The sequence below is a fragment of the Rhamphochromis longiceps genome, linkage group LG18 (assembly GCF_057381845.1).
Source record: "Rhamphochromis longiceps isolate RC_006_pf linkage group LG18, R_longiceps_female_GT1.1, whole genome shotgun sequence".
In the NCBI taxonomy this organism is placed as follows: Eukaryota; Metazoa; Chordata; class Actinopteri; order Cichliformes; family Cichlidae; genus Rhamphochromis; species Rhamphochromis longiceps.
Window position 1 is genome coordinate 15516880 of NC_140574.1, and position 204388 is coordinate 15721267.

At 40.3% G+C, this 204388-nt stretch overlaps 6 protein-coding genes across 10 annotated transcripts; 3 read left to right on the top strand and 3 right to left on the bottom strand.

The window, feature by feature from the left end:
- Window positions 1-18121: 18121 nt before the first annotated feature.
- c1ql3b (complement component 1, q subcomponent-like 3b) lies at window positions 18122-19754 on the top strand. The gene is made up of 2 exons (XM_085389475.1): window positions 18122-18995; window positions 19253-19754. Exons 1-2 carry the CDS (start codon window positions 18375-18377, stop codon window positions 19430-19432), a joined length of 801 nt encoding a protein of 266 aa, XP_085245601.1. The 5' UTR covers window positions 18122-18374; the 3' UTR covers window positions 19433-19754.
- Window positions 19755-19998: 244 nt separating this feature from the next.
- pter (phosphotriesterase related) lies at window positions 19999-28794 on the bottom strand. The gene is made up of 5 exons (XM_085389474.1): window positions 28549-28794; window positions 24840-25305; window positions 24259-24524; window positions 21626-21766; window positions 19999-21327 (listed from the first exon to the last, which is right to left on the bottom strand). Exons 2-5 carry the CDS (start codon window positions 25269-25271, stop codon window positions 21117-21119), a joined length of 1050 nt encoding a protein of 349 aa, XP_085245600.1. The 5' UTR covers window positions 25272-25305; window positions 28549-28794; the 3' UTR covers window positions 19999-21116.
- An 18415-nt stretch (window positions 28795-47209) lies between these two features.
- mmp16b (matrix metallopeptidase 16b (membrane-inserted)) lies at window positions 47210-64262 on the bottom strand. Of its 2 annotated transcripts, XM_085389381.1 has the most exons (11): window positions 63840-64262; window positions 62070-62218; window positions 61792-61806; window positions 61323-61439; window positions 59931-60235; window positions 57589-57750; window positions 56941-57158; window positions 56714-56852; window positions 54075-54225; window positions 51307-51422; window positions 47210-50938 (listed from the first exon to the last, which is right to left on the bottom strand). In XM_085389381.1, the coding sequence occupies exons 1-11, from the start codon at window positions 63966-63968 to the stop codon at window positions 50577-50579; spliced, it is 1863 nt and encodes a 620-aa protein (XP_085245507.1). In that variant the 5' UTR covers window positions 63969-64262; the 3' UTR covers window positions 47210-50576. The 2 variants fall into 2 exon arrangements, with proteins under 2 accessions (XP_085245507.1, XP_085245508.1); XM_085389382.1 differs by lacking the exon at window positions 61792-61806.
- Window positions 64263-73843: 9581 nt separating this feature from the next.
- egfra (epidermal growth factor receptor a (erythroblastic leukemia viral (v-erb-b) oncogene homolog, avian)) lies at window positions 73844-117711 on the top strand. The gene is made up of 28 exons (XM_085388370.1): window positions 73844-74114; window positions 94644-94795; window positions 96442-96628; window positions 96749-96874; window positions 96969-97037; window positions 97249-97367; window positions 98124-98265; window positions 99216-99332; window positions 100540-100666; window positions 100753-100826; window positions 100909-100996; window positions 101112-101311; window positions 101475-101607; window positions 102020-102110; window positions 102666-102823; window positions 104450-104488; window positions 104622-104766; window positions 104874-104996; window positions 105654-105752; window positions 107119-107304; window positions 107782-107937; window positions 109425-109500; window positions 110304-110450; window positions 111237-111334; window positions 111448-111615; window positions 114056-114103; window positions 114227-114320; window positions 115777-117711. Exons 1-28 carry the CDS (start codon window positions 74000-74002, stop codon window positions 116118-116120), a joined length of 3621 nt encoding a protein of 1206 aa, XP_085244496.1. The 5' UTR covers window positions 73844-73999; the 3' UTR covers window positions 116121-117711.
- Window positions 117712-118959: 1248 nt separating this feature from the next.
- Window positions 118960-137076, top strand: npc1 (Niemann-Pick disease, type C1). Its single transcript, XM_085388506.1, has 25 exons — window positions 118960-119129; window positions 121647-121778; window positions 121930-122036; window positions 122376-122521; window positions 122718-122885; window positions 123007-123256; window positions 124121-124203; window positions 124308-124675; window positions 125275-125501; window positions 125830-125930; window positions 128581-128683; window positions 128769-128958; window positions 129196-129378; window positions 129870-129984; window positions 130446-130573; window positions 130871-131005; window positions 131128-131217; window positions 131479-131669; window positions 131820-131935; window positions 132355-132484; window positions 132587-132772; window positions 133475-133706; window positions 134736-134849; window positions 135025-135187; window positions 135272-137076. The coding sequence occupies exons 1-25, from the start codon at window positions 119052-119054 to the stop codon at window positions 135352-135354; spliced, it is 3819 nt and encodes a 1272-aa protein (XP_085244632.1). The 5' UTR covers window positions 118960-119051; the 3' UTR covers window positions 135355-137076.
- A 4286-nt stretch (window positions 137077-141362) lies between these two features.
- On the bottom strand, window positions 141363-165141 carry cables1 (Cdk5 and Abl enzyme substrate 1). Of its 4 annotated transcripts, none has more exons than XM_085388475.1 (10): window positions 164275-165141; window positions 155380-155451; window positions 153174-153266; window positions 152078-152155; window positions 149258-149357; window positions 147413-147569; window positions 145988-146091; window positions 143665-143771; window positions 143329-143536; window positions 141363-142089 (listed from the first exon to the last, which is right to left on the bottom strand). In XM_085388475.1, the coding sequence occupies exons 1-10, from the start codon at window positions 164841-164843 to the stop codon at window positions 142063-142065; spliced, it is 1515 nt and encodes a 504-aa protein (XP_085244601.1). In that variant the 5' UTR covers window positions 164844-165141; the 3' UTR covers window positions 141363-142062. The 4 variants fall into 4 exon arrangements, with proteins under 4 accessions (XP_085244601.1, XP_085244599.1, XP_085244598.1 ...); XM_085388473.1 differs by having other exon boundaries at window positions 141363-142349; window positions 164332-165131; XM_085388472.1 differs by having other exon boundaries at window positions 141363-142349; window positions 164275-165128.
- Window positions 165142-204388: the final 39247 nt, after the last annotated feature.

A 204388-nucleotide genomic window follows, 5' to 3' on the forward strand; every position in this document is an offset into this window, starting at 1 on the left:
CGACGTTAACGAGAAAACCCCAGCAGTCAGACATTCACCTAAGAGCAAGCACATGGCAACAGTGAGGAGCAAGAACTCCCTTTTAACAGAACTAGACTAAGGGAGGAACAGTCAGTCTAACCAGTTTGGGGGGGAGCACAGAATATAAACTATTAGAAAGAGAAGACATACTGTTGTCAGCTGGACTTCATCTCTTGCTTCCTCCTCCGTAATGGTAGTTCAGAAGGCTGGGTGAAAGCTGAAGAAAGAAAACATTTCACAATCACACACTCTTTTAAATCTGACACCTAAAATATGGTAAAGTTACATAACTAACTGTAGGGCTTATATTTAAAAAAAATAGAAGAAAATTAAGTAGCTTTTATTTTGAAATTGTCAGTTTTAGGAAGACAGTGAATTGGATATATATTATGAAAATAAAAACAGAAGGATGTAAGTAACATTAAAAAAAACACTAAAATATTATGCAACAGTAATTTGTGTTATGTGCAAATGGTTATAATATACAGTAAAATACACTAAAAGGCAGACCATTGATGATTTCCATTAAGTAAATGGAGGATTTTATTTAAGTTTAAAGAATCATGATCCTATAACTGTCTTGGGTCTTTTATTTTGAAAGTTGCATATTGTTGCCATAAATAAAAACCTCTGTGTGTAACTGGTAGCTCTTCTCAATAATCTTATTGCACAAATTTTAAAACATACTGGTCTCCCAAGAAGAAAGTGAAGGGTTTTATTTTGAAAATACAACACATACTATACTGTACTATGAACAAAGTTTACCCCAGTATATGTCTATTATTTGGTTTCAGTTACCCTGTCATTACCAAGCAGGATAAGGGATCATGCAAAGCTGAATATTAACTCGCTGAGTTAACTCCACATTTACTCGTGCATTCACAAGAAAGGTGTTGGCAGCATCTGACCAATCTGACAAACACAGATAAGTGTACTGATCTGTGAGCTTCAGCATGCAGCAAGAAGAAATGGAAGTGAGGCAAAACATTTTTTTGAGCAGGCAATTTATTGAAAACAACGTTTAAACTGAAGCAGGCTGTTTTACAGCTGATCAAAAGTTTAAGACCACACCTCTGAAAAAAAAACCCGTAAATCCTCCCAATACAAAAGTTCCAAACATGAATTAATGAGTAGCTCTACCATTATTGTTGATCACTTCAAAAATTCGTTGCGGCATGCTTAATGCAAGCGTTTACATGAGGTTCGTGGGAGCATTTCTCCAAGTGGTGAAGACGGCCGGATGAAGGGCATCTACTGTCTGGAACTGTTGTCCATTTTTTTAAAACTTCCCTTGCCATCCATCCCCAAAGGTTCTCAGTTGGATTTAGATCAGGGGAACATGCAGGATGGTCCAAAAAAGTGATGTTATTCTCCCAGAAGAAGTCCCTTGTCCTGCTGGCATTGTGTACTGTAGCATTGTCCTGTTGAAAAACCCAGTCGTTACCACACAGAGGAGGGCCTCAGTCATGAGGGATGCTCTCTGCAACATCTGGACATAGCCAGTGGCCGTTTGACACCCCTGCACCTCCTGAAGCTCCATTGTTCCCCTGATGAGAACTTTGAAGACATTTTTTGTTTTTGAAGCCCTTCAGTCTCGGATGAAGGGCCTGATATTTATGGGGCTGCAGTCGGCACCAGTGACAGCCTTAATTTCTTAAGGTCCAACCATGCAAAATATGATTTTTTGCGATTTTTCAAGTGGTCTTAAACTTTCAATCGCAACTGTATGTTATATTAAGCCCCAATAAACACAAAACAAGGAGGAATCTTCAAAAAAAGAAAGGACTGAAACATATAAGAGAATAGAGAATAAGAAGAAGAATGACCTGGCAGCAGCAGGTCACAGGTCAATTTTTGACCTGCTGCTCAAGATTTTTCTTAAAACATCTGTGACGGTGGAGTTATCTTCATTGTGACCCTGCGTCATTTCAGTGGATTCCTTTTGTCCTCTTCCCTCTCTGTTTGATATGTGAAACACAAGCTGCAGCATTTTTTTTCCATCTTTATTTCAAGAAGTTGCTCTACTTGCAACACTCAGAGACAGGTGGATCATTAGGTTTAAACAGCGTAAACCTAAAGTGTGTAATGTTCATTTCAAGCAGAGCAGAATAATAATTTTCTCTGAGAGAAAAAGGTATTGTAATGTGAACGCGCATGACAGGTCAAACCACACGGAGAGAGATTAGAGTCAAACAAACCAATCAGACGGCAATATTCAAATGAATCAACTGTCAGTTAGTGACACTGTGTCAGTGAAGCAGTGAAAGTTACCATGGCGATGCCATTCCGCGTGACTGACAGTGAAATCTATGTGAAGTTTTGCTCAGCACCACGAGAAGCGGCTGATAGAATCAGAAGTCGTACTGACGTGGTTTAAAAACCGTGAACTTCCTGATGAGCTGCTCTACAGATCCTTTTTTTGTTGTTGTTTTCTGTTCCTGGTTTTAAACCACTGGTAGTTTCTGCTTTACTTCAGAAATCCTTGAAAAAAATATATAAATACTTTCTGTAGGGAAGTTAGATGGCACATTCAGATGCCTACAGATTAAAAAGTGTATGTCTGTTGGCTTTGATTAAGACATTGTTTGAAAGAAGCCAGATTTTTCCAGGTTTTGGTAGTAAAATGATTTCTGTAGAGATAAATTTGGTACCACATGATCATTTTTTTTAATTGTCAGCTTCTTCCTCTCATGTACTTAAATGGTGAGAGATTTTTGGGAAGGAAATAATAAATTGTAATATGTCCTTCCAACCACTTTGTTTATTGCTTATCACAAGTCACACCCTGAACTGATCAGTCTATTCCAGAGAAACGATGACTATTCACACTCAAAATCACACTTATACTCAATTAAGAATTAGTCTAATGTGAATGTCTGGGAATCCAGAGTACCCAGAGAGAGCCCACACACTATGGTTAATTACGGAGTTCCACAGGGCTCTATGCTAGGACCAACTCTGTTTACATTAAACATGCTTCCCTTGATACCCATCTTTATTTATCCGTGAAGGCAGTTGATAGACACCGAAAGCCCTTGAACATTTTGACCCTAAAGCAAAAGTAGCGTCACTTTATGAATTAAGTCTTAACTATGTAGCACTTTTAAAGGCTCAACTTGAAGATGAACAGCATCTCTAAAATATTAAAATAATCTCTAACACAAACAGGAAACCAGTGGAGAGAAACTATGATTAAAGTGATATTGCAGGATGCGTAAATGCCATGCTCAACAGGTTGGAAGTGAGAAAACGTTTCATTTCAGTATGATCAGAGGGAGTTTGTCCCTCTAATCCGTAGCTACTGAATTTCCCCCGTGGTATCAGATAGGATTCTGAACAGGCTCCATATAGCAAGGTAGTGTAAGGGAGTAAACAGAGCAGTGCAAACTACCTCTTTCTGTCACTTTGATCCATTGCTCATATAAAAATATCGAGCAGAGCAGCTTTGAAATACAGAAGTATTCAGTGGCATCTTTAATCAAACCAGTTCAATATAGGAAGATGTCCTTGTAATAACAAAACGGAACAGTTAAATAGACAAGCGATGTAGAAATATTCCATTGCAGCAATAAAGACTGAAGTCGAGATGGTGAAGTGTGAGCTGTCTGCTCACTCCTGAAGCTGTCTCCTCTAATCACGTTGTTCAGATGTTTCTGGCTCAAGAGGATGTACATGCAGATACCACAACTACTTTTACTGTCTTATTTAATTTTTCATCTATTTTATTGCCTAGCATGCAGTTTCGGAGCAAGTAGGGGTGATGGATGGTGATACAGGTTTGTGTGTGTCAAAGTGTGTATGAGAGGCAGAAAGAGTGAAAGACCATGTAGAGTATGTGTTAAAAGTGAAGCTTGTAGTTTGAAGGGGTTTTCTGCTCTCTTCCCTTCTGCTCCACAGTGGCTGTCAGCTTTAATTATCTTTGACAAAGGGCCTCCTGAATCCTAATTACACTGAGCTTTGTCTTTTCCTGGAGCCCTTCACTATTCACTCCAGCTGCTTGACGCACTCACACGTTCCAGTCCTCTTCACCCAATATTAATTGGGTGCGTTTGCAGTTTTTCTCCCGTCTCCTGACATCTTTTGGGAATCAAAGGTCATCATTAGTTCGGGTGAGGATGTAGGGCGACAGAGGGACAGTCATGCATCAGACATCAGGGCCGTCATGTGGCTGTCCTGGTTTTGACAATGACCAGTCTTTATTCACTGTGTACAGTCTTATACGAGATTTATTTGACTGACTGGAAGATCTTACTGAGCCTCAGCTGTGTTTGTGGACAGTGTTAAGGTTCACAATTGAGGCTCACTGAGACTATGTGTATGTCTTCTACTAAATAAATGTTTTAACCAAGAACTTCTACTTAAAAGCTTAATATAAAATGATCTGATATATAAGTGTTTTGTAAGCATGTATTGCAATTCCTTCTATGGCTCCAAGTCACTTGCACAATAGATTGTCCGAACATCGCGCCGAACAAAGCTTCCGACCCCCAATTAATTGACCGAGCTCCAACTCTTTAATAAGCACAGATGTGCATTGTGTATAAAATAGTCATAACTGCTTAAGACCTTCTTAAAGCTATCTGTTACATTGTTAAAGCCTCGTCTTAGCCTGCTGCTCAAAATAACTTTCACTTCTGCAAAACTCTCCAAGCCTGTTTCCTGTCCTGTTACTTTTAGCCTTTCTGAAAGACACACACTGTTCAACCCCTGAATGCAATATAAACTCCAGATTATATTATTAATGCAATGGTAATGATGACAATTATTTAACAATAGCAGTAAAATAATTTCCCTGCTCCACAACAGACAATTCTTCATTATATTGTATGCGTGGACACTGATGATAACCAGTTTGGTCAAAATTGTAACGCTGTGAAGTGACTTAACATAAAATCTCATGTGAACCTTATATGAAAGGTGCTTTAATTTGTAATTAGTTCATTTAATTATTGGGAAAAAAACATCAAAACAATATTTAACTGTGAGTTTTAACTGAGAAAGGGTTGCAGCCAGCTATTGTCTTATTTTATTTTTATTGGATTAAGCTTATTATTATTTATATTATAATAGCTTAGTGAAACTGTCCAAGCTAAAAATAAAAATAAAAATCTATTATGGATGTGACAAAACTGCAGTTCTTTAAATGTCCACTTAGAGCTGACTCCAAGAAATCTCCACAAATTGCCAGGGGAAAATGCCAAAACTTAGACCACAAATTAACATGTTTAGATTGCATTACCCTACAGAGCTTCTGAGGGCCACATCATGATCTGAAAAGATATGATGATGCAGACAGAAAGGGGTCTGAAATTTAGAAGCCATCAGCGTTGAGTAAAGACAGAATCTATTTTTGCCCAAGTAATTGCTGATGTCCTCACCTGGATGGAAACCTAATGCTGGTTATTTCTTTGTTATCTTGTACGTTTACACAAGATACTTTACAATTCCATTTTATTTGTATAGTGCCAAATCACAACAACTGTTGCCTTGAGGAATTATTAACTGCATGGTGAAGACCCTACAATAATAGAGGGAAAAAACAATCCAGCAACCGGCTTAAGCAAGCACTTGGCAACAGTGGGAAGGAAAAACTCAACAATCAACAAAAACAAGATAGTAATCCATAAGGCCAAAATATATGCTTCAAAACAAAGCTTAAAAAAATCAGTAGTTAATATTATTGTGGCTAAGTCCAGTTTTTACATGCAGTATATGGGTACTAATCACACTTTAGCTGCTCCAGGCTACAGCATAGCTGCTGACTTTAGCTGTTTGGTATGAATGCAAAGTAGCTGCATGTAATTTTTGTCTTCTTATTAGAAAAACATTAAATAACTTGGTTAAAATTTATTATTGTGCAGTCACACTTGTTTTGTGGAGCCTTACAGGGTTGGACTGTATAAAAAGACAAGTCAACAAAGAAGGTAAAATACTCCAAAATACAAAGTTATTTTGGTCTACTTCTTTTATCATCCTATGCTGTCATCATACTCAAAGTAAAATGTTCTGAAAATTAAACTGATGCACTGTAGGAGGTGGAAATGAGTGAAACAAACACTCCTCATTTCCAATCAACCACTGCATTGTTTCCTTGAAGACGTATGTGGCTGCTACTTAAGGTTAAACTTAAACTTAGCTGTTACAATCACTGTTTTGAACATAATGATTTACAAGTAGGTGTGGTGTAATCAAAGAAGGAGATTTTCTGCTTCCACATTCAGGTGCTCCGTTGCCGTTTTCTTTCTCAGTTTTCTGACTGTGAGCATAATTTTAATCCGGCTGAAAAAAGAGACGTTCTTTCATTTTCATATAAGAGCCACTTTCCCCCTGCCAGAGTCACCATGAACTCAAAAACTGTAACAGTACTAGTGAACTGCCTTATTTATTCATGGCACAGATTCAGCAAGGTGATGGGAAGATTCCTCTGTGATTCTGGTTGATATTGACTTGACAGCATCGCACAGTTGCTTAAGATTTGCTGACAACACAGCCATGACATGAATCTCCTGTTCCACCACATCCTAAAGATGCTCTACTGGGTTGAGATCTGGAGACTGTAGAGGCAACTCATTGTCATGTTCAAGAAACCAGTTTGAGATGGATACAGGGTCCTCATGAGGGCATGGACATGGTCAGCAATAATGCTGAGGTAGGCTGGGGCTTTTCGTCATTTTGGTGAGCCCACGCTGACAAAAGTGTGGTCTTCTGCTGCTGTAGCCCATCTGCTTCAATGTTTGGCTGTTTGTGCACTCGGGATGCTCTTCTGCATACTTTGGCTGAAGCAGAGCTGACGGGTTATTTGAGTTAGTGTTGCTGCTCGAAGCAGTCTAGCCATTCTCCTCTGAACTCTGGCATCAACAAGGCATTTTACACTCCACGAACTGCCGCTCATGGGATGTTTCCTCTTTTTCAGACCATTTGCTGTAATCCCCAGAGATAGTCATGTGTGAAAATCCCAGCAGATCAGCAGGTTATGAAATGCTCAGACCAGCCTGTCTGGTACGAACAAACATGCCATTATCAAAAGACACTTAAATAACCTTTCTTCATGATTCTGATGTTCAGTGTGAACTTCAGTAGGTCACCATATCATTAGACAGAAGGGCGTACCTAACAGATTTCCCAGAAGTGTATTTTGATTATTTCTTTTAATCGTGCACCCAAATGAAGGTGTACGTAGCATATTAGGATTTCAGTAGAATTTTTAATAACAACATTGACTATTCTGGATGTTATCAGAAGGTCTCTCCATTCATGAACATCCATTGCAAGTTCATTGTAAAATATCTCGGAACAGCTTTATATCCTTATGTTTATCATTTTATGACCTTACTCTAACCTAACTGATTTTTTTTTACGTATTCTAAATGGGGTCAAAAATATTAAAGAGCCATTCAGACTTTTACGAAACACACTCAGCTCTGTAAATTAAGAAGGCCAGATTGGGAAAAGTATGAAAAGAGAAAACAGTAAGAGGGGTGGAGTGATGATACCGAGATTGGGTGATAAATCTTGTTCTGATCAGGTTTCTCTGGTGCCCTCACACCTCAGTCTCTTTCTTGGGGTAATTAATCAATCCCAGACTGGAGCCATTGATCGGCCTCTTGTAGCCCTCGGTATGTTTACACTCCTCGATTGTATTTGCCACTAAGCCCCTCGCTGCCGCTCAATCTCATCGGCAGAAAATGTGACACTTCGCCCTCTGATGCCTTCAGCAAAACAGAGCATCGATTGACATCTCGATGAAAATCAATCTACCTTTTTTTTTTTTTTTTGCATGGGGGATTAAATTTTGTCATAATCCTTTGTTGTAAATCTGTTTTTCGGGTTGCAATGCATTAAGTTTATTGTGAGCACACAAGTGTGTGTAACTTGTGTGTAACTTCTCATGGAAGTTAGCTGTTGTTCATAAAATATATATATAATAAAGAATATTTTAATTACTTTTATCAAATACAATGTAATCAAATGTAATAGAGAACACTGAATATGATTTTCAGATTCATGTGCATAATACAGACATTAGAGTTACTATAGGTACAGGTATTTATTAAAAGTGCCACCACATAACTTCTAAATGTAATCACATTTATTTACATAGCGCCAGTTCACAACAAGAGTTCCCTTAAGGCGCTTTATATTGTAAGTTAAATCTTACAAAACATCAGAGGGAAACTCCAACTCCAGGATGATACCCTAAGAGCAAGAACTTGGCGACAGTGGGAAGGAAGAACTCAAGTATCTGTTACTTAAAACCTTTTAGACTCTTAAGTAAAAACCACCGTTAGTGGAGTAAAGAATAAACCGTTTTATTCTGAATAATAAATCACTGGAAATAATTTGCAAATGAACATAACAGTAAAAAACCTGAATGCACTTTTGACAAACTGCATTAAAGTTCATTTTTTCATTTTCAAATATTTTTTTCTTGTTCCTCCACTGTCTGCCTTACATGTTTATGTTTATTTAAAAGGGTCAGTGCATATAATGCTGCACTCCAGCTACCTCGGAAATCAGATGTCGCAGCTCGGGAATGACAGAGAAGAAAATAACTGATGTTATGTTGTGTAGCCCAAAGAGCTTCTAACGTGATAACATACATCTCAGATTTTATCCTGCATTGCTTACATTCCCAGAAAGAATTAAAGCAACAAGCAATGCTTTCCTTGTACATATGGGTGGTCTGTGTGGCTGTTATGAAAAAAAATCTCATGTTCTGTGCTTGTTCTTATATGTTGTAGAGAAATTTAAATATATTTTTAATACCTGCAAGAACTGCTGTTTTGAACTAAAGCTCCTCTCAGCTTCCACATTTCATCCCTGGATCTCTGATTGCCTCCCCCAACAGTGAAGTGGAATGAAATAACAATTCCACCTGATTATCAAGCCATTAAATCTCAAGTGAGTCATCTGGACTAAGTAGTGTTAAGGTTCAAAATTGAGGAGGGAGAGTACAAACCACCCATGGTCCAGAGGATCTTGGTCCAACAATGATTTTAATGAACACACGTGTGGGAAGACACTCTGTACGCAGACAGCCAGTAGTCCTCGACTTAATCAAAGCATAAACAGATATTTTATAGCATCAGGGTTTGATTTACTGACGCCCCTTCATGCGTCACCAATACATTTTATACATAGATCAGATCAACAATACAATGACTTTTCACCCAGAAAATCATCTTCTATTTTCATGGCTGGTACTTTCCGTTCTTGTCTTAAAGTGAATTGTTCCTCTTTCTTGTCGAGACAACAAGGACGGTTCCTCTTTTACCGAGACACTTTTGCAGTTACAACCAGACATGACTAATCTCTCCTCTAAATAAGTCTAACTAATGTGTGTGTATGTGTTGACCTCACATGCTCTTTGTGTCACCTCTTCACCTCCAACCTACTGTGTCTCGTCCTCAAATGCTCTTTCTCAATTCACCTGTTGCACTTCTGACCTTTCACTAGACCAGAAGCTCACTGAGACTATGTGTATGTCTTCTACTAAATAAATGTTTTAACCAAGAACCTCTACTAAAACCTTAATATAAAATGATCTGATATATAAGTGTTTTGTAAGCATGTATTGCAATTCCTTCTATGGCTCCAAGTCACTTGCACAATAGATTGTCCGAACATCGCGCCGAACAAAGCTTCCGACCCCCAATTAATTGACCGAGCTCCAACTCTTTAATAAGCACAGATATGCATTGTGTATAAAATAGTCATAACTGCTTAAGGCCTTCTTAAAGCTATCTGTTACATTGTTAAAGCAATGATCATTTTGAATAACCTAGTAATTCAAATGGCCTCGTCTGGCCTGCTCCTCAAAATAACTATCTGCTTTCACTTCTGCATACAACTTCCTGTCAGCCTGCAACTCAGTCTTTCTGAAAGACACACTGTTCAACCCCTGAATGCAATATAAACTCCAGATTATATTATTAATGCAATGGTAATGATGACAATTATTTAACAATAGCAGTAAAATAATTTCCCTGCTCCACAACAGACAATTCTTCATTATATTGTATGCGTGGACACTGATGATAACCAGTTTGGTCAAAATTGTAACGCTGTGAAGTGACTTAACATAAAATCTCATGTGAACCTTATATGAAAGGTGCTTTAATTTGTAATTAGTTCATTTAATTATTGGGAAAAAACATCAAAACAATATTTAACTGTGAGTTTTAACTGAGAAAGGGTTGCAGCCAGCTATTGTCTTATTTTATTTTTATTGGATTAAGCTTGGCCTCGTCTGGCCTGCTCCTCAAAATAACTATCTGCTTTCACTTCTGCATACAACTTCCTGTCAGCCTGCAACTCAGTCTTTCTGAAAGACACACTGTTCAACCCCTGAATGCAATATAAACTCCAGATTATATTATTAATGCAATGGTAATGATGACAATTATTTAACAATAGCAGTAAAATAATTTCCCTGCTCCACAGTAGTTATGTTGCACGTCTAAAAAAAATGTTAAAAAGCAAAGCATTCATATAACTTTTCTAAGTATCTTCTTACTGAGTCTCTAACAGGCTGCAGCTCATGATTCAACATCTTATTGAATCATGAGACTGTTTGTGAGATGACAGCTTTGTGCTGCTGCTGGAGGACAGGAGGATGCCGCAGAGAAGGCAACATGATTAGGAAATTAGTTACAAGAAATGGTACCCCAGTCATTAATGCTATTAAATAAGAAGCAATTTGAAGCACTGTTATTAAAGGTGTTCTTAGATATTTTTTTTTGGCACTTTTAATATTTAAGAAAACTTTGTATCAAAAAGCCTCATTATTGGCTGACGTCAGGCTCTCTTTGATCACTTGGTTTGACACAAATAAAAATACAACAATGACCCGTTGACAGCGCCAAAAGCCACTAACATACTTTATGTCTGATTTAATGTTTGAAACAAGGTGATTTTCAATGACTCTCAAATTACTGAGATATTGTTTTTTTTTCTCTAAAATTTAGGAAAACACTGAAAGGGGGGAACGGTGGATTTCTGTTTATGCATTTGTTTTCTAAGATTTCTCGTAAAGATATTTACTCAGCCCGTTTCTGTTTGTTCTCTTCTGGTCAGTTTGGATTTCAGTGAGATTTTTGACATTTTGATCTTCTCGGATTACAGGGAGACGTATGGAAACTTGCATCAGCCAATTAAAAAAAAAAATTACATTCAATATTATGTTATGATTATGCCAATATTATATTCTCAAACTTGAGTCACATTCTCTGAAGTTTAAGTCTGTAACTCAAAATTTTGAGATAATTCTCTTAAATTCCGATGCGCTTCTATAGAAACATGAGGAAACTTGGTAATTTACATGTGAAAGTTTATACAGTTCAGAAACTGGCCTGTAGAAGGTGCTAAAATATCTATAGCTGAAAGAAGTTCCAACGTGTGTGTATACTATTCCATATTTATGAACTCTGATCCAGGACTTGTTTTTCTCTGCACATGAGTCAAAATGTGCTTGAAGCTCTGAATAGGTTGCTCTTTTTTAAAAACTTTTTTATTCATCTTTCACTTTTAGGAATTATAAGCTTGCTTAATGCTTTTGCATGTTAACAAATCTAAATTCAGTTTCTTCTTTTAAACTCTCACGAGGTTACTATCTGAGCTCAACAAGGAGCTTTTTTTAAAGCTTTTAATGAAGACATATACTCCAAGGACAGCGATGCAAGGACATGAACACATATCAAAAAGGCTTTAAGTGCAGCTGTTTTCTGGGTAACTGGAATGAAGTGAAGAAATCAAAGAAAACAATCGCAGCCAACCACGCCCTGATTTTCACTTGAATGAAAAGCCCTGCTCTCCAGTCCCACCCAGGACATTTGTGATTACTTCTCCTTCTTAAATACAGTAAAAGACCAGCTTTGAGTGGGTTGTGTGGTAACGCACGCTGCTTTCCCCCCCGTGGTGCTGAACTGTTGAGACCAGCCTTTTTTTTCTTTTTTTCTTCTTCTTCTTTTTTTTAAAACTGGCTTTCAGTGGAAAGAAAAATAAACAACCAAATTCTGAAAGAGCAGCATGTGAAAAGTACATGCATCTCCTCACAGATACCCAGCACACATGGTGTTTTATCAGTTGATAAACACTCTGCCGTCAGCGGTCACATAATATTTCTCTTTATATTCCTGACTGCTTATGAGAGGTCCATTCACTTTCCTTCCCATTCACCACATAAATTCCTTGACAAACCTGTCTCGGCTTTGATTGTCATAACCACAATTGAACCCTGCTTAGCCAATCAGGTCAGGCTACCTAAAGGTCATACATATTTCATGCGGCATCGCATTTATCTGACAAAGTTTTTTTTTTATTTTTCCTTGTTGAATTGAAATCATGCCTCATATTTCATTAGACACTCGGAAAGCCGCCGATCTGTGGTCAGATGGGCTGTATGTTTTATTCATGTCCTCTGAACATCTGCTTGTCCGGGTGTCAAAAATCATCAGATTCCCAGAGGACTCCTGCTTGACTGGTTGTAAATGAACTCCGAAGCTGAGACTCAAAACAACCTGTCAGATCTCCTCACCGCCAGAGGAATCTCTCCGCACAGCTGCAGAGGTGGGCTGCTGAGATCTACTGCTCCAGTAAAGATTCATTAAAGTCAGCTTTGGACACATGCAAGTTGTCTCTTTCTCTCTTTTTCTTTTCTTTTCTTTTTTTTTTTTTGAAGTAAAACATAATATTTAGACTCTGATTCATGATACTGTGAAAAGCTTTTAATACAAGTTGTGCCTTCTTCCCACAGCTTTTGGTAAATTTTGACACTGCTGTTCACTCTGGCTCTTGGTCGACAAGTCTCCCTGAGTCACTGGAGGTTTGTGCCAACTGGAGGGAAAGAGCCTGACCACTAACAAGTGCTCACTGACTCAGAGCCGCCACAGTATGTCCCACTGTGTTGGTGCATGTGTGACTGTGCATGTGCGTTTTATATACTAATCAATTATATACCATTCTATTTATCACTTTGCACCCATCCCACAGAAAATGTGTTCTTTTAGAAATGTTCATGTATTTTAGCTCACACACGGTGCCCTTAAGAACCACGGCTCATCAGCAACAACGCCTAATTGATAAAATGAAAGGATATAAGAGTAAAAATAGATCCCAATTCAACCGTAAAGAGAGTCTTTACAATAACTTTTCACACAACCTATGATCTACGGTATAATTTTGCTTCTTTGAATCAGCTGCTTAAATTAGATATTGTGAAACATAACATAACAAAACATACTGGAAAAAAGGTAGCAATTTTAGTATCTGGAGAATTAAGGCATTATTTTAACGAGTACTTGCGAGCACATTACTGGGTCACAAATAGATACTGAGAACAGTAAATGAGAAGAAAAATTCCCTGTTAATTTTACATTTATACACACATTTTTCTTACTGCACAGTTAAAGGAAAAGAAATCTTAAAGATTAGTTCTAGATGTAGTAGATTACTTTTTTAGTTACACTCTTAACAAACCTCTCAACCTATCACTCTACCCTTTACAACCTGCTTTATCAAATTTTCAAAAGCTTGGAAATGTCCTTTGATTCATTCTTCTTTGTATATTTAAGTATAAAACATGAATTCATGTGAAAAAGAAAGTTTTCATAGGACTCTGTGCAGCTCTTTGAAAAACTCAGCTCAGTAGCAGGAATTTGAAGTGATTGTTTTCTGGCTTTATCGGCCTCTCTGATCATTGTGGGGGAATTTTGGCCCCCTCTTCTTTATAATGCTGCTTCACTTCATTCAGATCTGTGAGCATTTGTTTATGCACCGCTCTCTCAAGATCCCACCACAGCATTTCAATGAGGTTGACGTCTGGACTTCAGTGTTGGTGTCATTACTCAAAAAAAAAAAAAAAAAGAGGAATATTTTGTACATTACTCATTACTTTTCTTAAAAGTAATGCAGTATATTACTTAATTACTCATTTGGAGAAAGCACTTTGTTACACTACTCGTTACATTGATTCCTTATCACGCTTTAAAATGACCTGAAGCACATTGTCACATAATTATCAGTTAACAATACAAACCTTAGGCTACACCCCCACACACCAGCACAAATCCCTATTCTATATTTTTTCTTTTTGTTCTTAGTTAAGAAAAGAAAGCCAGCAACACAACGACAAGAAGAAAACCAGCACAAACAGACAGCGATCGCCACAGTGATTCTACTTTAGAACCACGAACAGGTAGAAATAAAGTTAGCTTAGCGTTAGCATACAGTCTGTGCAGATGCTTGCACTCTCGTCCTTTTGTGCTATAAAAATGAAAGTAATGTCCATGTCTCCAACCCTATTGACAGTCCACTGTTTTCCATAAACTGAAATCAGCTGATTGTAGCAGAAATGCACATAAAGAAGAAAGTATTTTTGTTTGATTTTTTATTTTTTCATTTTATCCGCCTGTGCTAAGCATTGTGATCATTGTCCCGTTGCATGACTAAATTTCTTTCGCTTTTCTGATAAACGGGCTAATACTTAACTCTAGAATATTTTGGCATACAGAAGACCTCATGGCTCATATGACTGCAAGGTGCCCAGAATCCTGTGGCCTGTATGGCCTCCCTGCATTGTCAAATACCACTGATATGTGTACCAGTGACATCTGACCCTCCAATTTGGCTAGAGAGTCAGCAACACCAAATGTTTACTTTCACCCAGAAAGATGATGTCCTCTAGTACAAATTTACAATAACCCATAAAAAACTATTTTAATGGTTCTACTAATGGAAGAAGACCAAGACAAGGCTGCATGCCCAAACATGAACATTGCATGAAAATGATGCTAGGCTACATCATCTAAAATCATGATTAGGGAAGTTGCACCTCTCATAAATTGTTTTTATGTGGACTAAATTATGACATCAGCACACAAAGCAACCAGCACATATTGTGGGCGAATGTGCTGCTGATGACGATCAGACCAGATGTCACTGAGTCGGAAACCTGAAGACATTAGGAGGGGTGAGCTGGTTCAGCCCCACTAACAGTAGGTTATCTGTGAATTTAAGTTGTCTCCAATGAAGGTTTCTAAAACTTAAAGATGTAAAATATTGAGTACAATGCAGAGGTGGGGATTAATGCTATTTCTTTAAATCTCCATCAGTGTGGCTCATCATAAAATCAGCACACCTTTTTGTCTCATCACAGGAAATGACACCGAGCTGTTGTACTTCTAAAAGTCACTGAACACCACCTGGCTGGCACCAAATGGCAGATGAAGTTAGCAACTGGTGTTGAAAATTTAGCTGTTAAAAAGCCATTTTCCCAAGAGTTGACACAAACGGAAGCAAAGCAAAGACTTAAGTTGTTCACACTTGTTAGGTTGACAGAAACATGACTCTGAATGAATGCTAAATTTCTAAGTCTAACTTACTCCATGTTTAATAAGCACTTTTTTGCAATCCTAGTAAACTAAGAAGTTATAATATATAGTCACCAGCCACAGGTACACCCGTTCAACTGCAAATATCTCATTGGGGGGTTTTAGGGGTGAAAATGCTTTGTTGATGTCAGAGGTCAGAGGAGAATAGCCAGAATAGTTTGAGCTGATTGGAAGGCAATAGTAACTTAAATAACTACTTATTACAATGAAGGTATGCAGAGGAGCATCTCTAAAGATCACACTGTGTGCCACTTCTGTCAGCTAATAACGGGTCACTGAAGCTATAATTACCACGGGCTCACCAAAATTGGACAACAAAACATTGGAAAAACATTCCCTGGTTTGATGAGTCTCATGTTTTGCTGCACCATTTGGTTGGTAAGGTCAGAATTTGGCATAAACAACATGAAAGCATGGCTCCATCATGCCTTGGAACAACAACTTAAGCTGATAATGGTTGTGTAACTGTGTGGGGGATATTTTCTTGGCTCACTTTGGGTACCTTAGTAACAACTGAGCATCGTTTCGTATCGTCTCTGACCATGTCCATCCATTTACAACCACAGTGTACCATCTTCTGATGGGACAAAACCTCTGAGGAATATTTTCAGCCTTTTGTTGAATCTCTGCCACGAAGAACTAAAGCAGCTCTGAAGGCAGCGTGGGGTTCAACCCGAAACTAACATGTTATACCTAATAAAGTGGCAAGTGAGTATACATTCACTTTGTGGGGTTTTCCATTAAAAAAAACATCAAGTTTGAAATGAATTTTTCAAAGTAACAAAAACAAACATAAAACTGATGTCATGTTTTATGGCCTTTAAATAAAGAATACCAGCAAATTCTAAGCTTCATATATTTCTTTTCCCCATCAACACTGTGTTCAGGTAGTTCAGCTCTGTGAGTGATCTCAGGACAATATGAGCAAAGGAAACTATAGACTAGAATCGATTTATAGAACAGAATACTGATAGGAGATTCATCTTGAATATCAAAAATGCGTCATTGTTAGCTGGTTGATTATTCCTCAGTTGGAGGACTTCGTCTCCCTCTTTCATAGAGAGGAGGCCTTGATGCATTGTCAGTCTAAGAAACTGATTCATTTTTAAATGAATCATTTAAACCACATCTAAAGCCTGGTTTCCCTTTATCGATCACTGGCCTGAGACAGACAGAGGTGGAGAGCCTTCATGGCCGAGCTACATGCCAGCCGGTATTCTGGACATTAACTCGCTCACTTTTCAAACTGACTGTGAATGCCCTTCAGAGCCAGACACCGGCTTAAATGCCACTACATGCGGCTTTCTCTGATTGTGAATGTATGCAGGCTTTATTTCCATTTCCATTATTCCCCTTAAATCTGTTATAAAACAAACAAACAAACAAATCCTTGCAAAAATGCTCACACGTGTAGTTTTTCACACATAGGGATCTGAGGTGCTGCGGTTATCATTGCGGTTGTTGCTTTGAAATGAAATAAATGTGGAAAGAAAAGTATTGATTAGCCTTTGGGAATACGTAAAAAGCCAGATGGACTCTGTGAAACCCTTGATCTGAGGTGGTTTTATATAAACACATAGCATAAATATATAACCTTTGAACTGTTTAGTTGATGGGTTTGATGACCTAAGTTTGTAAAGTAACACCATTTTCATTGTGAAATGTTACACCATTTAAACAGCATATACTTTTAGCACTGCCAGCAGCTTTCTTCTGGCAACTTTTGAGTCGACAATCCCACAAACACACTTTGCATTTTGACTTCCATAAAATTTGTAATCAAAGTTTTCCTCCTCCAAAACAAGACGGACCATCCGTGTTTTTTCTTCCTCTGTGATCCATCTTTCCCACCTGGCAGCGAGGTGCCATCGACAAAGTGACATCCTCTGCATTCATGAGCACATCATCATCTGCTCTCCTCACCAGGAATTAGCCCTTCATCACTCAAATCTCACAGAAGCTTTAGAAGTGCTTAACTTTTATCTGCATGGGGCACTGAGAAATGGCTGGGGCCATTTGAATCGGGTTAATAGGACAATATTACAACATTTTTCTTAAACTAATGGATGCAAATGGTAAATTCCCACTGGCAATTAATAAGTAACTTCAGCCTATTTCCCATCGAATTGCCTCAGCATTCATTTCATGACTATATCTGTGCAAAGTCATCCTTCACTGCCAGCTCCTAGTGACTCTCCTCTTTCTATCAGTGGCTGTATGGATTTTTTCCAAATGATAAATTGGACACAGGGAGCCGCTGAGGTGTGACCAGGTGTCAAAGGGGTATAGCTTTTTTGTCTTAAATGGTCCTAATTATGCTGAGGACCTTTAGAGCTGTTCCAATAGGCGCTGATAAAATGTTGTGGGATGTAACGCTACAATAATCAATGAAAGTAATGCAAAGCCCTCTGCATTAAATGTTTGTATTTTTTAAAGTAAAGTTGCTCCCTTATTTCAAAATCGACTGCATAAAATAAAATAGTCACGTTTCAGTGCTTCAGAGTTGCATCAGTGTTTGTCTGTCGTTCACCTTCTCTCTTTTGACTGAAGAAACGCACCGATTGTATCCCATCCATCACTTCCATCCATCCCTCCTCCCACTCTTCAAACCCAGAATCGAGTAACGGTTAATTTCTTATCCACTCTCTCCTTTGGCACCGTGGAAGGCAGAAACTTTGCACCGCATAACGCAGACTGGCATCTTCCTCCAAGCGATTCCAAACGACTGATGCTCTTTCACGCGTTGAGAAAGTGGAGATGAACCAGTTCGACGCTTAAAGAGAGGCATTAAAAAAAGTTGTGGATGGTTACTTTCGCGCACAAATATTTAAAGGACTATTTTGTCTCCATAAGTTGCAGGGCTGTGCAGGAGCAGGTCAAATTCTTCCCTCAGCAAACCTATCCTCCGCAGGCAGGCTGGAAGACCATCCACCCGGGAGATCACAGCGAATCCGAAGAGCGCAGATGATCGCATCTGGTGTTTGTGGCGTCGCGCTGGTGCTGGGGTTGGTGGTTCTGATTCCGGTGGTGGTGAACTCCGCCGGAACTCCTGCCCGCTATGAGATGCTCGGATCCTGTCAAATGGTGTGCGACTCCCACGGGACCGCAGCTACGGCTACAGCCAAGGCAACCAACCCGATCAAAGACAACCGCCTGGTTCAGTCGCTTCCCACGTTCATTCAGGGTCCTCAAGGAGAGCCGGGACGCGTCGGGAGGATGGGTCCCAGGGGTCCGATGGGCGAACCCGGGCCACCTGGACCTGCCGGTCCGCTCGGGGAGAGGGGGCCACCTGGCCCTCCGGGTCTACCGGGGGCACCGGGAGCGAACGGGCCAAACGGTGCCATCAGTGCAGCCACTTACAACACCGTCCCCAAGATAGCCTTTTACGCAGGACTGAAGAAGCAGCACGAGGGATATGAAATACTGAAATTTGACGATGTTGTTACAAACCTTGGAAACCACTATGATCCCTCTAGCGGGAAATTCACCTGTTCGATACCGGGGATTTACTTCTTTGTTTACCATGTGCTGATGAGAGGCGGGGATGGAACAAGCATGTGGGCTGACCTCTGTAAAAACAACCAGGTAGGACAACTCACGATTGCTTTATAAAAAAAAAAGATAAAAAAGCTTGATTATTTTGATATTAGTTTGCTTGCAAAAAAGTAGACTTTTTGAGATTTTTACGCACAAGTCGCAGAGCGACACTTCCTGGGTATTGTGAAACAAACAAAGTTACGTGAGGGATTTTTAAAGCTTCAAATCAAGATAAGACGTGGAGCTGTCCGCGGTTCTGATTTCGAAACGAAGCCGTTTCACAAACTGTCACATTTGCCTTTCAGGTGAGAGCCAGCGCCATCGCCCAAGACGCCGACCAGAACTACGACTACGCCAGCAACAGTGTGGTTCTTCACCTGGAGCCCGGGGACGAGATTTATATTAAGCTGGACGGCGGAAAGGCGCACGGGGGCAACAATAACAAGTACAGCACCTTCTCCGGCTTCATGTTGTACGCTGATTGAAACACGGACAGATCTGCTGAAGAGACGAGAAAGAGAGAGAGAGAGACTGGGAGGATAAAAGAGCTTCTCTGCATATAGCTTGCTTCACCGCTCGTGCTCAGTTCAATGTCAGCTGGATTATTAGGGGCAGAGCTCACCGTTTCTATAACTCAAACAGAATCAGCAGTGATGTGGAGGAGGTCATGCAAAAACAGAAAACTGTGCTGGGCAATAGCGACGAGCTGACAGTGTAATTACAAAACCAAAATAACAGTTTTAATTTGTACAGCACCCACTTGTACCCTTGTCACATTGATTAGTGTTGCTCGTGCTCCCTGAATGAAATGTCGTGCTTTATGAATTAAGTTTGCAGACGGTAGCTCGTGTGGTTACACATGTCCCTGTAGATGGAAAGTTTATAATGTGATGACTCACCTATAGGTGCAAATATGATATTATATATACATATATATTCACATGACCGCTTACAGTGCTGTTAAATCATTTGTGTGCTTTATTTAAAGGCAAAAAAAAGAGTCACAGTGGGTGAAATTTGGATGAAAATGTTGAAAAGCTGTAGTTATGCATGTTTAATCAAAATGACGTTTTAACACTGTGCAACATTAGGAGACTTGACAAGAAAAAACTGTAAAGGGCCATTCGTACTGATGCACGAATTCATCAGTGTAACTCGTTTTTCTTGCGTGTGTCAACGTGGCATCTGGTTGAGACAACATGGTGGTCTGGTGGTTAGTCACAAAACTGGACAGCCACCGCTGACAGAAATGTTATATAACGCTCATCAATCTGCTTGCTGATTATTAAACTCCTCCAGAGTCGACTGTCAATTCAGATGTAAAATGTAGTGCGGTATTAAATTCTCACGCTCACTTTGTAATCCTCCCCAGAAGATTAATCAAAGTTAGATGGTTGTTCACGCCGCACAGTCAGCTGTGGCGATCGCACCATTGATCATGTGGCGAAGTCACCCTGCGAGGCCACCTGTTCCCAGATGAGAGGAGAACATGTCCTTCATCCGGGCCTGCCAGCCAGTCAGCCTCCCATAGACACGCAGACACCCACCGAGGGGCAACAGGACAACTCATCTAACACAGCCACATTGTGTCAAGAGCAGAGCAGCATACTGATTAGTAATGCGCTCATTATTTCCCTTCCATATAACGTGTTTGCATAAGTGTCGCCTACGAATACAAAGAGAGCAGCTATGACATTGAAATTACAAATAACAATAAAAAAAATTGAAAAAAATCAATTAGCACCGTGTTTGTGAGCACCTGGAAATATTTATCTTGGATTGCAATCACACTTCTACTGACGAGCAAAAGATTTTCTCGTGCCATAACAGGCACCGTGACCCTGCAAGGCCTCCTTTATTAATTTGCTTACAAAGTGAATCATGTATAATCACAAATATTTAAACAAAGAGAACATGTTTTGCACTAAAAGAGCCTCTATAAAAATCCAAAAGCCTGTAATTATTTTCCTTTGAAATATAATGGACGTTTTATTTTGCTGAAAACTGTGAAATTAAAGAAAAATTTACATACAACGGTGGCAAGCCCGTTGCTATATGAGCCCAAGAACACATTAATGCATGATCGTGATCAGTATTCATTACGAGTCGTCATCAGAAGACGAATAATAGCCGGGTGAATTCGCCCTCCTCGCGCCTCTATTTTTTTAATTATTTGAAGGTCAACCAGCATTTAGGATTGTCGATAAGGATCTTGTCCACCTGGTGCTGCGATATGCCCCTCGTCAGCATCTTTGGCACGATGTTCTTCAGGATGTGAGAGTAGCCGTGGCCGCCGTACTTGGTCAGGCGGTTCTTGGTGTGGATGTCATGAGCGATCACGATCTTGTCCTCATAGCCCTCCTTCACCAGAAACGCCAGGCTGAACACGAGAAAACAGTGGGGTGAAAAATGAGGGGCCTCGGTCTTTTAGCCTTCATTCATATATAGGAACAACATATATACATGAGCATAACTTATTCAGCTCTCTTAACGTTATGGGAAATTTGTGTTACTTTAAAAAACAACTACACGATGAGCTCTTCTTTATAGTGAAAGTAAAAGATTTAAGGTGGAGTTAAGCTCCAAACACAAGGATTTCTATTACTGGACTGGACACGGATTCCTGGAGGTTTCAAAATAGTGAACAACACGCACACACAGAAGAAATCCTTACTCACGCTTTCACTCTCTGGCTGTCGCTGGGCATGTCCACGTCCAGGTTGTACGGATAGTTCAGCATCTCAGTTCCAAACAGATCATACTCCAGGTAACTCCCCAACTTAGCAAACTCCAGCAGCTCACCTTCATCCAATATCGTCCTTTTAAAAAGGCCAAAATAAAGCTGATAGTTATGATGCTTTGTTTGGAAAAACGAAGCTGTTGCAAAGTTGCTTTCCAGATAATGATGCATGGCAGATCAGAAAAAAGATGGCGCTTTTTGAAATTTGAATTATCAATCCATGAAACCTGTTACCACTGATATTCATTCCTATTCTTCTGTAATTTGGCACACCTCAATCACTTTCTCCTCATTTCCCTTCCCTAATGAAAAGGCTTCTTGTAAGGCTGCTCAATTAATCGAATTTTAATCACGATTACGATCTGGGCTTTCAACGATCATTAAAAATGACTGAGCCGATTATTAGCCCCTCCCTCATGCTTTACTCTCGCGCTGCTCCATGTGGCAAATCAAGCGCACTGCTCTGCATTTCGAACACGCGTCACAACAATTAAGAGGACCCGAGGGAAGCTCGGAAAGCTAAGCAGAAGTTATTTGGAGAGGAGTGGACTGCCGTTGGTTGAAAAGAGAGGTAAAAAAAAAAAAACTTAAGTGGTGTGGAAACATTATGGCTTCGCGGAGTCAGACGTGGATCAAGTAGACACAGTGTGTAAACTTTGCTATGGTGTCGTAGCTGCACCACAGAGCAACACTGCAAAGTTCACATTTTTCATTTATTTCTTATATTGCAAACATTTGCACTGTTATCAGTATTTGCACACTATTTTATATTATTTTTTAAAGTCATTATTCAATACATTGTTATTGTTAACCCTTTAAAGCCGGTCAGAGCAGCATGCTCGTTTTGTGTAACTATTTTTAAATCCCTGTAGAACCTGAACGCTAAGCTAGCACAATAAATTTTTTTCCATATGAAACCAGAGGAGTTGTACGTACTTCTTATGCCATCAGCTTGTCCTCGGTCACGGTTTCCTTCCACATATAGCTTTGCAAAAATTGCATAAAAAGAGCTTGCAGGAACAAAAACATAATATTCCAGAAACACGCTTTGCCGATCCGATCAGCTGTTCTTAACACTTCCCACATTGAAAAAGACAACGTGAACTATCGCAAGTGACGTCATTTTTGCGGAAAATGTAGTTTTTTACTTGTAGGCCTTAGAACTCGAATTGCACTGCTGGAAATAGTTTATTTTGATGCACATTCTTTGCAAATTTGCATCATAGGATTGTTTTTTTGTTTTTCCTGCAGTATATAAAAATTGCTGTATCTCCAAAAATAAAACTATGAAGACACTCACAATAAGTTTCCTGTTGTTGTAAACTATTTTTTGCAACTTTTTTGTATTTAAAGTTTTGAGGGATAAACCTCTTAAATTTCTCCAAGTAGAAATATATATGTAAAAAAAAAAAAAAACGATTTTCAATTTTTTTTGTAATTTATTGCACTTTTTTGCAATTAATGTAGTTACTAAGGACTTAATGCATACACATTTTTAAAATATGGGCTATAACAGTTGTATTGATGTATAGCAACTTGAAATGCTCCAACAAATGGCACTACAGCATGTAAAAAAATAATATAAGCTCTGGCGGACGAAATAAATATCGTCAAATAATCGTGATCTCAATTTCAGTGAAAATAATCGTGATTATCATTTTTGCCATAATCGAGCAGCCCTAGCTTCTTGACATGCTCCCCTCCACTGAAACCATTTCTGATGAGGCTTCAGTGAACAGAAGGACCAGATGCATCTCTGAGGTCCTGTGTCAGACTTTTGTTTGATTTTTTATTATGTCTTAAGTTCATGACTTTCACATCTTGTTCATCTGCTGTACATAGCACTTCCACTTCTTCAGTTTCCTAAAGATTTTTTAAGATTCACTGCACATCATGCTGAGATATTCAAAAAGCTATCAGTTTTAGGCTAAGGGCAACCTTGTTTGTGTAAAAATAATACATTGTGCCTATCAAACTGTTTTATTTTTGACATTTTCATAGGTTCAACTAAAAAAGTTGGAACAAATTATGTGTTTTTGGCGGCTCACAACAAATCCTAAAGATACAATTTAAAACTGGATCTTTGCTAAGTTGCATGTTATACACATACAACACTGATTCATCCCTTAATTTAGATGGGCCCGTGTTAAGTAGTTAAAAAAGCATTCCTCTAAATATGGTCAGGTATACATATAAAAGGTATAAAATTACTGAAATAGCAGCCAAAGAAAAAGAAATGAGGGGTGTCTCAGGACTTTTTGGCCAGCTGTAACTCAAGTCTGAGAACCAGAAAGCCTTCAGCAGCTAAAAATTAGGAAATATGGAGCAAACAGCATCATTTCAAGCAGTCACTGGCAACACAGTCTCACGAGCCTGACCAAGGACACCAAGGTCCAGGCTTTTTCCCCTTCCATCTGCTAAATCACTAAAATGTATTAAGATACTGAAATAAAAAATGTTTCAAATTAAATGTCAGAGAGGGCACGTGTCACAGGAAATTGTGTGTTTGACAGGAAAACGGCGCCCTAATTTTCGCTGTATCTTAATGACTTTATTTTAGTGACATCTCACCTGTCTAGGTGAGACATAACAGTTTTGCTGATGTCACCCCCGGCCTCCTGGAGTATCCGAACGATCTCAGCTGGAGCGGCGTGATCCCGGCCAGGATGGATGATAACAGGACAGCCCAGCTGAGCCTGAGCGTGCGCCGAGGCTCGCAGCACCTTAGTCTCGCTCTCCGTGATGGGCCAGCTGGTGCCGATCTCACCGATCACACCGCAACGGATGTCTGTGCCGTCAGCGCCGTGAAGGACCTCACTGATGATGATGTCTGTAAGCTGAAGGTCAGGAAATGAGGAGCTGGCGTGTGTTCATTTATTGAGAATACGTTTTCTAATTTCCCTCTTTCCCTTTACTAAGGATTGAAGGAGATGATGAAAGCATAGTTATAGTGTGTCTAAATATCGCTGAGTACGGTATTCTCAGGGTCATTCTCAGGTGTAGCTACCAAAAGACTAGACAACGTTGTCAGAAATCCATTCAAATCAATCAAAAGGCATGAAAAAAAAATCCTCACATACTGAAACAAGCATGCTTAAAACTTTCTAACAAAGGTGTGTGAGCTCCAAACCCCACCACAAACTGGGACGCACCTTCTCCACACTCATTCCTTTGGTGGCCTCAGAGTGGGTGCAGTCCACGTAGTACCCTGCACCTGCAATGATGTGGACCCCGGTGTCCTTGGCCAGCTGTCGGAGGGTGGGAAGGTCCCGTTCGATTCCAGTGGTGGTGTTCTCCACTATCGTTCCCCCGCCGGCTCTCCTGTAGGCCAGCAGCTCGTCCCGCACAGCGGCGGTCTCCTGCTTCAGGAGCAGGTTCTCGGGGGAGCTGTACGGGTTTTGCCTGAGCCAGAACATGTGCTGCATCTGAAACGGGTTCTCTGCCACTGCCTCGTCTCCTGGGGGAGGGGGCGAGAAGCAGCACTCGAAGCTCATGGTCAGGTGCTCGTGGGTCATAGTACGGCCAAGCTGGTCTGGATCTACTAAACCCAGCACGGTCTGGACCCTCCCGCTCAACTCAGACATGATGCTATGAGGAGTGTTCAAGATTTCCCACAGCCTGAAAAGACATACAGTATCATTTTTTATTTATTTTTTACATCTATTTATTTTTTACATCTCTCAGACAAATATTTCAGTTTTTATAGAAAGATCATTGAGATAATTGAGGAATTTGGTCATCCCATGACTGTAAAGCAGAGCTGCTCCTTCTTAAAAATGACATTAGCTACAGTTTCATGTCTGCACCCACGAGGCTTCTTTTCAACATAAAATAGCAACTCATTTAAAAGAATCTCAAACTAGTTTTTACCTCGATATGACGACGCTGTACATGCCTTGCAGATGTAGCCATGATTTACACAGGGGGAAACAATTATCTGATCCCCAGCTGAATTTGAAAGTTTGCTCACTTCCAAAGAAATGGGAGTTTCCCCTCAATGACCTCAATGTGCTTGGTGGTATGTTTTGGATCATTTTTATGCTGGATGACCCATCTTCAGTGTTCTTGCTGGGAAAAGGAGGTTTTAGTCCAAGATATTATGGTGCATGGCCCCGTCCACTGACGTCCAAATTAATTTATAATTTATAATGCGATGTGATCTTTTTCTAGATCTTTGGTTGACATTCTGTCTCGCTCTATTAAAATGAAGCTTCCATTTAAATTAGAGACTGTTCATTTCTTTGTAAGTAAACAAACTTATACATTTCTGAGGGTCACTGACGTTGCTCAGCTTGTGAACACAAACAGCAGGCATCTTTCATTCCCGCCTTTGGCTGCAGCAGGTCTGCTTCTTTCAGCTTCTGTTATCGACTCAATTCCTCATATTTATTTAGGATTACTCATAGACTGTATATAAGAGGATTACCCACGACCCTTTACATAAAACATGATTTAAACCAGCACTGAGTAACAAATGGGCCCCTGTAGACCTGTCAATGTTTGCCACTGTCATCTGTTAGCAACTCCACCCTCTGAATGTGCACGCGCGGAAGACCTGAGCTGACCCTGAGAGCTGTTGTAGGCTTGACAGTCGCCGTCACGTGACCGCTGAGCCTGGTTACCGATCAGTGAAGCCAAATAACAACATCCATCCTTTGTTTTATAGTTCCCGTGTAAAGTTTCGGCCGTGCCGTGCAGCACTGTTACACATCAGACACATGTGTGAGTGCGTGTGTGTTGGCAAAAAGACAACGCATTCGCTCACTCTGCTGACTTTACAGTGCATACCAGAGCGTAGGGTTGCCAACCGTCCCTTAAAAAACGGAATCGTCCCGTATTTAGAAACAAAAGTACACGTCCCGTATTGAGCTAATAAGGGACGCACTTTGTCCCGTAATACAGTGAGAATCAAAAGTAGTCTATAAATGTTTATGGAATTAACGCTTTGTTTGAAAACATAATTCCCAGCCCCTCTCCTGCTTTGTGACCAATGAGCTGACAGCACACTTATGACAATTCGAGTATGACAATTCAGATTACCGCTCATCTCATTGGTCGAGGAAAGGTCGCTTATGGAGAAAATACCGGAAGACAACAGATGACCACAACAAGAAGCATGGCCAACAGGGAAACAAACGCCGACACTGCGGTGCAAGTCTCGGACGACAGTACACCTAAAGCTGGGCAGACACTGCGATTTTTTCAGTCACGTTATTCAGCTCCTGCTCAAACTGCACGATTGACTCACAGGGGTTAGAAGTTGGTAGGTCACGATGCAGGGTCTCACACTATACCGCCCGATGCTCTGATGCGACCCGAGTGCTCACACTGTGCCTCCATAACATGAAGGTTATAACAGAAAATCTGTCGCTCTCTCTCACTGTCTTTCACTCACACAGACACACCACCACCATCAACTTTGCTAAATTTCTAATGAAAAACATTGATCAGGCAGCTGTGAATGAGCAGCAGTGTAAATCCAACTGTTTTCACGGTTGTTGTGGTCGTGATAATTTTGTGAGGCCACATCGAAAAGGCTCGGATGAGCTTTCCAAAGTTCTACAAGTTGTGCCTCCATCGCTTGTGTCCAGATCACACGCCGCACAGCTGTGCTGCTCCGTCTTTTTCACCGACGTTTACCTGTTTGCGCGTGAGCAGTGTGAGCGGCTCACGAGCGATTGATGATCGGGAGCTGCTCGAGGTGTTAATCGCTTCTCGTTACCCCACGTATACTACACGACGCACGATGAAGACCAAAATCGGGCCGATCACCAAATCGGTCGCATGACTCAAAAATCGTCTCAAAATGGGCCAAAAATCGCACAGTGTAAGCCCAGCATTAGAGCAGCAATGTTTGTTCGCCCAGAGAAAGAAAAAAAGGCTGCGAAAGTACAGGGAGGAATGGGAAAAGGAAAACACTGGGCTGGGAAAATGCACGATAACGCCTATAAAGCGCACTGCACTGTGCCGGAGCACTTTTTCCATAGGCATGCTTCTAGTGGTGGGCACATGAAGAACATAAGGGGCGTGAAAGCTCGGGGAACCCTTAACCAATTTCTTGTCCACCAGGCCACGGCAGAAGCAGATATGGCATGTAAACACTGGTTTGTTTTTTAAACCCTCTGGTTAAGGTTAATAACTGCATGTGCAGTGAATATCAGCGCTATGTGGCCAGAAGTGTGATAATATAACTTATTTTGTGTAATAAACAACTGCAAGGATAGATGATTACAACAAATAGATGACTAATACATAAAAGTAATACATAGATGAATAATGATGATGAGTTAAGATGCGTAATCATGGGAACAAGCGGGTTTACAAACAGGAGCAGCTGATTAGCATTAGAAAAGCTGAAATAATACCTCAACTGAAGCCAATTGTACTAAATGCACTATATGTGCACTGTTACAAGAATATTTTTGTTGTATTGCTTTCTATTAATTTATATAATTTTAAGTTAAGCAGGACAGAGTTCTTTTAAAGAAAGATTTACTTATATTCTCAAAAGTTAAGCATGACAGGCTTCTGTTTAAGAAAGAGACCTGTTTTACTGTGTTAATGTTGTCATTTTGAGCTAAAAATAAATAGCTAAATGATCATTTGTTTCCCATATGGTCATATCACAAAGAATATGCATCTGCTTAAATCAAATTCAAGTCAAATGGTTAAAAAAATAATTTCACACACAAAAAAAAGAGCTACCACACTGGGAAGGGTGAAGACAACTGGGTTGCCCGGCCCTGGCCACGAGGTGTCCCTTATTTATTTTTCAGGGAGTTGGCAACCCTACCAGAGCGGGACCTTTGGACTGGCAAGTACAAGCCCCGAGCCACACTTTGAAAAGTTGCATTTACTTACTCAAATCTTTGCTGTATGCTCGATGAAAAAAACCCTTCAGACCAGCACTGTACGCGTTAAGTTGTTGCTCTACTGGAACAAAGTAAAACTGCTTCTCTTTAAATAATGTGCAGCGGAGTCAGACCTGCAGCAGTATATTTAGGGGATTTAAACTTTCACCGAGCTTTAGAATAAACTGTAAGACAAACAGTCTGCTAGACCTTGTTTCTGCTCACTTCAGCCCACCTCCTCCTTCAGCCGAGTACGGATAGCTGCTTTGACAGGTTAGCTGAACGCCTTCGGTGATCATCGCGAGACATCGCGAGAATACGCTTCTTGTAGCATATAACAGGGAGAGCAACAAAGTTTGTTGAAATATAACGCCAAATCACAACAGCGGTAACCTCGGTGCGCTTTATTTTGTAAGGTAGATCCTTCAATAATACAGAGAACACCCCCAACAATCAAGCAACACCCTGGAGCAATTAATTTATTGTAATTTTTTGTATTGAAGCAGCTATCTTCTATTTTTATTTTATTTTATTTTTTACATCCATCCAACTTTTATCTGATCAGGTAAGGTTAACTCAGAGGTTCCCAAAGTGTGGGGCCCGCCCCCTAGGGGGCGCAGTATGAAAAGGAAAAAAAAAACACTTGGACACTGCTAGCATAATGGACAGGTCTTTTGACGGGGCTCCCACACAAACGCAAAGCAGGAGATGAAGCATAGCCAAATATGTTTTCAAACAAACTTCCTTCTAAGCCAAAGACTAGAAAATATGGTGAAGCATATCTTCCCTTTGGCTTCACCTGCACAAGTGCCAAGGTAGGTCTCCCCTGCAGAATTAGTTTTCTCTGTCGGGAGCACGCATTGGGTTCTCCAAATCACGGACAAACAGTATCCCACATTCTTGATTTTTAGTTCACAAACACTTCTTGTAACCACTAACTACTCTTGACATTTTGGAGATGTTAGCTCTTTATATAATAAAGTTACAGTGGGATACAAATATTATCAGACTGATCCTGCTGTAATTTGTTCCCCCGGTTCAAATCACAGACAAACAGCATCCCATCCCACAGTTGTTTATGTTTTTAAACCCATTTTGGACAGAGATTTAAAAAAAAAATGTATTGATAGCAATGTTGAATATTATTACACAGGAAAAAATCAACTACACGTAAAATAATTACACCGTGACACCTCTGCCTTTCTAAATGGAGGGACAGTAACTGCGAGTGTATATGTAAGCATGTAAATACTGCAGATAGTCAGATTAACAGTATTTTGTCTCTATCTGCCATTCTGCAATTCATCTCATGTAAATAACGTGGCAACATGTTACCAATTTCAATGGAATTTGGAAACAAAATATGGGTGTGTGTGTTGTTGGAGGGTGTGTTTTTTTTTGGGGGGGGGGGGGGGGGTTACAACATTTTTCTTGTAAAACAAAGGGGGGCCCAGCAAAAAAAAGTTTGGGAACCACTGGGGTAACTAAAGCTCATCCCAGCTTATTGTGAGCTGGACCTTAAAAAGACTAATCAAAAGTGTTATTAAAACACTTTATAAACCTCTTATAGATGGCGATTAATGAAATGTTAACACCAGTTTATTTTGAAAGCATGAGCAATTTAACAGATTTATTCACGTAACCACATCAAATGGGAGGACATATGAAGATGATGCAGGCTTCGGCAGACAGACTGTGACTCTTTCTGTTTGCTCTTCACTCAGCAGATGGTCTCCACAGCAGCATTTGGTCTGCTGGTGCAGGGAACTGCCCTGTGAGCACTCACCATAGCTCTGGCCGTCCCTGCAAATGGTTTGGCTAAATCACATGATGCAGGGGCCCGTGGCATCCATTTGTCAACAAGATGACTCCATAGATCAGAATGATAACATATGGGACTGGGTTCAGTTTTCATGTTCAGAGTGAATAAATGGCCATATGGCTGTGGTGGGTTTTTTGTGTTTATTTTTTCATTTATTTATTTTTTAAGCCCCACGGCAGACTGGCAACCTGTCCAGGGTGTATCCTGCCTCTCGCCCTAAGACAGCTGGGATAGGCTCTCCGCTGCGACCCTGACAAGGATAAGCGGAAAAGGATGGATGGATGTTTATTTTTTTGTCTTGCTCTAACCCAACTGTGGTTCAAACAGGATTGTTTAGGTTTTATTTCATCACCTCTAGATCTTTGTTCCACTTGAAGTTGAAGTTGTGTCCTTTGGACTAAAAATTGTGGAAACCCCACTTATTTTTATCTATTTCTATCACGTTTTATTTCTCTATCTTCCTTAGTTTACTCTGTTGTCTATTCATTAGCATTTAATGAAATGAAAACTCTTAACAATAAATAAAGGAGAAACATTTTGACTCAGTTTTACTCCCCAAAACAGGCACTCAAAATGAGACCAAAATACACGACAAATCGCAGAAATATACAAAAATGAACCTTACACAAAAAAGCACTTATATATATATTTAAAGAAAATCAACCAATATTACTTATAGTAAGCTGAGAAACAAAATCAATGCTGCCAGCCACCGTGACAGCAACTACATAAGCACATAAAATAATCAGGCAAACTAGCAGGAATACAGAATAAAGGTAGTGAGTCAAAATATAAGGATTTTTCCAGTGCTGTTACTCATGAGCCCATACCATACCACTGCAGGGTTCCTCATTACAAGAGAAGATGTCACCTCCCGTTCATCTGCATGGATGACATATTTCTGAGGGTCATAACCAGAGGGAGATTCTCTGGCATGAGTAAAACCATCTCTCATGTGGACTTATACTTCCCGAGGCCCAGCTCAGCCTTTAACAAGCATTTAAAATAGATATATAGTTTGATTTTATGGAGATAATGTTCTTTTTGGGCAGTTGTTCAGTCCTGATCAGAACCATCAGATTTGAAAAGTAGAGTGCAGACTGTTCTTTTTCCAGTTTGGAATGATTGTACAGCATACATCTTTAATCACATGAATTGGTTTGAATTTGTTTAGGATTTTCTCTAATCCACACAGCGTCCAGACCATACACCTCCACTAATATTTGGTCAAATGTCCCTTAGCAAGTTACAACTTGAAAAGACGCTTCAGGCATAACTGTGGCTCGATATTTGACAATTCTTCTTGGCAGAATTGGTAGAGTTTAAATCAGTTTGAGGCAGATTTTAAGGATAACCTACACATTTTCAATAGGATTGCACTCTGGGTTTTGGAAAAGCAATTCCATCAGCTTAATGTTTGGCTGCTTTATCCATTACAAAACCAGTTTTGATGCATTTTCATGCAGTGCTTTATTTTTTTGGTCAGCATCCCCTCAGTCCATGGTGAAAACTCTCCTCACTGTGGACAGTGACAATGGTGTTCCAGCAGTTTCCAGTTCATGGCAGGCTTGAGTCTTGGTGGCTCTTTGGTTATTCCTGAACATCCTAACAAATTTCTGCTCATCTGAGGGTGACAGTTTGGATCTTCTTCCAGACCATGGCAAAGTGATGACAGATCCAAATCACTTCTACTTATGTAAAACAGTTTGAAAAAATGATCCTGGAATCTGCAGTTGTTTAGAAAATGCTCAAAGAGACCTTCCTAACTTTAAATCTACAGTTATCCTTCTGACGCTTTCACCAAGTTCCTTGGACTTTCCCATTGTTATGGGTAATTGGTCAATCCAGTGAGTGCTGTCAACATCACATATTAAAATATTAATGTGATTTTTACCCGGTGTGGATAAAAGAAAATCCAAAATAAATTCAAATTTGTGCCCCCAGTTCTTCTTTGTTTTTGTTTTTAAGTCATTAAAGATGCATGCTGTATAATATTTCCATCCTGGAAAAGGTTTTTTTTTTTTTTAAATCACTGAAAGCCCAAACTTACCACTGCGTTCGCGCCAATGAATAGTGTATGGAAATGTATTCCCTATCTTATTTTCATTTCTCCTTTTTTCACTGTAATTTAGATATAAATTCAAGATATGATTGCGCATAACCTAAAATCATTACTGTGACTGCTAAAAACCCTCTGAGACTGGACTTCAGGCAGCACGTCGAGCAGAAAATAGAGCAAACGTTGTGCTCTGGCGCCCTCTGGAGGCAAATTAAGCAAACATCAATTGTAGTTTTATGTGAAAGGCAAAAGATAAAATGCTTTAATCGTTTTAAATACCCGCTGTTGTCCACTGATGTAAGTGAATATACACATAGGTGTACTCTTGCCTGAGGGGGGGACTGTGGTTCTTTCAGTCAATAACTCTGATGTGAATGACAATAAAAGCTGTGGCCGCCTGATTGTTGTTTCTGGTCTGTGTCACATTTTCAGGCTGGTTAGGCTGACCAGTGCTTCAGGCTCTGTGAATCAATAAATTAGTGTCAAGAAATAAAAGTGAGACAATGCATTATGAGGACAATGAACTGTGATGTACCGCAAAACTCACCCTCAAGTAGCTACAAAATTCAGGCAGAGGCAGAGATTTCTTGATGGTCCACAGACAAGAAAATGTGACTGAACACTGACCTTCCATTCAGGTTTTATTCATTAAGATTGTTCTATCATTTAAAAGACACATCCTCATTATGCCTTTCTTCATGCCTGGTTTGATTTAATGGCAGGAAATACATAAATCCAACTAAAGTAGAAGAGAAAGTACATCTATAAAAGATTCACCATACAGCATCTGAAACACTGGATATCAGTTGAGTATCAGCTACAGCTTACGCATTAATAAGTCACTGTAACAGTCACCACTCATTTGTGAAGGCTTTCCACAAGATCTTGAGCTCTAGCTGCAGGGCTTTTTATCCATTACATCATCAGACGCATCAGTGAGCTCAGTCTGATGTTGGCTTGTTAAAGCATGGCTCGCAGTGTACTTTATATTTAAGTGTATTGTGGTAGATGTGCATGCCTCAGGGTTGTGTGCATGCTCTTGGTTCTTTGTTTGCCAAAGAAAGTCAACTCTTTTTTTTTGAAACGAACCGCTTTTGTGTGCAGGAACACTTGAAACAGGAGATGTTAAAGCTCAGTTTGAGATCTTTTTCAGCCAGAGGGCCCAAAAAAAGAAAAAAAGAGATAACTGAAGTGAAATATAGTACCGAGTTATGTTAAATTTCCTGAATCTGATAAACACGACAGACTGTTTAAAAAAAAAACCAAAAAAAAAACGGCTGTGTGCCCACACAGACAGTCAGAGAGAGTCCATGTTTCAAAAAAGTTTCTGTTGGAATCCAATTAAATATGAGTCCAGACTGGAGATTCAACATAATGCTGCTTTTACTGATTTTAGGGGTTTTGTTTTCTTTTAGGGATAAAGAGATTTAAACTTGAAACACAATATTGTGTAAAATATTAATACAAGCAATCATTTTAAATCATCATGATGCACCGACTGTTTCTTCTTGCACTGTGCGATGGGACGCTGATTAGAGGTTTCTAAACTCCATGAAAATGTACTTTCTTACTATAAATCCCAATCGATTTCTATGGGCCATGAATTTTGCATAAAGCATCATGCTAATCCTTTCATCACAGGTCGACATGACAAGTTGATGGTCTTCAAGTTGCTTCTTATCATGTGATCTCCAATATAAAAACCAACTGGGTAAACATCCTTCCAGTTCAGCTTCTGGAGCAAAAAAAAAACTTCATAATGGCTCCGAAAGCTTTGGTTGTGGTTTGTGCTCTGTTTATGGGAATGTGCATCATCACAACAGGAAGACCTGCAGTTGCAGCACACGCCTTCTGCAAGATTATCTGGTAAGAGTTAATTTATCCATGACTAGACAGACTTCAGATTTCCTTCTTTTAGCCAACAGTGATTGATAGATAGATTACATGATAGACTTTTTCTTTTTTTTATTCTGTGCCCAGGTTATTTGGAGTCCTGTGTGATAAAGTTAGCCTCACCATTGTGACACAGATTAAAGCCATGGGTTCATACAAGGTCAGAAGACTGCTAAAGTATTGTGTTCTTTTTGTAGGGTGAAATAAATATTTATAAATAAAAAAACATTTGACTGAATTTCCATTCCAGCTGGGCCCTGTGACTCCATTCCTAATCCAGGCCACACTTCTGCACTCGGTCAGGTCGAGAGCGTTAACTTCACCATGATCTCCACATCTATGAGCCTGGGCTGCCATGTAGAGGTAAAAGATGTTTTCCTCCACCTGATCAACACCTGATCAACACAAGATGATCTCTGACTTAACTCTGGTGCAAAATGTGCTAAACATGCTTGTTTTGATTACTGATCAGGGTTAATCTGTGTCTGCATTTTGGTACAGCTTGTTTGACAATGGCACTAATTACTGCAATCTGCACAATGGAATACAAGGCACGTTTTCACACACTCTGACTGGATTCATTCTTACGCTAATATTAAGCTCTAATGTTTCTTATACGCAAAGAAAACCTTCCACACAAAGAAAATCCAGTTAGAATCCAAACCTATGATGTGTAAATGAGTTCGGTAACTGTCTGTCTTACCTTTTTGTCTCCTATCTGGATAGGAAGTGGACTTACCAAAGCTCCAGGCTTTATTGAGTTCACTAATGAGTGGCTCTGCCTCAGATTTGGAGTCTCTGCCTGCAAATAATCAGGAGATTTAAAGTGATCTGTCACCGTAACTGGAATTTCTGACAATATTTCAAACAATAAGAAGAGGTTCACTGAAATCAAAGCCACCGTTTCTGCGTTAGCAAGGGAACTTCTTCTCTGAATGGTTTGGTTTTGAGTAATCTGTCTCAGCTCATTTTTGCATTTTCTGCTGCAAATATGTGTGATTTTATTTTTAAAAGTTTCATCTTATCCATCTATATTATACTTATTTTTCACTGAAAGATGACAAATGTTCCAAAAATAAGAATTCAAATGTGCCAGCATGAACTTACTTGGAGCACAAATCAGAAGCATGATAACACAAGACCTCTTTATCACATTCATAAAAAGAGGTAATAATAGACTAACTGCCTTAAGTGGCAAACAAACACCTTACTGACAATAAACAATAATCCTTTATTCTATATTTTCATTCAGTTTTAATTTAAGGCATATAAAATCCAGAGCGTTGGTCATTTTGAATATATTAAAAACCTTAAATGTTGTAAATAAATAATAGTAAAAAACAAACACAAGACCATTAACAGACTTTTTTCCCCCCCACCTACAGCATGCTGTGCTCTGACTCTCACAGGCTTCGGGTCATGCTGAGCAGATTTATTGGATTTTCTTTAAGAACAGCTCAGTTATTAGCCTCACAGAGTTGGGGTTCACAATTATTAAGAATTATTGACAACTCGTAGTTGAATTTCAGTAAACACTGTTATCATTTGCTTGATTTTGCAAGTCTTGACTTCATCGTCTGTGTTTTCTCAGCGGCGTTGTTTTTCTTTTTTTGCTTTTTTTCTGTTAATCTGATAGCAATCAAGCATCAAATCAAACGTGCTGGCCTGCAAAAGCCGCCTGGTCAAAAGTCAGAACAGCAATCTTAGTTGGTCACAGCATGTAATATTCTCATCTCTTATCTTCTCTTCACTTCACTAAACTGTGAACGGGTTCGACGAGAGGTCGCCCGACAGCGACTATAAAGTGATTATACACATAAAAGCGTAGGAGCGCAACACTCTGACTTTGTCATGCAAGCCACAAGATTCTTGAGCAGTAGGAAAACAACCGGTCATGGTCGGTTTCATTTGTTTTCCTTATCAGAAGAATTCTCCTCTGCCTTCTGGCTGAACACAATCAGGAGGCAGTTAGTCAATCTGATTGGTGTATTATTGTTGCGAGATCAGGTTTTAAGGAGGAGGTAATATGTTGTTACAGGCTCGTAGATCTTCACTGCAGTGTCAGTGTCTTCATTTATCCAGGCAACCAGAAAGCAGCCAGCACTCCAAACCTGAAATGATTAGCTGATCAATGAGGTAGAAATTTGGAGAAAAAAAAATCAGTGCGAGTTTTTTCTTCAGTTGGTTAAAAGTGCTGTCAAAAAAGGTTGGGATCAGCTTGTCCTTTATGTGGAATAAAGCTGAATTACCCCGTTTATAATCCAACCATGTGTAAAAGTATACTCCGTGTTCCACTCCTTTTGACCTTTTGACAAAACTTTTCCCCCCATTTTGAAATAACGATCTTGAGAAATGTACAAGAAATAAAATTCACTTGGGTTCGATGTTTATGAGCACTATTGACTTGAACTGGAACAGAAAAGTCAAATTCTCAGCCCAGAGGATATTTGGGCTTTCTGGTGATTTATTGGTTTGAGATTGTGGTTTAAGGGGCATAAAATCTGATGTTTTACTGATATTTTCATTACTAGTACATCCCTACTGTACAATGCAGTTCGGTCTGTTTGTGCTGTGGGCAAACTGATATACTTAATCACTTAGAAAGGGGAATAAATACAGGTGGTGCAACTTGTTTAAATAGATATGATGTGTATAAACACTGTATTTTTATATACATCAAAACGCATTTGCATTTACGTATGACTGAGAAACCACATATGCAACCATAGTGAAAGTTATGGTTGTATATTGTATGTCCACTGAACAAGTGGATGAGAAAGAAGTGGCAGGCCAAAAAAACAACAACAACAAAAAAAAAAAAACCCACTGCAGTGGCTGAGCATTATTTGAAAGTCACGTGCTTAAGAAATAGGGGGGGAAAAATCAGAACCTCAGAGATGTATCTGAGGCCCTGAGTGAAGTGCTTTAATGGACCCTTCAGTTGGATCAACTGAAGGGTCCATTAGAGCACTTCACTCTCATACTGCAGGCTTACTTGTTGTTCCTAGAGTATTTAAAAGCAGAATGGGAGGGAGAGCCTTCAGTTTTCAGGCCCCTCTTTTGTGGAGGGGTATTGAGTGTTCCTTCTTGAGTCACTTGTCTCACTGTCTATGTGTTAATAGACCTCCCTCTAATGAATCATACTTGTTATTAAGCTCAGTCTCTCTCCCACAGCATGTCTTTTGTCCTGTCTACCTCCTCTCACCCCAACCAGTAGCAGCAGATGGCCCCGCCCCTCCCTGAGCCTGGTTCTGCTGGAGGTTTCTTCCTGTTAAAAGAGAGTTTTTCCTTCCCACTGTCACCTTGCTAATAGGGGCTCATACGATTGTGAGGCTTTCTCTGTATGTATTATTGTAGGGTTTGCCTTACAATATAAAGCACCTCGAGGCGATTGTTGTTGTGATTTGGAGCTGTATAAATAAAATTGAATTTAACTGATTTGGACTATTTACTACAGAAATGTTCTCAGTAGAAAGGAGACTGTTTCATTAAGGAAAGGTAACAGGAGGAAAATACTGAGGTATGACAAGTTACACCTTAAACATCATACATTTGACAAAATGAGTCAGGTTTACAGAGCATAGCTACGGATCCAGATCTCACATCAGCGCAGATTTTAAAATTGCACTTTTTTTAAAAAAAAAGTGCAATGCTCTCATCATAAGTAAATGAGGCTTCTTACTAAAATCAAATCAATGTTTATGGAAATTATTTTTCCATACTGTAATACTTTCATGATGGTTCCCAGTTGATTTTGTGGCTCAGGAGGTCTATTAAGAAGGTCAGCAGTTCAATCGCTGCTTCCCAGTCAGCATGCTGAAGTGTCTTTGGGCAATGTACCAAACTCCAAATTGCCTCTGATGCTTCTATCAGTGTGTGAGTGTGTGTCTGAAAGATAAAGTGTGTATGCATGAAAGCAGTGTGCAAATATGAGCAGCAGTATGCACATTCACATAAGTCATTCCTGTTTTATAAAAGATACTCACCTGTCAGCCAGTTTTAGAGGCTGCGGTGGTTGGGGCCACTGGATATGAGAATACGAGAGAAGCAGGATGACCCTGTATAGGAAGAAGGTTAAAATAATAATGTTTTATGTCCTATTTACTTGATTTAAAGGACTGACTTTTAAAAACACTGCCACCACCTGTTTTTTACAGTTTATCTGATCATTGCATTGTCTGACCTTTGGGTGAACTTACTGGGATGTCCACTCATAAGAAGATTGGCAGCAGTCTGGAATGTTTTCCACATGTGAATAATCCTTCTCAGTGTATAATAAAGAACTTCAAAATGTGTTGGAAATGACCTTATGACCCTTTCCAGATTGCTGGGTAAAAACAGTTGCTTAATGTCTTTCCTCCTTGGCATTGTGTTACTCTCCTCCTCTCCTTTCAGACCAGCCAAATGCCAAAACTTCTGCTTTTATATAAGCTGCTGATGTCCTGGCTGTTACTTACCCTCTTAACGCCATTGGAAGCTGTAATGGTATGTTTAATTTTTGACACTCTGCTTCTGAATTCTGGCTTCATGTTTGTTGAATAAATATTGATGTAATGTAATTTTTCCTGTGTTCTGAGGATGTATTTAAATTTTAAGATGAGATTATTTTTATGCCATTTTATGTAAAACCTTTGAACTTTTTTACCATGACTGTACAGCGATTCACCTGGAAAAAACAAACAAACAAAACAGGACTGTAAATCACAACTAATCATAAATGGTTGTTGCTATGTCATGTGATTACTGAATCGCTCACAATTAAATGTGTCACGTTCAGACGTCCTGTTTGAGAGAAGTAAGGCAGTGGCTGTCTGAGCCTCACGGGTACTGCTCCACTTTAACTGCATGATGAAATCATGTCCTCTCCTGTCCTCAGCACTATCAGCCATCGCCGCGGCTTAAACGTGGCCTAAGAGTAAATTTAATCAGGATATTCTCATTTGCCCAAGTCAAACCACAGCCGACAGTGACTAATGTGAAAACCCAGTTCTACTATCCTGTATTAATCCACACTGTGAGGATCAGAAGAGGGCAGTGACAGTCTGCTTTTGTAAAGATGTAAAGAGATTTACAGAAATCTCTTTACATTGAAGAGATTTTATCGGTTATTTAAGTCAATTTAAATACTTAATGCTCAACCTGTAGAGCCTCATTGAAAATAAACAAAAGAAGATTAGACCAAGTAATTTCTTCTCTGTACTTTATCAGGCTTTTCAGGTGGCAAGTTTGTATCCCAGGCAAAACCAGTAGTTGGTTAATGCCATGAAGTCCAATGCAGAGGTGAGTTCACTTACTAGAATCAAAATGAATTATTTAGGATGTTCCACCTTCTTCCAAATAATCAAATAGTATGTGTTTATGCAAAAAGACCCTGGCTAGTACTGACAGCAGGTTGGGCACGTTGCTGTAACTTTGGCTGTTATTAAGAATGCTGCTGAATCCATAAGAAGTAGACTGGGCTTGGAAAGTCATTCAAGTACATAAACAGATCAATACAGAACTCGTACGCATTCGCATATCATAGAGGCAAATTAGAGCTTCCTGGTAGGTGGAGTTAATTATTACAACTGGGAGCACCTGGCCAGTCTCCCTGGGCATCTAAAAGTTTGTTTGGTTGGCTGCGGCCTGGTTATTTTAGGTTTTCCTCACACATAACACTCTGCACCTAACACTCACTCACTCCTCCAACTGCTGACACACTGGTGAAACTGACGAACGCATGTTATGAACTTCATTATGATTTATGATTAATAAAGGGAATCTCCCAATATTTGTTTAGGAAAAAACTGACATATAACCAACACCAACCAAACACACAGATACTCAGCTCAAAGAAATTGTTAATCTGTTTCAGCTGCTTTGGTGTTAATGGAATAAAAGCAGGTGCACTAGAGGGGCAACAATGAGAAAACCCCCTAAACAGGAACAGTTTTGTCTTTTCCGACTGTTTTTTTCACTAATTTTTCATATGACTAGGCTCAGTATCACTTCTACTATATAGCATGAGGTGATACCTGGACCTTGCTGAGGTTGCACACATCGTCTAACTCCTCCATCAAAATGTACCATCGCCAGAAACATGGAGTTCCTTTTGGTGAGCTGCACAAGGCTGTAGAGGGTCTGGTATCTGCTCCTTTGTGCAAGGAGGAACAGGATGAGCACTTCCAGAGACAGATACAGACTTCATGAGGTTGGCCTGAGGACCTGATGTCCTCTAGTTAGGCCCTATGCTCACTGCCTGGCATTGTGAAGCCCAATTAGCATTTGCCGTAGCAGATTTTCAGGACCACCGCTGGTGCCCTATGGTTTTTACAAATGAGAGCAGCCATGACAGGCATTATGTTATGTGTTATGTTATGTTATGTGATGGTCTTGGAGACATATCCATGGAGGGATGCATACTAAGCAACAGGATCCTGACTGCCATTAGGTATCAGGATGAAAGCCTTGGGTTCCAGCTGGTGCCCAGCTATGCCCGTACTCATGGCGAGAGTATGCAGGCAGTTCCTGAAGGATGAAAGAACTGATCCCATTGATTAGCCCCACGCTCGCCTGACTTAAGTCTAATAGAACACCCCTGGGACATTATGTTTCAGTCTGTCCGACGCTGCCACGTTGCACCAGCGAGCCCTGGTCCAGATCTGGAAGGAGATCCTCCAGGATACCATCTGTCGTTTCATTTCCAAACATTGTCAGGCAGGAATTCAGACAGAGAGATATCCTTTTTTTTTAAAAATTTTTCCTAACATGCTACCCAGTATCTATGTCTGTAATGATATCCAACATGCCTTCTGTTCTCAATGAGGTCTGGTGTGTTTTTAAAATGTTTCTTTATTTTTTTTAACATCACTACAACATCAACAGAGAAATCATCATTTAGACAGACTGGTTCGTTCGTGGGGTGGTTTTGCAGTTACAGGCACCTCCTCTCATTTATGTCTTTCTGCCATCACTTTGCATTTTCAGGCATGACCTAAAAACAAACAAGCCTAACAGCAAAATTTGTGCATGAGCAGCTTTTGCATCTTAAAGTTTTCCTCAGTATTTTGAACACATTTTTGTCATTTTATTTTACTGAGGCGGAGCAGTTTCCCATTTCCATGGTATTAGCACAGAAAGAGCAAATTTATCATGCCAAAGACATGCTACTAAAATTAGCTCTACACATAAAAATACATTTATTTGCTCCCTTTTTTCTTTAATAATCTGGATGTGTAAGGCATGAGAAGTGTAAAGGATCTATTGCTCAGGTGAAACTCACTTTGCACTGTTGCATTTAAAAAGAATGGGTTGTCAGGCTGTGTGTGTTTAAAAAAAGATCCCATCCCAACTGATTTACAGGCTCTGGGTCTGTGTTGTAATGAAAGGTGGCCCTGCTCTGTCATCCTTGTGTAGCAAGTGACGCAAATATTGCTTTTTCTAATTAGACGTCTTAAACATCTTTGATAAGGGAAAACGACATGCAGGTGACTGGCGTAATTTTTTAAAGCTCAACAGTTACACACAGCTCTCACAGCCATGTTACTGTTATTAAGACCGATGTGTTAATAAAAGCTTCAGTGTAATGAACGGAATTAGAGCCATAACTATCTCTGAAGGCTACATAGCAACGTGGTAGAAATTTGGCTGCAGAATTCAACCCTCAGTATGTTGTAGTGCTTGGAGTAAATGTTTCCAGCCTCAAAAAGTCTGGTGAGTCCAAGAGAAACAGACTGTGCCAAATTAAAATGCAATTAAAATGCAAGTAAACAGGATTTCTAAAGGATACATGCTGCTGAGTTTTATATAACTCTTTTACTAATGATCATACCTACAAGCAATTAAAAGAAAAGGTAAATCAGGAAATGATCTGGGGTGGAATCAAACCCGAGTTACCTGCCCTGCCAAGTGCCCTGCCATTAACTTATTTTGACCTTTAATGACCATTAATGTCTATTAATGTAATAATCCATCCACCTTCTTCCTGTTCACCTGGAGCATGGGATAAACTATCACTTGTTATACAGTATCAAGTATAAACATGTCTCCCTGGACTGCTGAATCACAAGATGTAACGCTAAGGGAAATCATGTTATTTGCCAGTAACTACTGTCCGACTGTGAAATCGAATAATCGTGTGATTTCACACAACATAGCCATGACAGGCCATGGTTATTACAGCCACACACATCTCCAAATACCAGCACTCACACTTACATGCAAACTCATAAACAGTCTCCCACTAGAGAAAGTGAAACCAGGTCATGCAGTATTTGTTTATTCTCTTTAAAGAATTACACCTGCAGCACTGATGTAAGCGATACTCAGATGCGAACAGGCCCAAATGTAATAAAACCTTGAGAGGTACTGTGTCTTGCTGATTTGCTTGAAGGCTGCTTGTTTTATTCGGGGCTGACATGTTTACTTCCTCCACAGCTGTCTTGTTGTGTTAGAGGGGTTTTGTGTGTCCTTGCAGTGCCCCTGCAGCACACTATGAGCAATACGGAAGCACTAATTAATCAGCTTAAAAATGTGCAGAGTGTCCACTGGAAAGTGGGGCACCTTCTGGCAGAGGTGAGCATCTGGGGGCAGAGCCCACACCCATGGGCTTCGACTTGGACAGACTAAGTTCCCTGTCCCAGAGAACTGGGTCTGGAACAGTCCAAAGACCAGAGAGTCACCTCCAAGCACACCCAAGGTACAGGAAGGAAGTCTGTCTGTTGGGAAGGAAATGGCAATTGAGGCTGTTTAGGTGGTTTGAGAATTTAGTGAGGGGTATAGGAGACGGTGTGATTAGGGGACTTCACAGTTATAAAGTTGCACAATAGAAGGGAGTGGCTTGTTTCATAGCTCCTGTGATCTGTGCTACATTTAAGCTGTTGATATTAATTACACTCCTATATGGTTTAAAGAAGAATAATTATTATTTTATTTTATTTAATAATAATTTATAATAATTTGAAGTATTCACCCAGCAAAATAGTTGTGAAAAGCGTAAAATGTACTACCTTGCAGCTTGTGTGTTGTAATTGCTGTCTGAACTATAGGCAGGAATTACTGTTCTCTGTAAATGTCAAGCATTCAGGGAAAGTTTGTGTATTTTGGTCAGCAATTATTTTCCTTCACGTATAAGCTTTGCTGAGTTTTACAGTTCAGAGGTTCTTCATCTGCTTTGAAAGGGTAAAAAATTTCTATGCTCACTTCTAAACTCTGTTTAAAATAAGTACAATTTCTAATGTCAAAGGTATTAGTGTTCCAACAGTCAACATACACATATGAGCTGGGTCTTTCAGTAATAAATATGACTTTTTTTTATTTTGGCCAAACCTTTAGAAAAAGAAAATCACTTCTGGATTCTTGAATAAGGATTTCTAACCAGGAATTTAAACTTTTTATTTAAAAAAAAAAAAAAAAAAGAATGTTATTATTGTTAAAGGTTAAACCTTTCAGTTATCTATTGAAGCAAACTATGGTGAAGTGCTTTCATTTCTGTAAGTCAGCTGGTAAGGTCGTGATTTAAAAGAGACAATAATTGAGCCATGTAAAGAGGCACTGCAGTCGTTTGAATCACATTTGTCTAATAGACAGATGGAGTCTTCACCACACACAGAGGTTAATTAGATATGGAGTTCTGCAGGGTTCCTTGGTAGGACCAGTTCTGTTTACACGACATGCTTCCATTACGTTTTTGTTATTAGAAGGTATAGCATGCATTTTCATTGCTATGTAGATGATACCCAGGTCTATCTGTCAGTGAAGCCAGAAGACAAACACCAGTTACTTAAACTGGAATATTTTGAAAACATAAACATAAAGACCTGTTTCTAAATTTAGATAAAACTGAGGTAATTGTAGTCTACCCTAAAAATCTTAGAAATATGGTATCTAACCAGATGCTTAGTCTTACACAGTGTTACTGGACGGCATTTCCCCTGGCCTCTAATAACAATGTGAAGAATCTTAGAGTAATATTTTACCAGTATATGTCCTTCAAAGCATAATGCATATTAAATTAGGGCTGATTTCTTCTGTTTGTCCAGTATCTCTAAAATGAGAAGCATCCTGACTCAGAGTGATGCTGAAAAACTAGCTCATGCATTCTAGGATGGACTTTTGTAATTTATTCTTGTCAGGTTGCCTTAAAAGCTCCCTGAAAATTCTTCAGTTGATCCAGTGAGAGTAGTGACAGGGAGAGAGAAGGTATTAGCTATATTGTCTTCGCTTCATTGGGTCCCTGTAAAATCCAGAATCAAGTTTAAAAGACTTATTCTCACATACAAGGACTTGAATAATCAGGCCCCATCTTATTTTAAACACCTCACATACTCTATTATCCCAGTAGAGCACTGCAGGTTTACTTTTGGTTCCTAGAGTATTTAAAAGTAGAATGGGAGGGAGAGCCTTCAGCTTTCAGGGCCCTCTTCTGCGGAACAAGGTCCCAGTTTGAATTCTGGAGACAGGCACCCTCTCGACTTTTACGATTAGACTTAAAACTTTTCTTTTTGACAAAGCATATAGTTAGGGCTGGATTAGGTGACCCTGAATCCTCCCTTAGTTACACTGCAATAGACTTAGGGTGCTGGGGGTATTCCCATGATACACTGAGTGTTTCTTCTTTACTCACCTTTTTTCCACTCACTATGTTTTTATACACCTCTCTGCATTTAATCAGTAGTTATGATTCATTTCTTTCTCTGTACCACAGCACGTTTTTGTCTTGTCTTCATTCCCCTCACCCACAGTTGGTCATGGCAGACAGCTGCCCTTACCTGTCTGGTTCTGCTGGAGGTTTCTTACTCATAAAATTGAGTTTTTCCTTCCCACTGTCGCCAAGTGTTTCTCATCGGGGGTCATGTGGTTGTTGGTGTTTTCTCTCTATCCGGTTGTTCAGTGATGACGCGACGAATCCTACGTCCGGGTCTAAAGTAGTCTGCGTTTAATATGGCTTTTGTGTTGTTAACATGTTTAATGTTATGTATTTTCTTCTATTTGACCTCAAAAAGCTCCTAAAACAGTCAGTGATCCCTGTTGACCTCCTCGGCTTTTATTACCGCTAATCATTTATTTAAGCTCAGTTTTTAAAACCTTAGGATGTAACTACAGCCCAGCCCATGCAGCAGTATATGAATGACTAACCTCGTATTGTGGATGGATTATCTCAGTTGTTCTCCTAGCTGAAGTTTGGTCCTTTTACAGCATTCTGCCATGCGATTACATTTGTTTCTGACCACCGAGAACACTCACGTTAACTTTTATCGAGTGGAAAAAAAGTTAGCTTGTTTATATTATGCTAACATAGCTGTGTTGCTAGCGGTCACATAGCACATCATTATATACCAGCTAGCCCAACTTCAGTAACCCTACAAACGTCACTGCTGTTTAGTTTTCTGTCTTCATTTATGCTGGAAGTGATAACAGAGCTGTACGTTTTAATTTGTTTCCAAAACCCCGCAGTCAGGACATGCTATATTGTATTTAGATAGAAGCTAGCGAGCTAACTCCCTGCTAACTTCTAACTCCGTTTAATGTCATAAATTCCGTTTTCATGGATGCCTGGATGTTAAACTCAATTGTTACACCTGGTAGAGCAGAACGCTGATAATTTTATTAAAGATGAAAGACTTTAGACAGTTTTTCAACTCTCAGTAATGCCATAGTGATCGTTTGATATATGGACCTGCAGCGGAGTTTAGACCCAGACACGGCTAGTGACGTCAGACTGAACAACCGGATTATTGTAGGGTCTTTACCTTAGAATCCAAAGTGCATTGAGGCTACTGTTGTTGTAATTTGGTTTTATATTAATAAAACTTTCTTTTACTTCTGTTTTTCTCAGTCTATAGACATGGTAGTGTATTCACAGTATTTATTAGGTTATTACGACATGTTTAGTAAGACTCTTGACATCTAAAACATTGTGCGTCAACTGCTTTCAGTAGTTGTGTTTTGATTGTGGTACCTGTACTGATTTTACTAAATCTTGCCTCTATGCAATAATACTTAAAATGACTAAACACTGAAACTAATGAAAATTAAAATAAAAAAAACAAACCCTAAAACACACAAACTAATTAGAAAACACAAAACTATAATGACTCTCATTCAAACCATCAATTCTTCCTCGGAAGTGATGATGCTAACCATCACACGAATCACTACTGCATATATCGGAGACAGACATGTTTTATTATGAAAATCATACCTTTGTTGTCCACCTATTCTAACACTGGAGTTTGTTCATCTTTACCAGTGGTGAGACCATAACCCAGTACAGCAGCTCAGGTCAGTCCATTTCCTAAAATCAGGAAATGGATACAAACAAGGTATTTCCACACTTGAAACTCAGAGAAAATAAGCACCTACCTTCTTTAACATTTAATTCTAACGTGGAAAATTTGAACCAGAACATTTTCTGCACTTTTCTATTGTAACTCTGAAAGAAAGCGGAGAGTCCCACACAAAAGGCTACATGTTGAGTAGGCTTCCTTATCCTGCATGTGCCATCGTCAGTGATTTAATAATAGCTTTAATAATGTGATTTTTTTAATCTTCTCAAAATCAAGGCCTAAAAGCTTGGAACATTGAGTCTTCTTGATTGCTTTTGTCACTGTTCATTTCAGACATGCTAAATGTATCTTGTGCAAAACTGAATCCCAGTTTCTTAAATAAATTATCTTTTAATGCTGCATATAAATGTGCCTTTGCATGCTGTCGCTGTAATGGAGAGACGGGTTATGTTTGTGTGAGAGCGTGATAACAGGACACGTTCATTATGCACTTGTTTTATTTACAACACACAGCATGTTCTTTATCCATGAAATGGATGGATTAAAAACAGAACTGCCTGAAGGAAACAGTATACAGTCTGGCTTATATATATATATATATACATATTATGCCAAATGTTTACTTCTTATACACTGTGCCTTGGAGTATATATGGCATGTACTGCATCTGGCTATCACATCTAGACTGCAGTGACTGCAGAATGCTCCTCGTCTCTTGCCTCTCTGGTGTAATAACTGCTGTCTAATCAGCCTCATCCACTTCCTTTAATGACACTCTAAATTAGCCCTAATGCTTAGCAGCATGTGTCAAGGCAGACCTTAAAAAAAGCACTCAGGAGTCTGGGGACAACCAAGGACATGTTGACGCGCTGTGACCTTCTGCTTTTCACATATCTAAAAAAAAGTCCAGCGGTTCGTTCACTTGATGCATGACAAAGTTCACTGAAGAGTTTTTAACCTTTAAACATTTGGTCTCCCTCTCAAAGACGGAAAACCATATGCCACATGAAATGGTTTGTTGCTTAGGCAGTAACAGAAGGACAAGGATTACTTAGTAGCTGTGAGACTAGAAAAAATATTGCATTTCACTCCCATTTTATTGACAATTTCTTGCCCTCAGTACAATGCAATGCGAGAGTTGAGGTTCTGAGCACACAGGAATAAATACGGCAATAAATACAGTACTGACCTGCCTCACTTCACACGCTCTGGCGCCACCAGATCCTCACCACAAACACACAAACTGATAAGACATCATACACGACACTGAGCCAAAGGCTTTTGCTTCAACCTGATCATGGATCGACAGGGACTGATGTGCACAGCGATTTAGCACTGCTTCGGGAAAGCAAAGCTGCTCCTGTCTTTACATTTTCTTTCATTACTGTTGACTGTTGCATGAAAACTAGAACAGCAAGGACAGAGAAGGAAGCTAGCCATTTTTACATGGATCATATAGCATGACTGCCAATGCTTTGAGCAGAAAAAAGCCAAGTCTGACCAACCACTTCATCTAAATACCGAGGGAAAGACTGGTACGAGGATGACCCACGGGCAACGGCTATGAAAGAATGACATCTTAGTTTAAACACGGCATGCATTGCCCTTATTTAAGATTTAATTTGTATCTGTTACAAATTATGTATAATAAAGGTTTTAACCCATCAATCACAGCTCCATACATGTACCTTTCAGTAGATCATTCAAAGATAAGAACATTTTAAATCTAAAATTCCCTATCTGATATGTTATAAAATGGCATTGCCTCAATATCAGCGGAGGGTTATGTAAGATATCCTGTACAGTTGGTGCCGAGGACCATTTCAAGTAAAAGAGTAGCAAAAAGAACTGAAATCACATCATGAATGGAGATGGATCATCTGGCATACTCTGAGAAATGCTACGCCGCACAACCCCGTCGTTACATATATGGCAGACCGATCCAGGCTGTATTGCATTTATAACACATTATATGGTGACAGAAAAGCTTTTGCTCAGTTTGGCTCCATCTCACCTCGGAGAGAGCCTGTCTTTTTATGTTGTTTTGTTTTCCTAAATTCATAAGATTTATATATGTACTATGCATATATTAAATGACACATATTATACTGTATATGAGAAATATTTTAGATTAAATTTAGCTGTTTTTGTTTTTCAAATAATCCTGTTAATTCCATTTTTTATTAGTTCTATAAACTGGGATTAGTAAATTGTTAATGTAACATAGTGTTTGTATAGTGGTTAGTCAAGAGTTAGATTGCATAAAACAGCCTGAGTTTTAAAAACACAGACAAACCTGGTTAAGAGTTTTTTCAAATATCAAAATAAGTTAGTGTCTTTATTTCTGCTTTTTAATTCCTCTGCATGTTTAGACATATTTTCTTGATTACAGCAGTGCTGTGCATCAAAACCTTGTTGCACAAAGTAGTGAGACGATGGAGCAATCTGGGCAACAGCACTGGCCACTGATACGTGTTGTGCTTGTGGTAAGTAGAGATTGTTTGCTTCTATTAAGAAATATGTTGTCTTCAAAAAAACAGGTGGATCAAGTTATTTTGTTCGATATGAAATATTATGTAAACTTACAAACCTTGTACCAAAAAAACATGGATTTGTAAAGCTTTTTAAAATATATGGATTAACGCTGTTTGGAGTACTGTTGTCCAAACCGGGCAGGTAAAAAGGATGCAGGTTGTTGGTTGTTCAATATAATAGTTCAATAATAGTACAGTACATCTATAATGTGGGTATCCACCCCTCTTTTCCCTCAAACATACACTGTAAAAAAAATAGTAGAAATGCAGTACAATGTACGGTTTTAAAATGAATTAATTTTCCATATTTATATTTTACTCATGGTTTGTTTTTTTAATGACCTTTCGATTTTACCACTTACCGTTCATGGAAACTTCTGTAAAACCAAAAACAACAACAACAACAAAAACAGGTAATGCACAATGTAAATTACCCGCACATTTGTGCCTTTTTGTTTGTTTGTTTGTTTTTTACAGTGTACAACAAACGCCCTCCTCTCTCATACCCTCAGGTGATGGAGTAAATGAAAGCTGATAGCCTACTTTCCACCAGGCACAGCTTAGCACACTTCAAGAACAATAAACCTCCTCAAATACTGCTTTAACGTCTGGGCAGTAAGGAATTCACTCAGCATCTTCAACTCTCTGGACCAGAGAAAAGGAGAAAGAGAGCAAAGGGAACTTTAAGCAATGTGTGGTTAAGGCAGTCTCATGAATATTGCAGAGAGGTTTTTTTGGCCCCTGTTTTGGAGATAGACTCCATAACAGTCTTGAATTCCTACCTCTAACGGCTGCGTCTTATCCCAACAGATTAGCGAGCAGACGGGTGGATATGAATAGACATGGCAAAAGAAAATCAGAGTATGGTCCACGAAGTTTGATCCACGCAGGGGAAAAAAAAAATCCCATCAAAAACAACACATCAAGCAGTAATCCTCTTTGGAAGAAAAAGGTCATATTTGGTTCGTGTGTGAATCCGCAGCACAATGAATAATCTTTTACAGGGGACCCTAAATTAAGGAAAGCACAGCTCAGGGCAATTTAATTAAGAAATGAAAGCAAAGTAGAAGCCTATATCTAATTTGTCCACTGAAGTTAGTGCTTGGGGCTTTTTAAGTGGCGTGCAGAGATGGGGATAGACAAAGGTCCCACGTACACAAGCTTAACTCTGTCTCACTTAATTGAGTTCATTCCAAGATACAGAAAAAGTCAAAGCTGATACATACATATTAGTTAGACATAGGTGTGGCTCCAGCACCGTCCTCGTTTGAGTTCTGCTGATCGTTTCACTTCTTTGCAGTTTGCATGTCACGAGTTCGAGCAGTTCTGAAATCTGCCTACATGGCAAACCTCATCTGCTGTACCCTTTACAGCGCTCCCAATTACTGTACTTAGGGCTTGGAGCAATAACTAGACCTTTATCAGAGCTTTACAACCCTTTCTATACAGTGCAGCGACAATCCCTCAGACCCACTCCTGCATGGAGCGTTTGCAGTACAGTATGTGGCGCTGCGTGCTCTTCCTCCTGAACTGAAAAACAGTGTAGAGGAGGACCATCATGCACAGCGCCAGAACGCAAGGGATAGCAATGGCCACCGCTTTCTCCGTACCTCCAGCGCTGTCTAGTTTGATAACAACGTCTGCATCACCGTTGTCATAGTGGCGCTCCTCTACCACCGTGGGGCTCCAGTCCCAATCGGGGTCGGCGGGTAGGCTGTCGCAGCCCATGAAGTCCCTCAGAATGGACCTCGGGTAGTTAGGCTCCACGCGAAGCAGCTGGTTGTTGAATTTCCAGTACTCCTTTCCTTTGTAAAAGTAGGTGAAACCTGGGGATTTAGGGATATAGGCAGTCTTTTAAAGACTTTTTGGGGATATTTTGAATTTGTTAAACAGTGTAGAGACAGCTGGAAAACAAAGTAATGGATTGCAAGATGCACCAAAGGTCTCCAGCTGGAATCAACATGTCTTATTCAGCTGCCCCCGCCGCCCACTCAAAACACATTACTTACTCTAAATGTATTTCACAGCTGGTTGCACTACTTTATAGTACTACATACTAGTCAAAAACAAACTGGATATTGCCACATAAACTTATCAACTTCCTGTTTTTGTGTTTGTTTTTATTACCTTTTACAGGCATCTGGTATCACATTGTTATTTCTTACAGATTTTACAGTCAGTAATGCAAACATACCGTTGGCCTTGTCCACAAAAGCCCCTTGTGGAGAGTCAGGGATGCCCTTCCAGATGGTGATGGGTTTTGGGTAACCCGGGTCCATGGTTCTCATATCCTCGTTGTACCTCCAGTATCTACAACAGGACAGGCAAATATATCAAAAAAGAGTCAATACAGAGGTTCAGGGACACCTGTTAGTTAGTGCAGTAGTCATAATAAGTATTAAAAAATGTTAGCACACTTGTGTTACCATCACTTAGTCACTTAAAATGGAAACAATAGATGTATTTGTCATTTTAACAACCCTGTAGCCTTGAACATCACAGGCATTAATATCATACAAGGAGTTAGGACTACTTTCCTCAAAACACACTTAAATATTTTTTTAAAAAATTGTCGCTAAGTTTTTCTTTTACTCGACAGCTCCCTTAATCGGGACTTCACAAAGGCGTTGGGTGGCAGTGATTTGTAAAGAACTGCTGGCCAGGACCTCAATAATGACATTGACGTTTTAGCTAATTGGAGATATTAATACTGATGGCGACAGATGTTTTGAAACACTCTTCACACATGAGCAGGGATCATGCACATACAAGCAGCCATCAGTGGATCAGTGGATAAGACATAATAATCAGACGCAGCATTAAAAGGAGAAGTTGGGATAACAGTGGGTTGCAAAAGCAGCTGACAGACAGGATTATGCTGAGCTTGACATCATGGCCTGCCTGAATTTATGCTACAGCTCTGTTTATTTGTGTAAGATATAAATTATGCAATATAGAACAAAACCACTTGGGAGACAAAGTCTATGTTTAGCTTGAGATAATCAGGACTCACCAACATGTCTGCAACACTGAAAATAGGTCTACTGCTCAGTAGGTCAACCAGTTCAACACAGAACAGGCCTTCATTTCAAGTTGATCTGCTTAAAAGTCGCACTAAGCCCAGAAAGCAATAACTGTAGTTCAGCATTTACCTTCAGGAAAACAAAGACATCATAGCCTGGGATGACGAGAGCACTGCACTGGATTTCTGCTTACTGTCACAAACTCATATCTATAACTTGCAATCAAATGTCGTTTTTTTCCATGTGACTATTTAAAGATCAGCAACAGACTTCAAGTATTTCACATGACCACAGAAAGTGGTAAATCAATCATCCATGCTCTGTGTGTATCTGCCACATAGATCTGTTTCACTAGTAGCTGTGATTGATGTGCTTCTCATACACTCGTGCTCACGCACATAAATCTCGCTGCAAACTGTCATTTCTTTGAATTAGAACAAACACCTCCCTGTCATACACGCGGGGAGAGAGAGAGATAAAATCACGCTCAAGACAAAATGTCTTGTTTGTCAAAATGTGGCAACTTGTGGTTTGGGATGATAGTATCATGACAAAGCATTTAGTCAGCTCCCATCACAGCGTCCTATGACCTCTTAGGATATGATTTAACTTGACAGCTTAACATGTGAGTCACTCTGGCATAAACTCAAACTTTAGGACTTGCAACACACTCAGATAAACACCAGATTCTCATATTTGGTGTCTTGGAATGAATCCTTGGATTCAATTCAGTTCAAACTGCAGGTACCCAATTATACTCTGCATGAATCCATGCACAGGATAACATACAGTCCAGATGCAAAGCTTTTAAGATCAAAGAAGGTAGTAATCTCCATCGTTCCCAAATCAAAGAAATCTCAAATCCCCAGCGGTTCCTTGATCTGGCCAAACAGATCAAACTCAGTAATCTGCTAACTAAGAACCAAGTGGTTACTTTGAATCAAACCATTCCTCATGAGGGCCACCAGGCATTTGCCAAAAGGTACCTTAACAACTCCAGAGAAGCAACATTTTACAGACTGAAGACTGAAGTATATCACCATGATTCTAGGCTGGAAACCGCCCACTGAGCACCACCTCCACAAACCCATCTGCACAGTCAAACAGCGGTGGCAACCTGATGCTGTCAGGAGGCTTTTCAGCAACAGGGACTGGACACCTTTTCCAAAGTGGTCCAGCTTAGGCAAAAGCTCACGTCTTGAATTCTGGACCCAAAACAGCATTTCTGGAGAGACTAGAAAAATGGGAGCTCACTGACAATCCTGATCGAGCTTAAACTGTTCTGCCAAGATGGATGAGAGATAATGTTTTTAAAAGAGAAGATGTGCCAAGCTTGACGGACACTTGTAGGAGACTTCAGGCCATCAATGCTGCAAAAGGTGTCCAAACCAAGCATAGCCAAAAACCTTCCCCTTATATCGCAGTGGAGGAAGAGGAAAGCACAAAAGATGCTTTCTTTTGTCTTTAGGATCTGCTGCGTAACATAAAGGTTAAAACATTTAAATTGAATTCAACTTTATTTGTATAGTTGTGAATCACAACAACAGTCTTTATATTGTAAGGTAAAGACAATAATAGAAAAAGAAAACTCTAACAAACAGACGACCCCCTATGAGCAGGGACTTGGCAACAGCGGGAAGGAAAAACTCCCTTTAACAGGAATAAACCTCCAGCAGAACCAGGCTCAGGGAGGGACAGCCATCTGCTGTGAACGGCTTGGGGTGAGGGAAGGGAGACAGGACAAAAGGCACACTGTGGATGTGATGTAATCAATATATGAGTGTATAATAGATATATAATCTAATAATCATATGCTATCTATAATAGAATATGTTAAAAAACATTCTATCCTTCAAATGTCCCCATGGTGCATGGTGTTTTTACTCTGAGCAGTTTCAGTTCTGTCCAAATCTTTACACGACTAATAATCTACACAGACCTGTCTCCTTTGAAGAAGTAGGTTTTGGCGACATCCTCCCACCAGACAGCTGTCTCAATACTCTGTGTGGGCATGCTACTCCCGAACAGCGAGATGTCCTGAGGGTACGAAGGCTGGAGAGTTGTGTCCTTGAAGACCCAGAAACGGTTTCCTAAAATACACGGGCAAAGTTAGATTGCACTGGGACAAAGCAAATAACTAAATATGAGTTCAAAAAAAGCACCACGGGCTTTCAGCTCATTCAACTCTTTTGTGTTGTTGCTTTTCTTTCTTTTCATTGAGGCTTTTTTCCCCTGCTCATGTAATTTCAAGAGTCAGAAGATGTCACCTTGTTTTAAGAATATGTGTTCAGCAGGAAAATCTATGCAGTGTTATCTACAGTACAATACAATAAACAGCAAGCTGATGCTCTGAAGACAACTCTACTGAGACTTGTTGTGTTGAGCTTTATTGAAGCTATTGTTGCATTTAATTCAGTTTGATCATAAATGCCTCAGGCAGAGCAAAGAAGGGCTGCTGTGCAGTAAGTAGCTCGACGCTCACATGCACAAACCCACCAATACACACACACACAGTTAAGTCCCTATGAGTGAATAAATAAAGCATGAGGCACTCTGATCCCACAGAGTGACAGATGTCATGTTAATCTGCCTGGTGGACGGACGGCTCCACTGGACCTGCACTCGTTCTCCTACCAGACAGAAAGCAAAACAACCTCACTGTCGCCTGTTACAGTAAAAAAAAAAGAAAGATATGTACTGTAAAGCTTGCCCTGCTCCCCAGATTTTCACATTCCTTTGTATTTTGTGCCTTAATGCTTTGTTTCAGTTCCTGTTTGCTCCCATTAGTATTCTGCTTATGCTTTATTTTCTGCAATCTCTCATTCTGTCCTTTGTGTCCTTCTGTGTCAAGCTTAAGTCTTGTTGCGGTTTCTTGAGTAACTTCCTGTTTTATTTTGATAGTCTGTTGTCACTCATGTAGTGCTATTAGTTTTACCATGTTAACCCTCAGTGTGGTCCTAGTATAAATAGCTGTGTGTTTTAATTTGTGCTCTGTTGTGTTGCCTGTCACCTGCATGTCTGTTTCTCTATGCGTTTAGTTGTGGTTTGGACTCACTGGCCTTCATCTTGGATTAATCTTTGGACTAATAAACGTTTTCTCTGCGCTTTGAATATCAGGTCTTTACACACACATATACATACCAACACAACATGCCCTTTCCAGTGTTCTTGAAGTGATGGTATGCAATAAAATATTATTTTAATTAACCAGAATATGGAATTTCTGCAGAAATTGTGGTGGGATTGCTTATCCTGCCTAATTTGGTCTGTGGCTCGCTGCTAATAAAAAATTGGATGTAAACAGCTTGGCTACAAACACAGAAGGAAAATAGATGTTAACATTTAAAAGCCTAAAAACTTGAAAAAAATAGTTGGGTTGTATTTTTAAAATGTGGAAAGAGGTAGGCTGTTAGAGACTATTAGCATATTTGGACTTTTGTGCATGTGTGTGTGAGAAAGAGGCAAACAGGAGCAGCTTTACTAGTGTCTCTGAATTTCTCATTCTGTATGGGAGCACACCCATGGATTAACTCTCACCCAGGTGTGCTCTGGGATGCCTAAGAACTCATAAATGACTAAAAAATACTGGCGTGTTTGTTTATCCCATGTTATATTCCCATAGTCAAAATCGCAGACATTATTAGATACACATATGTAGCCGGTGTGTACCCAGGATACTTAATAAAAGCACATTTTGTCCATTTTTTTATTGGTAGGAACATTTCTTTAGTTTAACTTTTAGTGGCAAACTGTTCGCTACATATATTGTAGTTAAGGATAAAGAAGATTTGTTGTATAAATTTGTGTTTTTTACACTAAAATGTTTTTTTTAGTAAAGCCTGGCAAATATGAATGCATTTCCTTGCCCCAAAAGCATATGTAATTTTAAACGTAGCATTGTTTTTACATTTATTGTCATATTGGAGCAATAGCTTCAATTTTGGCATGTGTGGATCAACCAATCAATCACACCTCTGGTGCCTCCAATAAACAGGAAATGGCACACGCGCACAAAAGCTGTCACTTCGTCTAATTTGCTTTCCTCTAAATAGGCTCAGTTCACGCTAAACTGTGGTAATTCTGGTAATTCTGGCCCTTTTGATTGCAAAGTATACCGGTAATATGATTAGGTCCGCCACTGAAGCTATAATAAACAGCCATCGGTAGCGATGAGTGCAAAGGCTGATTCTGATTTTCTTACATTTTCTTAATTCTTCTTTTTATTGAAATTAATGACCTAATCATCTCAGAGAATATTTGATGTCTCGTTCTAAAATGGTAAAATTGCGAGAAATTTATTAGAGGTTGTTTGTGCAGTATCACACATTGCCCCCCTGCTCTTTATGGCTTAGTTTTTTCTTTACCTACCTTGACTAAAATACACCGTCATATTTACATTCATGTTTAGAAACCTACATTATTCTTTGGTCCTGCAGTCATTAGACTGTTTGGTGCCCTAATGCCATGAACAGATCATTTAGGACCAGTTAACGTAAAGGGGGTGTTAACTACCAGTAGCTGAACTACAGTCACACCCACACACACACACAAAAAATAAAGAGCGGTTGCTGTTATTACCTTTGAAAAAAACAAATTTCCCTTCGCTGTTTTCATACACGGCATCAATTTTGGGAGGTAAGCCATTCCAGAAGTAGCTTATCTGCATGGGGTAGCCAGGAACTACTGAATTGTCTCGTACCCTCCAGAACCACTGGTCCTGTAAAAACGGACAAGGTCAAATCATCACTGCTCTTTATCGCCACCGATGAAATCCCAGAATGCTCTGATGTGATGACCGATTTTACCTTGAACACAAAGAGCTCATTTCGGAGAATGGCCAGAGTGTTGAAGCCTCCATCACAGATGTTAGGTTTGGAGTTTGGGCTGGAGGGTTTGGCACTCAGTGGAGGCCGATGGGGTCTGGCATGGCGATCGTGTTTACGTGGGTCGGAAGGAGGGTGAAAGCGAGGAGGTGGGACTGTGGGTGGAGGCCGGGTGGGCTGTGGGGCTCTATCCGGTGGACCTAAAAAACCCAAAATAGAACGTATTTTATCTGCATTCCTTTATATTCGTCTTTTTCAAAACTTTCATCAAGATTTAAGTCGGTGTCCAGTGAGTTTACAGCTTTTTGGCCATTGCGCCTTTTATTTTGGCACGGAAACTGTATCCTTTTTTTGGCTGAGCATTAGTGGACTCACGTTGTTTTGAAAGCATAGATTGGCTGCCCTCTTTAACAGCTGACAAATGCTGCTTACTGGCATCGAACCCAATATGACTGACGCAGCAGCATTTGAATAAGCAAGTGACTAAGCTTCAGCGCTTGTCTATTTATGTTGTTTTGCTATACAGCTTCAGTGAAGTGTTGGAACAAAACAAGACGTAAGAGTCTTGATTACGTGCTCTTTCAGACTTTCAGCTCGTGCTCTGAAGAGAAATTCACTTGGGAAAGTTACCGTAGATTTTCTGGATGCCCTGTAGGTCATCGTGAGGTAGTTTGAAGTCCTCAGTGTCCATGTACTGATAGAAAGGAGCCATGATAGCAGTGGGGTCATTGGAATGCTCCAGACCGAGGGCGTGGCCCAGCTCATGAACCGCAACCAAGAATAGGTCGTTACCTGGAGAGAGGAAGAGGATGGCATGAGTTAGAATCCAAAAGTTCAAAAACATAAAAAATAAAGAGAGATTACACATTATGATAAAACAGAACAGGCAAATATTAACAGTATTAACACTCATGATGGTATGATGACCCTGATTCTTGACCTTTTCAATTAAAATCTGTTTGCTCTTGAGTCCAGGTGAACCTGTAAACACAGGTCTCCATCCACAGCTATCACCAGTGCAAAAGCTTAACAAGTGAAAAGTACAGAGACACCCTGCAAACTAGATTCACAAAAAAGAAAAAAATACTGTGTGAAAAAAAGTTTTTATGATTACCTAGCATCAATATGTAACCTGCTCTGTGCAGACAAATCCAATAATTGTTTAACCATTTATCGAGCCCAAAATGCCAAACAAGTACTACTCACAGGATTTTAAATGTGAAAATTTGATTCTTTTTATTGTTTTGTTATTTAAAATCCTGCTTCTTTTGGATTACTGTTGATTAAAAATCACAAAGTATTTTCAAGGCTTTGCATTCTCCAGGTGCAGCTTTCACAGTTTTTCTTTTCTTTTCTTTCTTTCTTTTTTTTTTTTTTTACAGACTAACCATTCAGTGCATAATAGTTAATTTATCAGCAGCGAAAATCATAATTACTCACTGCCATCTGCTCCAGTTGTACCTCCACTGAGCTAATGTGGTGCAAAAAGTTACAAGGAAAGCGAACTGGAGGTAAAATATGAAACAGGTGCACTTTTTCTCTTTTAGTACTTAAAGGAAGATAAGCCACATGAGAGCATCAGCGAGCGGGGAGGGACACACTCAGATTGCTGCCCAGGGCATCGGGCAAGAAGCGCTCATTTATTGCACCTGAACCCATATGAATATTGGCGCAAACAAACATTGTGAGTCTACGTCCCATTGCATGCAAGCGCGCGCGCACACACGCACACAAATGAAAAAATAAAAATGTCACAGTTGGTACATATGGCCAGCGTTCAGCTCATAGTGTCAACCTGATTTAGAGAGAAGTACACCATTTAAGTACAGCTTGTGACTGAAGCTGTCCCCAGGAGATTGTTGCCCTTTACAACATGATATCCCCCTCTGCCAGGAGCGCTGCACAGACCAGCGACTGACCGTCAGCCAGCAGCTAAAAGGTTACCCACCCCCACCACCATTTATCTAACACTACCAGCCTCTTCCACCTAACCCAAATTGTCCCATAAGGACTCCCAGGAGACAAGCCCGAGCTACCATTAGCGCACATGTCAACATGCAACATTTACAATTACACCGCTGTGAAAGCCCATTAAAGGCTGCAAAGCTTTCCAGACACATAAGCTGAGACGGGTGCTTTTCAAAATCAGCCCCAGCACTCCAAATGGATAACCATGGGATGCTGCACAAGGGTGAACGTGAATTCAACTCAGGAGCCTGAGACAGTTACCATTAGGGCATGAGAAGAAAGGGAGAGGAGCTGATGGGTGGCAAACAGGTTACCAGAACAAACACAAAGTGAACTGTAACCCCTCCCCTGCCTCCCCTCAACCCCAATAAACCGGATGGGATGGGAGAATGCAAGCACTTAGCATATGGATATTAGCAAAGTAGCCTAATATCATTAATATTAAATTATATAATGGTACAAATACCAGTGGGCTACATCAAATTCAATAAAACTGAATAAGCCAGCAACCACTATCTTAAAATAGTAGGGCCTTCTATCCTCTCGTGTGAAGAGCTTATTACACCACAAAAAAACATCAAAATCCTGACAGATGGAGTGATGCGTCTTTACAGAGCACGGGCGGATCAAAGACATCTCTGCATTCTTAGTTTTTTGGTTAAGCATCCCTCACACTCATGCCCTGTGATACCATCTCTGTCATATTGCCTTCCTGCCGAGCCATCTTTATTTAGATGGTTTTCCTTCAGTCAGTCCTCATTTACCTCTTTTTTTTTATTTCTCTGTGCTTTCCTCACATCTTCCATGCAGTTTTTGTTTATATACCTTCCTGCCAACATTCAGCATTTAAAACCCTTCTTTTTTTAATTATCTTAAAATCCCCCCTGCCCACCTCCCTCCCCATCCTTGCTGTAGCTTCTCCTTTCTTGTGCTTTGCTTGCTCCATTGTTGCCGGTCTTAGTCACCTTGTCTCATCCCTCACGCCAGCTTTCCCTTTCACTCACCATCATGGTTGGGGTTCCCAAGCGTCCAAGGCTCATCGGAGTCAAAGTGTGTATCTCCTCCTATGCCTGGGCCCGGAAAATAGGCGTGGGCGAGGAATCCTCCCTCCCCATCGAAGGGTGAGCTGTCACCGTGAAAACCAGAAGCGAAGATGATAGTGATGTCTACGTCACGCCTGCCAGTCTCCAGGGCGCTGTACGGAACGGCCTCGAAGCGTAGGGGAGTCACACCCTGCCACACGTCAAACGCCCGCCGGATGGCATCGTGAGTCTCACGGGCGCCCACCTTCGGGGTAACATTTTTTATGCTGCGGGAAACCGAACAAGCATACCAAGTGAAAAGATTGCTGAAGAGGTGGTCGAGGAACTCGCTCTAAAAATACTCTGCAAAGTCCGAGTTTAGATAAAGACACAAATCGCATATAATTCCAAACTTCAGGGAGGAAAATAAAACACATCCTGCTTCATTGTCCTGTTAATTTGTCTGATCACCCTCCCCCCCACACACACACTTTTCAGAATGAGAAGAAGATCCTTAAAAAAAGTTGCACTTGACAACTATTTCAAGCCCGGCAGCTTTTTACTGAACTTTTAACACAGCAGTCGTTATCAGTGTCTGGCAGGCAGAGAGGAATGGGAAATCTTCTCCTCGCTCCCCGTTCATTTTCACGAATAAAGTGCAGTCAGCAGCGGCAGCACTGGCTCAGCACTGATTGACATTCCATTAGGAGAGGTGGCTCATCAATTCAAATTCAGGCAAGAAGGGAGGATTTGAATAAATTGACAGTGTTATCGTCTATTACTGCAGAAACTTGTCAATTTGCAGTTGTGCCAAAGACCCGTTTATCGGTTCTTCTCAGAACCTATTAAAAGCGTGGGCTTAATCGGGCCTGATAAGATGAGTGTTTAAATATTTCTGCTGAGATTATGGATAATTTACACTGTGAATTTTCAAACAATTTAATATCGGGGAGCGAAAAGCCCCCATTTCATAAAACAAAACGGCTCGTTTTGTTTTATGAAAATGATCGAGCAAAACAAAAAACAGGAGAAAAAAAAGCAAAACAAAACAGCCTGATCTTGTTTTGTTTTTTTGTTTTTTTGGTTTCGCCACCAAGTTATTTATAACTGTGGAGCAAACATACTCGCAGCACACATGGGTACATTTATGTGTTAATTTATGTGTTTCTGGATGTGTGATTATCACTGTATTTTTGTGCGCGAGCCCCCCACACACACGTGACGTACTTGCTCGGTCTCTATGACAACACGGCGCATGTGATCCCAGGTGGTTAAAGAGGAGGAGATGAGAGACAGAGGAGAGCTGAGGAAATTAACACTAGCAGATCTGAATCCGTAACCTCCCTATGACAACATGCCTCAGCCGTCTGTCACCTGTAGGTTATGTGTGTTCGCTGCCACTTCTGTCCCGTCAGAGCGTATCTCCGCCTCCGTGACCTTGACATGCTTCTGAATTTGTCCGGAACACCGCAGCGTGGCTTTTGCATCCAGCTTAAAAAGTGAGAAGAGAAGAGAAGAGAAGAGAAGAGAAGAGAAGAGAAGAGAAGAGAAGAGAAGAGAAGAGAAGAGAAGAGAAGAGAAGAGAAGAGAAGAGAAGAGAAGGTGACTTAAGTTTGCTGACTAAAAAACTTTGGATCTCAGTTTTGCGTCACAAGACAACAGGAATCATTGAAGTGAACTCAGCAGTTCTCTTCCTGACAGGTGCCAGAGAATCACAGAACCAAAATAAGGAATGCAGAACAGCGCTAAACTACTCCAAACTACAGCCCTTCATGTTTCTCATTCATACCCACGTCACAACTACAAAACAAACACAATACATAGGCAAAACTTTAATTCTCACCTCAGGGTGATATCACTGCATCATCATGCAAAATGAGAAGAGGGAGAAGCGTTAAAATCTTCAACTGAGGTTGTGTGAGGCGAGGTGACGCGAGGTGAAACAAACATCTCTGTCTCTTTACTAATTCTTTGCAATACTGATAGTCCGTCCTTCTGCATTTTAAATGAACGAGTGGAGCATAATGCATTAACATGACATTAATGGCCTAGTGGAAGTGCATGTGCTGCTCAGCTGTTTGTGTTTGCGCAAGTACGTCCACCACACATGTATACACTCACTCCTTGGTTTTCTCATCCAGTGTCCCTGTGACATTGAGCCCGTAGACACGCTGCATGGCAGCAAGAGCTGAGTGCATGGTTTGGGCCGATCGCAGGACAGACATGCCTGGTTCTGTGCGGGGAAGGTAGCCATACCTCTGTAGCCATCCCTGCAAGGGGTGAAGAAGGAGAAAGATTTGAGCCATCATATTTTGTTTTGGTTTAAGACCAAAGCTCAGATCTGAGAGAGGAAAACAGGAAAGATTACACTACAGTGTTGCACATTTTGCAAGTTTGGGAATATTACAAAAGGCATATGATTCACCACACAACACACATATCCACCAAACTCTTGTAATGTATACAATACATTAAAAGTGGGAGTATAATAATAATATGAAAGTGCATCATTCATTGTGCATCTCACAAGAGACAGTGACTAACCTTTGGCTACAGTACTACTGAATATTAAATAAAATAACAGAATGAGCTGCAGCAGTGTTTTATTTAACATCACAGTATGCCTGAGAGTATCAAAAGCTAATTTTGAGAAAAACACACATATACAATAATTTATAGTCAGTTATTTAGTTAAATTGTCTATCAAGCACATTTTTTAGGGTTTAAAGGGTTGCTTGTGTGGACAGCACTGCTAAAACAAAAGCAGCTGAATCCCTGCTGCTGACCTTAGTCAGTGTTCGTGTCTTGCGGCTCTCGGTCAGTGTTCATGAGCAGGACTGTGGCCCTGCCTCCTCCTGCCCTAAAAAGCCAGAGTGTGATTTGATGCAAACAAGTGAGGTGAAGCTGAGAATCATTCAGGGGCACCGGCAGGTTCAGTCCTGAAAGTGAGCTTGGCACCCACACTATCCACAGCTGTCCACACACCAACCAGGTGCCTCCCTATCACCACACAGCCAATGAGATATGTTCCAGCTAGCTAATCTGACTAACTGTCTCCTCTGCCCATCCCTCCCTCTCCCTTCTGCCTCTGTCCCTTACTCAGCTTTGCTAAACGCCTTTTTTTATCCCTCTTATTTTTCCCGGTTTCTCCCGTGGTGTGTTTCCTGTATGAGTTGTGTTTGTTCAAAGGCACAGATTTCAGAGAGATATCAGGCAAGATTTCATTGAGCCATTAAATTGAATAATGGTGTGTGTGTGTTACTGTCAGCTTCAGCATTTAATTTCTTCCGAGTGGTGGGAGGGGAGCCTGTGGTGAGGATGGAAATGACATCAATTAATAAGGTAGAAAAAAGAAGCAAATCCTATTATGCAACTTGTGTCATTAGATGTTTTATCTCCTCCAACACTGTGATGCTGCCAGAGCACATCTCACTTCATGATGACCTGTCAAAAAAGTAGCTTCTCTAGCAATACAACAGACGCGCTGAGGCATTTTTGGGTTCATTGTACTTTAAATAGACGGATCTCAGTGCATTCATATGTGCACATTTTGGATCAGTGGGCTGGATCACCTCACTTCATGAACCGCAATGTAATAACCTGAAATGAGCATCCTTCTGTTTCATTGCACCCAACAAATGAGGGGTATTTTTTTCCAGTGCGTGAGCTGTCCTGACAGGCTTGGAATGTCTCCATGTTATGCTTTATCGCATGTGCCCACGGATAGCGTGGGTAACTCAACATACATGTTCTGTTCTGTTTTTGTTTTGTTTGTTTTTTTGTTTTTTCCACGCTGAGGCAGACGATGTGGAGGAGAGAGCACGGTCATTTATGATTCTCAGAGTCGGGGGGAGGTGGTGGTGGTAGGGGGTAGGAGGCCATTTATCTTACCTCAACGCTGAACTGATGATCCCCCTCTCCGGACACGGCACACGAAATCCAAAGCAAAAGATGCAAGCAGAATGCTGCCGCGTAAAAACAATCCGATGGTTTTCTTTTACTGGAGGATACTAAGGTCATAATGACCCGTTTTTCCCAAGTGTTTATTAGAAGAAGCCGCCCGTCTGCTTTGTGTCAAATGAAAACCATCGGGCGAGCTGTCAAGACAGATTCAGATGAAAAAAACGGACCCCGCGTTTTTCTTTCTTTCTTCTTAAATATAATCCCGATGGTGTGATGTTCCGATGTCAAGCAGAGATAACTCGGCGTGTCAGACCCGCTGCCCTCGCCATTCTTATTTACATCGGGGGCTACATCTATCCAGCAGCATCAATGGCCATGTACAGTATCCAGCCTGCGCAAGATAGGCTCCCTCCCGACTCGACGCCTGCGCTTTGATTTCTCACACAGCGCAGCGCTGCTTGGCAGCATCATAAGAGCTGCCCTACAGAGTGCATACGAGATAAAAACGCAATTTCTCAGCACTGCCTGCACATCTGACGTTTACATTGCAAAGGCGACGGCTCTGTGCAGTTTGAAGCGCACACGTAGCCGTATGTTTTGATCTTAAATGCCGAAAAACAAAGGCCGCAAAGCCAGATTTTAAACTGTGTGGCTTGCATTTTCGCTCTGATAAAGCAGGTAACTGCCTTTATGCGCTAGACAAACTGCTAAATAGTCCCGTGCCACGAATAACCATCAAATACAGTGTATCAGGACAGATGCTGATCAATTGCATGATCGTTTATCTTTAAATGTTGGTCCTGCACTTATCCCACTATGTGCCCTCAATCTTGAGGACCCAGAATAGAAGACCTGATCGACATTTTTAGCTCAAACGGCACCAAAAACCTGCCTGAAGCATAACGAGCCACCAGATGGCAGCATTTCGTTGAAGAAAGAGCCACTAGCTGCTTCTTTTTTTTTTTGCCAGGACACTGAAGACAGGACAAACTGAGACAGGAATCCACCCCATATAAACTAATGAGGCGAGAAATTAATCCGACATTCATTTGATATGGCACACAGAAAGGCCCTAGGCCTGTGGGAAGGAGTGCAGTAGGAGCTCATGACAAAAATCAAATCAGACTTTAGAGTTTTTTAAAAATATTATTTTATTATTACCATCATTATTAATGTTTGCACACAGTTTGCACCCAGGAGGGAGGCAGGTGTGATTTATTTGCCAGCAGACATGAAAAATAATTCAGGGACTGAATAAAAAGATCGTATGGAGACATCAGGGAAAGCTGAGTGGCCTAGTTAACGTTTAAGCCTCCCAGCGTGTCCTATCCTGCGCTCTTCTGTCTGACCTATGGACAATTTCAAAAGGAATTCTTGTTTTTCAAAGTGTCTGAATCTGATGTTCAAGTGGAAAGAATGAGGCTACCTGCAGAGAAATGTGAGCTGATTAAATCTACGCTGCATTTCTGATCTGTCACTTGCACAATACAAGGTTGGATTAAATATCACCTGCAATGTGCATTGCTGCAGCCAGTCAATCACTCACGAATGACTCAAAGTTTCCTGTAGTCACGCACACTGAATGACAGATTTGAAGAAATATGATGGCATGGGCACGGAAGCGATCAGTGTCACCAGATTTAGGAAAGTAACCCTCTACCCAGCTGTGATGCTGAGAAATGAAAGCCTATTAAGGAGCACACACATAAGTGAAAATGTCATCTTAGATTCTAACCATTTATTATGACTATTATGCATATTTAGATGTTTATAAGAGTAAATGGTAAATGGCTTGTATTTGTATAGCGCTTTACTAGTCCCTAAGGACCCCAAAGCGCTTTACACAACCAGTCATCCACCCATTCACACACTGGTGATGGCAAGCTACATTGTAGCCACAGCCACCCTGGGGCGCACTGGCGAGGCTGCCGGACACTGGCGCCACCGGGCCCTCTGACCACCACCAGTAGGCAACGGGTAAAGCGTCTTGCCCAAGGACACAACGACCGAGACTGTCTAAGCCGGGGCTCGAACCGGCAACCTTCCGATTACAAGGCGAACTTGTAATTGGAAGGCTCAACTCTTGAGCCACTCTTGAGCCACGAGTAAGACTAAATATACTCAAAACATCAAAAATGAACATATTCTTAGTGAATCTGATCTTTTAATCATAAAAGACTCCATGTCAGACTGTCAGACTCCTGAACTCTGTCTCCTGACATCTGACCCACATTTAACTCATGGACTGAACACACACACACACACACACACACACACACACACACACACACACACACACACACACACACACAACCACCTATAACTGAACACACACACAATGGACAAAAACAAACATGGACTGAACCACCACTCACAACCACTTGCACTTTATATACCCACTATAGAAATTAGCCACATATCACTAATCTAAACTGCACTACTGTAAATGCTGTATAGACAATCATTCTGTACAAAACAATAATTATAGTTCTACAACTTTTTACAACTGTTTATAACTTATATAGTTAATATTTCATATTTCTGTATAGTTTTCATATTTGTATCCTGTTCATAGCCTGTACATACTTATAGTTATAGCATATTCATAACAAACCTTCATACCGTGTACACTGTAACATACCTATAATAGACCCTTTTTTGTAATATATCTATATTATTGCTAAAGCACTTTCTGGATGGATGCAAACTGCATTTCGTTGCCTTGTACTTGTGACATGTGCAATAACAATAAAGTTGAATTTTATTCTATTGTATTCTAACATATGTGTATTACTTTGTTGGTGTATGCGTTTACTACACACACTTATATATTTTGTAAAGTGCTACTACCAGTATGGCTTCTTCATCTTAGCTGCACACATCACAATACTAGAGCTACACAGCTAAATTACCTGTGAAGCCTGAGCACACACAACCTTCAGGAGATTATTGCCATTACTCATAACTGTGAACAAGCTGTTCCATGTTTTGAAACAGGATGTGACTGGTTGAGAAGTTGAGAAAGGGACGGTCATTGGTTTAAAACCGTTCATTCATTTACTTTGAGGTGTTTACTGTGTAACGCACTGAGATGTCATGGAGACCACATGCTCCGACAAGTTGAACGTGGCTCAGGGCCAAAGACCAGGGGCCTCATCAGGAGAGGTAAACCATAATGCAATAAGACGAGCATGCACGAGCACACGCGCGTGTGTTTGTTTGTGCGTGTGCACGTGAACTCGGTATTACAAAACAAACAATTCCTAAAATCAAATATTTGCCTTTTACTATTTTATTTACTAAGTTTAGCTTAAGGAGACTCGCCTTGAGGGGGGCCAGATGGTGCGATACAAGGTAATCTCACTGGCTTCTCTAATTAAACCTAATTAATTGGTGGCTGACAGTTTGCTGTGAATGCCTGGGGCTTTTCAACCATACCACTGCAGACAGGATTTATCATGCTATTATTAAAGCTTTTAGGGATTCACTCACATCTAATCTCAGCCTTGCAGTATCTCACATGTCATGAATATGGCAGCCATGACAGTCCAAACTAGAGCAGTGAGATTCACAGGAAGGAGTCAAAGAGTTAATGCTATACACTCAAAGCAGATTAATCTGCATTATGAAGATGCTGAAACAAAATTTGATGGTTCCGCTCATCATTTTCCAGGAGAAGCACCTAATGTACAATAATGCTTTCTACAAAAAGGTAATCGTGAGTTCTCAAATAAATGATCTACTTATTGTTGTGCCTTATATCTAATTTAGGGGGGGGAAAGGTGTCTCACATTTAAATGCAAAACAGTAGAGCTTTCCCAGGGTTTTATTCCAGCTTAATTAAAATGCATCCTTTTGTGAGGACAATGTAAAAACACAGTATCATTTCTGACAGCCCATTGTAAATTACTTTTTCCCCACTCAAACAATAGGCCAAAACATAGTTTGTTTTGTGTTAATCTATCACACGAGCAAAAGAAAGCATTAAACTTCCCGTCTGAGAAGCTGGAACCAGCTAAAGTTTGTAGAAGATCAAAAACTGCTGCTATGCTACTAAACTGCTTCATTTGTGTTGGTTATCTGCATCCTCCTTCTTTGGATCATAACTAGGGATGCTATGGCTCCGAGTGACAGCTGATCCTGTATGATCCCGTATTTTTTAATCCTCTTTTTTGCTTCTTCAGCGCAGTCTCAACCCTGCCATGTACAAGAAACAGCACAGCGACATAACAACAGCAGCAGCGGCAGTGGGGATTGTTATTTTGTTGCACTTGTTTTAAAACTATATATATTTTGGGATGTTGCCAGCCCACCTGGGCTTTGTCATGCTTATCAGATATAAGACCTTAGGGATAAAGGGGTAATCTCCATCAAAAACATGGTCACATACTGTACCAGTTCTGCCTCGTTGAACCACTTAATAAGAGTCCTTGTATAAACATTAGTCAAAGAAATGTTTTTAGAGGTTGAGGATTATTTATACTGCTCAACTTTTACTGCACTTCAAAGACCTCAAGCTGCGAATATGAGCTTGATTAATTAACTCGTACTGCTAATCTATAATCTTACTTGAGGAACAAATACCGCAACACGCAGCGCTTATTTAGCATGAGAGATGGAAAATGTGAGACTATTACAAGGTAGCACATGCAATTATTTTACCAGCTGTAGCTGTCATCTCTCATCCTCTGAACACGTCCGCCTCTCTCTTTCTTTATCTTACTCTGTTTTGATTTCCTGGTTCTGGCCATTATTCTTGTTTGTTCAGTGTTTCTGCTTTGTCAGCTCTCCAAGACACACAGAGCCTCAGAGCAGAATGTGGATGGCGACTGCAACGCCTTTCTTTCAGACTGTGAAACATTTCATAATTGAAATATTGGCCACTGGTGTAGAAATTGGTCTCTGGAAAGAAGCCGAGGTGATTTCTCTCCCCCTTTTTTTCCTCTCTGCCTCAACTGTGGCTGAGTGTGAGACAAACCTTATGATGCATGCTCAATCATCCAGGTAAGTAAATCTCCAAAAGTTGATTCTGTTCATCTGGACGTAGCGTTTTGTGGGAGAAACGTTTTGTCACTTCTTCAGTCTCAACTGACTGCCAGTTTCCCCAATCATATAAACAGTACATTTGCATAATGACTGAAACCAGCCCACTGAAGAACAATTGGCTGGGAGGTCAGTTCCTTAATCTTAATTATGCAAATTCTCATGACCATTGATCAACAACCACTGACCAAAACCCACTGATCAATGGCCATGAGTACCATTCACAGACAGTTGGGGAATGGCTGCAATCTCAGCATTGTAAGATGGCGAAAGATGTACCCTTAGGCCCCCTCCTCGATTCAGAGATGGTCTTTACCTTTTCACGTAAATTGCCTCCTTGACTCCGCACTCAAACCAGCGTTCCTCTGAATCTTTTAGTGAAATTTATTTCACTGAAAGTACAACAGGAATATTTTACCTCCCTGGTAAAATCGCTCGCTTTATGAACTTTGTACCAATTTATATCTTCATTGTGTTTCCTTAGTTTACAATATTGGTCTTATTGGTATCTTATCTTATTCGTATATATGTATGATTTCTATACATTGTACATCAGATGACCACTTTGGTTGTAAGATTCTGAATATTATGTATTAAAAGCTAGATATTTTAAATGAGAATAAGAAAGAAAATTATTTCTTTGTGCCCCTCTTTCCCTGTTAATGTCCTGCCTGCCCCCCTGTCAAAATTTTGCTAGATCCTCCTCTGCACAGTTACCAGCTGTCAGCTACTTAGAAAAGTATCCTGGGGTTATTTGTCTCTCAGAAACAGTTCACCACTTCCCTTCAACTCATTCATGTCACCTAAAAGGTAAACCTGTTTCTCCATCACCTGTTCAGCTCTACTGATTAAGTAAGGACATCTCCTGGTTTCATCTTCACATTTCCCTCTCAACAGATATCCAAACCGACATCATGACCAGCAGCTTTTACCGATGTGGCTCCAGCAAACATCAGCTGATACTAGAAATTAATATTAAATAAATTCTAACAACAGCGTATCAAGCTTAAACGTACTGCTGTTGTTTCACGCGACATCCGCTGATTTCCTTGTTCTGGCGCAAAATGGGCAATAAACAAACAAGAGAGACGAGGCTAGTGGTGACAGAAAAGCCGATCAGCTGATCACTGATCAGTTTCATGATTGAAGTAGCAACAGGAGAGAGAGGGGGAGAGGATGAGAGAAGAAGAGGCAGCAGCGTAAAGACAAAGAATAACTCCAGCTTTGTGTGTTTTTTTTTCATTCTAACTGAAGAAAGGGACAAATCGCGTTCCTTTTCACCTCAATACCAGGTGGTCGGTTGCATGTGTGCAAACCTGGTGACATCTATAAGAAACGTGTTCCTGCTGTGTTTGTCAACAAAGGTTTCTCAACAAAGAACTAAGTCAGGTTTTGCTTGTGGATCAAATGCTCATAAACAACAAGGGCCACTGACTTTTTTTTTTTTTTTTAGCAATCACAATACGAAGAACAGTCAAATTGACAGTTGCACTATGACTATAGCACAGGGAACAAAAGCTCACTGTGCCGTCTCAAGTGAAACGTTAGCCTCGCATTAGGTAATTTCTCCTCGAGGAGAATGGTTATAATTTCACCAGACACAATAACCTCTTCCTCCAACAGTACGAGCAAAGACGCTTTGCTGTGCCATTAGGCTGCGATAATGAAATAAACACCAGTGTGAAAAATGATTTCCATCACTCCTGTCCCCATAGAGTCTGATATACAACAACAAACACATCTGAGCAGCTTGACGTCCAATTAGGCTCAGCTCTCATAAGACAGACACTCTGTCAGCACTCTCAAGACATTTTGTACATTCAACCCCTGCTTGACACTGATTCTGACAACCGTCTTTCATACATCGCCAAATGAATACGGATAACATCGAAACAGGATGTCAAAACTTACTGTTGGCTTTGTTTTTATGGGCACATTCAGTGAGGCCTCTAAAAGTTATAGGCCTTGGTATCATGGATGAGTCATCATCATACTAGCTTTTTCTGCCTAGGTGTTTACTTAAAATAGATCCAGGTCTTCTGCAAAGTGACAAAAATCCACCAGTAAGGAGGCGTTTGGCTGTAAAACAATGCTGTACGTACATATTTGTCTCTCTACAGTCCAGTTGCAGCCACTTGGTTCAGTGTTATTACATAAAAAACACCAAAGGATTGAAATCACACCAAAAACAGACAGAACCAGTCTCTGTTAAAGCCGCATTAGAAAACTGGGCCAAGGAATGTGGCCACCTTTCAGTAAATATTGGCTTAACCAGCAGGAAGTACTGGAAAACCAGTCAATGTTTAACCATTTTGTACTATCCTTATTTGCAATTCAGAAAATATTTATTTGTTTTTTAAAGTGAATATGTATTTGATTTTGATTAGATATCATCAATTACTATATAAACTAATAAATATCAGTCTGATTTTAATGCAGCTATACATTTTTGTAGTTTTCAGTATGATTGCACTCACTGGGCACCTTATCAGGTAAATCTGCTCAACTGATTGTTGATCCAAATATCTAATCTGCTAATCACATGGCAGCAACTCAGTGTACACATGATCAAGACAACATGCTGAAGTACAAATTGAGTATCAGACTGGGGCAGAAATGTGATTTAGGTGTTGAGGTCAGCCGAGCTGGTCTGAGTATTTCAGAATCTGCTGGTCTGCTGAGATTTTCCCACAAAGCCATCTCCAGGGTCTTTTTCTGGTCTGGAAAAGAGAAATAAAAAAATCCAGTGAGTAGCAGTTTTCTGCACAAAAATGCCTCGTTCACGCCACAGGTCAGAGGACAATGGCCAGACTGCTATAAGCTGAGTGGAAGGAAAAATTGAAATGAACACTTATTACAACCAAAGTGTGCAGAAGAGCATCTCTGAATGCACAACACAGCAGCAGAAGACCACAACGTGTCATACCTGTCAGTAAAGAACAAGAAACTGAGGCTCATCACAACTGAATTCAATTCAATTTTATTTATATAGCACCAAATCACAACAACAGTCGCCTCAATGCGCTTCATATTGTACAGTAGATCGTACAATAATAGATACAGAGAAAAACCCAACAATCATATGACCCCCTATGAGCAAGCACTTTGGTGACAGTGGGAAGGAAAAACTCCCTTTTAACAGGAAGAACCCTCCGGCAGAACCAGGCTCAGGGAGGGGCGGGGCCATCTGCTGCGACTGGTTGGGGTGAGAGAAGGAAAACAGGATAAAGACATGCTGTGAAGAGAGACAGAAATTAATAACAGGTGCGATTCAATGCAGAGAGGTCTCTTAACACATAGTGAGTGAGAAAGGTGACTGGAAAGGAAAAACTCAATGCATCATGGGAATCTCCCAGCAGCCTACGTCTATTGCAGCATAACTAAGGGAGGATTCAGGGTCACCTGGTCCAGCCCTAACTATATGCTTTAGCAAAAAGGAAAGTTATAAACCTAATTTTAAAAGTAGAGATAGTGTCTGTCTCCTGAATCCAAACTGGAAGCTGGTTCCACAGAAGAGGGGCCTGAAAACTGAAGGCTCTCCCTCCCATTCTACTTTTAAATACTCTAGGAACAACAAGTAAGCCTGCAGTGCGAGAGCGAAGTGCTCTAATAGGGTGATATGTTACTATAAGGTCATTAAGATAAGATGGGGCCTGATTATTTAAGACCTTGTATGTGAGGAGCAGGATTTTGAATTGAACTGAGCATCCTTCAAAAGCCACAGCCTACCTGAGGATCGTTGCTGACCATGTCCATCTTATTATGGCTTCTTACAACCATCAGACAGCTCAGATTTTCTCAAACTGATTGCTTGAACATAACAATATGTCCTCTGTACTTATACAGCCTCCAGTTACCAGATTCCAGTCCAATAGAGGACTTTTGGAATGTGATGGAACAGGAACTTCGGATATGCAGCCGACAAATCTGCAGCGATTGTGTCATGCTTAATATGGACAAAAATCTTTGGGGAATGTTTCCAGCGGATTGCTGAATCTATGCTACAAACAATTAAGGTGGTTATGAAGGCAAATGCGGTCCAACGCGGTGTAACTGTTTTGTGCCAAAAAGCAGTGTTTCTATTTTCTATGTGTAATGGCAAATGCTGACCATAGTCAAGAAGATTTTTTAGGGAGACATATATAAAATAAAGAAATAGCCTGTTTTCCAAGTGTCTTCATGACTCTGATGTGTTATTTGCTTCAATTTCCACTGGTCTCATCTGTTGATGAAGACATTTTTAATGTCAATTACACTTTTATTTACCCAGATAAATAAAGGATATATAAAAGTCACTTTCAAACAAACAAACAAACAAACAAAAAAACTGATTGCACCTTCTATGCTCTGGCTAAATATGGTCCACAACTCATTTACCACAATTTAAATACAATCATTTTTGGCACAAAATTAACGAGGATTTTTTTTTTCCTTTTGCTTATTTATTTATTTATTTTCGTATTTATGACAAATTTCAAAAATAGAAATTAAAATGTACTGATGAAAGAAAACAGCTGATATTCCATTCATCGAATATCGGCGAGGCTCTTTCAGGTTGTCAATGACTTTATGAGGGACATCTTCCTCTTTTGCTTGTTTGTCTTTTTCTTCACCAAACTAAGAAAACAGACCATAAAAGCCGGTGTTTCTGTTCTGCAGCTACTGAGCTACTGTTATTGCCTTTGTTTGCTCAAGGAAGTTTATTCAGCTTTTTTTATTTGTACATGTTTTAATGCACGCTGTAGCTCACATTATGGCCACTTTTCTACAGTGCAGTCCATTTTCCGAAAACACTGCCTTTCTTTCCCCCTTTTTTTCGTTTTTTCCTGTTTGGTTTGTGCAGTTCTTTGTACATCCGGCGTGTACCTGCGCGAGAGGCGCATCTGTCCTACCTCGTGGTGACGTCAGATCAAGCCAGTAGTTTGTCCTCAGTCGCTGCCTGAGCTGGGACTGGTGAAGATATCTGCGAGGAGGAGGAGGAGCTGTCAAAGTTTGAGTTGCCCACAGAAGGAAAAGTCTGTTTTACTCAACGAGCAGAGAGGGAGAGGGAAAGGCGACGTTTTTAAGTTTTGGGAAAGCGGAATATCTCGGCTTGTTGGCATGGAATGACACCTTCTCACCGGGAGCTTCAAAATAACACGATGGCAGCCCGTTTTCTCAAGTGGATCAGTCTCACGTCTCTGCTTTGGCTGAGCTTCTGCGGTCTGGCGCAAAATAAAGGTATGTGAGGTGTACGTAGTTGGGTCTTAATGGTAAGCAGGCTTTCACTTTCTTCTCTGTCAGCGTTAACTTAAAATCACAGAGAAATCTCGGGCCGGTCACGAAGCCGCAGAGAAACTTGATCCAGAATAGGAGGGTGGAGAAAGTTTCTCACAGTCTCGCTGCTCCGGCTGTAACCTGGTTAAAGCTACAGAGGGGCTCAGAAGAGGTTAGTCACTGAAAACGAACACACCGATTTTATTTTTTATTTTTTTTAAAGAAAGAAAGAAACGAGAAAAAAAGTGATTTTTCCTTTTAGTCAATTGTTCAAATCTTTCCCCACCAAAAAAAATCTGGCACTGACCGTACCGAGAAAATCTGCACCACTCTGAGGATCATGCAGGCAGGCAACGGATGTGGATTTGGGAAATTTCTGCCTTTTAATCTCGTCTGTTTATGAAATGTGCGAGCACTGTGTGAGCTTTCCATACTCCGTTTTGTGACAAAACTCTTACTGGCATATGCTGAAGTACACTTCATAAATGTGGATTTCTTATCCTTTCTCACAGACCAGATCTCACGCCAGCGGTCACATTTGTTTGTTAGTATTTTAAGCATCTTCAGACGTGATAAACATCTGATCCTAGATCAGCTCGAACATTCTCCGTAGTCTACTTGCGCAAACGATATGAAGTTGGGTTTTGTTTAAGTGTTCTTTTGGCCCTGAAAATAAGGTCAAAGTAGTCTTATTATTTTTAAAGATAGCAGTGTTATGACTGTTCCTTTACTTTTCTCCCGCTATTTTCAGTATCCTTGAGTTATTTGAAAAATCAGTAGTACATTAGTTGTTAGCCTACTTTCAAAAACTTACAAATTATATATATATATATATATATATATATATATATATATATATATATATATATATATATATATATATATATATATATGTTATTTACTCCTTGTTGGTTTGAGTTACTCAGGACCCACAGAGGGGAGATGTTAGGAGAGAACGTGACCAAACATATCACTTTAATCCCTAATGGATTTAACTTCCTATTCTCGTGAATCATGTATCATTACTCATTACAGTGTTGTTCCCCTTTTTAAGCGGATAAGCGTGTACTCATAGTGCCACCGGCCCACGTGCAAGCCCCATCTCTCCTGTCTGGTTCCACGAGTGGAGACCAGTGCCGCTTTGAAGAGAACCATAACAAATCAAAAGTGTTTGCGAGCCAAAAAGACAGAGTCCCTAAATATTTCTGGGCTTCTAAACAAACTGGACATTTCATGCAGCAGCAAGTCTCCCACAGTAAATAAGGATTTTGGAATTTTATTAAGACAAGAGAAGATTAGTGATGAGCAGCTGTGATGACAGATACGCTGTGCAGTACTATTAGGTTTAATTACACTTCTTTTTGTTAGTTTTTTTTTTTATTTTTACAACTGATCCCATTTGAATTTCCAGTGAAGTGTGAGCTGCAACATATGTTTTTGACAGTTCAAGTTGTTGTTGTTGATTCGTGTGTTTTTGGCCAGGGGCTGAGACAGATGTTTCTATGTGCCACGCTGTGTTTTAACTAGCACACAGTGTCCAGAGCAGTCAAATTGATTTGAACAAGATGGCAAATACATCTCCATGACGCTCCTTTGGAATCAAAAGTCCAAATACTAGTTACTAGGGGGGGTCGTGCCATCGCTGTGCTGCAGGTTTATCCAGTAACTTGAGAAGAAACCAAATATGGAGTGAGTTTATTAATAATTACATGATGAACACTTGAAAACTTGAGCTATTTAGTGCTTGGATTATAGTCTTGTCTTGGGGAGATTTACATGTGTATGTGTAAAGACATGCTGATACCAGTCTACTTACTGTAGGACTGGATATACATGATATTACTATGGTAGTAATGGGGGCGCGGGTGTGTTACGCCTTCTAGTATTTAATTACTTTTCCTGATGTTTTACATTTTTACGGGCACACCTTCTCAATATTTTTATTGTGATATTTGTGGAGATGTCATATTCATACATTTTCTTCTCCAAGGTCACACTTGTTCTGAAAACTATACTGGCTGTCACAGGGCAAGAGGTGGGGTACATCCTGGACAGACAAAGACATATTTTCACCTATGGGCAATTTAGAATCACCAATTAACCTAGCATTCATGTCTTTGGACTGTGGGAGTACCCACACAGGACAAACTCCCCAGTAAATGCCCCAGATGTTTGGTAGATTTGATCCAATGCCTTTTTTGTTGTAAAGTGATGGTCATCACCATGCCACTCCAGCTTAAGCTTTAGAAAAAAGTAGGGTCGTTTTCTTAGGACATCAAGGAGAGTGTAGTCTTTGGACTTTAAAAAACAAGACCGGCAGATGCACATTTTCCAGGGATGCTTGACTAGTCAGTCTAACTAAGCAGTGTCTGTTTGACCTATTAAAATGTGTTTGTGTTGCTGGGAAGCAAATGAACATCTGGCCAGTGGTTTACACTTAGAAGAAGCAAAAAAAGAAAGAAAGGAAAATGTAAGTTTAGAACAATTTGAAATTGGTTGCGATCATGGAAACTTTTTTGCATATTGTTCTGTGTTTGAACTCCTGTTTTTTTATTTATTTTTTTTATCTAAGTTTACAGATCATGTGACCTATTTCACCCTAGAGGTCTCTGTGCTGGAACTGAGTTTCTGTCATGGAAACACAATCAGCGGCATTTTTTTTAAAAGGTTTTTAAAGGTTTCACTGAAGAGGCCACCTGGTAGAGCTAAAATACATGCAGAACTGCCGTGCTTCAGTTCTGTTACATCAGATTTAGGAGCGTTACAGTTGAGATCAAACTTGTGGTCGCTGGCAAGATTCAAGAAGCATTACAGATGTAACTTTGTATTTATTATAATCATAACTTCATATTTATAACAATATGTTTGCAATTTCCTAATGTTGTAAACCCGCTCAACATTTGGCAATAAAACCCTTTCTGATTCTGATTCTGATTCTGATATTTACTTTGGAGGCATAGCTCCGGTAATCCAAAGAAGCATTTAAATCAGCCAAAGTTGCCATCTGTGATGATTTAGCTTATTACATTTCTCCACTTTGCTCGCCCATTTAGCCCACCTGTTTCTAGGGGTGCTACTGACAGGCCATTAAGGCTTTTGGAAATGAATTTGAGATTTGATAATGCAGAAGCTTTTCCCTCAGGACGCCCGCCTGTCACTCTTGTGTTCCTGCTGCAAAATGGAAAAGCTCCTCGTTCCTTACACTGGCATAATTAGTTTGTTATTGCGAGTAATGCCCACAGCTTCGCCCAGCAGCCGACCGCAAGTAATAACGGATGATTTATTTCACATTCGCTAAATGGTTTTAGAATGATTACTCCTTTGTGACTGTTTGTGACTGGCTTTGTACTGCAAAGGCGATGATTATATATTTTTTTTATTGTGCACTCAAAAATTTCTAAGCACTTCTACTTTTTTTGTAGAATGATGCCAAGCCGGAAATATGCAGTAAAACCTTCCTAAGAGCCACTCTAACTGACACATGAGTTAACCAGTGAAAGATGAAACTAATCACAGGAGCATGTCAAGAGCTAAATCCTTAATCCCAAATCGAGGCTCCCTCGCTTGCTTTTGACACAATGTAACCCGCTTATATCAATATGCTTCCCCCCCAAGTTAATCAAGTTCTTGACAGAAAGCGATAGAAAGATAGGAGGAAGTCTGCCTCAATCACTGCATTTACATCTGCTTGCACACCTGCAAAAGTTAAGCTGACTCATGACAACATTTCAGTCCTGCAGTGCATCCTGAGTAAGTGCTTTTCCCTGTGTAACAAGCCAGCTTCCCCATAAGTCATCTGTTTTTTTTTCTTTTCTTTTTTCATCACTTTAAGAAACCCATTTCTTTTCTAGGATTGGATGAATGTTAGTAGTGAAATATAGTTTATGATCTTGTGTAATCCTAGAACATCTTGCATGCATTTTAGTGTTCTGAGTGATCCAAGTACTGCTGTGGCTGCTGCTATCTCTTGCAGGTCCGCTGATGACCTTCCCAGATTTACATCTGCTGCAGTCATTGTCAGAAATCATGTTGTTTTTTTTTTTCCTTAATGTTTGGGCCATGGGAGCAGGAATATAATTTCTTCGTCCTTCTTCCGCCTTCTCTGCTTGCTTTGATGAACTGCACCAGGTCTGAGCAGCATAGACTGCTGCAGAGGTGCAGGATTTCGGTTTCACCCTGTGACAATAGTGCCTCTGTAGAAAGCAGGGGATCTGGCAGCACTGATACTTTTGTCGAGCAACTGAGATCTGTGCTGTGTAGCAGACGCACCCGAGGCTAGACATCCATGTCATCAAGAGGAAGCCTAGAAGTGAAGCAGCTTTTGTTCTTTTTACCTCATTTTTTTTTCTGAAAAGACAATAAAATCTATTGTGTCGACCTACAAGTCAAGTAGTATTGCACTTCTGTAAATGTTATACATTCGGTTCCACTACCATGAAGCATAAACCCAGAAATCCTCGAAAGCCTAAAGAAGTTTCTTCAATGAGTGATGAAACATTTCTCCAGATGAGCAGAATTAGCTTTCTGGGGTGTAGCGTGTAGACTTTAGGCAATATTATCCATTAAATGCTCCAAAAGCCTCCAACACCACAAACAGAATCTTGTTCATTGAAGACTCGATAGTTTATAGACAGTAACCAATGGATATTCACAGCATTTATGCAAATGCCATCCCTCCTTACCATACAGACTGTTTACCTCAAGGCAACTGAGGCTTGCTCAAACATGACTGGTCAAAAGAATTCAGACTACAAAAGGAGGACAGATTGAAACCAAACAGCTAGAATACTAAAAAAAACAAAACAAAAAGAACTGCAACCATTGCTGCAGATTAATGTTCATATTGAGATATGTGTTTATAGTGGCAATGGGGATTGTCTGGCTTTTGGAGTCAGCCTCAAGTGGCGTGGATTGCAGTCTTTAAAAACTTTGTTTTCTCAGTCAGTAAGCCAGTGTTTTTACTGCAACAACTAAAGATGCTACCCATTCTGTAGTTTATATACATTAACGAGAAACCAGCATGGAGTAAGGGGCTAGATATGTGGGTTACTTATTGGGTTACTTATGGTAGCAAAGCCATCCGCAGCACTTTATGGCCTTTCCATGATCCGCTGGTTGTGCATGGAGTATTCAGTGGAAAGAGACCCAGAGTTGAGCTGGAAAAAAAGGCTTTCTGCTATCTGTCATCTCATCAAGTGCAGTGTCGTGTCAAAAGGGAAAGGAGGCCAAAGCTCCAATAGTTTTATTATGACTGCATTTGTATGTCTTAAAGAATGCTTTGCTGAGGTAGGGGGGGGAAAGGGGCGTTGTGGGATTGTCACACTTTTGTCTGATTTCATTCTTTTTCCTTTTGGAGTAATGCTTCAAGCCCTTGTTTGGCTGAAAAATGTCTTTATCTTTGGTAAACATGCCATACAGCAGCTCACATCTGATTCATAATGTACTAGAAATTCACAGTGTGTTGATAATCAGTGTTTTTCTAGGAGTGCCTCATGTGTAAATATGAAACTTGGGTTAAGCTGCAGTGAAACTGCTGAAACAGTAAGCTGACTTTAGCTGGAAAGTGGGCGCTGAACATATTTCCATCCTGCAGGCTTTTAGCCTGAATGAAAGCCATGGTTCTGCCACACTGCATAGCCTGTTCTGAAACACGTTTTTCTTTAGAAAGAAATAGGTTGCTGTATTTGTATTCAGTGTGGAGCTCTATAGATGTGCATGTCATTGAGATGTCAATGGGACGGACAGGGGTTGTGCACAGATCAAAGGAAGAATCGCAGCAGCAGAGACAAGCAGGAAAGTCGGGATACGCAAACAAACATCAGAAGGATGGAGTGCGATCTTTGACTTTGTTATCCGTGTCCTCGTTTAATTGTTCATCAAAGAGGCCTCGTCTTCTTTTTTTAGTTTGCTGCCGCTTCAGTGTAGCATCCAAATTGCAGATGAGAGTCTCTCAGCATTATCCTGCAGACCTCCTGCAGGTGTGTCGTCACCTCTGTTGACCTCCACGTCATTATGAGGCGCGATGCTTCAAACTGCATCCCGGCTAGAAGAGGAATCCCCTACAGGGACGAGAACAATAGCTTCACAAATAAATGTCCATCTCAGAATATTTCAGAAGAAAGCATTGTTTGTGAGGGGTGGTGGCCGATCTCAGAAACTTGCTTCCCTAATAGCATTTAGGCTCTTCCTGTGCGGTCTGAGCGTGATTCACTAATGTGAGACTGTGTTAGAGGTTTGGACCTTGTGACACAATATGGTTAATTAGTCCAGGTTATGTATATGAGTCCCAGCGTTTGTCAAAAACTATTGCATTAAAGGTCCAGGATGTTTAATTGTTCACCACTTTGCAGTGTAAAGAGAGGGGCTTTCCTGCTTCTCTTCCTGATTACAAAAGGATGTTAGAGGTCCCCAAGAGCATTTAACCAGAAGTATTATGCTATTTTTTTTTTATTGGCGTGCATTGGCTTTGGTCCATTTTTTTGCTCAAAAGATTTGTTTTTTCCATGTTCACTCCTAACAGTGCTGACAGATACTGATGTAAAATTGTTCTGCTTCAACTGATTTAAATTGACTTCATGCAGCTGACTGTGTAAAGCTTGGCTTGAGAGTGAACATCAAACTTTATCAGCTTAATTTTTTGCAAACATAAATCCTGATGCCTTTCAAAGGAGTTCTGATCAGGCTTGTCTGGTCCGTAGTTTTTATTACCTATGAAAAAGAGTGTTTCCTCTGTTATTAAGGCATTATATGCTCCATTAAAAGTTTGCATGTCATGTCAATCAAGACAGACAAGACAAGACGACTCCCTTTTATAGATTGAAAAGGTAGTGCTGTTGAGTAATTTCTAGTCAAATAGAAAACAAAAGGGATTTGTCTTGTTTTGTCCAAAGAATTTGGCATGTACTGTGTGTTCAGTGTGGAAAAGAAAAACAGGTTCAGTGATGTTTTTACCTTTTCTCTGTCGTTCAGCTCGGCTTACACTTCGGCATTAAGATAAAATAGGCTTGTTGACTTCATGAATTTAGTTTAAACTCTATGTACACAGGAAAATTGTGTGGTCATGTGCTATGCTCACATCTACAGACATTCAGAATCTCTTAACTTATTTCTTTTATTCCAGTCTAGACCTCCTTTTCCTGTCATTGAAGATTGATCTGAGCTTACTGGGTGCCAACTGTGGTGAGCTTCCCTAACAGGAAGGATTCTTTCCTAAAGCAAATTTTAAAGCTCGAAATGAAACAACATTCATAGTCTGTTTGTGGCTGCCTTCTAAATAAGGTAATAGGAGTGCGCGCTTGACTGAGAAACGCACACAAAGAAAAGGAAACATGAATACATCAGCCTCAGAAACCCCAAGTCTGGACAAAGGGTTCCTTATTCAAGTCTTTGTCGTCTTCTTTGACCTTATCTTGTCATGTGGACATGACTTTACAACCCTGTGTCAACAGGGAGAAGAAAGGCATGCCTATTAGCTCAAATTCATGAGGCTGCTGCGTGAATAGCGGAATCAGTTCAGCTGATATTGAATCAGGGCAGCAAATCCAAGTTAGATATAAGAGTTTTTTTGGAAATGAAAAGCTCCACTAAGGCACACAGTGTTACATATTACAGTGCTAAAACACTGATATTTAAGTATTGTTTTAACTGTGTTAATGATCAGTACAGCTAATCATTCAGATTCCTATACAAATAAAGCTGGGACAGGTCTACTGATATAACTGAATGTAATAGATTGTAAAGCAGCACATCCAATAGTCTAATACAGTGGTCCCTCGCCATAACGCGGTTCACGTTTCGTGGCCTCGCTGTTTCGCAGATTTTTTTGTGTGCAATTTTGCATGCTTTTTTCTTTTTCTTTTTTTTTTTTTACAGCGCATTGTGTTCTGCGTCCTGATTGGCTGTAGACAATTGTCAATCAATCTCGTGCCGTGTCTCCTGTACAGTACAGAATGCGTTCAGCTTGTCAAATTTACGTAAATCTTTGATTGCTGGCAGGGTGACTCTGAAGTGCTGTACTGTATGTTTGTAAGTTTTCTCCACAACAAACACAACAATGATGATGAAACGTTTGCACCGTCGAACGCACCTGTGGTAGCACCCAAAAGGCAGAAGAAGATGCTAACCATCACTCAAAAAGTTGGACTTCTGGACATGCTAAAGGAAGGTAGAAGTTACTGTATTTTACAGATTATAAGGCGCATTAAGCGAAACAAAACATTCAGATAAGTCAAACTTTACTCAACTTATTCTTCTTGCTTCTATCACTTCCATACCATTGATTCATTAATGTTGAATTCTCTCACAGCTGCTCCATTCCCATGTTCTGAACCAGAAAACAGGGTTTGATCTTTGGTTTCATTCTATAATACTGGACTTATTTTTCTACGAAGGTCGAACTTTGAGAGTGTTTAAACAAGAGAGAAAAGTGTGACAATGTTCATGCCTGTCTAACAAAAGTGTATAAAGTGTGCAGTGAGGGGTTTTATAGCCTTAAAACATCTATATATATAATTGTAAAAAATAAAGCTGACTACTTCGCAGTTTTCACCTTTCACGGGTTATTTTTAGAACGTAACTCCTGTGATAAACGAGGGACTACTGCACCACAAATTTCAGCCAGTCATTCATATCAAAAGAAGAACCGCTGGACACCAAATGCATTAGGACTTATCGTTTAGTCCTTGTCCAGTTTCTTCACATTCTTTTCAGGACACACTGCTGACCATGCTGAGATATGCCAAGTTCTCAGCTAATAGCTCATTGGGATTCAACCTGTTGGTGCTAAAAGACTATTTTTATGCTTATCAAACTCAAACTGCGCTATTGTTGGCATTTTTTGGGAGATTCGTTGAAAGAACAAATTATGTATTTCTAAAATCACTTTAAAAAACTACAAGTAAAGACATCTCATTGGAAGCAAAACATAAAGAAATGAGGCTTATGTTTATGCCTACAGGTTTGTCTCCAAAACAGAAAGAGCTCTGTGATTACCACCAGGTTATCTCCTGATAGCAAGTAAAGTACAATTCTGACAAGTGAATAACCGTCCTTCCTTATGATAAACCTCTGCCTCAGTTACGAGCAGTTATAACACTGTTGGCAGTTTTGTGGCAGGGTGTGTTAGAGGAGGAAAAGAAGATCAGCTCTTCTCTTGCTTTGGTTCCAGCATTTTAGAAGCCAGCATCACCTCTCGCCGATTTCATCACCATCGTAAAACGTGTTTCATCGCAGCCATTTATAGATGAGCTGACAGCGTTGTTCATGATATTGTAGCTGTGGCAGTGACTTCTACAGAGTTGATCCTTGATTTGTTTTACTCCAGCAGCACTAAAATGTAATATACTCAACGCCCCTCGTGAGGTACCTTTTCTAATTGCCTGGTAGGTTTCACAACACCAATGTTTCGTTGAGCTCAGAATTAATTTCCTGGTGGGACTTTGAGCGGAACATCTTCATTACTGCATGTTTTCATAATTGAAGCCAGAGGCTTGTAAAAAAAAAAAAAAAAAACTAGCACTCCTTCACTGGCAGCGTTTCCTTCAATAAAAAAAGATTGAACCCAACCCTGTCGTTGCGAGACTTCCCACTAAACCATTAGTCAAGCTCACATATTTTATATACCCACAAATCGTATCACTCTTAAAGCATTACTGATAAATGGTCAATATATACACCTCCATTTTCATTTTCATAACAAACCACTTCAGCTGGGTGGAGGATGGGTAGGGCTGATATGCCCTGGAGAGTGCAAACCTGGACCAGTGCCAGGAAGTAGGATTAGCCCGCTGAACTGTCACTGTATCCACTTCATCAACAACCTCTTCCTGAGCTGATTAGGCAGGAGTCTGAGATTATTATTTTTTTGTCATATCAATCCACTTGTTTTAGTATTATTCTTATTATCAGTCACCAAGATTTACACAAGATTAAAAATACTTAAAACCAAATTGGGTTTTCAGGTCAGAGGACACGTAAGCAGGCGACTAAATTTGATTCCTTTTAAACACTCGAGTCACTGACAATATTGATGTTAGAAAGCCGTCTTTGCTGTCTTTCTTTCTTCCTTTTTTGTCCACGTTGGTTACTGTTTAATCCACTGATTCCTTATGCTTCTGAGCTATAAAATGATCAAAGTAATAAATGTTTGGCAACTGCTGGTCAATTTGAAAAAGAAAGTGACAAATCTGAAATGGGATTCTGTGTTTGGAGTTGGAAGCATCTTTACATCTGCTGAGCTGTGTTTAAATCACGGTTACTACAAGGTTCACTGAGGAACTAGACTGAGGCTTTTGATTATGGTAGATGAGACATTCAGATTTCCTTTTTCCGCCACTTGAGAGACCTTCTCGCTTAAAGGTTAAGTCAGTTTAACCTCAAGGTCCATTTAGTAGCCGCTCTTGAGCTTTCAGATATGTCAACTTATCTATGCCTGCTCTAGAAATTTGCACTCAAGCAAATTTCCCTAATTTTATTTGTTTATTTTAAAGGAAATCTACCTGGGAGAGTGGGGATTTAGGCTTGTGCATAGTCAGAACTGAGTTTTAACTTATTTTTAGCCAGTATAAAAGACATGCTTAGGCCGCATGCCTGTCTGTTCGAAGACAGGCATAGGGGAAGGCTTGAAGATGGTTGCCTATTTTTTTCTTCTTCTATCTCTGCAGGTTTAATGTTGGAAAGTTTTTTTTGTTTTGTTTTTTTGTTTTTATCCCGGCGTGCACACTTATCGTCCATCCTCTGGTGTAGTCATTAGAATTTGTAGTGTGTGTTTTATACACTGTGCATCCGAGCCGTGGTCCTTGTGTTCAGCAGTGTAGCTGATAGCGAGAAAAGAGTCTAGTCTGCCAAGTCTCATGCCTGAGGTTGTGCAAACGCCCTTCTCTGTCTCTAGTGAGGGGGTGGCCTCCTCAGTCATAATCAACTTAAGCAAGCAAGCTTTGGACATTGTTTTGGAGCTGCATGTGTGATGTGCTTTTTTTGTCAGGAAAAGGAGAACGCCCCGCACGTTAACAATGGAAGAAAACTGAGCTGTGGGCTTTGGAGAGAGGTGTTCGATGAAAAACTACCAACACTTTCTGTCAGTCCCTGCTATTCATGCTTCTATTGTGGAGATGAAAATACTCCAAAGGTTTTAACAGAGCACTCCCTGGATTCATGTGCTTGGCAGCGGCCCACCATAGCATCTCAAGCATTTTTAGCTGTGTGTCACCAGGAAGACGTAGCTCAACTGTAAAGCATTTCTGTGCAAATTAAATCGGTCATGCTTTTGGCAAGTACAACACAACACGCAACTAAATACCCTTTCACAGCGCTGAAAAATTATGAGAGTTCCTCAGCTGTACAAACTTATTCCCTGAGCTCCGTTTGTCCCTGACACTTGCCCTCTGCCAATGTGGATGAGGAAGAAACTACTCATCAGTGGACTTGGGGCCTGCTGATGTGTAAAGCGCAGGCTGAATTTGTGAGTAAGGGATGAGCCACAGAGCAAGGCTTACTAACACAAACCCCAGGGCTTTTACAGAATATTCCTTTTATGGGGTCACTCTCTGTGAAGACTCCAGTGGGGCAGAATTGCTGGAGACATGACTAAGGCTCTAACAGAGTTGTTGGCAGGCAGCGCTGTGAAGCAGTGGCTAGAGCTACACAGAAATGAGCCTGTCAGCTATCGGGCTAAAAATAAGAAGTCCTTAAGCAGAAAGGGTGTCTCGAAGAGCGTTTATCTCTTTTGTTTGGATGAACTGAGGACTTCAGTCGATGAGAGTTATCTGTCTGTCCTCTGTGTTGAGGTGCTCCAACCTGGGGGCAGTTGAACTGGGCTGGGAATGCTTAAACCAACAGGGATTTCCCGATCCACATCTGCTTTGTCTTGCTGGAACGATGTGTGAAGTGTGTGGGCTACTTTTGCTAGTGGTTGTTGGTTTTCTTTCTCGCTCTCGCTCTCACTCACCCTCATTTCTTCTTTTCCAGGCATGGCTCAATGATGATTGTTGGAAAGGAGGATTTTGGGGGGGGGTTGGACGCCCACTCGCTCAGTCTTCCTCTCCAGCTTCCTGTGGGATTGAAGAGTAGTATGGTTTTAACAGGGAAGGAGAAAGAGAAGGAGAAAAAGTCGGGGGGCTGGGAGTTGTCTTGGCCAGAACGGTCTTCAATAGGGAGAATGTCTGGATGTTAAAGAGGAAGTGGGTTAAATGTCGGAGCATTTCAGGGGAATGGTGGGTGCATTATTGGAATGTAAATGGGGATGAAGTGGTGAGTTTTGAGTTACAGCAGTGGAGCTGATGGGTGCCTTTACTGAGCACTAATGGACTTTCCAACAGGCTATGAAGGAGACTCGCCTAATTAAAACTATTCCTCAATTATTTCAGCTGTTCTTTTATACTCATCATTTATACAGGAAGTGTTTCAGCTCTGGAGTAGAAGGAGCACAGTTTTGTTTAGTTCACTCCGGAAAAATCGACTTTCTTCCCACAAATTTCCTTCTGAAGGTTTATCTCTTCTGTTAACTATGAAGAGAAATGTTGATTATTCACAGGAGAAGCTCAAACAATAACTAGGATGAAAGTCAGTGAGTTAGGCCCCTTGTAAGTCAATAGGCACATACAGTAACATATTTATTTTTTAAGGATTGGGTGAACTTTGTTCACTGAAAGTTAAAGAAAACCAACACACTTTTTTCTCTCTCTTGCCTCCAGCAAACAGTTGCTTTTGTTTCTCTAGTTTCTCCTTCTCTTTGTCTGAGACTTCTGCCCATGGTGCCCCCCAAAACACATCATTTCATTCAACAGCAACACAGCAGGCTATAAACACAAAAATGACACATATAATCACACGATGAGTATTTAACAAACACAAGCAGTAGATAGCAAACAAAGCTTTTTAAGGATTTTCTTTTTCCAAGCAACTAGGCAAACAAAACTTTGGCATCCACTGTCCCTTTCATTCTGTTTTGGTTTCTATTAACTTCTAAGCAAAATCATGTTTGGCGCAGTGGAATTATTGTGCAATAACCTAAACTGCTGGACCAAAACGGTAAAGCTGTTGGATGAGAAACCAAAACAATGAGCTGATAGAGTTTCGTGGAGCTCAAGGTAACTTCATAATCAGGTGTTATTTCTTTGTCGAGGTTTGTCCTTTCACACACTGTGAGCTGACCTGTTGTTAATATTAAATATTGATTATTGTTGCCTAAATTAAGGAAAAGTAGTAGTTTTTTTTTTTTTCGTTTATAAATCGAGCTCACTGCTTTCTCCCAAAGGTCAGTTGATTATCCCATTAATGTAGCCTTTCCAGCACTGTGTACTGCCTTAAGGTCTTGAAAATGCTGATCACAGTATGCAGCAGTGAGTATACATACTTTTTTCCTGTGTTTGTGCAGAACCTAAATCCACAGTTTCCTCACACTGAGGTGGAGAGTAAACATTATGATGGGTCCAGCCACAGGTATCTGGAGTGTCTCAGTGACTGGTAGAGAGGAATCATCAGGAGCAGAGAGTAAACACGAGCCTTTTTGGTCTTTATTTGGTCACTTTGCTGAGCTTTTAACAGCTAAACTTCACTGACTGCGCTCCATCTGCAGTGGGGCCAACAAATGCAGTCACTGGGACTGAACTGTTATGAGGACATGTGATGTATTGAGTAAGACCCTCCATTTGCTGGTCTTCTACAGCTGTCCACCCCTATGTTTTGTCCCCTTTGTTGGTCTTTAGGGAAAGGTCATCCACGGCCATACGTCAAGTGTTCAGCTTTACACCCTCTTTCCACAGTTTGACCCCACAGCCGGGTGTCCCACATTTACTTCTCTGTTGGCTAAACCACAAACCAGTCCTGACATTTTTTTTGTTCTTTTTGGTTTCAGTTTTTTTCCCCCCTGTCATTTCCTTTCAGTCACTTCTTATTCTCAAATAGTACATGAAGTTCAGTTTAAATCATTCTTCGTGTCCTCCTCTCCCTAAAGACGACTGTTAACAACCATCTGGTTCAGTGTTGCGGGGTAGCCAGCTAACCCCATGCAAGAGCAACTTCCTGAGATGTCAGAGGGCCTTGTGTTTTTGCATTCATTGGGGATAGGGAGGGAGAGTGTCTCCATGTGTGTGTGTGGAGGGGAGGGTATCCTCTGAGTCCACACTGACCCCTTTTTCTTTTCTGAGGCCCGAAGATGTTTTCTCTTAGGGATTGATATGACTCCCACGCAAAGGAAGAGTGCATTTCCCCTCAGCAAAAAAAAGCAGGACTTAAAAATTCCTGATATCCTAACTACAAAGTATGTTTATATGAATGAACACCACTGAATGCACATATGACCACTTGTAGTGCCTTCTCAATCTCAGCCAATCAGAAAACATAAGCGAGGGAAAAGGGAGCTTGAATGTACTTCTTTGAATTTTTTTTTTTGCATCATTAACTTACTTGCCTTTGGGAAATTTATAATTCCCTTAAATCTGAAGGTTCAGGAACTAAAATAACCACAACACCAGTAATCGTCAACTTGAAACCGAAGCCAACTAAAGCAGATGGTTTCTTCTTCTCTTCCCATCACTATCCTCTTACAATACACATGTACTTCTAAATAGGTGAATTAATCTTGGCATCGATTTGTTATAAAAGTGGCGGATACACTGGAGATTGAATTGTGCAAGATATTTTACCGTAATGCTGTTGACTTGAGAGAGTCCTGTCACTTAGCATCGTTACCTCCCTTTAATCATGTATACGTTTTCAGGTAATGTAATTATGAGACTCTGGACAGAGCATAATTGAATCGCAGGTAGTGAGTGAGAGGAAGAGAAAGCGGCAAGACCATTTCTGTTGTCTGCAGAAAGGTATAAAGCATTATGATTTAATTTTGTAGATGGCGGCTCACTTTGTTGGAGGAAACCATTAGAGGGATATCAGGGAAGTTTGGTTTACTTTCGTGAGGACTCGTTATTGCCTTAAAAGGGGGGGGGGGGGGGCTAAGTTTCATCCAAACATGCAAATAAGACCTCAAATGTAAATTTGTGCAACTGACTTTTTCTTTTCTTGTCTGGGTTTAGTGAGTAAGATTGTACATTCGATCTCATCTTGTTTGGTTAATGTCTCTCAAATGTTTACACTATATTGTCTGCTTTGACTGTGGTGTTGTGGCCCGTTGCAATTTGTACCCATTTTCTCAATAAATAATTATGATTTTGCCAACCATCAAAGAAAAGGTTTACATTATATACATCAGTCTACGAATATAATCTAAGAATATTTATGCTAACACAAACATACGACAGCCCTTTAGTCGTATCGGATGACGATATAAAAACGTCTATCGTTTCATTCATTGACTGTAGAAAACATGGTTTCATTTTATGCTATCGTTTGTTTCGTGGTGTCGCAAAATTTTACGGCAATATTTTTTTTCATCGTTTTGATGGTCACTGTAGTGGCTATATTAATTTCTTAAAGTTCTCTCTTTCTCTTATATTTAATATAACCACACTACCGACGGACAAGTGCCTGTTTTTATGGGTTGTCTTAGCAACAACGACGGTAAAACCATCGCTTGTCCGCTTGTTTATTTTCCACATAAACCTTTCACAATAAAGCTCAAGATCCTGTTGAGACTTTTCAAAATAAACGGAATCACGTGAAAAAGTATGCAGTGTTTACAGATGAAAAGCAAAAAAGAGCCGTCAGGTGCTAAAAAATAAACCTTAGACTCAAACGTTAGAACAGGCTTTTCCCCGCAGCACGCGGTGTAATAAATACTCACAAAGAAAACGGCGGCCGTTACAACTTATGTCTAAAAATGTATAGTATCGTGCATCGGTTAAAACACTCGACTCCAGCTACACGACGCCCAGCTGGAAACACTTCACGCAAGTCGAGCTGCCCGAGATTCACAGAATTTACAGAAAATATTAAATTTTTTGTGATTTATATCGTTATCGGGACGATAGATGTTTTATATCGGGATATAAGATTTTGGTCATATCGCACAGCCCTACCCTTTAGTTCATGTGTCATTTTAAAGATTTTTAAAGGAAAAGTGCAAGATTTGGAGCTCAGCAAACATTATTTACCAGGATAGAGAGTGTTGATGTTCTAATGTAACCCCTACATCAGAAAACAAATGTGCATTCGCCAAAACGTTGACCCATTCCTTTGAGTCCTCAGTCATACAGGCCTAGAAACCGATCAGCAACCACCGGCTGCTAATGAAAAATGTGTATTCCCCGAATGGTTGGCTAATGGTAGCTGGAGGTTGATGGTGTTGCAGGAAAAGCCTCCTTGTGATTGCTTTGGTTGTTAGCAGGTTGCCTGTAGTTTTCAAGGAATCTGCTCATGCGAACTAGTCATTGAGCCTTAGTGGAACTTGAAAAAGTATGACACAATCCAAAACCTGAGACGTTCGCCTTCACAGTAAAACTTACACATTTTACCGCTACAGCTAACCTATTTCAAAAGGTGCAAGGGAAACGGTGTTTGTGATTTCACAGTTTTGTTACCACGCTATGAGATTGAATGCAAAGCGGTCGCAGCAAGGCCTTTGGTGCAGCACATGTACATCTTCACCTAGCAACTGCTAGCGGCCTCCAGCAACACACACACATTTTTCCTTGACAGCTTTAAGCTGACAGGTGAGTCATAAAAACTAGCACCAGTATAGTTTTTATAGAGACAGGAATTAGTTATAAAGGGAGGAATTGCAGTTTTTGGCACTTTTGCCTTGACTTCATTTTCAATGCTGGATGTTGCAGCTCATATTTATGCTTTACAGACATTCAGTCTCAATTCTCTCCAGCCCAATTTCCAGGATTACTAGTTTGCCTACTCGAACATTGACTTGAAATCTCAAGAGGAGCGCATTTGACTAATTTAATAGAGCACCTGTCGTAAAAACAAAAACCAAAAAACAGAAATCTTTTCTAAATCTGTCATCAAAAAATGTTGAAAAAATATAAAAGATGTTGTTCTTTATTAGGCAAATAACAAACCAAAGTCACCTATATTTGAGCTGGCACACAGGACTTCTCTGAGAAGTAAAAAATGAACAGAACATTCAACTGCAAATATACGTTTTCTCTTCAGGAATCCATTACTTGTGTGGTGTATTTTCAGCTTTTTTGCAAAACAGTAAAATTAAAGATTCATGCATAACAACAATAATTGCACTTTAGCATAGCATTTTGATTAAAGACGGCTTGCACACACTGATTTATTACAGCAACACAGCAAACAAGAGCAACCAGAGAGCACAACTTCCCCTGAAGGGCAAGGGCCATAGCTTACTAAAACTCTGGTGTTTTATGATGTTTTTATTACAACATGCTGACATCAGCCTTTTGTATACAACACGCTGATGACTGAGCTTTGACCATGACCTTAAAGTATTACATATTAAAATGGTGTATTTTATTATCTTTATCCATATGATTGAAGCAGGATTGGCAGAATTTTTTTGGCTTCCAGAAGCTGAAAAAATTAAAGATTTTAAGATATATTCATGTTGTGTGTGCTAAGCTGCGAACAAACAGACAGACAGACAACCGATTAACCCCCTTTGGGGGAAGAAGGACTTTGGTCATTACCAATACTGTTTATTTATTGTTGTTTTGTATGTGTGTATGTATGAATGGTGAACCAAAGACAATTTTCCATTGATCGGGTTAATAAAGTTATTCTATTCTGTATTCTCTTTGTAAATGTTTATTAAAGACATAATGAGATAATTATCTCAAATACTAAACAATGGTTTCTTTTTTATGTAGTGGTGCAGATGCCATAGCCTCCAGAAACAGATATGTGCCCGCACACCTTCGACTTCCAGCACTAGTTCCCAAGTAAACATCAAAACATGCGACTGGACGTTTCTGCAAGTTTAGATGACTCGTGATCGGGTTTATCAGGTCCTTTGTCATTCTCTGACTGGGTGCTGATCAACGGAGCTCAATCCAGCTTGTGCCGCTTAGAGTGTTGCACACTTGCATATATGCTAGTGCACACACCCGCACACTCATGCCGTACCACTCCCTGCACCTACCTCCTGGACGTTTTGTGACGACAGTACAGCTGGAATGAGTGAAGCAATCTGCAATTAGTCTTTGTCACAGTATCAGTTACATCATAAGAAACCCCACCCTTAACCTTGCATTATAGCAGGCTGCAGACAGTAGGTTACATTTCAGAATCAACGGTTTATGGACTAAAAAAGCAACTAAACAGGTTCCTGTCATTTCCAGTCTGCATGTTCATTTCCTCACTAGCAACAGTTTGTCTCTTTCAGAGCGAAGGTAGCTTACCACGTCTGCAAACTTTTATTGTAAATGTGATTCAACATGAGTCATTTTCACTTGGAGAAGGTTCCCAGGTTAAAGTCTAACACAAATTATTCCCAGCACAATTATAGAGCACTCTTTCAGATTTTAACAATTATGTCCCACAGCTTGACCTCATTTGTTTTTTCTTTTGTTGCTCCTGGAAGTCCATTTATGGTCATAGAATATCAGATCATTTACCACCTGCAAGAGAGTTGTGAAATCACCAAGTGGACAAGGAGAACCTTTACTGTGGCTGTGTGCCTGCTTGCTCGGCCAATTGGCTGTTTGCTTTACTTCCTTGTTTGGCACTCAAGGTCTGATCTTCCCTTGGAGGAGATTTGTTGAACCATCAGCCTCACCTGTCTTTTTCCACCTTTACTGCTCATAACTCAAAAAGGGAGCAGGCTGCTTATATATAACTGGGAGATATGCATGTATATATACTCTAAGTGATTGTCTCTGTTTGCAAAATAGCATTCACGATGTTCAGATCAGGTTTATTAATATTCACAGCTGCAAAAACCCGACAACCTTTTGTTTATTACAGTTTGGTTTTCACAATCTGAGTAATAATTAGAGGGCTAATTACAACTCACGTGGCTCTTCTAATTAAAACTGTCAGCTTGCTTTTGCTCATCTGCCTCTGTTACTCTGGTGTTGGGCTGCTGGACTGCAGGGTTCATGTCAGGGAGAACCCTCAGGGACCAGCTAATGAGGAGGAAGAAGAGGGAGGGCGGTTGACAGCTGTTTGTGCCTAATTCTCACTGATTAGCTTCCTTTTGCGCTTAGTGTGTATGAACCCAGCACAACATCATAAGTAAAACACACAGTGCGATTGAAAAATGCAGTTTTATCCTTTGATACCAGTTGAGAAACCCTGTTCTTTTCCCTCAGTGATGTGAATCACATGTGTCTTGGTTAGCACAACTGCATGAGCTGTTATGTGTTGTGAGGTGTGTCTGAGAAATCGGACCAAGTTGTTTGGCTTTCTTTTGTCAAGAGCAGGCATGTTTGGGAATGTGCTTTAGGGATTACGCCAGCACCGCAATTTCTAATAATCACGAGGAGGAATATTTTGTTTTTCAGAGTTAATTGCTCAAGTGAACCCATCATTTAAATCTCTATCAATTACTTGCTTATTATGCGTGCATACACTGTATGTGTGCGTGTGTGTGTGTGTGTGTGTGTGTGTGTGTGTGTGTGTGTGTGTGTGTGTGTGTGTGTGTGTGTGTGTGTGTGTGTGTGTGTGTGTGTGTGTGTGTGTGTGTGTGTGTGTTAAAAAGCTGTTGCGGTGATTAACTGATGGCTCTCTCTTCATTGCCAGTCAGAACCTGTTTGACCAGCTTGGGGCCTAAACATGCATAAGAGAAGATGAGCTGTTCTAAATAAAATCCATTCATTCATTAAAACAAAAAAAAAGAGCCTCCCTGTTTGTTGCACTACCTTCCTTATTCACTCATTGTATTACGTAACATTAAATAGGCGAATTTATCAGCCCATAGTTGTTCTCTGGGAGCTGAAAACTCAGAGAGCATTCATTTATCAACATTGTTTAAGCACTAAATTGTCATTTCGTCATGTCATGAATCCTGCGATTGAGTCAAATATGGTTAAACTAGAAATTAGACTTTTAATTTTGAGATGTAGACATGTGAATCTCCTCTCCAAAAAAACAAAAACCTACAACTGTCATGGAATTTGTGACACACCAGAACTTTTCTGGAGAATACCACAATGGGTTGGACTTACTGGTCACAGGGATTGTTTTAACCAGCCTTCATACAAGTGGAAAGATTGAGACCTTTGCCAGCATAAAAACACGCAGCTGACTTTGACTCGCGGGCCAGAACTTAACTCGTCACTGAGATTTGATTTTGTTGCAGATGCAGCCCAGATCTGTTATTTTCACATGAAAGCATGCCAAGTTATGACTGCACAGACTAAATTCTCCAACAGAGATACACACACACACACACACACACACACACACACACACACACACACACACACACACACACACACACACACACAGAAAGTCATAAACGGAGCCAGCATGTTGCATAAGCAGGGAATGTTTCTGTTTCTGACTGATTGCACTGTGGGCCTTGGTTTAAATACTTTGGTGACTCTCCACTGCAATTCCACATGATTTACAATCTGAATCTTTTAACATTTAAATGAAACAATGATGAATTCTCCTTTCTTGCAGTGTGCCAAGGTGTAACCAATCGTTTAAACCTTTTGGGAACTAAAGAGGACCACTACAGGAACATGGTGAAGACCTACAGCAACTGCACCATAGTCTTGGAGAACCTGGAGATCACACACATGGAGGATCACCGTGACCTGTCCTTCCTCCGGGTAAAAGCCGCACTTTGTTAGGAGTTGAGGATAAGCATGTATATAGCAGATTAGAGAAAGAGTGCGATTAAAAGTTGTCCAAGCCCCTTATACTGGATGTGTGTAGCCTCTTGCATCGCTTCAGTTCAGATAATTAAAATCAGTGGAGAGTGAATAGGTATGATGATTCGGTGTATTTATAATGCTGTGGATGGAGCTTTGCTTAAGGTTGTATAGGGGTTTGCACACTGGGCACACACACTCTCATGAAGGGTTGCACACACAAAGACAGAAAAGCATACAGTCAGCAGATATTATTCAGAGGTTTTAAGGCTTTATTTCCACTGATATTAAGAGGAAGTGTCTTAAATGATGTCACTTTTAGAGTCCTATTTTTTCATCCTTACTTTTCTCTCTCATCACTTTGGACCTGCCCAGCGTCCACAGTTCAGATTAGCCCATCTCTATTGTGGCTCTGTGTATTACCTATTGAGCAACATACTGTACATACTGTGCTAACCATTCTACTGGTGGGCTGTCTGTAGCCCTAGAGGTAGACCTGAGGCAATATAGTTTGGCTGAAAGTTTTATGATTCAGTGCCATCGACACATGTTTTTGGCTTGTGAGCACATCTGTCTATTTCTTATGTATTTGATATGTGAAGAGCGCGTCGAAGGAATCCTTTACATGAAATATCTCAAGAAAGATGTCAAAAATAAAGGTCACCCTGACTTCATGAAACACATTATTTTGCCATAACTTAAGCATTCATATGCTATTGATGACCGCTTTTCACCAGAATAGTACAGAATAGAATTAAAGGGATGACATATAAAGTGAAACTTGACTGGTTAGCAAATACAAACAACTGTGAGTCTTATTCTAGTTGGACAGAAAACCCGATTTGATTTATAAGATTTAGAGTTGACATTGTGGAGTTAACCATACATCTCATAGCTTTTATTTATATTTTCTTATTTTTAGCATCCATCACATACACTGTATGAACAAAAGTATTTGGGCCACACCTCTTAATCTTTGAACCCAAGTGTTTTCAGTCCCATTGCAACAGGCATGTAAAATCGAACGCCTACCAATGCAGTCTGCATTTACAAACATTTGTGAAAGAATGGGGAAAGAAAAGACTGAATTTGACTTTGGTGCTATTTTAGGATCCCACTGTTGCATCAAGTCAGTTTGTGAAATTTATTCCACCATCAACTCTATGTGCTGTTATTGGAAAGTGAAACTCAGCCTGAAAGTGGCAAGTTACCAGTCACCAGTACCTGAGGAGCACGGTGTGCAAAAGTCACCAACACTCTGCCAGAGGAGGTTTAAACATCCTCTGGTATTAACATCAGCACAAAACCTGTGTGCTGGGAGCTTCATGGTATTTTTCAATGTCTAAGCAGCTCATTTAGGTGATATGTGTAGGTGTCCCTGTGCTTCTGAACATTAATTTACACACCTCTATCAGACAAACTGAATGTGACTCTAGCACAATAAAAATAGGATTAATCTTTGTCTACCAGTGTTATGGACCACCAGTTTCACAGTTTTCTCTTAAAATATTAATGTAAATGTATATAAATGCAGGTCGTTCAGAAAATACAAAAGTTTTTGTTTTTTTAATTCAAAAATGAAGTTTGTCTTTTTTTCGTTCCAGTCAATCAAAGAAGTTGGTGGCTACGTCCTGATCGCCCTCAATACAGTATCCAGGATTCCTCTGGAGAACCTGCGCATCATTCGAGGCCATTCTCTCTATGATGGAAGTTTTGCTCTTTCTGTGATTTCCAATTATAACAAATCTACAAATAAGGGCACCGATCAGATTCTTCTGACCAGCCTGACAGGTAGGTTAACCCCTAAATATAATCATGTTTTATATGACACTCAGTATTATTACAAACTATGTAAATATTCCAACGTGTGCATGTTTGCGTAGTAGTTCATATGAAGTTTTCTTTTTGCAGAAATTCTTAAAGGAGGAGTAAAATTTTTGACCAACCAGCTTTGCAATGTGGAAACAATCCAGTGGTCTGATATTGTTAATGTTGGAAACATCAGCATTGATCCAACTCCTAGCAAAAACAAAAATTGTAAGTATTACTTTACACCAGAAGACAGAGATATAATTTGTTGTGAGTTAAAAGGTTTTTAATTTGGTGCTTCGCAATGTTTCTTTTTCAACAGGTGGAAAATGTGACTCAGGCTGTTTCAATGGCTCATGTTGGGCACCTGGTCCTGAAAACTGTCAGACTTGTAAGCACTGTTTTATTAATTGTTAGCTTATTTACTGCAAACAAGAGCAAGGTAAAACAAATCTGTGCGCACAATCCTCCAATTTTTCATAATTTGAACATGTTTAAAGTACTGTAATGCACGGTGATGATAGGGCATCAGAATCAAAAGAAGAACAAATTCATTCCTGGGCTTGGACACTCCACTCAACTTCTGCTGCTCTCATTTCCAGTGACAAAGCTGAACTGTGCCCAGCAGTGCTCCAAGAGGTGCAAAGGACCTTCACCGAGTGACTGTTGCAATGAGCATTGTGCCGCGGGGTGCACGGGACCCAGAGCTGAAGACTGTCTGGTGAGACAAAGGCACTTTTAATGTTACTGTGTGATATCATACAAACATGTGACCAAGGCCTGTGTTCACCAGCTAATGTTTTAGTTATGCCTTGCTAATATAGGTCGGATCCCCTTTTGTCTTAAATGACCTTAATTATTCATGCCATTGATTTTACAAGGTGCTAGAAACTTTCTTCAGAGATTTTGGTTCATGCTGACATGATAGCATCACACACATTTTGTGACACAAAATCTTCTTTTGTCCAATTTTGGTGAACCTTGTTTGAATTGTACCCTAATTTTCCTGTTTTTAGCTAATAGGAGCAGCCATTAGTGCCACGTGATTGGTTGATTAGATATTTGCATTAACAAGAAATGGAACAGGTGTACCTGGTGAGTGTAAGACTCCCAGTCAAACAGAAACCAACACAAAGACACCAAAACTAATAAAAAACTGTTCCTAAGTGCAACACTACACTACGTAATTCTGCTACTCTGTAGGTTCCTGAAGAAGACCTTCCAACAGAATAAAGCTCTCACTCTCAGACATCTGTTTTTATCATCCGAAGTTTGTTATTGGTTTCAGTAGAGATGAGATGTGGAGCGTCTGATTAGATCTTGCACTTGGCAGTGCCTTGAATAACAGCGTCTGTTCTGCCTCTCTGTGCAGCTATGAGTATTAAGCCAAGGCTGTGATAAAGGAATGCAGTGTTATCATTAGTGCGGGGCTCTGTTTTGGTCCCAGTGTGCTAGATGACGCTTGTTTGTGCTGCAGGCCTGTCGGGACTTCCAGGATGATGGGGTGTGTAAGGACTCCTGCCCAGGCCTTCATCGTTACGACCCCAACCTGCACCAGCTGGTTCCTAATCCGCATGGAAAGTACAGCTTCGGGGCCACCTGTGTCAAAAGCTGCCCACGTAAGGCCGGCTTTAACCAGATAAATTTTTAGGTTTTTTTTATTTTAGGTTTTTTTTGCCAATTTCAGTTAAACTTTTAATCCTGCTAGACAGATATATTACATTAGCCTACATTGATGCGTGCATTGTAGCTATGTCTCGACAGTCAAGATAAATAAAAGTAAAATAATGGGTCCCAATCGGCAGTATGAAGCTCATCATGCATGATTACACTTTTGTTCCATATTGCGGCATGCTGACTTGCAGAACAGTTGCCCAGGTTGTCCTTCAGGGTGGTTAGACATTCAGTCGTGACAGTTTGTCCAAGTTTAATTTTAAACTGTATAAACAAGAAAAGCAAATGATTGAGAGTGTGTTAATGCAACAACTGCGTTTTATCATTTTAACTTGCACAGGTGTGTCCCTGTATTTCTGTGTTTATATTCTGTCATCATTATGCATTAGAATAGAGAATAGAATAGAATAATCCTTTTATTGTCCTACAAGGGGAAATTTGGTTGTAACAGCAGCAAGAAAAAAACACATATACAAACAAACAGGACACAGGAAACAGAACAGAAACATACACCTTTTTTTTACATATTTACATCAAGGACAATAGTTACCAAAAGCAGAGTACTGTACAGTTATTAAAATTAAATATGTATGTAAACAAACATGTTCAAATGTGTTTGTTGGGAGCGGTTTTGATTGTACAATCTGACAGCTGCAGGGCGGAAACGCTCCTTCATGCATCTAGGATGCAGCAGTCTGTCACTGAAGGAGCTCTGCAGTTCAGCAACATTGCTAGTTAAGCTGCTGTATAACTAATAAAAGATTATTTGCTACAAAAAAGCTTTTTCCCCCCAGATATTTTAATATGATTTTAAGATGATTTAAGATCCATCTAGTGCACATGAATATGAGATTATCAGCAGCAGCAGCAGCTTATATTTTGCATATTCTTCCAGGTAATTATATTATTTCTGATTACGGCGCATGTGTGCGGACGTGCAACGATAACACATATGAGGTGGAGGTAGGAGGAATCAGGAAGTGCGCCAAGTGTGACGGGCTGTGTCCAAAAGGTAAGAAGATAAGCTGTTACTGTGCAATCTGGACAAATATTTCTCACCGTGTACAAAAAACAAACTGTTTGTAGCTACGCTAAGAACAATTTCTTATTATGTTGTTTTCACAGAGGTTAAGCTGTAAAATGTAAATACGACAGAATGCAGTAATTTGTAAATAATTTAACCCTTTTTAATTGAAAAGAGTGAAGGAAAACAAATGTTTCATTGTTTTTAACTTGATGCAAACGTCTTCAAAAAGTTGGGACGGGAGCATGTTTACCACACTGTACGTTCTAATGGAAATGTATATAACTCCTGCCAAGTTGAATCTTTATAATGAATGCACATTAGACACATGCACTAAATGCACATATGATTTCGATTTCAAAGACATGTCACTCATCCTTAAGCTATTTCTGTTTGGTTTTATATTCAGAGGAACACAGATACAACTGAACAACATTTTTATTAAACTCAGTCATTTTAAGGCATTTTAAACAACTGAGATGATTTTTTTTTAAGCAAATGGTATTGTTTTGGTGAAAACTCATAGGCCAGATTTTATGCACTGACTTGTTAAAATGTATGTAACTCCTGAATCTTTATGATGAATGAATGCATATTAGACACATGCTCTAAATGCACATAAGATTTCGATTTCAAAGACATGTCATGCATCCTACGTATATTCAGAGGAATTTTAAACAACTGAGATGAATAAAAAAGCAAATATTATTGATTTGGTGAAAATTTATAGGCTATATTTTATGCACTGACTCACTTCATTAGGTGTGGCTTATGTTCAAGATGACCTGCTGAGGTGAGCATCAGAATGGGCAAGATTTTAGTGACTTTGATTGCACCAGACGGGTTGCTCTGAGTATTTCAGAAACTGCTGATCCACAGAGAAAATACCCAGTTAGCTGCAGATCTCTATGCAATTAATGCTGCCGCTGACCATGTCTTCCCCTTGACCACAGTGTTCCCATCTTCTGATGGTTGCTTCTAGCGAGATAATATTTCACATCACAAAACTGAAATTATCTAAAATTGGATTCTTGAACATTTTGAGTTCGCTGTACTGAAATGACAAATCGGGAATAACTGTGTGATGCTATCACATTAATATGGACCAAAATCTATGAGAAACTATTATTAAACTATTATGATTATTTTTTATTGTTATTAACTACCGTAGTATTTTTTTAAATGTTTTTTTTAGTGTGTAATGGACTTGGAACAGGAGACTTGGTTCACACTCTGTCTATCAATGCCACAAACATCGGCTCCTTTGAAAACTGCACCAAAATCAATGGAAACATCGACATCATCCACACATCAATTAATGGGTAAGTCTGGGCTATGACTAGCATTGCTGCCTTTGTGCTCGATCACCTTTATCAGCAGTCAGTACGGTGTATTTTCTCATTTTCAGGGATCAATACACCAAAACACCAAAGATGGATCCTGCCCAGCTTAATGTGTTTAAGACAGTTAAAGAAATTACTGGTAAGACTGCGTAAGGGCTGAGTCATGCATCTAAATGCGTGCATCTAAACAGTTTTAAGGTTAACAAACCTTGTTGCTTCAGGGTACCTGTGGATTCAAACGTGGCCAAATACCATGAGCTCACTGAGTCCTTTTGAGAATCTGGAGGTCGTTCGGGGGAGAACTAAACGGTATGTTCCTTGTAAAGACCCCCTGTTGATTCAAACCGCAGTGTTATTCAACCCGTCACAAAATGTTTTCTTTTTTCTTCTTCTTCTTATTTTGTTCTCGTTTCCCATTTGGTAGCGGAAGCCGCAGTTTGGTTGTGGCTGGTCTACATATCACCCACCTGGGCCTGAGGTCCCTCAGAGAAATCAGTGATGGAGATGTGTTTGTCTCTAAGAACTCTGAACTCTGTTACACCGATGCAAAGCACTGGCAGAAGCTTTTCAAATCACCACACCAAACTGTTAATATAGAGGGCAATGCCAACGCTGCCACCTGCGGTAAATTCTGTTTGTCTCACACCGGCTTCAGTCGGATCTTTGCTGTTGTTGTTGCTTTTGATTATGCGCTGCACGAGTAAGATTTAATTACAGGATCTTAATTTCAAAATTGGATAATTATGCAGGAAAGAGCTCTCGCTGAGATTGTGTGTTTGGGTTTCAGCTCTAAGAAACGACACTTGCGACAAGAAGTGCACGGCGGACGGCTGCTGGGGTCCGGGCCCCAGTATGTGCATTTTGTGCCGCGACTACAAGCGCGACGGGAGCTGCGTCGACTCCTGCAACATCCTGGAGGGGTGAGGGAGGCATCTCTCTGACTGCCTTTAATAAGCTTTGAAAAACAAACAAGCTAAAAACACAACAGGTCTCCATGCTGTACAGTTCACTCCTTCAGAGTCTATTTTTGTATTTCCAAGACTTTGACGCTACACGATCCTGAGAATTAATTGACAGAAAAAGAAAAGCAGATATGATCCGAAGCATTTTGAAATTCAGTCTCCAGTGGATTTAAGACAAACACTGGAGGCGAAACGACACAGTCGCTCACATCTGTTTATCTTCAGAGACCTCTGTCCAACAAAGAATCTCGACGTGCTTACAGTTTAACTCCTGTCCTCAAAAAAACTTTAAAAATAAAACACATATAATAGTTTCAAACTAGGCATGTCATGCTTTTTATTGTTTGTTTTTTCTTTCTTGTTTTTGCAGAGAGCCGCGCGAGACAGCTGTGAATAAAACCTGCATCAAGTGCCACCCCGAGTGTCAGCACATGAACGGGACCGCAACCTGCAGCGCGCCTGTATGTTTGCCATCAGCAGCTAAACTAATATTACAAAACAAAACACTTTGCAGTTGTGTTAAACAGTTCTGTGAGCGTTGCTTAGAAGAGATTAACATTTGCACAGCGTGAAATCCAATCCAGACACGTTAGTTCTGCGGATTTGTCAGTCAGCAGCAGCTTTGATCGGCTGTAATGCAGCGCAGCCACAAAATGTGCAATCTGGTTGTTTTCTTTTTCTTTTACTTTGATAACTGGGAAATAAACCCTCTAATTATCAAAAACAGAAGCACAACCTGACAAAGAGAGAGTGGGAGGCAGATCTGGGAAACGTATTAAATTACCGCTATTTTATTCAGGCATGATCAGTGCATTGAATCGTCTTTTCACTAGCCTGAACCAAAAAAAATTAAAGATGAAGAAAAGAAAAGAAAGATCTAACTTGGTTGTATTTGCCAAACATTTGCTTTGAGAAATTATTACTATGAGACAGTGTAGTTTACCAAATATTTATAACTGCTCTCAATAGAGTGGTAAACATAATAAATCTTTATCTTCTTTTTTTTCCACTTTCAGGAGTCTGCTAACTGCACTAAATGTGCTAACTTCAAAGATGGACTGTTCTGCGTGCCCCGCTGTCCCCAAGGCGTGCTGGGGGAGGACGACGCACTAGTGTGGAAATACGCAGATGAACAGAAAGTGTGCCAGCAATGCCACAAAAACTGCACTCAGGGGTAAAAAGCACTGCTCAGCTGACCTGAGAACAGGCACAGGCATTTTCTCTGTTTTGGAAACATTTGTCTGTTGTAACACTGATGCAGAAATGTGCCCCGAGCTTGAAGCGTCTGCTGAGGCGGTTCTTGGACTTCTGATTAAAATCAGACACCCCAAGAGACGAGTTGTTGTTCTAGACTGCAGGACTTTTGTGTGGTTTTGTGTGTTTTTCAATTTAAAACAAACCGATTATGTCTGACTTAATTTCTTCTTCTTTTAAATGCTTTTTGGACCTAGAAGGTTTACAGTCATGTGAGGAGGCTCTCTGTGAAGAACTAAGAACACCTTGTGATGCTGTGGCTTGTATAGGCACCTTCAGCAGCAATAGCAAAAGTATATATAACACCTCAGCTATACCAAAGGAAAATTATCTCATGTCTTATAGTAAATCTTGTTAAACACAAGAATAGAGGCCTCATATGAGTTTTTTAAATAAAGGTTTTTCTGTCTTTGAGCGTATTTTGGTGGAAGACAAAGACCACCTGATTGCTTCAGAGCCCTCATGGCAAAAAGATGGGCTAATTGACAGGGAGTGAGGTACACAAGTCCTCTGGACCTCCTTGGAGACCCATCAGAGACAGTATGAGAAGGTAAACATGGAGAAAACTGAAACATACGGTACCAGATTTTCTGAATACCTGCCAGAATAGATCAAGAAGGAGAATTCACTGATTGGGTGAGCTAGGTCGACTCCCCTCGAGAGCCCCGCAGCAGGTCTACCTTTGATTGTGTTCAAGTATGTTTTTGGAGGGTTTTTTAGAGGAAGAGGTATTTTCCAAACAAGCCATACTTAGTCTTTTTCTGATTGTACTATCATGAACTTCACTTTCATTTAACATCCTAACTGAGGCCTGTAGAGTCTGAGATGTAGCTCGTGGAATTTTTTTCCAGTTTCTCTGACCTTGGGGTGAGTTTGCTGGTGTACAATCCTGGGAAGCTTGTGGCATTTTGTTAACACACACCTGAATGCTCCAGAGATTCTCACACTTAGTGGTGATCAGTTAAAGTGCTTTTGATTAGCTGAATTGCTTGAGAGGACTGGATTAGATTCCTGTGAAAAACTTTCCTTTTCAGACAACTATATGTTGTTTTTGCAAATCTGTAGTACTTTTGAGAACAAAGAAATAATAGCAACAGCAGAACTAAAAGCAGACACAGTTTTCACAATGATAGAGGATCAGTGTTAAGCCCAATGAGTAACTTGGGAAGTCGTCTGAGATACCTTTAAACCACCGAAAGCTGCTGTGTAAATGAGCCTCAGTGACTGTTACGAAGAAGAATAGGATATGTGTTTCCACAACTGGGTTTAGTAGTTTCATAAATAAACCACTGGACTGCGTGGAAATAAACAGTCCCCAGTTGACCCCAGTGACTGATGCATTGATTGAAAGTATTTAGTTTTGTAGGCATTTTACAGATGATTTTGGTGCTTTATGTGGCAGAAATGAAATCAAGTACGCTGGGAAACATAAGCGTGGCAACAGCATTGGTTTCTGATTGGTTGCAAAGGGTTTTTCATAGGAAAACAATCCCTCTGTGCTGATTTTGTCAGTTGCATTAGACTCTTCGCACTCATTTGTTTACAGGTGCATTGGACCAGGTCTTGAAGGCTGCCACAGCAAAGGGTGAGTAAACACAGCAACACAGATCACCACTTCTTAGGGATAAGTTAACTGAGGTAGATGTGTTAATCACATTTCTGCTGAAACTCACAAACGCACTCTGTTTGACAACCTCCCCCCCCTTCCTGTTTTTCAGCCCCCTTGGTCTTTCCATGGTCGCGGCTGGTGTTGTCGGTGGGCTGCTGGCCGCTCTCATCGCAGGCCTGTCTGTTTTTGTGTTGCTCCGCCGACGCCACATCAAGAGGAAGAGGACCATGCGTAGACTGCTCCAAGAGAGAGAGGTAAGCTGAGTCACCGCGCTTGGAGGAGTACATTAAGATGATGAAGGAAATGTCAGCATTCATTTACAGCTGAGACAATATGCAAGACTGTGATTTCTTCTCTCTAGTTGGTCGAACCCCTCACTCCCAGTGGAGAGGCACCGAACCAGGCTCTGCTGCGGATCCTGAAGGAACCCGAGTTTAAGAAAATCAAGGTGCTGGGATCAGGAGCTTTTGGTACTGTTTACAAGGTAAAAAAACAAAACAAAAAGCGGCACCCTGGAGTTGTTTCTTTTTTCTTATAATTGAACCCCAGTGCTGAGCTTTACTGAATCTGGGTCTCTCTCAGAGCCAGAACCAACACACCGTCAGCGTTTTCACTCATCTGCTACATCTGTTGTCAATTTTTCTGTTATAAAACCACATTTTTAACAAGCCAGATCATGCACGGGTGACTTCAGTCTCACTTTCGGTGCTCGTGTGTTAATTTGGGTTTATGCGTTTATGCAGTGACATTCTGGAAACTCTCCTTCCCTGTGGGGACAAAACACTGGTCTCCTCAAGGTTAACCATTTATTTTAGGGTTCGGTTTTAGGTTAGCGTAACTCTCCAGAGAGAGAGGGAGAGACTGTAGGTCAGCTCGATGTTCTGCTTTGTATTTCTGCCTGTTTGTCGCTTTTTGACCTTCGTAGTGTGGACAGTTTTGCAAAGAATGGACTGCAAGCAGAATACAAATGCACTGTTTACTGTATGTTTGAGAGCAGGTGTAGCTTTGGCTTGCACATGCATGTCAATATTTGTACTTGTACTGCACAGTGTATGCTAACATTTACACATATGCTTGTGCGCTCACTTGATGATTCAGGTCTAATTGCAGCACATAAAATAAAATGCTTGTGTCCATGCAGGGTCTGTGGGTCCCGGAGGGAGAGGACGTGAAAATCCCGGTCGCCATCAAGGTTTTGAGAGAGGCCACGTCCCCTAAAGCAAACAAGGAGATCTTGGATGTAGGTTCACTCATTTTATGTGGTAATTTTTGGCCTCTGTGCTTACCGTAATACTAAATTGGAGCTGAACACAACAGCTCATTTGAAATACTCCCTCCCTGCCTCCTTCTGTTAAGGGCTGGAAATGAAAGTATACATTTTAAAAGTTACAAATGTTACGCACATTTTTTAAGGAATTATCACAATATTTTGACTCAAAACTACATCAGCCTTAAGGAGCGACAGTTGTTGGCTGCTGGTTGTCAAGTTTCCACTAATGTGTCCTATAATCTAGCTAATGGCCACTTTTCCTTGTAATGGAGAACGTGTCTGTTTACATGGCATTCATCTTATGGGACTGCTGGAAATGGGATTAATTCATGGGAAGGCAGCGAGTGGGCGTTGGTGTAATCCAAGGCTGAGGTGTTCTGGAAAGGAATGCAGCGCTGATGCAGTGCCGAGAAAGCAGCCTGTGTTAAATGCATTATGCACACAGACAAATGTGCATCTTGGATCCTGTGATTTTGTGGTTCTGCTGCTCAGTCACTGCACGTCCACTCGCTGTGGTGGACACAAATGTCCTCTCAGCTTCTTAACTTAAGGGCAGTCTTTCACTGTAAAGTAGAACGTGTTTGGAAACCTTGTTTTCATCAGGCTGTCTGAATTGCGTAGCCCCAAGCCGAGAATTTATTGAGCAATACTGATATCGTATTAGGCGTATAGACAATATTTTGCATGCATTTCTGCTTTCATGACAGGAAACTAGATAAAGTTCAGTTTGAATTACTGCTTGCAGTGGTTTCCTTATCCCCATTTTTTAAATTCTTAAAGTACTTTGTCTCTTTTGATAATTTCCACTGTCGAGCAATAAAATACACAGCTGTTGGTGCTGTATTACTGCTCCTGAGAAACTTATCGCCTGATAACGGGTATTTAAAAAAATGTCTTGTTTATCATTCACAAGGATATCTCTACCAGCCAATAAGTCACAGGACCTTTGAATAATTAAAAATGTATTTTTTTGCTTTTGTACCTTGAAGGGAACCTGTGCTTTCCCTTACTTACTTACAAAATGTGGACAAAGTTTGCAAAAAATGAAATTAAACACACATAAAAGTATGTGTCCTAAACACTTGGTTATTTGTTTACCTTGTGTTTTCTTTTTAAGTTTTTTTCTTTTAATAATCTTACATGAATCCGATGCTAGCATGGCATGGATTTCCTAAATGGCTTCCATCACCGGGTTTCCTCGCAGAAGTCCATTAAAAGGAAGAGGGCGCTAAGCAGACACGAGCTCAGGGGCTGCATAAACAGCCAATACGTAAAGAAGAGAAATAAACATAATTTTGAATTGTAAATCATGTAAATCATTTATGTCATCTTACAGGAAGCTTATGTGATGGCCAGTGTGGAGCACCCCCACGTGTGTCGTCTGTTGGGCATCTGCCTCACCTCCACGGTGCAGCTCATAACGCAGCTCATGCCTTACGGCTGCCTGTTGGATTATGTCAAAGAGCACAAGGACAATATTGGCTCCCAGTACCTGCTCAACTGGTGTGTGCAGATAGCCAAGGTAAGAGGGAAAGTTCATAAAGGTGTCACGTTACAGTTGAGTAATCTGTTGATTAGGTTGGACCTGTTGTTGCTGGAGTTGTTTTACATGCGCATAGCTCTGTATCAGCCAATGAAGATATAAATCTAGGCATTTTATTTATTTTATTTTCAATAACAATAATATTAATCACGTGCTTTTGTGGGTTTAAGTCTTAGTGGGTGTGCAATTTCAAAACATACGCTTAAACTTAGATTTGCAGAGCGAGTCAAGTCGTCAGCGTTTTTGTTAGAGGTTTTATAAAGAACAGCCGTTTTTTGTAAAGAAATACCGTTTCTTTTATCTGAGTAATCAGATTATCATGACAAGTCTGTCGTGACAGATGTCATTTTTCACTTTGTCTGAGCAAGCGGTGTTTTCACGTTTCCAACAATATCGGCGAGCCCGTGAAAGCACGGCTCTTATGTAATCTGTATTTCACTATTTGTTTGATTAAAGGGAATGAACTACCTGGAGGAGCGCCACTTAGTGCATCGTGACTTGGCAGCCAGAAACGTCCTGGTGAAGACTCCTCAACATGTCAAGATCACTGACTTTGGTTTGGCCAAGTTGCTAAAGGCAGATGAGAAAGAGTACCATGCGGATGGAGGAAAGGTTAGTTGGGTTTTTTTTTTTTAATTTATTAGTCAGTTGTTGTGAGCACTGTTGCATCACAGCGGGTGATCCCAGAAGTTTAGAATCCACTCGGCTTCCTCCCACAGTCCAAAGACACTGATGGGTTTGTGCTAATTGGAAATGCTAAATTGACCTTAGAGTGAATGTGAGTGTGAATGGTTTCCTGTCTCTCTGTGTTAGCCCTGCATTAGACTGGTGGCCTGTCTAGAGTGTACGCTCCAGCCCCCTCACAACCCTGAATTAGATAAGTGGAAGAAAACTGATGGATAGAGTTGTTGCTGCACACAAATGGGCCTAAATATGAACATGATCTTGTTTAATGAATTTATAGCCAGTTGCCAACTGACAGACCGCTTCCTGTAGTTCACTCAGCTCGACTGCATAAAAGATATATTTTTGTACTTTGTTTTGTTCTGTATCTCATGCAAGTGGTGCTGTATTTAAATAGCTTCTGTCAGTGAATTACATTCAGAGAGAAATGACAAATCAAAAGGGTTTCTTGTCTTTTGTTTCCTTTGGGAAACTGAAGGATTCCTTACTCAAGAACATGCTGTGCTGTTTGTTTTTTTGTGCCTGTAACTACAGGGTGAGCAGTGCATGTTATATCAGATGTAATTAGGAGAAATAATATAATACAAATTCAGCCCAGACATCTCTCTGTATTGCCTGTCAACACCAAATGTGCAGGTGTGGAAAAGAAACATCTGGACAAATCCAGATGAATCACTAAACTTCAGACACTCTTTTGTGTAGTGCAATTAAAAAAAATATAATTGGCTTATGCAGAAAAACTGCCATAAGGTTTGTGTGACGGTCTTTACATACCTTAAGTCTGCCTTAACCTCCTAGGACCTGGCATCCACATATGTGGACATCACATTTTGGGTTATTTAGACCAAAATACAAAATTTGCTCTACAAGGGCCTGATATCTACTTACGAGGACATTATACTGCTACTGTTCTATCAAAATTTTAAATGAATATCCTAATTTTTCTTAGAAACAAAAATCAGTTAAAAAAAATCTGGTAATTCTTTGTTTTTACATTCATCGGGTCCCAATATGCCCAAATATCAAAGAGAAATTAAAAATGCATGCTGTGGAAGAGTTCGGGTCTCAAGAGGTTAATAATAAAAAGAGACTTTTGTATATCTCACCATTAGGTGGCAGCAAAATTGCATCATAAACTCTAATGAATTGGCCAGAGACATTAATCAATTTCAGAAATATAAAGATCTGCAGCGTTTTAAGTTGAAAACATCCCTGCAAATACTTGATGCAAAGTGATGCCAAAAAATAAACTCACTGTTATCAGTAGTGTCACATTTAATTCATCCCATGCATGCATATGCAACATGATATACACACCATACATTATAAACGTGTTAGTGGGTAACTTGTCATTAGTTTAAGTGCACACGGGTTTTGCATTCTTTTTAATCACACTGTAATGATTATTCCCACAGGTGCCGATAAAATGGATGGCTCTCGAGTCGATCCTGAACAGAACTTACACGCACCAGAGCGACGTATGGAGTTACGGTGAGTCACAAGGAAAGAAAACCTCGCTTGCGCTGTCCCAGATTGAGCCCGAATCCTTGTGTAACTTCTGATAAGTAAAACAGCTGGCCCTCCGTGCTCCTGAGCATTGGTGACATTCTCACTGGAGCAATATTCATTCATTGCTAAATAAAGCGTTTTAACAGAAAGTGAGGCAGGGAGCGGGCAGTCGTTTTGAAGCTTCGGATAGCGTGTTGTTTTTGGAGTCAATAAAGCTCATCAAACAGGGAGTGAAAAGGGAGAACATCTTGTTAGCATCTGCAATTTTAGGTAGCGCACACCTACATGCTGGCAGTCTCGGATGGACAATTTCACATCAACCCACATATACAGTTCTACCAGCCCAGGAGCACACACACACACACACACACACACACACACACACACACACACACACACACACACACACAGAAACCAAACACAGTACAGCTTTTTTTGTGGGCCAGCTTCCAAATCTTCTTTCCCCGAGGGTTTGATCATGCTTTCCGCTCAGTATGGCAAAAGCATCAGCAGACCCTAGAAGAAGTGGCGGGCTTCCTTTTCTCCTTTTCCCTTTTTCAGTTCCTCCAACGCAGAGAGGCATCCTGCTCACTCCCACTCCTGCATGCAGAGCCAATTTGTCAACATAGCTATTTTGATACTGTGAAATACTTAAGAAGCGTACATCCTGTCACTCTCATTTCTTCCCTTCTTTTTCTTTTCTTTTTTTTTATTGGGAGCAAAACAAAGTCAGTGACAGCTCATCAAACTGACATTTACCATCTGTCCTCGTCTCTGTACTGTAGGTGTAACAGTTTGGGAGCTGATGACATTTGGGACCAAACCATACGATGGGATTCCAGCCAGTGAAATAGCTGGGATACTGGAGAAGGGAGAACGCCTGCCTCAGCCACCAATCTGCACCATAGATGTCTACATGATCATGGTGAAATGTAAGCTCGTGTACAAAACCCGTGTGCATTTATTACTTTATGTAAGAGCTGCAGTAATTACTAGTCTGTTTTGGGGGGTGTTTTTTGTCTGTTTCCTCCAGAACAAACACACACATGACAGTTAACAGCAAATGAATCAGGAAGGAAAAAGTAATAATTAGTTACATCACCATTTGTTTTATTGTTATTAAGACATAATGCACTTTAGCAAACAGTTGTTTTTTATGTTACCCCTGTACAGCCTACAGCAGGGGTGGGAAACTCCAGGCCTCAAGGGCCGGAGTGTTGCAGGTTTTAGACGTATCCTTGATCCATCACAGCTGATTTAAATTGCTAAATGACCTCGTCAACATGTCTTGAAATTTTCCAGAGGCCTGGTAATGAACTAATCATTTGAGTCCGGTGTGTTGACCCAGGGTGAGATCTAAAACCTGCAGGACACCGGCCCTTGAGGCCTGGAGCTCCCCCACCCCTGGCCTAGAGTATCATATCTGATACACGAGACTCCTACATCATCGATGTGATGTAGCAAATATGATACAAAGCAATTTCTTTTTTGTTTAGTTTTTTTCGTCAGAATGTTCAATAAACACTCAAATTTTATGGCAGTTGTTTTGTGGTTCAGGCTTTTGTTCTAGTTTTGTCTTTATCATCCGTCTTTCCCAGTTCTGCTTCCTGCTGACCTGCTGTTTTTACAGATTATGTCTGCTAATGTACTCACAAATTTAAAGCTTCATGTTACTGAGTCAACCCACCCTGATGATCTCTGCTGATGCATGTGCGCAGGTTGGATGATTGATGCAGACAGCCGCCCTCGTTTCCGAGAACTTATAGCGGAGTTTACAAAGATGGCTCGGGATCCACCGCGTTATCTTGTCATCCAGGTATAATTTTAAGCCACTTCTTTCTTTAAAATTGCTTAAATATACAGAATATCTGATGATGAGCAGCAGTGATTTTTTACGTATAACAAAAAGGGTAAACTCTTTGATTTTAGGGGGATGACCGCATGCACTTACCGAGTCCTTCAGACAATAAGTTCTACCGCAGCCTGATTAGCGGGGAGGACATGGAGGATGCCGTGGATGTTGATGAATATCTGGTGCCACAGCGTGGCTTCTTCAGCAGCCCGAGTACCTCCCGCACCCCACTGATTCACTCAACAGTAAGACCCTTTATGGAAATGTAAAATCAAGTCTGTACGTGGTTTACAGTAATTTAGATTTTAGAGAAATCTCATAAATCATGCAATCCTTACACAAAAAAAGAAATGGCATGAAGCTTTTCTGCTTTGTCAGGACAGGCCTGTAAGAGTAAAACTAAAAATCATTAGAAATTATGCAAAACTTAGGAGTGTTGGAGAGCGTGCTCCTGCTTAACTAGTGCAGCTCAACTGAAAGCGAAATCAAAACTGATGTAATTACGAGACGGGAAATCATCACAACTTGCGTTGGTGTCACACTGAGTAGTGATTACTCCTTATTACACCCACAAGGTGACGCAGCTCACCAGAAACCCACTCTATCGTTCTTGTGAACATCACACAAACTGACTGTGCTGTGTGCACCTAGTAATCAAAAGGCTGAAGTCACTGCTGCTGTGAATACTAGGAACTAAAGTACTGTGCAAAAGTCTTGAGCAATTCTTCATTTCATCACATTTTCCTTCCAAGGAGCCAGACTGTCTTGTAATTTTGTAAGTGATCTTGAGCAATAGTTCTCCAGACTTTCTGAAAGGTTTATTAAGTTTTTCATTGGCTGCTTTTTCACTCATTTTAATCCAGTCCTTGTACATGACCATTTTCCAAGGAATGTTTTTTTGTTTTTTTAATCCTCTTAATACTTAATAATGTGTCATTCGAGCATAAAAAGGCACCTAACTCAGGGGATGAGGCAGTGTTGTCTACACATAACAGGCAACTTAGGGAAATAAAACTTATTTTAAATTGTTTCTTCAAGCATTTTGTCTACAGCAGATGAACAGTGTCTGAAAAATCCAGGATCTGAGAGATGCATCTGCCATTTTTTATGAAGGGAAACAGGAAGAGTGAGTGAGGCTCAGTAAACGGTGTAGGCTCTGTCATGGTTTGGATCTTGCAAAATTGATGCAATTATGACTATAGACACAGAAAGAGCCCTTATATACTTACAATATATCCTCTCTCTACATATATATATATTGCTGTCCCTCTATTAGCACAAGGCTGAAGCCAAATGCTGAACTGCTGACCTGTTTCAGCACGTTCACTTCTAATTTTAAAAGATTTTGACACAAATACAGGATCCACATGGAAAATATTGCCACTGTATTTTGTGCTGTGAGCTGTAAGGCCCCTAATGAGCCATGTAATGGTGCGTTTACCACAGACACACACCCACACCAGATTCACTCACACTGACCTTCTTGGTTCACACAGCTTTAGCTGTGAACACTTTACCAACAGGCAGTCAACTGTTTGAAAATGTAATTGTGCTGTGTTAACTGTGTTTTGGGGAAATGAGATTTCGGCATAAATCATTACCCTGTGAGTCTGGATGGAAATAAACAGTCATTTTTTTTCTTTTACTGTGTTGAAAACAATTGCTCATGCCTTCAGTCAGGAGAAACAGAGCTGCAGCTGCTAAACTCTACCAGAGGTGTTTAGACAGAATTTAACTCATTTTACTGACTTGAAGTGGGAAAAGGCTGCTTTTGACCCCAGCGGCCCTGCTTCTGTTTACCTGGCCTGTCGTGACTGCCACCCACTCGCCCTCCTTAATCAGCGCCTCTCCCACGTTTCCTCCCAGTTGTCCTGTGATTGATGAAGGTGGAATAAGCAGAACTCTTCTACTGCAGGTTCAGTGAAGGCCATGCGTAGGTCTGGCTCTTTTACCTGGGATTATTGCCGGCCACTGACAGCCTGGTTAGTCCATATGAGGTTTCAGGTTTGATTACCTTTACAGGCGCCTTTTTTTCCCGTTGTTGTTTTTTATTTCTGTCCAATAAAACTTCAGAATAGGTCTGTTTTTGTAATATTACTGTTGGGACATGGCCCAGTAAGGCCTTCTTTCTTTCTTTTTCCCCACATGGTCAGTGCTTCAGCGTATTTAATTTCCTTTTCTTGTTGAAAGTAATTGCATTGCCACAGCTGTCACCCTGTTTTCCCTGTTTTCCCATTTTTCATGGTTTTATGCCACTCACAGCCCTTTGATTTGGACACAGCAAAGCTTGTCAGATTGTCTGAATCCATATGAATCTGCACGGCGAACGTTTATTTTGATCCCTATCAGCTTGTACTAAGAATGGCAGCTATAACTTCTCGGGGACCATAAAAACACGTTCATGTCACAGTTCAGAGAGAACTTGCCGTCCCTGTGTCCAAAAGAAACATGCAGTAACAAAAAATAAGAATAAAAGAAACTAAACAAAGCAGCCTGTCTTTGTACGGTGCCTTATGCCTGCTTAATAAAATGTTAAACCTTCCTCTTCACTCAGTGGCTGCTTTATGGTTTATAGAGGATTATTTAATTATGTTATGGCTTCATAAAACACAATTTCCTGTGTCGCATTTGATGTGGCATCATCATTTGATGATTAACAAAACGTTTGCCGTACCTATTTTTCAGAGCCTCAACAGCAGCATCGGGACGTGCCACAGCAGAACTGGCTTACTGGTGAGAATGCATTAAACCCTTATTATACCTGTAAAGAAAATGATTTTTCTCTTTGTGCTGGCCTCTTTGCAATATTTTCACAGGGAGTGCCACAGCCCTGAAAACCTCTGCTCTTTGTTACAGAACGGATTCCCGAGCAGAGATGGAAGCATGGCCCTGCGATATATTCCAGACCCCACAGACAAATTTCTCGATGAAGCCTTCCAGCCGTCTCCAGGTTAGTAAACTTCAACTAAATGCCATTACTTTTTAATTTAGTTCAAGAGAAATCTCAACATGGCTTGCCTCTGTGTTCTTTGGGTGATTAAGTGAGGAAGGGGGACATCTAGTGGCCAGCAAGTGTACTGCCCCCCTCTTCCTGTAATGCTGTTAGCAGAACATGCAGTAACCCATGTATTGTTTACTAGTTACATTAGTGTTACCACTCAGATCTTTAGCCCAAGAACATCTAGTGGGGAACTTAAAATGAGAACTGCTTAGCAATCAGGCATTAGATTTTATGAGCAACTATTATTACCATCTCCACTGGGATTTGACCGCTTCTTTTTGTCAGACGTTGTAAGGCTTTTGCATATGTGTCTTTAATGCTTATCAACCTTGACGTGCCACACCTATTCATGTCCCAGTTTCTTTGGAGATGAGAGGGAGGCAGGTGAAGCAGGGATGATGTGAGAAGTAGAGTAGCGAAGGGGGCTGACTTTAAATACCTGGGGTCAACCATCCAAAGATCAGACAGTGCACAAGAGAGTACAGGCAGAGTGGAGTGGGTGGAGACAAGTGTCAGGGGTGACTTGTGAGATAAGGACAGCAGTGTGAAATAGAAGGTTTACAGGATGGTGGTGAGACCTGCTATGATGTACGGTCTTAAGACGGTGGCACAGACAAAAAAAAGGGAGGTGGTGCCGGAGGTGGCAGAGTTGAACATTTTCATCAGGAGTGAAAAGAATGGACAGGATTAGAAACGAGTGCATCAGGGGGACGGCTCAGGCTCGGAGACAAAGCTAGAGAGGCCAGGCTGAGATGGTTTGGACATGTGCAGAGGAGGGATCGTAGATATACTGGACAAAGGATGTGAGAGATGGAGCTGCCGTGGATGTAATGAAAGAGGACACGGAGAGAGGGTTAGTGATGATGAGGATGATAGGGACAAGGTGAGATAGAGGCAGAAGAAGAAAAACAAGAAAAAGAAGACTTTCTTTGTTGGATAAAATGAGTCTTATTAATGCCTTTCTGCATAGATTTGTAGATTTGTAGCATTTTGTCTTCAGAATCAGAATACTTTATTAATCCTTATGAAAGGTATGTGGTTACAGTGGCTCCAAGGTAATAAGAACAGTAACAGACTGAACTAAATTAAATAATACAATATATATATATAATAATATAAGTTACAAAATATAAGAAATAGCTCTAATATATGCAAATAGCTCAACGTAAAGATTACAGCATTATTTGGGAGCTTTCGGAAAAGACCTGCACTGATGGTTTCAGCTCGTGGCGCATCAAACCAGGGGTCTCTGCTGCATGTCATGACTCATCTTTTAGCCTTCACTCATGCCATGTCTAAATAGTCAGTTGATCTAAATAAATAAATACCCTAAAATATGCGGCGCTCCTGTTATGATCAGAGAAATTGTCTGGTGCCCTCGTTAATGTAAATGCCTTTCTTGCAGGCTACATGAACCAGAATCCCATCTCAGATGTGGTGAATCCTATCTATCAGCATCCCGGTCCACCTCGCACCCTTCTTCCCACCATCTCCTCGGACCATACGGAGACAGAATACCTGAACTACTTTAAGAACGGGGCCGCCGGACCAGAATATCTCAATGAGATTCTGTCCCCGGCCGTCCTCCCGCTCACGTCAAACGGCACGGTCCACAGCATTGAGAAATACCTGCCTCAGCAAAGCATAGACAACCCCGACTACCAACAGGATTTCACTCCCACCTTCAAGACCCACACCAATGGACACATACCGGCAGCGGAGAATGCAGAGTACCTGGGCCCGGACTGACTTAGTGGAATGTGACAAGAAATAAGAGACTACTTATGAAAGGCGTTATCTTCAGTATCTTGGCTGGATTGCTGAGTGGTACCACCCTACTCTGTCCTATCTTATGGAGTCAGCTGACAGTTTGAGCAGCATTGTTGGCATGCTTTCAAGTTAAACCAGTCTCATTCCAAAGACTTTTTTTTTTCACACCACCTCCAAACTACCAATGAGAACGACAAAAGTTGTTTCGCATGTCTCAGCTGACCTTAAGAGACCAGATAGACTCCACCTTTGTGACGTACCTCCTGACAGGAAGAGAAACTCTCTTCTGAAAATGTGAGAAGTAGAAATGTGTAGATGCTATGCACAAAAGATGTTGTGATCCAAATGTGTTGGTGGAGGAATGCTATTAAAAGCGTGTAAACACCTCCGGTAATATTTCAAGAACGCCGAAGCGGGCAGCGCAACCCAAAAACACAACTTGAGGTACATGCATTGTAGACTCGCTAGTTAGAGGCTGTTTCTCTGTGGTGAAGTCAAAAAGATTAAAGGGAGTTTTTTTTTTAAAGATTCCCCAGAATTCCTTTGGCACCCCGCCTAGAGGACGAGTCAAATACCTTGGAATGTAGGGAATGTACAGTCGGCATAAAGGGGAATTCTGGTGAATTGTCATTTTAATGTGTGATCTTTATGTTCTAAATTAATTCTGTATGTATTAAAAAAGACTGTCGCATCACCTGGCATAGAACAAGAGAGCTGAGCTTCTTGTTTTTCCCTGTCGTAACTATGTGGAGAATGTGATGGTAAATACAGCAAATGTTCCCGTTCGTCCTGCTGTGTTTTGTAGCTCAGAATCGGCAGCGTTCTTGTAACATGAAGCATATTTGTGGAGACCCACAAAGCGAGATAGTCTGAGGTTTTTTTATCAGTGTGTCATACTAAAGTCTGAGTATTAAGGAAGTCATTTGTAGCCCTCATGACTGAGTACTTTTCAGAAAACAGCTGGGTTTTTTTGTTTTTGTTTTTTTATTTTGGGCAAGCAAAAACCACATCATAGATAGACAAGTTGGGGAAAAATCTCAGCAGCACCAGTTGTGATCTATATATATAGTACGTTTGTCTTGTTTGTACCATGTTTGAAATGCTGGTTGACCTGTCTTAGGCCGTTTGAGTAAATTGTTTGAACTGTAGCAGTAGTTGCACTTCCCTGGGACATATTTTAGAGATGAATGTTTCTGACGCCCGTGGTCTGTTATTATCACCAGAACCCCTTTGGCTGGTTCCTTGTTGTTTCGCAAAAAATGTTGACAGTCCATCTATGAATCTGTTCCTAGCTTTAAAGCCTTTTTTAGTCCTGCAGCAGCATTAAGCCTCACAAATATTTATTCCTAGTTTTAAGGGAATATAGTTTTGTAGCAGCCTGTAAACCTACCTTTGCAGATTTTACACAGGTACATGTACAGGTAACAGTGTGTATGCTGTAATATAACCCGGCATAGTCGCCTGTAATTTATACTCAGTACACAGTTTTGTCATATCATATGTGAATATGCACTTATTCCTGAATTGTGATTATTTCATTCAAAAGTGTAAATGAATAAATCTTATTTTCTATGGACATGTCTCCTGTTTGTTGTTATTTCAGTGCAGCCTGAATGCTTTCCCGTTTCTGTTATAGTGAAACAACGATGCATTAAGGTGTTCTGCTCACAGCTTTAAAGAGATCCGGACATCAAGATATGCTCTTGATTGAATTTTAGCTGTGTGCATAGACTAAAACATTCAATTTATTTGGCAGAACAAATTACAGGTTTATATGTCGCTTATGCACTTTTTTCTGTCCTAGCAGATGACTTTTGGTGGACCTCAAAAACTAGGAATGTGAAGGGAAACAGAGTCATTACAAAAAACACAAAAGGTTTCTTGCAGTACCAGGACATGAGATAAGGTAATGACTGCTGGGTTGTGGGCAGAAAAACTTGAAATTAAAACGTCAGCCTGCAGGAAAGAATTATTTAAATTAGATTTGCGACTGCAGAGAGCCACTAACATCGCAGCAGGATCAAAGGTAAATTAAATCGTTTGGCTTCAGGGGAAATGTGGAAATATCCTCTGCTTTCTTGAAGTTTCTGTCCTGTCTTTGGACATTTCCAGAATACATAATTATAACAGTAATATAAAGCTGTTCAGGTGACACATGAGCCAGAACTCTACCCTGTTTTGGTAAAATATTCAAACTTGTGTGTTTCAAAGGAATGCTGAAAACACATGTGGTTTGTGGTATCAGAATAAAATAGAAATGCTCACTTCCTGGTTGGCAGTGTTTAAAAATAGTTGGGAAAAGGAAGGCCAAGGAATGCCACATCAACCCCGGGACAAATCTTGAAACAAACAAACTCTTGGCACACATATTTACATAAAGTACAGTCACTTTTTTAATGATTGTATTTATGACATAGGTCAGGGTAGGGCTGTGAGTGGTAAACTGATACGGATGATTGACTACTGTATGATATGTTCCATAGATGTTAAAAAATGTTAGATTTTATTATAAGGTATATATGGTTTCCCCTTATAAGCTAAGGTTAAATAATATATCTATTGTCTTAAAATAAGGTAAATCATTTATTATGTAAGCAAGGAGATGTCTATCACTACAACCCAAATGTATCTGACTCAAGAACACTCTAATCCCTAGTTTAATCATGTGAATTCACGTGAAGACAATAAAAAAAAAGGTAACGGGGATTATTAAATTAAATGGGGGAGTTCCTTTCGTGGCCTTCGTGGTGCAGTGGGTCATCTTAGTCGCTAGGGGGCAGCGCTGGGATAAATATTTATCTCCGCCCCAAATAAATATTGGGAGGAAGAAGAAGAAGAAGAAGACAGTTGTGAGGAAATGTAAAGTTTACCTGAGCAAGTCAGTTGAATTTGATCGTTTCAGGCACCGAGATGGGGCTCATGGCAGGGAGAAGCTTCTTAAGTCTGCTCTTCCTCGTTATATTCCTGGCCGAGGGTTATTTTAGATCGGTAAGTTTGATTTAACGTCACCGCTCTCGTGACTGTTTAATGACTCAGCTCAGGCGTAGCTAGTGTTTGTTTATCAGTTGTCGAGGGAAACTCGGATTTAGGCTGAGTTGAGCTATTAAAAGTATTCACCCTATTTTGCATATATTGAAGACAATATTAGACGATAATTGGCTTAATGTCGGTTTGAACATATAGCTGGGGTTAGTACTGCTGCTTTGTTGCGGACTAACATGAGACCGGCGGTGCGTGTACAGGTTCTAGGTTCAGCGATTGTCGAAACCAGATTTGTGTGCTGACTAATGGCTCCCGAAATGTCATCACAGCTATGATAAATGTCGCTAAAATCTCAAGCCTGTCAAAGGGTGAATAAAACCTGCGAGTTAAAAGCTAGCTAGTTAGAAGGAATAGCTGTGGTGAAAAATTCGCTTTTTATTTGGATGTATCAAGTATTTGAACTACACGTCATGTAGCTGATGTAGTAACCGCGGAGCTGCTGGAAAAAAATGGTGCAATGAGAGAATACAGACGCTCATGAGACTTGAAACTACTGGGGTTTATTTTGAGATTAACATCAATTCACATAAAAAAAAAAGCACAGTTTTGTGTGCCAGCTTCAACTTCTGCATGTATTGATAAACGTTTAAATTACTGCATCTCCTTAAGAAATACCCATAAAATAATTTAAGATCAGTTTAAAGGATTTTTGATCAAAGCAGACAAAAAAAAGAATTTGTCTGTGATTTAATCAGATGTAGATAATGCTAAGCCTCCCAGCTCCTGACTGTCACTGCATTGTTTGCTCTCCTCATGATGTAATTAGGTCAGTCCACTGACTGCACTTTTTTGAAATCCTGCTAAAACACCAGAATCTGATTAATCATTACCTCTTTAGGATAAGATATCCTGACAGAAGCAGCAGGAATGTCAAAATCAGTGAAAGAGTATTGATTTGTGGCTGCTGTGGATGAAGCTGAAAGTATTTTAGCAAAGGCTCTGAGTATGCATGGCTCCTGAGTTGAGGTGAATTTCTCTGAATATTCCCAGGCGGAGTTTTGCTTTTTACCCTGAATTAACAAGACTTAATTTTTATAGATGCAGAGTTTGGTCACTAGCTCTGGCTGCACTTTCAATTTTTAGTGATATTCTAATGTCAAGTGTCATCTTCGCACCACAAGACACGAGTAGGACAAAGTGTGACAGGCTTTCCCATAAAAGTTTGTGGAGTAAGTGAATCCACTTCCTTAAGTTACTCATCGGAAAGCAAAAAGCATGTGAGAGCGCACTGATGCTGAATAAACAGAAAAAAAAAGTTTAGTTTTAAATCTTTATGTAAGAGTATCTCTCCATGGTTGACTGATTGGAAAACAAAAACTGAGAAATGTGTCTGTCTGCTTTTCAAAGGGTATTCTTAAAAATACCAGATGAAAAGAAAACATGTTTGCAGAAGTGAAGTGACTATTTTCAGACATGCAAAGCACAAGATACTAGAAACACAGGAAATGAGACCCGGTCTGATATTTAACTCTGTTAAATGTCGTCTGCATCCAAATTTGTTAAATCCCCTTAAGCAGTTTCAATGAAAGTCACACAGTCTGCTGGAGGAAAAGCTGGCGGAGAGGAGTGAAAGCAAGGAAACCTCCCTCTATTCACTTCAGCTCTTCACCCTCTTGGAGGGATGACAGGAGAGGAATGGAGAGAGACAAATGTGGCCACTCTTTGCGTTTGTGTAAGGGAAGTGAGAATCTGCAGTCATGTACCGATGAACTCTCATTACTCTCAAACACAAATGCAAGAATGCATAAATGTGGCTCTGTTAAGGGGTGGTCTCTTTTCACACATATTTGAACGCTCGTAAGGGCCACCCACTTCTGCTGTGGCTCAGGAGGTAGGTTGGTGGATCGATTCCCCAGTTAGCCCCAGCCTGGGCACAATGCTGAACCCCAGTTTAAGTTGGTGTGTGTGAATATTAGACCTTATAGAAAAAAGTGATTGAGAGTGAGTGAGACGAATTAAAAAAAAAAAAAAAAAAAAATCACTGTGTAAGTGCTAGCATTTCTAACTGCTGCCACTGTTTCAAGTCTCATTCCAACATCCTGAGTTGATATTTAATCTTGTAAACTTTTATCAATTACATTTAATCACAGTTTTAGTTTTTTGGTGTTTTTTTTTTTTTTTTTTTTTTTTTTTTCTTTTTCATAAATCTCTGCAGCCCTCAAAGCACACTCACTCTGAAAGTCTTTGAGGCGGAAATGTATCTAAAGGAAGTCAGGTCATTGGTCTACAAAGTCATATGGTCTGCTGTAGCCTTTAGAGAAACTAAATGCGTCTGGGCTTTCTCTTTGCCCTCTTGGTTTTGACCATATCCTCACTTGGTGAAAATTGAAGTTGAGTCACATGAGTTAAAAAAAACAAAAAACATGTTGTACTGGACTGTGCAGCTGAAACGAGCATAAACTTGCACTGCAGTTGTCGCTGCGATCACTAAATAAATGACTTCTGATTTTCTTGTTTTACAAGTATCATGTTGCGGCCCATCACTGCGTGTGGTACGGTGAGTGCGGTAACTCGCCTGTGCCTGGAAAAAAGTACAACTGCAACTACACTGGTCCACCTAAGCCACTACCACCTGATGGTTATCTGCTTCTCACTGTACGTACAGCCCTTTGATGTTTTTTTTTTGGGGGGGGGGGTTTCTTCTCTTATTGCTCACATTTTTTGACACCTAAAGCATCCCACAGGTTTCCTCTTACAGAAATCTTCTTATAAAGTGTTGTCATTCTCTTTGTGTTTGAATATGAAGGAGCTCTGTCCTGGGTACGACTATGGAAACAAAAGTCTCTGCTGCAACGTTGACCAGTTGCGAACCCTCAAAGGCAGTCTCCAGCTGCCACTTCAGTTCCTGTCTCGGTACGCAAAGATGTTATATAATAAACTGCCAGAACACATGACCTGCTTGACTTGGCATCGTTGTTCCCTTTTTTAAAAATTTCTGATGATAAACTCTGCAGTGGCACACAGCATACTGACAGTCTTCCATGTTTCAAGTGTCAACGTTGCATTTTCCAGTTAATTGATTTAGACATGGACTCGCTCAAAGGCCAAAGGAATTTCATTTTATGTCAGCACACTTTTGTTTTCTCCAAGAAACCTTTACAGACTTTTACACTTTAACTTGTTTTATTATTTTGTGAGTTATAGCAGCAAATCTGTTTCCCTGTTTCTGTCTGACTGTGCGGCTGCCTGCAGGTGCCCGGCGTGTTTCTACAATCTCATGAACCTCTTCTGTGAGCTGACTTGCAGTCCACACCAGAGTCAGTTTATGAATGTCACCAATATTACTGGCGAAGACGTAATGGCAGTGCAATACTATATTGGACAAACATTTTCTAACGGTGAGGTTTTTAGCCAGAATTCCCAGTATTGTAACAGTAGGGAGCTTGATCAGTTCTATACAAATTCTTGTGTAATTGTTTCATTTTTGGTGACTGATAATTATAACATTTAAATTTGGAGTTGACTTAATTATTTATATGCCACCTTTTTGTTTTTTGCCTTGTTTTTAAAATTATGTCATTTGACTTCTGCCAGCCATGTACAATGCATGCAAGGATGTCCAGGCACCATCTAGCAATGTGAAGGCCTTATCTCTTCTGTGTGGCAAGACTGCAGAAGCATGCAATGCTACCAACTGGATCCAGTTCATGTTCAATACCGAGAATAAACAGACCCCTTTTCCCATCGATCCAAAATTCACAGGTCAGTATTTTTCAAGTACTTTTTTTTTTTTTTTCCCCAAAAGCAGTAGTTTTCTGAGCTTGAGTATTTTTAAGTGTCTGATCCCTCTGTTGTCCTGTGATGTGCAATGTCTTTACTCTAGATGTCCCGTTGGCTGGTTACACTCCCATGAACAACAATACGTACGCCTGTAACGAAAGCCTGGAGGATGGTTCAGGTCCGTGCTCCTGTCAGGACTGCGCCAAGTCCTGCGGCCCGAAACCCATACCTCCACTGCTCCCGCCTCCATGGACCATCCTTGGTATCGATGCCATGGCTGTCATCATGTGGATCTCCTACATGGCTTTCCTGCTCATCTTTTTTGGAGTTCTTCTGGGAGTGTGGTGTTACAGGTAATGGAATTTTTTAGCTTTGAACACACACTGTATAGTTGGATGTGGAGAGATTTGTATGATGACACACTTCAAGGTTAAGCAGGGTTTTTCTGGTACGAGATAAGCCTTGAGGGTTGACTGCACGCGCATGATGGGTAAAGGCGATGACTGTGTGAAGAGGTTTGATGCTTTGCCAGGCCTTAACTGCAGCTGGTTTCAGTTGTCAGGTTTTTTTGTTTTTTGTTTTTCTGCTTATGGTTTGGTTTTCATCTGGGGAAATACATCGTCACTCATGCTGATTTTGCGTTTGTCTGTCCAAAGAGTTGATGTGATTCTTTTAAATTATCACTACTGTTCAAAGGATCCTGCAAGCATCCACCACTTTTGCCTTGAGTTGGAACTCGAGCCTTTTCAAGTTGCCACGTTTTGTGATTCATTTTATTTTTCCCATAAGTTTACCAGACTGTTTATCCCACTCCTGATATTCTCTCTCTCATTCATTCACTCAAACATTCATATGAAAAGAGCAGGAACCGGTGTTGTTTTTATAGCATAGGAATTGTCTGATTTACTTGCCCTGAGAATTCATTTAGTCGCAACTTCCAAATGCAAATGCCACTCTCTGAAGTTAAGCAGGCAAAAGGTCATAAACTAATTGATCAGGCAAATTTAAAAAGAAAAAGGGCGGGGGGCGGAGTGCCTTGCACCTTGCTTTACATTGAAATTGTAACTGCATCTTATAATTCGTTGAATAATTAAAATAACAAATCTTTCTGATTGTATACTGTTGGGTCCTGTGTCAAGCAGTACATAATGTAGCTGAATATATTTCATAGTGGAAAACAGATTTGGATGATATCGTATGTTTGTCCTTCTTTGCAGGAAAAGAGCTATCACATCTGAGTATGGCCCCATTTTGGACAGTAATAACCCACTGTCACTTAACAGTGATGATCCTGATCAAGGTACAGCTATGAAATGTCATTGAGACTGCATAATTTCTCCAAATGTGTCTTGATGTAATTACCACACAGCCCAAACTAAGTTCTAGGTATTTCCTACCTTTCAGTAAATGCATCATGCTGTGAAACGCTGGGTGAGCGTTTTGAGAATGGCCTGCGGATGCTCTTCAGCTCCTGGGGTTCCTTCTGCGTGAGGCATCCATTTCTCATCCTCTTCTGTTGCCTGGTACTGGTGGGAGCCTCAGCTGGGGGCCTGGCCTACATGCGCATCACCACCGACCCCGTTGAGCTCTGGTCATCTCCCAAGAGCCAAGCTCGTCAAGAGAAGGATTACTTCGACAAACACTTTGGACCTTTCTTTAGAACTGTGCAGCTCATCATAACTACTCCACTCGAGCTCAATGAGACCTACAATCCGTATTTTGGAGGATCTTTCCCATTCGGTTCGGTTCTGAACAAAGAGCTCCTGCATCAGGTGAGTTGAAGTCAGACTGGTTTGAAAAAAAAAAAAAAAACAATTGGCCTGTATTTGTATAGCGCTTTACTTAGTCCCTAAGGACCCCAAAGCGCTTTACGCTACATTCAGTCATTCACCCATTCACACACTGGTTTATTTTGGAAGCCTGTTCAGTCTACTTTGACAATTTTTGACACATATAAACTATATAGAAGTTTAAACAAAAGGTATTAACGAACCATCCAAATATTTCAATGAGGTTAGATATGATTTAATGCTCTCCCAATGTACACAAGCGACTTTCTTATCTTCAATAAATAAATAAATACAGCACCATGGTGTCTCTGTTTTGAGCGTATCCTTGGCTAATATATTCCACATTAATGGCATTGGCTGAACATGCAGACTCACGCAGGTTTTCAACCAGAGACCGTTCTGCTATGAAGCAACATTGCTAACCACCGAGCCACAATGCTGTCAGTGTGTAAATTCTGTAACAACGTCACTGTTTCCTTTGTTAGATAAAATAGAAGCTTTGCACGTGAAAAGCAAGCAAATTTTTCATACGGTGGTTAAAAGGTTCTCCTTTCTTTTTCCATTTTCTTTCAACTTACCAGGTCCTGGATCTGCAGCTTGAAATTGAAGGCCTCGTAGCCTCATATAATCAAGAATCCGTTACCCTGAAGGACATCTGCTTGGCTCCTCTGGCTCCGTACAATGACAACTGTACAATTCTTAGTGTCCTAAACTACTTCCAGAACAGCCACGCTACACTGGATCACTTAATGGGAGATGAATTTTATATCTGGGCTGACTATCATGACCACTTCCTCTACTGTGTCAGGTAAAAGTATTTGTATCTGTTTTATTGATAGATTTAGCCTTTACTTTTCTTATCAGCTTGTTTTAATTGCTGTCACATTTGTGTTAAATGTCTAAGAAATATTTTTAAAAGTTAAAAAAAGCAAACCAACAGTTGAAAAATGGCACCTGCAGTTAACAAGAATCTCCTTTGTGCAGTTGAGGTCACTGAAAAAAGTGTCTTCTTAAAATAGTGCACTCAAACTTCCTCATTCGCTGTCATGTGCAATAAATGTTTATGTGACGCAGATTTCTGCAAACCCTTACTGACGGTTGTCTTTAACATAATTGTTTTCTCTTTGCTTGTGCAGTGCACCGGCTTCCCTCAACGACACCACTATGCTACATGACCCTTGTTTAGGCACCTTTGGTGGCCCTGTCTTCCCTTGGCTTGCACTGGGAGGATACGATGGTGAGTTGTGAAGTATATTCACATGACTTCGGTTTGACACAACTTCAATCAGAGCATGGGGGTTATACTGGCACAGCTTTGTATGTTAAAAGTTGTTTGGACGCCACCCTGGTAGTTAAACTGTTGCATTGGGGGGGAAACTTGCGTATTCACCAATTCCGAATTTTGTTTTAATGAAATTGTACTTTTAAGTTGCATGCAACACGTTTCATAGAAAAGCAATTCTAAGTGCAAATCATTACTGCTGTTTGTCCCAGAACTGTGGGAATAGTTTTTTGTTTTTTTTTTCTCCCCTACAGTAGTTACATAATTGGTTTACAGCTTCTCGTATTATTCCTTTATTGAGTTTTACTGCGCTGAAAGAAACACTTTGGTCTTTGATCACTCGCTGTACTCTGCGTATAAACTTTCCATTTGTAGCAGCGTATGGAGGGCCTAAAGTGCCAAAAATTTGATTAGAAATTATAATAAAATAATGGAATAGATTTTAAAAAAAAAGTGCCATGAAATGCATACAAAACAAACAATGAAAAAAAAAAAAAAAGAGAGAGATAATTCTGTGCAAGTTAAAAGCAGGAAAAATCCAACGGGGGAAATAACATGTCTAAATTTCAGTGGTGTTAAGTTATAAAATATATAAATAGGTAAATTAAAAAATAATAATAATAGTACTACAGTGCATGATTGTTGTAGAAGAAAATGTCTGGCCTTCCAAATGACTGATTATATAATTCATTTATACCTACATTAATTTAATTTTATTCATTTTATGTTGTAATATTTTGTTGGAGTTACCATGGAAGGATGGGTTTTGTAATAACTTTAGAGGGGACAGCTCAGGTTGGAGACAAGTATCGGGGCGAGGTTTAGATGGTGTTGGGCTATGTTGCAGTTGTAGTAGTGTTGATTCAGAATAAACTGTGGCATTGCATTTATTATAGTGTAGTGCAACATCATTAGAACTGATCTTGTACTACAATTAGAAAATGAAAAACAAATGACTCAAGTACTAATAGCTAGAGATGGACCGATCCGATATTACGTATCGGTATCGGTCCGATACTGACCTAAATTACTGGATCGGATATCGGAGAAAAATAAAAAATGTAATCCGATCCATTAAATATCACGAAAGCACCTCACAAAACTTGCAACACGCCGTAACTCGCCTCAGAACGTCGGAGCAGTATGCATCACGTGATAGAGCGGCTGTGGCATGCGGGACCTGTCGGTGGTCTGGATAGCATTTGGAGCTTCGCTAGCAACCCTTTCATTTCATCTCCAACAAAGTTATCCCCGAGAGAAGTAAAGCAAGTGTGTAAGTCCATCTCTGAATGTTTGTAAAGCATTCCCACGTTAAGCTTAACGAGCGACTGCCTCTCGCTCTCCGGCTGCTACTTCAATCATGAAACTGCTAATGATCAGCTGATCGGCTTTTCTGTCGTGAGTCTCTCTTGTTTGTTTTTGGTCCACTTTGCGCCAGAAAGAGCAAACCAGCGGCTGAACAACAGCAGCACGTTTAAGCTTGATAAGCTGTTGTTACAATTTATTTAATATTACTTTCTACACCAGGATCTTTTTCTACGTAGCTGACGGCTGGTAACTGTGCAGGGGCGGATCTAGCAAAGTTTAGCCAGGGGGGCCGATAGGGCATTAACTGGGAAAAGGGGGCACAAAGACATACTTTTCTTTCTTATTCTCATTTAAAATGTCTAGCTTTTAATAAATAATTATCTGACACCCAAAGTTTTAATTTGATGTAAAATGAATAGAAGTCAATTACTGTATATAGTGACTATTAAGTCTAATATATATACCCTAGTAAGCTATAGTACATTTTCCTTTGGGAAGGTACCATCTGTGCAGTCTGCAATTTTGTTGAAGAAAGATGTTGAATCTATTTAATATTTCTTGAAAAATAATTGATTTCTGTGCATTTTTTTTCACACTGCATCAAATTAAGGTTGATTACGTTGATTAAGCATCATGAGGTGGAGCGTGAGGGGTGGTTCCCTATTTTTTATTTATTTATTTTTGTTGTTGCTGGGAGTTGGAACCCTATTAGTTAGGTTGCTTAATATTTACGCTAAGTACTCTTTAAAATACCAGAATAGGGAGGATGGTGTAGGTCTAAGTTTATTAGATTGATCAGTATTGCTGAACTATGAAATATTTTTTTTTTGCATACAGGTATAACAGAATAGCTTTAGTGTAGTTGTTGTTTTAAACTTGAGTATGAACTTATACAAAATGCAGCAAGATATTTTAAAAAACAGTTTTGTTGATTAAAAAACATTATATCGGATTCATATCGGTATCGGCAGATATCCAAATTTATGATATCGGTATCGGACATAAAAAAGTGGTATCGTGCCATCTCTACTAATAGCAAGAATATGGAGCATTACTAGATCTGAAATGTTGCATCCAAATAAAGCCTAAATCAAAAGTAAGAACAACTTCCCATTTTTGTCTTCAGCCAAGTGTGACGATGTAATTTAGAAGCCATTTTAATCTGTACACTTTTTCAAAAGGAACATTAAGCAATAACTGTCAGTTCAGTAATCCTAATTATTATGATTGATAAATGAGAAGCATTTTAAGTGGTTCATGCATCTTGTTTTTTGTATTCCTTCTTTTCCCACTACAGACACAAACTACAACAATGCCACTGCGCTCGTGATCACTTTTCCCATCAACAACTATTTGAATGATACCGTCAGACTGGAGAAAGCTCGGGCATGGGAAAACGAGTGAGACAACAAACGATCAATAAGCTCACGGTAGCTCAAGATGCTGCTCCTACGTTAACATCTGGGTTTTTTGCTTCCATTTCAGGTTCATCAAATTTATGAAGAACTTCAGCAACCCCAACCTGACCATCGCTTTCAGTGCAGAGAGGAGCATTGAAGATGAGATCAACAGAGAGAGCAACAGCGACATCAGCACTGTGGTCCTCAGCTATGGCATTATGTTCATCTACATCTCCTTGGCCCTGGGTCACATCCACAGCTTTAGAAGAGTGCTGGTAAAAATTAAATTCTTTCTCTTCACTGTGCATGTGCTTTTAATGATCAGTGAACATAATCCATGCCTGAAATAGTTTGACACATTATGCTTTGTAACTCCTCCTTCCTGTTTGTGACCATAGAATTTAACACATGACTTTAATTTAGCTAAACTGGATCAACATGATTGGCAGCTTTTTTTCTAGTCGTGCATAAAGTGTGCACATAATGGGCTTTTTATACTTTTGCCCCTACAGGTGGACTCTAAGATTTCCCTGGGTATAGCAGGTATCCTGATTGTGCTGAGCTCTGTGGCCTGCTCACTGGGGATCTTCAGCTACTGTGGTGTCCCACTAACGCTCATTGTGATTGAGGTCATTCCCTTCCTTGTGCTGGCTGTTGGAGTGGACAACATCTTTATCATAGTACAGACATACCAGGTAAGCTCTTTCAATCCAGTCCATTAAACTGACACATAATTAACAAGTGGTTTGCCATATAATGTGGTGCTACTCTAGACCTTTATTAATATTAAATATAAATTATTGTCCAGTTTTCTGTCTCTCTATTATGTTTTGTTTTGTTTTGGTTTTTTTCTTATAAGCATAACTAAACGTTCAGATAATGAGGTCAGCTTATCTGCAAGTGATCCATGTTTGCCAAAAGGTCAGTCAGGCTGACAACCAATCAGAGTAAAGAGGGGGTGGTCTAAATAGAAGGGGAGATAAGATGGCATGTTTCAGATGGATGATGAACTGAGGGGCTGCGCTCAAGCCCAGTGTAAGATTAATAAGGATTATTTCGGACGGTGAATCATGTTAAGCTACTCTGGTGAGTCCAAGAATAGAAAAATGGAGCTGTAAATAAAAATGGGTCCCTTTTGTACCAGCTACGTGTACTAAATTGGTTCTTCATTTGTATTTTCGAACAGAGGGATGAGCGGATGCCACAGGAAGAACTCCACCAGCAGATCGGTCGTATTCTTGGAGACATCGCCCCAAGCTTGTTTCTGTCCTCCTTCTCTGAGACTGTCGCCTTCTTCCTGGGTAAAATAGATCGGTTATTACATTTTCCTTTATTACTACATCAAGTACACAGAGAGCTCTCAGATCAAACTGCTCTTTTTATCATCAATACCTACCCTGACATAGTGTTCATACAACAGTGATTGTATAATAAATGCTCTGTAACACTGTTTGTACTGATGGGACTATTTCAAATCTCTAACAACTGAGTCACTTGGCAGTGACGGTGCTATTTATTTCACTCTTCTGACTGTATGCCAAGGCTGTGTAACGCTGATTGTCTGAATCTTGATTCTAATAGTGTTTGTTTCCATTACACTTATCAAAGGCATTAAAAGCTGGAACAATTTTTTTTTTTTTTTTTTTTTTTTTTTTTTTTTTTTTTTTTTTGGGTCCGAATTGTTGCCATGGCCACAAAATGTGTCAAAGTGCCCTGGTGAGTCACATACTGATAAAATAATTCTTTTCTTTTTCTTTTCCAGGAGCGCTGTCCAGCATGCCAGCAGTCAGGACGTTCTCCATGTTTGCTGGCTTGGCTGTTTTTATTGATTTCCTTTTGCAGATCAGTTGCTTTGTCAGCTTGCTCGGTCTGGACGCTAAAAGGCAAGAGGTGAGACGATCATATGAACAGAGTTAGAGATTTACAGACTGAGGGTTTATGGAGATGTTTTGCCAAATATTTAAGCTGAAAGTTTCAGTCCCAGCAAACTCTTAATCTAATTTTGAGGAGATTTAAAATGAAATTGGTGCAGTGATGTTTCTTCTTATTGTTCAAATTTCCTAGTGGAGTTTGGAGTGTATTTGAATCTCAATAACAAATGTTTGAGTGCATATTCTTGATAGTTTCAGACTAGGTCAGTAGTGGTAACGTACACTTATCAAATGCTTTGTTGTTTGTGTCTAATAGAGGAATCGACTTGATATCTGCTGCTGCGTGACGCTGCCAGAAGGACAGGAAATCAAAACAGATGGCTTCCTGTTCCAGTTTTTCAAGAAAGTCTTCGCCCCATTCATCCTCACAGAGTGGGTGCGACCGGTCATAGTGAGTACCTCAGTGCAGTCATGCACGCCTGCCTTTTAATAATTAGCTAAAAACAGGTTTTTGGGTTTGATTTGAAGAATTGTTTATCATGAGCATGCATTCATGATCATTGTTATTTATAGGTGGCAGTGTTTGTGGGAATGCTCTCCTTCAGTATTGCTGTGGTGAATAAAGTTGAGATCGGACTGGACCAGAAATTATCCATGCCGGATGTAAGTTTTATGTACACCATTTCAACCATTTTGATACTTTTGGAAAAGTTTGTCTACAGGTTGATTGTAGCAACATTCAGCAGTGACATTGAAATTTGTAGTCTGGTTAGTTTGCTGCTTAGTCATTCAGGAAGCTAAATCATGCATGTAATGTGCCATAATTTCTCACAGCTGTGTGTGTGGGGGGGCATGGAACAAGCACGATATCTTGTCTCACATCCTTTTTCCTGCGGGCAGCTCTGACAGTTTCTTTCTCTCTAGGACTCGTATGTATTGCAGTACTTCAAGAACATGAGCGAGTATCTCCACACTGGAGCACCTGTTTACTTTGTGGTAGAGGAAGGTCTCAACTACAGTAGCCCAGAGGGTCAGAATGCTGTGTGTGGAGGGGTGGGGTGTAACAACAACTCCCTGGTGCAGCAGGTCTACACAGCCTCACTTATAAGCAACTAGTAAGTCTGAGCTCCTGATCCAACTGTTTAAGTGTTTGTGTAAATTAATATATCAATTGCTAAACTTTAGATCCTGCAAAGGTTTTGAAACCTGTCTGCTTTGATGTTGTGATGCCAGAGCTATTTATTTATTTGTTCTTCTGCTTATAGCACAAGCATTGCCAGCACACCATCCTCCTGGCTGGATGACTACTTTGACTGGGTGAAGCCTCAGTCCACCTGCTGTCGGTACTACAACACCACCGGGGCCTTCTGCAATGCCTCCGGTAAAGTTTTATTCAGTGCTTTGAACGCTTGTTTCATAACCCCATAACTCTGCCGTTACAATGGGCCAGTCTGGCCAAAGGTTTTTATTTCTAGTTCTTCATATGAAACAATGGCTGTAAAACGTATAATCCATGCCAAAACAACAAGGCAATATAAGAACTTAAACAGTTAAAGTAAGGTGCATTACATTTTTCAGAACAAAAAACAGGTGCAGGAATCTGTATCCATGGTGATGATAATGGTAATCTTAGTAATAATGTTGACAGTGTGATCTGTATATATTGTATGTTAATCACCTCTATGTTGTATATCAGACTTTCCAAAACATTCACTTGTTACTTTATTAGTTTTCTGTTCTTGTGTTTTTTGTCACAATAAATGTGCAGAATTATATGTACTGATTGATGTATTTTTCCAGTGGTGAACTCGTCCTGTGTATCCTGTCGGCCGATGACTCCCAGTGGAAAAAAGAGGCCTGAAGGAGAAGACTTCATGCACTTTTTACCCATGTTCCTGTCTGACAACCCCAACCTGAAATGCGGAAAAGGGTAATTTTAAAGCTCTGTCGACATCTCCTCCTTCTATTGAAAGCACGGTGTACCAGCTTTGTTGTGGATTATGATGTTTCACTTCTTCCCATATTCCTCTAGTGGCCATGCAGCCTATGCTGCCGCAGTTGACCTGTATCCCAACAACACAGGGGTAGGAGCCACGTACTTCATGACTTACCACACCATCCTAAAGGAGTCCCCAGACTATGTAGAGGCTCTGAAAATGGCTCGAATCCTGGCCAAAAATATCAGTGAGTCCATGGACCACAAAGTTTTCGCCTACAGGTAAGACCTATCGTATCAACCTGCCGCGCATATATATAAATCATTTTATAGTTCTTTATTAAAGTTTGTTCCAAATGAAAAGTTTTCAGTTTCAGCCGCTGTTTTATGGTTTATGGTGGTGTATGCTGAATTTTTTGAACTGAAACTTTAGGGTTATCAGAGGTGGGGAAGTAGGTTGTAGATAAACACACAGCAAAGAAAACAACATTGCAATACAATACAGTACAATTTTATTTATATTAGATTTAAAACCAAAGGTAGACCAAAGTGCTTCACAATAATGCAATAAGTTATTGATATAAAACATTAACGAAGTACAAAAACAGGTGGGAAGCACCAGGAGTGGGGGCTAAATAAAATGGGTACGGCACCTCAGGGTCAATTCAAAATATAAAAATATTACCTAGGAGAATCAGGAATAATGCAGTGAAAGGTTAACATTTATGGAAATGCAGATGTTTGACATTAAAGCGTTTTCTGTTCTCTACAAATTTCACTTTATTTTTTTATGAAATTACATTTGCTGTTTGTCAGAACAGGATGATTGGTAACTAGTTTAAAAATGCAATGTAATAAAGCGACAGTTCCTTGTTGTTTTTAAACATATAGACCAATATTTCAATACAAGTATTAAACACATACTCTTTTATCTATTGAGATAACAGTTTATTGCTAACTAATGTGTCTTCTCCTCCTTTGCAGCGTCTTCTACGTGTTTTACGAGCAGTACCTCACCATCATGAATGACACGATCCTGAACCTGTGCGTCTCGCTGGCAGCCATATTTGTGGTGACGACGGTGCTGCTGGGCTTCGAGCTGTGGGCAGGCGTGCTGGTCAGCATTACCATCGCGATGATTCTGGTCAACATGTTCGGTGTCATGTGGCTGTGGGACATCAGTCTCAATGCAGTATCACTTGTGAACCTGGTTATGGTAAGAGCACCTTGAATTCACTGGACTCAGAGTTTAGGTTTGATAGAGTGAGCCTGTTTTACACTGTAATCATGTGAAAGTCTATCATTTAACCAAAATATCCACTTTAATACAGTGGAAAACCAAAAAGCTTTGTATTTTAAACCCAGATTTTGTTGATTTTGTTTTCTATTGCATGCTTTTCACAATACAGTAACAACTAATCCTAATATACTGGTTCATTGAGCGTTAAGTGTTTTATATAGGTGTTGTTTTTTGTGATATTATTAAAGATATAGCCTTTAATAGCTCAGTCACAGTAGGAGAAAAATGCCTTTTTTTTTTTTTTTTTTTTTTTGCAAATAGGAGTAGAATCTGTGGTTGCCCAGTGATTGCACTGAATTATTTATTTATTTATTTTTTTTAAACTTTAACATCCAGCAACTCATTGTAAGCCGTTCCAGCAGCTACTTGAGTCAATTGCACAGATTGCCTTGTGGGAGGCAACCTGTCTTCAAACAATCACAGTCTGACTGCAATCAGTGAGACAAATTTCCAAAGAATTCTCTCACTGTTAAACGCCTATAGATTGCAAACACATCTTTGCAATCAGTGATTCCGGTGGCTGCCAGCTTGACTGTGTTCTCGGTATATTTGTATATAAAAGCAAGGTTGCCATGGCCGATGTCATTTTGTGCTGCTGCCTCCAGCCACTGTTTCCCCAATTGTTACTGTAGAATAGGTGAAACGGAACACAATGTAGGTGTAGTCAAGTTTTGTTCCTGTTTGCATCTGGTTCACACGCTGTACCCTTTAAACTGGGACTGTTTACATTTTCAGTCCTCCAATCAGGGATTTTGTCTTTGCAATGTAACAGTGTCCCTAAAGGTTTGCAGATGTGTTGGCAAAGTAATATGTTGTATTAATTTAAAAAAAAAACACACACACACACAAAAAACCACAAAAAAAAGATTAGAAAACCTCACACAGAATAGAACTCCTGAATGTTCATGTTGGTGGTGCTGAGGTGTTTCCTGTCCTCTGTTGCAGAGCTGTGGGATCTCGGTGGAGTTCTGCAGTCACATCGTGCGAGCCTTCACCGTCAGTGTGAAGAACAACAGAGTGGAGCGTGCTGAGGAGGCCCTAGCTCACATGGGCAGCTCAGTAAGTTTTTCACCTCTCATTAAATCCACAAGAGGGCGTCGTATTATGATCTCTTTTGGCTTAAAGAATAATTTTGGCACTTTGGTAATGCAGCGCATAAAAAAACTGCTAGATGAAAGGGTCACGTTTACTTTTAATTATCACTGCCTCATGTAACTTTTTCCTCTTTCTGCAGGTTTTCAGTGGGATCACATTAACAAAGTTTGGAGGCATCTTAATCCTGGCACTTTCCAAGTCGCAGATCTTCCAGGTCTTTTATTTTAGGATGTACTTGGCCATAGTGCTGCTGGGGGCGGCGCACGGCCTCATCTTCCTCCCTGTACTGCTCAGCTATATAGGTCAGTAATGCGGTAAATAGAAGAAACAAGTGCACCAATATAGAGGCTGTTTATACTGACTTTAACGTGTTTGACTCTTCACAGGTCCGTCAGTGAACAAAGCAAAGGTGTTTGCTGCTAAGAAGAGCTGGTCTGGCACAGAAAGGGAGCGCCTACTCAACTACTAGCAGCTTGCTTGAGCCAGTGAACAATGAACTAACTATTTGTCTGTGAGCGACATGCGTGGGTGCGAGCGCGAGCAATTTCTGTGACCACTGACGCACTCGTCGTCATTGCCACTACTATGCATGGATTTCACTCAGGAATATACTTTGGGAATGGGAGCGCCAGAGGCCTTGCCCGAATACATACTTACCGAACTTCCTCCGAAGACTTTGGATCCCACCAATCCTCCTCCTTCCTCTTCCGCCTACTCACACTACAGGATAAGTATGACTTCAGAGTTTGAAGCTTGAGCAACATACCACAGAACAGACACTTTGCCAGTCTGAATGTGGGAGATTCACCACCCCCGGCATCATTTTACAGACAAACCCTCAGTCAGTTCCAAATGGTGTGTGTGGTTCTGATTCGAGAAAACTAAAAAGGGTGATATTGGTTACTTTTATTATAAATGTATATAACCACAAAAACATGTAAATGGATTTTGTCAAAGCAGGACTTTTATATAGCTATTTGATATTATACAACATTAGAGCTAATGATGATAATGGTATCACAGGCTCTTATGATATCTGGCATTAGCATGAATCATAACTTCAGCTTCACATCACACAAAACGACACATCAAGCAAATAATGATCCACCACATTTTCCAATTCCAGCGATTTGACCCCAGTGGGCTGCGTGTAAACATTTTCTAAGGTTAATCAGGTTTAACAAAGCAATACAGAAACTATGCTTAGCAGCAGCGTTAAAGAAAGAGGACTTTTTCTGCATCTGGTGGATATAAACGCCATCAGTGTTGAAACACTGTGACACAGAGCCCAACCAAAACATTCCATATATGTGCATTCCGCATTGTTTGCTTCCACATTGGTAGTTGTCGCTTTTTACTTTCAAACCTGCTTATTTATCTTTAGTGCCTCAAGCGACTGCAGATGTGGATTGTTGGACTTAAATGCAGCCAGAATGCATGTTGATGCCAGGTGCAAAGGGAGCCATGGTGCTTAGAACGGTTTTATATTGAAGTGTTTAGATACAGTTACAGTGCAACGTGTTGCACCAAGAAGGTGGAGAGATGCGGCTTCACATTCAGCCATGAAAAAGCTTTCACAGGACTGAATTAAAATACACTTATTGTGCTGTGCTCATCTAGAGTCATCCCTTCACCTTTTTAATTTATTATGTAGTTGATTTTTAACTATTAAAGTTTTGTTACCATGCATTACTGTCTTAGAATTCCTTCTGGTGTCCTTTTAAAAACAAAAACAACTAATTTGTGGGCACTCTGAAATTGTAACTACATTCCAGGACCTTGTTCACTTGCTTCACCCAGGTCACAGCACGTCTGATACGGGTGACGGCGTCTCTCCACTAAAGGAGGTGAACTTTTTTTTTTTTTTCTTTTTTTTCACACCCACGGTATACTCTGCTGACACCATTAATACCTCCCATTGCTTCCCATTTATGGTTCCATGTTTGTTTTTTAGTGACGCAGTGATATTGTTTGGAATTTGAACTGGATATGAAGAATGCTTTTGCACAGCTGATGTAATCATTAATAATGAATTGTGGTGTTTTTGTTTTCTTTTAATAGAGCTGTGCTTTAACACAGTTAATCGCGTCTAAAATGATGAATTTTGTTGTCAAAACTGAATTTAACAAACCTTTGGGATTCTTAAGTTTCTAAATATTTTAAAATAAAATAAATGGTACTTTTAAAAATACTGCAGAGCCTACTTCATGTTGTTTTCAGAGTATATGCTATAAATCTTGCTGATGTAGCTTTTTGTTGTTGTTTTTCTTCATTATTTTCAGTGCTGTGAACTGTAACTGTAGCAGACGTTAATGTAGCATAACCCACTCAGTAAATGTAGCTGAGGCTGCTCAGACTGACCACTGTGTGGCGCCTGAATCCACGCTCTCAGTTATGTAGTGGAAGTGACCTAATTTTTATGGTTTGCAGAGAAGCGGTCCTGCAGTGCTTTTAATTAGTCAATGAATCAGTTTTCTGCAGCATGTCACCATTTCACAGCTACACAGACGTCTTAATGGAGCTGATTGTTTAGCATCTAAGTTTTGCAGCTTTTTGGAAATCAACACCAACACTTTGGGGGCCATCAGTCACAGTCGCATCCCATTTGAAAGCAGTTGCCAAACCTAGAGCTGTCTTCTTCCTGCCAGCATGTGTTGTTGTGACTGTCTGTCGAGCACTGTTGTCACACAATCCTCCAGCTCATGACTTATTTATCCACTGCCCCGTGAGAGCAGGGAGTGTTCTTTGAATCAGGCAGACAGGTTGTCGGAGTACTATTATGTAAGATGTGCGAGGCTTGCCTCTCACTGGACTCTGACCTGTCCTCATCTTTCATTATGACAGAGACAGATGTGCACAGTAAGGTTATTTTAGAAAAACAGGAAGCATGGCAAACATTTCGCTGCAACCGTGTGTGTGTGTGTGTGTGTGTCTCTCTAAAATCAGCTGGTGTGAAATTATTTCCTCTGCACTACTGTACAAGAATCTCTTAAATACGAGACAAATTTTGCTTGGTAGTAACGCCCAGAATAGATGACTCATGATTATTCCTGAAACCCAAAACCTGAAACTAAAGTGAAAATCGAAAATTGTGGTCTGGAATTGAAACTAAAGATTAGTTGATTTACTAGTGTGATTGTAATCTATAATTTACCGGCAGCCCAATAAAATTCTAGTTATTATTACAGCTGCTGAAAAGTTTGGGTTACCCATGTTTTGTTTTTTCAAAAAAGAGAAGCACATTTGTTTTTATCTAGCTACATTAAATTGATCAAAAATGTACATGACCATGATTAACAGCGTCATTCATGACACATTGTTTATAACTTGTAATGTAAGCTTGTGTTGGCACAACTAAAGCTGTTTTACTGATTAAAGAAGCAATAAAAAAGGGTGGTGTTTTTCTGCAACTCATCAGCATTTTTAAGCTTCTAACAGATGAAGGTTGCAAGCAGGGAACTCAAAGCCGAAGCTTCCATATTTACTTCTCCCTGCACAAACCAGCACAGCTTGGCTCTGATAACTTTTCATTAAGTTAACCCTTGAGGTGTCCGTTTGTCAGACTAGAGAGTCGGGGATCCTGATAAACCTCTGGGGGGGGGGAAAGAACCAAAGTTGTTTTCTACTGCTCTGCTCTGTCTGGAGCCAGTGTGCACGGTTTTGTCAAAGGTCTCAAGTGTTTTTAGCCATTCTCTTCATCTCTTACAATAAACGATAGAACAAAATTTTCTGAAGAAATTTCTTCGGTTTTTGTTTTTTTTGTTTGTTCATTTTTTTTGGTTTTCCCGAATAGATTTTGGACATCGAAATTTGTTGCATCTTAAGATTATTCTTTGAGTCAATCAGCTTTTTAACATGCTAAACCAGGGGTGGGCAATCTAAGTCCACGAGACCTGGTTTTAGATGTGTCCTCGAACCAACACAGCTGATTTAAATGGCTAAATTAGCTCCTCAACATGTCCTGAAGTTCTCTCAGAGGCCTGTTAAAGAACTAATCGTGTGATTCAGGTGTGTTGACCCAAGGGGAGATCTAAAACCTGCAGGGACACCGGCCCTCGTGGACTGAGATTGCCCACCCCTGTGCTAAACAATGATTGTTGGTTTAAAAAAAAAAATGGGTCTAGTTGTGTATATTTTCTAATAACCACTTATATTTCATCTTTGCAATACCATATACTTTTTGTGCAAAGTGTGCCAGCTCACCTAATCGCAAATCTACTCGAGGTAGATTTCATTTCTGTGAAAAGGTTACAGTATGTTGTGTAAATCCCCCACATACAAAGTCACCGGGGATGATTTTATTATTTAAAAAAAAATCTCATTGTATAATTTGTACTGTGACACTGACTGCTGTCTGGATGAAGGTGACTCTGGATTATCAGCAGCTGGAAACTATATAATTTTTTTCTTAGGTAACAGGACTATTCTACAAAATAATCTGTTAGCTAATACTGACTGTTTTTAACACAAGTGTATCCTGGTAGATTTTAAATTCTGAAATGTCATCTATCACCATCGCATCTGCTTTCAAAGATCAAACGTAAAGCCTCGTCCTTGAACTCGCACTGGAGCGTCCACTCAACCTACTTAAAAAGTTGATCTGTGTGTCCATCAATAAATAAGTGGAAGAAGCGTTTAATGACCTGCTTTGCGTCACTGGTTTTTTGTTACAGTGGGCTCAGTTGTCCCTGAAATAGACTCTTGGGGTGGAACAAAAGAGATTAGGTAGCCTCGTCAAACATGAGGAGAGGATCAGATTTTTAGGTCTGCCTGCAGAGTTTTCCCCTCCTGACCGTGCAGCAGCATTAGAAAAATAGCACAGTGGTTACTGAAAGATGAAGCAGATGTGAACAAAGAGACCACCGAACTCGCTGCTCAACAGTAATTTGCCTCAATCCTTAGCTTTCATCGTTTCCTTGTTTACAAACTGTACATGATGGAAAAGCCCTGAGTCACTGTATCATGACAGGAAAGGGGGCAAAATGCCATTTCAGCCAAATGTTGTTATTTTAAAGGGAAGGGCAATAGGCTGCAGCTTGCCCCAAACGATGGTACACATTTTCACAATGAGGGTCACTTATGTGTGAGCAGGGCTCAGGAAGGGCTGTCAATAGATCCCTTTATGAGGTGGTGAGGGGGGAATTAGGCCCTCAATGGAGGGGACTAAGCCATGTAGGACATGTGCCCACACTCAGGCCTGACCTGTTTGTTTTGATGGCAGCACGAGACCGGCGTGACTGCAGGCCTTGTTTACTTTGGACGTGTCAGGAAGAGGACAGTTCCCACTTGATAAGAAAAAACTAAGGTGGCCCGATGTTTTGTTTTTGTTGATTTATTTATTTTTAAATTAAAGCAGTAGTTACAAAACAGGGCAAATGGAAAGAGAGAGGAGACATGAGGTCTAAGGGGGTGCTGCAACTATGGTCACTATGCTAACATGCTAAGTAGGTGTAATGATTAGCATGGTTCAATTTAATATTTTTAGCTGGAAATATTCATTCCCTCATTTACTAGTAATAAAAAACTTATCATATCGGAACAATATTAAGTTTGATGACGCTGGAGCCAAAGAATTTGAAACTTATTGGAAAACAAAGGCAGACACACTCCACTAAATCTAGTCACCATCACTTATGCGCAGCAGATTTGGGTAAAGCAAGAAAGAAAAAAAAGAAGCATGCATCAGTCTTTTTCTGTTTCAACTGAACAAGCAAAGCAATTTATTTATACACACACACACACACACACACACACACACACACACACACACACACACACCATTTAGTGTGCATCTTACAACATCATCTTTGGGCTTACAAACAAACATAAGCTCAGCATTTTTACCCAACTTTGAATCAAGACAATCAAAAGCGGTTTGGTTTCGTCTCGTGATCATTTCAGCTCATAATGCTCTGAGTAGCATCAAATACCATCTTTCTCTGTCGCCTCAGCTTCTGATTCAGTGGAACACTGGTAGTGTGCGAGACAAGTGCAAGGTAGGAAGCAAAAGATCAAGTTGTGAAAGTGACATGCCAGAAAAATGGAATGAATCACCTTTAAGTGGTCGCGCCGGTCGAGATGTTCAGTACTTTTTGTTTTTTAATAAAAAACATTGTGGATTTCAAATCAAATGATGATTCAAGGTATACGTAAATGTTTGATCTATGACTAGATCCCACGTGAGATTTTGCCTGGATTTTTCCCCTCTGCAGAGATCAGAGAAAGGTCAGAGGTCAGGGTCAGCTAAAGAGATGCATCTCTGCAGCCTGTAGGGGCTCAAACACACTTATAGTTACTGGCATGTCCTCTCGGCACCCGAGCATCCTGCTGATACTGATCACTGGTCAATAGCGTGTCCTCAGAACAAGCATCTGTTAAAGCACTGTAAACGTGCTAGCGATACACTCTAACATAGAGCACAGAAAATTCAACTCTGATAAAAGACTGTGGTAGAAAAATGAATGGAACACTTCAGTGAAAAACAGGAAGTCAAAACTTCTCGGCAGGTACCTGCGTACAAAGAATCACTACTTTTCATGCAGACTGTGGTTGGAAAACTGTGAATAAACCATAAGAGAGAGAGAGAAAATAAAAACTGAACAGTCCGTTCCAATGTCTTCTGTACGGTGCTTACGAAGACCGCATACTTTTCAGCAGGGGCTACTTCAGGGTTAGTTCTCAAGCTTGTTAAAAGTCTGAAAAACCGTCACCCTGCCCCAGTGTCTTCTTCAAAAAAAGTGCACTTTTAATGAAAACATGATTCACGCTGAGGAATAACAGTCCAGCCACAAAACCAGCCTCTTAAAAGGCTTCTGTTTAAATTGTATGCAGCTCATGAGGCAACCAATCATAAAAAGTTTACAAAAAGATTAAAGAAAGGATCAAATTGTTACAATCACGGATTGTTTTAACTGACAAAGATCACTATCAGATTCAGTTGTTTTTTTAAAAAGAGCCTCTTGTCAACATGAGGACTAAGAATACAAAATGATGAAGGATGCGATGTGAGAGATGCAAACTAGAAAAACCAGCTTGCTTCCAGACGGTTGAACCCTTTTCTTTCAGTCCATGTAGTGATGCCGAATGCAGAAGTCAAACAGTGTTTAAAAACACGTGTCCCTTTGGCTGATGTCGGTCCAACGAGGGGAAGGAGCGGGCTGTCTGTAGTGATCAGTGGCTATGGCTCGCCAACAGCCAGAGGTACCTTGAAGTGATCAAACAGAGACGAGGAGAGAAGACAGAGGATGGATACTGTGGTAAATGTGGAAAGCTGGGAGATCAGAAGGAGAACCTGGCGGTCGTCCTCCTGATGGATCACTAATGCTAGGAGGTCTGCAGGAGGCGTCTGTAGTGAGGCATGATCTCGTGCTCTGGCAGGTGCAGATTAAACTCCAGCGCCACCAACACGGGGAACTCGAAGGCTATCAGCTCTCTGCGGTTCACTCTGAACCTTTCCTCCAGTTTCTGGCAGAAAAATAAAGCAAGTCCGTGTGAGAGGAAAAAAAAAAAAATGCTTCGACTCATAATCTTCTTATTTAGATTTATTTATTTTTAACCCTGGATGTCGTAACACCTGGCCCTGCACTGCTCACAGCACACTTGGCTCAGAAGTGTGAAAGTGACGGCTTTATATTTAGTTGCCGTGTGCAAGAAGCCAACAAATGGTCACAAAAAGTGGAGCATTTGCTACTCTAACAGGGCTTTATATATTAAATATTTCCTTCTCTCATAATCATACGATGCACTTCTTTTATTCACTTGAAATTGAAAACCTGAAACTGCACTTTTTGGAGATTAAACACATTGAAAACTAAAAATATTTAAAAGGTTTGCTTTTATTATGCCGCTGTGGTAATGTGAGGGTGGACTTTAGGACCCTGGGGAACTGGGTGGGGTGTGCATCCAGGTACCAGGTTGCCAGGTGCAACTCAGCACATATCTCACCACACCCAACCAGAGGTTAAGGGTTCAACACTAATTCCCTTGGATTCCCAGTTAAATAAAGCTGTTGTTAAAGCATTGAAGAGACTAGCAATGTGTTACCCTGTAGGGGGGAAAAAAACAAAAAGCTCTCCTATTTAGAGATTCGAGCTTCAGGCCCTGTTCTCACTATTTTTTTTTCAGGTCAATTAAATATTAGTAAGTTTTTGAAACACTTTATCTTGTAGACGGCTTATTACAGATGATTTTATTCCATTATGTTATGTTGTGTAGGCTGTTTAAAGTTACACTTGAACCCTGAGGGGTCGATTTTGCCTCATCAGCTACCCACACCCAGCCCAGTGGACTCTGTCACTGAGAGCAGTGAAAAATGATGCTCAAATATTTGGAAAGAAAGCCCTCTCCCTTTGATCAGAGTGAACTGACCCTTTAATCTCTTGTACTGTAATTAAACATTGGGGTTGGATGGGGAAGGGTTGGATGTGTGCATGAGGAAGCTTACATCTATAAGAAGTTTGACCTCCTGTTTCTTCAGATCACCCCCGATCTTGGCTGCCAGCAGGACACAAGCTCCAGCGCAGAGTTTACGGTTCTGCTTGTTTAGTTTGCCTTGGAGAACGAGTTTTTCAAAGTAGACGAAAGCCATGGCCACCGTCGGTTCCTCAAAGCCACACTCATCCTGAGCCAGTTTTCTTATCTCCCTTTTCAAGCTGCACAGAGTTAAAAAAAAAAAAAAAAAAAAAAGAACAAGGAAGGAAAAATGAAGAGAAAGAAGTTGGTAAAGAAAACAAAAGAGCTTCTGTTAAGGTGAATATATTCTGTGTGGTGTTTGTTTTACCTCCTTATTTTGCTAAGTGTCAGCTTTATGTGTGGGAATTTTTCCTTGAAGGTTTCGTTCATGTCCTTTTTGAGGTCAGAGGGTTTCACGTATTCGATGACCGTAGTCTGGAAAAGAAAACCAGAGGTGGTGTCAAAATGACCACACTTTCAATCGAGTAATTAATCCTAACACTTCACACATGATACATTATACTGTGTCAATATTTATTTGAAGAAAAATAAAAAACTAAATGCAGGAGCAGCTGTGTGTAAAGCTGTAGTTGCATAGCAGCAATAACTTGAAGTAACTGCTTTCTCTGGAAAGTTGTGAAAGACCTTTGGCCCACTCGTCTTTATGATGTTGCTGCAGTTCATTGAGGATTGTGGCCTTTCGTTTATGCGCAGCTCTCTCAAGGTCCTGCAGCAGTATTTCAGATGGATTGAGGTCTGGACTTTGAGTGGGTGCAATACTTTGTTTTCTGTTTCACTCATGCTGTTGTAGGTTTGCTGCTGTGCTTGGCATCACTGTCCTGTTGCATGACCCAATTTGTCCTACAGCCCAAATCATCACCGCGCCACCACCGTGCCTGACAGTTGGCAGTAAGTGTGTGGCCACAATGCACAGCACCACGGTAAAACAAATAAAACAACCACAAAAATTTCCAATTATGTCTCGTCCATTTTCTCCTGGCATGACTGGTAAGTCTTCTAAACAAGCTAAACTTGTTCACCACCTGGCTGCTACTTTCCCTCTTAATTCCTATGGAAGCAGTGAGGGTGTATTTAATTTTTCACACACTGCTTCTGCATTTTGACTTTGCCTTCGTTAAATAAATAATGACATTATATAATATGTTGTTCTTCTGAGGTTGCATATGAAATGATTTTGGAACCTAGTAGAGACCAGATTAATTTTTTTATTATGTCCTGACACATAAAACCATAGAAATGATGAAAGAGTGTGTGGTTTGTTTGTTTTTGGGTTTGTTTGTTGTTGTTTTTTAAAACCAAGACTGTAAATTTTTTTAAAATTGCTCCGTGTCACAAAAAGTAGCATTAAAAGACAGTAACAAGATAAACTGATGCCTTTGGCCAAATTTTAATTCATCATGACGGCCACAAACTATTTAGCAGTCAATCCCACACAGATGGTTCTGCTGCTAAAAGCAGGATTTTCAGTTTCTCTGTATCTTTCCATCTTATTTTAGCATTATTTTAATCTTAGTTTTCAGTTTTATATGGTTTATAGATTTTTTTTTTTTTAACTTGCCTTTCTAATGTCTGTTAAACAATCCTTAGCCACATCATACTCAAAGCATGCCATAACAAGCACTGAGTCACACTGGGAGAGCTTAATGTGTGGGTGTGAGTTTGGGCTAGGAGTTAGATCCCTGTCGAGGCCTGTCTATTAATCCCAGGATTAAAGGTCCATAAAAAAAATTGCTTTTGTTGCTCTGGGATGGTGAATTTGTAGTTTGAGAGCTGATAGGACCAAATAGGGAACCTTCCTTGGGTGCAACCCATTTACTATGCAACGTCGCCAGAAATACAAAGAAGACTTTCAATATGCACAGATAATTTTATCCCCTGGTTTGAACCTGAAAGCTTGAGAGTCAGGTCTCCCAAGCAGCCTGTGTCCAATTCCTGACGTGCTGAGAATTCACTGCTTCCATTGCGGTAGTAAACACAATAGCTATTGTTGTCAAGAGTAATTGGAGGAAGAGAGGACAAAAAAACCCTGGCCTTGACTAACATTTCAACTATGTCAGTACTCGTTGTGCATTCTGCCAGTCTCCACAGCGAAAACTGAACCCTGGAAAGAATGAGGAGGGAATCGGGCCGTTTTGTTTTTTCCCTCGCTTTTCAAACCAAAGTAAAACATCCGCGCTTTTCCGGAAAAGTAAAAAGAATGATTAGTGTTGAGGGAGAGCCACAGTAGCTCTTTAATAGCTACTGCCAACTACACAGAGATAAAGTATCTGCATCGTTTCAGGCCCAAAGCGGTGGGAGAGCGTCTCATCCAGTGACCTTGCTGATAAAGACTAAATAAGCAGATAAAACTGAGGATTTTTTATTTTTGGTGAAGGAACCCTTAGACAAATATTTCTGGTTTTATTGTTCTCTGTTGTGGTGGGAAAACTGAGCACAGAAGCCCAGCATGATAAAAAAAAAAAATTAAATAAAAAATACCAGTGAGATATTTCAGAACATTTCAACAAAACATCTCAAAGCAAATGAAGCTGCGGATAAAAACCACCATTCCTTTCTGCTCTCAAGAGGCTACGAGGCAGCAGTTGCTGCTGCTGTTGTGATTGTGATGTATTAGATTAGTATTTTCTCACCATGTAGGAGGGGAAGATGAGGACTCTCTTGTGTTTACCACAAGGCCATTGTGGGTCATCCAGCAGATTAGGGTCGTACTCGCGAAAGTCCCCGAAATCATTCCCTGCCATTTCCACGCAGACAACGAAGGTTGAGTCAGATTTAGAATTTCATGCATTTCCTTTTTCAATAAAAATATACAGTTAGGGCCAAAAGTGCTCGGACAGTGAGACCGTTCTTCTATTTGTACACCAACACAGAGCATTTTAAGATCAAATAATCATGGTGTGACTGACATGTGGACTTTGAGCTTTAATTCGACAACTTTACCCAAAATATTTGGCATTAAATGTTTAGGAATTACACCGAGCTATAGACAACGGGCGATTATGGTTGAAAGACTCAAATACAGACTGAAAATGGAAGAAGAATACCAGACTGGGAGAAATAGTTGCCATACAAAGTGAAGAAATTACTTAAATTAAAGTAACTTAAATTATTAGAAGAGGCAGATTTGCTCCAACTCATTGTTTTTCTACATATAAACAAAGCAAATAAAATAAAGTTATAAATGTTTAGGAATTAACAGCCATTTTTATTTGTAGTCCCCCATGTTCAGAGGCTCAAACAATCAGGTGACTGACTGATCCTTATCCACTTGTACCGAGAAGCGTCGTCTCATCAGTTCTGCGGCGTTTGGCTGAATCTGAGCAGAGAGCATAGCCCTGGCCACGTCACAGTCCAGCCTGCTATCAGCGCTCACATCATAAACAAACACTAGTGGCCCAGTTGCACTGGCAACCATACAAGCCCACAACACAACACCTCCTGTAGCACATTTAGCAGGTAATGTGGTTGAATCACAGACTGTTTCTTTTCACTTTATTTGAATATAATTATTATTATTATCATTATTATTTTGTACACTATTCTGATATGAGGAAATCTTGCTTTCAAGATTTTTCTTTTGGATTGTACGGGCTCTTTTAAGTTTGTTTAGATGCTCTCTGACAAAGTCTAACTTGTCCTTCCTGTTTTTATGTGTAACCAATAGCTGTTGCTGATCTGGATGGTGAAATGCTTCTTTTTAAGAATGAGACAGATTTTTTTAGCCTAATTACGGCCTCTCAGCTCCAGACGTTTTATCTAATCAGTTTGTCGTGAATAACAGGGTCTCACCTGGCCTAGAAATGCTCATCAGTGAGCTGTCCAATTAATTTTGTGCCTCTGAAAGATGTGCAAGGCTTTTGTTATACCCTATGAATTAAAGCTTAATGTTTGTACTTCAATCACATCTTGATTTAAAATAAACTGATGTGGTGTACAGAGACAAAATTGCCAAAAAAAAAACCCCAACAAAAAAAACAAAAACAACAAGCCCTCATTGTCCAAACACGTGGACCCAACTGTAGTAAACGATGAAAAGGTAAAGCCTGCAAACCAACCTGTGTCTAAGCTGCTCTGGTTGCTGTTGGCTCGGGCCAAGCTGAGGCTGCGGTGGCTTGCGTTGCGAGACTGAGAGAAGGACGAGGTGGAGTCGATTGTGTTTCTTCGGCCACCCAGCACATAAGTGGGATACAGGAACTGGGTGTACGACACAGTCTGCAAACACAGATACAAATTATTATGTCTATTCAGTAGAGCCAAAAAAAAAAAAAAGACTTGCTCGCTCTGATGTTAAACCCGTTCAACCTATTAATGTTATCAGATCCGTTTTCCAGCACAAGAGGACCACAAATAAGTATTAGCACTAACAGTGTCCCAGTATAACGTACCCATGAGACATCACACACAATAACAAGAGACTGGAACTGACTTGGCTAAAAGGAATGCAGTTGTTATTAATGTGCTTAATTGCACATGGGGCGTTTGGACTCCCCTGACAGCAAAATAGTGCCAAAAAAAAAAAAAAATTAAAAAAAAAAAAAGGCTCATTGCACAGGGTTCTGAAAAAAAAAAAAAAAATCATCTCGCTAAGCACTAAAAAATAAAAGCCTTTCACTTCATTTTCCTCATTTATGAAAACTAAACAATGTTTATAACCAACATTAATATTTAAATGGAAGTAATTTGTGCGAGAAGAAACTTTTATAAAATTCTACCTTCTGTAGCAACTAGCAAGCTAGTTTGCTAGCTAACGTCCATCAACAGTACAACACTTCTGAACTATTACGATGCTAATGTGCCATTTTTAGCCAACCTTAACCATTTTTGGCCTTTCTGTATGTGCAATAATGTGCACAAGTCCCTCATTTCTTTATAATTTGCTGGAAAAATGAGAAATCTTTGCTAAAACATATGTACAGTTCTCCAGACCTCTATAAGGACATTCAAAGCTCTTCTTTGGATGTTGGCTAACAATCTCTGTTGAGACGATCACACACTGATTCAAAAATGTTGACGTTCTGGCTCTGGAGAGGCCACGACCAAAATCTGACTGCACTTCATGCATTCATAATTCCATCAGTTTTGATAAGATCTCAAACACCACTGGCTGAAATGCAGACTCAAACCATGACAGAGCCTCCACCATATTTTACAGACAGCTGTAGACACTCACTGTTATACCTCGGTCCTGACCTTTGTACATAAAGATGACGATTTAAACAAAAAAATTAATTTAAAAAAATGGATTAATAACTCCATAAGACCTGTTGCAGATGACCTTCAGTCCAGTTCTTGTGCATTTTGCCCCTTTCTCCCAGTTTCCTTTCCCTAAAAATGGCTTGATGCAAACACTGACACAATTTTAGCAAATAGTATATGGATCAACTGAAAGGACAGATGTAGCTCTAGACTGCATTTTTACTCATTTCTTCAGGCCATGCTTTTCAGATATTGTCCTTGTTTTAGGTCAGCCACGTCTTTTATTTTCCACCTGTCTTTGAGTTTCTGGCTAATAGCTCTTTTGAAATCCCCTTGTTGGTGTAAAAATCCTGTTTTATGCTGTGTTATCTTTGGCTTTCTTGTAGATTCAAATAACGAAGTGAGAACAATTTATATGTTTTGTAAAAAGTAAGGCACTTGTAACAAAGTTCCTAAAGATACTTTGCAAAGTTGTTGGGTATTTGTCGATGACACCCTCGAGTTAGGTGCCTTTTTATCAAAGACAAACTTAAAAAAAAAAAAAAAGCTTTAAAAGTTATACCAAAGTCTGACTTTTGGAAACAAGATATAAAGAAATGAGTGGTGGTTTAAGACTTCTGTATCAAGTATCCAGTGAAGTGTCCCAGTAAACACACCAATCTATATTGATCCACCACACATACACATATTTGCTGGTTTCTCACCTTTCCATCTGCTCCCAACTCCACTCCCTCCAGCCCAATCACCATCTCCCTGGCGCCTCCTGAAGGATGCCGCTGACGCCCTCCTTCCAGCTTTGCATCCCTAACGAGAACAAGACTTTTTTTTTTTAAAAACACATCTTTCCTGATACAAAGTTTTCCTGCAGCTTCTTTAAACTCCTTTTCCTTAGCAATCTTTCAGAGGCCTGTTCTAGCTCACCTCTTCACTTACACACTCTCCATTTCACAGATTTGGGTCCTGCATCGATCTGAGCTCATCAGCTGGCCTAGTTTCTGTAACTGCTCGTGTCTTTGGGTGCATCTCGGGGCAATCAGTAATAAAGTGCACCCTTGGGAGGCAGGACGGAGTAGAGTACGGTTTCGTTCTAGCAGGCAAGCCTCTTCAAACTCAGCTGCTGCCTGAAATGCCATACTGCTGTGGGAGATTTGTAGGTCAAAAGCTCTCCTGAAGCAGAAAACAGATGGCCAAAGAGGGAAGTGTGTCGGTGGAGCTTGACCGACACATGGCCCAAATCAAATATACCATAATTAAAGTAAACACTGTTTACTGCTAAGATTTAACTTGATGCGATATTTTTAGGTCGCTGTCAGTAAAAGCTAATTTAAATTGTGTACAGTGACAGAGAAGATTACATGCCTGCAGTCTGCCACAAAGAATAACCGATAACACTGATGGTAAGCTGAAGGCTAAGTCTTTCCAGCGATTTGTGATTAAAAGGTTGGTAGAAAATTAAAATGCTCTAAGCAGGAGCTGATATTCATGTTCTCCCATTTTTCCTTGGGTTGAAATAAAGTCCACAGCTATTAAAATGTGGCCTGTTTGCTGACAGATAAATTTCCACCTGTGTTTGTGTTACATTAACTTTAGCCTTATCTCAATATTTGTACTGTTGCAACATTTCACAGCGGCGGCAGAAAGTACAGGCTCTACACAGTCTTGTTTTTCTGCGGCCCCCTTATCTTTCCTTTCCTTTGTCTTGCATTCTCCTTAAAATGTCGTTCATACACAAAGCGTTAACGACACGGCGGTTCCTCACATGACTATGCCAGTGTTTTGTTGACATGTGGGGCCAATCGGCTTTCATGAAAACAGCGTTATCTGGCAGACAGGCACGGCAGGACACGATGATGACAGATGCATCGTAGACACGGAGATCCCCAGGCAGTGGACCTCTTACAGAACAGTGAAAATCAAAGAAGAAAGGGGGGAAAAGAAGAGATGGGAAGCTTTCTAGGGAGAGCGCTTTTCTATGAAGCCATCCAGAAAATAAAAAGGTTTTGCTTCATTTGGTTGAAAATACAGAGAAATGAAAGGAAATGACAGGAAAAGCTGCTCAGCAGCATGCACGAATAGGAATCACTGGCGCCAAACATCTGTATGTTAGTATTGGTGAAATTCTTGCAAAGTGTTCGTCACGCATGCTTCGAAATTCAGCGTCAAGAAAGTAAAAATAACCACAGCTTAAACAACTTTGACCCCATTACAAATACTTCATAGTTCACACGAACAGTCGAGGGTGACTGCTTCCAATTATATTCCAAAGTCTTTTTTTTTTTTTACTTCAAATATCCCTGTGAGGAAATTCATCCCACATTCGATCCATGTAATTTTTTCCACTCCGATGCCAGAAGTGTTCCTTAACGTGCCAGAGAAACATCGGAATCCAGCGCTGCTAAAGAGGAAACATGCAAAGTCTACACGGGAGTGTTTGAACTCAAAGAATTAGCCCATGAAAAGACAGTGATGACCCACAGCCTGAGGTTTAACCGCCTGAAGCCTGCTGCATTCCACCTTCTTAGTTTACGAAAGTCCGAGCTGGACTTTGAGCTGCAGATTTAACCATGTATTTAACTTCTGTATTGAAAATTTGCAAAATTACTCAAGATGCAAGGCATACCAGTCTGCTGAATGTACTCTGAAAATAAATAAATAATTTAAGTAACAAGTTGTCTAATAAAATATTTTTGAGTTTTGGCTGTCCCAGCCAAAGTCGAGCTGGAAATGGGCGATTAGCGTGAAGGAGCAGTGAAACATGCTTATCGGAGAGCCCCGGGAGGTTTATTAACCCTTGACCTTGCACTGATTGGCTGGCTTAGGAAATTCCCCGCTCTTCACTAAGCCGTGGTGTGTTGCTTTTCTTTCTGTGCATTGTTTCCTCTGGTGTTTATCTGTCGCCCTTTCTCTTTCACTTCCTCCAAAACACACCTTTTTTTGGGGGGGGGGGGGGGGGGGGGGGGGGCGTCAGAAGTAAGGCCATACAACAGCTAAACTCCCCAACACAGGGCTCATGTTGCTTTAAAAGAAAAGCAGGAAAAATTATCTATAGATAAGATCTACGCCGCTAAGACATGTAAACCCTGGCAGTTAAAAAAAGAAGTGGTTAATAACATGTTATAAGTGTGCAGACAATAGAAATCCTAGTCTGTCAGCACAGTGGAGAATTAAAATCAGTTGACTACACACCGAAAACGTCTATTTCTAATAACCAGGTAAGGTTCATATTAAATGCTGAATAGCGAAGCCAGCAACAGCTGCAACAGACAAGAATGGGTTGACTTGAACAAAGAAGGATGAGTGCCCAAGAGCCACCACGGGAAAAGTATCACAAGCAACAAGCATTAGGCGACAATCTAAGTCTTAAAGTCCTTGTTAGATTACTTTAAAAAAAAAAAAAAACATTTTTATTAACCTATTAAGATAAAAATGCATCCACCAAAACAAGAGGGATGAGGAAAACAAAGGGAAAGAGGAAGCACAGGTTGGAGGACGTTACGACGTTCGGCATGCCGTAGGATACATACCCCGCTTGGCTACAATCTCGATAGGGCAGGACAGAAAATACACTATAGAAGGATCTTCTGCCACTGATAAGGACTATCCTACAAAAACAAAAATGGCAAACAAGCTAATCAACATCTATCGGACAAGATGCACAGGTTACACTTGGTAATAGTTTGCAGTAACAGAATGAACTGAACATTCTTGGTGTGTTATTCTGAGTTTCTTGCAGTTTGGCACATACACTCAGTTTGTGTGTAACAGTGATGCGTTTGTTACAAGACCTTATTTTTAATAACTAAGGCATCCAATCAGAGCCCATTTCCCGATGACCTGAGGTCAACAGCACAGCGAGCAGAACGGCTCTGACTTTAACTACAACAACCTCATAATTCCAGCTTCCTAACTCGGGCTCGCAGACACGTGGTGAACCTTATTACTACAAATCAGCATCAGGAAACAAACTCCACACGAGGGTCTCAAAAAGCTGAGTCTTTCAACATCAGCTGAAAACTGGATAATAATTTCAGAGGTGGTACACTGCAATGTTATCCAAATGTTGGATAAAATAAGTGAAGACTAACTCATAGAGCTACACTTTGAGACAATTGAAAATCACCAGAGCACGATTGTGCCACGCAAATCACCGATAAATAAAAGCTAACTGAACTCTCGTCTAAATCCAAACGAAGTGGCAATGATAATAAGAGTCACCCCGTCAGTATTACACAGACACGCTCCCTAGATACGTTGACCTCAACTTCAACATCAGAACATTTCTGCCAAAATTTGTTTGCATTTAAAGATTTGCGTGCTGCATTCATGCTACAGCGCAGTCATCTTATAATTTAGTAGCGAGTGATTTGTGGCGTGATTACAGAATTTGTGACAGTGATCAAATAAAGATTAACATCAAAATTCATCAGATTCTTCTGCACGTGCAGGATTGGCAGTTGCATCTATCTATAAGCTGAAACTGTGGCCGGGGCCTGGCCTGCTTGTCTGCGATGTGGCTTGTAATGTGAGAAACATCCATACTGCAGTTCATTGACTGGGGCAGCCTCCATTATTCAGTGAGGACTTGTATCGACTGCGGGGAGGCGATGTTTGGCTTCATACCTTCCATTGCGCATATCGTGTTGCCTCATGTTCTTTACGAAGTGAACCTTCTTGAAGCTCTTTGGTCGGGGTGAACCCGATAGGGTTCGGCATCTGAAATGTAAAACAAACAAAAAACTTAGAAACAGACAGTTCCCCCCAAGTGGGGCGCACGACACTGTGCTAAGTGACTCATGTTGAGACACAGAAATACACAGGAATGGTAAAAAGAAAGCAAACCTTTTTTTAGCTTTAAGGTTTTACATATTGGTACATTATACATTTTTTTTTTTAAAAATAAAATCATATAATCCTTACCAGTAATACTAGGGCTGTGCGATATGACCAAAATCTCATATCCCGATATAAGAATTCTATCGTCCGATAACAATATAAATCACAAAAATGTAACATTTTCTGTAAATTCTGTGAATCTCGACTTGTGGGAAGTGTTTCCAGCTGCGCATCATGTAGCTGGAGTCGAGTGTTTTAACCGATGTATGAAACTATACATTTTTAGACATAAGTTGTAAAGGCCGCCATTTTCTTTGTGAGCATTTATTACACGGCGTGCTGCGGGGGAAAGCCTGTTCTAACGTTTGAGTCTAAGGTTTATTTTTTTAGCACCTGGCGGATCTTTTTTACTTCTCATCAGTAAATAATCTGCTCTGTCATGTGATTCAGTTTATTTTGAAAAGTCTCAACAGGATATTGAGCTTTATTGTGAAAGGTTTATGTGGAACATAAATAAGCAGACACGATGGTTTTACCGTCGTTGTTGCTAAGACAACGCATAAAAACAGGCGCTTGTCCGTCTGTAGTGTGGTTATATTAAATATAAGAGAAAGAGAGAACTTTAAGAAATTAACATAGCCACTACAGTGACCATCAAAACGGTGAAAAAAATATTGCCGTAAACAGTTTATTTTGCGACACCACGAAACAAACAATAGCGTAAATGAAACGATAAATGTTTTTATATCGTCATCCGATATATATCGTTATATCAAACAGCCCTAAGTAATACTGTGCAATACTGCAAAAATGTTTGTATCAAACAAGGTAAATACAGAGCCAGTAATGTCGATACCAACACTGACATAGATACTTTTGACCTACAAAAGCACCTTATGTAGGCGATAGCAGTGTGTCATGGTTGCTGAGATGATCACCATCAATTTGCAAATTGTGAACATATTTTAATGGACGGCTAAATCTCTGTGATTTTTACTTTTTTTTTTTTTTTTTTAACTTCAGCTTTTCGTGTATTTGAAGCGAGGTTTTTGGAGACCAGGGATGTAAAAGTGTCCGTTTCCAAAAAAGCAAATTATTTAACTAAATTCAGTGAGCTACATTCTGAACTCAGAGGATAGAAACAAAGTATCGATCTTATCGTGCCATTATCAATCCAATACCAGCATACTGATACTAATCAATATTTGAATTGATCTGCCCACCTCTACATACCAGACCTTAAAATAAGCTACATACAGCCTCAGAAAACACATAGTCCTTGTTTAGTTAAGAAAAACTAATATGCAGAAGCAGTGTGGGAAAAGCTAAGTGCCATAAGAATTAAGAGAGAAAGAAGCATCCAGGTTGTGTTAATCAAATACATTTGTTTTATTAATCATGAGTAAATGTGAGTAAATGCCTCTATAAAGGCAGTCATTTTGGCAGTTTGCATGTCTGGGGCATTGGGGTGTGTGTTAAATCAATGTCTTCTTGCAAAGCCTTTGGACAGACGAGACCAAAGCTGAGATGTTTGGCAGAGGGGTGATGATTTGAGTGGTTTTTGCAATCAGAGGATCTGGGTAACTTTCAACCACTGAGGTAAAAAAAAAAAAAAAAAAGGAATCAAGGTGTTGCAACGGCCCAGTCAGAGACCAGACCTCAACCTGATTAAAACGCTGTGGAGGGACCTGTGCATAAATGAATGCCTGCAGCGTTGAAATCGACTAAACTTCCTCTAAAATTTTGAAGAGACTGATGAAGTCATACAGAAAAATATTACATCAAGATATTGCTGCTAACGTTTCTACCTGATGCAGCTGTGCACGTAGTTTTTCACACTATGCTTCTGCATGTTGAATATGTCTTCATTAAATGAATGTGTGACGATTTTGTTTTTAAACACGTCCAAATATGTAAAAGCTTAATGAAAGAAGGTGTTTTTCCCCCCTTTCCACATGACTGTAGTAGCAGTGTGAACATGTAAAGCGTTTACCTGCGCAGAGGAGCATTTTCTTCAATGTCCTCTAGAGTTTCAAGCGACGAGCGCTGAGAGATGAGCCTTCGTCTGGGGGGGCACATAGAGGGGAAGTTACATGTTACGGGATATGAAGAAATATCAACATCACACCAACACTTCACAAGTTCAACAGTCAGCTTTAAGAGGAACTACCTTTTGAATAATTCTTTCCACTGGGTCAATGTTATATTTTTAGTCTGTACTCAAAAAGGTTGAATGTTTAACACCCAGGTTTAAAAACAATACGTGTGGTCAGCAGTGGCCTGGAACAAAGGTTAAACTGTGGTTTCCAATTTTAACTTTAATTTTAAGTTTCTATAAATTCTGAGATTAATTTGCAAACACCGGTTTTGGATGGTTGACTTATAACTGTCATCAGCGAACGCCACTGTGCCCCTGTGTGGTCAATGATCGCCCCCCCCCCCACTCAGTCTTGCGTGGATCACAGTGAATTTTCCAGGATCAGAGCTGCTGAGAGGATAACGAGCTGGCTCTGCGAGCACTTTGTGTAACACATTTGGTCACAGATGGCCTTTATTTCACACTTAAGTTGCTCGACTCAACAGTCTAATTCTGCTGGATCGCTTTTATATGATCAGCTGCCAGTTTCAGAACAAACCCACATGTGACAGCTAAGAAGGTCTGAGCCGTGCCAAAATTAGGTTATAATTGCACGTTTAGCACCACAATAACAACACGTCCTTCAAAAAAAAAAAAAAAAAAAAAAAAAAAAAAAAGTGTCTACATTTAAAGGAGTGGAAATTAACGTATTAGAGGTCAGATAAGAAAAAGCTCACACATTTCCCCAGCGGGTTATCTGTCATGACGTAGAAGACAAATCTGTAACAGTGCCAGAGGGTAAATATACTTACTACTGTATACAACGCAGGACTTTTTCCTGCAGAGAGAAATTTGCAAGCAGTCTGTGTTAATTGGGGTTTGGATCGCTTGAGTAAACTATCTGAATTAGCATAAAAATGCAAACATTTCTGTCAAACAGAGGTTGCACACACTTTGACTTTACTGTACAAGGACAGATAATGGTTATGTGCATAGGCACGCTCCCCCCAAATGCCCATTCTGAGCCAGGAAAAAGCCTGTAATTGTGCAGCATCCAATTCTCCTCATAAATCAAGACGTGCTATAGCGCTGCAAGATGCTGCAGCATCAAGACAAACCGAAGACGTCCAACCGGACACACTTCACACCCGCCGGAGCGTTTCAGCTGACCAAAGGGAGAGACGGTAGAGTGTAAAGTAAAGCGGCTGGTTAATAAGTGACAGAGCGTGCAGACAAATGAACAAAAAATAGCTCCGTCCTCGAGGATCCAACACAGGCTGAGTGAACAGTGTATACTAGAGGAGACTGGGTGAGCTGAGTGTTTACATGAGAAGCCAGGCCACTGGAGCAGACAAAAAAAGCTTAAGGCCTTTGTACTGACTAACCTTCTGCACTCAATATAATGGGCCTAATGATCATAAACTGAAGGGGAAAACATCAAGCCTTCATAAAAGACATGAGCAGTAAAATCGGAGTCTAAATGATAAGAATGATCAGACCTGTGGGCAGCTGACACAAACTCTGTCTCCTGCTTGCGTGAGTTGAAAGGGCCATAATAAAAGGGTTTGGCCTGACCTCTCCGTGAGGGTCAGACAAGTGGTGTCATGTGATTTATGGCCAGTCTTACATCATCCTCCTTCAGTGATAACCCTGAGGGATGGACTGGCTGGGTGATTTGGGATCTATGAGTGCAGATACGGAGGAAAGTAAAGGCTTCTCTACTGAACATCGCTTCATTCATTAAACTACTTTATGCTGCATGAGGCTCTTAGATTCAAAACAGGTTGATCGTTTTATATGGAGAATTGTCAATTAACAGTACAGTCCTCTTCAGCGTTGCAGAGCACTTTAAGCTTTTCCAGCTCCTTGTTTTGACATTATGGCTGACAAATTACCATTTTGGTTTGCTCACCACTTTTATCCTCTTTGTTTGCAGCTGCAGCATTTTAGCAACTCAGAAAACGCACACCAGACTCCAAAAGCCCTCCACTACTACTAGTGTATCCTGGTTGTGTAAATACGCCAGTGTTTTCCAGCAATAAGACCCATGTTAAGGGTATTTCCATGTTGTTTTTAACAGCCTGCATGAAGGAAAAAATTTTAAAAAGTCACAAAATGAATCTTTAAACAGGTTTTACTTGCTTTTCAAGTTTATCTGCATGTATTACTCACATGCTAATGAATCCACTGAAAAAGTTATTCTTTACTGTAACTGTTCTTCCACATGGATGTAAAGAGAGGAGATAGAATCCACATTCCACCAAGACACTATTACAGGGAGTGCAGAATTATTAGGCAAATGAGTATTTTGTCCACATCATCCTCTTCATGCATGTTGTCCTACTCCAAGCTGTATAGGCTCGAAAGCCTACTACCAATTAAGCATATTAGGTGATGTGCATCTCTGTAATGAGAAGGGGTGTGGTCTAATGACATCAACACCCTATATCAGGTGTGCATAATTATTAGGCAACATCCTTTCCTTTGGCAAAATGGGTCAAAAGAAGGACTTGACAGGCTCAGAAAAGTCAAAAATAGTGAGATATCTTGCAGAGGGATGCAGCAGTCTCAAAATTGCAAAGCTTCTGAAGCGTGATCATCGAACAATCAAGCGTTTCATTCAAAATAGTCAACAGGGTCGCAAGAAGCGTGTGGAAAAACCAAGGCGCCAAATAACTGCCCATGAACTGAGAAAAGTCAAGCGTGCAGCTGCCAAGATGCCACTTGCCACCAGTTTGGCCATATTTCAGAGCTGCAACATCACTGGAGTGCCCAAAAGCACAAGGTGTGCAATACTCAGAGACATGGCCAAGGTAAGAAAGGCTGAAAGACGACCACCACTGAACAAGACACACAAGCTGAAACGTCAAGACTGGGCCAAGAAATATCTCAAGACTGGTTTTTCTAAGGTTTTATGGACTGATGAAATGAGAGTGAGTCTTGATGGGCCAGATGGATGGGCCCGTGGCTGGATTGGTAAAGGGCAGAGAGATCCAGTCCGACTCAGACGCCAGCAAGGTGGAGGTGGAGTACTGGTTTGGGCTGGTATCATCAAAGATGAGCTTGTGGGGCCTTTTCGGGTTGAGGATGGAGTCGAGCTCAACTCCCAGTCCTACTGCCAGTTTCTGGAAGACACCTTCTTCAAGCAGTGGTACAGGAAGAAGTCTGCATCCTTCAAGAAAAACATGATTTTCATGCAGGACAATGCTCCATCACACGCGTCCAAGTACTCCACAGCGTGGCTGGCAAGAAGGGGTATAAAAGAAGAAAAACTAATGACATGGCCACCTTGTTCACCTGATCTGAACCCCATTGAGAACCTGTGGTCCATCATCAAATGTGAGATTTACAAGGAGGGAAAACAGTACACCTCTCTGAACAGTGTCTGGGAGGCTGTGGTTGCTGCTGCACGCAATGTTGATGGTGAACAGATCAAAACACTGACAGAATCCATGGATGGCAGGCTTTTGAGTGTCCTTGCAAAGAAAGGTGGCTATATTGGTCGCTAATTTGTTTTTGTTTTGTTTTTGAATGTCAGAAATTTGTGAATGTGGAGATGTTATATTGGTTTCACTGGTAAAAATAAATCATTGAAATGGGTATATATTTGTTTTTTGTTGAGTTGCCTAATAATTATGCACAGTAATAGTCACCTGCACACACAGATATCCCCCTAAAATAGCTAAAACTAAAAACAAACTAAAAACTGCTTCCAAAAACATTCAGCTTTGATATTAATGAGTTTTTTGGGTTCATTGAGAACATGGTTGTTGTTCAATAATAACATTATTCCTCAAAAATACAACTTGCCTAATAATTCTGCACTCCCTGTATATTGGAGCTAAAGCTAATTTAATACTGGGACGGATAGAGTTGGTTTCTTTGTTAGATAAATCAGGCAAGCTTTCAAACTTACATTCTTGGCAGTCTCTCTTTATGACCGTGTGGTGCTGCAGTGAATGAATTGCATTAGAAGCCCACAACTCTGCAAGTTACCTGCTTCATTTCATTATCTTGAAAGTTTCTGAGCTACATTTCTTTCCAAATTCTATCAATCAAGTTACCAACCGCTCCATATGCATGTAGGACTATAACAGGAAGAACCCCCCCACCCCCCTTAAAACTCTGCAAAGAGTGTGCTAAATGAGAAATAATGTCTCTACATGAACATCAGCAGCAGCACGTGCTTTTAATGCAAAAGATGTTTTCCAAGCTGGTGCAAATCCTGGAAACAATAACACGGGACAGGCCACTCATTCACTTCAGACCCTGCTAGGGAGGGTTAGAGCAATCCGTTTCCATCCAGTCTGGCATTAACTAGGCCCAGTGAGAAGGGTCAGACAAGCGTCCGCGTAAATCAACAGCAGAGTCTCTGAAAGCAACTCCTGCCACTGTTGCCTGGGAAGTGATTTTATTTAAACACCTTTTCTTGAATGAAGTCAGACACAGTGTAAAATTATTTTCACTACAAATGCACACCATGCTCCTGCAATATAAAAAAGAAATGTTTTTGAATGCTATTGACAATCCTGCTAAGCAATGAAGCCGTAAAACTCAAGTTGACTGTTTAGATGTGGAGATTAAACGGTTTCACGCGTACGACCTGTTGGCAGCTTGCCACAGGACACAGTCTTCCATTTTCCTGCAGAGTCGCTGAGTGAAAAATACATGTAATGTTGTGGGCTTATTCACACAAATATAGTCAGGAAAAAGGGAAATGTGATTACTGTGATAAAAAAAATAAAAAAAAATAAAAATATAGCACTCTGGGGAGTTCAGCCCGTCTGGTCCGGAAAGGTTCAAAAGTATAATGAGTACAAACGGGATGTAGCAACAAACGCGAGGAATGAACGGGCAAAAAGGAAACAAGAGAAAAAATAATAATAATAATAATAATAATACAATAATTACATCAAAATAACTTTCAAAACACGTTTCACACACAGGCTGATCCTGGTTAATTTTGGGGGCTTTTCTTAGCTTTCCTTTTATCCACGACTCAGACGCCGAAAGATTCAGGGAAGGAAAATGAGGCATTCTTATATAATCCTGAGATTATGCCAACCATGACCTCAGCGAACAGCAATCGGCCCCATAACCAGAAGTATGTGACCCGAACACACAAGACTCCAGAGAGCCATTACGGTGGCTTGTGCTGCTTGTTTTCCAGCCACAGTTTTGCTTCCACATGCAAAAAGGCCTGTTAAAATACTTTAGAGTACGTGTTTCTGGGTAATCTAATAGTGATGGGAATATAACCCACGCAGGACGTGATAAGACTCAACCTGCCTGTGTTTTACAGGGGAAACAATATAATGAACATTGCTCTACACCTCAGGCAGACAGCACCAGATGGTACTCACTATTATATATTTAAAGCACAGCTCTTGGCTGATTCTTGATGGATGAACGCTGAGGAGTGGAATATGAAATTAGCTATCGTTTCCACGCATTAGATTCTGATGAGGATATTGTCTGAAGCAGCTTTGGGCTCAGAAAGTCTATTTTGGCGGCACATCAGAGGCTCTTCGGCTTCCTCAACGAAAGCAGGATTGAAGGCCAAAAAGTCTGAGGGGAGAGTGTGTCTCCGATTCCCCTGGGAGAGGAAGTGGAGGACAGAAAATACAGAGCTGAGAGCCAGAGCTGCTCCTCAGAAAGCCCGGGCATCCTGCCTCTCCCGGCGAGGGACCTCTGTACACGTTTCCACCAGCTGCCCTCAGAAAACAGACCAGGCACTGTGCAGAGCGCTCGTCTGTCCGCACGCTGGTAGAATATGGCCGCGCTCAATCAGCAGGTTGCATATTTCTCGACATCAGAATTCATTTTATGTGGGCGTCCTTCGAGCGGATATCAAAAACAGGGGGTAAAGTCAGGCTTTAACAAATTCTGACTGTATTTGCAAAGCAGAATAAGAAGCATCAAATCCATTTTCTTAACCGCTTATTCAGCTGAGGATCTTTGGGGGATGGAGTCTCTCCCAGCAGAGGCGGGGTAAAAAACACAAACCGGTCGCTGGTACATCACATGGCAAAGCAGAAACTGGATCCAACATGTGCAACACTGTGGCTGGAACTCAGTATTTCTCGGGTGCTTAGCTTATTAGCACAAAATATGAAAAGCTGGCAGGTTTGTACAAGCTGACTTCCAAGTATTTAAAACCAGCATTTAAAAGCAAAAGCTTATCGTAATCTTTAAGATGTGTAATGATTAACATTTGAAAAGTTTGGCTTCTAATGATCTGCAGCCTGACCAATACTGGATACCAATGTTTTAAAGGTGAAAAAAATAAAAATATGATATCAGCAATGAATGTCACAAATCAATCTGCAGCTTACTGTGAAGACGCTGCTTCACTACTAGGGATGGGGCAACAATACAGCATAGTATGGTGCTATTATGCATAGCGATATTGTGTGTGTAAATACTCTGGTGATGCTACTATACTTTAAGAAGAGGGCTAATCTCCTGCAATATATTAAATCAGCTAGCTCGCAACAATATCGTGTTGAGAGTGAAATATGGGATGATTCCCCTTTCTACTGATTGATGAGCTCTGATGCTACTCTGCTACCTGTGCTACAGACACCATAGAGTAAACAGGAGCTGAAGCCCTCTGCTGGACAAACTATGTGATGACACCCTGATCAACTTAACAGAGATCTGCATGTTCTACAGGTTAGTTTTCATACTAGTGAATACTGCACAACATATGAACCAATACCACTTCTTTTTTATTATTACAGCAACTCTCATTAGTAGATATGTTGTTTGGTTCAATAATGCTGCCTCTTGTAAGCTAAACAAGTTAAAATGTGTTAGTGATGTAATGATGTCAGTCATGCATTTTCCCCCCCCCCCCCCACTATTTAAATATATAGCAAAAAAGAAAAGTAGAGAATAAGACATTCCAAACAAGTTGATTTGACAAATCAATTTCAGTGCAGTAACTAGGCTCATGAGCGTTTCCCTGTGAAGCAGAACTTCCTGAGAAGTCTGGCACGCCCTTCAGCAGGAGGCGAGGATTTGGATAAAAGACGAGGGGGCTCTGAACAGAGAAGATCTGACGGCAGGTTCTGACAGTGAGAGAACCACAAGATGATCCGCACTGACAGTCGTCCCTCTTCGAGGTGGAGACCTCCAAACTCTCCCCCTTGTGTGAAAATAAAGTAGACAAAGAAGGCAAATAAAAAGACACTCGTGTGAAACAACAAGCCCCTGTTGCATGTGGAGCTGGACAGCAGTGCAGAGTTACAGGATGTTTGCGTCACACAGAAATGAAGTAGACAGCAGGTGTGTGCCAAGTTTTGTCAAGACACTCACTAAAAATAAGCTGAGGACAATTTGACAAAGAGCCGAAGAACGTTTATGTAAGAAAGACAAACAGAGACTGAATAAGATGCTGGATTTTCTCCTCGGGGGGAAACGAGGGTGCACAGCTCCATGGTTTGCTGGACTTGTGATCAAAACTATCTGCCCCCCATCCCCTGTGCATATCAGTGAGTCATAAGCCTGCAGGCACCTGCATGGAGTAAAGCATACAGCTGAACTTTTTCCTCATGCTGTGTTGGAAAGACTGATTTCTCAGAAGTGCAAGTATCTTTTGAAAACAGCTGATCATAAGAAACCTGCAAGAAAATTGCCAAGAGTCCATTTATTTGGACGCCCCTCCGTTTTTGTCACACAACAATGAGAAACTACTAAATCAGGGACGCTTAACTTAAGAAAAATAATCTCCTTCATATTTTCAAGACCCATGCAGTGGGGCTGGTGCCCCAAAAAGTGATTTCCAGTGTTTCTGTGTGTTCTTATGTCTAACACCTCTGTTTATTATTGATAAGCAGTCTGCAGTCAACAGGATTTCTGAAGGGGTTATATATGAGATAAAGAATTGACCTGTTTTGCAAGCATCTTTATGACTCTGCGTTATTGAACATAACCTGTGTTGTACCTTACGATGAATCCAGTGCTTTTTGATGGCTTAAAATATCTTTATATAACTGTTACATGATATTTGTTGCAACTTCTACTGCATCTCTTTTGAAAAAGACATTCTTAGTGTCGTTGATTGTTTTCCATTCATAAATAAAAGGATGTATAAAAGTCACTTTGCAAGAAAGTGACAGCAGCTTCAACCCCCTAACAGAAATGTTCTTTCTGGCCTAAAATTGCTCAATGTCATTGACGAGAGATAAGTTTGACAAATGTTTCAAAGATCATGGGCCAACAAGTCATTTACAGCACCGAATTGGAGTCCTTGCCTGGTTGAATATGGCCCCTGGGGCTTATGTTTGACACCCCATTTCTAAATCATAACATAATAAATAACAACTGATGTAGGAAAGTCTGGAAAGCTAATCATCCTTAACATTTCCTTAAGAACTTGCTGGAACACAACATACCCAATAAAACTGATTTTGGAAAGTGCCATGGTGCTTTAGAAATACTAACAGATATGCAACATACAGTGAGTGTGCAAACACTTTGCAACTTGTTCTCTAATGTGTGCCTTTCTCTTATTTTGTATATATATAAGTCTCTTGATTGTGTATATATTCCTGCTGCCTACTATTAATATTTCATTCCTGCACAGTTGCTGTAGAGCACCCACAATCTCGTTGTACAAGTACAATGCCAATAAAGGGCTATTCTATTCTGCTGGCGAGATTTTAGAAGTGAAAAAGAAAGGTTTGCCTGCGAGATGCACTTCGTGTGCAGTTTAATGAGCAGTCTATGGCGATCCTGCAGTGCAGAAGTGAACTTTGGTCGTTGTGCGCTCAGACAGTGAAGTAAAACCGTTGTGTACACAGTTACCTTGACCTCTGCTGCTCTATCTGTCCGCCCTCCGGGCAGTAGTTCTGGGAGACTTGCCTGGAGTAGGTCGCAGGTAGGATTCCCTGAGTGTACGTCTGCAGCCTCCCTCTAGTCGAGGCTGGGACCGCGGAGAAAGGCGAGCTGAACGTCGAGGGCACAAAAGCGTCGCCCTCCGCGTCTGTACCGACGGGGGGAGCAGTGGGACCCGTCCCAAAACTGGCCCTGCTGCTGGCGTGGAGAGCCTGGTTTGCTAAAGCGAGCGCCTGGGTGGCTGTGGTGGTGGCCGCCGCCGCTGCAGCCGCCGCGGCCGCCGCTGCAGCAGCGGCTCCGTACGCCGAGGGCTCCGTAGAAACCAGGCTCTGTCTAGTCCGAGCTTCCAGCGGGGTTTCCCCTTCGCTCTGACTACCCGCATCGTCCTGCACGGGCCGTCCATCCAGAGAAATGTTGCTGAGAAAGGACAGCGCCGCTTGCCTCCTCCTCGGGTCGATGCGTTTCCGCGTATGCTCGAGACTGGAGTGCTTTATCTGAAGCGTGGCTGTGGATGTGTTGCTGCTCGTGGCAGCCGCCATGGTCCACTTCCAGGTGTCCGAGTCCCACCCTCAGCAGCGGTCTCACCTCGCGGGCATGAGTGCTGATGGGATGGTCGTGCTTGTGTTGGCGAACGGTGGTGCCCGTCTTTTTAAGTACACGCGTTAAACTGGGTGAAAACAGCGAGGTCACGTGTGCGCAGTATTGTGGCAGCACAGGGAAAATTTGGACCAATGAGCTGTCGGGAATACATGTGTTTTTTTTTTCTTTTTCCTGACTGCTGAAGCCTCCACTTCTCTGATAGTGCGTGCTAAAATTACATAAACTCCGAGATGTTCGTAACATCTTCAATAAACTTTTTCTACCTGCTGTATTGTTTTTGCAGCCTTCACACTCCTGCAGGGTGAAAACTTTTTTTTTATCCTTCTTTGTGCATTTCTAATTTTATTCATACATGTAGAAACTGGACTTTCTAAATGTGCAGACATGTGTTATGTGCGGGGATCGTTGTGCGCTGATAGAATGGGGGCCTTGCTCTGTTTGTTTTGATAAAATCCATCGGTTTCGTGCACCGTATGAGTCAGCATATCTGAAGCGATAGCGCCATCTGTCCGCTTGTCATGTACTGGGTATGCTTTTTTTTTGGCCATAACCCAATTAAATATGCCATCTAGTGGAGTTTTTTGACGGGTGCTTGCAGCAACCAGCATATTTTAGTCTAGAGCTAAAAAGGGAAATTTGGAGCATGTTCAGTGTTGGGCCTAATGTTTGATACCCCTGTACTACATAGTTAGCAAATCAATTATAACGAATAGAAAACACACATTAACAATAATAATAATAATAATAATGGTTGTAACAGTGATAATAAAAAATTAAATATGACAGGAAGACATAAAAAGGGGTATCTTGTCCCATGCCTTGTAGTCTACTACATCTACACTATGTTTCCAAAAGTATTCACTCACCCACCCAAATCATTTAATTCAGGTGTTCCAATTACTATCATGAGTGAATAAAACCAAGCACCTAGGTGTGCAGACTGCTTCTACAAACATTGTAGGAAACAGTTTGGGGATGACCCCTTCCTGTTCCAACATGACCACACACCAGTGCACAAAGCAAGGTCCATGAAGATGTGGCCAGAACTTGACTGGCCTGCACAGAATCCTGACCTCGACCCATCAGAACACCTTTGGGATGAATTAGAGCGGACACTGCAAGCCAGGCCTTCCCATCCAACATCACCTTACAAATGTGCTTCGGAAAGAATGGTCCAAAACTCGCTTAAACACACTCGTAAAGCTTGTGGATAGATGTCCTCGAAGAGTTGAAGCTGTTACAGCTTCAGAGTGGGCTGGCATCATATTAAACTCTATGGATAAGGAATGGGATATTAGTTAAGTTCATGTGTTTGTGAAGGCAGAAGAGAAAATACCTTTGGTATTATTCACCATAGTTCTTCTCTTCTAGAAGCCCTTTTCTCAGGCCTGAAGGTAGATACTATAAAAAAGTGACTAGACCCTCAAAAACAGCTCATTTCCTTTTATAGTTGCATGTAGTTTTTCATGTGGATAAATTAAAAATTCCCCGGTACCAAATGCTAACACTTGGCAGAGAAGCTTTGATTCAGTTGTGTAAAAACCAACTTTCTGCCAATTAAAAGAAGCTTCTCCAGATGTCTGTAATGTGCTGTAGGTAGATGCAACTCTCTAGAGGGCAGGCCTAAGAGTGAAACACCAAGATCCTTTTTTATTATTTGTACTCAATTAAATTCCTTAGAAATAAATGTTCAGAACCTGGAAATCAATTTACACTCCCAGAAGTAGTGAAAATATGTTCGCCTATCAACAAGGCATTTCTAAACATATTAGTTTTCTTTAGAAAGTGTAAATTATTTCTATTTGCACACAATACCAGAATTATTTCAGAACAATGAAAAATTACCAGGGTCAACATTATTAGCCACCTAAAAAACTGACCTCTTTATGGAGCCATAGCACAAACCACTGTTGTGCAACGGTGTGCTTTAACATTGTTATGGTCAAAGCTTGTAAAATCCAGTTAAAAGTTTGCACACAATATAGAAGGATTTGAGCTTGAGAAAGCATCATGCACAAAACAAAAGAAATCGGTTTAGACTTGAGTAGAGTAGTTGATATACAAAGTTATCACAGCATTTCCTGCGTCATGAACTAGAGTGAGAAGCATCATCGAGAAATTCAAAGAGAGCCACACAGTGCAGCACAAGCCTGTCAGAGGCAGGAAGTGAAAGATTTCGAAGACTCTGGAAAGAAAATTGAGGTATGCTAAAAACAACCTGAGGAAAGATTACTCATACTGGAAGCTCGTTCTTTGGTCAGAGCTTTGGTTTGGCCACAGAGATGCACTCAGAAAAAAAGACATTGAGTGGTTGTTACTTTTACAAGAGTCTAACTTGTAATTTGAACAAAAAAATCAAATGTTTCTATAGTGAATGTAATTAAATCTTTTATGATCTGCATGAAATTTAACAACTTAATTTGTTCTTGTGGAGATGACATGATGCAATAGTGGTTAGTTGCCTGGACTCGAGAAATTCACAAGATGACATGAGATTTCAAACCCCAGGAAATCACTGGGGTTATAAGAGGCAGAAAAGCACATGCACACTTGTCTGCTATTAGTATTTATTATGGTTTAACCTGTCAAAAACAAAAATCGAAAGAAAATTCTGTAGCAAGCTTTGTCGTCATCGCTTTCCTACTGTTTTTAAAGTATGGATTGACAGCTTGCTGGTGCACTTTCTGTGTAGAGTTTGCATGTTCTCTGCATGTCTGCCTGGGTTCTCTCCTGGTACTACGACTTCCTCCCACAGTCCAAAGACATGCAGTTAGTGAGGTTAGGTTAATTGGTAACTCTAAATTACCCATAAGTGTGAATGTGAGTGCAAATGGTTGTCTGTCTCTCTGTGTTAGCCCTGCAATAGACTGGGAACTTGTCCAGGGTGTACCACACCTCTCACCTTATGACATCTGGGAGAGTGTCCAGTCCACCCCGTAAGATGGATGGAGTAACCAGTGGAGTAACACTGGAACTGGGAATCTTGTCAAGCCCCCAAAAGTTGATTCTGTTCATGTGGATGTAGCGTTTTCAGTGGGAGAAACATTTCGTCACTCATCCAAGTGACTTCTTCAGTCTCAGCCGACTGCAGGTTTCCCCAATCTTATAAACAGGGAGGAACGCTGGTTTGAGCGGGGAGTCAAGGAGGCCATTTACCTGAAAGGGGAAAGACCATCTCTGAACTGAGGAGGGAGCCTAAGGGTACATCTTTTGCCATTTTGCAATGCTGTGATTGCAGCCATTCCCCAACTCTCTGTGAATGGTACTCATGGCCATTGATCAGTGGGCTTTGATCAGTGGTTGTTGATCAGTGGTCATGAGAATCTGCATATTAATCATCAAGGAACTGACCTTCCAGCCCATTGCTCCTTCAGTGGGCTGGTTTCTGTCATTATGCAAATGTACTGTTTATAAGATTGGGGTGACGAAATGTTTCTCCCACTGAAAATGCTACGTCCAGATGAACAGAATCAACCTTTAGGGATTTACTTACCTGGATGATTGAGTATGCACCAAAATCTTGTCAAGGCAGAAGGAGTCATGAAGAAACAGGGAAGTGAAGATTTTGAAAGAAAACCTCCAGCAGTCAGCAGCAAGACTGGCTTGAAAGACATTTTCTTTGTCTTTCAATGCGACAGTGACTCAAAAGATACATCATTCCTGGTGAAGAACTACCTCAAGGATCCAAAATGAATGTTATTGACTGGACGTAGGTAGCACAACTTGACTGGGGAAAAAAAACAGTATTCACAAAGAACTATTGGCAAAAACTTTGCATATCTCATCATAGTGTTCACTGTGTTCTTAAAAACTGAGGAAACTGGACAAGATGAGGACAGAAACAAATGAACAGTTCCTGAAAATCATGTTCTTAAGAAACAGGAAAAAATTTGTCCTGACACAGGACCGGATAAATATATCTGACCCTTCAGTTGTTTGCTGAAGCCTCATCAGAAATGGTCTCAAAGGAAGGATGGCTGTCAAGAAGCCATTCTTAAGGGGAACAGGGCAAGAAGCTGTAATATGTCAGATTAAACAATAGCTGGAGTAAAAATCATTGGCAACAGGTTTTATAGAGTCATGAATTCAACACACACTGATGACAATTTACCACCAAAATTAAACCAATTTAAACAGTGTGTACGGAGGACGTCGGCAGAGAGGTACAGAAGTGAGTGTCTACTGCCAGCTGTAAATCAATGTGGAGGCTCTGTCATGGTTCAGGCAGTGCTGTTGGGGATGTTGCCAAAATGTATAAAATCATGAACGCAGAAAAGTGCCATCAGATTTCGAACCACCTTACAATATCATCTGGAAAGCAAATGGTTAATTTTCTTCTAACATGGCAATAATCCCAAACACACTGCCAGTGTGGTAAATGCATACCTGGATAGAAAACCATGCAGTGCAACACTATCAGTCATGGACGGGGCTCCCCACAGCCCGGAGATCAACATTACTGAGGATCATCTTGACAGGAAATAGAACAAAAGAAAGTAACCACAGTTTGGTTTATTTTGATAAATGCATTCAAAAGAATTTGAAAAACAGTCTAATAAATTATATCTGCATATATCCAGTTTTATAATTGTCATTCTTGGCGAATGAAAGCTTTCATTTAGGTCAGTTCAGGAGTTTAAACCATACTTGACTACCTGATGTCAAAGAAGCGATTAACATGATTTTCTTTTACACAGTAGGTAAACATAGGTGTAACCGATAACTTTAACAAAGACTCAAGAACCTCTGAAAGGCTTGACAGTGTGACAACAAGCCATATCATCTCACTGAAGCCAAAACAACCGACTTTCGTTTAGCCATCAATCCCTTTATTTGCTCGTTTATTTGCACCTGTTCCTACACTGTGACCTCTGTGACGTCTGTTTAACAATGTGTGCAACTTGTGAGAAAATACACACTTGAAGCCAAAATGTTAAATTATCATTATGGTAACGGAAAGAAAACAAGAAAATAATACAGTCTGTCCTAAAGAAGAAATCAACTTAGAGCAGATGTTATAAAAAAGACAAAATGGGCCTACTGGTCGTTCTGCTCTTAAAAGATTGCAAGTAGCATAACGTTTTGTTACCACTAGAGGTCTCTGTTGCACTGTGTTGCATGTTTCCGACTGAATGCTCTGCATTGCCAAGAGTTTATATTAATTTATACTAACTGATGTTTATGACACTTGTCGCCACATGTATATAATGACATTAGTAATAAAATCCTGGCAGTGTTTTTTTTTTTTTTTAATTTTAGATATATCATAACTAGGTTAATATAATAATGGCATTGACAATTTTGACCTTATATTTAAGGTTATGTTAATGATATTTAAAACTATACAGATTTAAAGACTGATTCAGTTCAGTTCAGTTTTATTTTATTTATACAGCACCAAACCACAAGAATAGCTGCATTAAGATCCTTCATACTGTAAGGTAAAGACCCAGTAATACAGTGAAACCCAACAATCAGACAGCTTCCTGTGAGCAAGTACTTGGTGATGGTGGGAAGGAAAAACTCCCTTTTAACAGGATGAAACCTCTGGTAGAACTAGGCTCAGAGAGGGCCATGATAATATATTATAGTTACATAGATAATACTAATTTTACCTTTTGACCTGGTTCCCAACATTGAAATCCATATATATATATATATATATATATATATATATATATATATATATATATATACTATCTAAATTTAACAGTAGGCTCTTTTTTTTTAGAACACTAGACCATATAGATCTATGCAGCGACGTCTTTCTGTAGACAGTCTGGACAACAATGAAGAGTAGGAACTGCAGGTTCTTTGGCCCCCATTAATCTGAGCAGCCCATCAGTCCCTGCAGCGCCACAGCAAAGACTCCTGCCCTTGGTGAGAAACAGTGAGCTTCCTGTGTTTGTGTGAAATTTCCTACTCATGAAGTACTTCAGCACCTCATTGTGAGGCTCTGCGCACATGACTCTGCTATTACTTGCACAATGATTAAAGAAAAACATGCAAGCATGCATCATACATTTTCCTTGCCCAAAGAGGTATAAACACAATACAGTCAACTCGTCATGGATATATTACTGTGCAGCACAGCAATAATTAGGAGAAAGGAGAGGTCTGAAAGAAAAATGAGATGAAGGTGAGAGGGCAGAATGTGGAAGGAAATGGGTAAAGATCAGCCACAACAATGGGAAAATAAAGTTGAATCGTCCATAAATTTACTGTACTATTAAAATCATGGAATTTCACTCTCAGTGGGAGAAAGTGGTTGCCATGACGTGCACTTGAGTTCCTGGTAATTTACACCAGGAAAGGTTAGCCTTTTTGGTTTTTGGTTTATTTCTATGCCAGCAAAATTTTGAGCCATTGCAGGGTAAAGCAATTAAAATGCCTGTCAAGCTATTTCAGGCGTGCTAATGTCACTGCTTGCCTTAGCTGGCCTTGCTGGAACACACATTTGACATTGATACATCACACAAACACTCATTCAAACACACGCACACACACACACACACACACACACACAGAGGAATGCATGACAGAAAGAAGAAAAAAAAGCAGAGCATTAAGTCTTTATTCAGGGATTTGAAAAAAAAAAGGTTTTGATTTTTTTGACACTGAGTTACTCCCGAGAGAGAAATCTATCAACATTAACAACTGTGATCAGATTAGGTGTGTGCTGATGAAGGATTTAGATAAGAGCAAGTGTGTGAGGCCAGCACAGAGCTCTCAAACGGAGATGGCCGGTCTTAATGGGCTGGGGTCTTATCAGAGGAATCTAACGAGCTCCCTGAAGTTCACCTCTGTTTAACCACGTGCTTTTGAATGACACTTATACGGCTCAGTGATGTGCTCTGGCACGAGGACCATTCACTTTCACCAGAGTGAGCATCATGGGAAATAAGTTTGTGACACAGAGAAGGGGGGGGATTAAATTAATATTCATTAAATCCCTGAGGATTCTACTAGAAACGGAAGATTATAAGAAAATAAATATGAGGAATATTGGACTTTTGGGGACTTTTTGCCAACACTTTGAATAGAACGGATACAACACCTCATATATAAAATATGAAACCAGCTGTCAGCTTAGAAAACAAGAGTAAACCGCTCGCGTGCCTCTCTCTTACCAGCACACCTAACTCTCAGAAACTTGTGTTTCAACAGGAGGATTGTGTGCCACACTATTTCTTGCAAATTCCAGCGACAGTGACTTCCTGAAATCTTGTTGCCACTGTGCGTTTTGATTTAGGAATGTGTGTCTGTGTGTCAAAAGCTTACAGCCTCCCAGCCTGCACAGCTGTGCCTGACACAGGCAGATATGCTTATCCTGGTTGAGTGTTAATGCTCTGTGGTCAAGAGGGCAGGGCCGGTTGTGGTTGGATACACCAAATGAGGAGAAGGTGGGTTTAGGGAGGGGGGTGGTGGATATATTTGGCAGACGGTGTGACAAGGTAGTTGGATGTGCAGTGGTGTCCCAGGATTGATGTCTCCGTCATAGAAGGCCCACCCATGTGACACAACCCCCACCCCCAACATCAAACGTGCCGTATTACGTTGATCTATGGAGATGGCTGGGCAGCACTTTCAACCGAGTCAGGCCAGGTCCATCAAAGGATTTATCTCTTCACAAGATTAAAGGAGGCCAAGGCGTCTGCCAAACAAAGACTAACTCTGAGGGTCAGCCTGGGTCCTGAACTGAGAGATTTAAACTGATACAAGCTTCATGTCGTACTAAGAACCAGGAGAACGCTTAAAATCAGACGTATCCTAGCTTATACTCATGATTGTCAGCGATGATTGATACATTAGTAGTTTCTGCATGTACAGCAACACTGTAAACACATTAGCGCATACTTTCTGCCAGACCTTAAGTCAGGCAGGGTTATTCAAATCCTCCTTTATATTTCTGACATGTTCCTGGCATCTTTCAGGATTCCTCAGTAATGAGGAAATCACTTTTTGGGAACATTAAGGTCAATTATTTTTTCCTGTTTCCCTTTTAAATGGTACGCTGGACTCTATGTACGTGAAAATCGGAACCGCCTTTATACAAATTCATGTCACGTCCAGTGACTTGTTCCTGTTGCTTTGACCTTTGCACTCCTTCCTATTAGTCACTTTGTAGTGTTTTTGGGTCTAGGAATGCAGCCTGGTTTCACTGTTTCACTGTTTGGCTGAGACAGTTTGGCTAATCTAACAGATTAAATGCCAAAAACAAACCTGCATATGTAGAAAGTGGTTTCCAGCATGAACATAATTACTGGATTTGTGCCTTGTTCTCCTGTTAACGGTCTTCCTCACCTTACTCTTGTGCCCCAGCTGTTCTGCAGTTTGTACTGAATGCAGACATGAAAAAAACAATTTAGCTACTTCTCTGTTTTTCTTGGCAAGAATTTCCTTCTTTTGTTTTTCTTTTACACGAGCTTGCTCTTTTTAAGAGTATTAGTGTTTTTGGTCACATAGTTTGCTGTTTTTGGTCTGTCCCACAGTGAAAACACTCATTTATATTCATTTGGAATTCAAGTGGGTGAGAGACAAAGTGGACTGGTAGTGAGATACAATCAGGTACTGGATGACGTGGCTCCTTTCATATTAACGTGTAGGTTTTCAAACGAGCTGAGAGCCCGAACATGAACGAGACGGCCTTAAATCAGGATAAAACATCCTCAGGAATGTAGCTTTGCATACCTTGCAGTTGCTTTCACGTGGGAATATTTGTCTCACTTATAAAATCAGTGGCTGAGAGTGTCTGGTGATGTTAATGGAAGAGCGAGATGAAGGAGAAAGACGACTTTTATTTGAGTTCTTTTGTTCTTGTGGAGCAGCCAATCCATAATAATTATACAGTAGAGGAGAAATGTGACCCGTGCTGACTTCTTTTATGCACTATCATCATTCAGCTGATTCGACTGGCGGCTTGCAAGGCGATGTCTGGTTCACAGCTAACAGTGCTGCTATGCGCTGCGCCGCCAAGCCTCGCCCATAGTAGGAGGAGAGTGCAGGGCAGGGTGAGCACTGTGGAGGAGACTCTGTGCCTGGCACGGAGACACACACACACACACACACACACACACACACATGCACAAACACATGCACACACTAGATAGGTAACCTTGGGAATCACAGCCAAAGCAGAACAGAATGTACATTAAGGAGGGAATTTCTCCTCCCCTTTTCTTCTTATTTCTCTTCCTGCAAAACTCTCTCCTAACTTCACGGTGAGGCCGAAAAGTTCCCCAAATTCTCTTCCTCATTTAGGCAACTTTGTTCCCTCTTGCTTTTTCAGTGGCGCAACCTGCATTGCCTCCATTTAACTGCAGCAATGTTTGCTTCTCAACATCAGGCGCGTTTAAAGGTTGAAGAGCACTACGCCATAATCAAGCCCTCGCCCTGCTGCTCCCTTCCTCCTTCACTCACTGTCAAACAGTTCAAGCGCGGGAGGTCACATGGGTAAACTTTGCCTTGTAAACACCCATCAGAGGGTTTTACCTTTGTGTTAAAGGTCCTGCTTTAACAGTTCACCCAATGAGGAGCAGATGACGGCAGTTGTGCCAGTAAGGGTGTCTGTGTGTCAGCGTCAGGTGTGCTGTCATGCTGGACGCGGAGGATCTATTGCAGGTCTTTGGTAATGTAGGATTAGTATGAGGAGAACAATGCTCTGTTTTGCAGTCAAAATGCCAAACTTTATCCTTAAAGGTAACTGACCCACCGAACACAGAGAATTTAAAGCCAAGGAAGCATAAAAAAGCTGCGCCTATAAAAGGATAATTCTCTTTTATTAGAGGTTTGGAGGTCTTGGCTTTACAGCTTAAAGATGACATGAGAATTTCAAAATGTCATTGTTTTTGAGCATAACTACATACCCCCAGTGTTTCTTATGAATATGATGCTTTGATTTGGACCCTGCTGTGGTGTCAAAACAGGCGAGGCTCCTCCCCAGCTGGAACAGACCCAGCTGTGCACTGTCAAAGGGTTAGATAGCCAGATGGTGACGTTGTTTCCACATGCAGAAACGGTCCAGTTAGACTCTTTCTTTTTTTAACCTATTTTTGAGGCTTTTTAGCCTTTATTGCATTAGGACAGGAAAGCTAGGTGAAATCCCAAGGGATCGACATCTTAAAGCAGATTCAAACTTGGGCATAAGCAACAAGCCTTCCAACATTCACCCAGTGAGCTAAACCAGCATACAGTTAGGCCATTTCTTAAAAATCAGGAAATATTAATGATATTGTAACAATTAATGCACATACTGGTATCTGTTTGATTGAAAGCAGTTTTTAAAGATGAAAAAACCCATTTATGTATAAACAGTATACACGTAAATTATATTCTTTGTTAGGTACACCTGTTTAACTGCTCATCATCACAAATATCAAAGCAGATGGCTGATTACATCACACCAGGTGTACCTACCAGACTCCTGACTGGTAGGTACAGGAAACTGAGGTTAATCAAAATTGGGAAAACATTGCCTGGTGGTTTAATGTGTGTGTGTCCCCTTAGTACCAGCTGAGACATTTAAACACCACAGCCTGCCTGAGTCATGCTGATGACCATGTCCATCCCTTTATGATCACAGTGTACCCATCTTTTAATGCCTGCTTCCATCACATAATACACCATGGCGCAAAGCTCAATTCATTTCGAACTGATTACTTGAACATGACAATGAGTTGTCTCTACTCAAATGGCCTCCACAGTCACCAGATCTCAATCAAACAGAGCATCTTTAGGATGTGATGGAATAGGAGATTCCAATCATGGACACGCAGCCAACAAATCTGCAGCAACTGTGTCACGATGTCATGTTAAGATTGAGACATTTTTCCAGCGCCTCGATGAATCTGTGCCACAAAGAATTAAGGCAGTTCCGAAGGACAACCTTGTACAAGTAAGGTGTACCTAATATAGCGTCCACTGAGCCCATGTGTACTGTTACATCTCATAACATCCGCCCTTTTTCAGTTCCCATGTCAGCCATATAAGCCTGTGATTTCAGTGTGTTGAGTGCTTAGCTCTATAGACGTGTTTAATTCTGAATTTCTTTGTCTTCCAATGATGTAGACTTCTTTATTTTGTTTTCTTCAGTTTTAAATGGATAATATACAAAATTTATTTGCACAAACTTCCCCTTGCTAAAATGTCCAGGATGGATGTCCAGCCAACAATAAAGAAGGACATTGAACAGACGGTGAGGTAATGTCGGTGGCATCCACACAACTTTAAGTTTGAAACTATTTTTCAACCAGGACTAGATGTCTGAAATGGACGGTCAGCCAACGGTTATTCAGCACTGAAATGTTTTCCGGGAAACTGTGCCCTGAAATTCCAACCTAGCAGTCGCTTTGCTGTCTGTCATTTAATTCATTTTTAATCGCACTCCAAAGCTGCTTCTGCTAACTCTCACTCTAAAGTGTCTCAGTTAAATTTGGGTGAAAGATGTACAGCGTTCATTGGAGTTTCTGTTCCAGCAGAAAGGGTGCCGGCATTATGGCCATTATGGGCCAGGATACCATGGGTATTGTACGGTATTTGAGCTGGAACTTGAAAAACACAATCCGGCGACATGTCAAAGTTAAAGTAGCTTTTTAAAATCATGTAGGACCTTTAAGTTGTGATTCTGAATGATAACAACAACACTCTGAACCTTTTAACTTTCTTTATATTGGTCTGGTGATGTTACAGAATTGTCCAACTAGTATAGAAAACAGTGTTTGAACCAAAGAGTCGAGAGTAATCAAGCTTACTTCAAAGATAAATCACAGGTGAATGACCTGTAGTACCTACATGTACTGCTGTTTTCACTTTCAGTTTTGCTCCAGTAAATACGTTTTGATAATCTGTTCTCCTATAAGTGTTGTTAAAAACATGTGAGTGTGTGACTGTGATTGTTTTAATTCTCAGCTCCATTGCACCAAGCACAATATTATCATACCCAAAAGAAACGAAGGACGAAATTACAAAAATAAGTCTGAGAGCAAAATAAAAGATGCAAACGATTGGGGGGGTTTGTTGGTGGCTAAGTGGTATTTTGTATAATTTACATGAAGCGTCTGCAGGTCAATTTTGTTTGGGGATGTTAATCGCGTGTCACTTTGTCCCAGTAAATCAGAACTGCCGACTTCTTTGTCCTGCTATCCCTTTTTCTGTTGATGAGAAAGGGTTGAGGGAGAGAAGAGAAAACACAAGCAGCAGATTTCAGGCATTCTACAATGCATTAGGTCATGAGAATTGGAACTCGTACCGTTTAAATGATGAAATGGCTCACCAAAGGGACCTCAATTGAGGTCTACACGATTTGGTCACCAAGAGGTCATTTCCATTCGAGAGAAGAGAAGGAATGATAAATACGCTTGGCTCCACACAATTATTAAATTTCTGTGTTTTTCCCCCCCTCTCTCTCATCAACAGTAAATGAAGTTGTTCTCGAGGGCTGTTTAGATTCGAACATGAGCTTGGTCTTCGTGTGGGAATTCAAAAGTGACAGACGCACAGAGAGCGACGAGGGCCAGAAAACAGAGAGGTCGTAGCCAGACATCAGAGCTATTTTTGTTTGTAGAAATTCAGAAGTGGTCCTGTTACCCTGGAGGCGGCTCGTGTTTTCCATATAGCTCAGCGACTTGGCAGGCCTCTGGAAGGGGCAGTTTCACATTGAGCCCCCCTCTCCTTCCCTGCTTTATCCTTCCCTCCTCCTACCCATCACCCCCACCCCCTCCCACCCCTCTTCTTTCCTTCTTATATCCTCCAACCATGCTGCTCTCACCCCCTAGCAGGAAAACGCTCGTGGCCCGCAATGGAGACAGCCTGACTGCGCAGGCGGCCCGGCAGATGCACTGGAGATAAGTTTGTGTGCGTAAGCTAGGCCGCGACCCTCGGCGGCAGGACATTGACCAGATCCTGTCAGTGAGAGGGCAAGAGCCGGCCCAGCACCTCCTCTGTTCATATGTTTCCATGCTGCCCCCCACCCCTCCACCCCCATCCTACTGTCTCCACGCCTGATTTCCCCAGGCAGCCCAGGATGGGGCAGAGGGAAGGACAGGCCCCCCTGGAGCCACAACTTTCCCCTGGGATCCAAGGCTGCAGCCTTGGTCTCCCCAACACCCATACCCAAGCACAGTACGAGTGTCACCAACTCAATTAAACACAGTCAAAACTCCACCAGACACACAATAGGTCCCCAAGACAACTTCCCCTGTCCCAGAGAAAGATAATGGATGGTGTTGTGTGGCAGGCTTTGTGACAGAGACGTCGAACCACTTATGAAAACACCATCCTTCATGCTACATCAGCACTTTTTGGTTTCTTTTGTCCCTGGAATGGTTTTGGAGGAAGCACCTAGGCTGGCTGGAAATGTGAATGATTTGTCATGTGAAAGCATAGCTGGTGGCACCAAGTGGTGACTGTGAGAGAAAGTTGCTTACGTTTTTGTATAGTCAGGGTTTTTTCTCCCCCCAACAGTTCTAATGTAGTCTATAACAGGATTTCTTCCTGTCTGCAGACACTGACTCAGGGAGTCAGTGATAACTGAAAGTAAAGTTAGGACAAACTGCACCATTAGATCACAGGTTACAGAAAGAAAGTTTGGCCATATAAGTGTTCCTACAAGGATGGTTGTTTCTATGTCGTATACAGTGTTCTGTCTGTTTTTCCACATCCCAGAATGCCAACTAGTACCAATGACTTCCTGGCTCCATCTAAGTGCCTGCTTCTCAAGGACCATGTGTGAGATGAAAGAACTGGCACAACTTGAAATGCTATGCGGAAGTATTGACAATTTGGCTGCTTTGAAGTACAGATAATTGAGCTTTCACTAGTTTTTATCTCCTCCTGCTGTGACTATATTTAAACCAGTGTGTGCTGGCCAATGTCATTTAGATCTTGCCAGCAAATGAGTGTCCAGATCTCTCTAAACAGAAATCATGCATACTGCACTATTACAGCAGTTTGCATTTAAGGGAAGTTCAAACAGTAGTTTACAGTCATACCTCAGCATTTCACAAACAGGGATGACAATTTTAATCTACACTTAGCGTCCACTTCATTAGGTATACCTGTTCAACTGATCCTTATTGCAAATATCTAATGAGCCTTTCACACGGCAGCAATGCATTTAGGTATTTGTCAAGATGATCTGCTGAAGTTCAAACTGAGCATCAGAATGGGGAAGAAAGATGATTTAAGTGACTTTGATTGTTGAATAGTTGTTAGTGCCAGACGGGTGTATCACTCTCAATCATGTGTTGTTTTTGTTTTCCCAGTAAATGTAGACATAGAACTTTTTCTCTTTCCATTACTGGCATTAGTATAAAGGAAGGTTTTACCATGCAGACAACTGCAGCAACTGAAATCAAAGATTTCCTAAACTAATACTAATGCAAAACATTGCAACCAAAAATAGTCCTGGTAAAATTAACAATAAACCTCATAAACATAATATAATGGAAAACAATCTAAAGAGACAAATTGTGTAAACCCCCCCCCCCAAAAAAAAAAAAAAACAAAAAAAAAAAACAAAAAAACAAAACAAAAACAAAACAAAACCCATCATGACACAATATATAACAGTTTAGCCAGTCTAGGTTTGTAAAGTAAAATAACCAAATTTACCACCTGAAGGTCAGGGACACAAAAGAAGATCTTTTTGATGTCTTATTGATGTCAAAGGGCTGAGGAGAATGTGCAGACTGACAGGAAGGCAACCAAGGTATATAGACGAACATCTCTCAACACACAACACGTTGAACCTGGAAGAGGATGGGCTACAGCAGCAGAAGACCACACTGGGTGCAACTCCTGTTAGCTAACAACAGGAAACAGTGAGTTTACTGTATTCAAATGGCTACCATATTCATGCAAATGCGCTTCTGGAAGAATGGTCAAAAATTCCCATAAACACACTCATAAACCTCGTAGAAAACCTTGCCAGAAGAGTTGAAGCTATTATAGCTGCAAAGAATGGACTGACAGCACGTTCTCTATTGCAGTTCAACTAAGGATTGTCGTGCGTCTAATCACAGTATGCTGAAAGGAAAATACTTCTACACTTCCTTCTTCTCTGAATCATAAACCACCACTAGAATTCATCTCTTCACTAGACAAGCAACTCCTCCACACAAAGCAATATGAAGCTAAACCCAGCGCCTCATAGCTGGGAGGTTAAACCTAGTTTGTCATCAGGGAGGGATGAAGACATTGTGCAAAGAGCAACCAGGTCTGTTAACAGGCAGAGTCAGACTCCTACTGACACCTTTTCTTGGAAATCTCATCAGCAAATTTCCTTTAAAACCAGATGCTTCATAACTTTTAATATGAGTCCTCTTCTTGCTCCGTAGTTTTTCTGGGAAAATTATTGAATAACAATTCACTGGTCTCTACCTAACACCTGCAAATGCAAAACAAAATTACATAAGTTTGTGACTGAATAAATTTATTTTAAGGGAAAGCTTGACATATTTCGTTCTAAGTGTTGACTGTTACTTGTATGTATTAATATGTCTAATATAAATCTGGAGCCAAAAAAATGTGAAAAAGGAAGCACTATATGGCTTTTCCAACAGGTGCACATCAGTAGGACAGAAAGACTCTTCGGAGTAAATCTGGAGTCATTAAAAAGATATGTTAGCTTAGTATAAAATGCATGTAAGCTAAAACAAACTGTTACTCCCCAAAGTTAACAACATCTATGTACAGCACCTCAAAGTTTTCCAGTTAATATTTACAGTATTGTTACATCTTTGCTAACAACAGATTATATGCTAGCTATACGCTAGTCCAACGATAGCTTAGCCTTAGTTACGCTTCAATAGACTTATAGGCCTGTGTATCCAGGTCCTTGTTTCACCTGACCCTACATTGCCACATGTCCAAAATGTGAACGCAGTAATGTCAGATAGTTACACGTGGTGACTGTAAAACCTTAATACATATGTAAGAAAATTAGGCAGCACCATCTGAGGCTAAAATTGCAACCAACATGGTGGCTCTGAAAATAGTTCTCTTGGTCACTTGAGGCCAGTTCCACAATTATCTCAATCCCCATCCGGTCGCATGTTAAAATACTACGAAAATAACATTTCTATAGTTTTGGTTTTTATAGCCATAATTTTCCTATTCATCCAAACATATGGGTGTTATTATGTTTTCTTTAGAAAACTTTACCTCTTTAGGTTTTGTTAAAGCTTAACATTGGGTGTGTACTCCTGCCTAATGAAGAGTCATGCCCACACAGGCTGCTGTAGGTGATGGTTGTCTCTGCTAGGTGTTACCTTTATATCCTTTATATATCTATATCCACTTTCTGAATTGGACGTTTGACTATGTTTTGGAGTATTTTAATGAAATTATCTGGGAAATAGTACAGGCTATCGAAGAACTTGGTGTTTCAGTTTTGGTTAGTGGAATTTAAATATTTGTATGTTACTTGCCAAAAATTAGCAGCTTTTTGCTTCTATGGATGCAACCAGGCTTGCTAGTGTTAGCTGATAACTTAGCACTAACCCTCTCATTTAAATATATAAATGTGAACATCTGGCTTTTAAAAAGTCATGGCTAATACTCTAGTTTTAAGTATTTCAAATGTGGAAACAAATGGCGTGAGCATTGTTAAACCTATGGTAAAATGAACTCTTGGCACTGGCAGGTAGAGCACTGAAATTAGTTCATCTCTTTCTCAATCACTTCACTGTGTGTGAGTCACACAAGCTGTAAAAGGCAGCAAGCTAGGATTGGTCCTGGTTTAAAATGTAGTCACTCACATATGACCCTATTGTAATCTGTCACTATGACTGTGTCAAGCAAAATAAAATGGTCTGCTCCCAGAATACTTAAAACATCCAAGGTCAACAAAGGTGAGTCACTAACTCTTGTGAGGGAGAGAATTACACTTAAAAAGTCTGCAGCCAGCAGATGTGTTCTGATTATGTGTTGAATGGTCGCTCTGTGGATCTAAAACTCTTATATTTACAGCAACATTTAACCTGATTGTGTAAAAAGATGATTTTAAAGTACATCAGTGTGATTAAAAGCTATTTTTGCCAGCGTCAAAACAAATACCAGCATCATACTCACTTTCTCATGTATTCATGCAGGCAAATGAGGCAGATTTAGATATTGACAGCAACATGTGGAGGTAACAGAGTCAGTGAAGTTGCTTATCTATTGTTGTGGCTGAAAATAATAACTTTACAACAGAAGTAATGCAAGCAGTCACACTCCCTTCTATCTTCCCATGAATTTCCTGTTTCATTGCTCATTATTTGAGAGGCTGTGATCCAGAGTAAATATTGCCCTAACATGATTCACTCTCCAACGCTTAAATGGCGATTTTCTTAGTCATCAGTATGCTTCTGTCCCTGGACGCAGTAGCGTGGTGTGTTTTTATGTCATAGTGGGAGTGTATTAAATGTATTATCTTGTGTCAGGGTCAAAACTAAACTGTATTATATTTTATATCAGCGTTGGTTGCATGGCCATTAGATTCAGTCTATAGGTGCAGAGAGTCCTGCTGGAGCTCAGTCATGGAAAGTAACTAAGTACTGAAGTACTTCGCAGCTTACATGTTTAGTTGTTTTGTTTTGTTTTTTTCTAAGACTAAAGCTACACTAATTGTGGCAGGTAGAGCTAACAAAGAAAAGATTCCTGTGTCCTGCATGCCAAAGGTTGTAGATGTGTGTGAATGTTTGATTAGGCACAGAGGAAACGTGCTTTTATGAATGCCTGTGTGAACGAGGCTTTGAGTGAAGGTTGTATAAAAGTACCAGCCTATTTTCCAAAATGGGAAATAAGTACACTAATCTATTAAAAAATGTGCAAACAGAAATAGAAATACAGTAACTTACGGAGTTAGTACCATTCTTACAAGCTTGAAAGTCAATGTTTGGTATGACCACCTTTATTCTTCAACACAACCTGAACTCCCAGGCAAATCTTTCGGTAATTTCTCTGAGTAGTCTTCAGGAGTAGTTTTCCAGGCTGCTTGCAGGACATTCAAAGCTCTTTTTTGGATGGTGACTACCTTTTGTTCTGTTCTCTATCAAGATGATCCCACACTGCTTTAGTAATGTTCCGGTCCTGGCACTGGGGAGGCCAATCCACGACTGATGGTGCTCCATTGTGTGATTTTCTATCTAAGTATGCTTTTACTGCATTAGCGATGTGTTTGAGATCATTAGCATGCTGAAAAACAGCACTGTTGCCAATTATATGCTTTCCATGTGGCATTGCATGGTGGATCAAAATCTGACTGCAATTTTCTGCATTCATAATTCCATCAATTTTGACAAGATCTCCAACACCACTGGCTGCAATGCAGCCCCAAACCATGACAGAGCCTCGACTTTTGCAACTCTCTCCTGAGTTTCTTACATACTGACAATGATTTCAACCAGAAATTTCAAATCTCTCTTAGGCAGCTTTCTTGTCATTTATTTTAGTAGTCTTCAGGAATAGTTCTCCAGACTTCTTGAAGAACATTAAAAGATCTTCTTTGGATGCTGACTACCTTTTGTTCTGTTCTCTATCAAGATGATCCCACACTGCTTCAAGAAACAAGTTGCCAATCACAGGGCTACCACAGAGAGACACCTACGGCCTATTTAGAATGACCAGTTAACCTAACCCCACTAACTGCATGCCTTAGTACTGTGGGAAGACGGCAGAGTACCCAGAGAAACCCCACACAGACATGGTGAGAAAATGCAGACACAGAAAACACTCATCGAGACTGTAATACTGAGAAAACCCAACAATCAACCCCTCTCTGCACAACCAATTGGTGACAGTGGGAAGGAAAAACTTCCTTTTAACAGGAAACTTCTGGGAGGGGCAGCTATCTACCGCAGCCAGTTGCGGGTGATGGCGGTTATTTTTCTTCTTCACCATTCAGTCTTGTTTACATAAGAACTATAGTTAAGTAAAAAATAAAGATTTAGTTGAAACTAGCTCATCCTCAGCCGGCATCAGCATTTCAGTTCTGCTTGCATGTTGCTGCCTTAGTGAGATTAATATCACTGAAGTTACAAATTGAGAAAAGCTCTGATTAACTGTGTTTGTTCAGTGTTAGGTAATACACTCTCACTGTCTACTAAGAGCGTGTCGCAGATAACTTCTTCCTGTTTGTTTTCTGTGCCATGAAAATTAATACAAAATGCTTTTTATGAGAATTGGTTACGCCATAAGTCACATTAGTATGTGTATCACCATGGTCCTCAGGGAGGCTCTTGTTGCAGTTAACATGCCATTTCTTTGTACTGTGCTCGGCAATCACGGGAATATGTTTTTTGGTCTTAAGACTTTGTCTTTCAGCACGGGCAAGGTTTTCCAAGCTAAAAGATTTAATGAATATTACAAAAATGTTGGGTTACTTCCTAGATTAGAAGATCAATGATGTTCAAATTGTTTTTTCCCTTGGCTCTTCTGAGAATGACAGAAACATTAGCATGACAGATGTGGCATATTTTCTGCAGTTATGGATGAACTTTGTTCAGTTTCTACTGAAAAACATCTTTATTTAATTTCAGGCTACCAAACATGTTTGGTAATGGTAAAGCATATGCTTTGAAATACATTTGTTGTTAATAATTAGGAGAATGTCAAGTGATTAGGCCAAGGTTATTCCTTATTTAAATATTTTATTGAGTTTTCTTTCTTAAATTAAGCCTAATTTAACACATCAGAGGCAAACATCAGTCAAGTAGTACACCAATAATCTGCACATGTTCATATGTCATAATAACAAGCATAAAGAAAGTAGGAACGCTCTATTTTGCCACTATTCTACACCCAACTTTACAACTTACAGCTTAAAAGTAAAAACATGATGAGAACAAACTGCATGCTCACAATCCTCGAAACCTTTTACTCAAAACTAAATAGTAGAAAGAAAACTGACTGACACCAACATCCGCTGACTAAACCTGAAGTGGGTAAAATATTGTTCTCTGCTGTTTACCTCAAACAGTGACTGCCTTTTAATCTCTAATCCTACTCTGAGCCATAAAACAACACGAGCCAGAGGATCCATTGTATGGAATTCCACGTTGCTCTCTCAAGGTGTGTGATTAACCCCTACTGTACATAAGAGTAAATACACCATCAAAGGCCAGCCACAGAGGGAGTCTGCAGGTGACGGGTCAGCCAGAGGTGAGGGGTCTGATGAAAAACGAGCCAACAAACACTGCCGCTGGTCATTATGTGATAAAGCGGACAAGACACATTCATCAAAGAACTGGCTGAGTAAGCTGTGTGTCTGGGGTAGGCACAGATTTTAAGACGCTGTTCTTGTAATTGGCTAATTTGCAATAGCTGTCTTCTCCACAGTTTAATATACACTCATAAAGTCTGTAAAACATATCCAATACTAATGTAAATTGCCTGTGAAGGTGGAAATACAAAACAGACCCATGTTTAATGACATGAAACATGTTTTTGTTAACATTATTTTCCTGCATGGTTCACACAGTTTAATAAATGATTTGTTTTCTTAGTCTTTGGTTTGCTGTAATGTGTTGTCGGTCTGTCTGTTGTTACATTAGCTTTCAATTTTGTTCCTTATGCATACCGTATACAGTCTGTCAGATCAAGTTCTGAAAGTCCAGTTTGCAAGACCTGGATTATAAAGGATCATTCTAGTTGAGTGCACTTTGGGTCTTTGAATGTTTATTGCTCTGCAACTGAACTGAAGAAGCTTCTCGGATGAGAGGTGAAATGCCTTCAAGCAACTTAAAGAAGTCCAGATGCTTTTCTTTCCAAGCTCCTTAGAGCACGATGACGTGGATAGCTGAGAACCTTTACAGACATATTCCTCTGCAACCTCATGCAGCTGTGCAAAAAAGGCAGAAATGCAGAAAAAAGAGGAGACACTTGAAGTCGTTTATAGTTCAAGGACTACACTTTCATCCGCAGTCACACAGGACCACAGGAGCTCGCTAGCAGTTGAAATTGGTTTCAAAGAAAACCGTCACGTGATTGTTTTGGTTGCTAGCAGATTGCTGCAGTCTGCTGTGTCTATAAACACTCCTCAAGTGGATGCTGAATCTGTAACAATTGCAATGACAAATAATTGAGACAGTTCCTCATCAAAGTAAAAGTAGCATGTCTTGGTTGTGTTACTTTTAAGGCAAATGATCTCTCTTTCTATCTTGCATTACACTTGTTGAAATTTCACTACTTCTCAGTTTCAGAGTGTTTGCAGGTAATGCAGCATCTCCGATGCAAACTACGGGCAACTGCAGCAAAGTTCTAGGAACCAGAACAACAACAACAGACAACCATCTCAAGCAACCAGTCAGCAAGTGTAGCAACTCTGCTTAATTGAAGGATTTAGCCAATCTCCTCTTCAGCTTGTGGGAGAAAAAAATCATCGAACAGCTGAATCAAGAACTCCAAAGTATTCACAAGTGGGGGGTTCCCATCAGGTCAGGAGAGTGAGGAGAACATTCAGCACAAATGACCTTCACCAAGGTGCATACCATCATGGACACACTAAAAATTCCCTCCAACACAATGATCTCATTATCACCTCTACACATCCAGTTTAGCTCACTTTAACTTTATCCAATCCCTTACAATGAAAGTTCAAGTTGAAGTGTTGGAGAGCTGCTCAAAGCTGAACAACCAAAATGTTTCCTTTTTTAAAATCAGTGGACTAATTCAGGTTGATAACGTTTAGTTGAACTAGTATACTGAATATCATGTCATACCATAATGTAATGTAAAACTAGTACTTTTAAGCATACATCACAACTACAGATCAAAGCTCCTGGTCCAAATTTGAGCCACCATTGTGTGAATGAATCTCATGCAATATCTCACTTTGAGATATTATTTCCACTGTGTTTGTTTTTTATGCTTTGTAAAAATGTATTTCTGTCCTGCAGATACAGGTGCAAGCCCTTTTAGATACTGAGGTGATAGCCGTACTTGGCAGGTGGCTGAAACCGAGTGGGGTCCCGATGCTGTTGCTCTCCATAAACAACAAGAGAGTGAGCACAAAGACACGCAAATAGTCTCACACCTCTTCCCACCAACAGAGAGGTTGCCACAGGACCACACAAACTGTATTTACACCTTGCAGTTCTCTGCATAAACACTGTTGCTATTAATTAAGTGCCTGCTGTTTGTATATTGCTATGTGTTGCTCTTGTTGGCCTTGGAGAACAAAGTCCTTTCAGAGCCCTCCTCCTCTCCTCGATGCACTAATTGAGTGATTCATAACAGGGCTCAGACACGACGCCCCTGCGACTCTGACTGGGATATTATCGGAGTGGCTGTCAGACAAGGGTCCAGAGAAGCTTGAGAGGAATGCGGTCTACAATAGTGGGCCAGCAACAGCCTCTCCTCTGCTTCTGCGGACCCTCAGTTCTCCCTCCTTATTCCCCCAAACCACCTCAGGCCAATCAGTCAACAGGACCCCAGGGGCCATTTTCAAAAACAATCACTCTCTCTAAGTAGTCAAGAGGTGCCAGGGCTAATTATAAACAAACTATTGATGTTCTAGCTAAGGATTGTGCTGCACCGTGCCAGCGCGGTAAATGTTTGTGTGTGCGTGTGTGCGTGTGTTTAAGGGTCACTGGAAGGTCCTGCTTGACAGAGCATTCAATTGGCCATTTAACAGACCTCACCCGAAGAGAAAACTCAGTGAACATCTACAGACTCCTAATGACAAGTGCTTGGATTTCCCTAGAATAAATAGAAAGTATCTGTAAATAGGAGGGGAAAATCCCATTATTAATTATTTTTGTTAATGTTCCATCATTTTAAAAAGAAATTTAGCATTTAAATAATAATTAGTGACTAGTACCATGGACCTTTTTATTGTTCAAGTGCAGTTCCTAGAAATCTCAGTATTCTATGTACTAACACATTAACACAAAAATTATGAAAGTTAAAAAATGTAACTAACTTTAAAAAGCAACTAAGGAAATAATGTATCAACATTTAAATCAAGTTTAAGAGTTTTTATGTAGCTAACGCTGCAATACTAAATTGAAGGATTGTAACATGTTAACTTAATAAAGCCATGCAAAAATCTGAGGCCACCCTAATTTCTTTATATGTTGCCTCCAAGTAGGCACTGTTTTTTAAGTGTTCTTGAGCAATAATTCTCCAGACTTTTTGAAGGTCTTTCAAAGGTTTTCTTTAAGCATCGTCTGCTTTTTCACTCATTCTCAGTCCAGTCGTTAAACCTGACCCTTTTCAGAGGAATGTCTTTAATTTGTTTGTTAAACCACTTAACACTGACCTGATGAATTAGCAGTGTGTGTAAACATAACAGACAACTTGGCAAGGAACTTGTTTTAAATTCTATCTTTAGGCACATTTTTACTACCAACCACTCACAAAAACATAACTTGTTTTAATTTCTTCAGCTGAATATATGGAAAATGCCAAACATGACACAGACTGACATAAAATAGTATTTTTGTGCCACCACGGTGATTCCCAAAGACCTATTAGCTGAAAACATGGCATATCTTTGTTGTGTTCTAAAAAAATTTAGGAAAGTGGATAAGAAGAAGTAACAGGTCTTAAAAAGAGTTTTTGATGTTCTTTAAGAAGTCTGGAGACATAGTCCTGAAAACTGCTTAAAGAAATTACTAAAAGTTTGCCTGGGAGAGTTCAGGCTGTGATGAAGAGGAAAGCTGCATTTCAAGTAAATATTGAAAATATTAAATATTGACTTTCAAGCTAATTAGAATTGTACTTCCATTTATTTATTCAATTTAGGGGAGTTTTTCCTTTCCACTGTCACCAAGAGCTTGCTCAAAGCAGGTTGTTTGATTGTTGGGGTTTTCTCTCTATTATTGTAGGATCTTTACCTTACAATATGAAGCACCTCGAGACACCTGTTGTTGTGATTTGGCACTATATAAATAAAACTGAATTGGGTTGAATTCATGTTTGCACATTTCAATAAATCGATGTACCTACTTCCTACTTCATAGGAAGTAGGTACCAAGTTGCCAAGTTCTAGACATTTGAAGTGCACAGGGTTGAGGCAAAATTCTGTATCTTTTAATTTGTATAATTTTTCCAGGATTTTTGTACCAGTTCTTAAGCATAGGAGTAAGACACGTAACATTTTCATGGCTGTTTAAAAACAGTTTCAGCCACTTAACGTGTCCCAATCTAAGCTGTTTTTTTTTTTTCATTCAGCATGATTTTTTTCTATAACGAACATTTAACATCAGTATGATGGGATAGCTATAGCAAACCTGTACAATTATATTTGACTGTGACTGTGAATAACAGAAACAAGCTTTTGTCTATTTCTGATAATTCACCAGAGAAAACTTTAAAAACATCTTCTGTAAACACTGTAAACCCTCAAGCGTCGTATCACCATGTGGGATAAGTGGCAGGTCAGAATAAGTTATAGCAACTACAGGTCTTGTGTTTACCTTTATTTTATTCTTGTCTTCTTGGCGTGATACCTGTGGATATAACCAACATAACCAATCTCAGAAATGTAGAGCCAACACGACTTAAAGGTTTTATAGAAGATACAAAAATGGCCCCTAAAACCCAAGGAATCGAGCTCTTGTTCAACCAAAACAACTCCCAATCTGCAGCCAGGGAATCTGGTTTCAAGCCTGAGTGTTGTGGATGAAGGCAATCCACTTTAAATTAATGTATTTAGGTCTAAATCATGTGATAAGAGTGTGAGCTGCTGGTCTGCGCTGTGTGATAGAGACAGAGAGCAGAGTGACAGACACTCTGCAGAGCCAAAGAGTTCCATCCTCCTCCGGTTAAAACAACAGCCTCTTTTGAGGAGCTATCGCTATGACACATAGTCTGATCCAAAAGGGCTATATTTATTTTGGTATGGGCTACATTTCTTTCCTTTAAGTAATGAATTAAGAAAACACAGGACCTGGCGCTGGGATGTCGAGATGTGTGGGAGAGAACTGCTAGCGCTGTCTCGCTACAAATGGGTAAAGAATGGAGCTGGGGAGTGTTGGGGTTGTGAGGTATCCAAGGATAGAAGCATTCCCCTCATCCTTTCATCCTCTCATCCTTTCATTTCTTGACCTTATAGCCTTTCTTTCTGTTGAAGTCATGTTTTCAGTCATGTGTCCCAGAGAGAAAGCCAAACTTGGGAGAACTCGATGATGTGGGAGCTTGAGACTAGAGGAGTTCCAAGGGAGTCGGGGGCGGCGGCATCTTGAGAACAGTCTAAAAACACTTAATGTTTGAGAGAAGACAGCAACTATGTGTTTCTACATTATACCAATATATGCATCTCCATCAGCTTTCCTGTGTGTACTTCTGAGGTTTCAGTTTGTTGGTTAATGTTGGCAACAGGTCAGACGAAGAGATTCGGGAACAGCTCCTTTTCCCTGCACTCCCTCTAAGAGAACACCTTCTGCAGAGAGGTTAAATAAATGTTAGTGGTGTGATAACCACCCTGTTTACTGAGGGGCCTCTAGCAGGACGGCTAGTAGGCCTGCTTGGGTTTCCTCTCTGATGATGTCATACCACCAGCTCACTGATTTAGCCAAAGCATTTGTCTCATCTGCTCTTATACAGTCATGTAAAAAAACATTTTCACAGGACTCTATGCAGTCTTGTCAAAAACTAAGTACAGCCTTACTGCTTCCATATGAATTAAGAGTTTAAGTAGCAGCCAGAGACTGCTAATCAAATGATTAATTGATCATCACATTATAAGTGTGAGCAGCTCTATAACAGCATAAGCTTTGCAAAATGCGCAGGTCTGGAATATTCAGGTATGTGTTAACACAATGCTTCATTCTTCCCAGGAATGGATTTCACAGCAAACTCATCCCAAGGTCAGACAAACAACCCAAGAGCTGCAACTCAGGTTCTGCAGGCCCCAGTTAGAAGGTTGAATGTTAAGCCAAACCAGCTTATAAAGTTCTTTAAAACAGCAAGTGATGTGATTAAAATTAAGAACTGAATAAAAGTACGAAAAGAAAAATAATAATAATGTATGAGACTGATGACATCATATAGAAAACAATACTAAGTTATTGAAACATGGGGTGTATTTAGGTTTTCACAACTTTCTGTTCCACATGACTATGAATGTAAATACATGTAAACTAATAACAATGAAATTTAAAATGATCCACTCGTGTTTTTACTTGAATAGTATGGCATCAGCTTTAATGCAAGCATGTCCGTGCAACCAAATATTAGTCGCGGAATCACATGTAAAGGAATCATGGCAGAAATGAAGCTCACAAAAGTTCAGATTTTTCTGGTTTTTAGAATTTTCTGGAAAACTATAGTTAAATTATTTTGTAGTTTTTATAAAAATGACAAAAATAATTTTGTTCTTTCATCCACCACATTTAATCCATTGACAACTGTTCTGCTGGGTGACACACATCACCCGGCAGGAGTTATCACACACAAATTGCACACCACCAAGGGATTAACATTCCCCCAAAAGACCTACATTACAACCGAATAAGATGGCCTGTAGATGTAATAAAAACATAGTTAAGTTAGAAAAAATATATTTTTGTATAAAGAGTGGTAGGATGGTATGAATCACAGGCTTTTTTCCATCCTAGCTGTTAATTGAGATAATGTGAAGAACTTTCTCCAGAAATGTTTGTTGGACTCTTCCTACTTGCCCCCCACTCACACTGTTCTCACAACAGCTCATTAGCGGATATCCTGGCCATGTCGTTATACAGAATATCCTGTGACTGCTTCTTTTTGAAATAGTTCTTGTATAGTTTGGAGCTGTACTTTGTGTCATTGCCCTGCTGCAGGAGGAAATTGGCTTCAGTTAAACATACATATGGAGTATGGCATAGTGTTGCCAAATAGAGCAATAGCCTCCTTTTATCAAGTTCCCTTTAATTTTGTACAAAATTCCCAATTCATCACTTCCAAAGCACAGCACAGCATCAAATGTCCTCCTCCAAAACACTTGACAGATGAAAGACTTTAGTGTATTGTTATTTGTTCTACATATCACATTTTCTCTATTACCGGAACAACTAAAATTTTGGACTAAGCATACAGGAGCAACCTTCAGAGAATACACTCAGACTAGTGTTTTGGAGATACAAAACTATTACCAGTTGACAGCTTGTAATGCATCTCAAGCTAGAGACTCTGATGTTCTTGAACTGGTATCCAGTGGTGCACCCTGGCCTCCCGTTTCTCTCTCTACTCTGGTTAAAGCCTGGTTGTATTTTCTGTTGAGGGGGTAGTATATACCAGTTTCTTTTTATTAGCGTCTTGTGTAGAACAACCTTAATTACTTAATTTTTCCATGTATCACTTCATTAATCATCGTAACAGTATGTAACTATGGCGACATGATTGTATGTTTTTCTCTTTTAATATGATCCATTTATGTTAACCTTCTGAGGTTTAAATTCTCACTGGTGACAGCTCTAATCCTAGCTCCAAATCCTAACTCAATGTTTTCGAGACAAGAAAAAAAACTTTATTGGAATTAAAAAAATAATAATTTTGATGTGTGTCAGTTATTGTGCCAGATTACTTTTTGTCCTTTAACTACCAATACTTGGGACAGCAAATTCAACAAGTTTAAGATTAGGGTCATCGCTGATCATGACTTAGACCTCAGAGGGTTAAGAAGACAATGAACCACTGGAAGACATGAAGGGCTGTGTATGTACAGTACTATACAAAAGTCTTGAACCACCCCTCATGCTTTATGTTTTGATGGGAAATCGGTGCAGCGATTTATTGAAACATGCAAACACAGGTGGAAATGCAGTATGTAAGGCAAAAAAAGAGTTTGTACAAGTCTGACGAGCTTAAAAGTCAACATCAATATTGTCAATAAAAGTCAAAAGTCAGTATTTGGTATGACCACCTCTTGTGTTCAACACAGCCTGCAAGCCCTCTTGTGATTTCTTTAAGTAGTCTTCAGGAGTTCTCCAGGTTTCTTGAAGGACATTCTGCCTTTTGTTCTTTTCTCACACTGCTTGTATGTTTAGGTCCAGGCTGGTGAACCACTGTGTGCCTTTCTATGCAGGTATGCTTTTACTGCATTATCAGTGTGTTTGGGATCATTCTCGTGGTAAAAAGTGAAGCCACTGGCAATCAGAAACTTTCCAGATGGTATTGCAAGGTGAATCAAAATGTGATGGTACTTTTCTGGATTCATGATGATTAGAACCAGAAATTTTAAATTTGCATTGATGTTTCATAAAACCTGTTCTCCTTGATTTGCTGTCCAGTACTTGTGTAATTTAGGAAAGTCTCAGTCTCTGTTCCTGTTTCCTTTGATTAATGAAATAGCTTCTTGACAGCCACTGTGACCATTTCTGATGAGGCTTCGGTGAACAATAGATGAATCAGCTGAAGGGCCTGATGCATCTCTCAGGCCTTGCGTCAGCTTGTTGTGGAGTGTTTTTCTATTTCTTAAGGAAATGACTTTCAGACAAAGGCGTAGATTTGGCATGGACGGAAGGGACATGTCCCCAGCAATATCCAGCGATTATTGAATTGTGCCTACCAATAATTTGATTTATTCGAGTAAAGAAAAACAAACCGATGGAAAGAAAAAAAAACATCTGTCAAAGTCTAATTCACCCAGCGGTGCAGAGTTAAATTACGTTCTCTACTGGAGTCCTACGTCATGTGACAAATATGGCCAATGTGATTGGCTATGCTTTTCAGAGAGCTCTGTTTAGTTTTAGCAGCGGCAAGCCTGCGCTGCAAGGACCTGCAAGGAGGAGAGGAGGATGGCAGCACAAAGGAAGAACCTGGATATAAGAAAGTATTTTTTAAAAGAAACCTGTAAGTCACTTAAAGCCAAGTAAACCAATAAAATGTGTCCGTCATAATAGCGTTACAGGCTATGCTAGGCTTTGGCCCACATCAGTCTAAAATTGTATGCAACCAATAATAACGTGTTTTGGAAACTAACTGCACAACATGCAGCACTATTAGTTATCTCAGTCTCCCAGAGTAGCATTTCTCATTTTGATTGAAACTGTCAGGGAAAACGGCAGAGGCTGTTAAAATTACGTTACGTTAAAATTACGTTAAAATGTTGGTGACACAACATTGGTACTGACATATTCATAGGTTAATTTTTGAGACAATATATCATGAGGTAGTCATGATTTTGCAAATATTCCACCTTGTAGTGAAATGAGTCAAGATCTGCACAAATTGACAGAAACCCTGAAGCAGCTACACATTTTATTCTTATTGCCATGTATGTCCTATTTGTCAGGTGACAGAAGAACCAACACAAAGCTCAGAGAGCAATGGTGACACAAGATCACAGGTGAAATTGGATGATGACCTGGTGGACAGAGGTGAAGAGGCAAGGTCACAGGTGACTGACTGATGATTTGGTGCTATAGATTAACTAGTATCATGACAATTGTTAGGCTGCTGATGTAAATTGATTCATTAGTGTATATTTGACAAAGAATCTGAATTGACATGTCTCACTTTTTATATGGCACGAATCAATGTGGTATTTTATCAGGTAGCAATATGTCCTAGTGCAGTCAGAGGGGAAGAGCCAGGGCCAAAGATGAGGCACATCATGGGGCGACTGTGGCTCAGGGGGTTGGGAAGCGTATCTGTAACCGGAAGGTCACCGGTTTGATCCCTGGGCTCTCTGTCCTGGTCGTTGTGTCCTTGGGCAAGACACTTTACCCTACCGCCTACTGGTGTTGGGCCGATGGCGCGATATGTCAGCCTCGCCTCTGTCAGTCTGCCCCAGGGCAGCTGTGGCTACAACCGTAGCTGCCTCCACCAGTGTGTGAATGCGAGAGTGAATGAATAGTGGAATTGTAAAGCGCTTTGGGTGCCTTGAAAAGCGCTATATAAATCCAATCCATTATTATTATCAAGCATACAATAATAATTGTAATCTGCATTTGTATAGCGCTTTTCTAGTCCTTAAGGACCCCAAAGCGCTTTACACTACATTCAGTCATTCACACACACATTCACACACTGGCGATAGCAAGCTACATTGTAGCCACAGCTGCCCTGGGGCGCACTGACAGAGGCGAGGCTGCCGGACACAGGGGCCACCGGGCCCTCTGACCACCACCAGTAGGCAAACATGGGGTTAGTATCTTGCCCAAGGATATTTGGCAGGCAGCCTGGGATCGAACCACCGACCTTCTTATTAGTGGCTGACCTGCTCTGCCACCTGAGCTACAGCCACCTGCGAATTGTAATTTTAAATGATTTAAAAGCATGTAGAATAGCATATAGGCAAGTATATTTCACCTTTTTCTTTTATCAAGAAGCAATGACAAAAAGGGGGGGAAAAAGAAACAGGGCAGGGTTCGGTGGTTGCATCATCCGTCCCCACCAATGCCAAAACCAAATCTACGCCCTTGCTTTCAGATACTGTTCATTTGCTGTTGGTAGTTGTTTAGGCCTGCCACTTGTTCTCCACTTGTCTAGTTTCCTCTGAATTTTTTGCCACTGAAATCTCTTTGCTGGTGCAAAAATACTATTTGATGCCTGTCAGACTTTGTTATCTTTGGTATTTTTCTTTTGTTACAGAATGTGTAACAAGCCATTTGTACAAAGTGACTAAAGATACAGTTTACAATTGGTTCTTCGTTGTCTGTGACATGTAACAGTGGTTCATCCCTTAAGTTAGATGAGGTTTTATGCTTCAAAGGTTCACAGATCAGTGTTCAGTGACTTAGTAAACAAAAAAAAACTTCCTATGAAAAGGGTCAGGTTTAACAACTGGACTGGAAATGAGTGAAAAAGCAGCCAGTGTCCAAAGATCCAAAGACCTTCAGAAGGCCTGGAGAACTATTGCTCAAGACCACTTAAAATTTACAAGAAAGTCTGGCTCCTTGAAAACAGCAAAATATTTAAAAAAATGGGGGGTGACTTTTTTGCACAGTATTGTTTTTAAGCTAACTAATATGCTTGACTTAAAAACTATAATTTCTTACTGACCTTGGTGCCTGTGACCGTTCCAATACTGACTACTATTAACTTTTTGACTCACAGCAGTTTTAAAGTAATAAAGTTATAAATCATCAGGCCTTGGAAACGGTGTGAAGATAACACCTTTTGTCTGTGTCACATTGCATAGTACTTCTAACCGTTTTGCTCTGGCAACCAAAGTTTAATGGCTTCTTCACCGTCATTGTGTGGAACTGAAATCAGTCGTGTTTTTTTTATTTTTCTCCTGTAACATCACTGATGTGACACAACAGAAAGTTTTCACCTGCTGTGGCTTATCAAAGAATGAGTCACACTGGAATGAAAGCCAAGCCAGGACTGTTTCTGATGAAGTACTTCATGTATATTCCCCCATTAGAAATGTTCCGGCCCTGCATTTGCGTCCACATACGTCTTCACTTTCCCCACCTTTTTCCTGTTTCCTCGTGAACACAGAGGGTGAGGCCTGGAGTTTCAGGTTCAAAGTTGAAACGAGCACAACGCTGAAAAACACCGGCAGGCTTTCTGCTCTAAAACACTCACTGGAGATTTAGTGTAAATGAAAAAAAAGGGGCAGACAGAGTGAAAGAGAGAGAGATTTGAAGTGTGTGAAGTGTGTGCTGCTGCTGCAGACTCTTCTGGCAGTAGTAAAGTTGTATAGGGGAGCACAGTATGTATATCTGTGCATGGATCGAGGCCAGCCAGTTGAATTGTGCAGTGTAAGTGAAAACTTGACCTCATAACTGCTTAGTTTTAAATACTGCAGGAATTCATTTTCAGGAATTTTGTTTTCATAAATGAGGACAGGAAAGGGTAACAGTGGAAGCATAAATCAGGGATTTTTTTTTCTCTTCCCTCAGAATAAGGGACTTACATGAGTGTAATAATAAACATCTCTGTCAGAGATTGATGTTGGATGGGTCTGACTGAAGGCACGTAGTAGCTAAATTGTGCTTTAGCTGTGACCAGCCCGGGCACCAGCTCTCCCCACAATTCCCACATTATGCGGAGGTAAAGCAGGAAGAAATGACAGACATAATTTCCCTCTGATCAAACACTGTTGATCCGTACATTAACACGACAGATGCAATCTGTACTGGGCGCAAAATAATTGAATGTGCTGAAATTAGGAACTATTTTGAGGCATTTCCTCTCTTTAGAGCAGCAGGGCAGATTGGCTTAATTAAAGAGGGAAAAACAGGAAGTTTTAAAGTCGCGTCTATAATTAATTGGTTGCCTCAGCCAAAGGGTCTGCCTGGTCAGGGGCGCACAAGGAAGCAGCTCTGTTGTTGAACTGAGCCACTGGGTTCATACTACAGTCAAACTGTTGGCATACTTTAAAAAGAAACCACAGTTTGAGGTTAATTTTTTTATCATTGTGTATCAGTTGTGATGACTTTGTGCACACCAAAACAAATAACAAATAGGATCCGTTGGGAAGTTGAACACCAACTGAGAGTTGTTATTCTTTATTTTGGGGTAAATCTGTTAAAAAAAAATGACTGAAACACAAAAAAGCGAAGACAAGAGCTGAGCAATAACGGATGTATTTGGATGTATTTATAACCTATAGCGCTTTAACACAAAGAAGTCCCTTTCATTCAAGGTTTCGCACACCCACCCACCCTCACACACACATACACTGACAGCAGCAAACTACCATGCAAGGAAAGATTTTTTAGAAAGGAATGTATGTTTTTTTGTTTAAAGAAAACAACAACTGGGGTTTGGCCCAGTTTAAGAGCAGAGCACAGTGGGAAGCAGGGTAGGGTTCAGTGTAATATAGCTTTTTTGTAATTCAGTAATCACATTACAGTTACTAAATAATGATGTCGTTACTCGACTTGTTCAATTATGTGCACAATGGACGGGTAGAAAAAAAATCATCAAAAGTGCCCTTTTCCTGCACTTCTCTTGCAATCAGCTGACTTCAGTTCCTGTTGCGAGATGAGAAAAATAATAAAGCCGTCTGCAGCTTTTCAGGAGTGGAGATGTGGACAGTACTTTTTAAAAAAAAATTAATTTAATGGAAGAAAAATGCCAGTTGTGCCCGTGACATAAACTCTGTGCTAACACAGAGCATGCATGAGACCCACAGTCATGTATGCTGAGTCCAAGCTTGATCTTCAGCAGGCAATAAAAACATTGATGAGCATACAGACTTGTAGCACTGAAGTCTCTGTTTAAACCTCTTTCTATCGTCACCGTGGCCACAGCATCTTCTGTGTGAGGTCTTTGGGTTTGTTTTCAACTTTCTGTCAGCACTGAAATGCTAAAAATAAGATTCTATGTGTGTGTTCCCAATAGGACAAGGACTTGTGCCTGTGTTTGGAACTGTAGCTTAGGGTTTATATTATTATTACAATAAAAATAGGACAAATATAATAAATCTACAGCTTCTTACAAAAGCTCCATACATTTGTGCACATACATCTCTTTTAGTTTATTGCTTATGGCTTGTATTTCTACCAGCTGATCCATCCATTCTGTTAACTACTTACCCAGTTCAGGGAGGCTGGGTACATCCTGGACACATTGCCAGTCTATAACAGGATTTTGATGAGATTGAAGTAGAAAGAAAAATAGTTTATTTCAAGCAGAGTTACAAAATACACTAAACATATCTCCTGTAACACATAAAAACCCATAAAAACCACTATCAGACTCACTTCCAGCCTAAGATAACAAGCAGTCATTACACTAGTAGATATGCTCCACAGATTGTATACAAAAGGCAGCTCTAACCATGTGCCATCACCTTTTGTTTTGTGAACTGGCTGTTTTGAAGCCCGCTGAGATTTATCCTGTTAGATTTTTGGAGTCAGAAGGTCAGCTGGCAACGTGCATCTACAGACTCTACAAATGAATCACAGACTTCTCAGATGGTCTTTTAGTTATTAATTACACTTGTATCCTATAAAAATGCTCTAAAAAGCACCAACATCATAATGCTGGCTGAAAAGTCCAGTTCAGTAGGGCTGTGCGATATGACCAAAATCTCATATCCCGATATTAAGACATCTATTGTCCGATAACGATATAAATCACAAAAATGTAACATTTTCTGTAAATTCTGTGAATCTCGGGCAGCTCGACTTGCGTGAAGTGTTTCCAGCTGGACGCCGCGTACCTGGAGTCGAGTGTTTTAACTGATGCATGAAACGATACATTTTTAGACATAAGTTGTAACAGCCGCCGTTTTCTTTGTGAGTATTTATTACACGGCGTGCTGCGGGGAAAAGCCTGTTCTAACGTTTGAGTCTAAGGTTTATTTTTTAGCAACTGACGGCTCATTTTTGCTTCTCATCCGTAAACACTCTGCATACTCTTTCAGTGATTCAGTTTATTTTGAAAAGTCTCAACAAGATCTTGAGCTTTAGTGTGAAAGGTTTATGTGGAAAATAAACAAGCGGACACGTGATGGTTTTACATCAACGACAACGCATAAAAACAAACGCTTGTTTGTCTGTAGTGTGATTATATTAAATGTAAGAGAAAGAGAGAACTTTAAGAAATTAATATAGCCACTACAGTGACCATCAAAATAATAAAAAAATATTGCCGTAAACAGTTTATTTTGCGACACCACGAAACAAACGATAGCGTCAAATGAAACGATAGACGTTTTTATATTGTCATCCGATATATATCGTTATATCGAACAGCCCTACAGTTCAGTATATTGAATTTTTGTCTCATTTTCAGTATTTAAAATAAGAGTTTATACAGGTTGACATATTTCTCAAGCCAGCCTCAAGTGGCAGCTCGAGGTACTGCAAGTTTTGATATCTCCACCTCTGGAGTTTGCTACTTTAGCTTTGTGCTAGCTCTGCTAACCCTATCAGCTATATTGTACTTGCTGTGTAAACTGAATCAAGTGTCTTTGGAGAGTCTTCCATGGACTGCAATGGAAATTAGTGGTGATATTTTATGGAAGAATTCACATTTGTACTCATATTTCCCCATAAATGTTAGCTTAGAGCGGGTTAGGGTTAACGTTATTGAGATGTCTCAAGCAACATCACGCACACGCTTAACTTCACATGTTTAGCGGTATGTCCCTCAATAACTGATGACTTAAAATACTAAAGTGATAATTAACTGGAATTCTTAAAGTTCTGAAATAGCTACCATTGATGTTTGAATGAAGCTAGTCAAACATGGACATTTTAACGAATCAAAGAGTGTGCTTTAAAACTAGCAAGTAAATTACTTTGTTATATTCTATTAATATTATTTTGCACATACTTGGGTGTTTTTTTGGATTATTCTCAACAGAGCATGAGATTTTAATGAGCTTGTGTATTTTCTGTTTGGGAGCCTGCCATGTGTCAGCTAGTTATTCACTTTAAATGCTCATTTGGTTATCAGGAGCATTCACAAGAGTTCTCAGCAGATAAACGGCCAATCAGCAGACATGAGAGGAAACCTCACTGGTCTCCTCTGTCAGGATGCAGCATCCTGTCGTTTCCTCATGATGTGGCTCTGATATCTTGAGCTGCAGATGAAAATTTATAACGTTTCCAGACTCCTGTGAGCTGAGCCGTGTTTACACAAGCATAGCTCATTCTGAGAGAGTGTGGGTGCTAAACTATGAGACTCTGCTTTGAATTCTTGAGAATCAGTTGGTAAAATCCCATCAAAAAATTCATAGCCTTATAGTGACCCGGGTGACTAAAGCTGTGACTCTCTGGAAGGCTGGAGACGTTAAGCTAAACAACTGCTACCAGCCAGGAAGGCTTGATTTCCCCCTGTTGTATATCCAAGCCAAACAGAGGCACACAGACACAGATATAACAAATATAAAATCGTGAGTATGGAGCATGGAAATCACCATGTCTGAGTCATTATAGCTTTTCTGGGGAAAATAAAGCGCAAACAATGGCAAAGTCACAAAAAACAAACAAGAAAAAGAAAAATCCCATTATTTTTCACAATAGTCAGTCATTAAAAAAAACAAACAAACCCATTGGTCCAAGTGTCCCATGAAAGTCCCAACTGACTTCTGATCATACTTCAGCAGGAGAGAATTTGGTCTCCCTGTGGAGTCAATGATTAGCATATTGCTTGTTGACATATGTTTAATTGATTAAAACAGGTCTGCTGTGATTTCACTGTGTTTTGTTTTTAAAGGCTGGGGTTCTGACAGAAATACTCGGGGAAGTATTGCATTTGGCGGCGAGCTCGAGTTCCCATACACAAGAGCACTGAACTTAATTCAAAGCGCCTTGGACACAAGGCTGACTGTTGGGCTAGTATGAGGGAGAGAGATAGCTGTAACCTTGCACTGAACTCCCAAGAATCTCAGTGTACTCCTTTGGATCACAGCAGCAGAAAATACTTACACAAGTTACATGATTTAGTGGGAAGCGTTTCAAAGCCCGGACCCCTTTAGGCAGAGGGCTTGCTAGTGAAATAACTTTTCCATGAGACACTAAGAGAGCTCTACCCCAACAAAACTGCCCTTGCATTGTTTCAAAAGAGGAACTGATTTGATATGCAAAGTTTGCCATGCTTGTCACAGGCATCACATACTTTGCTTTGTCCCTGCAAATATACACAAAAAGTGACAAGCAACAAGGCTAGAGGAGGACCGGGAACATGGCTCCACAGAGTCCTGAAAAGCCCCTTTCTGCTACTCTTTTCAGGTAACACTTTTTAATGACATCACCAGCTGATAAACACCGGAAATTAATCACAAACCCAGACAGGCAAAATAATAAACTAAGAAAATGTGTTCGTTCATGTGGCTGTTACTTTTATATACAGTCTTTGACCTTAAATAAGCAGAGTTAGATGTAATCACACCCAATTTCACTATATTTTTCCGTAATGCAGTAATATAAGTTTTATTGTTAGGTGCGTTTCAAATGTTCTCATTTGTGGGCTTTTTTTTCTTCTTCCTCACACTTGCCCTGCAATCAGCTGATTTCAGTTTGTGTGTATGGAGGAGGAGACTGGTTGAAAGGTCTATAACTTTTGAGGAGTGGCGATATGGAAAAAAAAAATTTCTTGCACAAAAGGTGCAAGCTACCCAGGCCACAAAAATTCCAATAGTGATAGAGAAAGCCAACAGCCAATAACCCAAAGAGATGTTAATAGGGGCGCCATTGGGGAGGGGGGTGGGGCATGACTGACAGGAGCCCTAGAAAAGAGTAGAGCTGTCAACTGGTCTTTTTTCCAAAAATAATATTAACCGGTCAGCATTGAATAATTTTTCTTCACAAGGTACTTGTAAATCTTTCTGTTTCCTATCATCAGTTTTGGTTGTTTTTTGACAACAAAGAACAAAATCCAGTCCACCTCCCCCCTGCTTATTTCATGATTTGGTTTGGTCCGGGTGCACGCTCTTCGAGCTCATGCTGAACGCGAGAGCGGTTAGCCTGTGGGATGGCTCCATTATGAAAGAAGTTTGGGTTTCAAAAAAGAAATAAGAGACAGGTGAAACTTGAACTCATAGTGAAATTCCTAGTATTATAAGCTATTATAAAGCTTACTTCATTTCTAACAGAAAATAATGTGTTTGTGCTACTTTAGCTAACGTGATTGGTGCAGGCAGACCCTCTATATCAGCATACAGAGTCACTTATCTGACAGTACTTAAACAGTGACACTGATAGCTGACGGAGGGAAGTTCTTTGTGTCAAAAAATGTAATCACAGGAGACCCCTTGTGAAATCTTTTTTTTCTACGCACTATAATAATAATACATTATTATTATAACCCACATCAACAGAGCATTTTTGGAGAAGTGTGTATTGCTCTGGATATATTTAGCGCACTGCCACTAGCATGACTTTAGATGGTCTTTACTAAAAAATAATAATAATTAAACTGGTTGGCAGCCAGTAGATGAGCCCACAAAGAAAGCAACACCAAAAATATCAGCCTTTTTTGTACTCAAAAGCTTTTGAACATAAATCTTAAGATAAATATGATGTGATTTGTCACAATAATAGTAATTTGAGTGGGAGCGAAAGATAAAAACTTGATTCTTTTGCTGTTAGTCACCATTTGTGCGTAATGTCATACCACAGGACTGTGGAAAATTATATACACCCTTAATGCTCCCACAGGAGTTAAGAGGGTAACCAGTAGCCAGGTGCTCCTAATAACATGCACTTGAGTAATTGATCATCCAAAAGTGTTAGCTCTTCTATAAAAACAGAAGTTTTGTCAGTTTGCTGGTCTGGAGCAAACTGACAAAACTACGTGTTAACACAGCACACAGTGTTTCCCTGGGAGTGGATGAGCAAGCAAATTTACCCCAAGATCAGACCGTGCAACCCTCAGAAAATCGGAATTTTTTTTTTTAAAGGAGCTACATCTCAGACTCTACAGGCCTCACATAGCATGTGAAATGTTAAAGTTCCTGACAGTACAGTTATGGAAACACTGAACAGGTGTCTTTGTTTGGAAGGTCTGCTAGGAGAAAGTCTCGTCTCTCTGGGAAAAAAAACAGAAAAAAAACAAAAACGTTAAAGCACAGCTTAAATTTGTTAATTTGCATCTGACAAGAGTTCTTCAGTGATGTAATTTGGACAGATGACACCACAGTTTCGATGTTTGGCCGTAACACACAGCACCACATTTGATAACCAAACATGTCATATCAGTACAAACACCTCATACCAACTATTGGTATGGTGGTGGAGGGGTGGGTGATGATTCGGGCTTGTTTTGCAGCCACAGCATCTGGGCACCTTGCGGCCACTGACTTGATCGTGAACTGCTCTATATAACAACAACATGAAGCCACCTGTCTGACAGCTAATTCTTGGCCCAAATTAGTAGATGCAATGATTAGGACAATGATCACATGCACAGGAGCAAATCTACAACATGATGTCTAAAAGAGGAAGGAATCAAGGTGTTGCAATGGCCCAGTCAGATCCAAGGTCAGGCCTCAAACTGATTGAAATGTTGTGGCGGGCCTTAAGACAGCTGTGCATAAACAAATGCTCGTAAACTTAAATGAACTGAAGCAACATTGTGAAGATGAGGGGGCCAAAATTCCTCCGCTCTAATATAAAATACTAATAAAGCTGTAGATAAAGTCTTTTCCCTTTATTGTATATAGTTCATAATATTATAGCATATTTTATCATTTACAATGAAATTCACTTTGTATATATGGTTCTGTGGGAGGTCTTTTCCTGTTAAAAAGGGAGTTTTTCCTCTCCACTGTTTCCAAGTGCTTGTTCATAAAGTACTGTCTGATCAATGGAGGTCTAAAAACAGGGCTTTTACCAAGTAATTTAAAAGCTCCATCTCAATTTTGTCATACCTTACAATGCAATACAAATAAATCTAATAATAATACTAACAAAGCTTTGTCTGACTAAAAGTCAGATGGGTTCGAATAGAATTTGTCAACCTTGCAATGACCTCATGTTTGTGTGCGAATCAGTGGTGAAGTATTCATAACAGAAACTTCCCAGCAGCCTTCACCTTTAGGAGGAACAACAGACTGAACAAACACAAAATGTGAGCAGCTTTCTCGCTGGCAGCCGGGTATTAATCCCAGCATCGTTTTATTTGTCTGAAATGTTTGCATATCAGAGTGGAGCTTTATTTACTGTTC

Bases quoted from the DNA above. Each gene is read 5' to 3' on its own strand.
- c1ql3b (XM_085389475.1), top strand. From the start codon at position 18,375: ATGATCGCATCTGGTGTTTGTGGCGTCGCGCTGGTGCTGGGGTTGGTG. The intron at 18,996-19,252 runs GTAGGACAACTC...TTTGCCTTTCAG, and splicing joins ACCTCTGTAAAAACAACCAG to GTGAGAGCCAGCGCCATCGC.
- pter (XM_085389474.1), bottom strand. From the start codon at position 25,271: ATGTCTGAGTTGAGCGGGAGGGTCCAGACCGTGCTGGGTTTAGTAGAT. The intron at 24,525-24,839 runs GTGCGTCCCAGT...CCTGACCTTCAG, and splicing joins AAGGAATGAGTGTGGAGAAG to CTTACAGACATCATCATCAG. The intron at 21,767-24,258 runs GTGAGATGTCAC...CCTTTTTAAAAG, and splicing joins GTTATGTCTCACCTAGACAG to GACGATATTGGATGAAGGTG.
- mmp16b (XM_085389381.1), bottom strand. From the start codon at position 63,968: ATGACCTTAGTATCCTCCAGTAAAAGAAAACCATCGGATTGTTTTTAC. The intron at 60,236-61,322 runs GTGACAGACGGC...GGTTTCCCGCAG, and splicing joins CGAACACACATAACCTACAG to CATAAAAAATGTTACCCCGA. The intron at 51,423-54,074 runs GTCTGTGTAGAT...GTCCTGTTGTAG, and splicing joins TACTTCTTCAAAGGAGACAG to ATACTGGAGGTACAACGAGG.
- egfra (XM_085388370.1), top strand. From the start codon at position 74,000: ATGACACCTTCTCACCGGGAGCTTCAAAATAACACGATGGCAGCCCGT. The intron at 99,333-100,539 runs GTAAGAAGATAA...TGTTTTTTTTAG, and splicing joins TGACGGGCTGTGTCCAAAAG to TGTGTAATGGACTTGGAACA. The intron at 107,938-109,424 runs GTTAGTTGGGTT...TTATTCCCACAG, and splicing joins ACCATGCGGATGGAGGAAAG to GTGCCGATAAAATGGATGGC.
- npc1 (XM_085388506.1), top strand. From the start codon at position 119,052: ATGGGGCTCATGGCAGGGAGAAGCTTCTTAAGTCTGCTCTTCCTCGTT. The intron at 123,257-124,120 runs GTAATGGAATTT...CCTTCTTTGCAG, and splicing joins CTGGGAGTGTGGTGTTACAG to GAAAAGAGCTATCACATCTG. The intron at 134,850-135,024 runs GTAAGTTTTTCA...CTCTTTCTGCAG, and splicing joins TAGCTCACATGGGCAGCTCA to GTTTTCAGTGGGATCACATT.
- cables1 (XM_085388472.1), bottom strand. From the start codon at position 164,843: ATGGCGGCTGCCACGAGCAGCAACACATCCACAGCCACGCTTCAGATA. The intron at 153,267-155,379 runs GTAAACGCTTTA...TTTACATTTCAG, and splicing joins GAAAATGCTCCTCTGCGCAG to ATGCCGAACCCTATCGGGTT. The intron at 149,358-152,077 runs GTATGTATCCTA...TGTTCTCGTTAG, and splicing joins CGAGATTGTAGCCAAGCGGG to GGATGCAAAGCTGGAAGGAG.